Source organism: Thunnus thynnus, chromosome 8 (genome assembly GCF_963924715.1).
Source record: "Thunnus thynnus chromosome 8, fThuThy2.1, whole genome shotgun sequence".
Taxonomy (NCBI): domain Eukaryota; kingdom Metazoa; phylum Chordata; class Actinopteri; order Scombriformes; family Scombridae; genus Thunnus; species Thunnus thynnus.
The window spans coordinates 13,703,921-13,992,278 of NC_089524.1; the positions used below are offsets into that span (position 1 = coordinate 13,703,921).

The window sequence follows — 288,358 nt, forward strand, 5'->3', positions numbered from 1 at the left end:
ACTTATTTTGAATGTGTCTAAAACAACCAGTGTTGTAATAGGAACAAGCTATTCTTTATGTTCAAAACCAAAGCTTGATTTCAGTATAAATAACATCTTAATAAAGCAGGTAGAAGACGCCAAACTTTTGGCTGGAGTTTTCATAGAATATAATTTATAATGGGACAAACACATACAGAGAGTGGTAACTAAAATGGGAAATATTTTGTCTATTATTAAGTGAAAAAAATTAAGGTGTGAAATACCTGACACAACAAACTACCAAGCAAATAATTCAAGCTTTGGTTTTGTCTCACTTGGATTATTGCTCAACAGTTTGGTCCAATACTTCATTAGATAATATAAGAAAATTGTAATTGGTCCAGAATACAGCGGCACATGGAGCTGTTTCATGTGGGTTGTGAACAAATGTTACTAAAATGCATGGATGTCGCTCTTGGTTTGAAGTGAAAAATAGATTACTGCTTTCATTGATGGTTGTCATTAGGAATGTCATAACAACAAAGACAGGGTTTTTTTGTTTTGTTTTTACAAAAAACTATCATTTAGTACATATACACACAATTATTCAACAAAGAAAGCTGCTGGAGGTTGTTTTACTTTACTTGAATCCAAAACCACATCAGTTCAATGCACAGTAATATAAAGAGCAAAGCAAGAAGGGAATTCACTCCCAAATCATATTAAACCACAAAATAATATATATGTTTTTTTAAAAAGCACTAAAAGAGGAGAAGAAACTTTAGTGATTAATAAGTATTCTTTGGTGTGTAAGGGTTCCCTGGGCATTCTATGTTAAATGATGATATTTATCTGTTAGATCATGATAGATTCAGTCTGTGCCTGTCTATTATCTTTGTGTTCATTATATAAACTGTGTAAATTGTTTTTGTTTTATTCACAGTAGATGTGCATTATGATGTGTTATTGTGTGGTATTAGTGTATTGTGATGAGTAACGTAAATTATGTATTTTTGTATTGTCACCATGTAAACAAACAAACAAACATCAACGGGAGGAGACATCTATGAAGGAATGTCTGTAAAACTTCTCTAACCATCCCCAAAGGGTTAGGTGTCTCAGGATCTGCACTTCCTTTCTTTCCTTTGCCTACTACCTAAAGGGTCACACCTACCAGGTGACATGTTAAGGATCGGTGTCTGAACCAAGCAGTCAGAGGTTCCACAAGGTTGAGTCCTCGGCTTCATCCTCATGTCCCTCTACGGAGTGATCCTTGGGGCTGTTATACACTTCGATGGTTTCTTCTACCACTGCTATGCTGATGACACACAGCTATTGTGATTCGCATCACTGCTTGCCTATGTGCTTGGCAGGCATCTCGGACTAGAGTGAATATCAGGGCATCACCTTAAGCTCAAACTGCACAAGACTGAACTTGTGTTTCTTCAGCATAAAAGATGTGCTGAGACCTGTCCATCACCATTGACAATACTGTGGTTACACCAACTCGGACAGCAAGGTTTTCCATTCAGCCTCTCCATTTACTTACTTACTTCATTTACACCTCACATACCTCTCCTGGAACCTACTTCTTTTTCTCTGGGTTCATCTCAGGCTACTGTTTACAGCTCTAGCCCCCCCTATTGTCCTCCTCTGGCATCGACAGCTTCTTGTGCTCCTTGGCTCGGGCTCTGCTCTTGCCAGCAGCAGAGGCCAACCTGCTATCTTGACTGCACACAACATTTTAGAGAAATTCCAATCTGGTTTCCATCAGAAGCATTCCACTGACACAGCTCTTCTCAGAGTCTCCAATGACATAATGATGTCTTCTGATGTGGATGAATGCACTGTTTTCATGCTGCTGGATCTTAGCACAGCTTTTGTCTCCTTTATACCAGATGAGACTGATTAAACTATTATTAAACTATCTATTTTGCAGTTTTGTTCAACTGCAATAAAGGACAACTTTTTACAACTACACGCAGATAAGACTGGGGTCCTTATTGCTTCAGATAGCATAGCTTCCAAGGTTGCTCAGTGTATTGGGTCCCTTTCTACAGCTGTACAGTAATTTTAGAAATCTCTGTGTTATATTTGATAAGGCAATGCACTTCATCGCTAACCCAATCATGTTTCTCACACACACACACTCAGGTCTGCTGTATCATAACCTGAGCTAGAGATGATTATTCACGCTTCTATATCATCCCGGCTGGATTACTGTAATCCCCTTTTCACCTGCCTCAGCAAGTCGTCCCTGGACCGTCCACAAATGATCCGAAACGCTCCTGTAAGGCTGCTGACCAGGTCCAGCAGAACGGTTCACATCACACCCATCATCTTTACGTTGGTTTCCCATCAAGTTTAGGATTTATTTTAAGGTTCTTGTTTTCACATACAGATCCCTACATGGTCAGGCATCTGTGTGCATCTCTGACCTGCTCCATCCTTATATTACCAATAGGTCACTTAGATCTTCTGACCACGGCTTACTGGTTGTCCCTCGTGCTTGACTAAAAACAAAAGGTGATCGTGCTTTTGAAGTGGTGGCTCCTACACTGTGGAACGCTCTTCCAATAGACATGCGATCTGCAGTCTCTGTTGATGCCTTTAAAAACAGCTGGACATTTGTTCAAATTGGCCTTTGTCTCACCTCATACTGTCTAGTGTTTGAATTTTGTGTGTTTTTAAGTTATGTGGTTATGTTTTATTGTTTGTTTCTTTTTTGTATCTTATATAGTGCTATTTTTATGGGGGTTTTCTTAAACAATTTTACTCTTGTGAAGCACTTTGCGACCTGCTCTGTGAAAGGTGCTATATTAAATAAACTTTACTTATTTACTTACTTACTTACTTACTATAACCTGGTAGCCCTTGTAATAATCCAATGCCAGGTCAGTATCAATGCAGGAAATATTGTGCCCTTTATATAGAAAAGTGAACAACGGTGTGGAGATTCAGATGGTGGATGGTAGTGTGACACATTGACCTTTTGTGCAGAAGAATGGTGTTAACATCTCATCACAATTCTGCAATTAATGTTGCCTTTTTTAACTGTAACCATGGCCTTTCCCTAACCATAACATAGTGTTTTAGTTGACCAACCATACCAAGTTTATTTGGCATAACCCTAAGTCATTTTAAATACATTGGCATTTAATGTAATCCAGGGTTTTGCAGAATCGTCTGAAATCAACGTTCATTTCTGGTGAGAATTTATTCACTACATTGGCTCCTTGATGCATCTTACATCCAGTTCAAGATTGGTCCACAAGGCAGTGAAGGGACCTGTTCCATGCAACCTTAAAACCATAGTCAAACCCTACACTCTGGCATGGCAATTGCTTTCCTCTGCCTCTGGGCAATTGGCTGCCCTCGCAGTCCGAGGACGCATGTGGGTCAAGGTTCTGACCCATAATGGTGAAATGTAAGGACAGCAGACCACTGTTCATCTTTCTTCACAGGTTGAAAACCCTACTTGTCAATTTACACCCCAGCAGCCCATGCTAGCACTTTCTTATGTCTCTTTTCTTAAAAGGAGAAAACAATCTAAGCATTTGCACTGTAGCACTGAACACCTATTTAGTTGTTTAGGGAAGCTTTTCCTGTTTTTGATGACACATAGCTCTTAATCTCAGGCAGTTTGAATAGACTTACTTGAAGTAGTTTGGACAAGCATCTGCCAAATAAATGTAATGTGATCTAGAAAAAATGCTCTTGGGTTGTGGCCTCTTTATGGAGTTTAGTTTTGGAGGGCTTACTGAACAGAATGATAAATGAATATGAATATCCTTCAAAAAACTCTGGTGACCTTGTAATCATTTCTCAGTGATTTGTTTGGACGTTTTTCAGATGCTTTTAATGAAAATAAAGTAACCAATTAGATAAATCCAGTGTCATGCTGCTAATGTAACAATGTAACAATGATTCAACAATGCCAAATTTATGCACAACAACGTTTGTGGATATTGACCACTTCAGTGTGGTCACCGGTGGCGGTGCAACCACACATACCCAGAAAACTGATTTGTTGTACCACCACACAGACGATATTTTTGTATTATCATTAGTTATCAGTCAATTTTTATTTTATTTATTCAGCATTAAAAATGTTTCATGTTTCTTGTTACAGGTAAATTATTTTCTTTCTCTAGTTTTACATATTTCTCTTCTCCATATAAAGAGAGGTGTAATTTTAAAAAAAAGAGATACCACAGTGGCTTCTAACAACACTCTCTGATACAGAGACATTGGGAAATTATGTTGTTTGCACAGTCTGTTGCATGGGAAAAATATGAGCTAGGTGAATCATTAAATGGGTAGGACCTAGACAACCGAAATCAACAGCGAGGATGAGAAGTTTCAGAGTAAAATACGTTTGTTTTTTTGAATTACTGACAAGAGACAAAAAGAAATCTTTTTTAATGCATTTAAGTCCAGTTTTTAATTACTTTCTGGAAATAAATTTGATCATAAACCTATATATTGATATCAATATATTTACTATTGGAAAAAAAATCTGCCTACCAGCACCTCTAAAGCTCATAAATTAATTATATCTCATTTGTTTAATCCATCCAAAAAATAAGTGTAAAAAGACAAGTTGTGCTTTTAAGGGGCAAGGAACTTCTTGGGTTCTCTGCTTGTTGTCTGGCAACATCTCAGTGATGAAAGACTCTGTTTCAGTTTTAGTAGGCAGGTTTAACAAGCAAGATATAATGCATTAATTAGAGAGCTCTGGATGTGCTGGGCTAGCTTTTTCCCTTGCTTTCAGTCTTTATCCTAAGCTAACTGTCCTCTGGCTCCAGTCTTATATTTACAAATATGAGAACGGTATCAATCTTCCCATTTAACTTCCCATTTAAAGAAATTGAATAGGCATTTTGCCTAAAATGTCTAACTATTCCTTTTATTAATTATTTTAAAAGGGTATATTTATTGTCAGGCACTGTTTAACCCAATAAAGTTAAGCAAACAGACAAGCAGCAGCTCTAATGTACAGCTGAAATGTAGCATAAGATATAGCAGTACGGAGGTGTGTCTATTTAGAGTGTAGCAGGGTTACAGAAGGTCCAAGGTTCAAGGTATAAAATTATATGGACAGTGATGTCAGACTAGGTTTCACAGCATTTCACCAGCTAAATGTCTTAATTTGTTGTTGTTTTGTCTCAATTGTCTGAATGCACAGATGTTCATGACATATTTTAGATCTACAGTCAAATATCAAATTGAAACCACTTCTTATTCAAATTAAATCATAAACCCCCATGGCCAAATAATCCAAAAAAGATTAGCCTAGATGCCTTTTGATGGAGTGGCTGTGAATCTTAAGTCTCTTAAATTTTCTCATGGACATGCATGTCCTCATATAGGGAGTTGAAACAGTGAATCCGTCTAAATTAATTTATTTACTCCAAGAAAGTTGGTGGCCTATTGTACTGAATCTAGTAAATCTAATTGTAGCTTTGCTTGATTTGCTCTGTACACGTCTGTCTGGTGATGTGATCATTAATGGTAAATAAGGCAAATTCTGTTGATTTTCACAGTGATTTTTTTGTAACAGTTTACACGAGGATACATGGATATTTTAGATTTTTTATTTTCATCAGAATACACAGTATTCAGTTTATTTAACACTTCATTTACCTCACAGCAAACACTGCAAACACCACCCAACAAGCTATACAACATACTTCCCCTCTAGTTAGTGATAAACTTATAGGAGAGGCAGGAGACGATAGCAACGGCCACATTTTTTACAGTTAGCAGTAGGCATACACTTTGGCCGTGTTCATTTTTTTGAATTTCCATTAATCAACATGTTTCCTGGAAAATACTAGACTGGATTAATTTCTGATTAAAATTACCAGTGGATCCTTCAGATTACACTAGATCTCAGCATGAGGTTTGTACAACTTAATATTTTAAATTGTTTTTTTAAAAATGCTTAATATAAAAATCTATTCACAGCACAATAAAAATAAATAAAAGTTATAAACAAAATGTTAGTTTATTGCTGCTGATGAATAGAATGGAGTACGTGTAAGGTCAGATGTGTAATGGTTTTAAAGTTTCATAGTTTTTAGTTTAACAGTTATAAAAACTGTTAAACAAACTAAATAAATACAAATGAATAATGACAATGCATTTGCTTTCCTTTGTTTTCCTAGATTTTGATTAATCTTCAAGTAAAATACATAAAAAATACAATACTTACATAATACAGAAGTTATGATTAGTTATTGTTTTTTAGAATTTAGCACTTGATTCAGAGTTAATTGTTACAGATTATTTAAAAATAGTTAGTATTTAGATTCAGATCTGGGAACTCATTTGGTACTGATTCACTGAAGCCAGCAATCTGTTCTCAGGAAACTTATCAGTATCTATTCATTAACTGAGATTCATTCAGCCATTCAGTAACAGGCAAGACAAGTTTATAGTATTTATAGTATTATATAGTATATAGTATTGTCTAGCACAACAACAAGGCAATTCAAAGTGCTTAACATAAAAGGCATCAAGACTGAATATAAAAGCAACACAAGACAATATAAAAAGACTTTTAAATTTTAATTGAAAAGTATTGATTGGAAATAAAAAATAAGCTAAAATAGAGTAAGACAGATAAAACAGGAGAATAAAAGTTACAGTGCAGTGTAAGATATTAACCCTCAAATTTGAGAGTAACAGCAGACCTGCAGTTTTCTGGGAGTTTGTTCCAGATATGTGGAGCATAAAAACTGAAAGCTGCTTCTCCATGTTTAGTTTTGACTCTGGAAACAGAAAGCAGACCTGTCCCAGTCGACCCGAGAGGTCTGGATGGTTCATAACGTAGCAGCAGATCAGAGATGAATTTTGGCCTTAAACCATTCAGTGCTTTATAAACCAACTGCAGTAATGTAAAATCAATTCTTTGACAGACAGGAAGCCAGTGTAAAGATCTGAGAACTGGAGTAATATGCTCTACTTTCTTGGTCTTACTGAGGACTCAAGCAGCAGCGTTCTGAATCAGCTGCAGTACAGACCTGTAAAGACACTGTTACAGTACTTGAGACTACCAAAGATAAATGTATGGAGAAGTTTTTCCAAATCCTGCTGAGACATAAGTCCTGTAATTCTTGATATATTGTTAAGGTGATAGTAGGCTGACTTTGTAATTGTCTTAATGTGGCTGTTGAAATTCAGGTCTGAGTCAGTCCACCAAGATATCTGGCTTGGCTTGTAGTTTTTTTTTTTTGTAGTTTTTAATGTTTTGTAGTTTTTAACGTTACTGATTGAAGCTGACTTTTAATTGTTCTTCCTTGGCTCCAGAAACAATTACTTCAGTTCTATCTTTGTGTAATTGAAGAAATAAAATCAGTTAGTATCTGATTTGTTCCTCACTTGTTTCTTACTTAGAATTGTATTTACCTTGTTGTTAAATGTTACGTATATTCTAAAAGTAATTACCTTTATTGCTTAAATGTCTTCATTTACTCATTATTTTTCTGACTGAGACTTGTTGATATAAAAACTGTTTTTGTTTTGCATTGTCAAGGATGAGAAAGGACAAGACAAAAACTCTCCTGATGTTTGGAGCTCTCGGCCTGTTGGCTTTACATTTGTGGAAAAGTGTATTTACTCACCCTGCAACCAAACACTTGCAAGTATATGTGAGTGAGGATGCCAGTCAAAAGAAGCTAAGCACCAAAAACAACTCTTATGTGTCAAGGTGTCAACAAAATATGTCTGCTGTCAACATCTCAGGCTTCAGCTCTCTTCCTGGTAGTATAAAAGACTTTCTCTACTATCGTCACTGTCGCCATTTCCCCATGCTACTGGACATCCCTGACAAATGTGGAGGAGCTGATGAATCTGCAGAAGTCTTCCTCCTGCTGGTCATTAAAAGCTCCCCTGTGAACTACGAGCGCCGAGAGGTGCTGCGCAAAACCTGGGCTAAAGAGAGGTTACACAATGGTGTGTGGATCAGAAGGATCTTCATCTCAGGAACAATGGATACAGGTTTTGAGAAGGAGAGACTGAACACAATCCTTGAACTGGAGCAATGCGAGTACAATGACATCCTTCAATGGGACTTTGGTGACTCATTCTTCAACCTCACCTTGAAGCAGATTCTCTTCCTTGAATGGATGGAAAGAAACTGTCCAAATGCTCGCTTTCTGCTAAATGGTGATGATGACGTCTTTGCCAACACAGACAACATGGTTGAGTATCTCCAAAGCCTCAAGGACAATGATGGGAGCAAGCACCTTTTTACTGGCCATCTGATCCAGAATGTGGGTCCCATTAGGGATTTACAGAGCAAGTATTTTATCCCAGTTCAGGTGCAGGAGTCAGACTCATACCCCCCCTACTGTGGTGGTGGGGGCTTCCTCTTATCTGGCTACACAGCTTTGGTCATATACAAAATGTCTCACTCCATTACCATTCTTCCCATTGATGATGTTTACATGGGAATGTGTTTGGCTAAAGCAGGACTTCGTCCTGTTTCCCATGCGGGTGTGAAGACAGCAGGACTGCACATTCCCTCTAAGAAAATAGATCTGTATGACCCTTGCTATTATAAAGACCTTTTATTGATACACAGATTCTTACCAGCTAAGATATATTTTATGTGGCATAGAATATTTGACCCTAATCTGAAATGTAATATTAATTGATGCTGCTCAGTAAAATCGGGTTTAAAGTTTACTTGACTTAATTTTGATGACATGTTGCTTATTTGTGATCACAAAAGTCAGTAGATGTCATCCTCAGTCAGAATGTCTAATGTAATATCAGTCCATCTGATTTAAATATTACAGTGACATTTTCAGAGCCACTAGAGGCGCAAATAAAAAGATTGATAATCATCACATATGAACAACTTTACATTGTTATTTATAGGTTTTATGTGTACTTGTTCATTACTGATATTATTATCTTTCCTAACATTACTGAACTCACCTACACACCAACATTCATCTCTTAAAAACACCTAAGTCCAGTTGCCTTGGATTTAAATATTCTAGGTTTCACACTTATTTATAGAGCACTTTGTAAACTCCTTGTGATAATGCCAGTAAATATTTTTAAAAAAACCTGCTGCCACAAACATTGCTTTATTTCAAACATGATGTAAATGCAAATAAAAAAATACAAAAGCATATTCTGTATATTCTTCACTACAGCACAACACTACCACAGTAAAAATGCAGGATATGAAAATATATTTTTTCTTCAATACATTTTTAGTTTAAAAAAAACTTCAGGTTCTGTAATTTATTTTTACCCCTTTAGACACAGCTAGTCATACATTTAATCAAATTTATGCTTTGCAGTGCTGAGTGCAGTGTGTTTTGCATTTCTTAAGTTAACCAGTATTTTATTTGGTCTGGCTGGAGAGAGGAGTAATAGTTAAATATCCTAAACCTGCGGCTGATATGTTGCCCTAAACAATGTACCATATGTACAGTAGAAATGTTAGTCTTGAGCATTAATGCAGTTTTCCCACTTAGCCTGTATTATGAATATTCTTCTATATATGACTGTAAGAATACATGATGAAATGTACCACACTGAGATCTCAGACAGTTAGGAGCTTATCCTTGTTTAATATTACCTCCAGAGTGGGAAACTTTATGGTAGGATAAGGTTCAAAGGAAGTCTTAAAATGTGGTTCGGGAGAGTTCTTGCTTTTATTGCTCTATTGCTGTGAACGGTAAATGCAATAAATATTTAATATGTGCCACATATCCTAATGGGTTACACACGTACTCATAAAACTGGAGTTACATCCAGGTAACTTCTGTTTTTCATCTGCCTTTGGTATATTTTCCTGTCCTCTTTTATGGCCATCCAGGGCTAAAGAGTAGTGGGACTGGGAAAGGGGTTTACAGTGTGTTCATTGAGTAGCATATTATCAGTCAATAAGTCAGTGTGTGACTGCTAAGATATATTGTCTGTACCTGTGTAAACTGAATTTCCATTGTGATAGTGAATGAAATTGTATCATTTTACACTGTTCTTCTGAGGCATGAGTTCCACTGTGACATAACACAGGCTCTTTATCAGCCTTTAAGGTTCTCTCTCTCGTCTTGCATGATAGTTTCAATTTGGTCTCCCAGGGTGGGGAAACATGGCCGCTCCTCAAAGTTGTACGCCCAGCACTGCTTCATCAAACTGTACACCTGGTGTCCCAATGAGAAAAATATTGAGAGTTATTTTCATGGTAGAGATAGAGCACTACAGTGTTGTTATTTGTGTGGTACAGTATGACAACTGTAGTGAGCAGTTGAAGACTTGAAGGTCAAAATAAGATGTTAACAATTTTTATATAGCTGAGAAGACTGTCAGGCTATCTGCCTCTCTGATGTATTTTACACTTTGGGCAACCATTTGGCACCAAATTTGCCACATGAAAGCTAGTGTATTTCGATTACTGAACAATACAGAATGAACATACCTTGAGTGGGCAGTTTGGAGGCGAAGGCAACCTCCAGTTATTCTTTAGAATATTTGCCAGATGCATTGAAATGGATGGACCCTGCACATTGTGTCCAATCTCCTGCATGCATAGCTAAAATGGTGAAATAAATGAAACCACAATGGTACTGCAGTTCGATTAGAAGATAAAAAGTCTCTTTCACAATTCATAATAATAAAATAATGAAATATTGCCCATACATGTACTGTATGTATAGATAATAAACCATTACTCTTTTTGGGTTGATGTTCATATCGCAGTAGGAGAAGAGCTCGTGAAGAACGACTCCAAAACTCCAGACGTCTGATTTGTGGGAGAATCTGGACTCATTTATGGACTCTGGAGCGTACCTGCAAAAAATGAGCAGGGTAGCCATTAGACCTCCAGGACCTCACGTTCTGATCTTTACTTAAATAATGAGAACTTATGAGAGCAAAAATAAACAATAGTCTCCTCAATTTTTTGAGTTATGAGAAACAGCAGGCCTAATATAGCTTCTAAGTTTCAGTAACTTATTTTGCATGAAAGAGAAAAACATGGGCTTAGCTTACGCCACCATGTTCTAAAATATACTGACTTTAATGAGAATAAAATTCTGTATCAAAACATACAACATCACTGTACTTTCAGACTTACATTAACAACAACCAGAACACAGTGGATGCAGAAAGAACCATGACACAGAGTTAAAGCCCCGTTGGTGTAGGTTTTTGTTTTTTTTTTTCATTTGGGCAACTCCTAGTGGTACAATTAATATACAGTTGCTCCCTGAAAGTCAAAAGCCAGGGCTTCAGCCTGCTCTGAATGCTCCGTTTGCAAAGATAACGCTACTTCCTCATTTAACTGATGTCAGATTGTTTGTGCATGCCCACAAACGGCTGCCAGTTCTGTAGCCGTTGTTACTAAAATTGTTCCACGGGCTGTTTATGTTGTCCACCCACATATTTCAGATCAAATTTGTGCTCGGACATGTAAGGATGTATTTGAGAAGTTGATATTTTAAGTAGAAGGAGAAAAAGGAGTGAAATACGACTACGCTTGTTTGTTTACGAAGCTGCTGGAAGTCTGTTAAGGGGCAATTTGTGGAAGCTAACCAATCAGAACAGAGTGGGCTCATCGAGAGGGGGGCTTTAAAGAGACAGGAGCTAAAATGGCCTGTTTCAGACAGAGGCTGAACTGAGGGGCTGCATAAAGGGCCAGTATAAGATAAATAAGGAGTTTGAATTGTAAATCATGCAAAGGTATTCCAGCAGAGCCCCAGAATATGAATTTAGACCTGGAGATGTGCTTGATATGTCCCATTTAAAGGTGATTTGAATTTTCAAACATGAGGAGATCTACCAGAAGATTGGGCTCTCTCCAGGCTGTGTGACTCGGTAGTACTCCTTGTCAGAAGGAATAATCTTGGTCAGCCCAAAATCAGCAATTTTCACCAGTGATTCACTGGCCACAAGAATGTTTCTTGCTGCAAGGTCTCGATGCACATAACGTAGGGTCTGCAGGTAGGCCATCCCCTAGAAAAATTAAAAAACAGCAAAACCGAAGAAAAGAAAATAAGTCTCATCCCTTTATATTTAGCAGTACAAAGGATCTTTGATAGTATCTCAGATAAAAATTAAATTTATTTATGGAGCCACAAGGTAAGACATATAGGCTCATGAGCCTGCTGAACCTTGTACAAGCACATTATACAACAATAAATCACATGATGCTTTTTATAGCTTTACTTGTTTCAGCACTATGATTTTGTCCGATGAACTCCTTACTATTGGTTTGTTTATAATGTTAGTAAAGCAAGAGAGGTGGTTCTGCAGGTTTAATCCAAGAGTATCATGATTGTCACAGCAAATTTAGGTTCTGACGGGATTCCTCCCAAATACAAATATTCAGTCCTGCAGAATTATATTCCTGCAAAAATTCCTGTCACAATTTCTGCTGGACTTTTTTGAGGGACAAATGTGAATTTATTTCGGGAATGTTACAAAGCTACTTGTTGTTGGTTATCAATCTTAATCTCCAAAAGTGACAAGATTTTGTCATCCAATGATTAATTTACAGTACATTCAAACTTCATTTACTGTATCTGCTTATTACCTTACAGATCTGTGAAGCAAAAAGTAGCATGCGCCTGGTGTTGATGTGTCGGTTATTCTCCAAGTAGCCAATAAGGCTGCCATAGGGTAGGTACTCCATCACCAAACTCATACTGAGGCGACCTGTGAGCAGGCAAACAGTGTTGAAAGTCAATCCAAAACCCAGCAGACACTTCCTATCTTCTCTGATTCCTTAAGTCAGTCATAAATCACTGTCGATTAACATCTAAAATTCAAAATGTAAACCAGGATCATGCACTGGATACATATACTGTAAAGGTTGGACCGTGCCACATCAACACAAAAATCTAAAAAAAAATATCAAAAAGAAAACTGAGTTATGGGTTTTTTGGATTATGGAGTTATTTTACTGAAGTTACTTTGTGACATCATCTGCTGTGTTTGCAGAGAGTTTTTATTACCCATGCTGTAGCACACTCCTCTGTATTTGACAATGTAGTCACAGTGCAAAACACTGAGGGTGTTGACCTCCTTCTGGAAATCCTCCAGAGTCGACTGCTTATTAGGCTGCAATTTCTTCACAGCGACCAGCTCACCAGTGTTATCACCCAACGGGTCATAACGACAAAGTTCAACACTGCCAAAGTTTCCCTGGAAAAATGTTGATTCAGATAAAGTCATCCAGTTATCAGTCATACTCAAGAAAATCACACCCTGCCATATAACTGCAGAGAACACTGTAGAAAAAAATTAAGTCTGCATGCAAAGAGACATATCTTATTACAAACTATCACCACTAATCAAGTGTTGATTTCCTTTGACTACAAGGATGTGTGCCACTGCTACATTTTTTTGCATGTTTCAAATAGAAAATAAACACTAACTTTAATTGGCTGTAAATCCAATAATAATAATCAAGCACAATAAAAAGCTCATCCAATTTCCACAAAACCTAAGATGATGATTTTTAAAAGTGGACTGATTTGCACAAAGGTTGCTCTGCTATACTTCAGGCTTACTTTTCCCAGTGGGGAGATGTAACGTAGGTGTCTCTCCTCAAATAATGTCTGGTCGTGCTGAGCGGGGCTGAGGGCTCTCCACACTGGGCTCTGTGTGACAGGCTCAGTAGCGAGAATCACATAGTCTGCCATGAAACAAGAAATGTTTGATTGCAATAATGACTGGTTTGTTTGTGTAATTGAATATCTCGATTTACATTTACATGAAGCGTGTTATATTCACATTTACATTCAATTCAATTTTCAATTCAATTTTATTTATATAGCGCCAAATCACAACAAAAGTCATCTCAGGGCACTTTTCACATGGGGCAGGTCTAGACCATACTCTTTAATTTACAATAAGCTTATTATAGTTATATTTCAATCAGCTTTCTCAAATCCCAAACAGGTTCTGCAAAATCCTCTGTAGACCTATTTGCAGGTTGTAAATTTAAACACTATCTACTGCAGCTTTGACAGGGAGTAGTATCTCTTGTCTATATTTGTTTTATATTCTACGTTATATTCTAGACATGTTTTATTTTCAGCTGAATAGTAATACACATCATTACCTGAAGTGATCAGACTGTTGAGTTGACGGATAATACTTCGACAAGAAGGTCTGAAGGCTGCCTGGTAGTCCATACACTGACTGATCAGATCGGCTAGCTCTGTCCACTGGGAGGGAGGCAGCTGCTGGAAACTCTCATAAAACTGCTTCTTCTACAGAAAAACAGTATCACACCATTAACTGTACAAGAGCTTTATTCTATTTTAATAAAGCTTTATTTTATTTTCCTGTATTCATCTTTTATGTACTGTGTGGTTTTGATCCAGTTCACAGAAATCTCAGTTTCATTTTTGTTTTTTGTTAAGATTTTTTTAGTCATTGCTCGACTTGAAAAATGTGCCACTTAGTGAAGTGTGACCATGAAGGAGGGTCATTAGGAAGACATGCAGGCCAGGCTGAACTTAAGATGGTTTAGTCTCACTTAATCCAAAACTAATAGTGTTTTCAAAGAGCCCTCATTAACCTCATAAAGTTAAATATTTCTGAGTTTATCAGCAGGAAGTTACCCTCAAGCAGCTGATAAAGTGTTAAACTGATATAAGTTCATGTGGAGATTAGTTTCCACATTAGTGAAATAGAAGGTGTCACTTCTTTGAGATTTTGAAATGAGACAGACTTCATGAGCAGACATAAGAGATGTATCTTTGTGGATTATTGAACTGCAATCACATGTTCTATGGACTCTTCCGAACTTAGAGTCACTAGTTAGTTTGATATGAAAGTTATGTTACAATCTGTGCTGATGGATTTATGACAGACTGGCACCAAATATTTTTTCTGTGCGTCATGCCTTTTATGGCTTTATTTGATATTTGTGATTGTATTGTTATAATGTATTTGCTATGTCTCTCTTGAAAAAGTGCGATATATTAGCAGGTAGGTTTCCAGTCAAACATTGACAAACATGTGCTGTAAGGTACATTTAAATTGTGAGAAAAAGATGGTATACTTTTTTCTTCTGTCACCTCAGATGTTCTAAATGTGTGGGAGACTATTTTTTTCAGTGTGTATTTGGCTCCAACAAAGGTCTGTTTGCTCGAAAGCTTAGACAGTAAACTGGATGTTTGTGATTGAGATAAGAATGTGATTTTTTTTCCCCCATTAGTTTGATCCCATAAACACGTAACACCTTTAATACATTTAAACTATAGTAGAAAAGTTTAAGCATAAACATTAAGCGTTTTCTTGAATGTGCAGTATTTCAACATCTTGCTATCTGGCCAGATCAGCGTTCAGTTTGTTTGACTTATGAGGAAAAGAAGAGGGAGTACCTTGTCCAGGTCCCAGCCTCGCAGTGGAGCGTTCCCACCATTGAAGATTTCCCACACAGTGGCACCAAAGCTCCACTTATCAGACTCCAGGGTCAGGTTATCTGGAGCCTCGAGCACCTCAGGGGCCACCCAGGGAATTCTGTCCAGGATAACTAAGAGAGCACACACAGAAATCCACATACATGTATTAATAATTACACAAAATTACTGAATCTCACTGTATAAATGTGTTCTTATTTATGTTGTAAAGTCTGTAAATTATATACAGTATATATGGTTAACTAATACAGTAAATATTGTGAATTTATTTCACGACACTGTTCTTCTATTTGTTTCAATGTGGAACAATGTGGACATTTAAATGTGTCATACTGACTTTAGTTTGGAAACACATTTACCTCACCGGTCTATTTACTTTTACTAAGAGCATTACTAAATGGATCCACAGCTACACTACATCATCTATCACATATATATCTACTTTTTCCTCTCCTAACAGTCATATACAGTATATGTATTGTAAATGGACCTGTATGATGGTTTCAGACATGGTTACAGGGAGATTTGCTTTACCATCTTTGCCCAGCATTGCTACATTGATGCCTGGATCACTCAGCTTGATGAAAGGAGAGCTGCCCTGTGATAGGTCACCTTCTCTGGCCAGCAGCAGATTTTTGGTACAGATATTTCCATGAACGATGCCCTTTTCTTCCTGCAAGACAAGTTACATGTCAAGACATTTGATTAGTTATTTGACATTTAATTAATTGTACTGCTGCATTGGTCAACTTTGAAGTATTTTCTAACAAAGTAGGGCCCATGCTTTCATCCTTTGTGAAAGGATTACAGACTTTTTTTTTATTATCATGTACACATGCACATGAGACAGTAAATTTGCTAATTGAATAAAGTTTAACCAGGCAACCCTGCTCTATATTGTGTTTTTGTTGCATCAGCAGAGTTTATCTTACCAGAAAGTTGAGGGCAGACGCGAGCTGTTTGGCTACGTCAAGTTTCCAGCTCACCGACACAGATCTCCCTCTCTTCAAGTAAAGGTCGAGGGCCCCGTACTTGACAAACTCTTGCACCATTATGTCTGTAAGGCACAGCGAGATTTGTTTCTACAGCTGACTCCAAACATGAAGTCAGAAATGCTCACTCCACAGGAAAGGGACTGAGCTGAGGTCAAATGAGGTGAAGACGTGAGGAGAGTTATTTCGCTCAATATGAAGAGAATGATTTTAATGTCTCCATTCATTCCTTAGTACAATTTTTGGGTTTGCAGTTTACAGTTTGCAGATGTAAGGAATTTTACAGGAATATAGCACATGAATACAACTGCGCCAACTTTAACCAAATATAATCTGGTTTTAATCTTCTCTAAACAGCAAAACACTGCTCATATTCACCACAAATATTTATATTTACACAATTCATTCACAGCACATTGTCACATCTAGAAAGCATACAGCACATTAGCTTCATCAAGCTGATAAGCACACGATCAATCAGCAAAGTGTAGCAAATAAAGGGATAGTCAAGTAGAAACCTGCAGCTTGGTTTGAACTTACTTTTTGCTCCATAAACACTAACACCATAAACATGGAGGAGGTGTTTATGTGAAATCTGACTCATTAAGCTGGCAGCTTCAAAGAATGACTGAGAAATAGAAAAGACAAACACCATAAATGTTAAAATGAACATGTTAGATCTATGAGTAATTCGCAAAAATATTCATATTTTGATCTAAAGAAACCTACCTCCCAGCAGTTCTTGTGACCCACATCGAGCTCTTTCAGTAGAACTTCGGTTGTGTGTTTCTCCCCATCACGCGTGTCTGTTTTGTAGCCTTTGAAAATTCGAGTGAAGGATCCTTGTCCGAGGCTTTCATCCTTACAGAAAAAATACATACAAAAAATACATTTAAGTTTCCTCCAACATAAATAACAGCCTATATTGAAGTCTTCAAATCAGTTTGACTACATTTTAGTAGGATTACTAGCGGTAATAGTTGCTGTTTTTATAGTAGCCATACTAGTAACTATAGCTGTAGGATAAGGAGTAATAGTGGTAATTACATAAATGCAGTGGTGGTCGTGACTGGAAAAAGTAGTTAAAATAATATTCATAGCAATAATTGGAGGAAAAGTAGTTTTAGTGGTACTAGTCGTATCAGGACTACATACTCACCCATTTCAGGTCATCATATCTGATCATGTGGAACTGGATGTGACTGAATTTGTTCCTTTCAGGTGTTGGTGACCCTTGAGTTTCTACAGAGCTGCTGTTGCGTATGATGATGAGATTTGTAAGCTCTGCAGGAATACCAGAAAATATGTTTATTGTTAAACAATCTACACAGCTTGAAAATACACATACTGCATCTCTGTTCAAGCAAGAAATTCAGATGATGAGTTGATGCGTGATTTCATGGAGTGTCGACAGTGAGTGCATTCACATGTATCCAACTGTATCCTACGCTATTCACTTCAATATGTAGATTATACATGACCTGAATTAAAGATGCACAGACTGATCAGAAACCTGGATGAAGCGCTTATAAGCCAAGAGAGCATGGTATCAATAGTGAATATTGCAACAGTACCCTGATTTCTTTTGGAAAAACACAGCTAGCATATACTTGGGTTTCTCAAAACACAGATAAGGGCTTATCCAGATTGCTATAACCAGCTATTATGTACGTGCAAAAAAAACCCTGAATGGATACTCAAAAAACGATCTTATCTGCGATACTAGTGTGCATGTAAACATACTTTAATCTTTCTTAACATGGGCAGATTTGGATTTTGTGTTAGTTCTGTACATAAGACTTTGAATTACGTCACTCTGCTTGTTTAAATGCATGAAATACCCAACAGTGTGTGTTATTTTGTGATAATGGCTACAAAAGAGACGCAGTAATACAAGTATGTACACTACTGCATATAATACAGTATTGAACATCATCAGGGTTTGAAGACAGCTGACTTTTGTTTTGTACATGCATGAGAAGAAGAAATCATGGTGAAACAAACACCAACATCAATTAACAAAGTTACAGATTCACTACTATATATGTTTAGTAGTGTATATTCACTGATCTCATTATAGCCATGGACATGGAAAACTACCTTTGGGTCGGGGCGGACAGCAATGGGCCAACTTCACAGGTACTTCTGCCAGCAGCAGCTTGTTGTGTTGATAATAGCTGGTGAGCTCTGGCAAGCTGTTAAATGATTTCAGGACACCAGGAAGGCTGTAGTGCTCATTCTTAATAATGAGACAGTCTTTATAGTCAAGTCCGAGTGGAGTCTGTTGAAATATAAATTTTACATCAAATTTTCACAATACTGAATTAGTTGTTGTAACAACATTCTTGAGTAGACTTGAGAGAAAAGATTCCACACACTTAAACCTGGATAATGTTGTAGGTGCAAAACCATGAGCGAATGACTTTTGCACACACTTAAGTATACATATGCTTTCCTCACAAGACTGTTTTTTTTTTTTGGCTCCAACACCTCAACTTGTGGGTAAGGTGTTTTTTTTTTGTCAGGAAACAGTATTTATAAAAAACAAGTGCATCATCTGCATAAAGCTAAATTTACAGACAGAGGCCTGTAATTTACTCACTACACTTGTGGTTGTGCTTCTAATAACAAGTTCTTTAAATGCATAATAATATATATACATTGTATAGATAATATATAATTTAAGGGCATTCAGAATATCTTTTTCATCACCAGGTTGATGAAGTACATAAAGTGTACACAGGCACAGCTAGTAAATTGCTTTTTGGAGTAAAATCTCAAACAGGCTTCTTTGATGCCTGTCATGTGGCCTCAGTAGGAAGCTTTACCTGAACACAAACAGTGAGGAAGAAGTTGTCATAGATCTGGGGACTCTGCCGGAGAAGGAAGGTGCCACCTTTAAATCCCGACTTTTTCAGTTTGTTGATTGCAAACTCTGATCTGATCAAACAAGATATGAAAACAATATGTAAGACAGGTGCATGTAAATGGTGCTATTGGATTCAGTATTTATCAAAATGACTCACGTGATTGGGCCATGACAGTGGTATTTGATGCCCTCCAGAATACTTGGCGGGGCAATGTCTTGACAGAAGTAGTGGCTTGAGTCTGTGGTCAGTCTGAAGTAGCCATCAACAAGTGACACAAATGAAAATGCTTCTTTAAGACTCTGGAACTTGGCCTCCTGTGGTGCAAATCAAGGATACATAAATATGTTTGTTTCTTTTGCATTTATGTAATACAGTAAAGTCGCATTTCTTTACATGTTGTTAACAGAAGATACTGGTTGGGGACCATTACATGTAAAATATGTCCTTTACCAAGTATCTGTCATCTTTGCGAGTTATTGTCACCATCCTGCTGTCTTGGGAAACCTGTTCATGGCACCCCCTCATTATACTGATGTCAGTGATTTCTTGGAAATCACAGAAGGTATGCCACTCCTAAAAAAGAAGAATATTAACGGTATTTATAGAGGCTGATTAGTCAATAACATTCCCTAACTCAGGGGCAGCTACAGAGTAACACCACTCCTTATACAGTTACATTTTGCATACGGACACTGTGGAGGGCAAAAGTCCAGTCATCATAAATGCAAGACTTAGAATACTTTGAGATGAACTAATCACAACAAAAACATAGAACAAAATGATGCAATGCAGTTTACATGGAAAATCAACACAAAGAAACAAAACACAAGAAGTAAGATATCATATACTGTAGTATGACCTAGCAGACCTTCGTCATTAGTCAAGTTGAGACTACCAGGCCTTCAGTGATTGCAAGGAAACACCTCCAAGAAAACCTTATTTTGATGAAAATGGAGGAAACCTTGGGATGCCCAGTTTATAGAAGGTTTCCCCTGGATGGCTGAGATTGCGATGGGTGCCATGGAAAAATACATAATGGACAGTAATTTCAATTTAATGAGCTGCACAAAAGACAAAAAGAAGCATGGCCAGACAGATTTCGTTGAGCTGGAGCTAGAATACAGATCATCTGATAGAACAAGGGTAAAAAGATCTAACCACTTCTCAAGCTTAATTTGATCTTGTTCTTACCAGTGCACCATCAGGCTCACAACTTCCACTGATTTGAATTCCAGTTTCCCCAGTGACCCGCACAAGAGTGACAGATGACTTTGAATGGGAAGAAGAAGCTTTCACTTGGAAGGTTTCGCATCCCACAGAAGGTTCAATGACAGCCAGCTCGATCAGGTACTTGATTTTCAAGCTGCACTCATCCACCGAGCAGTTCCCAAGCTTCTTTAAAAAACACTTGAGGGTGTTTCGGATTCGATAACGATCCAGGCGGTTGCGTTTCTGGATCGCATGTCGATGTGACTTAGGAAGGCATGATTTGTAGCTGAAGAGAGAGAGTAAATGGTAAATGGACTGCACTTATATAGCGCCTTTCTAGCCTTCTGACGACTCAAAGCACTTTTACATTACAAGCCACATTCACCCATTCACACACACATTCATAAGCTGATGGCAGGGGCTGCCATATAAGGTGCCAACCTGCGCATGAGTAGGGACTAATCATTCACACACAAATGGCACAGCAATTGGGAGCAATTTGGGGTTAAGTATCTTGCCCAAGAACACTTTGACATGCAGACTGGAGGAGCTGGGAATCAATCAGCCGATCTTCCAATTAGTGGATGACCCGCTCTATCTCCTGAGCCACAGCCGCCCCTAAAGTATGCCCCAAGTTCTCAGTTGTTTAAACTTTTACTGGTGAGGTGTGGTTTGGAAAAATAGCTACTGTACACAGAAATGTTAAATATAGCATCTCAAATATTGAAATCATGTGTAGGTTTTCAGGCTCAGACACCTCACCCAAATTTACTTTGACAGGCAAAAATTAAACATTATCTAATGTAATTACCTGACACTCTTGCAGACCTCTCTTACACTCTGATGGCGCTCTTTAGCCATTCTCCACAAGTCCAGCACTGCAAGGCCAAGGCATTCCTCCTGGGTGCTCAAAGGTGGAGACACTCCTGCCTCACTTGCGATAAAGTCATTTCGCAACTATGTGCAAAAAGAAATCAGTCAGTCTTGAATAGTAGACAATGCATGCAACAGTTTCTGGCATTTTACTGTTTGACACTGTACCATATGCAAAACAAGTGACACATTGAAGCACCACATACATTTTAAGATATCGGGATTAGAACTGGAAAATAATGAGGATATTTACTGTAGAGGGTAAGAACATTAATGGTATGAATCAAGCTACGTTTACACTAAAGGAACTTCAGACCTCTTTTGTCTTTTTGCCCTTAAAGGGATTGTCCTTTGTGTTGTAAAGCAGTTCAGTAGATGTTTTGTACACCACACCAGTGTCTCAAATGTAAAGGACAGGTTCACAATTTTCTGTACTAAAACAATATTCGGGTGCCCAAATGAACACTGACATGTGGTTTTTTTGTTTGTTTTTGGGTTTTTTTGCTGTAATCTTTCCATCTGTTCATACTGGCCATTAGAAGAACCCTTCATAATGCATTTTCAATGTAAGTGATGGGGGACAAAATCCACTGCCTTCCCTCTGTAAAATGTATTTAACTGTATTTAAAAGTTCGTTTGAAGCTAATAAAAGGCGTCAGCTGTTCAAATTAGTCAGTTCAAGTCAATATTGTTCAAAGTTACTGTCTTTTTACTGCCAAATTCTCTCTTTTATTGCTATTCTTCCACTAACTCAGACAACTGAAACCTCATATTATCTTCAGATAAATCATTTTTTACAGACGGAGGACTGTGGATTTTGTTCCCTATCATTTACATTGAAAATGTATTATGAAGGGATCACTTAATGGCCAGTATGAATAGAAGGAAAGATTACAGCGAGCAAAACCTGTTTCAATGACTCATGAGCACCTTACTGTTGTTTTAAGATAGACATGGAAAATTATAAACCTATCCTTTAATGTGATAAAAATATATCAAACCACCCTGTGGATAAATGTAATTTTGTTGATGGATTGAATTTTAGATGTGTGTATATGGATGGCTCTGCTGGAAGTCAGAGATGTTACTTATGCCATACTTTGCCCAATATTTATTAGTTTAAGGCTATCAATCAACCAAAAAAAAGTTTGTCTGTTGTGTTAAATTAAAATGAAATAAACCCAAAAAAAAATATACCTCACTGAGTAAATAAATGACATGTTTTGAAATATTTCATGCTTTACCTGAGCAAAGAGATAATCAATGACACAGTAGTCAAGCACTGGACTGATTGTGTCTCTGGTCATACTGTAGCGATACGATGTTCTTGGTCCTTGTGCAAACCAGTTTCCAAAGAAAAACCTGCATACCAAAGAGAAATCCATCATTTATCATAGCATGGCATTATTACAAACCAGTAATACTACCTCTAAGTATATGGGAATTCACTTTTTGAAGCATATTGTGTGACTACCTCTGCACACTGATTTGAACATGATACTTTAGTAAGAAAATTCATATTTAAAGGTCTACAAAAATTCTCATAAATATCCTCCAGCTGTTGATAGCTGTTCTGAACTAAACTTGATGTTGTTGCAATATTGTAACTGCAAGTAGGAAATGCAATAAGTATTCAGTAGTGACTTAATGTACTGCATGTGCCATTGTTTTGTAAGACAACAGGAAGATTAATACACTCATTTATGTCTGTAATGAACAACATTTACTAAGTACATTCTACAAGAATCATAATGTCCTCTGTTATTAAATTCACTTTTTTAAAAAAAAAAATTCTAGCAATTATTCTTTCTAATAGGTCAAAATCAGAGTTACCTCTTCCAAAAAATATCGTGATAGTGTAAAGTAGGCTTGTTTCTGGAATAAATGAGTTAAAATTCTTCAATGATTTAATCACCTACCTGACTCTGAAGTGGACTTGTAAGTTTTCTTCTGTGTTGAACATGTGCGACGGAGGGTACCAAAATGAGAGATCCCCAGATGCCAAACCAAAAAGACTTTGGTACACAGGTAAGATTCCTGCAGAAAGAAATCACTAAAATCATCATAGCATGGCTGACCACGCACACTAACACCTAAAAAAAGAAAAAAAACCTTTCCTAGCAACTAGCCTTTGCACACTTATAAGAAAAAATTTAGAAACTTACAAGAGAAACGCTGAATATTTGAGTCTAAAACATATAACATGGTACAGTTTATTATGCACTCAGACTTTAGTATAAGCCATGAAAAGCCTTAGACCCTCACAGTGAGATCTTACCACATTTTTTGGCGGCTTGGATGCAGACATTTTCAGCAGAGACTTGGCCAGATGATATGTGTATCGTTATTGCATCCTTTGTGGCAGGGAAGAAGTAGAGGTGTACTTGTAAACTCTGACCAGCGCTAGAACTGGACCTCTGGCTGCCTCCCCGGTCTCTGATCATCAGAGGTGCTGACTCCTCCTCACTGAGATCCATGGATACTTCTGGGGATGAAATCAACAGACTCAACGGCTGTAACAGGAAACTGTAGGGTGACATGAGTTAAGTAGTTCAACATGTGAACAAAAGTAAATTAAGGTAATCATTTGCAATTGCTAAACATCCATGAACTCCATGAACCAAATATTTGGCAAGAGCTGTCAAAGTTGTATTCAAAACTCAACTTCTAGTGGTAATTTAATGGTTGTAAAGTTATGTCACTGGAAAAAATTGAAAGATCTACACATGTGAGATGTAATTGTTTCATTTTGTAGGCTATAGCTTATGAAGAGTTTTGATCTCCAACTTTATAAAACTCAGCTACTGGCTTCACACCGAGTGATTATGTTTTAAAAATATAGTTTGACATTTTGGGAAATATGCTAGTTCACTTTCTTGTTGAGTTAAATGAGAAAATTGGTATAACTGTAATGTCTGTGTAATAAACAAGTTGCATGTTTTTTTTTTTAAAGAAATTAAAATGTATAAATTATTTTTATTTCTTGGGTGTCGCAACTGCTGTGAGTTTGCCAGGCAACTAGCAGACACTCCAGGAGGTCGTCATTTTTAGTCATTTTTATATCCTGGTTTTGGTGTGCATTAAACAAATGAAGTATGACGTGTTAAAAGAGAGCATTAGAAGTGCTGGCAGGTGGATTTTTTTTTTAACTTTGGAGCTGTTTCCACCTATTTCCCAAGCTTACTGGCTGCAGCTTCCTAGTTGTTAACGGATCTAACTAATCAATCTTCTCATCAAACTTTTGGCAAGAAATCAAATAAGCCGTGGAAGGTTTGATGATACTGATGTGGTTTTTGTTGTACGCCTTGGTCACAGGCAACTCAGCTGCACTTACTGAGTTAAAGGGGACGTATCATGCACATTTTCAGGTCTATATTTATATTCTTGGGCTTTACTGAAATATCTTTGCATGATTTACAGTTCAAAAAAGCTCCTTATATATCTTATACTGTCTCTTTATGCAGCTCCTCAGTTAAGCCTCTGTCTGAAACAGGCGGTCTTAGCTCCTGTCTCTTTAAAGGCCCCCTCCCAATAAGCCCATTCTGTTCTGATTGGTTAGCTCCCAGAGGCTGCATCTTGGCAGACATCCAGTGGCTCGGGAGGCTACGTAAACAAACAATAGTTGTAGAATTTCACTTCTTTTTCTTGTTCTTTACTCGAAATGAAAACTTCTCAAATACATCTGCATGTGGTCAAGCCTGAATCCAATCCAAACTATGTGAGTGGACATGCAAACAACATATGGCGTACTAGCATGCCATATATTTGTGGGCATGCGCAAACAATCTGATGTCATCATGAAAAGGAAGCAGAGGTAAAACTGCAAACAAAGTGTTCAGAATCAAAAAAATCACAAAAATTGTATGCATATGCATGATAAGTCCCCTTTAAAGGATCAGTGTGTAGGATTTAGTGGCATCTAGCAATGAGGTTGCAGATTGCAACCAACTGAATACCCCTCCCCTTCCAAGAGTGTAGGAAAACCTACGGGGGCTGCAAAACTCTTGAAAAACGTGAAAGGCCCTCTCTAGAGCCAGTGTTTGGTTTGTCTGTTCTGGGCTACTGTAGAAACATGGTAGTGCAACATGGCGGGCTCCATGGAAGAGGACCCACTATTTTCAGGTGACTAGTGCGGTGCCCTGTTCGGAACAGGTACATTTCTCAATACCTAGAGAGCACAGTGCCCGTCCCCTAAACGCCTCTCACGCAGACTATTGGTAGATGCTGAAATTTACTGATGCTCCCTAAATGCCTCAAATGCCGACTATAGGTAGATGCTACAATTTACCGATGTTCCCTAAACGCCTCACAAGCAGGCTATCAGTAGACCCTATAATTTACCCATGTTCCCTAAACACCTCACATGCAGAATATCTGGAGACTATCCCATCCCTAATCCCATCTCTGACCACAGTGTGGGTTGCAATGGCAGAGTGGAGCTGTCTGTATTTCCCCTCATTGAATCTATGTGCAGAAGAAGAAGCAGAAGCAATGTTGTTTATGGGGTATTTTTTATATACTTCTTGAGAACCACTCATCCAAACAACCTCACACATTACCATTGCACTTCCTTGATTACCCAGCAATCCACCTACCAGGTATGACGTAAGTTGGATGAATGGTTCTCGAGATATGCGAAGGACAAACATACAGACAGACAGAGATTCCTTGCTTCACATAGAGAGATTAAACACTAATGAAAACATACTTATGAATATCAAATTTCATTTCTGCCAGTATTTCTGCCATTAGATCCCCCTAAATCTCACACACTGGTCCTTTAAGGGAAAGTGATTCAGATTCATGTTCCCTACCAAAACTTTATGATCAACCCTAGAAAATCCCATTTAGATGGCTGAAACTCACACTGTCACTGTTATACCTATAGTGTACCATATTAAAGTGTGGGTAGTTATCACATGTGAGGAGAACTTCCACCATGACTCTGAATGATGTTTTGAAATGTCAAATGTAGATTTGTGGGGATTCCCATTTTATCACATGAAACTGCTCACCATGTTCTGCTGTGGCTGAATTAAGAACACAGTACGTATGATACATGGTAATAATACATAATGTTGTTTCACATTTCCATAATAAGTTTTCAAATAGTTTACTTAGACAACAATATAGATCTAATTACTTTTACTGAAATCATTATTAACATAGACAAAATTGAAATAAGAATTATTTGTATAATCTGTTACAAGTCTTACAAGTCTTTATGAAATAGTTGATGAACACAATTTGAAAACATCAAGTCTTTGTCACAGCCACCAGCAGATGAACAGAAACTGAAACATAGTTATAAACACAGCTAAAACACAAAGCAGGCACTCCACAGCGTATTGTGGGCCTTGTCATTATAAAATGAAACTTTGACATTTCTTAACACTTAATATGTAAAAAAATAGCTCTATACTAGGGCTAAAAATCAATATAATGTGTTACCAAAAACATTGTTAAGCCGTTACCTTTACATTTGTACAGCAGAAGTCCTCATCTCGATTATTTGTTCTGGTAAACCGGGGCTTTTTTCTCAACTTCTGTCTTTACTCTGTGTATGTTGGCAGGAAGTGTTTGATAGGATTTCCTGTTTTAGACAAGCAAATGCGACACTATCAACAGTTCCTTTTCATCTCATGTCATCCCACGGACTGAATTGACTCAGTTACAAAGACATTGATGACTTGAATTTTCATTTTACAAAGTACTTAATTTTTCAGAAGAAGTAACTTCTAACTGTCAGGATATATATTGTGCTATACATATACACCTGTACCATAAGGGAAGTTATTAAATGAAGATGTTAATTACAAAACCTATTAAACAATGAACTTGAAATGTGACATAAAAGATGCTACACACCTGTTGACAAACTGCCACAGATTGTCTTATTCATTCCTTCAAACTGATATGAAGCTTGACTCTGCATGATTTTTGTAATTCCTGATCTCCTCGTTGGGTCAATATTTTCCCCTGACTCTGGTCTTTGACAGTCTGTCAAATACTAAAAAAACAGATTTCCATCAACTATTCTGATTTTCAGAGGTAGAATCTTAATATTTTTGTTAATTTAATTGATCCAAATCTTCCACTTGTGCACAAGAGAATTAAACTAGGTAAATTACCATGAAATTTCCTGAGCACATTTGTACTCCCTAGAGGATGAACCCTTTTCATGTTGGGTTCTGTGTTTTTCTCCGGTTCCACCCACAGGTCAAAATAATAAACATACACACAGATATTGTATTTCATGATGTAATTTGCAGATCACCTTAACATTTGCATGGCATGTTAATTCTCTGATGTGGATAAACCTTTACTTTAATGACCCCAAGACCTTCCACCCTGGGTAAAACCTTTTAATTTTATCTGCACTACTAGAAAGACGTCCAGTATTTTGTTTGTCCATTCAACACTCCAGGTTTCCCTCAGGTTTTGCATACTGGACCATGATTGGCTCCAAACTAGTTGTGTTGTCACAAATCATGCTCATAGGTACGCCTATGTATGTAGGGGGGGTGTTTAAAACAAAGTCTTTATTGGCTTCTAAATGGGGAACTGGGAGAAAGCCATGTATCCCAACCCTTTGTAAGAGGCAGAAGAAAAAACAAGTGAAAGTAGGAGAGGCAGAAGCTGTAAGATGAACTGAACACAGATGAGGCACAAATAGCACAAGCAACAAATGAATTTATTAATCACAATTAATCAGCTGCATGATCTAAATTGTGATACTACAAATCCATTTAAATAGTAATTCCTCAAAAAATCCTAGAGCTCAATCTCCCTAAAACCCCAGTCTTTGAATCATCAACAGTCAGTAAAACTGTCACCAGTGATGTAATGTTACATCAGTGGTAAGATAGTGTTTTTTATAATATGATCATCCGCATAAAAGAAAAATCTGAATGTGGTCATACATGGTTCATATTACATGGAAGTCTTATTCTAGTGAAAACAAATTAATTTCTGTGCAGAAATTGACTCATCTGACATTACAGGAAACGAGAACCAGCTGACAACTGTGGTTTCACTGTTCAGCAGTGAGGTTCTTATCAGTTTCCTGTTATAGCTGTAAGAAAACCACCTGCTCTAAACTGCATTTCAATGGTTGGATTTACATCTTCCTGTCATATTGATACTCTTTTCTCATCCATTTTGCACTACATTTTAGTTTTACTCTTTATTTCTTTTCTTAATTTTTCTTTGAAACTGCTCCTGATATTTTTGGTTAACATATTTAAGTGACTAGCTGCCCTTGTTTTTTTCACACTTCAAGAGAAGCAACTGCGGTTAGCTTGAATTCATTCTGGTTACAATAGATACAAAAAAAGAAAAAAAGAAAGAAATGTCTATGTGACCTACTCAGACCTTTTTGTAGAGTAAGACAAGCTCAGTATGATTCAAACTAGGGTGACCAGATGAGAATGGGTGAAATTCGGGACAGATGAGTGGGGGATGGGGCATGGCCACCAATACATTACATTCAGTGTTAATGAACAGTAAAACATGTGAAAGTCAGAACTCAACACTAAAATATATTGTTTTTGTTCATGAAGTCAATAGCAAAAAGAAACACAATGACTGTGCTGTTTGTAATAGTGTGTAAATCATTATCCATTATTTCATCAGGATTAGTTTAATTAACATCATAGCTAAAAAAAAAACTACAATAACCATAATTCATGTAGGCTATGGACATAAACATGCCCCACTTTGGGCAACACCAAAAGAACGCTCAATATTTAGTGTTTTATTAGGCTATAATTTATCAAAACTTGGATTTAGTCTAATTTTCGGGACAAACAGGACAGGATTGGGATAACTGCACGTAATTGTCTGGTCACCCTAATTCAAACAGTCATTGTTTAGCTAAAATTTGCAAATGACTCAGCTTCTGGCAGTTTTTTAGATCTTAGTTGATCATTTATTTACTACTAATTTGTATTGCCAAATACGTTCTATCAGACAACACAATGGCTGCTTGGATTATGTTCCATAATGATGTTTTTCACAGTGAGGGAAGTATAATGTTTATGGAGTATAAAGCGCAAATTTAGTAAAAAAAAAAAAACAATTATTAAATGTACCGATCACACAGGTATTAAAAAGAGGGGCAGGGGAATTATTCAGGGCCGAGGCTTACCAGTGCAGGGGAGGTAGGAGAGGTGTCCAGAAGAGAGTCACCCCGAATCACACTGGTGAAGGGTCAAACCCAGGGATGCTCAGTTAAACACAGCACACAGGAAAAAGGAGGAACCATCACCTACAGTCACCAACCCCACCACCATGGGCACTCAGCTCCTGAAAAATAAAAAGGGATACAAAATGCATAAAGTGCTCAACCAACAAACAAAACCAGAAAAAAAGAAGAGAATAAACTAACAAACAAAACTAAACTAAACTAACTAGAAAAAGATAAACAAGTAAACAAAATAAACTAGAAAAACAAGATTAATAATATGAAACCATTACATAAAGCATAAAGTTGGGACAAATGAATGAACCAAACTAAGCAAAACTGAGGATAAGCAAACAACAAAATAAACTATGAAAACAATATTAGTGATATGAAATCCTTATGTGAGTTATAAAGTGAAGCCAAATTAATGAACTAAACTAAGCAGAACTGAGAATAAGCAACCGATGACCACGAAAAAGAAAACCCCCTGCTCACTACGCACACACACACTCACACCCACACCATTAAAACGACTCAGCTAAAAAGAGCACTAGTCGCGGTACTGCCGGCCTTCAATGCAGCAGCAGCAGACCCGACCAAACAAATCGAAACAAAGACTATGATTATTAATGCTATTATAGGCAAAGCAGCAGCGTTCTTGCAGTGTGGGCAAGAATGGCCGCAGCAGCTCCCGGGTAGGCTGCTATGCGGCTGGCCAGGGCCCACAGTCCAATCAAGCAGCGTCTGTAAGTTCAGGAATAGAGAGAGAGAGTGTCTATGCAGTCTGTGCTGCTACTACACACTGCGACCGACAGCAGTCCAATGAAGGGATCACTTCTGAGGGAGGTGAGTCACCACAGAAGGATCCGCAGCAGTTGCGGAAGTCCGATGACGCGTTCAGCGTCAGGTGGGCGCCCAGAACACAACTACGTGCCTTTAAAGGGTAATAAAGACAATGATTGGCTCGAAATTGCAGAATAATCAAGAGGCTAGGAGACTACAGGCCTGCTCAAACCAGGAAGGAATACCTTTCCATTCTGCTACATTCAGGTTAGGGAAAGATTCCAGTTTCATTAGTTAATAAGGTTAACAAGTCATTGTTGACTTTTTTAATACTTTCATACTTTTTGTCCCACTGAAAATGTGTCACAATTGGATCCCAATGTAACTGACTGAATTCAAGCGACATTTATACTGAAAAAAAAAGCAGGGGAAGTCAAAAGTCAAGATTATCTTTAAATAAACACACATCATTTCACATCTCTGGAGCTGTTTATTTGTGGTGGGAACGTGATCTGACCTCAATCTGTTCTCCCATAACTGGGTTCCCTTCGCATACTGGGGTGCAGAAAAGGGAAATCAACAGTTTCCAGAAGCTACTAGCAATGAAGTGCATTGCCTTGTTTATATTTATGCAGACCAATGAGCGGAGTGAATATTCTCAACCGGCTTTTAGTGATGCATTTTGGTTCACTTGATTTTTTTTGGTGTAAAAACAAACCAAACCAAGGCGCAAACGCAAACTAATCATGAGTTTGAAATCAGGGAATATGACTGATTGAGAGGACGCAGCTATAACCTGTTTGGTTAAAAAGAACTGTGGTATGTTTGGTCAATTGAACTTTGATGCAGACTAACAACCGGACCAAGACCACCTGAAATGGTGGGTCTGCTTCCAGGCAGACTCTGGTGTGGTTTGTTTATAGTCTGAAGCGGTTGTTAGCGTGATGATTTGTGAATCTTAAAGTTGTGATTTCACGATTTCAACCATTAAATCCATCTGCAGATTGTGAACTGTTCAAGTTTTAACAGATAAACCCTCTTTATCCCCTTTTCTCCCAAATTATATAACAGACCTGTGTATAGCCTTAGATCCCATGACAGTACTCTTGTAGCTGTTTCATGGTCCATAAAGAAGGCCAAAGGTAAGATTTTACAGTCAAAGACTCTGAGCTTTGAATTGTTCTCCAGTGTTCAGAAACACAAACACACTCAGTTTAACCTCTTAAATCTCTTCTTTAAAACCACAGAGAGCAAGTCTTTCAAAGACAGTCTAAAGTCTGGTTTTTTTTTATTTAATTAGCCAACAAACTAAACAGCCTGAAAATTTATTGTATGATCTTTCAGCTTTAGTTCCAAATATACAGGCCTACTTTTATAAGCTTGTTTTATGGATTTCATTTTATTTCAGTTTTATGATTTACTTTGTTTGACATCTTACTACAACTGCTAACTTCATGTCATGATGGGTGTGGAAAGTGACACGGCAGTTTCTGAACTTGTTTCCAGCCGTTTCTCACTTTAACCTCTTCTTCTTCTCTCTGTCTGTTGTGTAACTCCTGATCCTGTTTGTCCCACAGATATTAAGTGGTGTTTTTTTCATATGTGTAACTGTTATCCCATCTCAACCACTGCTCTTTAAGTTTTAACCTCTAGAGTAGGCCAGATTTATTCCAATGATTTCATGTGTCCCTCATCTGGATTATATTTAGATATGATTTAACATTGATGCAGTTTTGGTAGCTGTGTAGAAATCTAATTACATTTTGGGTTGTGGGGAGTGGGGATTTGAAGGTAAGAGGGCATAGCGGAGCTTTCATTCTGCTACTACAGATGGAGACAATGATGGGAGAAGCATAACTATGACATATTGTATGTAACTTGTTGACACATTCATTTCCACTTGATCAGCTTAAGGCCCAAATGCATCTCAAATTACTTTTCACCTTGGAAAGTTGCTTCTGCATCCTGACACACTTGATTCTTTGCTTTTGTTTCATTCAGCAAAGTAAATAATACAGTTCCTTGTGTAACAGTGACTGAACAGACTGTTTAACAGTCTGGGAAATACAGTTATTTGCTTCCTTGCTGAGGGTTACACCTGGGACACACAGCATACCTCTACCTGAGCAGTGCATGCACAACGCTGAACTGCTGCAGCTCGCACGGGTTAAATGTCCACACAGACACATAGCAGCTGCGACACTGCTACTGCCAGCCCTATCTTTCTACACAGAGTTTGACTTTGATAATGGCCATCAATAATACAATGTTTTATATCATTTCATTATAAATTTCATTATAAAGTTAATTTATATTTAGTTTAGACGGAAAATGGTTGAGAAGCATGTGCTTAATTGTGATAAGTAAATAATATCTGAGGTGAAAGCGGCTCTCTTTCTGTCTGGTCTGGTTGGGAGACACAGGAGACAATTATATTAATTATTGCGCCAGTTAAACCCCCGCTATCACTGCTCCAAGTGAAGAAAACCCCCCCCAGACAACACCAAGTTCCACCAAACGAGCCAAACACACTCCAACAAACAAACCTCCAAACTAACTATCAGGAGGGAAACTGACAACAAATAAAGAAAATAACAACACCAAATCTCTATCTGGAAACAGGTAAAACAACAGGCAGGGGTCCCAGTTTGAACGAATATCACAGAAAGCGAGAAGGAGTCGAGAAAAGAAGCTCCGTGTGTCACCGACTCTCACTGCTGGAGTTCCCTGCCAGAGAGTCTCCCTGCCCCAACATGCAACATGCAGGCTGACCTGCAGTGGAGACACTGTATATTTTTTTCATGTCTGTGACATATTCTACAGATATGGACACTGAAACTATAGTGAAAGGTGTAATGTTATTGGTATTATTTAAATATGACTACACAGATCATTTTCACTGTCTATTTTTGCTTTGAACCACACATGTCACATGGAAAAAATAGGCGAGATGCCGAATCTCTAGATGATGTACCTCATGAGACATGTGGTTGCTCTAACCTGTTAACATGGACGCTGAAATGAAAAGCAAGAAGTTCCACAACACACACATGCTGCTCATGCAGGTAGTGTGTCCCAGTCTCATACCTGTCAGCACAGTATGAACTTACAGCCGTTTAGCTTAGCTTAGTATAAAGATGGGAAGCAGGGGGAATCAGCTAGATTGGTTCTGTCCAAATGTAAAATATTCTATGAACCCAGAAGCTAGAAAACATTTTTGACTCATGCACCAGGTGAATAGTTTTCAACCGAGTGATCGGGCTCCATCTTTGGATCCAGTATCCAGTTCCAATAATACATCCACTGGTAGGATCTTCTTCAGGACCTTCTTCCTGTGTTTATGTTTTTGCTCCAGCCCTGGACACATCTGACCAATGAGCGGAGTGAATGTTTTCACATGGCTTGCAGCGATGCATTTTGGTTCGCTTGGATTTTTCTCTGTGTGTAAAGAAACCAAACCAAGCACCAAGTTTACCAACTCATCCACTGATTCGGACCACAGCAAATGAACTATAGGTTTGTAACTGCTTTGTAAAGTGCAAAAGGCCACTTTAGTGTGTTTATTTTATTTTTCAAATTGTACAGTATGTGCATCAGTCTGCTGATGTATTGAATGTATTGATTCCTTAATACTGTCCAGAGTCATTTTAGGAGTGACTCAGATGTTTGATAAATGAGGACACAGATCTTTTTTTGAGAAAATGTAATAAATATTTTCGACATAAATAAAACTTGTGACCACTTAAAATGGGCAATGTCTCATTTGCGACCCCTCCTCACAGGTTATGGGCTGCTCAAAACATCAGTTGTGAGCAGTGCAACCAAAGAGTGTTTTTCCTTTGGAGGATTTATATTGACCTACAGAGGTGAGGATACAAAGGATTTTCCAAGAGAAAAAATCTGCAAAAAAAGATGTGTATATATTTTACATTTCCTGCCCATCTTATCTCTTATTATAATCATCTTGTGAACCCATAGATTTATCTTGGGACCCCTTGGGAGGCTCTGAACCCCACGTTATAAACCGCGAAAACTTTTTCTACTCTTTCACATCTTAAAGTGACTGACAAAATCCTAAAAAGAAAAAGGACTGAGTATGTTTTAGAACTTTAAGCACTGAGATGTTTGTACTACTTTTTTGAAGTATGACGACTTCAGACTCATATTCAAGTCTGACTTCTGAGTCATATCTTCTGGTAGTCGAACACGCAGACAGACACAAAGTAATCAGACACGTTATTTCTGAATAATTTATCGCCCCGATTTGCCTCTCTCTCTCTCTGTCTCTCTCTCTCTCTCTCTCTCTCTCTTCTCTTCTCTATCACTGTCTTTCATAAACACACACACAAAAGCAAGCATGTTATTATGAGGAGGGAAAAATACGTATCTGTCCAGCAGCTTCCTGCGCTCCTCAACATTCCTTTTGGTCACACACTGTATAAACCCCCGACTGCGCATCCTCCCTGAATCTCTCACTATAAACACCTGCGTCGCTTTAATAGGGGGGGAAACCTGTGAGGGAATTTGCACGGCGCACGCGTCTACGCCCGCTCTCGCGCATGTTATAGAAGGTGTATGGAGCCGCAGCAGCTGCTGAGGAGTATAACAGGGTGTCAGTTCATTCCCCCGTCACTGTGATTGGGAGCAACTGGAATGACTGGAGAACCAGTGGTGAGTCTTCGCATTTTTTATTCATCTTTCTGAAAATATATGCAGAGTTATTGACGGAAGCACTTGGCTAAAGTCCAGAGTTGACACTTTGTTAAACCACACAATAATGTTTTAACGGTCTTGCTTATTGTAAAAGCAATATATACATATTATCAATCCCTAAACCTAATGACCCAGTTAGTATGTAACACCTAAAACTCACTTTACTTAAGTGAATAATACTGTGGCATTAATTAAAACGTTTTTCAAACGATTTGCACTTGGAAAGATGTACTGAAGGTCCGACTTTTTTAAGTTTGTGGTGGGTTTTTTTTGTTTTGTTTTGTTTTTTTGTTTGTTTGTTTTGTTTTGTTTTGTTTTTTGCAATTAAAAGAAAAACAAAAGAAATCGCCAAAGGCAAGGCAATTTTATTTAGGCCTATATAGCACAATTCATACCCAAAAACTACCCAAAGTGTTTTACAGAGTACACAGGCAAAAGCACAAAAAACCAACTGATAAAAGCAAGAAGGCAAAACCTCATAGAATAAAAACAATAAAACAAACAAGCAAATAAATTTGATAATAATAATAAAAAAGTGCAAGTTGGTTTGTAATCAGTTGCATGTACTGTGTATAAAATTGTAGATCAGAACACATTAAATACAGAGCTTTACAAAATTTAATTAAAAGTGATGGCAAACATGTAGGTCTTTAGCCTGGATTTGAAAGCAGTCAGCACTGTCTCAAGTCCTAGCTCTTCTGGCAAATTGTTTCACAGTTGAGCAGCACAGAAGCCAAAGGCAGCTTCACCATATTTACTTTTGACTCTGGGAACAACCAGTAATCCAGAACCAGCCAACCTGAGAGGTCTGCAGGGTTCACACCGGGTCAGGAGATCTGATATGTATCTTGGACCTAAACCGTTCAGTGATTCATGGATAAGCAATAGTATTTTGAAGTTGATTCTCTGAGAAGCTGGTAGCCAATGTATTGATTTGAGAACTGGAGTTATATGCTGAGCCTTTCTGGTCCTTGTTACAGCTCTGGTAGCAGCATTCTGGATCAGCTGAATCTGTCTGATCGCTGTCTTAGACATAAGTAAGAGGCATCACACTGTACAAGTACTGTAAGTGGAGAAGTTCAAGAAAAAATACATATAGTCATAATTTACTCAATGATTTCCCATGAAACTGCTCTGATTCATATAATGTACCATACATTAGATGGGAAAAGTCCTTATTAAACATACTTTTTGTACTTTTGTACTTTTTTTGGCCCTAGCAGATAAATAGACATTAAGGTAAGGTTAGGACTAGATAACAAAAAAATTGTTTAGGGAAACATAATAGTTATTTTTCATGTTGGGGATAGACAAGCTAACAGAAACTATTGATTGTATTGTTTTATTTGATGTTAGGATAATTACCTGATGTTTGTGAAATATATCAGGTTTATTTTTTGGAAAAAATCTTTTATTTGTTTACTTCTTTTGTTGCATCTATCACACACTCATCAACAGGACATTTTGGGGTCTTTCTTACAAGCAGCTTTTCTGTGATAGAAAGTTAAAGATACCCTATAGAGTTTTTGACCATTAGTATCACTAATAAGCAATGTGTTTATGAGCAAGGCCACTTTTTGTATGTATGCACACAAGTACAGCTTTCCTTCCAACAGTTTTATGATATTCCACTGCAAAGGCAGAGAAGACACTATTGTTTAGAGCTGTAGTAAATATCCTACTGATACAGATATCCTGCAGGTATAACCTTGAATAGATTAGATAAGCTTGTGTATTGTGTCTCCACCAGTCATTGTGTGGTCACTAAATGAGACTGGCTTTCACTCTCACAGATCCACCAAACTACAAGACAGACAACATAACAGTGAAATAATGGAAGAACAGTCTACCAGTCAGCCATCCAGATCAGGCTTTGTCCTGGCTGACTACGCAGTCTTTGTTGTCATGCTGTTGGTGTCTATGGCCATCGGACTCTTTCAGGCCCTGAAGAAGAAGCCACAGGATGTCACTGCCGATGACTTCTTCACTGGTGGTCGGAGTATGCCGGCAGTGCCTGTTGGACTGTCGCTCTGTGCCAGTTTTATGTCAGCAGTCCAGGTTTTGGGGGTTCCTGCCGAGGCTTCCCGCTATGGCTATAAATTCCTCTACATGTGCCTTGGACAAAGCATCAACTCTCTGCTGACAGCTTACCTGTTCATGCCAGTTTTCTTTCAACTTGGCATCACCAGCACCAATCAGGTCGTAATGAGTTTTCATACCCAAGTACCATTATCATGAATTTAACAGAAATATAATGAAAACCATGTCTACTGGCCTGAACAAATATGACTGCAGATATTTCTAATGATCATGACTGAAATTATTCAATTTATCCAAATAGATACGATTCTCATGTAATTTTGAGTTGACAAAATAATGACTTTGTAATCATGACATTTTTGCTCCTGTCTAATTTGAGTGTGTGAAACCCTTTAAGATTGATATTATGATCACTGGCTACACAAATAACTTTGGCATAGACATGTCAAGATCTCAAAATAATATACAAACTGATCACAATACAAATCGTCATGAAGAAAACAATAATGTTGAGATCATGAAATAAATCAAGGTGAGCAACAGTAGACAGAACCACTGCAAAATAAACTCATGGAAACAAATCCCTGCGATGCTACTGAGTTATCAATTTATGGCTAATGTGTCAGCAAACAATTGCCTACTTACACATCCAGCAGACAGAGCAACATGATGCCAGCAGCCTATTGATGTTTCTACTCCAAGTCCAGTACTCACTTCCCTTTTGGCTCTGGTTGGGTCCACCAATTCCTGAGAAAAATATCATTGCCTTCATCTTGGTAGAGCTGCAGAGTTGGATGACAATTCCCAATGGGTTTGGCTCTATGAGTGACCATTTCACACTCTGTGTAAGAACAGGAAATATGGCTTAATGTAAGGTTAAAAAATAACATTTATTCATCCTTTCTGGATTCTGTAAAATGTTTTATTTGATTTGTATGTTCTGCAGCTGGGTAAGAAACTCTGAGGGCCCTATATTACGCCCAGCGCCAAGCATGACACAAGTGTCTTTGTTAGTTTAAGACCAACGCAGTTGTCATTTTCCCGTCCAGTGTTTCACTGTTATTTTAAGGGCGCATTATCAAGACAGTAATATGCAGCTACATAGGACACACTCTCACTCTAAATGCACTTGTGCCATGTGCTTCAGACCATGTGCTTTAGATCATTAAAATAGGGCCCTGAGTCTGAGACAACCAAAAAATCAGTGTTTGATTTGACTGAATGTTGTTGCTGTTTCTGTTTATTCACAGTTCTTTTTATGACTGATTTCACCAGGCTGCAAACCAAATTTCCCCTGGGGGACAGTAAAGATTAACTGAGGTTAGCAGTAGCAACAACATTGCCCAGAGGACCATTTTTTTGCATTGTTTAAAAATATGTATTCTTGAACAGTTATCAAAGGAACAGGAACATTTAATTGGTTTTTGCTGGTAGTGATTGTGCATTTTGGACAACACTATAAAAATCAGACCAGAATAATACAAGAGAAAAGGGTTTAAACAAAATAAACACCAAGGTATTAAAGGATAAAGCTGGCAATTTTCAATATATTTCATATTCAGTGTTGTGTGTGTATCCAAAGCCTGAGATATCTTATTCCTCTGTGCTGTAGACCTCTGTTGTTGTCCAACAACTATTAAATACATGTAAATGAGCCACACCATTGTACTGGGTGACATGTTCCTTCACTACAAAGATTATGGTCACATTTGTTTTGTTTGTTTTGAAATGGCTCCTAAAACTTATACCAGTTTTCAATCTCCGGAGAGTGGTTCTTTGTAAGGCAGACGGCACTACGCATGCATAGGAATGTGGTTCTGTTTACAAAGCTTCGCTAGCTTGATGTGCTACATATCACAACCTCTTGACTTTGTAGTACAAACCGAAAACTAAAAATAGGTCCCCAAAGTACAAAGTCAAGAGGTCAAGAGGCCTCTGCCTTGCATGGATCCACTCTCCAGAGACAGAAAAACGTGATCACTGTTATTAGTCTTTGGAGCCATTTCTAAAAAACTAACGTGACTGTAATCTTCGGGGTGAAGGAACATGTCGCCCAGTACAGCGGTGTGGCTCACTGATGTGTTCTTAGTAGGTTTTGGACAACAATGGAGGTCCACAGCACAGGAGAGTAAGATATATCAGGCTTTGGAAACAGACACAATACTTGTAATTAGATCGATTCATTGTTGGTTTGGTTCTCTCACATATTTGTTGACAATATGAAAAATATAGAACATTTCCAGCCATTTATTTTAGGCATTAAAATACCCACAGGGGCCGTAAGAGTTTCTAGCCAATCATAGTGTAGAAACAGGGCCAGGATTTCTCTGACAAAATGTTGAAATGCACCTGTGGGTCATCAAACATGGTGAATATAACAGGTGAGGAAGGATGAGTGATGTGTGCAGAGATACTCTGCTGTGTTATAACTCTAGCCGTCTGACTGTCACAGTATCTGAAGATGAGATTTGGCAGAGGAATGCAGCTGTTGGGGAGTGTCCAGTTTCTTGTGGCAACGGTAAAACAGACACAGACATTTTTGTGTTCTTTGAAGTCAAAGTTGTGTTTAGTGCTCTTATAGATAATGTCACATTTTCACAACTTTTCTTACACATATATTAGCTATAGTGAATTTAAATCCAGACAGAATGTTCTTTAAACATCACCTCTGAAATTACAAGAGTTGAACTTTTGTAACCTAGTCACTGTGTTTTTATGCGTGTTGGCTGATCTCCATGTGTTCCTTTCTCTCAGCTGCTTTACACAGGGATTGTCATCTATGCGCCAGCCTTGATCCTTAACCAAGGTGGGCGAGATTACTTGATGGCTCTCTGTATGTTTAGGTTCATTAGATGTTTTCATTCATTTGGCATTTTGGTTATAATTGTTTCTTTGATATTTGGTTCATCACTACAACCTAGCAGTCTGTGTCAATCAGAATTACCACAGATTAATAAGTACGTTGTAGCTTGTGATTGGCAGTAAACTTGAAAGGATGTGGCTGGTGATTTTCTATATTTCTCTTATTGTCATCTATATATCACAACCTCTTGACTTTGTGGTACAAGGTAAATTTGTCAACGAACTTTAGAACAAAGTCAAGAGGTTGTGATATGTAGTACAACAACCTAGCAAAGCACTGTAAACTGAACCACATTCCCGCACATGCTCAGTGGCGTTCTAAACAAACCAATGTGCCCATACTCTTTGTGGTGAAGGAACATGTCACCCAGTTCTCATTGACATGTTTTTTTTTAATATATAGCTTTTTGACAACAGCAGAAGTCAATGACACAGAGGAGTAAGATATATCAGGCTTTGGATAAACACACAGTACTTGTAAGCAGATCAGTTCATTGTTGGTTTAGCTCTGCACATGAGATGTGTTGACAATAAGAAAAATATAGAAAATCACCAGCCAAATTCTTTAAGGTATTGTATAACACAACAAATTTAGATTTCATTGTCATAAAAAAAGTCCTCAAGATTTGTATTATGTCAAACCTCATTTTGTGTTTTTCTTAACAATAGTCATTCAATTTATTTGCATTCTGTAATTGCTTCTCTCTTAAAATGCAATCTATAAATTGGTGGGCCTCATATTTAAGTTGGTAACAGTAACACCAAGCAGTCTACCAGAGAGCACTGACATGTTTATTATATTTAAACTGTAAAATGTCTCTGTAAGTACATATCTTGGTCACTATTCTTAAACAACCAAATTCAAGGGACCCTTATAAAAAATGAATATTGCCCAATGTATCAAAGAGTTTAAAAATACATATTTAAACTCTTAAATATTGATGTTGGCCTCAGATATCCAGTATCAGTCAAGTCATGCACACTATACAACTACATTTGTTTACAAAAGTGTTGTATACATAAAGTTTATTATTTTTATTGTACTGTATATTAGTATTTATTATTAGTGGCGTCCACCCTTCCTACAAAGTATTAATTTGGCATGCATTTGTTTTTTGTCTCCTAGAGTGCAGTAGGGATATAGAGAGTTTTTTTCTCCTGCATACTAGGGATTTACAGACAAGCGATGCATGCACCTACTGGATGTGATGCAAAAAAGCCCCTACATGAGTGCATTTCATGTAGTATGGATGACAATGTCATCTGTCTTCCCTTGTCTTCTTTATTAAAACATGGTTCAATGATGCATCAAGGATGCACCAGATGTTCTGAAGATGCTACTCAGCAAAATCCAAATTATTAAATTCTTTAACATATTTATTACTAATTATCCATCAAACCATACAAGATTTGCAGACTAGACTTCTATTAGCTTGCAGGTGTTACTTGATGTTCACACCTAATATTCCAGATGAGCTGCTTAGCAAAAAAAAACACACCAATGCAAAGTTTACTTTCACTTAACTTTGACTAGTTTATGAATTTTTGATAATAATGAAAATGTTTAAATAGCACTTTTTAAGAAACAGGACCCCTACTATAGTGCTATATACATTATGTGCAGGTGTTTCATGGTGTTTTTAATTTCAGCTACTGGACTCAATATGTGGGTGTCTCTGTTTTCTACTGGAATCATCTGCACCCTGTACACAACACTGGTAAAGACGTCTTTTTCCATCTCATCAAACCAGCATGCCTCAGGCAGGTGCTCATGAACACACAGGACTGGTGTCTGTCTAGATTTAGGTGTGTGTTCAGAATACATGCATTGGAGTCTGGCATTAGTCCCATTTCTTTTTTTACAATAAGATGGATATTTTGAAGTAGACACCTAGCCAATGGAAATGTATCTGTGTAGTTTTGTTTGGTGGTTGATGTTTGATCATCTCAGCTCTACCCAGCCTTCTTTCCCCTTGAACAATATGAATTTTGTTGCGGCCAAGATGTCCAAGAGCAGAAAACCTGAATCCAACCTTTAAAACATCCTCTCAGAAACCTAAACCTACAAACTTGTTTTACCTAAATCTGTGGTTTTGGGATTCTTTCCTAGAATTGTTTTGGATTAGCTTTCTTCTCCTAACCAGGGTCAGAGAGGTAACATTATAATACTTTCAACTACTCAGATTACATTTTTGTTTTCAATTTAATATATGAACATATTGAATATAAAATTAGAATGTTAATACTTTCATATTGTGCTAAAAAAAAAAAAAACATATGGGAACACATGCTGACAACAAACCAATGAACTTTTTACATTTATAAACTATAATAAAATGAAAATCTACCTAATATAGGGGAATATATGGGCAAATATCCCGAAGCATTCCTTTAATTACAGTAATTCAATGACATTACAAACATAACTCCAGGTGACCTGTACTGTGTTTATATTGGAAGAAACACTTTTCAGTTGGCATTCGTCTCCCTGGCCAAATGCACCAAATAAATAACACTCCAAAGAAAAAAAAAAAAGACAATATTGTGGTGTGTTTCCCTGACTGTCTGTCTGCCTTTCTCTTCCATCATCTGTCTGTAACAGGGTGGCATGAAAGCTGTGATCTGGACTGATGTGTTCCAGATCATTGTCATGCTGTTGGGCTTTGTGGCCATTTTCATCCAAGGCACAGTCCTGGTTGGTGGTCCTGCACTGGTACTGGAGATCGCCTACAATGGATCACGCATTAATTTTAACGAGTAAAAGCTTTTTTTCCCTTCATTTTAACACAGAAATCTCTGGATAAGAACACTAATTGTGCAAGTGCAGCCATATTATCACACCATACAATCTTATGACGGTACACAGAATTATCACGTACTTATGATGCTTTAGCATCAGGTTGATGCTATATAATGCTATCAATATGCTATCAATAACTATACTTCTACTCCTAGAATTGGTCTCCAAATTCTACATTTAAACTCCAGGTATCGAGACCATTGTAAAGAGCGGAGCGTCACTAATTTGTTCAATGATGTTCTTCAACAGTTTTGACGTGGACCCACGGCAACGCTATACCTTCTGGAGCCTGTCTGTCGGGGGTGCATTGGTTTGGTTGTCCATGTACGGTGTAAACCAAGCTCAAGTCCAGCGATACATCTCCTGCAGATCAGAGAGAGAGGCCCAGTGGTGAGTAAAGACCTGCTCACAGTATATAAAGTCCTGCCTTTTATCTACTGTTTCATGTGTTTAGAACAGACGACAATGAAAGAACAGAAGATACTGTTATTTATTTTATTTTACATTTGCATTAACATGAGATACAAGTTTATATACCAACAGAAAAACCAGAGCTCTGCTGAAATCAGCACGGGCCAGTGTTAGTTTCCTGTGGTTGTCTGGCAGGTTTACTCGCACCAGACAATAAATGCTAACACGAACACATCCATACGACACCAGTATTCACCAGTATTCCTCATAATAACAATAAGAGACACATTCTTCTCCTTGACACAGTGTTTGGATAGTAGGTGGAATATTTGAAGTCAATGCTATGGAACTTTGAAGGTATTTACACAGTTATCCAAATTATCAGCATGTTGTTTGTTTTAGGTTGATATTATCGTTTCATGTTTCCTGAAGGTGAGAAGACTTTCCAGGTTACTGCATGAGTAAACTGTCTGCTTTAGATTTGGAGGCATTTCAGACAGAGACATGCAATAGTTTTGTTCCTTGTTCCGCTTTTTAGGTGTTATGGGGGTATTTCAGGCAAGGATTATACTCAATAGACCTTGATATTCTTGCTCTGCAGTGACATTTGATACCTTCATTTCTTTACTGCCATTTTCATGAAGGTATTTCCCAGTAAGCATTTTTATGTACTGTAGACCTCTGAGGAAAGACATGGTTGGAGTAAATGTAAATATTTTGAAAGGGTTTAAGTCATCACTCCCTCCATTTTGACATTGTGGCCACTGAAAATCTCCCTGTTGAAGCTGAAAAGTTTCAGTCGTCAGTCAAGTTTTTAATTTACATTCAAGGAATTTAATTTCTCACAAATGACATTAAAAAGATGCATCAGCCTTTCACCAAATTGCCTGAAAAAGTTGTATTTTTACCATACCAGCTAACTAAATAAATACTGAAAAAGTTAGACGCATTATAAAGATGTTTGCTTTTGATTGCAGGGCACTGTTTGTGAACCAAGTCGGTTTATGCCTGATTGTGAGCAGTGCAGGAACCTGCGGCATCATCATGTTTGCTTATTACATCGACTGTGATCCACTGAAGTCTGGGAAAATTTCTGCCCCTGATCTGGTACCCGAGATCCGCATGATACTGTGTACTGGGAGTTTGAAAGCTGTTGCTATTACTGATATCATGTATTGACCCTAGAGATAAATTATGTTCTTACTAAACTTCACTCTGTCTTTAAATTTGACATTTTCATGCAAAAAGAATAAAAGTATTTCTCTCATAGGAGGCAAATTTAGTTTTTATCTCATGGTTTTTTCCACTTAGGCAAATTTGTGATTTGTGATATTGGGCTGTATAAATAAAGATTCCAAGAAAAACATCTACATCTTTGATATATGTGTATTTTTTTTGCTAAACACTTCATCCATCAATTTAAGTTATGATGTTGACTGGGCCACATAATGTAGAACTTTAGTACTAATGTTTATTTTAGCTGTTTACCATGCCGGTGCTTTGTCGCGTCTATGTCCAAACTACACTGATGAGTATTTTGGAGATTTAAACAGAATAAAAAGTCATATTTTATTGGTTGTTGACTCAAGAGAAACAATTAAACAAATTTCTTTTTCCAACCCTTTTCCCTCCTCTCCCGTCTGATGAAGTATATGCCGTACTTTGTGTTGGACATATTCAAACATCACCCTGGCTTTCCGGGTCTTTTCCTTGCTTGTGCGTACAGCGGGACTCTCAGGTATTTGAATCTTGGTTTATTTTCCCCATAACATTTCTTTGCCCATTAAAGCCACTGTTTGTTGGAATTTTCAAATTCAACACTTAGTGGCTCCAAAGGTAGTACCAAAAAAGATACTGTGACAAACAGCCATGCATGCTGCTGTCCTATTGGCTCATGGTGCATGATCTTGGTTAAATACAGCCACTAAAAATAATGTTCTTTTAACTTATACTTTTAGATTAAAGATTGTTTAAAAAGTCAAAGACACACATTTGAGCATTCTGCCTTTCTGAGTGGCTGTCCCAGTCACATAATAAATTCAAAAAATGAAAGAAAATATATTGTGTCACCACATGTCTCTCTCACAGCACGGCCTCCACAAGTATCAATGCCATGGCTGCAGTAACGATGGAGGATCTGCTGCGACCTCGTCTGCTCCACATGTCACAGAAGAAGCTGATCCTCATTTCCAAAGGACTGTGTAGGTTGATGCTCACTGAAACTATATATTTGAATAAAGTTTTACTCTTGTATGTATTTATAAAACCACTTTTGTTTGAAAACTACGAAGACAGGCTTACATTGCCACCAATGGTCACTTTTCCGGGTACAAATCATGTTTCATCATCATGTCATCACATGTTGCATATTTTTTGGATCCCAGTTAAATGCTCAAGCTAATATTTTATTGACTGCACAGCTCGTTATACAGTATTTTCTCTTTTTCTTCAAGCCTTCCTGTATGGAGTTGGTTGTATCACTGTGGCTGCTCTCTCCTCCTTCCTGGACTGGGGAGTTCTTCAGGTATAATATCTACATATTACCACACACATGTATGACATTTCATCTATCATGCAACCCCCAGGGCATTGTAAACATGCAGCATTACATAAACTTTAAAAGGAAAACAATATGCAGCCTCACAGCTGCAAAGTGGCTTATAAGTAGCTTTAAACAACTGTTTGTCAGTGATAAATTAGGCAAGCATACAAGCCATGTGTGAATACTATCTTTAGTGTTTTTACTTACAATTTATCTTTATGACTTATCAAAAACTGTACTAGTATGAATCAAAGGTATGTCAATATAATAGCAAATACCACCTCAGTTGTTCTTATAATGCCATTTTAAAAGAGTTTGCAGAGCCTGAAATAATGGAGGTTGAAATAGTAGCCACTTTGTCTAATCTTCTCGTCTCTGTGCTAGTGACCAGCGGTTCAGACTGAATTACAGTGTGAGATTTACTTTATAGTCTGTTTTAAATTCTTTTTGGTTGCTTTTCTTGGGTCTCCCTTGTCCTCTCTCCTCAGGGATCGTTCACAGTCATGGGCGTGGTCAGCGGTCCATTACTGGGTGTATTCATTTTGGGGATGTTTGTCCCAGCAACAAACAGGCTGGTGAGTTGCTTGATTTGTGCTGTGTTGTACATTTGAGGTAGTTTGCTGCTGCTCTCAAATTCTTAGACAAAGCCATTTGTCAGGGGAGCGGTCTGTTTGAACAAAAAGCAGGATTTCTAAAAGCTTTTAATTGAATTGCATGAAACTATGTGGAAAGTTAGGTTGTGTTTTTCTCAGACATAGCATCTCGCATGAAATATCACAAAAGGTTTTTTTTATAGGGATGTTGTTCTGGTTATTTATTTCTCATCTTTTACTAAAAATTAAATCAGACCCCTGCCAGGTCCACTGGTTATTATAGTTATGTAGGTATAATATGGTACCACCATTGATTACATCGCCCCTAGAAAAGTCATGAATGTTAGAAACAAAACTTGGACCCAAAAAATCAGGAAAACGCACCACTGAACAAAGGGCAAATGGAAGGAAGCTGAAGCAGATAAGTCTCTATGTTAGTCACGAAATCCTTTGTTGAATTTTTATTTACTGTTATTGTCGACTCCTGGTTCAATGTCTAAAATCATAAAAATCATTAACTTAACTCCTCCTTGAGACAACTTTCACAGCTGTTACTGTAAATGTTGAGAAAATCAGCAGGAAGGTCACACTAAATACACATGACCCCCCCACATATTTCATACCACTCCTTTAACCATCATCATATTTTTTGGGATATCTTTCCTCAACAGTCTGTATTATCAGCATCAAGACACATTTTATGACTTCCTTTCATTGACATTGTCAGGATTATGTTGGGTGTTGTTCTATGTTTTATAACATTAACATGATTATATCATAGATATTATCTTTATCCCATATTTTATCTTTATCCGTCTTTCAGGGGGCGTACTCAGGCATATTAGTGGGCTTCTGCGTCTCTCTGTGGCTGGCTGTTGGTTCGACTCTTTATCCGCCCAGCGAGAAGACCATGGGTATCCTGCCCAGCTACACAGGCAAGTGTGAACCCAGCAACATCACCCTGAACAGCAGCCTTGACCAGGAACAACACTCCATCTCCATCCTGCTTCACCCCAATAACCAAGGGTCAGTGAGCTTGCCTGTGCTGACACACAGCTGCCCTTTCTTTCTTCCAGGGATTTAACGCTGGTTTATGGAGGGAGATCAGTACCTATAATCATGATTTGTACTAAAATTAGTGGGAATAAAAATGGGAAAAGATTAATGAATTCCTCAATAAATCTGATTTAGTTTAACATGGTGTTGTGCAGTGGTGTGCGGAGGAGCGTGTAATTCAACCTAGTTTTTTGTAATTCCTGGATTAAGAATATTACAAGCTATAACTTGACAGACTGAATGTCAGATCTCCAAGATACCCAACTAAATAGATGTAAAAGCAAAGAAATCTAACCCCCCCCCCCCCCCAAAAAAAACCTAAAAACCTTTTAATTTACCTGATCTTTTCCAAAACCAGGGGCCTGCTTAACTTCTACTCTATGTCATACCTCTACTTTGGTGCCATGGCAACTAGTTCGGTCATCCTTGTTGGGCTGATAGTGAGCTATGCCACAGGTAAGAAGATAAAGAGACTAAAAACACACTAATCAGCTGACTCACAATGGCACATTGTTCAGGAATTTTGCTTAGATTTAAGTCAATGTTCTACACTGAATTGCCAGTTTTGAGATATTCTACAAAGCAATTAAATGCAATTCTGTGTAATAAATCTTCCCTGTGTGAAGCTTGTAATGTTTTGTTTTTGAGGATACTGCACCACAGAGGTTTGATTCATCTCTATTGTCATTTTGGAGTTAGTGGTGAATTGCATTACATGATACTGAAAGCTGAACAAATTCTGTCATTTCTCTCTACACACAGGACCAACAAAGAGGAATCATATTAAAGAGGGTTTGTTATGGTGGGACCTGAATAAAAAGCAAGTGGAGATTCCATCAGAGCGCAGAGTAAGTCACAAGCTCAGAAGAGTGTCAAATAATTAACCAACATATGTGATCTTACATACTTGTCCCTGCTGTTGTATTTATGGTGACACACTTAATTGATTTTGACATTGTAATTATCTGCTTATTACCTTGTGCTGGATGGCACACCTTATGAATAGAGTTCAAATTTCTCATTAAGTGTGCATGTTCTTGCCATAAATATTCCCCGGAGTCTTCCTGGTGCTCTCTCAGGTGGACTCAAGATTGGGTTTTGTCCCAAAATGTTATACATCCATTTCAAAAACTGTGCAAGAAAATGCCTCCTAACTAAGATCCTAACCCATGATGCAGTTCATCTTCATTTTTAATTGTTAATAGACCATTTTGGAGCACAACTGCTACATGCCTGCATGTATAAACATGAATGTGTTGTCTGTTTTTGTTCAAAGACTGGAACAGTGTCCAAGATGTTTCCCTGCCTTCTGCATAATGCGTGCAGGGATCGGCTGCAGCCCCCTATGAGCCTGAACAGGAATAACCGGGTAAATAAACTGAATGAATGAATAAATTATTATTACTTCCCTTACTTACTTACTTACTTACTCACTTACTTACTTATTTATTTACTTACTTACTTATACACTAATGCAATTCACAATTCCAAGTCAGAGATATTGGAGCCCTATTCTTGTAATCATCTCTTTGAGCTTGACATGTGCATTTTCTTCAGCTGGCAACTTATTTATGGCATGAATGTAATGTAATGTATCGTAGAAATGACGTGAATGCAGCATTGCATCTACAACAACATTAGAAGGCTTGTGCTGCTCAAACTGAACACTTACGCTGACGTTTACACACTGTATAGCATTGCAATCAAGTCTGTCTGTTAGCTCCATAGTGTAAAAGCTTCAATAGGAAAACATAAATTCAAGTACAGTCTATATCTGATACTATGAAATAAGGAATGTTTTGAATATTAATATCCAGGTTTTGAAATTAAATTCATATTCAGTTGTGAAAAGAGTGTTCAGTGTTCAGGGAGTTTTCACCTGAGTATTATGTTATGTTATGTTATGTTATGTTATGTTATGTTATGTTATGTTATGTTATGTTATGTTATGTTATGTTATGTTATGTTATGTTATGTTATGTTATGTGTGTGTCTGAGTACCTTGGTTCCTCATTTTCAGTTTGTTATTATTGTAAAATCAGAATTGTGGTCTGTTTTCAGGGAGACAAGGTGACAGATAAACCACAGCTCATGCCGTTGCGGGACCTGCACAAAGAGGAAGAAAATAACAAAGAAGAACTAACAAATGTTGGGAATATTAAATCTCCGCTCAAAGTGTAGATGTTGGACAATTAAGGGGCTTTTATTCCAAATAGTAGCAGTAATCATCAATGGTATTTATAGCTCTTTTGTCCCCTCTTCAATTCAACTCTTTATCCTCTTAGTTTTTGTTACTACACCTTTTGTCGGTTAAATCTGCCCCACATTTAGAGTTACATGTAGTTGAAACAAGACTGTTTACAAAACTCTACAAATGCCTTAAAATGTGATTGAATAATGAAGGTCTTTAATTTTGTGCCATGGAAGGTGTAGTACTCAAATACCTTCCTGTGCTATTTTATTTCCTTAAATGTTGAAAGGTTCTTTCATCAAGAAGTTCATTTTGGTATGTTCCACATCTGTAGTAATGCACACCAGTTCTTCAACTAGTGTTGATGGCGGCAGCTTAGGATGAACTGTCTCTTGTTTCCTTGTTCTCTACTCTGTGGGCATGTCTTTTTAATTCCTTTTGTTACTGAAATGAACCTAAAACTTCCTCTTAAAGGGACACTTTTTTTTAAAACTTTTTTTTGACATAAAGTTTTATGACTCTTGTAGAAATATTTGCTGGTATGACGCCTATCCATCTCCTCAACAGTATGGCTTGCCAGATTAATATGAACTGCAGAAAACATGGCAAAGCTATCAGAAGTATTTCACGCCACAATAGATCTTCCAACAAGATAACTAGCTCATCCAGTCCACCCACATAAGTAGAGACCTGTCACACAAACATAAGCAGCAGATAGCACCATTAATTAACTGTCAACAGTATAACCCAATGCAACATAAATGCAGAATTGAACGTGAATAAATGCCAGTACATCCTGGAGTGGATGGAGAGGAAGTAGCCCAAAAAGTATCTTCTGTTGTGGATGGTTTATTAATGGTGCTTTGTGGATAAAAATGCTACTGTTCATATTTGTCTTGCAAGCCACCAACTGACTCCAGTTTTAATAGAGGACTTGTAACATTAAAGTGAGACTAGGCTATATGTAACATTTCAAAGCACAAATAACCAAAGCATCGTCTTAAAAATGAAAAGTTGAGTTCATAAGCAATCAAATATCCTTGGTCAAATCAATACAGCCAGGAGTTTTGCTGCTACACCCTTACTTGGTAGGGGTCTGGTCTGTTACTTGATCTGGTGTGGCTAATAGATTTGGTAGCTAATGTTAGCTACTGACTTAATGACTCCTCTATACTGTTCACTACATTTGAACATGTATATTTATATTTGCCATTTGTTGCCACAGTTGCTGCTGTTCAGCAAAAGTTATATCACCTCGCTTAAAGTCCCCCTCCACTCTTGTTCCTTCAGTTGGATGTTTAAGCTTCACTGTGCAGAATAATGTATATGCAGAGTTTGACACTAAAAGGCTGCTCAAATTGTGGTCCAGTATTCATTGATTCTCGAATTTTAATGAGGGGGAAGGAGCAGATGTCATTTTAAGGATTTTAACGAGTTAATTGAACTTCTTTGTTGAGAAACCATATCAGACACAAATTATTATTCACAGTAGAGTCTTATATACAGTATATACATCTAAAAACATGTCTGGAGGGGAACTTTAAACTACTGTACACGCTTCAGTAATTGTTTTAGCAGTCTTCAACATGAAATACTGTATGAAAAACCTTCTATAAAGGTAACACACTTTACAACGCTTTCTGTATTTTTTAAGTAAGGTGTAAAGTACATGTTTAATGCACAACTTCTATGACAATAATAATTAAAATATATTCCACATTACAAGTTTTTCTGTGACTACATTCATGCTTAAAATCTACTGGAAGATGGCTGCTAATGTCAGTAATGTACTGAGCCATAAATCACTTCCTATGGGTGTGTCATGAAACTTAAGTGTCTGCCTCTTCAAAGACTTGTAGGGGCTTCAGGGAAGCTGTTTCAAGGTAGACAGCTCATCAGGATAACTGAAAAGTGTTAGGTCCATATCGTATCAGTAGGGGCGTTTCCAGTGCTGTGAATTTATAGTAGAGTCCGATTTCTGTTTCTGTGAAAAGTTGCAAATTGCAGCTTCAAGAGTTTGATAAGATCCAATAAATTATTTAAATATGAACTTCCTACACAAAGATGGGAATGTCAATATGGACATACATTTTATTTAAGTCTAAATTGGACTCTTAATTAACTATTTAAAAATACTTTAAGGATTGATTCTGGATAATTTACATTTCAGTGACTTTAATGTTTTTATGGTTCTGTAACACTTTGAATTTCTTTAACTTCTTTCATTGTTAAGCAGGTTATAGATTTTAATTATGGAATATTTTGCTAAATGATAAAACCAAAAATGCCACATAGACTAGGAATTATGTTGCAACCACAATGAACAGTAACTATAAGTCTTCTTATTAAATACTATGTATAGCATTTTTGTCTTCATATTTTATATTATCAATTAGTGTTTAATTTCCTCCTTCACTAAAATGTATTTCTTAATTGAAATGTTGTGCTTTATTTTTGGAAAAGGCATAAAATTGTATATGAGTAGTCCAGCAGTCATTATGATACAATCACTAGAATATCTCAATTAGAGCTGCAACAATTAGTTGATTAATTGATTAGTTGCCAACTGTTAAATTAATCAGCAATTATTTTGATAATTGATTAATTGTTTTGAGTCACTTTTTAAGGAGTCCGAATTCTCTTATTCCAAATGTGAATATTTTCTCGTTTCTTTAGTCCTTTATGATAGTAATCTGAATGTCTTTGGGTTATGGATTATTGTGGAGAAAACAAGACATTTGAGGACATCACATTGGGCTTTGGGAAACAGTGATCAACATTTTTCATTGTTTTGTAATCGATTAATCAAGAAAACAATCAACAGATTAATTGATAGTGAAAATAATAGTTAGTTTCAGCCCTAATTTCATTTGTTTTTTTGTCCCTCCTCTCAAATTCTGAGACATATATATCTTACACCAAAAAGTTGGTCACCTATATAGAGAGCATCACTGACTGAGAGATTGCCAGAGAGCTTCTGGTGATCTACATTGCAGTAATAGATCATTATGTATATCAACTATTATAAGTGATACTTCTCATTCTTATTTTTATCATTTATTTCATTTTTCTCAATTTATATTTCTATTAGAACTGCAACTGTTAGTCAATTAATTGATTAGTTGCCAACTAGTAAATTAACCACCTACCACTTTGACAATCAATTGATCATTTTGAGTAATTTTTTAAGAAAAAACAAGTAAAAATTCTCTTATTCCAGCTTCTCAAATGTGAATATTTTCTGGTTTGTTTAGTCATCTATGATAGTAAAGTGAAACTGGAGTAAACTGGAGAAGACATTTGAAGACATCATCAACAACTACATGATTAATTGAGAAAATAACCAACAGATTAATCGATAATGAAAATATTCGTTAGTTGCAGCCATAATTCCTACAAAACTGAAATGTGTGAAAGATGTATTTTATAATTTCCCACTATAACATTTTCATATTCCTTGTTTTATCCAAACAGCCACCAAAATATAGCATTTATAATAAAGAGCAGCATTAAAACATCAGTATAAAAGCTGAACACCACATTTTTGCTTGTTTGCTTGAAAAATAACTAAAACAATTAACTGATTACCAAAGTTGATTTATTTCCTGTCTAATCAATTAAGTAATCAATTAATTGTTTCACCCTTTCATCTATAATACAAGTATTCTGAATCAGGTTATGATGGTGTATGAGGATCTTTGTAAATAGTGACACCTGCTGAAGGTGCATACACATTGACTACCACACATCCATTATGGCTGCCAGACACATGCAACCAATAAGTACAAAAGCAGTTCGTATCTTATGATGTTTTTTAATTGTATGTCTTAATCTTTCACCCATTCTCACTATACAAAAGTAAGCACATCATTTCCAGACACTCCATCTTTCAGAACAAATTGGTAGGTCTAATTGCGAGTCTGTCTTTGACGTTGTGGGACTGTGCTTCCGTGCACATTGGTCCTCAATCCCTCCAACCACCTCCATGTTGCAGCAGCCGCTTTCCTCAGCCCGGTGATTCACCACTCATCTGCGGCCCTGTTTGAGTCCTCGTCGGCTACAGCACAGTCCAGGCGCTGAACACCGGGAAGCGCCAGGTCCCTTTCGTTTAGCTTCTCCAGAAACGAGGAGAGCAGTCGTTTGTTTAAATGGTCCGTCAGGGTCCTCTCCTCTTCGACCAGCTCCTTGGCGACATTTCTATCTGACTCCGCTTCCTCCGCCTCGGTGTCCGCGCTGAGAGGCGCAGGGGCCGACTGGTGGTTCAAGGACAAGCCGTTCAACTGCTCGCTCTCCCCGGACTGCTGCTCCGTCCAGCTCCCGGCGTCCGCCCCGGATTCCGTCTCCATCCGTGATATTAAAGTGGTCTGCAAGGCGGCATTTTCCAGCTCTTTCAGGCGTTTGCTGTGGAGGCCGCAGGCAGGAGGCTCATTTCCAGCCGGGTTGATGTTGTTATGAGGCGGCTCACCACTTTGCTCCATCATGCTCTGCGTCAGGAGTGCAGAGAAATAAAATACTGCTGTGGCGCAGACTGAGAGGTGTCGCCTCCCTGTGGCCGCCGAGAGTACTGCAACTGCGCCATTACAGAAACACTGTGGATCCTTTATTATGTTGTAATAATAATAACACAATAACACTTCCCATTCTCAAACTTGGTGGTGCCTCAGTTGAAGCACAAATTTTTGCACTTAATATGTCTTAAGCAACCTTTTTTCCTAAACGTAAACATATGAATATACATCATGCCGGGACAAAAACACACAACCTAAAAATTCTTTCATATAGAATATTTAGAAAAACTTTATGCATGGTCCAATTTAAACACAGATAGGCTCCATGCGAGTACACCTTTCAGAACTGCAAAGGAAAGCTGCATTTCTGAAAAGACATTTTTGTAATACTTAGTTAAACTGAGAAAATAAATGATAACAATGGTAATAATCAAAGTTGTTCACCTGCTTCAAACTGATATACATTCATAAATCCCAAACTTTCAACCATTTCTACAATTTTGAAAAAAAAACAACTACTTTCTTGTGTTTTATTGCTTTGGGAAGTTGCTTTAAGGGGGTACTTCAGCACTACACTTCTGTAGTTATAAGGTTATCAAACATAAGGTTATCAAAAGAGACAGATTAGGTCAAAAGTCAAAACTGATGCAACAGGAGAGAGGCTGAGAAACCTTAACCTTTAGTCTTTACTATAGATCATGCTGCCCAGTACATTTTCATATCTTTCAAACTCCAGACATCCTGTTTGTAACATGCTTTTGTATAATTTTGAGGTACCTGTACTTTACTTGAGTATTTCCATTTACTTTATACTCCCACTCCACCACATTTCAGAGGGAAATATCGTACTTTCTACTCCAGATGAAGATTTGACACAATGCATAATATAACAAGCAACACATTGTTAAAGATTAAACCACTGTGCTCCAACCTTTCAACCTTTCAACCATGACCTTGATGACTAACAATCTTCACAGACATGTTCAAATGATTCTATATTTCACCAAAAATCAAAGATTAGAGAAAAATTCCAAAAACTGAAGGTAAATTTGTGTATCAGAACTTTGTTTTTTCTTCTTTCCTTTCCCATTAATCATCTCACGACCCCTCAGATTTATCTGGTAGCCCAACCCCTAGGTTTGGAACCACTGGACTTAAGTGGCTACCTGTATATAAAGTAGTTCAAACTAGCTCCACCTCCAGCAGTTACAACAATAACATGCTGCGTACACACTGATGCTTCAGTTTTAATAATCTAATGATGTCATATATAATAATATATCAGTCAGAAAGATGAAATTAGGTCTTTTACTTTAAAGTCCCCCTCCACTCAAAAACATGTTTTGACATATACACAAAATTGAAGCTTTATTTGTGTGGGAAAACCATATCAGACACAAATTATTATTCAAAGTACAGTATATTGTATACATCTTAATAGCTGTCTAGAGGGGATCTCTTTAAGTGCATTATGCTGATAACACTTGTGTACTTTTACCCAAGTAAGATTTTTACTTGTAATGGAGTATTTTTAAATTGCTGTATTGGTATTTTTTACTTAAGTAAAGGATCTGAATAATTCTTCCACCACTGTTATTCTCTCAGACTTGTAAGTTTCTCCAAAACCAGAGGATATACAACTATTTGCACAGCCTCATTAGTACTCCTCATGACGAATAAACTGACCTTTACGTGTAAAATTGGTGGAGTGCCCCTTTAAACCTCACAGCAACTTCCAATACCCGCATTGGTATGTCTTTATTTACATACAAAGATGTACAACGGTCATACAAAAAACACTGCAAGCTTTGTACATGCCAGAGGAGTGAATTAAATCAATTTATTGGCATATTATTACACAAGTAAATGGCTAAACTTCTATTCTTTTGACTGCATTGAGCTTCCATAGAACAAGAATTGACCCTAGAGTTTTTCCCAACTGTCACTTGGCCAGCAACCCCTGTGTGGCTGCTAAACGCTCTTGAAGTAGATACAGAATTGCTGCAAATTAAGACAAGAAATAAAAATGCAGATTTGGTGAGTGAGTTCTATTGGCACACACACAAAATGGAAATATTTAAACACACTTCTGATTTATTAGCTACGTATACATTTGAGTTGTACACCATTTTTATGGCTCTAGAATGGATTGAACAATACAGACCAAACAAAGTCCTTGTTTACAGAGGTATCAGAGGAATAGTTATAGGTATAGGTATCAGAAATGAAAAAGTTGACAAACTAGCTAAACAAGCACTTAGGAAAGGAAACATCTGTATCAAACTATCCAAACCAGAGGGAAAGGGCAATGTATGGAGAGAAAAAAAATATCAACAGAGAATGGCAACAGCATTGGGATCAGGAGACAGGTGATAGACATTTGCATTCAATTCAATACAAGGCAGTGAGAGATACAGGGAAGGACATCCAATTGGTGTCTGTGAGCATTCTTAGGCACAAAAATTGCAGAACATGTCATTGCCAACTGCAGTAGATATACTTCAGGAAGCGAGGACATGATGGAGGAAATGCAAGGATTAGGGATGAGAGGAAGAGAATTAAAGAACATAGTGGAAGTACAAGTAAACAGGGCAGAGGATGCTTCATCAACTTCCTGCGGGAAACAGGACTGATGGAAAACGTTTAATAGTCGGGACACTGTAGGAGCTGACTGACTCCGGAAGATGGCGCTAATGCACCTACATGGATGCCAGGTGCCGTTAAACATCACCGAAGAAGAAGTTGAACGGGAGTTGGTTTCCATAGCGACCGTTTATGGTAGGTTGCGAACGGACAGCTATCTCGGCAGGTAACCGCTATCACTCCCCGTAAACACGAAATAAACAGAAAATGCTACGTTTGTTAACCAGATAGTTCGGAACGACAATCTTTTTACAGGTTGCGGAGCGTTTTTATCCTTAAACTGTTAACCATAGGCAGCTCTGAGCGTTAAGTTAGCTTTTTGTTAGCCTTCTCAAAGCTAGGCTATGTGTAATGCTATTTAAACTGGCGATACTGTAACGCACTTGTTTCTTTCTGGTCAAATATGCGATAATGTTATCCAGTTAACCCCACCATACGTCGATCTAGTTTTCACGAACTAACCGTCCAGAACTGATGATGAACCCCATTCCTGTTTTTACACCGTGATGATTGATAGACAGTGTTTGGCTGTTACACAACTTACTGTGATTTGCTTTATTTACTCGCACATTATTCTCAGTTGTTTCATATAATACATCTTGTACTTTTTGCTGGCAGGGGAGGAATCAGCGCTCAGTGCTCACTAGTCACAATGTCCTTCAGAGACTTACGAAGTAAGTGAATATCACCATTTTCTGTATTGAAGTAGCAGTTTTGTGTCTATACACATGCTGATTCTTGAAGTTACATGTCTTTTGGCAGATTTCACAGAAATGATGAGGGCTTTGGGCTATGTTCGCTTGATATCTATGGAGAACTTCAGAACACCAAACTTCACTCTCGTGGCAGAAATCCTCATATGGCTTGTAAAGAGGTATGCTGTTTTTACAAAGGCTGTAACTACCACCCATTGTCACTATCACTTTTATCAATTATTGATTTGACTAATGGCTGAATTTTTATGATCAGCAAATGTTTGGTATTTTTAGCTAATAACTATCCTAAACATTACACCAGCTGTCAAATTATAATCATTAGGTTTTATCACAGTATATTAACCAATTAATCAACTGTCTCAGCACTAGTTTTCTCCATGATAGTCAAAACTATCGATAGTTATAGAGGGCAAAATCTAAGGCTCCAGCATGTTTCAAGTATGTAGTGTAGATTAGTGCATTTCCAAAAGGAAAGGGGTGTTTTGATGAGTGATTGTTCAGAAAAATTCAAAAGTTTAGAAATTCAACCTTTTTTTGCATCATACATGATAATAAACTGAACATTTTGGATTTTGGACTGTTGATTGGACAAAGCATTCAAAGACATCACCTTGGGGTCCAATAAATAATAATAATAATAATAATGATGTTTCACTATTTTCTGACATTTTTTAGATAAAAGGATTAATCCATTAATTGAGAAAATAATCATCAGATTTGATTGGTTGGAATTTTTAAATCACCAACTGTTCCACCACGAACTAACCACTAGATGGTCTTTGTTTTTTATAAAGCACACCTTTTGCACACTTTTTTAGCATTACATTGCAATATGTTGAATTTCTCATCAAAGTGAAACAGTCATTTTTTTATTTGAGCTTGATAAATGTATTAATCTGGGGCGCAGCTCATAGCATGTCATCTACTTCTGTTCTTTGTTTTCTGCCTGGCTCCTTTATTAGATGGGATATCTGTGTTTTTACTTTGATTAGCCAAAAGTATGTATAAATATCAAATCTTTTTCTCCCTGTCCCTCTCTTTCTCCATTATAGATATGAACCTCAGATGGATATTCCCACTGATGTGGATACAGAGTCAGACAGAATATTCTTCATTAAGGCCGTGGCTCAGTTCATGGTGACATCTTGTCTTACGTTTATACAGAATGTATAGTTTATTTTCAGCTACTGGGGGCCTGCTGGTCATCAGTCTGTCTGTCATTGTCTCTCCTGGTTGCAGGCGACTAAAGCTCACATCAAAGTGAACACCAAGCGTCTCTACCAGGCTGATGGCTATGCAGTGAAAGAGATGCTAAAGATCACCTCAGTGTTATACAACGCTATGAAGACCAAGCAGATGGCCCTGGAGGACCGAGTCGAGGAGGACAACAACAAATTCAAGTTTGACCTCGGCTCACGGGTGAGATGGGATTTTTGTATTTTTATTGTATAGTGACAGTGGAGATGCAGACAAGAAATAAATTGGGACAGAGAGAGGGGTATGGCCTGCAAGAACGGTCACTAGCAAAGTCAGTGTAATACATCAGGTTTTTCACTATTAAGTTTCAAAGCTCTTATCAGATTTCTGATTTATATTCCCTTCCTGTTTCCTGTTCTCCTCATTTCTGAAAATGTATATTATATCAAATTTTAGGTGGAATAAGAAGCTCTTTTTTCTTTTGAGACAGCATTACAACAGTGCAGACATTTCTATCCTTACATATAATGTATGCATCTTTCATGTGGATGAAATCAAGAACTGTGTCAGAAGTGTGTGTGCGTGTTGCGAATTAAGTCTCACTCTGTCTTCACTTAAGATTTCAGATCTTAAAGTAGCTCGGCAGCTGGCATCTGAGGTCACGTCAAAAGGAGCATCTCTATATGATTTACTGGGAAAGGAGGTGGACCTAAGGGTGAGTAAACATCTGAGAAATAACACCACAAGTCAACACTAATGAAGTTATTCTCTAATCTGTATTTTCATACCTCTTTTCTCAAGACAAATTAGGGCATACAAGTAATGTTAGCAGTCAAGGAACTTTCTTTAGCTTTTCTGCCATAAGTGCCGGTGAGGCTGGTAGCAAAAGGTAGCTTTGCTTTTCTGCAGTGAACCATGATAACAGTAACAGCCGTACAATTATAATGCAATCTCTTTGAAGACATCAATGATAGTGGTGCAGGTGATGCAGGAGATTACTCTGCTGTCTTGTCGTCCATAGGAAATGAGAACTGCTGCCATTGCTAGACCTTTGGAAATCAATGAGACTGAAAAGGCCCTGAGAGCTGCCATCAAGGAGGTTTTGGTATGTCTTGAGATACATACTATAAATATAAAAATACTATAACAAGTTCCTTTCTATCCATGAAATGTCATTGACTCTGCCACCATGCCTTTGTGTACCTCATCAAGGAAAGTGTGGAGAAGACCAAGGACATGCTGAGTAACGTCGTTTCTGATGAGACCAGTCTGGATGCCAAGATAGAAAAGAAGAAGCAGGAATTGGAGAGGAATCGGAAGAGGCTCCAGACACTGCAGAGTGTGAGGTCAGTTTACAACCTTACAGGGAGAAGACAATGACATGAGGAAAAATTATTCCCATATGCCTCAGCAAAAAAAACAAAACAAAGCATAATAGGAGAGCTATACAGTGCGGTTTGAATTATACACATTCTTTGCCTGAAATTTTATCATTCAAGCAGAGAGATGGCTTATCTTTTAGCCATTTCAAAATGTTCTTTATTTGACTCACAGCAAGTCATTCGGTGCACACCATCTTGTTCCTCTCTCATTCTCTCAGGCCAGCATTCATGGATGAATATGAGAAGATTGAGGAAGATCTGCAGAAGCAATATGACACCTATGTGGAGAAGTTCAAGAACCTTTGCTTCCTGGAGTCTCAGCTGGAAGAATACCATAGACTGGAGCAAGAGAGGTTTGAGGTGGGTGAATATGATAAGTAGAATAGCAGATCTCTTTTTTTTAAATTACTTCCTATGGGACTGCATGTATATAACTAATATTGTTATTTACTTTTACTTACGCTTTTGTAGTTTCCACTCTACAAAGTCAATATATGGAAAGTAGCCAGTTTTGCTGTGAATGGAAGAATGGACTTCATTCACTATTCCTCGAGTATCACTTGCTGACCTACTGAGAGAAAAGTTTATCCTTCTCTCATGTTTGGAAGTTAACTAAACCATAGTTATACCACTACATTAACTTATCTTTTAAAAAACTAGAGCTGCACACGGTGGCATTATGACTGAAAGTACTTGGATTTTGCCTTTTAACAGATGTATGAAAGCACATGCAAGTGTATGCTTGTCTTCCCTGAATGGGCCTCTGCATGTTCTCTAAATGTGTCAGTCCTTTTGTTTCCACTGCAGGAGGCTGAAAACACTCTGAGGATGATGCAGCACAAACTGAGGGAAGAGGAGAGGGATCTGATGAGGAGTTCCTGTGAGACAACCCCTAACACTGAAAGCAAAGCAATAATCACATCATCTCAACCCTTTTTTATGGTTTAACATGTTGTAAAATATATTTGCTGCAGTGAAAGATGAGGACTCTGATATGGACGTTCCTGAGGACGAAGGTTCAGACAGTGACATGGAGGAGTGTCGGCCTTCTAAGCCACGGCCCACCCGAAATGGCATCATGGCAGGTACATGGACAACTGATTTATTAAGTCCTTCATGTTATGATCTATTATTAGTTACTTGAAAAGGGGTTCAGTTCATAGTTCATATAATTTTACACTTTCTATGGATGTAAATGGTTCCATATCTTCAGTCCATATGTTGGCAGTCAGTGAGAGATTGTCCCCAAGTGGCTTTTGTCACACAAATTTCTTCGCCTGTAGAAACAGATGGATGCTTTTCAAAATCATTGTTCTTGTGATGAAGCCTTCTTACTGTACACTGAACAAGTCTGGCCTGGCCGTAAAGTTTTCCCATCTTGGTTTTGACTTCAATAACATAATTAAAGCTGAAAGCTTGTGGTCAGAGTGTGGACAATAATATTAAATGATTATGTGAAGCTCTGTGGCCGGTCTTTGGCATGAGTCTTACACAGAACTTGTATATGGATTTAGTAATACATACGAGCCAAATCCCTGCCAATGAATATTTGAATAATGTCCAAACCAAATACAACAGAAATTTCACAGGAAAAGCTGCTGTGTTGAAACACAGTTTTGCTTGATACACAACATCAGATGAAGGTATTTCCCAACTGAAAAAAAGTTAATGTCAGGAGTAAAAAAAAGAATAAAAATACACATGCTAAATGCATAAAATAACAAAATAATAATATATCATCTAACTACTATATCTCCTTTTCCTTTGTTTCACCTCAGGAAGAGGAGCAAGATTCATCGGGAACATGCAGGGTGGTGACAGTGATGAGGTTAGTACTGTCATAGCAACATCAATAATGGACTCCTTCCTTTTTCTTCTTAAATTGAGCCAGATGTAGCAAGTTACTCCTGAGTGGTGCTCTCTGTGCCATCTCTCTACAGAATCTTCATGTGTAATTTTCAGCCATGTGTCCTGTGAACCATCTCTGATCAGTTTCTCACCCTTTTGGGTTTCCAACTTGTACACTCTTTTGTATCTTACTCGTCTCTTTCACTTACTTGTATTTTAAAAGCCCTCCTTAGATGTTTCCAGAAGGCCAGTTCCTCATGCCAAAAAACGACAGGAAGGACAGGTTTGTGCAGGACCAGGATCCACTGTAGTTCAATCCTTGTTCCTCTGTGTGTTAAAAGGAAAAATCCATCCTTACTCTCTTTGACACTGTAGGGTTTGTCCACACAGCCCGTAACGCCTGTGTCCACTTAAGTTAAATCGAGTTCACAGATCTCATGGTTGAACAGACCATCCCCACAGAGCTTGCAGATCAATTGTTTGTCATGTTTTCTATTTTTTTTGTAAGCTACGCTTTTATATCACAAAAATATGCAAACAACACACAAAGTAAATGGCATCATAGGATCACAGAAGCTCATAAACTGTACACACCTACCAGTTTCTTTTGTGTTGCAGAGAGTTAGTGAAAAAGCATCTTTTGCTGGAGTACAATCTATCTAAAACCTACTTTCATACTGTATTCAATGCATTCCGCCATCAGGAAGCTCCTCATCAGCACATAGATATACACATGTGGTCCCAATAGCTTAGTGACACATGTTGACATTAATTTTTGAAACCATTTACCCTCAACATGCCTTATCTTCTTGTTCTCCAGGTAATTATTTCAATACATTTCCCAGAATGTCTTTGTAGACTCCATATCAGGGACTGGGAACGTAATGCTTTCAATTAAAGGTGGGCTGATGGGTCAATGAATAGCTTTAGAGTGTGATCATTTAGTTGACGGTTATCTGTCATGACAGCAAGGCCCCTTTCTCAGAATGCAACTACTCTGGTGGCTGCTTGGCATTCTGCTCTACTTCTTTTCTTCTACTGTTTGCACATATTTCCCACAGTGTTGAAGGGTTTAGAAAGGATTTTTCCTTTAAATTAGGTACATGGTTTAAGTGGTCCCTGTAGTTGTGTGATTCCAGATGGATATGTTCTACTAGCTCAGGAATCCACTGTTAACTCTGGACTGGAGTCGACGAGGGGGTTCTGTGATTGAAGTTATCCTGATGAAGTGTTAAGCTGAAATGGAAATGTGTCTGTCGTTGCTGTAGCTCTTCACAGTGTGTTTAATTATTACCTAGAAAAGTACATTTTATGATTGATCGTTTGATGGGACTCTGAATCTAACTATGAGCTTTTTGTAATTGTTGTTATTATGTGTCCCCTGCTTGTCTGCTGTTTCAGACGGAAGACAGTGAGATTGATGTGGATGAAGATGATGATGATGAAGAAGATGAGGAAGGCGATGAGGAGGAGAGCAAGGATTTGGAGGACGACAGTCTGGAGGGCCCGGTGTCCAGGGGTACTCGCCCCACCAGGGGAGGCATTAGACCCCCTCTGCTGGAGGAGAGCGACAATGACTTCTGAATAAAGAACACACACACACTCAGTCGTGTGCGCTTCTCCAATCTAACTCAGATTAGACCATCTTAATCCTCATTACAAATATGTATTATATGTATTATAATATGTAACTATTACATCATGTTGTTATTGCAACACACAATATCAATATAGTCCTTATTTTTGAATATTTATGTAAAAATGTTTATTCTAATAAAATATTAAAAATGTATTGGCTCCTTTGTGTCCCTTGACTCAAGTATAACAGCAGCATAAAATTTGATTGCCGTGTCTATGAGTGGGATCCACCCAATTATACACCAGTATGAGTGAAAATGCCTTTTAAAGGAAATGACTCATTTAAAATTAAGAACAATAAGAAAAAGAAATGTGGCACATATTTAGCATGTGCAGTGTATTTGTTGCAGATTTGCAGAATAACTGAATTAAGTATGGGTTACAATTAGGGAGGTGAATTGTAAAAAGCTTACCATTGGCCTTAATAATTCCTAAATATGTTACATGCTCCTTGAAGTCTCCCTACATTAAAAAATGTGATTGGGTTATTATTACTTCAGTTGGACGTTTGAGCTTCAGTGTGCAGTGAGTTTGACACTTAATACGTTAATCTGCTGAAGGGGGAAAGTTTCTCTGTGCTTAGCGAAAATCTCAGTTTAAGATGTGTGTCCCCAAGCGTGATTAGGGGCATCACAACTAGTTTAGAAGCCAATCATGGACCAGTGTGCAATACACAGAATGGACTTTTTTAGTGAAGTAGGAGACATTTTGTGTCCGGCAAAATACTGACATATTCATATAATCTAGATGTTATTATGAGACTTTTCTTTTTTGTGGAAAATCCATACCAGAAACAATATTCAAAGAGTATTTTTATGTCTTAAAACATGTCTGGAGGGAATCTTTAAGAATATAAAACATTTATTGACATTTAGACTCAAATGTACCATCTTTACACCGAGTAGTAATTACTTAACGGCTGTAGTAGATTTGAGGGTACAGTATGTTCTTCTAAAATACAGACCAGAAGAACAGAGGTGCTGAAATAGTCGGACTTCATGAGCCATGCGACCATAATGAGACCTTACGTCATCAGAGCGCGCGCTGGTTTCAGAGAGGAGGTGTCAGATGCCTCTTCGAAACAACAGTAAATTGTCGTCTAGTTACGACCTGTTTTTCCTCTCATACTGGTATGAAACCGTGTTTATACTTGAACATTCGTCCGTTTTGGTTATTACTCTCTTAACTACGTGTCGGCGAAGTTAAAGAGAGCACGACCAGCTTGTTTATAAGAAGCTAGCCTTGTTTATGCGGAGCTAGCTGTAACGTCAGCTAACTAACGTTAGCCACACTGACGAGCAAAACTGCAGCCGTCTGTATAATTGTAGGGAAATAACTCTGAACGTACTTAAATTATTCTTCTCTTAGTAAACATGCCTGTTTTGTTCACCTGTGTTTGTTTACTAAGCCACAATTTCAATTGACGCTTAATTATATGTACAGTGTTTAACAAGATGCATTGGCTTGCGTCACTGTATTCACACATGTTAATGCTACGAAATTTTGGCTCTAAAAAATTAATAATTTAATTGATTTTTAGGCGTACAAAGGGTTGTTGTTAGTTATATATAAACAATACATGTTGTACACTATTTTCGTCTTTAATATACTCTCACAGGCCACTTCATTAGGTAAACCTGTGCAATCTAATGCAATCCAATACAACAGCTCTGCCATAAATTCTACATTTACAAAGTTTATACATTTTCAGCTTTTGTTGACGTTGTCAGAAAGATGATAATTCTACTTTATGCTTATCATTGAGGTCGTTATGGGTGGTGGTGGTGTACTGGTGTGCATTAATAATATTTTGTCCACTCCATTAACATACATTAGGGGGGTAAAATAATAGAAACATGTTGCAATATAATGCAGTCCAGTACCTAATGAAGTCACTGAACTGAGCAGAATGTTAAACGTAAACATGAACAAATATGGAGATGTCATCATTCTATCTAAAGTAATATTTAGGGTAAGACTAATAATAATAATCATACGGTTTTGACTCAGTCAAATCAAATGATATTCAAATGTGGTTTTATTAGTTTTAGCATCAGCTTTGACAAACTTCTTGTCAGCCTTTGTAATCTGATTGGTCTCTTGTCTGCACTGGTCTCTCTCTCAGCTGAGGAGCAGCTGCTGGGATGCCAAAGAAGTTCCAGGGCGAGAACTCCAAGGCGGCCACAGCCAGAGCACGCAAGGCTGAGGCCAAAGCAGTGGCAGACGCCCGCAGGAAGAAGGAGGAGGACGATGCTCTGTGGCAGGAAACTGACAAACATGTCCTCAAAAAAGAGCAGAGAAAGGTGAGCTCTCTCTCCAGTTTGGTGCCATCTTCAAGTCTATCTTAAAACAATATTCAGGTGCCCAAATGAACAATTATTTTTGGGGCTTTTTGCTGTAATCATTCCTCCTGTTCATACTGACCATTAGAAGATCCCTTCATAATGCACTTACGATGATGGGGCTAAAATCCACAGTCCTCCCTCTGTGCCAAAATATATTTAAAAGTTTATCTGATGCTAATATGAAGCTTTCAAATCAGTCAAATCAAGTAGATATATTTCAACATTACAGTCTTTCTTAGAAAGTTCCTCTTTTTGTTACTGTACTTCCACCGCAGTTCAACTTGGAAACAGAAAGAAGGAATTTGATGTTAAAATACTATAAATGTGGCAGATGTTCACTTGATATGACTAACTCAAACTGCCGAAGCCTCATATGAGCTTCAGATCAACTTTCAAATGCATCATTGCACAAAATGACTGTGTGGACATACTGTGGATTTTGTCCATCACTTACATTGAAAGCACATTTGAAGGTGATCTTTTAACAGCCAGGATGAACAGGAGGAATGATTACAGCGAGGAAAACCTCTTTCACCGTTCATATGGACACCTGACTGTTGTTTTAAGACAGACTTGGAAAATTTGTGAACCTACCCTTTAAGGTTCAAGAGTTTGCTGTTTTGATTATGTGTGTACAGACTATTTACTTATCTTAAATAACAAACAAGAAGATACTGACAGAAGTGTCACATTTGAGAAGGAAAAAAAAAAACAGGATTACAACACTCAGTATTCGACTTGAACAGGAACCCTGTCTGCCTCTTTTTTTGTCTCTCACACACATATCCACACATTTAAAGTTTAATAGATGGGATTCAGTTTTAATTAGCCCCAGCCAAACTTTGGGCCATTGTATTAGCAAGCAGTTACAGAACAGAATAGTAAAAAAGGAGCAAATGAGCTGTGCTGAATTTAATCTGTATTCACGCAATAACAAGATCAGAATGTTTGAAGTAAACTTAAATATAACTGTTTATATAGTGTGCAAAATAACACCTGTGTGAACTAGCTGTCATGGTCTTAGACATTGCCTGAGTTTGGGCTTGACCTAACTCCACATCTTATCAATTACATGCAGAAGTTTAATAACCACAGTGGGCAGTCTTATTGGGACTCAACAGGAGATTTGCTTAAGTATCTCTTTTTTTACCTTGTAGTATTAGGTACAGAATACTTGCACATGTTTTGTTGCATGATTTTTAGTCCTCAGTGATATCAGGTGAGAATCAGTGAAATTTGTTGAATAGTGAAGCGATTGTAGGCGTCATTATGCATGTAGTGGCCAAACTACTTTAACAACTACTCTTTTTTTTTAGGTACAAAAGATCTGCAAGTTTGATTAAACTATTTTCTGCTTTTGCAGGATGACAAGGAGAAGAGGAGGTTAGACCTTCTGGAGAGGAAAAAGGAAAACCAGCGACTTCTAGATGAGGAGAACGCCAGGCTGAAAGGCAAATCCCAGAAGGAGGCTCAATCAGGAGGAAAAGTTACTCGTGCCCAAATTGAGGAGACACTCCAGCAGGAGCAGCAGCAGCAGCAGCAGCAGCAGCAGCAGCAGCTCAAGCCGAAAGGTAAAGTGTGCTGGTTAAAATAAATATGAAACTGTTTTGTGGATCAAACTAGTAAATATCTTTTAACTATAATACCACCTTTGTCATGTTTGGAATTACACTATCTTCCCACAGAAAAGAGTCATCTGGATACTCCACTGGAAGAGAATGTGAACAGAATTATCCCTGAAGAAGGAACTGAGGAAGCCAGAACAATAGAAGATGCCATTGCTGTGCTCAGGTACCAATAGTTCATTGTGTGCGACATCTTGCCATCTATATATTTCTATGGCTCCATTTGTTTTTACATCTCAGAATAATGTATATCTCCACAGAAAAAAATGTCTTAAACTCGATGTCGCAGGCCTGTAAAACAGCAAAGATGACTTGTGAACGTTAACATTTCATTATTGCATATTCCATCTTCCTTTCTCCCAGCACGGGGCCTGAGGAACTGGATCGCCACCCGGAGCGGAGGATGAAAGCAGCGTTCGCTTCCTATGAGGAGGCCAACATGCCTCGCCTAAAAAAGGAGAACCCCAACATGAGATTGTCTCAGCTGAAGCAACAGCTGAAGAAGGAGTGGATGAAAGCACCAGAGAATCCCCTGAACCAACGCTTTGCCACCTTCAACTCAAAGTGACACTTTGAGTGCACTTCCCACCCATAACTCCATTTGAAAACTGTCTGCCTATACACATTGAAGACTTACATTGGAAAATTCAATTATTTCATCTAAAATTGAGTGTTGCTGATGAAAGCTTCACCACAGCTCGCACAGAAACAATATCTCGTGCCAGAGGACTCAGCTTCATTGTTCTATTCACTAGCAAGGAGAAAATCATTTTCCCCTATCAAGGTCACAACTGATCATCATGTCTGTGCACATGGCCTTTGATGAGGCATTTCAGCATCTAATAAATTTAATTACATCTTTTTTCTAGCACTTCTGGGGAGGTGGGAAACCAGATGTTTTGAGAGTAACTTATTAAAGTTCACCGCTCGATCATCAACATGTCTTGTCGCTTTTAAATGCAAAAGTGTTCTTCACTGTAGTTAAGAGAAACATAAAGTCACACGCTGAAAAAGTTTTGCCAACTGCTGCTGTTTACCTAAAATTCAAGGAGGTAGTTGACTCTAGTTTTGTATCCATAAATGCTCAAAAGCCACCAGCAAAATGATGGTCAATTTAAAATAGCTGTGGCTGGTAATGTGTTGTGCGAAAGTGTTTTTGGCAAGACTGACTAACCAGTGTCTTTGAAAGTTTCTTGGTTGTTTGCTTAAAGGGCAAAATACAGTGGCCTTGAGCATTAAAGCCACTGTCGCCAGTGGATGAAGAGTCCTGGCCTGTATGGACGGTTTGTTTTCTATCAAGACATCCTCACTGTGCTTTAGGCATAGAAAAACTATGTTTACTAGTTATAATGAACAGTTTCTCATATAATCAAAAGGATTACAGGAGGGCCAGTTAGGTACAGGGATATATTATTGTGTCTGTGAGCCGGACAACAAGGACCCACAATGCTCTGGAGTAGAGTCTGTTAAATGCAGAAAATGATAAGTGATTGCAATGTATGGAAGAAAAAGAACTAATTAATCTGCGTTTACAAGCTGACAGGTGCACTCAAATATTTAATTGGTACAGAAAAAATTTCAGCATGAAGCCACCAGGTTTACATAACAAACATCAGTCTGTAGAGTCTTTCCTACTTCAACGAAATGATCAGGATGTTTTTGTTCTTTTTTAAACAACCCAAGGCCTCACACAGTGACTGAATTTGGCCTCCCTTATCTTCACCAGACCCTGCAGCCTTTAGTCAGCTGACTTCAACGTCCTTTTCACAAATTTAGAGCGCTGGTGAAATGAAAGTACATGGTGACTTCTGAAAACAGAGCACTTTGGGTCTGAGCCTAACACTCAGATTGTGGGCTCATGCTGCAGTATATGAATGTTTTAGTCATTAATCTGTTTATAAAATAAGTTATAGTAAGTGCAGAAGTGGGTCATGGAGAAATATGGTCATTTAACATCTCAGTTGGAAGACAAACAACTTCAAGGACACCAATTGACAACATCAACTGAATCAACTTTTAGGGAAATGCTTTGTTCTTTGCATCCAAACATTTCCAGATTTTTTTTTTTATATATATATAGTTTTTGAAAACACAACCATGGCGGTAGTTGTTACTTCTCAGTGAGTTTGGTATCATTAATATGGCCAGCGACAGTTGTCCTGTGCTGCTGTTGTTCACAAAGGTTTTCTCCAGCGCAGCAACATTCATATAGTGAGCTGCTGAGGCAGCAGAGCTGCAGGCTTTGTAGGTTCGCCTGATGCCAGGTGGAGAGATGGCGAGCAAAGATAAAACTGAGCTAAAGCAGAATAAGTATAACATAGAGATAAAGTACTTAAAGGACTAAAATATAGTTTAGTTTATGTAGTTAGCTAATCAAAAGGTATTTGAGAAATACAATTTAGCCATGCAACATACCTGAAAATTCTAGCCAAGCAGAATTGGCCAGAATTTATAATAATAATCCATAAAAGCAATTCGGTTTCTGGAAATAGTTTGTATTCTTTAAATGATGTGTATGTATAAGTGCTGTACCTCACACTGAAAGAAATAAGTTCTGTTTCATGTTTTTGTTTTTTACAGCAACAAAACACTACATTGTAGAAGGTACTTAGTTGAGAAAAGGAAATGACTTCCACTGACTGATCTAGAGTTTGAACATCCAAAGTAATGAACTTCTCATTTTTCTTCGTGAACAGTTATATTTCTCAATATATCTCTTAATGCAACTATTGCAAAATTGCTCCTGCGGTCACATTTGTTAGATCTAGGACACATCACGACCTTGTTTACCCTGGTTGATGCATTCAGAACCAGATTTAAAAATGGACACCTTTGTCCAACCAGGCTCTTGTGGGGGAGCAGATAAGAGACTCTGCAAAGGCCTTTGAACCGTGGAGCTTCAATGACAAGTTCAACTGACCTATTATTTTCCACTTTGCATTGAAAGCGACCAGTTCCTTTTCTTTTCATAGCAACCAATCAGTCTACTCCCAATTTATAGGGACTTCTTTGAGCTTGTACGTGTGATGTTCCCCTTTACAGTCTGGTCTGATGTTACAGGGTTTTGTATCCTAACCTGTCGCTGTACCCTCCCACTCCCCGTCCATTTGCATGGCAACCCTTTAGCAGGCCAGCTGCTGCTGCCCTTTTCTTTCTTCGTTTTGAATTCTAATCATTACTTTCAAAGGATAGGGTCTCCAAAGCTCCTTTATCAAGTGTATGTACTGGGAGGAGGCAATCGGCTGTCCAGCACCCACTCACTCTGCTCTTCTTAACACTTCTGTTCTTCAAACCGAGAGCACTTCCTATTAGTCACCTGCTTCGTCACATTTGGAGAAAAATAACGTTTGGAAGAAGAAGGTAAGGATCACCTGCGGTAGTTGCTCAATTTGTTCATATTTTTTAAATTATTTATTAAAGCAAATATAATAATTGAGGTGTTAAATTGCAGTGGAGGGATTAATTCCAAAGTAGAACAACCACTTTTTGAGAGAGCTAGATACACACTCTTAAAAAATAATTACTGGCACCAATGGAAGATGGTTCCCAAGTTGTAAAGCACATTGAGATCAACTATTTAAGCTGCCATTCACTCGTCTGTTAATATTTACGTTAACTTTTATTTATGGTTGGCTTAAATTTATAATATGCAATATAGTAAGCAGTATCAGTCACATTTAAGGCTCTGCAGGATGATGTATGTTATTAAAATCAGCACTTTTCTGAAAGTTTTATGATTTGTTTCAGTGGTTAAGTGACGATCACTGATGATGTCGTTATTCCTTTTTGTCTCCAGGATCATGCAGTTATTATCTGGGGATATATACAATTGTGGAATATTTAATTTGATTAATTTAGTGAGTATATCAAAACATACAGGGTCAAATCTAAAACTATTATTTTACGAGTTAATTTGAACATCACTCAATACATTTTTAAAAGCTACCAGCCATCAGTGTAGGTTTTTTTTAAATGAGAAAGTGTTAGACTGGACAAAATTACATCCACTTTTTAAAATCTAGTAGATAGTAAAAACTTTAATTTTGGCTTATAAATATCTGCTCATGATTTTTTTTCCACCACTATAGTTTAATAATGAGTGAGACTGATCTGTATAGTTTTCTCAGCCTTTCTGATTTCCATGTCCGCTAGACAAATATGAGAGGGGGGGGGGTCACATCTGCTTTTGACAGAATGTTTCACATTCACAACCTGCTGAGCACACAACCTGGAATAAACAAATTATTGCTTTTATTTAAGTAATATTTTGCAGTGGATAAATACTCGTAGGCTCAGGACTGTGGATTATTAGACAATGTTAATGTTTACAGTTTAAGGCATAGTGTTTAATTAACCCATTTTTCACAACTTTTTACAATTAGCAAAGGACATAAATGCAAATTTTCTGTTGTGTTTTACATTTGTCTACTCTGCCAGAGTCATTTAGGGACCCCTCTATAGCACAGGCTTTGTACCACATGCTCATTTTTGATCTACGTTTGTGGCAAAGCATAGAAAAACAACATGAATTGATGGCTAATGTGTACACATTATTCAACCATGATATCTTGGATCCAAATATATTTCAGGACATTTGTTATATGTCATCATCCTCTTCTTTCTCATCTTTCCTCTTGCCTGCATGTTATCTTATTTCAGCTCTGCAGTGATGCCATGAGGTTGATTTTGGTTAAACCCACCAACGCAACACGACGTCTTGACTCAACAGGTGAAGTCTTCCGTGACGGGGACCATGAGCATTGCACCTCAGGAGGTCCATCACCCCCCACAAAAACCCCTGAGGGGATGTGCGATCGATACTCAGGGACCTCCTTGGAAGTGTCTTCGTCCCCACAGGAGACAAGTCTGTGCTGTCTTTCGTCTGCCCCCCATGAAAGATCCAATGGAATCAGTCCTCCCAGAGTTTCAGCCCAGATGTCACCTCTGAAAACTCGAAATTTAACCTTATCACAGCTGAGTGATCAGGACTGGCTGCTGCTTTGTGGCCAGGTTAGCAGGGTAGGGGATGATTCACTATCAGCAGAGAGACCAGGCACCAGTGTGGGACATCCAAACCACAGTGACAGATGTGGTTGTTCCTGTCCTGATGCACATTCAGAGGGTTCTAGTATTCAACCACAATCAAAACACAGTGCAGTCCAAGACGGCCTCTCCAGAGTTTCAAACAAGAGAGGCCTTTCATCTTCACCACACTCCAAGATTTTCTCTCAAAGCACCCACTTTTCGACCTCTTGCCAGGTTTTACCACACCAAACAAACCAAAGGGATCTTTTGAAACCTGCAACAAAACATCCACAGGATAATGTCATGCCTCACTGCAGTGACCAAGAAGGTCAAAAAGAGCAACAGCTTTGCAATCATTTTAAACTCAAAGACAGCAGCCAAGCAACCTGTCCAAATCTGTTCAATATTCCTCTGAACTCCATCGAGTGCGCTGAGACAAATCAGAAACTTCCCCAACAGCCACAGCTTGCTGCCAGCACAGACCACAACTGGAGAGAGCTTTTTGGTAAAGAACCAGTGTTAGTTCAGCAATGTCAAAAGCAAGACTCTCACTGCTCTGTAAGTGGTGATGAAACCCGGAAGTCATCTGGAGATCCCGCCATCATCCTAAAGTGCCGTCATCTCCCTTACAACCCTCTGACCAGTGCTCCACGGGTGAAGAGGTCATCTACACCAGCCAGCAACAAAAGCGTCCAGTCCTTCTCCGCCAGTCAGTACAGTTCACTTGACAACCAGGAGTTAGTGGAAGCGAGAGCAAGGCAGCGACAAAGTCAGGTACATGTTTTTTCTTTACATGCTGTAGCCTCTTGATCCCTTGTTGAGGTCATGTCTCAAAACTCCACGCAATTCGCTTTTATGGTTACTCAGGCAAATTTTGTCTGCATCATGAACTTTAGTATCCAGAAAAATCCCCATAGACATCTTACCTGTTTGAAAGACGGCCAAGGAGCAAGAAACCAGAAGATCTGAGACAGACAGAATGCTTTTCATTGAGAATTTTTGCATTGTTGTTAGGTTTTGAAAAGGATTTCCTACCAAAATCTCACATCAGAAGTTAATTTCAGCAACTAAGTTGAATACACTGCTTGAAAGTTTGGGTGCTCCTCTGTCTTACCTCATGCAAACTCATTACACATTATTTTATTATACTATATGTCACTTTCAAAAATTACGTCTAGTTCTTGATTGTAAAGGCAAAAGATATTTTCCTATTCTTTCAGCATGCAGCATGTTCTCTGATAAATTACCTTACTTTCATTTGCAGACAAACACTCAACACCTCAGCGGATCGAAACTCTCTCTCCCTAAACACCTTCCACCTTCCGACACCACACAAAGTGGTGACATAGTCAATGGAGATGTTGTGCGACCGCTGACCAGCCATGACACTGTGAGACCCAGTCTTGCAGATCTTCACTCAGGCCAGCAGCCCCTTCAGCTTCTTCACAGTGCCATCCTCGAGGATGCCTTCTCCAAAGTCATCAGAGAAGATTCCAGTAAGGCCAACAGTGAGAACCTGACCAGGGAGGAAGGTAGCGTACCACAGAAGAAGACCAAGGACATCAGCTACAGACTGGGTCAGCGAAGAGCTCTCTTTGGGAAGCGCAAACAGCTGAGCGACTATGCCTTGGTCTGCGGGATGTTTGGCATTATTGTCATGGTGATTGAGACAGAGCTGTCAAGGGGATTTTACAGCAAGGTAGTCCTCTTTAGACTTACTTTATTCATGAAATACACTTATACCCATAGTTTTCTGTATATGTTTTGATCACTCAATGTGTCCTTGCAACAAGCTGCACTCACCATATTCATGTTTTTGTCTCCATTTATTTACAGGACTCTATATATTCATATGTACTGAAAGGCCTGATAAGCCTTTCTACTGCTATTCTTCTTGGACTCATTGTGATGTACCATGCGAGGGAAATCCAGGTATGTGGATGAATTAACAGCACTCCATACCTATGGTCCTTTTTCCCTTAATGTTGTGCAAGGCAACTCAGTACCAGGTAAAAGTCACCAAATTTTCTAAAATATTGTTTCAAACATTTTACACTGGCAAGGACAACAATAAGCAGTCTGTTGGATCAGTTGGATAAGATTCATGAAATAAGAGGAAAAGCAAACATCTATGCTAAACTCATTTGACCAGTATTTGTTGAGTTAAAGACATTTTACTGCCATCCAAAAAATCTGAAACTTCCCCCAAACAAATACATTTAACATTCACATTCTTCTTTTTCTCTTCTCTTCTCCAGCTCTTCATGGTGGACAACGGAGCAGATGATTGGAGGATAGCCATGACCTTTGAGCGCATTCTCTTTGTTGTGTTTGAGCTCCTCGTCTGCGCCATCCATCCGATCCCAGGCCAGTATGTGTTCAGCTGGACTGCTCGATTAGCCTTCAGCTACACAGCGTCAGTAGCGGATGCTGATGTCGATATCATCCTCTCTGTGCCGATGTTCCTGCGCCTCTACCTGATTGGCCGGGTCATGCTTCTCCACAGCAAGCTCTTCACAGATGCGTCCTCCCGCAGCATTGGGGCGCTCAACAAGATCAACTTTGACACCCGCTTTGTCATGAAGACTCTGATGACCATCTGTCCTGGCACTGTCCTACTGGTCTTCAGCGTGTCCTGTTGGATCATCGCAGCGTGGACTGTGCGTGTATGTGAGAGGTATCAGCAAAAAACATCTGAACTTGTTACTCTTGCTTTTCTTTAGTAACCAAGTACTTGCATTTGTTCTGTGTCAGCAGTGGGTATGTGTAGTTTCCAGTTTAAATAGTTTTGAAATGATCAAAATAAATGAATCAAATCAGTGGTAGTTCACTTGTAAAACCTCCTCCTTGGTATGACTGAGCACACAGTTTCTCTCCAGATTTTGAAGTGCTCTTACAGCCAGGCGTCATGTCTCAACAGGTATTACGATGCCCAGGAGGTGACTAGTACCTTCCTTGGAGCAATGTGGCTGATCTCTATCACTTTCCTGTCCATCGGCTATGGCGACATGGTCCCTCACACCTACTGTGGAAAAGGAGTTTGCCTGTTAACTGGAATCATGGTGAGATTGGTACAGATACAGTAGAATCAGGCATCTAGTGGAAGGTAAACCCACTAGAAGCTAAGCAGCCTATACCAACCATTTATCTATCTAATTACCAAAACCTACAGTATAGCAACATTTTTGGTGCTTAAATTTATAGTATACCTTGGAATAATTTCATATTTGTAAATCTTAGTTCAATTAGTAACTTAAACAAACTAAGATTAAATTGAAAACTAATACAAACATAACACTTATGTGAAACTAATAATGTTCATGTTGTTAGTTTCATTTATATTGTGGTTGGTATATTTTTTACAGTTAGATGTGCTGATTCTGCATTCATGTAACCTAATTAACCAAAGAAAGCCTGCTTTAAGATTTCTGACCATATAGATGTGATGCTTTTTACCACAGTGTGCTATAGTCACATTAATCAGTGCTCTTCTCTTCAGGGAGCGGGCTGCACAGCCTTGGTGGTTGCTGTTGTTGCAAGGAAGTCAGAACTCACCAGAGCTGAGAAGCACGTCCATAACTTCATGATGGATACTCAGCTCTACAAAAAGGTCTCTTTATACTCCAACATGCACATTTATTTTTTTACCTTATTGTAAATTTAAGTTGGTTTGTCTCAGGACACAAACATTACTAGACTACTGATTCACATGAAACTCCTCAGATAAAAAACACAGCAGCCAATGTGTTGAGGGAGACGTGGCTTATCTACAAAAACACCAAGCTGGTCAAGAAGATTGATCATGCCAGAGTTCGCCACCATCAGCGTAAATTCCTGCAAGCCATCCACCAGTAGGTATAAATATGTCATCATCAAGGGGGGCAAGGTTAAGACCAACAGAAAAATTCACTCACCATCACAGTTTTAGTAACATATTGACACATTTTGCTGACACTGCAGGTCTTGCACTTTACTTCCTTTTGCTAAATGTTCAGTGTTGTTACAGTAAAATGTGTGACAGGGTGTTTATTTATGTGCTTGTACAAGTTATGACTTCAGCTGTTAAAAGGATAAGGGGCACTATAAATTTATACTACTTGGCATGAAAGTGACTCTGGTTCTGATTTTTGACTTTAGACTGCGAAGAGTCAAAATGGAGCAAAGGAAACTAACTGACCAGGCCAACACAGTTGCTGATCTTGCAAAGGTTTGTATATGCAGTGCCTTTCCAAGTTTAATAAAAATGTAAAGCTGCTCTACTTAATATTTAGATATAAACAACGGTTCAAATGACTACACAATGTGATGAATCCACAAAGAATAATCAGCAACTCTACTGGCTTTTGAACATAGTGAAGCATATAACAGCTAAAGAGCCAGATATTTCCATCAGGAGTTGGTTGAAACCAAATCACAGCTAAAGAGAAAGTGAATATTGCACTCAGATTTGTCAGGTTGGCAAAATTAAAGGTGCAGTGAGTAGAATTTAGTGGCACACACTTGGCAGAAATGGAATTGTGTTTCCATTAACTTATATCTACAAAGGGAACAGGTCCTCTGCCACGGAGCCCGCCATGTTTCTACAATAGCCCAGAACGGACAAACCAAACACTGGCTCTAGAGAGGGCCTTTCACATTTTTCACAAGTTTCGCTGACACCATAGGTTCTCCTACATGCTTAGAAGGGGAGGGTGAGGGGTATTCAGTTGGTTGCAATCTACAACCTCACCACTAGATGCCACTAAATCCTGCACACTGGTCCTTTAAATATCCAACTAAATTCTCATAGTGCTCCAATAAGCAACTGTTACCTAACCATCCATAATCACTTATTAATCTCTATTCAAATTAATGAAGGAAGAGTCTTTTTTTTGTATTTTTTAGATTAAATCCCCAATTTATCTTTACTTCCTGGAAAACAGTATATTTGTAGTTCATTAAACAAATCACTACCTCAGCTAACAAGCTCCTTGGAGGTCTATATAAGGTATCTATAGGCTGAAAAAAGGACCCAGTTTAGGCTGCCAAAACGAGACCCATATCCACTGTGAAATAGTGGACATGTGTAGCACAAGATGTTAATAAATCATTTAATTTCCCACACCTTTACTACAAGTCCAATAATAGCTAAGTTCAAATACACCAATTTACACCGCTCAAGTTTGTATGTTTTCTTTCTTTCTTTTTTGTACAAGTCTTTCCTTTGGTTTAGATTGTAAAAAGTGAATTATAAACCTTTTTTGCCTTGGATGAATTTTGTAATCTGTATCTCAAAATATGTAATAATATACAAGGAGAGGTTCCCCACGCCACTCAGTGTGACGTCTATTCAAACTGACCACAGGGTGGTATAAAGTCAGATGTGTGAACTGTGCTCCCTGTTGCTCTGCAGACTCAGAACATGATGTATGATCTGGTGTCGGAGCTGCAGCATCGAAGCGAGGAGCTGGACAGGAGGATCGTGGCTCTGGAGGAGAAACTGGACTCCATCCTCCTCAGTGTGCAGTCACTGCCCGTTGCGCTTTCTCAAGCAATAACAAAGCTACAAAAAGATTTCCTGGATGACTTAGCCTGTCGTGTCCACTTCCTGTCATCCTCCCTCAGCTCTGAGTGCTGTTCAGTCCCTGCAAGGCAGATCTGTCCAGGCTCCACCACATCAGAGACACCATACAGCTGAAAGGCCTCACTCAGGGCTTTCCGTCTTCCTCTGCAAGTTTTGTTCATGTTGGGAAAGACTTTCTCAACATGCACTCTTTTTTTGTAATGCTTAACTATACGTTCATACAGTTACACACAATCACCCCTGGGAGTTACAGCTACAGTCTCATAATGAGCAGCTCCAATGGAGGGGGAAGTGCCACGGTCAGGAGAGTGTAGAGGAAGGGGAGACCATTATTCCTTCATTTCCTCTTCTCAAAGTTTCCCAGTTAGTGCAGGAACCAGGTTTTTCACCTCTAAATAGATAAACATTAGTCAGTTGAGCCTCTATTCGTCTTGCCCCACAAAACTCCATGTGGGATGATGATTGTAAAGCTTTAGGTTCATATAAAATTTTAACTGTCAATTGTTAAAGTCATTCTTATACATTGTATCAAGTTCTTTCCTTCGCAGTTCAATAAATGATTATTATTATTCCACATTTTTCTTGGGACGCTCTGGTGCTCCCTCAGTGACCATCACATGTTTTGGCGTACCAATAAACTGTTTTGCAGTTTTCTTTTCTGAATATCTAGAGTTGCTGTGTTTTGAAATTATGGACAGAGGCTTTGATGGAAGTCTCAGGTTTAGAGAATTGGGCTTTGGGTTCATATGTTGAACTGGCTCCCAGGAGTGAATTTGTGAAACGGTAGATATGAAAAGCAGAACAGCATTATAAAGCAGCAAAACAGCTTTAAAAGGAAAAGTTGAAACAGCTGTAATTCACTTACATTTGTGAGACAAAATATCTGTGGTTTGTGAAAGATGCTGCAGAAAAAAGGATTCCTCTCATTTTCAGTCTTTACCAGTTTTCACCTAAAATAACCATTTTTTTTTAAAAAAAAGAGGGAGATCAGTTTAAATGTTTTTTTCTGTTCACATTCATCAGAGTTGTTTTTTCATGTTCCAATAGGACAATAAATTAGGTCCGCACTAACAGCTCAGAAAAGGCTTCCAATAGAGAACAGTGATAAGGCATAGAGAGGAGGTTTTCTAATGTTTATGATTGCTTTCAAAGCAGTAATGATCTGGTGAGCGCTAAGACTTAAGAACTGTTAATTGCTTGTGAGACTATAGTCTCAGATGGTATGACAAATCTGCAAATCTGAATTTGGCTTTAGGATTGGTCCAAATGTCAGATTAAAGCCCAGAGGGGGAGAAACATTGCAGTCAGGGCACCTAGACTTAGTAACAGTCTGAAGATATAACAATTAGTTAACACTGCAACTTGTTTTCTTGTTCATTTCTAACATCTTTTTTTGTTTGTATTCTGCCTATAAGAGATATGATTTCTGTATGGTGTTTTGTTGCTTCTTTTAACTTTTCCTGCATAGGCTTGTCTACATATGTACACAAATATTTTTAAAATTTTCCATAAGTTCAATAGAAATAAAGTTTACTTATAATTAATAACTTAGATGCAAGATTTATAGTTCTGAAACCTTTCTTTGTGTCTCACTGGCCTCAGCCTCCACAACATTAATATTTTAGTCGATGTGTATGAAGCAGTTGGGTTTTAGACATAGTGACATGTTTCCACAGGTGACATAAATATTGCAATATTTAAAAACTTAAGATTTTTGTAGCAGCGTCACAGCATTTTATTTTAGAATTATTTTGATACAGATAACAGCTTATTTATTACATGACTTGTAATAAATACTTTTTTCACTCAACAAAAAATACATGTACATCTCTGTCCTAGGTTTCTTCATGTTTCTTTTGCCTTTTGGAGTAAATTGATGCCATGCTCTTGGAAAATGGCATTATACAAAATTAAGGCAAATTGTATCACAGAGGTTTTAGGTTTTAGGAAAAATAATTATACATTTTTGTCGGGTAAAAAAAAGCTGTGACCACCAAGTGGTGGACAGCTGGACTTCTATAATCCATATGACTGCAAATTCATGTTTTTGACATATTATCGTTGTCATTCAATTGATAGTTGTCATTAGAGAATGACAGGAAACATTTGAAAACCAGACTTGACCTGGGGATACTGTGGTCACACGGATTAGTCAGTGGGCCACAAAGACACCCCAACCACAAGTTTAATATACTGTATAGTCATTGAACAAATGGAAGCTGATATGGCAGAAGCAGGTGACAGATGTAGTGTGTTGCACTGTGCGTATATCGCAGTTTTGCAGATAGATCATCCTCTTATTCTCCGTGCTCTAGTTTGATCATGGTTGGCCTCATTCCCCGTCAGCTCCCGCCACAGAGGGGGAAGTAATTGCACATCATTAATTAAACAGCATTACTGAGGAAATTCGGGGTGTTCACACCAAAGTTGAACATATATATATTATTTGAGGAGGGAAACGCGCTATGAAACGCAAATATCAAGGCCGTTAGACTTCAACCACGACAACCAGCACAACCCACCTCTCAGGGTTGTTTACCAGAACACCCATCTGTCTAGGTTAGCGGTTTAGGGTACCAAGTATTCTCGCGATAACTGCTGGGTAGCGAGCTGCACCCACGAGAATGTCGTTTCGCGCGCTGAGGCTAAGCTCCAGTCCCCCTAAAGATTGACAGCTCTGCTATCAAATGAGGTCGAAGTACTGAGAGGAAAGCAGCCAATAGTGAAGCAGAACTTTGAGAGCAGGCGGAATATCAAAGTCTTGAAGAATAACTCATTGATCAATATCCAACAAGGCATAGAGTTGGTCGTGCGAGCCCTGTGGAGAAGTTATTAGGGGAAAACGTGCGCGCTATTCTTTAAACGTCAATTTCTTGTTTTCACTCGGACGAATTAACAGGTAAAGCACTTTTTTCCTCACGTTCCTATAACTTTTAAACTTGTGCTCATTGATATTTATATGCATTAGCTAGCTTACTAAGGTTAGCTAACTTGACAAAGTCGTACCTCGTTTCTGATGGGCTCACTACACCGAGTTACCTAGCCAGCCAAACGTGAGATTCCTTAAAAAATGTCAGTCTCCTGGGCAGTATTCGTGCTATTGATGGGACTGTGATTCCTGGTTGCCAGTTGGAAGCTCTGTAACAATGAGTTGTAACACGATTTTGATGTTAAAGCGTTCAAATGTGTGGGTGATGAACTTGACTTGATACCTCGAGCTGTTGTCTTGTGTTGTTTATCTGTCGTGTTGCTACACAATTTCACAATACACGGTCACATTTAAACCAGCGTTGCCACTTCACCGCTTCTCATGAAGAAAAACAAACACGCTAACATGAACAGAATGCTTGTTTTCCTGCTTTTTTTCGTATTTGCTTGCAATAGCTGATGGTTTTGTCTACATTTCGAAAAAAATATGAATGAAGTCGGTGAAATAACGCATCGTAGGTGGAAGGAAGTAGTGCGTTTGTAATGTTATTACTTATATTTCGTTCATTGGTTTGATGTATTTCGATACAGCAGAGTGAACAAGACCTCAGCTGAGAGCGCAAAAGTAAAAGCAAAGCAGCCGCCGAAGGTCTCTGCTTTTTACTGCATATGAACAAAGCATCGTCTATATAGACCATGGAGCGCTTTAGTATCAAAATAATCAATTATAAACCGCATATAAGGTAGTATTTCGGTGTGTTTTATTGTCAAGAGAGCGATGGCACATTGTTTGCTAGCGCTCCCTCGCGTCCGGATGTGCCTGCTTTTAAAAGAACTGGGAGTGGCCTGCAGCTCAGTTTCCCGCACTGTATTTAAATCAGCTTGTTCCCTCCCTTTCTGATACTCTGTAGAAGTGACAGCACCACAATACACTGTCCAGGAGTGACAGGCATATTTCTGCTGCTCAGAAACCGTCAATTCATTCTTTTTAATAACGCCAATTTGCTTTTAACCAAAGGGGAAAAGGCATCAACTGTTAATAATGTATTTGGCAGGAACTTTTCATTTCGCCGTGTCCACGAAGCTCTTTCAAAAGCACTAATTCAGGGTGTTCAAATGCGGGCGCGATGTGGAAAATTGCATGTATAAGTGCACACCTATTAATACATGCAACTATCAGAGAAAATCAAAAGCTACATTTGGCTGCAGAACAAACTTTCAGCCAAGAAGAAATCTATACTACTGTACTGCTACTACTGGAAAGCACTGAAATGAAAAAAATGAAGGCTGACTACAGACCAAATTTTATTATGCAACACCAAAAAGGTGCACCCTACAATACTATTTCTCAGGCTGGATGGATATACTGTACTTATTTTATGTATGACACAAATGTTATTTTTCCAGTGGACGTGGATTCAAATACATACAAATGAATAGCAGGCGCATCTTGTTGATATTCAGGTTGTTGATATTGTAAATAAAACTATTTTGCATCTGATTTATTTTGGTTTTTAGACTATAGTCACTGAGTGTTACAGAAGCCATAATGGAGATGTGCATTTTAGCAGTCTAAGTTAATGTCAATCACTTTGACGTAAATATAGTTCCCTAGTAAACTAGGCTAAACCATTAGTCATATTTTTAGTTTTGCAGTCATAAAAGGAAAATGTTTATGGCCAAATGATCCATTAAACAAGATTAATTACCTTTTCATTTTCTTATCCAGTAAATCAGTTACATGATTATTGCAGCTGTAATGTTTGGACTGTTGACACAGGGCAGCTGCAATGTGGATTCAAGTGCGCACAATGGATGGGAAGGAAACCCACCGGGTGGATTCCCTGTCCAAACTTACCAAGGTGGATGAGCTACGTCTCAAAATTATGGCGATCTTCAACGTGGAGCCTGAGAGGCAGAGGCTGTTTTACCGTGGAAAGCAGGTGAGATGGCATAATACTTTTTTTTTGTCCTGAGACAAGTCTTTGATGCTCCTCACAGTGGAATCTTTGAGAAGCTTTCAGACTTAAACACAAAGAAATTGTATTTTAAAAAGGCAACCTTTTAACGTAGTTACTAAGGGCCATTTTGTTTTGTTCTGGAGTTGTGTTTTAATTGTTAGTAATTTCAGCCTCAGGTAATATTAAATCTTCAGAGTGGGAAGGAAATGGGTGATGGTTGTAGCTCATTCATGATTGCTGCTAACATTTACTCATAAACAAATCATAAAATGCATAAGATACAAAACATGAATGAAATTAAAAGCATGCACTGAACAGGAATTTAAACTTCTATTCTGAAAAAAAAAAAATCTATATGACTGAAGAGACAAAATATGAAAGTACTGCTTTACTCCTTTGTGACCATGTTATATATTTCTTTATTTTATATCAGATGGAGGACGGACATACCATATTCGACTATAACGTGGGCCTAAACGACATAGTGCAGCTGCTTGTTAGGCAGAAGTTGCCTGCTGGTGATGTTGCCAAAAGCAAGGACAAAGAAGCTGAACTCTCCGATTCTGATTCTGGCTGTGGCTCAACCCAGAGTGAGTCTGACAAGAGCTCAACTCATGGCGAGGTCGAGGGTCAGACTGCCGGCACCTCTGCCCAAATAAACACCCAAGAGCTCATTGACCCAGGGTTTGGATTTTTTAAGGTATGTTTTAAAGCTGGTAATTGGGATTTAATTATTTGTTTAGTGGTTACAGTTTGTTGGGAAGGAGGACATCAAACATTTCCGTTAGATGGGTGGTGGACAGTTGTAATGTACGATCTGTATCTAGAGTACTTTCTTTACTTTTCCTCATACACGCTACATGGTTCCTCATAATCCGATACTGTCAGCATTTTAAAACATTTCTTGTTCTCTTGGAAATGTTTTGATTCTCACACAGATATATTGTATACAAGTTAAAGTGCGTCTTTGGCCACGTATCTTTCCAAACGTGACCCGAACCCAAGCAATTGTTGTTACCATGGTTATAGCCTATGTTTTGTGTTTGTGCGTTGTCATGTAAATAAACAGGAAGTAGCCCGACACAGACAGTAGATCCATCCTTTTTATTTATTTTTACACTATATGTATACTAAGTCAAGTACACTAGCCCAGCTGACGTGACTGAACCCGAATATCATTTCTAAATTTTTGTCTGAATCCTGCCTGACCCGTCAGGTTCAAGTCAGGTGTCCACCGTCTAATAGAAGTTACGCATGCATACATTTCAGGTAAACCGTGCATGCAAGTTATATTTCTGTATGAGCACAATAATATTTGGGAGACAGAACTTGGAGTCTGGTAGCTAAGCTAGCAAGTAGTTGTGCAGACTTGGTCTCAAAGGATTTTATTGTCCACTTTCACTCCCTACCAACAGGTTTGCAATGGTGATTCATAAGATGTGAATGTATAAACATAGGCAGTGTGGATAAAGTAGGGGTGTAGTGGCTTGAAGCATTGTAGTGCTCAGTTTCTTTACCCACCTTTCAAAATGTGAAGATGTGCAATTTTATCCTGTGTATATAATGATGGATGCCTGACAAGACTTGAAGTATTTAGATCAGACATTTTGCAATAAGTGCAAATCCATTTTTGGAATATTAAATGAATATTTATGGAATTTTGGCTGTATATACGTAGGAGTAGTTGTGGTTTCTCACATCCAGTGACTAATTAGGCTGACAAAATGTCAAGGGTTTTTTTTTTTAATGTCTGACGATCTTGCTAATGTTTTCTCTTCTGTATGTATGAAGATCAATGAGTTGGTGGATGCAAGAGACTTGAACATGGGGGCGTGGTTTGAAGGCCAGATCGTGAATGTTACCAAGACGACAAAGACTCCTAAAGAGGAGGCAGCTGAGGCAGAACCAGCAGAGGAGGAGATACTGTACCACGTGAAATATGAAGAGTAAGACTCCTTTTTATTTATTTTTTTTGCTCAAACGGAGACTTTTAATATTCATCATTCAACATTATTTTTTATCATTAAACATCATTTAACATGAACACTGGGCTTCCATAGGAATGCTCATCCAACATTTTGCACATTTTACTAAATACTAAATACTGAATACTAAATACCAATCGATCGCCTGCAATTTAAGGCTTTGATTTGGTTGTTGGAAGTTGTGGAAACGAATTGGTTTAAACAGAGAAAAGGTTGAAGACTGGAAGCACACAACTGATAAAATTACTTGTACAAATCATATATGATTAATATGATACATTGTTAGGTTGAGAAAGGCTCCTGTTATCTTCACGCTCAAAGCTGCTGGAGCCTCTAGAAGTGCTGATGTAACAGTTTCCAGGAAGTAGACTTGTGTTTTTTAAAGTGAGGATATAAATGCCTGACTAACCTGCTCCGGAGGTTATTCCGGTTACGATGATGACTGAACAGTCGGGGTCAAGCCCAAAGATTGTTCTTGCATGGAAAGGTCAGGACATTGTAAAATGATTCAGTTTTCTCTCACACAAATATTATGTAAGACATGTCTGGAGAGGAGCATAGCAGATTAGTAGTCCTTGCACTAGTCTAGACCACAAGTCCCTATCACAGGTCAGGCAACTTAACTCGGAGCTGTTGTGAAGTAAGCTGCTGTTAACCTACAACTAATGCGAACCATCTCTTCCTGCAGCAGCTTCACATGAACGGCCTGATGGAAGGATCTTCATGGCATGGCACAATTAAAAAAAATTTAAGAGACTTGAACGGCTTTTAGAAAAAGAAACGAGGCATTGGCTTGTCTGTAAAATTTTCACCATGGGATGGTGAAAAGTGACATTCAACTAAACTTTGCATGGGTTTGTAGCGCTAACATCTGAAGTATTTCTGTGACATCTCTGGCTTTGCCCTCCCTGGAAGGCACTCTTGTATTAGTGAATCTGTTAGAGGAACATTAATCTGAGTGCTGGTGTTCAAACCTGTTGCACCAGCAGCTGGTCCTCAACATTCAAACATACTTGGCTTCACTCTCCTGGGCAGCATCGTTGGTGTGTGGATCGTCTCTGAACTGCATACTGATATGGTGTAACATTTACTATCACAGCTACCCAGAGAATGGAGTGATTCAGCTGCTGGTCAAGGATGTTCGTCCAAGGGCCCGTACTGTGTACCAGTGGCACCAGCTGGAGCCTGGTATGGTTGTCATGGTCAACTACAACCCAGATGACACCAAGGAGCGTGGCTACTGGTACGATGCTGAGATCCAGAGGAAAAGGGAGAGTCGCACCGCGCGTGAGATTTATGCCAAGATTATCCTTGGGTAAGGCGATTTGTTGTATGTAAAGTTTACATAACACTCACCCCAGTCAAATATCTGAGAAAATGTCTGCACAACCAGCTGTGGTGACATATAAGCTTCACCTTAAGGTCCTATTTTTATCTATATCTCAAAGTTTGTCGGGTTTTTGGATACCGCATTGACAGGTGGGGAAAAGTTAATTTCCTGTTGTGGTATCCAAGCACACGGCAGAATATGTACTGCACTGGTAACATTTTATGTGTGGGTTTGGATTTCATTTACACCTAGCGGAAAAAGGTACAACTATCTTTTTTTGATGATGGGAATAAAGCGTATATAGTCTTAATATTTCTGCATGTCATTTTGCAGTTTTCTATTATCTCTGCTAACATCATGTTTATTAATTATCAATTCATATCAGCGACTGTGCGATTATGTTGCTACTGTGCAGGACACTTTTCACAGTTTGTTTCTTTGTTTGTAGTGATGCTGGTGACTCTCTTAATGACTGCCGGATCATGTTCCTGACTGAAATCTACAAAATCGAGGAGCCTGGTTCTCTAAGTGACGCCCCAGCTGGAACTGAGAGTCCACTAAAAAGTAAGATTGTTAAGAAAAAATATATTTTTCATTAATGAAGTTGTTTTATTTGTCAAAAGATTCAGACCAAATGGTGGACAATCATCAAACTGCATTCTGGCGTGGCATGTATTTTAATTCTGAATCTTGTCGATTTGTATGCTTGATCTTAATCATTAAATCTGAAGCCTGATATACCCTACCCAGCTGAAAAATGCCGTATGGCGAAATTGAATATTTAACAGAATATAATGAAATGTCTGTATTCTCCAGGATCAAATGGACCTGAGTGCAAGCACTGCAAGGACAATCCCGATAAAAACTGTCGCTGGTGTAACTGCCACATCTGCGGCATCAAGCAGGATCCTGACAAACAGCTGCTGTGCGACGAATGTGACATGGCCTATCACACATACTGCCTGAACCCCCCACTCACCTCCATCCCTGAGGATGAAGACTGGTCAGTAAAATCAGATGCAGAATCCAGTCATTCACTGCATTCTGATGTCCTGGGATTCGTTAGAATATGAAGTTACTGAATTATTACCAGCTAAGTGTTAAATGATTAAAGAGTAATCTTGTGATGTTGTATTGTTCAGTTAGAGAGGTTGAAGCAGGTAATGTCAGAACTGTTTGGCTGAATAAAAACACTGAACATGACTTTTTAAATTCAGAAGTCAACACTCAACCACCCAAATTCACACTTTTTGTGACATGGGCTTACCTTTTTTGAAAGATCCTTGCCGTTCACTCTACATATCTTGCTGCTACAGGTATTGCCCAGGTTGCCGTAACGACGCCAGTGAGGTTGTGCTGGCTGGACAGAAGCTGAAAGACAGCAAGAAGAAAGCTAAGATGGCTTCTGCCAGCTCATCCAGCCAGAGGGACTGGGGCAAGGTGAGTGCTGACAGCGCTGCTAGACAGGAATCTTAAACAGGTGTGCAAAGGTTTTTTTTTTGTGGTATTTAAAATGCACAAATGGGACATTAAGCAGTATCATTATATATCACAATTTTGAAAATACTTCATTATATTTTTGCTTTTATATCATTAGTATTGTTGAAATCACCTATTCATATTTTGTACAGATCATTTTGTGCAAGATAATTACACTTTTTTTCACATTTACACTAGTTACGTCATATGCGATTTGAGGAGTAAACCTACAGCTTACATTTTCATTTGTTCTGTAGACTACTAGATACAATATTATACCTGGTGTTAACTCCACAAAAGTCTTCAGACACAATCAATTTGTGACTCCTACCTCTCCAGGGAATGGCCTGTGTTGGTCGAACCAAGCAGTGCACCATCGTCCCGTCCAACCACTACGGCCCCATCCCCGGCATCCCTGTTGGCTCCCTGTGGAAGTTCAGAGTGCAGGTCAGTCCATGTAACTGTATTTTATTTTTTTTATTTTTTTTAATGCACAATTTTGTAAATATTCAACAAAATTAGTTCAACTCTCCAAAGTTCTTGCCTTCAGTTTAAGGTTCACTTGGATCTTAGTGTTTTTAGAGTGCATTAAATCACTGGGTGACTGACAAACCGTAAAACATATGCAACTATGACTTTGGAAAGGCGCTTTTTATAGATTTCTGAGAAGTCTGACTTTGAGAGATTTTGTTACATCCCCAACAAAGTTGTTTTTTGTTCTTTTTTTTCCAGCGTCTTGCCAGAATGTTTCAATTCTTTGTGTTTTTTGTTTTTTTTTTTTTGTTTTTTTTTTAGGTCAGTGAGTCTGGCGTTCACAGGCCACATGTAGCTGGGATTCATGGCAGGAGCAATGATGGTGCATACTCTCTGGTCTTGGCAGGAGGCTATGAAGATGATGTGGTACTTTTTTTTTTTTTTTTCCTTTACAAAAGTAGTTCTATAAAAGCTGAAAAGGATCATTTTTAATGAGGTAAAAGTCACTGTTTACTTCCATTTTTCAGGGGAAACTGAACCTCTGAACCAGTAATGATGTAAACATTTTTCTAAGTAAAGGAGCTCAAAGTATTTTAGGTATCACATTTGTCAAAAGGTGGTGTTTTGGTTTGAAACCCAGTTGTTTCTGTTTGTGTAACCAAACCTTTGTAGTTTTAATGTGATACTCTTTGCGTGTTAATGCATTTTCCATTGTAGGATGATGGAAATGAGTTTACTTACACTGGCTCTGGAGGGCGAGATCTGTCTGGAAACAAGAGGACTGCTGAACAATCATGTGACCAGACACTTACCCACATGAACCGGTATGACACTTGGGGATTAAACCTATTATAACTGCCTTCAATCAACGTCATCTCTAGCAGTTTTTGTTTCATTTATTTTGCATATCTGAATAGTTTGCTCTGGTTCCTAACAGGGCGCTGGCTCTCAACTGCAATGTCCCTGTCAATGACAAAAATGGAGCAGAGTCCAAGAACTGGAAGGAAGGCAAACCAGTTAGGGTTGTGCGCAACTGTAAGGGTCGCAAGCACAGTAAATACTCCCCTGAAGAAGGAAACAGATATGATGGGATATATAAGGTAAGAGGGACATGTGGCAAGATTAATGATCTTTTAACTTGGAGCATAATTTTAGGACATTTTCAAACCATGTGGTATTTAGTCTGTTTGAATCCAGACTCTGGTTCGTTTCCCCCCTTGTTACGATTTGTTTGGGCAGATCTGAACACAGCAATTGTACTCTGGTCTGGACCAAAATAACTGAACAGTGATCCTTTGAGGTCGTGGTCTCAGTCCAGTAACAGATGAATTCAGTTGGTTTATGATCCGACCTCTATTTGATCCAACTATAAGATTTATTCTGCAATTTGAGCTAAACTGCTTCTGTAGCCAGAGGAGCTTTGCCTACTTGGACATGGATGAGAGAAATCAAGCGTTGCTAGCAACTAGCGAGAGAATAAATTGTCTGACTTGAACTAGTGCAATGAAGGATGTTGCATTCTTGAAATTTGGGTAGATAGGACCTTCTTCCTGTGTTTGTTTTCATCGCCGCTCCGGACACATCTGACCAATGAGAGGAGTGAGCGGTCTCACGTGGCTTTTAGTGATACATTTTGGTTTGCTTGAATTTATTTCTGTATAAAAAGAAACCAAACCAAGGGGAAAATAACAAGTTTACCAACTGATTCAGACCAGAGTCAATAAACGATAGGTTTGAAAACTTACTTTATGTATCCTTGACTTCCTTCCAGGTGGTGAAGTACTGGCCAGCCAAAGGTAAATCTGGCTTCTTGGTTTGGCGGTATCTGCTGAAGCGGGATGATGATGAGCCGGCACCATGGACCAGAGATGGCAAGGAACGCATCAAGAAGCTTGGTCTTGTTATGCAGGTAGAGACGACCATTCAGACTATATAAAGCACTTTATACCAAAAGGAGTGCAATATACCAGTACATTGGCCCTTAGGGTTGTTAGGATGTGATCAGCTCACAATTTGATGAGTTTCACAGTTGAATACTCACAATACTTGTGATATAATTTTGACTAAAAATGAGAACTCTCGCTCCTACTGCTGCTATATTTGGCAAAGCGAGACAGTGCGCGGGAGTTTTCACTTTGATTCAAGTTGTGCTTTCCTCTGACGCATATGTCACACATTCTGGTGTGCAGACTCTTTTTCCATTTGAACACAATTTTGACTATGAAAGAAAATAAACTGAGCATAGAATTCCCTTTTTATTCCGTAGCCAAAAATGTGCAAAAACAACTAGTTTTACCGTTTACTTATTCATAATTTCCTCTAGATTTTGGTGTAAAATGCAAAGACTGTCAATGAACAAAACTATGCCTTCTATAAGCAGATCTGGAACGTCACATATTACATTGAAGAATTAAAATACTTAGATAAGAATCATAACAAGAATTAAACAAATAACCAACAACTAACTTGGTTGGACCGACATTCTGAGATTGTTGGCATGCTCTGTCAAAATAACACCAAACTGTAATTAAATGGACTCAATCTTGTTGTTGTTGTTGTTGTTGTTGTAGTATCCTGCAGGCTATCAGAAAGAGAAAGAGAACAAAAATGAAGTGGAGGAGGAGGCAGCAACGCCCAGCAAAGCAAAGAGGAAGAGAAAATCTCAGGGCAGCGGTAAGTTCACTTTGTGTATGTGGGTGTGGTTTATTTTTGTTTTGTTTTGTTTTACATTTTCCTAGTATTTTGTATGGGTTGAAAGACTGCTGCAAATACATGTATTAGGCTTGTTGTGGGGACAGTATCACTGCTGCTATACAGAAAATGATATTATATGATACTGATGATGATTTCAGGGGGCAGATGACAGTCAGCGAGCAAATCTGCAGCAGTGGGTGTCAAGCCACTGATGTATTATTGTTGCTAAAAACAGCTGTATGGAAACGTCTTCCTGATCAACTGAAATAAGACAGTTTTTAGGAAGTGTTATGTATCAGGGAAAATCACGTAACATAGAGGTTGATCTACGGAACTGTTATGTTATTTCAAAATCATTAGTTGCTTTCAGCTGCTCAATACAGGAAGTGCACCTCCCATGTTTTCAGTACATCTGTGAGATTTGTAAGCAGGTGTAGTTGGGCTAACAGAAAGTTATGTTTTTGAGGACTCTCAGAAAGCCAGACCTCAAACTGTCTTCATGCAGCTGTGGTAACCTGCCTTCAAAACAGAATGTATGAAAAACAGAACACAATTGTGTGCCTAATTCAGATTCACCAAAAACTCACAATTGCAGAGATTATGTGAATCGTTGGACATAAAAACGGGGTCATAGTTTCAGAAACCCAGTTTTATAATATTAGAAATATCATAAACTAGGCTTAGGTGGTATCTTTTTTCTTTTTTCTTTTCATACTTCCTGATATTTCACAGGTGTAAACCTTATATGACAGTATTTGTGTGTTTTTAAAAGAAAAACGACAAAACAAATCGTAAAAGCTGAGCTGCTGGTGATAGAAGTCATTGTAGCATACATGACATTGTCTGGCCTACAATGCTGTGTGTCTGATATGCAATTAGCCTACTTAGACAAGTCTCGCTGGGTTTAAATATTTATGGCCCATAGAATAATGAATAGATAGGAAATAAGCATCTTTCTTCCGTTCATTCTTGCTGGAGGACCTGATGGCTCTTGTTGCCATGGCAGATAAGATACATCAGTGGGTTGAACAGAGATGATGTGCAGGTGGTGGTGGCAGACTGGCAGTTGAATAAAATGATGTGGCTAATAAACTGCTTTTGTAGTTGGAAGATGTCATCTTGAGATAAGGTTATGTGGTAATATTTTCACAATTCCATACCACTTGCGGTCGCCATCTTTGTCAGCTCAGCCGCCTGTTCCAAGAGTAGAGACTGACCTCTGGTGGCACGTGCTGTGCGCTACAATACATCAACTCAATACAGCATCTCTGTATCAGTTTAATAGAAAGAGGAGGATTTCCCGTAAAACCTTGATACCGCCCAAGCCTTTTGTAAACTTCTTGCGTGGTACCATCAGCAGCCAAAGAAAATCACAATGTAATGATGGCATGCCAATCTTGAAATGTTAAAAAAATCAAACGCTTGCTGGTTACAGCAAACAAAGAACTAACTGATCATCAGAATTAGGCCTGGGCAATAAAACGATAGCGATATGTGCCAGCAATAGACACTTGATCATCAATAGCAATAAGAAAATTGTTCAATAGTTTCACTTGTTTGCATTAAATGCAAACCACCATGAAAGCACATAACGAATATGCAAAGTTTGGTCACATGAACAAACCCCAAGCATGCTCCCTTTCTTGCTCATAGACAGCCTGTCATATTGATAATGGAGCGCTACGTGTGATATGCAAACAGCTAATCATTTAACAGTTGCACCATTGACATGTGACACATGTCAGAGAAACGGCGTGGAGTGAGAAAATGAGTGCGGACAATGAGAAAATTATTGATTTTTTTTTTTTTTTAAAGAAAAAAGAAAAGACAGTGGTTAAATTCAAAATAGTGGATAAATTCAACCTTTTTCTCCTGGCTTTTATTTAAAAATAGGTCATTAAATTATCAATAATTATCTGTTGTCTGAAATGAAGCATTTTATTGTAATACATTTTTCAGCTATATCAGCCAGCCCTAATCAGAATATCTAGTCAATACATTCTGTCAGTCAACCAATCAATGAATCAAGTCCTGTATCTTGTATCTTTTATCTTCAACAGTGCTGTAACTAATGATTCATTTTATTGCCAATTTTAATCTGCTGATTGTTTTCTTGATGACTCATTTGGGCTATAAAATGTCAGAAGATGGTGGAAAAATACCCTTCACAAGTGTATTAACAAGCCCAATGTCTCGTCATCAAATTGCTCTTTTTTTTTTTCCTGACAAACGTTCAGAAACCTAAAGACATTCAATTTCCAGTTTATAATATATAGTCCCAATTCATGTTGATGTGTCGTAGGCTTTTTGTGTGTGTGTAGACATCATAACAGAATCTGCTAAGCTTGTACGACATTAGTAGTGAATTTAAAACTTGTTTCCTTTCTGTCAGAATCCACCAAGACCTCACCAGCCAAGACTCCTAAGAAAGTCAAGGTAGAGGTGTACAAACTCACCCAGGAGCAGAAAGCACTCATCAAGGGTGATAAGCCAAACAAGAAGCTGTGGGACGAAGCCATGGAGTCACTGTCACTTGGACCGGTGAGAATGATTGTTTGATCAAGTCAGCAGTGTTTCCTTAAGCTTAGTCTTCTGTTTGAGGAAACTGTTGACATGTTTCTTGTATGCGGGTGGAAGCGATGAAGCTTGACATTTCTAATCCTTTTCAACACATCAAAAGACATCAAAATGCTCAAGTTGGAGGGTTTGAGGCAATAAGTTGTGAAGTAACTAAATTATCAATGGATTGGTATTCTGGGTTTTTTATTGAGGATTTACTAAAAGAAAATATGCATCAAATTGGTGTGATTTCAAATGAAAAAGCCAAATATGTCAAGCCCATTGTACCACGGAAATGAAGAAATAACACACATTGTCTGCATGGTATTGTCTAAGCAGTAACTTGAAACAAAACAATGTTCTACTGACAAGTCTGCTTAATGGATGTGTGAGTTTATTAAAGGTAATTAATATTATTGAAAGACTGAGCGTTGTCAGTGATGGATGTAGCTGCTATTTGAAGCGACAGTCTTAACCAGTTGTCTCCAGATTAAGTATTTTGAGGAATAACAGATGAGCTTGTAGGTGTACATTTTTGTAAACGCATCATAAATAAAGGGCTTATAAAAGTGTCTGTCAGTACAAAAACAAAACGGCCATGGAGCATTGCTTTTAAAGCTCTTGCTGACAATCAAGTGATAAAACATTGTACTGCCCTTTCACTCATTTCATGTTTTTTGTTTTTGCAGAAATTCTTGAACAAAGTTGAAGAAGTTTTCCTCTGCATTTGCTGCCAAGAAGTGGTCTTTCAGCCCATCACCACAGAGTGCCAACACAATGTCTGCAGGGTAAGAAACTATTACTCTAAATTTAGGACACTATGGAAAGTTGAGTGTGTACAAAAGGAAAGCGGTATGATAAAATGATAAATTCAATGCATACACTGCACTTAAACAGATGTGCTTTCAGTCTGTAAATACATTTATATCTTAAATGCAGAGAACTCAAAGCTGCTTTTCTATTTTTTTGATCCAGGAATGCCTTCAGCGATCCTTCAAAGCAGAGGTGTACTCCTGCCCGGCCTGCAGACACGACCTGGGCAAAAACTACTCCATGGCTGTCAACAAATCCCTGCAGGACATTCTAAATCAGTTTTTCCCAGGGTACAGCAATGGGCGATGATCATTGGTTCTGCCTACTCTGGAGGAAACATGATGTAAACTGTAAGGGGAATTTTCAATAGAGGCAATAAAGAATCAGTTTCTCTTAATATATTTTTTATGATTATAAAACTACAATTTTTGTGAACTTCAGTGCTACCATTTTTCACCTTGGATCTGCCATGATGTGTAGTTAATGATAAATTGAAAATTCCTTCCTAACTGCCTGTACCATTACTCCGTTAATACCTTCAAACGTGATTTTTACTCCCAGCGTTTCATTTTGTTCCATTAACTAATGCTAATATTATCCATGACATAAGATTTGTTGTTACCTAACTAAATCCCTCCATGTTAAAAGCTAGCACTCCTTAAGAGAACGTTCAGTCAAAAGTGGTTAAGCTGTTTGCCCAATTTGTTTGAAGTGGCAATTATACTGTACAAAACTATTAGAATCTGGATCTTATCTGGTCTACTGTTAGTTTGGCTGTGGTTGATCATCATCTTGGTGCAGTTTTTTTGAAATCTGATCATACAGTTAGGCTTTTAAATAAAGTTGGCATTCACAGCTGACCAAATATTCTCCGTTAGCATCTCCTGTAGCTGTTACCAGTCTATACTCAGTATTTTTTACTTACCTACATTTTTAATCTACCACTTGGTCTGTTTTGTTTAAAAACACAGTGCAGCTTGATTTGCTGTTCAGAAATCAATTGACAAACCAGACAAAAATAGACAAGCTATCAAGATATAAGGTGCCTTGTTTGACACTTTCTGTTTGTTTGTCCTGGTATGATCAGATGATTGAAATTGCACCAATGTGACAAAGTGAACAAAGCCCTTTTTTTTAAAGAAACGAGGCTTTGACTCTAAAGTTGCTCCGTAAAATGTAGATGTGACCAAACATACAAACACAACTGAACCAGTTCCATAAAGTTTTGTTTTTCTCCACTTTCGCTGTCTTGAGATGAAGTGTCTAGTCGGAGAACGGTGTCATCAAACTCGAGGTGGATTTTCTAACATATATTGGTTCTTAAGACTTTTTTTTTTTTTTTTTTTTTAATATTTGTGTATGACGTTTCATGAAAGTTTCAAAGGTCCCATGAATTTGATAGTCTTGAAAGCCAAACATACTAGATTTTTAAGACAATTTTATTCTGTGGCGTAAATTTGGATTTCCCCTGTTTTTGAAAACGTTAACTTCGATAGTCCAAAGAAACAAAAGTGCTTAACCAAGAGTGTAATGTAGAACTCCCCTCTATCTAGCTCTTTAGAAGATGTCCCTGACACGCAAACCTATTTGAGTCTAGAAACTTTATTTGTATTTTTTTTTTTTTTTTTTTTGCTAAAATTTAAAAATTGTACTTTTTCATCTTTTTATAATCTATTACTGCCATCTGGGGGGGTTGTCCAGTCAGATTTTTGTCTCATGTGGTCACCTGTAATACCTGACCTCATTTGAAAAACCAGCGTTTGCTTGCATTAAGGAAGTGTTGCAATGTTTAGGAAATATCACACACTGCTCTTGAAATTGGATATTGAATCAACTAAATTATCTGAATTTGTTAATTACTACTTTTGTTGTCGCCTTTTTGAAATTTTCTGTAGAATTTCAACAGCAGTGTGTGACAGTGTCCTTCACATGACAACACTTTGAATTTGATCAAGAGGCAAAGATTTGCATAGACTGGGAAATGTATATTTTCTGAAATTGTATAATTTTTAGTCCATTTTAGTTTTGATACGTAGTTTTAGAATTGCTTGCACATGTTTAGTGCAAAAATGTGTTAATACATTTTCAGTGTTATTCAATAAAAGAGTGAAAAATTGGTTTTCTGTTTTATTTGGTTTATTTTGTAACATTAACTGGCAGCGATGCATATTTATTTTACGCTGTCTTAACCACTAGTGTTGCATAGAAGAACTGATTGCTTTTAGTTCTGTCAAGAATATAGATGTCAATTTTAAAGGACAAGTTCACAGTTTTTCAAGTCCGTCTTAAAACAACGGTCAGGTGCCCCAATGAACACTGAAAGGTTTTTCTTGCTGTAATAAATTATTCTGTTTATACTGGCTATTAAAAGATCCCCTTCATATGAGCTTTCGATGTAATAGATGGGGGGCCACAGTGTGTTCTCACAGTCATTATGTGCAAACGTGCATTTAAAAGTTTATCTGAAGCTTTTATGATGCTTCCGCAATCTGAGTTAGTCACATCAAGTGGACATCTCCCACATTTACAGTCTTTTAGCATCAAATTCCCTCTTTGTGTTTCCTCGCTTCATATTAGCTCCAGATAAACTATTAAATACATTTTTGCACAGGAGGACTGTGGATTTTGGCCCCCTTCACTTACACTATAAATGCATTATGAAGGGATTTTGTAATGGCCACTGTGAACAGGAGGAATGATTATAGCAAGAAAAACGTGTCAGTGTTCATTTGGGCACCTGACTGTCTTTAGACGGACTTGAAAAATTCTGAACTCGTCCTTTAAGTAATCAACTGATTGCTTTTAGTTCTGTCTAAAATATAGATGTCAAGAGTGCAGAGCTGATTTCTTTCAAAGGCAGAAAGAGAAAGTGGATTAGGGGACTTTTAGTGCTGTAACATGTTGAGGCTTTTTATTAAATTCTTGAACTCGTGCGATGAAGATACAGTTATAAATATGTTTATTTGCACTGAGGGCAGTTTATTTTTCTCACGGTCAACAGAGCGCAACAGCCTTTAGCAAACCCAGCGGCGATATTTTTTTCCTAGGATGGCAAAGTCATGAACCGCCCTACTCTGCCTCTGATCTACCGTGATATTCTTACCCTAACCACTCTCACCTCTCATGCCTATACCTAACCAACCCAACCAACGAAGGCAACGACTACTAGCCAGTCAGAGGTAGAGTAGGTCATGACTTCGCCATCCTAGGAAAAATATTGGCAACCCGGCGATGTCTACGTGCGTGGCGTGCACATCTTTAAGTGGGAGTGTCAAAGACCTCTGTAGTAGTGAGCGTCTGTTTTTATTGGCTGAATTGTCTGTCAATAACCTACTAAACCAACGATGTCGTCGGCTTTGTGACAAGAGAATTTATCAATTACGTCATCAACCAATCTCTAAGCGTAGCTACACATGTGGGCGGGACCTTTAATAGCCTCAGCTAGCTAATGCTAGAAGAAAATCGATCCAGGGAATTTTTACAAAACGAAACCAGATCGATTGATTTAAACAGGGAGAGGACGATTAAACTGCTGCAGGAGGTAATATTTCCCAAACGGGATTCTCTTTTTATTCAATTGCAAAGACCGTATTCTCGTTTAATCGTGATGTGTGATGTCTGTCGTCGCGGTGTTTTGTTTTTTCTAAATGCAGATATGGAAGTAGCTAGCCAGAAGCTAGCCAGTATTAGCTCATAATACATTAACGCTAGGACACGGCGAAGTGTTGCTCGGTTTTAATAGAATAGTTGGTTTTGCATGTGTGGACAGTTACAGCTTATGTAGACTGCACGGAATGTGTTTGTTAATTCCACATTTGAATCATTTTGAAGCGCTTCAGCTACAGCTTCTTGCTCGCTGTCATCTTGGATTTAAAGCTAGCAGTTCATGTTAGTTGTGCAGAGGCATCGTCGCCTTTAGCAACAGCAGCCTGTAGAAACGGCTCCTTGTTTTGACTCTCACCAAGCCAGATATATGAATCAACTACCAGGAGGGACAAATGCAGTTAGTTAAAGAGTCTTAGCATCTTTACCACTTGCTACAGTATTGAAACTAGGCCCAGATGGAGTTAAAGGGTCGGTGTAGGCCCCTTTTTGTTGTGGTTAGACAGCTGGGGGTCATGTGGCCTTCTGTCTACTGGATAGGTCAGCCCCCGAACAGAGAGGGTCCCTGCTTATTAGTTATATGTTAAGATGAGAACCACCTTTGTCAAAAAAGTGACTATTGCAAAAAGTGAAAGTAAATTTTAAGTTGTTCTCATTCACTGACTAGGAAACAGCATTGGGTTTGAGATGAATGTTGTGCATGTATATTAAATTCATCAAAACTTTAATTCCTCTGTTTAAATTCATATGCATGAAACCTGGCTATGTAATTATACACTCAGGGCATGTTTCCTGCACTACAGGTTATTTGCACTTGATGCAAATAACTTGTTGGATTGGTACCTGCATTTACTTTGCCTTGAAGTAGGAGGAACCTTGAGTGCAAATAAGAAACCTCAATATCAACAGCTAGTTCTGTTTTTGATATGCATTGCAGATGTGTGAAGTTGTGCATAGAAAGCTGCATGCAGGGACATTTTGAGATGTGGTGATGTGTTTCTCTTTGATGTCTAATTCATTTTAATCTTAACTGTATTTAATTTGTCACAGTGAAAATGCAGATGGAAAATGGTTTCATCCTCTCTGTCATGTCCTAAAGTTGATATTTGTTTTAATCACTATTCATTATATCCATCTGTATGCTGCAGTGTGATAAAACAAAAGTGGCTTATTTATTGCAGTCAGGGACAATGTCCATACTCTGCCATTGAGACAATGTTGATTGACTATGTTTGGGTGTTTGACAGTGGCAGTATAATCTAAGTTCAAATTTTAAATAACTTCAAGCCACCTTTTTGTTTCAGGATGGGAAAAAAAAGAGAAAGTAATTCAGTTTTCAATGCACCATGATTTTCCCTTGAATGATTCAGCATCAACACTAGACCCCTACTGATACTGAATTTTTGGGGTCGATACTGATAATATCGAGTAAAAAAAAAAATCATATATGTGTGTGTGTGTATATGTATGTGTATATGTGTGTATATATATATATATATATATATATACACACATACACGAGTGTGTGTATAATTAAACTTAAATTAAGAAAAAGGATCAAACATACATAAAATGCTGCCTATATAACTTTAAAAATATCAGCGCATATCAGACAACATGTACACCAATAAGAATATGTATCGATATATCTGGAATAGGCCAATACCGGTCAATCGATATATTGTTGGGCTCTAATCAACATGCAAAACTCAATCCAAATCAGAAGACTGCCCAAGCAGTTGCTGCGCAGCGAAACAGCAGACTACTCACCTTTGTCTGGCCAGCTGCTTTAGACTGTTGTGAAGTTGTAATTTGTGGGAGCAGATTGAGGCAAGGCTAGAGGTAAAAAGCTTGACTTAATGTGATGAACATGACGTTAATCAGCGTGACCTGGTTTTAAATAACTAATCCTGCATGCTCTGCCCAAAATACACAAGTCAATTCTCCCTGCTGACAAAAAACTTTGCTCCTTGCACCTTGAAGAAAGTTAAAACTAAGTATATGCTCTGATTCTGCTAATCATATAAGGAGTTTGGATAGATTAAGGCATAATACATTATTTTATGTAGAGCCGGGTGATGTGTGTTGAAATCATTAACCAGATATTAATGAGGATACTTTCTTACATCGGTTTATATTACAATGTGAAACATTAATGCAAAAGCACACATAACATTATCTAATTGATGTTCAAATATACAAGAGCATACAACAAATTATACAAGATGTAATGTGTACAGCCGAGTGCAACGCTATTAATGCACTGCATTTCAAATCACATCAAACATTTCCACTCAGAATTGATTTTGAAGCCAAAGAGAGAATATTTGAGTTGAATATTGAGTTTTTTTCTGACAGATCCCTTATTTTTTCTTAGTATTTTAAAGTACAACTCTTAGCCTTTTTCATCTATAGTTACTTTTTCAAGAACATTTGAACTTTACTCAACTCAACCTGCATTCTGACTGGTCTAAATTCAGTTCCATATTTCTTTATCTACAAAAAGTCAGTGCTCTTGTGGTAGTGCTTGCTGGTTGCCTTGCAACTATCAAGTGGAGTATGCTGTACTTAGTGTCACGTATTGGTTAAACACCCAGGGCTGCTACAACTTGTGTACAGATTTCATACACACAGTAAGCCAAAACTGGTTGCCAGTAGTATCAATATTAGGACTAGGGGTGGAAAGGTCTCTTAAACAAAGGTAAGAAGTAGCATTCCTGACTAATCTAAAAAGAGTGAGATAAAAGAGAAAGAGTCGGTGAATAACTGAGAAAGTGGCAATTCTGGTGAGTGAGAGATACAAAAAGTAGTTCATTTTTCAAGTGTGGTAAAGTACTAATGCAAAAATAAATAACATAAAATAGTTGAAAAATTGTTGCTACTTTGTAGACATTTCAGTCCCCCTTTCTACCTCTGGGTATCTCCTTTGCAGCATCCATTCAAACAACACTACATACACACATGTTGTTGCATTGTGTGTTAAAATTGTGTTACAAACAATGTAATTTTTTAAGAAAAGTGGCTGATGGTATGCAACGGATCACAAAACTCATGGTTTGGATCGTATCATGGTTTTCAGTCACGGGGGAAAAAAACAAAAAACTTTTCTTTCCATTTATTCTGTAACACACTTAAAGCAAGGAACTTTTGCCCATGGTCTTAAATGAAAACATTCAAGGTGTCCAATTTTTAAATAAAATCTTAAAATATATAAAATATTCATTACTCAGTTGTTAAAGTGCAGTATGAAGCATGATACCTTCTTCCTTTAAACATGGTAGTGAATGAAACAACAGCCTATGTCCACATCATCAAAAGTTGATGATAACTTACAAACATGAACACACATCTTGTCCTGTAGCTTAGCTTTTTGAACAAGCCACTAAACAAACATTCACAGGGGAAAAGTGCACCGCTAACGTAAGTTAGCAGTAGCTAATTAGCTGCTCAACTGCAGCACATTAAATAGTGTATACCTGCAGATGTCACCTAGGACTCGTTAGATGCTGGTTTGGACGTTGCTCTTCAAAATCCCTGTTAGCGAAATGCTGTCTGTCCTTGACTTGTACTTTCAGCAGTTTGTTTACTTTGTCTCCAATAGACATTAAATTTTGCAGTTAATCCGCGGTTCACATGTGTGCTGAACCGTTGGGGTGCGATCTGTTCAGATCACAGATCAACTACATTCCATTACAACACTATATGCCACCCTTGTTCTAGCGGCCTATGCTGATTCTAAGTGGTATGTCAAACTCTGTTTTCAGCACCACTGTCCACAGGCAGGTACTGTGTAAAAATGGTAGCTAATGCCATGACATTATACAGGAAGATAACCACTGTCACTGAGGTGAGGAACACTATTTTCTGGTGGTTAAGCTAGCAGAGCTAACTTTATGGCTAGTGCAGGACTCCTGACCAACTCTTTTGACCAGCATTCCAGACTCGTCCTGAAATGAATGTAAACTGTCCCATAACCAAACCGACCCACCTCCAAATGGGTTGCAGTGATGTCTCACTGATCACGGAAAACGTGTGACAACCCCTCTTCTCCCACCTTCTCCCCCTCAAACAAGCGTGTGTTGCACAGCGAGACTCAACTCATGTCTGTGCTGGGGACCAAAGAGAAAGATGTTTTTAAAAGCCTCTGTGTGTTTAGCTCTCAGTACTTTTGTAGCTCCTAACTGAATCTCTGTGGTTTGAGGTTTAGTTTCTCTCCTGTTTTTCTGTTTGTACTTTTAGATATCTGCTTCATTTTACCGTTTCCTTATCGCGTTCATCCACATCTGAGTCGCATTAAGTTACTGCTGATGAAAACACATTTCCTGCTGATGCTGCTGCTTCATATCAAAAGCTATCCACTGACAATGTAACAGAAGGCTTTTATTGTGAAGAACTTTATAGGAAGTGAAATGTGGTTATCCACCGTTTTACAGCCACGACTTTGACCGCTAGTCACAGCCGTCATGTATACAGCCCGCTGCTTTTCGACTCAAGACAAGCATGTCATCAGTTAAAGACACAACTTCAAGCAGGTAGCCCTGTTGTAATGGAGATGCAAATCTCTGCCGTGCTGGGCCGACATGCCGAGTCAAACCGAGTCAAGCCAAGCCAGCACATGTGTATGGACAAGGCCTAATAGTCCTGTGCAGGAGGTCCATGAACAGAGATTTGCAGGAGGCAGTTTAGCATCTCGTTGGACAAGCAAGACCTCCAGTCTGACCTGATCCTCTTCATGCTGGAGAAGTCACGCTCACAGCAAGAGGAACTCATGGGGAGGATGAGGCTGATCTCTGCTACCACCTGCATGTGCTGGAGCTGGCCGTTGCTTTCAGTGGCACCCTGAATCAGTTGCTGCCACAGCACCTTGGAATTGAAGTTCCTGTAGTGATGGGCAACAAGTATTTTGAGGTCAAGCCACTCTTGCCTAGCTGCCTCCATGGATTCAAAGTCCTCACATAGAGACAAAAGAGATCCCCATCGCCTTGCTGATCTCCTGAAGCTCCCATGAGACCTTTGCAGAACAGGTGTAATGTTTGTGGATGGCACATAACGTTTGCTTGATGTCTTGCAGCTTAGGAACCTGTTTGACACAGCCTAGAGAAGCTAGCTCTAGACGATGAGTCACCAGATTGGGACGTGGGATTTCCACAAACGCTGGAGTCTAGCGGTCACTCCGTTGTTCACACCCAGCACAATGGGAGCGCCATCACACCCAGAGCCAACCACATGCTTTTTCAGGTCCTCCTCTCCCACCCCAACCTTCACCAGTTCAGCCAAAATGGCATCCAAAATGCCCTGGCTATTGGCGATTTGGGCAACAGTCTGGGTGAGCTGGTTCACTGGTTTGCCATACTAGAGTTAGGTACAGTAGATTAGCTCCTGGTCCTTCACTGATCGGTTGGCTGAAGAGTCAGACGCAATAGAAAGAACCTGGCTGATTGCAACTTTTCCTGAAGGTCCTCAATGAGGCACGAATCAATGGCTGTGATGAATTGAACATGCAACATGCCTGGTCATTGCTATATGTTGTGCCGAGGTCCAGGCTGTCTGTGTGATGGGAAGCCACCAGCTTGGGGAACGTGGTGAAGATGGCCACTTCTTTGTCAATGAAGTAGGCTAGCCATCACCATCCTTTCTTTTATTACCACATCCATTCTGTCAAACACTAACACTAGTGCTCCTCTTTCTGGGTGAGCCCTTGCTTGTAGGGCATCCTCAGCTAATTTGTGTGCAGTCGTGGCTGCATGCTCTTTGATGCTCCTCACTCTTACTTTCTCTCCAGTTACCCCGTGGAACAGGCTGTTCCCCATGGCCTGGACAGCTCTTGCATGTTCTGCAGTACGTTAGTTGTGCAGTTTGATCATATTCAATGAATGAATAGTGCTTTTCACATTCAGGAAGGAATTTTCTTCTGCTCTTTACTTCCTTGTTTCTGTAGAGAAGTATACAATAAATTGATTTGATTTGGTCAAAAGGCTCCCAGGTGGAAAGATTTTACAAGAATCATGACATATTATTATTGCTAATCCTATAAGGAAAAAGGTCACACTAAAAGCATTAAACACATAAAAAAAAGTAACTGGTTACATTGCAGATTCAGATTTTTCTCACAAAATATAACAAATAAAATATGATGCACTATTGTTCATTAAACTATCCAGCATTATACAGTGAGCAACCGTTTATATGGATCAAAAAGCTTGGGACAGAATCAAATGCTGTTTCAATAATTTGCTTATAGTAATGAGTAGTCCGCTTACAGTGTTCATTTTTTGGCCTTTTCATACATGAAAACATATGGAAAAAACATTTTAAACTACGGCAATTCTGTTTTCTTTTTACCTTACTCCCGAAATACACATATAATGTGTATTTAGCGGCTGCGGCCCCATGAACAGGCGTTGCAGCGCACCTCCGCAGGGTTGTGCAGAGGTGTGGGGTGTGGTTGTGGACATATTTATTTGTAACTGCTGTGAGACAATCAGAAAATAACGTTTTATTCCTCTCATTCACCGGCTTTCTCACTACCACTGCTCGCTCTCCTACACTTTCTAGCTCGCTCACCACTGCTTCTCTCTCCAGCTGCCAGCTGGTGACTTGAGGCTGGTGCTGTGTGCACGTTGAAATCATGATGGGGAAAAAGAAAAGGAAAAAGTAATTTTCTCTCAATCAAAAATGTAGCCTCCTTGAAACTTGTGACAAACTGCCAAAAACGAGCCAACGAGATGCAGCAGCGAAACATGCATTTGAAACAGCTGTTAAATAGAATTCAGTAAATAGCATACTGTATAAAATTATTAGAATTAAAAGCTCCACCTTGAACACAAGATTAGTAAATTTGTGTACACTGTGCTGATAATACCTCTCTTTCACTCTTTACTTTTTAGTAAAACTTTGAATGCAGGACTTTCACAGTATTTTTACTGTGTGATATTAATAGTTTTACTAAAGAAAAAAGATTTGAAACATTCCCAGTTTGAAAGGGTGAAAATAAAGCAAGACAGAGTTTGCCTGAGGCCCCCAAATCACAAAATTCACGCCTATTGATGTATGAGTGTTTTCTTTAAGGATTTACTTTAAATATTAGAGATGCTGCTTTCAGTAATTGTAAATGTTTCTATGGTGAATTGTGCCTTTGCGATATAGTTTTAGGTTTATGTACTATCTATGCTGCCTGCCGCGGCCCCGTTTCTGCTCCTGATAACCCATGTAGTGTGGAAAGATTGTAGCATGCGGAGTACACCAATTTCTCCAGCAATCTCTCTTTTATAGTTGTAAAAATAATTATTAGTGTGTCTGCTGCTGAGCAGCAGTGGGCTGCAGCTCTGCGCTAGTATGTTCACATTTTAGAGAATGTAATTAATATTTTCCTCATTAATGATGTATTATTTCACCACCCACGACCCATCCGCCATTAATCAGAATGTTATTTTTTATTACCTGACCCAACCGATCTGCAGATTAACCATGGTGCCTGCAGATATAACTGCAATCCATGCATTGCTATTGTCCACATACAAGCTATGTTTAAGTGTTTAAGGCTTAGATTACAACAAAAAAGACCACAGTAATATATTGAAATTGTCTAATTGTATGCTTTAGGTAATATACTAACATACTCAGATACATATATACTTATAAGCATGGGGCTTGACAAAGAAAGTGGTGGGGGGGGGGCAGTGAGAAATATAACTTTTCTTTCCATTTATTCTGTAAAACATTTCAGGCAAGGAACTTTTGCCCATGGTCGTAAATGAAAACAACATCCAGGTTGTCCAGTGTTTAAATAAAATCTTTAATTTAACAATTTAGTACTGAATATTTTTGGGCCACCAGGCCAACGAGAGGCACCACCGGGCCAAAAAAATATTTTCTTTCATGCCAAAAATAACGCCAAATATTAATTTGTTAGGAAAACAATAATCATTTGCGTTTGTATGCGGCACTGTTCTGAAACGTGAGTCAACCTCTGTGTCGTTGTCTGGGAAACTCTTGATGAGATGTGAGCGCCTTTAAACATGGTAGTGAATGAAAAAATAGCCTGAGGCCAGGGCATCAAGACTTGATGATAACTTACAAACATGAACACATGTCTTGTCCTGTAGCTTAGCTTGTTGAACGAGCCACCAAACAAACATTCACTGGGGAAAAGTGCACCGCTAACATCAGTTAGCAGCTAGATAGCTGATTAGCTGCTCATCTGCATGTGTCACTTTGGACTCGTTAGATGCTGGTTTGGTCATTGCTCTTCAAAATCCCCGTTAGTGATATGCTGTCTGTCCATGACTTGTACTTACAGCAGTTTTTTTACTGTCTTCAAAGAGACATTAAATTTTTCAATTAATCCACGGTTCACATGCACGTTGAACGGTGGCGATCTGTACGGATCAAAGATCAACTACGTTCCGTTACACCACTAATACAGATCCCTGCAAAAATCACACCATAATCATTTTAATGTTTTTTTAATGAAATTAAGAATAATGATGTAAAAATGATCATTCCCTCTAATATTGCAAATCTTATTGCAATTCCAATGTCAGTCAAAATAATAGCAATTAGATATTATTTCAAAATTGTTCAGCCCTAGCATAGACTTGGACAAAGTTTGACTATTACCTTAAGATATATGCTTGAGTTATTGGGAAGTTGTATTTAGCAAAGGAAAAGGAGTGACTTAGGCTGCATTCAGACTGACTTGAACGTTGTGTGAAAAAACACAGCCTGCCCATTCTTTTGAATGGGGGGGGGGGGGGGGTGTGTTGATGTGATTGTTGAAAATAATTACTGCTATGATGATTTTACAGAGAATCCTGACTCATAGTGTTAAAAATTGTTGGGCAGTATTTTGGCACCTGATAAGACATATTTCATGTCTCGCTGGTACTTGAAGCAACACGCTGCCACCCACAAAGCTCCCTGTGTTGTTTTAATGCTGTTTGGTTTGAATCTCCACTAACAACTACTAATGATTTTTCTGTACCAGTACTTAGTCTGTGTTAATTCAAGCTTGTTAGCTTGGTCAGCATTTAAAAAGCCACCTATGTTTTGTGGTCATGTTAGAAAAAAGTCGGATTATTTCATTTTAATAAAGCTCTCTGCTCTCAAAAACATTCTAGATGCGTCACCTTTTCTGAGCACATATGTTGTCTGCCCAGAAAATGGTAAAAAAAATTGTTGAATTGCCCTGAATGTCCATGTTCTCCCTTCCAGGTTTACCTGCAAACCTTAAAGACTCCCCAATGGCTACCGACATGCCCATGGACACGGTGCCGGCTCCTCACTCTGCCCCAGCCTCACCTCCAGACCCCACCCCAGCCTCGAATCCTGTTTTGAGCTCGAGTGCAGCCCAAGACCAGATTCCGACCCAGGAGCCAGCGATAGCTGAGACCCCTGACACAGCAGTGACCCTGGAGCAGGATGCCGTTCCAGATCTCACCCAGGCTCAGCCTACAGACCCAGATGTGTCACAAGGCCTTATTCCAGGTTCTGAGCTGCCCCCGGCCTCCCTGCTGCCTCCACTGCCGCCAGCCAGCGCTAAGAACCCCAGCTGCAAGATAATGACCTTCCGGCCCACCATGGAGGAGTTCAAAGACTTTGCCAAATATATTGTCTACATGGAAAGTCAAGGAGCTCACCGTGCTGGCCTGGCTAAGGTGAGGACAACACATACTATCACCTACTTGGTTCAGTCCTTTCCAGCTCCGTAAATGTAAGGTCTCATGGTTACATGTTCATTCCCATTAGCAGCTATGTCTATTCCTACCTAACCTTGCATAGCCAAGCCTCTCTAAAATGATTATTAATGTCTAAAACTATCACAAATATTGACATTTGCCTATTTTAAGTTTCTAAAGCACAAAGTGGGGTCTTAAAATTCCGTATTTGATTTCATTAACAGTCAGAAAACCCACAATATTATAAGTATTCTATTTATAATGATGATAATTAAAATCAAGATAATTCAGACATTTCAATTGATTGATTAATCAATAGTATCTGATTATCTGAGTGTCAAACTGCATATAGTTGAATTAAATAGAATTTGAATGTTCTGCCAGATTTGTACCAGTTGTATCAGCCCTAAATAAAATACAAGACTTGTATGAGCTTCTAATACTATATCCTTGCAGAGTGTAAAGTATTTAGTTGCATGTGGCTGCAGGTTATTGTAAAATTCTCATTTCTGCTTAATTGACGTAAATGCTAACAATTTGTCTCTTCACTAGGTGATTCCCCCAGAAGGCTGGAAACCCCGTAAGTCCTATGACACCATTGAGGACATGGTGATTCCAGCGCCCATCATGCAGGTGGTGACCGGTCAGTCGGGTCTGTTCACCCAGTACAACATCCAGAAGAAGTCCATGACTGTGAGCGAATACCGCAAGCTTGCCAACAGCAAAAAGTAAGTTTGTGTTCGTAGACATTGTCAGTCATGTGTTAACTCATTGTGAAATTGAAAATAATATAACTCTTTTTCCCTGCATAAATGTGATTTGCATTTTTATCATGTATCCACACACTTCAGAGAGTGGTTTAAGCCTACATCTATAACACTTTCATTTGTGTTTATGATTTGCATGAAACTCCTCCCACAAGAACAAAACAGGAATTGAAACAGAGTTATGTCTACATTTGGAAATCCTATTTTACACAACGGGAACTTATGTTGATATAAATAATTCTTCATTTGAAGATGATGAGATTCCTTCTGATTTATGTCAGTTACAATCACAATACGTGAACTTGTATTTTCATTCTTTTTTATTGATCAGTGTTAAGTCTTAATTTACTGATTTGAAGTTAGAAAACAATGAAACATGACAAAAGGGGGACCGAATACTTTCTGTAAGGACTATGTGTCTTTTCTGCTCTCTAGTGGTTAGAAAAGTGAAGTTCAATGAGGACAATGTTAAAACCATCTATATTTATTTTTACAGGATTTTGTTTAGGAATGGGCATGTAAAATACTACCAATAATAATAAAATAACTGCCTCCTTATTAAAAATTTCAAAGCTAGTTCTTTTAGTGTTAAAATGTTGGTATGAATAAGTTGTACTGTAGCACAACAGCATAGAGCACCTATTGTAAACATTTATTTATCTCTTATGCACATCTCATGGGTCCTGTTTTCTGTTTGTACACCTAGCTATCAAGCTACATGCTAATTGAAAACTAGACATGTAGTTGAATTGCTCATAAAGCTGGATGCTTGCCAACATAAAGGTTTGAATAAAGTCTTCTTGTTCCAGGGCTGTCTCCCTGCTCACTGCTTACAATATAACTGGTTCTGTTGTGTTTTTAGGTACTGCACACCCCGCCACAAAGACTTTGATGACCTAGAGAGGAAGTACTGGAAGAACCTGACATTTGTGTCACCCATTTATGGTGCTGATGTCAGTGGATCTATTTATGATGAGGTGAGGGGTTAACTGTACATTTCCAAGAAGTGTGTGTATTAGAGCTTAGTGGTTAAAGCTGAATTGCCTGTCCTGCTTATTTTGTCAGATATTTTTTTCTGGGTTATTAATCACAATGTTTACTCTGTAATTTCTGGACAGAAAAATGCATAGTATTTTGGCATTGTATTTCAGTATTTTCAATAACAACAGACATGTACATCCACTAAACTCATGGCTGGATAATTGTAAATTGTAACATTTTACAATAGGAGATTGTGCTCTTACTATAAAAAAGCTACTTTAAAGATTCTTATTGTGTTTTTTTTGTCTTAACGCTAGTATCAAAAATAGGTTTCTGCACCAATACATGTAATATCAATACCCTGATCATTGAATAAGGGATGATTGTGACTGGGTAAATTATCAGAGCGCTGTCAGATATATCTTTTTGACTCCAGCACCATCTGGTGGTGTAGAATTTTAAGACCACTTTGAAATATGCAGTTTCTATATTTAATAATCATAAAATTACATGTTATCCCTGATCAGGATATTCAAGAGTGGAACATTGGCCATCTCAACACGCTGCTGGATATGGTGGAGCAGGAGTGTGGCATCGTCATAGAAGGTGTCAACACTCCCTACCTGTACTTTGGCATGTGGAAGACCACATTTGCCTGGCACACTGAAGACATGGACCTCTACAGCATCAACTACCTGCACTTTGGACAGCCCAAATCTTGGTCAGTCACAGTTTTTATTTTTTTTATTTTTATTTGAACCCTTTAATTGGTTTTAAAACTTGTGCTTGGTGCACAGTTGAAGTGCGTAGCTGTTGTGTGTGTGTGTGTGTTAAGCATATGCTCCTAGTGAAATAACAAGGATGGAAGCTATAGGTGGCAGCAGTAGACTTCTTCTTTCAGATAATGCTGCACAAGTTTCATATATACAAAGCCACTTCTATGCTGTGCATTGTGTATGTGCTCTGATCAGGCTTGTTAGGACTGTTTCTGATCACTGATTGGATTGGATTACTGATTATGATTAACTGATATAATAATGATTAACAAGTGGTTCCTGTTTTTAAACCTTTTGACAGAAATCCCTTGTATAAGAGGCCCTTACCTTATATACAAGTGATAAAGTTAAGAAGATGAATTCCATCATACTACTAGTTAATCACTTCAAATGTGACTTCATGCCCCTTGTACCATTACAATCAGCAGCTGCATACTTCTTACTTTCTACATTTTTGATGGGTGATCCTCTACTGCATGCCTCTTTGAGTAATCACAAAGCCGTGTGAAAGAAACAGGAGACAAGATTGCAGTTGCCCTTGATGTTAATTCATATGTGTGTAAAGACAGTCCAACCAGTTTTGTGAGTTTTGCAATCAGACAACTGGATCAGGAGCTGTGTGGCAAGCCCGCCTGATTTCATCTGAAGTCCTACAGCGCTTAACAGCACCATCTGAAGTCCACATGGAGCTTGACAGGAACATAATCTGCCTGTATGGTGGAGATAGGGCAACCATGATGAGTCGGGCAAAGAAAACAGTTTGAGTAAGGGTTATTTATTTGAAATTTTACCAAAATGTAATTTAGAGAATCACAGGCAGGGTAATTTTATAACAAATACCAGCACATTTGTTACAGTGTTGGGCATGTTTTAAATGATCTTCCTTCATAAATGCTACCTCGGTTGGATGTTTTTGTAGAGATACATGTATGAAGAAACAGATATGCTGTTTCTCTCACTAAAACTTGCACACGGGGGACAGCGGCACTAGTCCAAGTGGAAACTTCTGTCCCTGTAGTGAATGTTCTTCCTGTGTCGTTTTTCCAGCTGTTTCACCTGCTCTGCAGCATACATCAGGGGTCTCTGTGAACTAGTACAGGACTCCAATGTACTCATCTCAGACCAGGGCTAGAGGGTATCCATCACAACCTAATGCCAACTATATCGTTCACGGTTCTTCAGTCCGTGTTAGGCCTGCTTTTGATTGACCTGTAGACTGTAACTCTGTTTATTTGTGTAGGCTACTTTGAGTGTAACTTGTTATGCTTGTAATACCGGGGCTTCTTGTTGTGTTTTGACCTTTATAGATATTAGGACTAACACTTCATGAATAATGCTAGAATTCAGTTTTGGTCATCTTCTCTTCTTCAACCATTTCCTGCTGTTTTGTTTTTGAGAATTGTTTGGAAATGTTTTCCTCTTTTGTTCTCTTCTCGAATCACTATAATTTGTCTGCAAATAACCCAAGACGTGCAATTTCTGCAGGATATTTCTGAAGAATGTTGAAAAGAAAAACAGTAGATCATGACCTGAATTTAACAGGTGTTGTGGAAAACACAGAAAGTTTGCTGAAACCATTTGTAGCAGATGTAATGTACAGTAAATATTGATAGTGATTTGAGTTATTTTGCCTGCTTGCTTTCTGTTCAGCGTGCATCATTGTTACACTTCCTTCTGTCTTTCTGCCTCTCGCCCCTATAGATACCTGGTACCTGAGGGGAAAAATACTTTTTACTTTTCTGCCCCTTGATTTTCTCTTGTTCGTGTGTGTGTGTGTGTGTGTGTGTGTGTGTGTTTTCCCTTTTTCCCTTGCACGTTGTTTTCCATCCGTGGCACTGCAGGTGGTGAGCAGAGCCAACCCAGCCATGAAGCACTCAGAAATACCGTATTACCTGTGTGTGTGTATGTGTGTGTGTGTGTCGAAATTTTTCTTCTCCATTTGCTCTCTCACCTGTTTTTCTTTTTGTCACAGTATGTTTCCCCTCCACCTTTCCCCTTCTCCTGTCTGCCTCCTGGAGTGGTGTACTGTGTGTGTGTGTGTATGTGTGTGTGTGTGTGTGTGTGTGTGTGTGTTACCAGTCCCCCCTCTCTGTGATGTGATCTCATTAAAATCAGCTATCTGTCTCGTTTCCACACCTCTCACTGAGAGCGGGTATGTATCATTACAACTCACTGTCAGTGTGTGTGTGTGTGTGTGTGTGTGTGTGTGTGTGTGTGTGGATGAAAATGACATTCATCAAGCTGTGATTTTCAGTCTGGCATTCAGTGGGCTGAGCCCAGTGTTTGCGGTGCCATGCTTATAAATCACAGTACAGGTTTATGCCTGCAGTATTGTTAGTGTGGATGCCCAAAGTCTGAATCAGACCCCAGTCCTGGCAAATGTTAAACTGATGCAGTTTTATAGAGGTTGGACATCAGTTTTGCCCAAGGACACTTAGACAGAACATAGTTTTTGCAACAGCAAGGCGCTGGAAGCAAGTGTTGAGAGTATAATTAAGAAAAATCAAGGATTCAAGATTCTTCACTCTTTGTCAGTTTATTTTTTAGAGGGTTTCTTGACAAAGAGCTGAGTAAATTAAATGTGAGAAATTGTACCTTTTGTCTTCTTAGCAGGACATCCTGTAGAGCGAATTTGATATCAATCTGCATCAGTTGTCACATGGAAAATGACATGCGATTGATATTTGATGTGAATTTGATAGGATTGAGCTTTGAGGCATGTTTATAGGAAATATGACTGGTAGTCCACAATGAGCAGCTTTTAAAAGATGCCTCCGTCTGTATGAGCGTACACAGAAAACAGTACTGTCAGCAGTTGATTTTTCTATATTCAGAAGTACATATTAGTTTTATTCTGTTATTAATTCTGTTATAAATTTACAGATGTGTACACTCCCTGTGTGGCTTATTAAAGATGATATCTGCCTATGCTGCATATGAAGTGTACCAATTTGTTTTCTTCCTTTTTTATACTTCCACTTGTTTTGACCTCACCATCATCCCTGTCATTTTGATAAGACTAATTTACTCCCATTCACTTCCTTTTTTCCATATGTGGTTTTTCCTCTCCTTTCCTCACTTTTTTCCTCATTGTCTCGCTTGTTTTTGTTCTGTCTGTCACACTCTCTCTCTTTCTCTCTTTATTGAAATTGAATCATTTTAACTTTTACACTTGTGTGTGTGATGGGGTAATTACAGGCTGTTAAAACACACACGTTCTCTTCTTCTCTCATAGTGCAGCCGTTTGTGAAATTAACTCGATTCCCCCTGCAACTCTGCTTCCATCAAAGTCGTACCCCGCTACGACCACCGCTACTGACACACATGCACACACACATACACACTGACTTACGTTCATTCCCCTGGAGACTTATCCCAATCCTTACCCTAACCTCAACATAACCCTGTACTTACCTTAACTTTAAACCGAGTCTTCACTCTAAAATTAATGGTTTACGTTAAGGGGACTTGCTTTTTGTCCCCATAAAGGAGGCGAGTCCCCACAACATGACTGTGTTGACAGATTTACGTCCCCACAACATAAGGAATACCTGGTATACACACACAAACACACACACACACACAGCGTTTGGCAGATGTGTAAAGGATCGCAGCTTAAGCAGTCTGTCACTTTCTCCCTGTCTTTATCACTCCATCATTCTCTTTCTCTTTATTTTCATTGCTGAAACCTTCTCAATCACCCCTCTGCCTCAGCACACACCAGCATATCTGCTGTCAGATGAAAGATTAGCCTCGGAGCTTGTGAGAGGAAGGTAGGGAAGGGCTGACGAAAGGGAATTGAAAGGGATATTTTGAAGTGCAGCCCGGCTGCAACTTCCCAGGAAGGGAGGAGTTTTTTATGAATCCATCAGTCCTCTTCCTCTGTAGTCCAATGGTTTTGAACCATCCTTGTTTGACAGTTTTTTTTTCCCCCCAGAGAACAGAAATGGAGAGCTCAAGATCTGCATATTGCGTTAGTGGGGTTGTAACTGCAGTTATAATGTTGGGTGGGGTGGTCTGAGCTTAAGCTTGGTGTTTGCAGTAACTGAAAGTGCCTTTACAGGTCTCATAGTTGTTTATAATAAGAACTTATACATTTAAAACTAGTGTGTGTATAATATATATTTATACACACTCATAATGTGTAGGCACACCTGCACAACATTCATAACAAATTGCACTTCAAGTATTTCTTGTGACCGCCTTGATTTGGGTGTAGCCATCCTAAGAGATCATGAAGTAAACAGGAGAGACTTGTCTTTGTCACAATAATTAGCCTCTCTCTGAGTAGACGTGGCCTTAAACTAGAGAACACAATATCAGAAGAATGCACATATGCGTAACGTGTCTGTAAAGGTGAAAAACACACTAATACACACTCACACACTAACTCTTGTCATGCTGTCACAACACCTGAATTCCACCTGCCAAGAACACTGTCCCGCTGTAAATAAAAAGATAAATATTCTTCCTTTAGAGAGGTGAAAAAGTTCAAGCCTTCATTTGCTACGTGTTGTTTTATTTGTGCGTTTCTCTCCCTCTGCTGCTGGAGGGATAGACGTGTTGCTGCCATGGCAACTGCGGCCTTAGTAGGGGAGGGAACGGGAGGGGACATGCTGATTGGCTGATTTGTTTAGTTTGATGGAGGGATCATGTGAGGGATATTCTCTGAAATAAGTGTACATTTACACAGAAAACTCAGCTATGTGATGCTCCTCAAGGAAAAAAAAAAGTCCAGCATTTTAGGAAATGTGCTTATTTGTCTGTCTTACGGAGAGTTACAGAAAAAGATCAATAACAATTTAATCTCTGTGCATTCAATAAAGAGGTAGATTAATGGTGTGTTTAACATAACTAAAGGCTGAGACTGTTACTATTTAAAAACACATTATAAAACACCCACATAGTGGCTGTGGGTTTTGGTTTAATTTGGTTAATTAATTTTCTTTTGTAGGACATAATTGTTCAGTAGAGCAATGATGTACTGATCTATCTACAACTCGACAAGCTCAATAAAATCAATAAACAGCTTTTTGAGATATTTTTAGCCAATGCAGAAGCAGAAAGCTTCTAAATAGTAGCTGACAGAAAACCAATGAGGCAGGAGAGCTGGCATAGTGTCGTTGCTGGTCTTTGATAGGATGCTAAGGTACAGGTAGTGTCAAAAAACGAATAAGGCACAGTGATGCATACGGAGGCGAAGCCAGAGTGCTATGTCATGCTGGTTGCATAATTGAAACACTGATAGTCAGAAGTTATTTCCTCCCTTGTTGTTTTTCTTATAACGTCTATAACTCTGATCTCATAACCAGGTTCATTACTATTGTGTTACTCGTCATTCTTTATCTTTAGGAGCAAAACATACAAATAAATTGTAGGTAACATGTTTGGAATGATTATAAAAAAAGGATCTTAAACTGCACAGATACAGAGGGAAGTTAACGGCATATTTAGTCACTAAAATAAGTCAGTTATAACTCTGAGATGATAACCTGAATTTCAGTGCATGAGTTCATTATTGAATGTCTCTTGTTTGCTCTGAAATGGCGTTGAGGACTTTGGTCAGGAGTCTTTGATGTTGGATCGTTGTGTAAATCCTGCCTAGAGTAACAGAACATTGAAAGATGCTGCACCTCTCTGAAGCTCTAAGCTTCCATCTACAGGTGGCAGTGTGGCACCGTGTCTTGACTGAAATTGACTTTGTCTTATACTTTTCTTTTTGTTTATTATTTTTTTTATCTCTCCCTCTCTCTCTCTGTATTATGTTCTCGCTCATTCATTTTCTGTCTCTCTGTAAGTATTGTTGCCTCTCACCATCTCTCCATACTTCTTTCTTATTTTCTTGCTATTCTTTCTTCTTCCAAACATCCATGTGGCTGTTTTAGGCTTGAGAAAGAAAGAACAAATGTAGGGTTTTTTTTTTACCTCTACCATAGTTCATTGCCTGAAGTCTCCGAAGGGTTAAGCAACCCACAGGAATGAATTGCTGTAATAAAGAGGGTTGTAATAACTTCACAAATGAACGGGTCAGATTTGAGCTCTGCTGGTTGCCTCCCACTCTGTTTTGTAAATAAACTCGCTTTTCTAAATGTAGCATCTGACATTTGGTGTGAATGTACATACCTCACAGTGCATGCCTCATGTATTAACAGTACAAAAATACTGTGGCGTCTTGGCAATGTCGGCACCTTGCTCCACCTGTAAGGCAACACAGAACCACAGGGCTGCTGTATTCACGCAGCAATAAAATTGAAGCAAAGCGGGAGGAGGAAAAACACTATAAAATATGATCAGACAATGCAGAGATACCTGAGCTTTAGAAAAACAAATCAGTAACAAAGACAAACTAGATCTAAACAATCTTAACAGACCAAAGCAACATGATGGCAAACGTGAAGCCTACATCCACCAGACACTGACAAGAATAGTGATCTGAATGCATCATGTGTGCCTGTGTAAGAGAGAAGAGGAGGCAGGGATGCTTAGGTGTATGTCATGGGTAATTTAATTTCTTAAACATGGAACACTGAGGGCTGTAAAATAACCCAGTGCTCCCTGTACAGTCATTTCTGCTGGTCCTGCCCTTCACCGGTCATTTCCATCACGCTCCCTGTTTCCCCTTCTTCTGCCCTTCAAATTACAACTTGTTTAAGGCTTTCTTAAGGTATGTTCAGACTGAACATGCAACAGTTTTTTTACCTCCTGGTATTAGCATGGATTTGACCACTAGAGGAATTTTTGTTGTCCATGTTTATTCACCCCAAACATGCTGAAATCCTACTATTAGTGCTAATATATAGTTAAATGACTTCACACCTTGAACCCCCTGGCTTCTGTTCATTGAACAGTGGTCTGTATGTTGCAGCTTTGTTGGGCAGTTGACTGGAAATCACTTTAAATGCAGCTCACTGTGTCTTAGATTCTACACACGCAATCATATTTTGGAAATTTATGATTTTTTTTCCTGATGAAATTGATCAACCGATTTCTGGATTGCAAGAACTTGTAATAAGTTAACAGTTAAATCCATTAAGTCAGGAAAAATGGAAATTTTGTCTTTGCATCGACTAATTATGCAATTGTGCTGCATTTGAAATTGGCTTTAAGTTCACTCTGAACACACCTTCATGGGAAGAGCAGAGTAAACATGGGAAGTGTTTCTTAGTGAGACATTAGAAAAAAAAAACTGGTTTGGTTTCATGATATTTTGAATGCCAAGAAGGCAGCCATGTCATGCCGCATTCTGATAGGCCTACAGCCTCCATTTTCACGTACTCTATTAGTGAAATCAATTAGATCAAAAGGGTAGATTTGACTGGATGAAACCTCCAGATTCCTGCTAGATTATCACCAATGAAAGACACTGAGATGAAATGTAAAAATCTGAGAGAATTTTGAGAGAATATCTTATACACATGTGAGAAGTTCTAAAGAAATAAGACCAAAAAATGGAGTTTGAGACAAAAATATTGGAGCAAGTGGGAAATACAGAAAATTGAACTGAATAGGTTAGAGGATAAGATGCAGTATACCTTGTAGTTGATGTTGCTGCAGATGACAGACTTTTGTCTTTCTGCTAATGAGGCAGACTGTCTTTAGAATAGACCAATCTAAATCACTAAACTGATCACATGTTTCTCCTTTATCTGCAGGTATGCGGTCCCACCTGAGCATGGCAAGAGACTTGAGAGGCTGGCGCAAGGTGAGACCCTCGTGATGCTGTCAAGTAACATCCATTTGTGTCTGTTAATTTTATTTTATGTCGGTAATGCAGATCAAGTGAAGGAGCAAGTGCTTCAGACTCTTCAACCCACACCATAAAATCATTCACATGTACAGAATAGAGACTAGCACATATCCAAAGCACACTTACTGCTCTCCTTTGCACAGGAGAATAGAAAGCAAAGTAGCACCTCTCAGCTACACCACAGCCTCATTCCTCTTAAGCACAGCATGCACAACACTGTTAAGAGGCCTTTCCCACTCACAGTAAACAACCTTGTATAGCAGACGCAGTGGTCCTCGCGGTAAACAATGTGGCGCACGCTGTGGGGCACACAGTGAAAAATCTTTCTCATGTATTTGTTGGGTGAGAAATTTTGAAATCCCACTTACACACCATGTACGAAAACATAGATTTCTTTGTCACCTGGCTGTGCTTAAATGGAGCTCGAGAAGGAAGAGCAGCTTGAAGCATTTAGTGTGTGCAGTCACTCGCACTTAAAAGATCAGGAGGGCTGTAGATGCTGAATTTGTAGGAGAAGCTGGAAGCCAGCAGAAGCAACTGTTCTGCGGAAAGAGTTGGAGGAAACCTACAGTACAAAGCCCACACAAACGAGTCCAATCACAGTAATGTTAAGTAGATACGTTCTCTTAACACATGCCACAAGACCATTGCAGATTTTGACAAAATAAAACACACTGGAACCAGTTTAAAGACTGGTTCAGACAACATCTCTCATATACTTGACTACACTTGAGCCATTCTGCCTTTAGTCATCTCTCCATTTTTTTTCCCCCTCACCACTCATGTCCTCTTCCTTCTCCAATCCCTGTTTTGATCAATGAGGATTACCTTGTGTATTGCATGTCGCTCAAAGTGATGTGGACGATGCGGGGATGATGAGAGAGTGTCGCCCAATCCAAACTGCATTATATAGACGTGCTGTTTGTCCTTGTCGTTGTGAAGAGCCGTACAACAAATCAATAATCTCCAGTGCACTTGCTGTCCTCCTTTCATACTGGAGTGGCTGGCATATGTAAGGCGCAATGTGACATGACACGCAGAGAAATGCAATACTGTTAAGCTTCTTGCATAGTTAATATTAACTATCTAGTTAACATCAGTGGCAAACTTCCAGCAGTGAGCACATGTAAACTTTTATAAGAAGATTCAGTCATTTCTAATTTACAGGGTGATTTATAATAACATGCTGTTGACACGCAGTTACTGTTCATGTTGTTAGTTACACCTACGTTCTAGATCTAAATCCCGATCATCAACGGCGAGAGAGGCCCATTTCTCTTCAACCTAGCCCTCTAATCAGCGGCTGATTTACACTTCAGTTGAAATCCTGTGGAAAACGCTACATATAAATAATCAGTATAAAAAGGAACCATTACCTTGAATAGAATAGACCATAATTTCACAGTGGATATTAATAACATTGATAATGGCTGCTTTCTACTCAGTAGCTTTAGTTCCACAGCCCTGGTGTTTTTCATGATGACTTACAGGCATACATCAATTGAATGGAGCCTTAATTAGCGTTATTACTTCCACCTGTGCTGATAATGACAACTCCACATGTCTGCTGTGAGAAACTGAAGTTACATTAAGTCTTTGCTGATAAAGAATCACTTTTGTCGTTAAAGGGACATAAATATCAAAGTGCTTCACACTGACTACGAGTAGATTTTTAACTTTGAGTGCCCTTTTTATCCTTTTTTGCATTGTTGCAATTAAACAAGTTAATGAGAGTGGTGAATCTTCCCCAGCTGATTGCCCAATTTCAGTAGTGAAATCTCCCAGTTACACTATTTAGGCATTTCATGTTATTATTTTAAGTTTATCAACCAATACTTCTGAATGTGGACCTCCAGTAATCAGATAATCAGATAAAGTCTGATTCATTAAGGCCGACATATTCTTCATGACACAGACTGCCGTTGCTGCTGTTTGTTGTTGCTAGTCATGTATTTATTGTCATTGTTGTTGCTGTTGTTATTCTGCCTCTCTGCGTCCACCCCCCGCCCCCCTCTCCTCAGCCCAACCGGTCAAAGCAGATGGCCGCCCACCTAGAGCCAGGTTCTGCTTGAGGTTTCTTCCCGTTAAAGGGGAGTTTCTCCTCACTGCTGTAGCCAAGTGCTTGCTCATGGGGTAATTGTTGGGTAGAGTATGGTCTAGACCTGCTCAATGTGAAAAGTGCCCTGAGATGACTTTTGTTATGATTTGGCGCTATATAAATAAAATTGAATTGAATTGAACCAAAGTAGCTTGAGCCAGTGAAGCTAACTTAAACTCAACAGCTGAGGTGCATTGCAGTAATAACAAAAAATGCATTGAAATTGATTTGAAGATTAAATTTGTTGGTTTGTGTAACATCCACTTTATTTGATGTTTTTCCTGAAAATGTTAGCTAAAAGGCTTAAGCTAAATAGATTTGATAAGGGATTCAAAAGGATTTGTATTTAAGGGGCAAATTCAATACTGGATTCAGATCAGATAAAATGCTGTTGAGCTTCAATCATTATGTACATACAGTAGACGTTTCTTATCACTTTTCATGCTGGCATTGAGCTTTCAGCCAGTCAGATTGCAGCCTTCCTCTCTCTTCTTATCTAAGCAGCTGGCAGTGGGAGGAAAGCAATGCCAACGTTATTTAACAAGCACCCACTGACCTATCAAAGCCATCGTCAGCACAGGCAGCTAACTGTTTATGAGGTCCTAAACAGACCGTTATGAGTATAGTAGGAATGCCTGATGGGGCTGAGACAACGGCCTTGTTACTTGAAAACTCCTCTCCAAACATTTGGCTCGACAGCAGCCGCCGCTCTTATCGCTCCTCATCTCCACATTATTTCCGTCATGGCTTCAGACTTTTTTCGGGTGGATGGGGCGGGATGGGAGGGTGTGTAGGGTTGGAGGCAGGAACTTAATTTTCAAACTCAAAAGGACAGAATGAAGCCTTCAAGTTAATATTACCCCGCGGAGAGCTCAGAGAGCCAGCTGCATTTTAATGGGGATTAATACCCAGGCTCTGTCGGCACATTATTCACCTTTATCAGCTCCAACAAGCAGGCAGGCGATGAGAGAATAGAGGCCCTCTCTCCCTCTCTTGCTTTGTAGGGTGGAACAGAGGCTGAAACAATGCAGTGAAAATGAAGGATGAAATGGGCGCCGATTATACTGTCAGTCACATTAAAGTTTAACTGGGTGGAGGCTTGGATGGACCCCCCTTTGAGGCACTGGCGGGTATAGACACTAAAGAGTTAGAGAGTGAGTGATGGAGGAGAAATTCTTGCTTTTGATTATGCAGAGGCCGTCTGAGTCTCTCTGGCACCAAGAGCAAAAGTGAACCTTTGTTTTAGAGAGAGAGAGAGAGAGAGAAAACCCCAAATGTCAGAGGGGTATATTATGATCTCAGAGCAGTCTGTGTTTTTAGGAAAGTGGGGTAATGCTGTAGTACAACAAAATGTAACATTGCCAAGTTTCAGCAGCTATGCAAGCGCGCTTTTGCTTATGAACATAGTAGCTTTGATCCCACGTTTGCACAATACACGACTCGAGTGGTTAAGTAAATGTGTTTATTGGTGACCTTAGGGACAAAGACAATTAAAGCACTTTTAATTTCAGACCTCCTTTTAATTGTGACACAGTAAATGAAAGAACACACAATTGTTTCCCCGCTGCAAAGCAGGTCTTCTTCAGGCAAAGGTTTTCTCTTCGCTCACGCTGAACGTGATAATGATTTTTTTTTGTGGAAGTGACAGTACCCGGCGCCGGTTTTTGTGCTGAAGTGTTTCTTTGTGCCATAACACGATCCAGCAGATTTCCCCTGAAATCTAACCGGGGGGCACACAATCAGTAAATTTACATGCTGTACGGAAATGTGATTATTCCACACTTTTAGGCAGTAATATCATTTATGTCGGTGTCAACAGAAAGCCTGGTTTCCTTTTCCAGGTTGTGGAATTAAGAATAATCTGGTAAACACAGCAACGTTTATGTTTGGGGAAACCTTTTTGTTGGCAATTCGTACCAATACTCAGCATCCTCTAAATACCTACCTGTCGACTGAGACTTTCCTCCAATAGTGTCAATAAAAGTATCTCAATGCATATCACTAAACAGGTTTATGATTTCTTACATATACACTGAAAATTATTCCAATACATGTTTCAAAATGAAGGTAGTGTGGACATGTTATTACTGATGATACTGAATGTGAATTGAGGTTTTAGAGTAACTAGACTGTTTACACAACATATGTATTGATTTCCTGTCATGAAGTGTTTGCTCACATTAATTTGGCTTTTTGTGGTTTATGCATTTTTAGTTTTGTTGATTTTTTTTACACAACTAATCTGTTTTCTTTGTGTTCATTTACATGTAAAAATGTATTGAATGTAACCTGTAGTATCGAGGCTGACGTGGTTTTTCTGGATGCAATTTCACAATATGACCCGTCATTGTGTTATTAATTTTGAATCAAGCTCAGTTTTTGATAAACAGTTTTATTACTGCATGTATGGCTGCCTGATGTTTTAATGTTAGTGTAGTTTTTCATGGTTTCATCAGATAATTTGAGTAGCTCTGGATTTTCAGTGAATCCCCCTAAACACCCTTTTCTCAACGTCTCTGCAGGCTTCTTCCCTGGCAGTTCTCAAGGCTGTGACGCCTTCCTTCGCCACAAGATGACGCTGATATCTCCATCCATCCTGAAGAAATATGGAATTCCCTTCGATAGGGTGAGGAGCAACTGACATTTTATCGATTCCCGTTGGAAAAAATTGGATACAAAATAGTGGAAATGCGATTAAAAGTGTTCATTCACTGCGTTCGTCATATTAATCGTGTTTTCAAGTCAAGTTTTCTATATTATTACTCCAGCCAGATGTCAATCATGATGCTTGCATTAACGTGGAGCCGCTTGCCTACTTTAAAATGGGTCGCTCGTCATCCAAAGTTCACTTAGCACTTAACACCTCTGTCGACTGCTAGCCTGAGTGCCATGCTCAACATCTCAAAGAAGAAAACACATTTTTTTCTCACCCTGGTCACATGACACTTGTGCAGTACTTACTATGTTTTTCAATTGACTAACATGACTAATAACACTAATTTTCATGTTATTCAGTATAACATCATTTACAGGACACAAGCCACGATCATTTTCATCACTTTAACAAGTACGGCATTAACGACCACCAAACAATACTGAAATGGAAAATAAAGAAGAAGATCAACATTATATTCAATGGTTGAGCTTGTTTATAGAATATATTCTTATGAAAAAAATGTCTTTGCATCATAAACCTATCATCTTTTTCATTTAAAGAATTGTAAATGTTCTCCACCTGATTCTGATACTCCCCACACATGCACCTATTAACTATTAACATTGACACACACACTTTTGGTCACATAGTAATAAAAAAATGATGATGAAGACATTACTAGCTGTAGTAATGATACTGTATGAGTAATGATTTTGTGTCGTGACTGTCATAGGTAATTAACTGCCATTTTTCACCTCTCGGGTTTTGTTCTATAAGTACTCAGGAGGCAATATAAATCCTCACAGGTTGAAGGAAAAGAAAGTTCTCCACTGTCAGCAGAGGGTTTCCCCTCTACCCCGTTTAACTCTTCACTCCCCCCCTCAGGACGTCATTATCACAGCGAACATGTTACTTGTTACACACCTACAGTACAGCTCTCGATTCATGTTTAAAAATAAAAACGTCTTCTTGCATTCCTGCAAGAGCAAAAAGGGCTGTTTGATATCTGAACCACTGCCTTTTAGTTGAGGAAGTTTATCTCCCGTTCTCAGCCTCTACTCCTGTTTCTTGCCTCATGCCTGTCACCTTGCCTGTCTTGATGTGTCTCTTGATTGCCTGGATCCAGGCTTCAGAGAAGTTGAGATCCACAGCCAGCCACAGATATACGGTTTAAGTTTTGGGGCAACACATGGGAACAAAAAAAAAAAAGAAAAAAGAATGTGCTTAACTTGTCCTCACATTTTAAAAAAAATCTCAGAGTAACACTGAGCTCATGGGAAGACAGTCAACATCGCTGGCAGCAGCAGTCATGAATTACTTTTGCTCATAAGTCAGAAAAGTTTGGAGAAAAGTTTAACTGTGGAGTTAATGTCCATGTTTATTCCTTTATATTAATTTCACTTGTACACTGTAAACTCATTAATAATAGTAGAAGAATTAGATGAGAACATTTATTTGTGTAAATGTGTACTGATACATTATTTGTACAAATGCACACATTAGGTTTTTTTTTACATTCTTAAATCAGGGAATCCTTTTTCTGTTTTTTCTCTTTCCTATAATCAGATAACTCAGAATGAAGGGGAGTTTATGATCACCTTTCCCTATGGCTACCACGCTGGCTTCAACCATGGCTTCAACTGCGCAGAATCCACAAACTTCGCCACCCTGCGCTGGGTGGACTATGGCAAAATGGCTACCCAGGTAAGACAGTACAGACGTCTGTCTGACTTACGAAGCGAACGCACACCTGCAGTCAAACCGAGTCTACTGCCAGAACTCCATGCATGCTGTGTGTGGATGCACTTCTGCCTCTATTATTTCAGACAGTGCAGTCTCAATTAACCTTCTCCTCAACCTCTCTAGCTGTGCATTAAGTTACAGCCATTTAATTTCCTTTTTTAGTAATTTGGAGGTTCAACATTAGTCACCAAATGTCATCCAGTGCATAGAAAAAACTCTGGTGAACAATTAAACTGGTAAATCAGAAAAATAACTAAACACATCAAGGATATACATAGATTTACATATTGTACGTGTACATTTTTTGGCACGTTTTTGTGGAAAATTGCAACACACTGATTTTATATTTAGTCCTGTAGCAATTAGATGAAGTAAATGTAATAGAGATAAACTTGTGACCACAGGGTTCAAATCTGTGCAGTAAAATCTGGACAGAAGCCTAAAAAATGTTCAATTTCTGGGTTGTAAATTCTTATGTAATGACCTGGAACAGAATGGAGATGCTGGAAGTCTTCACTAAGGATTAATAAATTCTTGGCTTTGTGCATCTAAATTGCATTACTAATTGTAATGTAGGCACACCTGAGGCAATGTGGGCTCGGTGCAGTTATGTAAATACCAGTTTAGACATGGTGTTTCAGGATGATTTTAGATTGGGGCATAAACTTGAACATTTAAATATTATGATTATTATTATAATATATTTAAATATATTTTATCTTTATAAAAATCTCTATTTAAAAATAATCGGTGTCCTTGAAGCAAGCTGTGAAAGAAAACATATGCAAACCTTCACTTAAAACTGCACCATCATCATCACCACACACACATTATCCTACTCTTTGGGGGCCATAGTAGACGCTCTCCACTTGAAGAGGTTTGATCCGACGTGTGATTCACCAGCAGTGAGGTAACTTCACAGCGTTCCTGCTGTGGCTGTTTGCTCCTGTGAAGGGATGAAGTAATAGATCATATCGAAATATAACAGCAGCGTCTGGTTCTCTGCTACACACCATCTGTTACCGACACTAACCATACCCTCGCATCCATCCATTGACGCAAACTGCCTCTTTGCCTGTGGGCTGTTGAGCATGAAATTGACAGGGCATGGGTTGGTTGTGGACGGGAGCCCAACTACAATGTCCTCTGGAAGAAACTCCCCCCTTGTCTCTTTTCTATACATTCCACTTAATTTTCCTGTTCAATTCTTCCTCCCTCTCCCTCTTTGTGTGTGTGTGTGTGTGTGTCCCTTTTCCGTTCTTTCTCTCTACTTGGCTGCCTGTCAGATTTATGAGGTGACAGTTTGCAGAAGTACGTCTCTCCCTCTCTCCCATTTTCAGCCTTCCCGCTTTACCCATGTGGCCACTCGTAATTTAAGAACCAGTAGCCCGGGCTCTAGCAGTCTTCCCTCCACCCAACCCAATGCTCAAGGGAGCGTCTCCACTACACTTGTCCCAGTCCGATAAAGAAGAGTGCTCCACTCTTCTAATTCGAGTTGACAAAATCGACAGTGCAGCACCACACACACAGAGAATCAGAGGAATGTGAAAGAGAACAGCTGGGCCAATGAGACGGGCACGCTCTCTCTTTCTCTCTCTTTCTGCCTGTCTTTATTTCCTCCTTCCTCTCTCTCTTTGTCTCTCGCACCAACATTTTCATTTCTTTTTGGGTGTTGGACGAGCATAGTGGCTACAGAGATCGTCTCATAACCGGTGCAGCATTGATTCAGTCACAACAGCAGTCATACTGATCCCATTCAGGCTCAGTCTGAGTAAGAAGGGAGGCTTAACACTCCTTCGATACATGTGGTTATCACAAATGGCACATGACTTGTGAGATTTTTTTTCCCTCCCTGACTTTATCTAAGTTTTCTCATCCACCCTAACGGTTCGGTAAATGGCTTGTTAATTTTTGGTAGTGACCAAAACTTTTTTTTTGGCTTGTTGTGGCCTTCCTGCAAGTGCCGGGTCAGCTTTATAGCTAGATTTAGTGGCTTCTTCTGGCTTTGGTGTTACATCTAAACAGTGACTACATAAAGATCTAGATAGTGTTTTCTTCCTATAAAAAAGTGTCATATGTTGTCTGGAATTAATTTACTGAGCAGATGTCTTTAGTAATCTCTTTAGTAGTGTGTACGACGGTTACTAGGAAACATCTGTAGCGCTGTCCAATAATAAGCAACCACCTACGTAACCAGGAAGTTATTGTAGCATCACAAGCTGTAAGATAACTCTGGAAAAACATCAGTGTTAGGTGCAAAAAGATAAGATAAACTTAACTACCAATTCTTTGTGAGTATTTACAGTTGACAGTGAGAGGGTAATAGCCCATTATGCTAAGCTAACTGTCGTTATTTGGTCATTTAGTTTAATATTAATGGCTTATAGCTTTGTAATTTGAGGTTTAGGGTGTTTTTTTTCTTTCTGTGAATGTGATGTGTAGTCTCAGGTCTGATATGTTGACTATTCCATTTACTCCTCAATCTAAATGGGTCGGATATGAAAAAGCTAAAGTTAGCTTTGTCAGTTGATTCATTCAGCTAGCTTACACAACACTTCCACCTGGCAGTTAGGTGTAAATATTAAGTCAAAACTAACCTTTACATAAAAACTAGTTTGTGTGGTGCAACTGGTTTTTAATTTAGTGATGCGTAAATCTCCATCTGGTTTAACACTCACGTTGCAACTAGGCTAAGTTTGAACAAACAGTTCAAGTCCTGAAAACATACATTGGATTACCTGTTTCCAAAACATGTGAAGTAAGAAAGTCAAAGTCAAGTTTTTAGATAAAATACAACTTTGAGTTCACTTAAGCCCTGAATTATTGAGCTCATATTTAAAGTGTTAACATTGCTGCACTGCATTTTCAGGTCGGTGATTTTATTTCCGCTCCACTCCAATTTCATTTGAGCAATTTGTGTCATATATATATATATATACAGCAGTTTTATATAGCTCGCCTACGCCAGCCACTTCCTTGGCAACAATGAAGTCTCTTTTTCTCTTGATCGATCTCTTAACTGCCTCCCTCTTTCTGTCTTTGGCTCAAGCAGTCATCTGTTAACTCGTTTGGCCGTCTCTCCTCCCTCTCCCGCCCTCCCTCTACCATTCTGTCAGCACCAAAACGGACAGTGAACGATGAGGCTCGGTATCAAATTTGTCACCGTTTGGGGGCTGCCAGCGCACGACAGAGAGAAGGGGAGAGCGAGCCTGGGCATGTCTCAGTCCTCTTAAATACAAGCTCCTCAATTGCTGACCCATCTGTCTGACTTGCTAAGTGAACACACACCTGCAGTCAAACCGAGCCTACTGCCAGCACTCCTGGCATTTTGTGCGCGGATGCACTTCTGCCTCTATTATTTCAAACATTGCAGTCTTAATTAACCTCAACCTTTCTAGCTCTGCATTAGGTTATGGCTATGTAATTTTCTCTTTTAGTCATTTGGAGGTTTGGTATCTCGCTCAAATAGATATGCATATTGATTCTAAGTGGCTGCAACAAGCATCGCTAATATATTCTTCTACATAACATCACATTCCCAATAGGTGTCAGGGACTTTAGCACATTGTTGATCTAAAACAAAACATAAAACCTAGACACTGATCCTGTATTGATCTAGTCACCAAGTGTCCTCTGGTGGTTATAAAAACACTGTGTTCAGAAGAAACAGGAAAATTCCTCAGTATAAAATAGGAGAAAGCTGTTGCTCTGGTAGTCACACTGAGGTACATACTTCACATGTACGTTTTCAGGCAAGTTTGGTGGAAAACAGCAAAGCACTGAGCCCACTGAAGCGCTGAAGATGGAAAAAAAAAATCCCTCTACATTATTTATGAAAATATTTATGTCTGTCGCACCTTCAAGTTGCTGAACGTTAACAGTTTCCTCTGTTCTGGGTCTGTAGTATTCTCAATGAAAGCCTCTCTCCGTTCGTTTGGTGCTCAGTCACACTTTGCGGCTGTTCCCCCAGGCTTCCAGGGTGATTTTTCTGTCTGGGAGAGGAGCAGAAATCATCCTTCGAGTTCCCAGACTAAATCACATCACTTTTTCATCTTGAAAGTGAATTACATATGACTCACTCTGTCTGTTTTTATGTTTGTTTGCAGACTTGTCTTGTTTTGGTGAGCCCAGACATGCTGTGATTGGACATACTGAATTCTTATTAGACTTGCAACCTACAGTGTGTCCATCATATAACAAACAATATAACATAAAGGGTATTCTTTCAGTTGTGTGGTGGGCTTACAGCGTTATTAAACAGATAAGAATATGATTGCTCTTCTTGCAGTTATCATATAAAAACTCAGGACAGAAAAAAAATTATGAATATTTAATATTTTACCTTTATTATTGACCAGACTGTTGGTTACTCGCTACACAAACCTATAACAGTGAAAAAAGCAGTACCCAGTATTTGTCCAGTGAGGCTGAAAGGACAGTTATTCACATTTGGAGCTGCCATCTTGAAGTTTCACAGTAAATAAGTCACACATGCAACAAAGACATTCATTTTTACATTTACAAAGACTTTCATTATTACATTAGAAACCTGTGATTTTTATCCTAATGCTGTCATTGTGGGAAAGATGAAATGTGTGATCATCAAAAGGAAACTGTTTAAGGGCTCATAAAACATGTATTAGGTAAAAGGCTTCCTGTGCCACATTGAACCCAAGTACATTACAGATCTAACTCTGAGCAATTTTAATTAACAATTTATAAATTAAAATTGTCACTGAGCATGCGGAGCACAGAGATTTTATTGCATCTTGATGTTGGTGAAAGATTAGGGAAACTCGGTACTATCCTGGACATATCACCGATGTCCAGTCATACAAAAAAATATCATGTTGTCATGAAATTTGCCTGTTAGCATTGTAATTTTGTAATTATACTTCCTGCAATAGCCCATTAAGGAAGTTGCAGCCATATTGTAGTCTTTGTTCAGGACGAGAGCAGACCGGAGCCTTCTGACCAAACAGTTAGTGGGTACTGTTTCCTCACAGTTGAAATATCGCTGACATTTACAAAAGAAACTTGGTGCAACATAAAAATAAACCAGACAGATGCAGCAAATACAAAACGCATTCCATTTCTTATTCAGCATATTAGACAGCTGTTGTTTATGGGAGGCCAAAGAAAAATGGTTAAAAAATGAGAGCAATTTAGTCGTTATTTAAACTTTGTCAGCAGTTTTCTACTGCGTGCATCTCAGCGAAAGAACTTTGTTAATCTTTATGGAACAGAAACACACAAGCAAATAAGGCTTCAGATAAGTTTTTTTATCTAACGTCACTGTAGGTTTCAGTGTTTCCTCTTGGATTTTTTCCAGCAACGGTGCTGTTGTGCGCACATACAGCCCACAACGCCAGGACCTGTATTTGCGCGCACTGGCAGTGGAATAACTTAAAACTAGCTTAGATCTTAGATCTGAGTCATGCGTGTGATAATTTACAGGAGCTTTTGACAGCACAAAGGGTCTGGAGGTCCAGATATGTGTCATTGTAATAAATAATAATCAAAAATGTAATGCCTCAATGCAGTTGAGGGGTTCTCTCCAAGAAACTTTGATGTTATTTGGCCAAAAACTATGCATTTTTACACAATTTTGGACCAAAAAAAACAACAACCACAAGTTGTAGTTTTTCACAGTACTGTCAGCGTGCTGTGGTTGTGTAAAATATACCAGCAGTGGATGGGAGACTGCGGGCAACACAGTTGAAAATATCGCTTTTCTAAACGTTAATGCTTGTTGAGCAGGTGGTTTAATGAATTACTCTTTTTGGCTTCTTACTGGCAAAGGTTTTATTGCACTTACAGTATTGAGTGTAGAAGTTGTCAGTTCTTTCACTTCACCTGCTTCCACCGTGGTCTCTCTGCTCTGTTGTCCACTGTGTGTGCGTGTGCGTGCGCGTGCGCGTGCGTGTGCGTGCGTGTGCTTGTGTGTGTGTGTGTGTGTGTGGAGGACAGAGAGGAGAGGCCATACATGACACCAGTTCCCATTCTCTCCCCACAAGCTCCATTTAGCTGCTTGAAGCAGAGAAAAGTGTGCATGGTTTGTGTTTGTCATGATTATTATGTACAATGTGAAATTTCAGCAGTGGCGTTCATCATTTAGCGGCGGCGCTGTGCTGTTGTGAAAGCATATAAAGGAAATACTGCAGAATTTAACAGCATGAGCAGCTGGATGATATACAATCCTGCTCTGCAGTATATTCTACATCTAATTGCCTCTCCAATCATTGCTCATTGTTTGGATCATCTTAGTGGTTATTTCTTCCATCATCAGCAACAGTGTGAGTAAGGCAATGTAAAGAATTTTGGATTGTTAAAAATGTTCCAGATGCTGTGAGTCAGGTCAGCCAGGTCACACTCAAACCTTGTTTGGTTATTAGTACTTGGCATCACCACTGAGTCCACTGATCCATAGTGTGTCCCCAGGCTCTAGGTTTTCATTGGCTCCAACAATTTAGCTTCATTAGGAGCCCAAGTATACTTCAGGGCTCATTGACTGCCTGCCTCAGGGTGAGCTTTTGTTTTCCCAGGTCTTATCCATCTCAAAGTGTGTTTCCCTAATAAAGCTTTTATGACAATAAAGTGTAACTCGCGCCGGCCCTTGAGGATGGGAGCAATCGCTATAACCTCTTAATGGTTTCATAAAAATCAAATGAGCTACTGTATCCTTTTTACAAATGAAAATAACAAATTTTGTCAGGTACAATAAACGTAAGAGCAATATTTATCTCATGTTTGTAGTTTCCCCCGGCATGTTGCTGTTTTTCTCTAAAGATTTCATGATGGTAACAATCAGCTGCACCCATGTTCACTTGCCCCCCTCTGCCCTCCCACTTCCCGCTCCAACGCCATCCGCCACACACCATATTTTAATGTTTCCGTCTGTCAAGTGGTGTCTAGATGAGATGTAGGCTGGATATTGTTTTTGCTGGTGAGGTCGAGCTGCTGTGTTTCCCATAATTGAACATAAGGCTCTCAGTACGGCTCAGGAAATAATAGGGCCAGAACGTAATACAGCAAGCCAGACACAAAAGAAAATATTTTCATCTCCCTCTTCTTCCCCTATCATCGTTTGTTTCATCTGCCTACTTTTTGTTTCCTTCATTTGCAACCTCCTTTCTGTGATGTGGTTCTTTCTGCTGTATCTGACATCACCTCTTCACTTATATACAGCTTTTGGGTTTCATTTAAGAACTCTATCATTTTACTGCTCCCCTCTCCTTTCAGCTGAATCATTAATGGACCTGTAATGCCGTTATGAAGGTTTGTGAAGTCATCTTGAAGTTTGAGTGTTTATAAGATTTGGCTGTCTACAAAGTACATTTACATAAGTCTAACTAACTAAAACTTTCAGAGAGTCTCGCTACGAAATTTGAGCGTACATTTGCTCAGTGCACAACCCCACAGAACTAACTGTTGGCCACTCTACTGTATACTCACAGCCTGTCTGGTGTGTGTGTGTGTGTGTGTGTGTGTGTGTGTGTATGTGTGTAATGGGTTTCCAGTTGGGTCTCAGAGATGGAGATTAGAGTGATGTAACATCCCAACATTTTCAGCCCAGTAGCTGTCTTTCTATTTGAGTCGTTCTTGTCAGCTTTGCGCTGTAGAAGTGACCTAAATGGTGAGCTGTTAACTAAGAGCTTCACTTAAAAGCAAAAAAAAAACTACAACAGTCGATACTTTTGGTGAGTATGACTTTATCTACTTGATTGTGTTTATCTGATCGTAAACACAGTGTTCTTTCTACTTGACTCTGTAGCAACATGTACAACATCAATCAAGACTCATTCTCATTAGTAAATATGGTTGTCAATCCAAAACACTGGTTGCGTGAATATAGCTGTAGTTAATGTTTCTCCCTCCATTGTGAGGATCTAAGTAGGGCAAAGTCAAGTCATGTCTGGCGTATCATAATTAATGCAATATAATAGACTTATGAAATGGTAGCACGTAATAGTAAGGGGAATAAAGACGTGTTCTTAATTATTATTCATTATATATTTATGATAAAACATTACAAACTTGACGTTGTATAAAAACATTACATTTTTGTTCAAGAATCATCTCTCTGTGAAGTGTGATTTCTGCTGTTTGCTACTCTCCCCCCACTGTTCTTTACTGTCCTCTTCCATGCTGTCTTCTGGCATTATTCATCAGTTTGCCACCGTTGTGGCAGAAAGAGGTGGATAAAAGAGGAATCAGTTGGTCGAGACACAGGTGTCGGATGGGGAATCTCTTTATTCACAGCGGCCCTACTAACAACGTAGTCAGAGATATCTTCCAACGTTACAGAACGTGACATGCCTTTTTATGCTGAAGGCAAGCTGTGTGTGTGTGCGTGTGTTGGGTGTATGGGTTTCATCCTGTTTACCAGACTCTTTGGCTATTCCAAATTCTAAAGAAGGGGAGGGGACATTTGTCAATTTCACTTATCTTGAACCTTGGCCAAATGTGATTTGGCGTCTCTGCACTACGTGTGTGTGTGTGTGTGTGTGTGTGTGTGTGTGTGTGTGTGTGGTGCACTTCGCCCCTTTCCCAACATTCCAGATGTTTCCTGTTTGTTTGGTGGGCTTACATGTTCGGCATCGGCACAGGTCATGGTGACCTGTCTCTCTTTCTCCTACGCCAAAGATTACCTCTTCTTTCCATCACTCACTGCAGAGTTTTCAGTCAAAAATCTGCAAAGTGGAACTAAAAATATCATCTATAACACCTGCTCCATTCATATGTGGGCTTACACCAGTATTCTACCACTGTGGCAGATTAAGTTCTGAAATACCCCGAATTTTTGTTAGTTTATTTACAGCGGACAATAGAGTTTGCTTCATGCTCTACCTGCAGTTATCCCTTACTCTGACACACAGTCCGCTTTTCTTTTCTGCTTGTTTTCATGCAGTGTACCTGCCGTAAGGACATGGTGAAGATCTCCATGGATGTGTTTGTGCGCTGCCTGCAACCGGATCGCTATGACTTGTGGAAGCAGGGCAAAGACACCACAGTGTTGGACCACCTTAAATCCACTGAGCTCAGCAGCCCTGAACTTGAGTCCTGGAGGCAGCATCGTGTCACCTTCCGAGCCAACCTCCTGCGGAGGTGAGACCACATTATTGTCTTTAATTCAGAGGTTTTTCATACACAGGATACACATGGTATACAGGTAGTAATAAACAAAAATATGTACATCAGTTATTTTAATTCATTTAAAATGTTTTTGTAAAGTAAATTTGTATATATTCACCATTTTGTATACAATAATTCTAAAATTGGCATCTATATGTGTGACATACTCAGCCAAAAGCATAAAATGTGTGTGTGTGTGTTATGGTGGAGGCTATCTTCCCTTGATCAAACAGATGTGCCAGTGAATGTGCAAAAACAGCATCATGTCAATAAGAGACAGTACCGAGGGAAGTTAATTAGAAGGCTAGTCAGTAATATAATATTTTGGTTCTCTGTGAGGTGATTCAAGGCTGCTAGGCCCGTTTTATCTCGAGAAATGTGGAAGATATTGATGACATCATTATCTCCAAGCTAAGTGCAACTGATACATTTTAGAGAAGTCTTGAGACACCATTGTTTCTAAAATGAATCATACTTGGATCATTACCAAAGCTTCAAGGTCACTAATGAACTCAGCAACAATGGCAGAATAGTTTTGAATATGGTTAAAAAAAAAAGCAAGGTGGAGTCTAGAAAATAAGCTCCACATTAGGAGGGGTTATGAGAGGTATATAATATGATGTTTTATGATTTTGCATTCGGTTTTTGATCCCAGGATGAAGGCTTCGGTTTGCTTTGTATTACTCTTTATGCACAGTAAACCTATTCACATTGAACTCTACCAGCTTCAAGTGTATTTTTTGAGTCTTTCTCTTATAAGTTTTGAGTTTGATGCTAAGCTGTGGGTGACCTGAAGATTTATTTGCCCGTCTGAAGATTTCCCACGACAGCATTCTCAAAGGGATATTACTGTATGTGAACTTTTTGCTCACCCATCTTTCTGCACTACCACAGGGCCATGCAGAAGATGAAGCAGGTCCGTCGTCTAAAGCTGGAAGAGGTGAAGGTGCTGGCAGAGGAGGGCATCCAGCTGGATGCTGCCGAGTACCAGCGTCAGGTTGAAGAGCGTGAGGCCCAGCGGAGGCAGGAGAGGGAGGAGCGTCTAGCCAAAGAGGCTATGATGACCCTGGAGGCCATGGAGCGTGAGGAGCAGGAGGCTGCCGAAGCTGCTGCTAAAGCGGCAGAGACTTCAACTGTGGAGGGTGAGGAGTTAAAAGCAGTAAGAGACAGCAGTCTGTTTAACAAGAGTGTAAGAGTTTTTTCCAAGCATAGGTCAAAGCATAGAGCACGGCACTAGATTAAAACGGACATGATCAAAACCCACACAGTCGCCTCCTTTTGAATTAGTACTTCTCCGGATTCATGGAATTTTTGCAGCCGTGACATGAAGTACGGATAAATCATTTTAATTTAAAATCATTTTAAGATGGAACCTTCCAAGTTCAAGCTCAGTCCACACCCAGTCTGTCACCTTTCACCCTCCTCGAGGTTTTTGATGAACCATCAAAACTCTTCTGAATTTTTTTCTTCTCTATTTCTCTTTGGCAGCAAAAGAATCCGAGACCAAACCACAGAACTTGACAGAGGATATTGAGAAAAAGAAGCAGAAAAAGCAGAAAAAGACGTCAAATATTCAGAACCCCGCCACCGGGTTTCAGGAAGCATTTGAGCAGTTTGCTACATCTGGCCCCAAGAATTCAAAGACCACCATGGCCAGCCATCCGGAGACGGGGAACCCTCTAACCCAAAGAGCGAGTGACATCTCAGCAGACAACAAGCTGGATGTGAGTACCACCCAAGAGTGATAATTTGTGACTGAACTGCCCAAAGTCCATTATATTTGTCCTTTGATTTGTGAGCGTGTCTAAACAGGTAGTAAACATTTGTTTTGCTGGTATTTTACTGCACAAGCTCCAAATTTAAATTTTTCTGTCACAGTTGGTGCTAAAAGTTTAATGCACAAATTGAAAGTGAAAACTTGAAGCTTTTTTAATGACTTCTTCCCCCATGTAAGTTTAATGAGATTTTATTTATTTACTTTTTATGATTGCAAGGTTAAAAACACGTAACATTTTTTGAAAAAGACAATGAAATAACAACCCTGTGTGTTGTCAGGCATGCTACTCCAAGATGAAGATGCCAACAGAGGTAAAAAAGAGCCGCCGTCACCCCCTCAGCAAGCCACCTACGCGTTCCCCTCTGTCCATCGTTAAGCAAGACCCAACAATTGACAAAGGTATGTGGCTTTGTGTCTATGACTGCAGATTTATTTAATCTCAAATATATGTCATTGTAATGATATCCCCAATTTAAACTCAGTATAGTTTTCCCACTGTCCCACTGTCACCTTTCTTTTAATCAGTTTCTAACCCACCTACAAAAATATGATAAAATGTCAGTTTAGAACTATAATGTCAGGTGATCATTCCTCCTTGACATGAATACAAATCAAGCGTAACAATTGCCATGAAAACAGTCGCATTTAAAGACATCAGCATCTTCATTACCAAAACATTATCTAACAGAAATCCCTATCAGTTGAACTATGGCCCTGACCATTACACATCCACACATCCATCCATCCATCACTTTTTCTTTTTCTCTGTCCCCCTCGTTATTCATCCTGCCCGTTGTCCTCTCCGTCATGGTACTTAAAATGAAGAAGACACCATTTTTGTTCTGATTATCGATCTGGAGATAGAAAAACAAACAGGACTAAAGCTCCCTGTGGGGATAATGAAATCAAGACTACGAGGGCTGTTTTCCCTCCCCTCCCTTCTGTCTTTTTCTTTTAATTTCCTGACTGACACTTATTGATCCAGGGATCATGACTTCCAATTACCTGCTTTCAAAGTCACTTCAAGTCGGCAGCAGGGGACCCGACTCAAGGCCTGTCCTTCAGAAGGGTGGATGGGGGGACAAGGAGAAAGAGAGGGGGCCAGTGTTGGGAGAGAAGGGAGAGTTAAATGGCAAGCTTGTGAAAAAGACCTTCCTGCCTTCTGTCCAGGTCTAACAAATGGTCTGGATCAGTAGCTTCAGGGGCTTCACTGCTAAATTGATTCTAGAGCCAGAACAGCAAGTTGTTGATGCCCTCTGCTATTTGTGTTTATCAGCCAATTATATCAGAAGTGTTGTTGTTATTGTCTGAAACAGAATGTTTTATTTGTTTTCTTGCTGTGGGCCTACTTATCAAAAAGATTCCTGCGCCTTTGCAAAATGCTTTATATGCATTTTGGAGAGAAATAAAATCATTACCAACAAGGAATCTTTCAGTATCTGTCACTTACTTCGGATGGTGAATGTCCTCTTCTGCAGCAGCGCCTCTGTAATATATTTTATTTTTTACCCACAGAGCTGTCCTCCTCCATGCCATTGGACAGTGACATGAAGAAACAGGAGCACCTGTGGCAAAATCGCTCACCCAACTTCTTGGCAGAGAAGGCCTTCAATGCTGCCGTAGCAGCGCTCCAACCACACTGTGCTATCTGTTCACTCTTCTGTCCGTACACAAAGGTACAGCCAGACACTGCAGGAGAAGCACATACTGTATGAAGTAGTAACGGTATTAGTTGTAGCAGCTCAGCAAAATCAGTGGTTAGTAGTATTAGTAATGTTGGTCACTGAGTATTCTGAGCAGCAGGAGTTCAGGTGTAACTAGTAATTGCAACTGCATAGCAAAAAAATAGTGTAGTTAATTTAAGGAACTTCAAACTCTGCAAAAAATGCAAAGAGAGGAAGGATTTTAAACCATTTCTCTATGTGACTGCCAATGACAAGAATTGTACCATAACAGTATTTGGCAGTTGAGCATGAAAGTCTTCTAGAAAGAGGAAACAGTATTTTGATGAAAATGTTTCATCTCAAGATCTACTAATTAGCTTTTACATAGCTCAGTTACTATTAAATGATGTACTTGTTATCACATGATTCCATACACTTCTTATATACAAATTCAAATTTACCAAGGGAATATTGTGAGATGCAACATCTGGAGTTTTCTTAAAGATTATACTAATTCTGAGTTACGGCTCAAATCATGGCATTATTTATTTATTTTAACTAGTCAGAAATCAACATAAATTTAATGCAATCTATCATCTTTTTTCCCCGGTGACCTTTTTCAGCCACACAAAGACGTCTTCATCACGAATGACACCCAGCGCGCCTCTCTTCCTCGTCATGGCAGTCTAACTCGTCCTCTGGTCCCAGAGATGTGCTTCAGCGTTGGGGCAGGAAATACTGAGCCTCCGCCCACCAACTGTCACATCGGAGAGGATGGAACCAGTCTTCTGCTACGCTGTTCCTCTTGCCACATGCAGGTTCATGCCAGTAAGTAAGGTCCATATTTACCTGGATATCTAAATATAAGATGTTCCACCTTTTTGTTTGTTTGTTTTTTTTTTAAGATGAGCAGTAAAAAAATAAATCCTGGTACAGCACATCACAGGGATAAAGTAGCAATGGCAGTTGTTGAGTAGCAGGTGTGCAAAGTGTTTGTATTCTGATAATGAAAAGTCAACACTCTGCAGCTGCAGGAAGCTTTCCAGCAAAGAGAATTAGATAACAGCTTTTACTGTAAAGCTGCCCCAGGAAGTGTGAGTGCAGCCACTGAGAGCAGCTTAGCTTAGATTACCTGTTGGTAGTTGGTTGTCATTTATTTATATATTTATGTTATTTATTTATATTTTTAAAGGACGGCTTCACCAATTTTCAAGTTGATTCCCATCTAGCTGCAAAAGTCTACCAGGTGACGGGAAAAGTGTCACCCGGCAGACTTTGTAGATCTGCCTTACACTAAAAACTACGTTTCCTCCTGCTCTGTGGTGATGCCTTCAAGGCACTGTGTTGTGCTAGCAGTAGGGAAAAGCAGACACGAAAATATCATACTACTAAATACTTAAAAATATCAATATATTTGGAAGAAAACTAGTTGTAGTAGAAAAGTAGGCCATATATCTTGCTGTGGAATCAGACACAACAGAGTGTGAAGGAGGAAGTGACCACCAGAGCGATGTTACAGCCACAGCCTAACACACAAACTTCACAGTGCTGTTTCTCCGTGATTCCACCGACAATGAACCAGAGAAAAGCTGAACCTAACACAAAAAACAACTAACTTTACAATATAATGTCAGAGCAGAGATACGGCGTTACTATTAAAACTTATGAGTCCGCTGTGGAATCAGACAAAACAGAGTATAGAAGAAAAAGTGACCACCGGAGTGATGGTACGGCTGACAGAGAGGCGCAGTAGCCGGAGTGGCTTAGCAGCATCGACTGGTGAGGATCATCAGAAAGAATGGAGACAGACTGAAAACTCAGTGCTTCAACAAACTTCACAGTGCTTAGGTCAACTTGACTTTGTTTCTCACAGAATATTATATCAGACTTTTAACCTGGTCCTGGTTCCTCATCATCCTAAACCATAAAGAAGAAACAGTGTTTAGTTGCAGTTTTTCACCCCTTCATCCACGATTATCTCCCAAACCAAGCTGAAATAGAAACTGCAAACACAGAGATTCTTTGACCGTCCACCAGCACCAGCAGCTCTGACAGCAACTCTGGTCTGGTGTGCAGCTCTCAGTAAGATTGCAATGATCCGCATAACAAACTCCAGCACGTCGTTTGTTTTATGATCCTTGCACACCAGTACAATATATCCAAACTGATGAGGAAAAATGTTTTTTAAATGAATATAAACCTCAGTAAAGAGATAAAACACTCAATAACTATGTCTCTAACTGGCCGCTCTGCTGGGAAACCCACCTGCCTTCCATAAACACACCATCAGTAGTGGATTGGACGGGATCGCACACAGTGCATTCTGGTTGTTGTAGGATTCCCCCCTTGAGAGCGAAAGGGGAATTTACAGTCTTTTTCTCAGTTTTCTCTACTCCAAGGGCACCAATTTCAAAGATAATTGCTCATTTCTACTACATAGGTGACCTAGGTTTAAGAAATAATCATATTTACAGCTTACAGCTTAATTCATTAGGCAGATCATTTTTACAAACATGGAAAAAATCTCCAGCAAACCTGCAATAAAATTAAAGATATTACAGTGTAGTTAACAGCAATCACACACAAAGACAGGCATCTTTATGTGATGTGAAATATTTGTATATCTGAGCAAAAAAGCTCAAACTTGTGTGGATTTCAAATAGTTTCTGTCATTGAGAACACACACACAGTAATGTGCAGACCAGTGTGAGCTTCAATGCACGTCCATTAACACTCTTAAGTACAACATGCTTTATTCACCCCGCCAATCATTTTTGGCTATCAGACACCACCCTGAAGGCAACATACTCAAAAACAATTGGTGAAGTGAAAGAAATATGTAATGCTGGTGGTTACTATTGAAATGGGTTATTTAAAAAAACAAACAAAACAGGAACATGTTTTTTTTTGCTTCCTGTTTAGTGTTGTAGAAAAGTTGTATTTGATTCTGTTCAGCAGTTGGAGACTAGTAGCTGTGGGCTTACTGCTGTTTGATTTATAACACCCAAAATCTTCCACTACTATTCTCTTTTCACAACTTTTTTTTTTAAACCCTGGACTCCTGAGACCACTGTTGGGAAAATAGGAAGCACAGAAGATGAGATTCCAATACAGCAGTGCAACAAACTGTCTGCTCAATTCCCCTGTTGCCTCACTCAGCGAGGCTTGCCAATTTAACTCTTCTTGACTCGGGTTAAACTAGCTGAGATGCTTCTCAAGAAACACACGGGCCTCTCTGAAGGCAGCACACCATACACTTCCCCAGCTCTTGTTTACCCTGCTTTCTGCACTTCAGTATTTTTCACAAAGAAAGTAGACTTTTAAGGGCATATGGCCTCTGTCAAAGCAAAGCATGAAAGGACAAGCAGCTTGTTAACATTGTGTGAGCGAGTTAGCTCTGGGGATCTCTATGTGCTTGGTTATACTTCTCATTGCCGAATGGTATGATAAGTTGTCTAGACTAAACCAAAAAGTGTGTGTGTGTATTTTAAAAAACATTTATTTATTAGCAAGGGAGTGTGTGTATTTCAAAAAAAGAGTAGCATGTGTAATAAATTGAGTCATTTTTATAATAAGAGTGGTGTTTGCTTTTTACAAGCGTCTGTATGTGTGGATGTTTTGTGTCAGGCATCACATATAGCCGGATAAATTACACACACACACACACACACGCAAACACACTAACCCTCCTGGGCTCTTATTATCCCTCAAGCTGGAGTACCTTCAAAAAGGCCAGTTCATTAGGCATCCAGGGATGAGCTGGGCTCAGCTGGGGAAGCAGCACTTCTATTGATAAGAGGTCATGAAGCAGAAACAACTCCTGTCAGAAACACCAGCTCTGCGCTCCATCCCTGTGATCCTCATTGTTTCGGAAGTGGACGTCCAACTAAAAATCATTCAGACCTGTCAAGGTGTTATGTAAACGCACAGGCCTTTCAGTTTAGAAGCTTAAATTGTCGACAATGAAGTGTGAAGAAACTGGTTAAAAAGCAGGTTTTGGTGTCAAGTGCTTTACAGAAGAAACCAAAAATGAGACAAAATCATAACCATTAGAAAAATGGGGAAAGTGTTTAGTAAATTGCCACAGAGGCTATCCTTACTGAATACCAGCATCCTCATCTGGAACTAGAAGTGTCCTGTAAAGGTGATATATATGGGACAAAGCTGTGAGGTCATTAAACTCTCCTCTCTTACAGGTTGTTATGGTGTAAAGCCAGACTCTGTCGGTGAGTCATGGACATGCTCCAGGTGTGCAGCAGGTGCCTGGACAGTGGTGAGTAGCAGCACTACTAAATGCTAAAAAAAAATGTTGTGGTGTGTGTGTGGATGGTGGGAATTTCCCCCCATCTGGTCTATATATCCCTGCCTTTACTGATTTATTTTATCCCCGGTGGGGACAAAAACTTATCCCCCTCATAGTGATTTATGCTGCCATATAATTTGGAGTACATATATACAGTCTCTTTTTTTTTTTTTTTTTTTTTAGATATTTTATATGTGCTGTAAAATCTGTAGATCATGTCCAGCAGCCATTACGATACCAAACCAACTTAATGTCTTGAAAAAAAAGACTGGATTAGCTCATGTATGGGAACTCAGAGGATCTGGGACATTGTGTTTTGCTTCTCACTGACTGCTTAAACTTCATTTTCATTTGCTTTTTGTCTTCCAGGAGTGTTGTCTCTGTAACTTGAGGGGTGGAGCCTTGAAAACTACCACAGATAACCGGTATGTGGCACATTCTTGGGTTTTGTCATGTATTTTTCGCTAACAATATCACAAATGCCAAAACCTGGGGAGTATTAAAATGTCCTGCCATAATAAAACAAAACAAAACAAACAACAACAGTATGTTTAAATTGACAACATTAAGCTATTTAAGCTTATAATCGCTTATGCAGGAATGGAAATAAACCACATTATAGGTTTCCTTTCAAAATATAAGTCACTGACACATTTTCTGCCAAGTACTGTCTAGTTTTGGAGACACTGTAGTCCTGTAAATATTGACTTATTTAGTTTCCATCGTGGATTAATGCAATTTTGAAAGGAAAACTTGGTTGACAATTATTGATTATAATAATAATAATAATAATTATTATTATTATTATTATCTATTAGTTCTACATTTGTTGATCTACAAAAGCTTAAAGATTTTGTGGTGTTGCTCTCTGTGACCAGGTGGGTCCATGTCATCTGTGCCATCGCTGTGGCTGAAGCTCGCTTTGTCAACGCCATCGAGAGGGAGCCGGTGGATGTCAGTGCTGTTCCAGAAACACGCAAGAATCTGGTAAGTTTAGGCACACACAGCAAGAAAAGCTTCATACATCACTTTCATGGTATAATGTGATGTCAAACAGGCAGATTAAAAAAAAAACACAAAAAAACTTAACTTACTTAATAATGGCTTTTCTCTTTGAAGAAAATTACCATCTTCTCTGTACTCATTGCTCACTGCAGTTGTTATGAATTTCACTCTTCATCCTTGATCTCCTTTTCTTACTCTACAGTCTTTTCCTACATTAAACCAAATTACTGTCTTTCTTGCTCACTGCGCCTGTATCCATCACTCTCTCCGTTACCCTCCCTCCTTCCCTGGTGGATGGATAGATCGTGTTTTTGCGAGCTGTGGAGGACATGGGGTAAAACAGATGTGCTGAGGGGGAATGGCTGAATAATCAGCTGTCATTTCTCACTGCGCCAAATGAACTGCATCGATCCCGTGGGCAGGAGGCAATTTCCCCATTGCTGCCGCGTCTTTGAACACAACTCCCTCCCTCCATTTTCTCTCTCCATCTCTCCTTCCCTAGATCTGCCCCCCCACCATTCACCCAATCCCACTTCAAGGCAGCAGCACTGCTTGCCGGCGCATTATCACAAATCTACAAATAATGTCACCTCTCTCCCTCCCCTTCTCTCTGAATAATCTATCAAAGACAAGCTGGGTGACATTTGCATCCGAGTGCTGTCAAAGCAGGTTTCCTCCATCTCTTCTTAAAAGGCCATGAGAAGAAGCTCTGTGGTCTAATGATTCGGATGACTGGGCTAATCAAATGTGAACATGCACCCTTGGAAACAGTTTATATTGCACTGTGTTCAGCAATCTGCGTTTCCCCCTCCATCTTTGAACATTTGGAGAGATTTCACAATAGCTGCTTTGTGCCTTTATGATTTCAGAATTTCTCAGGCACAGTTATGCTGTGCATTCCTTAAAAGATGTACCATTCCCGGAAGTAGTGTTGAATTTTGCGCTTAGGGTTACTCCGATTTCTGTTCTTGTTGGAAAACAGCCTCAAGCTAGGCAAGGCAAGCTGCTTTAGTAAATCATCATACAATCTGTAAAATCTGTTGTTTTCTACCTTCTATTGCAAGTCCATTCAATGTGCAGGGCCTGGTATTTGTATTTGTATCTGTATTTGTTGAGGCAGCAAAATTATTTGTATTTGTAATCGAGTAAAAATCCTGTTTTTGTTTTTGTTACACTTTTAATTTTAAGATATTTAAGTGTTAAGTGAGTCTCCCAGATCATAGATGACTGTGCTGACTACTTTTGTGCCACTGCATAGACAGACCTGGAGCTATTTATACACCCGTAACACAGAGACATCACAGCGTTTAAGGTGTAGGGAAGAACTTCGAAGGCGATTATTGCTTTGTATGTTTCATTTATTGCCTCTTTTTTACAACCTAACTTTAGGGAAAGGGGAAAAACAGGTTATGGAGAGTCCCTTGAGAGCACTTTGCACATGTCCGTAGCTCAGTTTTATCTATGGCAAACACTCATGTAGGAGGTTGATGCGACTCCCCTCGCTGAGAGCTGCTGACTGAAGTAACAGTGCAGCAGAGGAGAGAGACTGAGATGGTGATGTAACTGACCTGCATGCTGTTATTTGACATGCTTTTTTTTTTTCTTCCCGAAAACAAATAATTTTTAAAATAGTTGTTCGAAATAAATATTCAGAAAAACCCCCTATTTGTGTTTTTCCAAATACAGTATTCAGACTCGGTTCCACCCCTAGTCCATTCTGCTGTTAATGGAAACAAACCAAAACAATAATTTTATCAGTTTTGTTACTAGCTACTGTTCTATCTCAGGAGTAGTAGTTGTTGTCCAGATGACCAATAAATCTTCAGGTCACCCACAACTTTGCATTAAACTCAAAACTTATAAGAGAAAGACTCAAAAAATACACTTGAAGCTGGTAGAGTTCAATGTGAATAGGTTTACTGTGCATAAAGAGTAATACAAAGCAAACTGATGCCTTTATCCCAGGATAAAGAAAAACCTAATGTAAAATCATAAAACATCATATTATATACTTTTCACAACCCTTCCTACTGTGGAGTTTATTTTCTAGACTCCACCTCGTTTTTAACCATATTCAAAACTTTTCTCTCATTGTTGCTGAGTTCATTAGTGACCTTGACGCTTTGGTGATAATCCAAGTATGATTCATCTTAGAAACAATGGTGTCTCAGACTTCTCTAAAATGTATCAGTTGCACTTAGCTTGGAGATAATAATGTCATCAACATCTTCCACATTTCTCGAGATAAAAATGGGCGTAACAGCCTTGAATCATCGTACACAGAAAATCAAAATGTTAAATTACCAAGTAGCCTTCTAATTAACTTCCCTGGGAACTGTCTCTTATTGACATAAATGTTAAACATTGGTTTGATCATGGAAAGGCAGTTTCCACCACATAGTGTACTTTAGAGGTTAGTCTCCATCAGCGTGCATTGATGTCTGTCACAGTGGGGGCTTTTTCCAGTCCTACTGTTAGGCGGCACCAGAGTCAGAAATTTTTCAAATGTTGCACACAGTGGCTTCAATCAGGTTAAAGGATACGTTAAAACAATAGTGAGATGACCTTGTTGAACATTGAAACAGGTTTTGCTCGCTGTTATCATTCCTCCCGTTCATACTGACCGTTAGAATATCCCGTCAGCTGTTCAGCTACAGTTGAAGGATAGTAACTAAAAGAGTGAATTTGGCACTAAAAAGACAGTAACCTTGAAAGATACTGACTTGATTTGATTCATTTGGACCTTCATATTGGCTTCAAATAAACTTTTGAATACATTTTTGTGGATTTTGTCCTCCAGCAATTACATTGAAAGTGCATTATGAAAGGATATCTGAATGGCCAGTATGAAAAGGAGGAATGATTACAGCAAGAAAAACACGTCAATGTTCATAGGGGCACCTGACTATGGTGTTAGGACAGACTTGAAAATTGAACCTGTCCTTTTTAAAGGATAAAAGAAGTCAGGACTTGGGTGATTTCTGTGAAAATGTGACTGTTTTTGAAATACATGTAAAATGTAAATATAAGAAGAGCAAGGTGGAATGAGGTATAAACAAGAATACATGTAATGTTTCATCCCTGCTGCTCTGGTGTCACTGTGTGCCTGTGACTTGAGCAGAAATAGCAGCTGGTGAATTATCACACAGCAGAGCTTTGTTGAGAGCAGTTGTACATTTCTCTGCTCCAGTACAAAAATGAAGTATTGGCACTTTAATAAAGAATTTTTATTTCTTATTGATCGTCGATGCGCTGCGCTACAGCTGCACGCTGTGTGATTTGTCAAAACGAGGAGACACAGACAAGAGGGATGAACGAGGAAGGATGAGAATGAGAGAGAGAGAGAGAGAGAGGGATTGGAAAAACAGACTGTGTGGGATGATAATCACAATAAAAACATACAGAAAGATACTAGTCACATAACGCGAGGATAACGGGTTGAGTCTGTTTAAGCATGATGTCATGTGTAAAACACGTAGTTCTATTTGTCTCTAATCAAATGTATTACTTGGCAGGTGATTTTTCAAAAAAAAAAAAAAAAATTTCATCGGGATTTTGAAGTGAGATAATGTTTCTGAAACACGCCAGGGGCTGCCCCTGATGTCTTGAGAAGATAACTCAATATGACAGGCCAAATTCCCTTACATGCCATTATTCTCTTTCCTTATTGCATCTCGGCTTTTCATCTGTCTCTCTTTTGTTCTCTACCATTTTAACCCGAATCCATGGACAAATGAGGGCTCGGGTAGGCACGTGTGAAGACGAAGCGAGGGAGACATGAAGGGTTGAAGGATTTGAAGTGATTTGAAAAGATGAATGAAGGTTGTATGTGTGTGTGTGTGTGTGTGTGTGTGTGTGTGTGTGTGTGTGTGTAGGGTGGTACCTGGCAAAGTGGCTCAGCAGTGAGCAGACCAAAGATGTGGTTGAGTGGCGGTAATTTCACACTTAGGATGTGGGGATGGAATGAAGGGATTTGAAGGGGAAAGTGCTCCAAGGGGAGAATAGCCAATTCCTTGAAGGATTGTGCAAGAGTAGGGGATGAACAAGTGATGCAAGACGCCAAAAAGGATGCAACAGGAAAGAAAAAAAAGATGTCATAGCAGCGGTTCAGGCTGCTGTTATTAACAAATATGAAGTTGCTCTTTAAGAAAGCCTTGACATTTTCTGTGAGTCGGGGAAAAAGAGCTACCTTTGACTGCTGACACTGATGACTGCACAAGCGTGTTATGCGCAAAGCTGAAAACATCTATTCTATTTTTAATGAGTCGAAACCTGTTAGAGCGCCAAACAGAATCAAAGATCTGAGAGGAGAAAATGGTTACACTGCTGATTCCTCCACAGTCTCTTGTTTCTTGAGATGCCCTACAATTCCTGCAATGTGTCTATGTGCCAGACCAGAACAGTGAAATGAGTTTTGTGGATAACTTGTAGTCTGTGTTTCAACCTTCTTGGAGACACAGTTTTTCCACGATTGTGAAACAATGTGATGTTCATTCGGTTCAGACAACTATTAAGCGTCACCCCTTTTGGACACCGTTTTTCTAAGCTTCTTGTGATTCTTATAAAGATTATCAACATCAACAGCCTCAGTGGAAACTTTGACAGTGTTGGGACTTTTGCTACATGAATAAAATCCTGACTGGCAACAGCAAGTTCACTGAAACTGTAGCCTGAGATCTGTACTTTTGGAGGAGGATCTGTGATTGTGAAACAAGTGTTTGCACAGCTAAACTTTTAGGTTCACTAGCATTGAAAGAAACCAATTGTTACTTTACTTTGCAACAACCTGAACCACAGGACCATAACAACATTCTTGTGGTCCCTTAATGTCCATGAAAGAAAAATAAATTTGTCTCCAGTCTGAATTACCAACTAAAGTCTTTATTTTTTTGTCTTCATTGCAGAAGTGTGTGTTCTGCCACGGCAAGAACGCCAATCAGAACCGTGGCGCCTGCATCCAGTGCTCATACGAGAACTGCGCCACCTCTTTCCATGTCACCTGCGCCCAAATCGCTGGAGTCGTCATGACGCCAGCCGACTGGCCCTATGTGGTATCCGTCACCTGCCACAGGCATAAAAGGGTCACTCCAAAGGTAAGTGCAGATCAAAGTAAAGCTACTTACATATAATTGTTTTGAAAAGTCAAAATTGTCTCACTGTTTCTTTTTGTGATGTTAAAAAGTGACTCTTTAATCTGTTGGTGTTTTTGTGGGGGCAGCAGGAGCCTTGAACTTTGAGACATACATTATAAACTAGCAGAGTCGCTAGTTTCGCTTGACACATCTTGAACACTTTACTCCTACTTGAATCAGATTTAATAGTTTTTCAGCATCAGTTTGTAGAAACTCAGACGTTCCCTTCACAGAGAAGATGATTTTAATATATTTTCCAGCCCCTCCCTACATTAATAGCTATGTTTTATAATTGAATTCAAGCTTTAGCCCCTCTTTTTGTTTTGGTTTTAGGTATTTAGCTTTTGATTGTATCTTTCCTCTATTTTTCTCAAGAGACAGGACTCAGACTGGATGAACACACAAGCTGTAGCGAGGTTTGATCCTGTTTGAATCTATCTTAACCTCAAGCTCTCTGTCTGGGTTTTTTTCTCCCCTCAGCCTCGGACAGCACCCAAAGGCACTCAGGGTCCGAACCTGGGTCAGAGGGTGATTGGTCGCAACAGTGACGGCTGGTACTACCACTGCACCATCATTGGCATAGCAACGCAGACGTTCTACGAGGTCAACTTTGAAGACGGCTCATACTGTGACAATCTGCACCCAGAAAACATATTAGTGAGTGCTCCTAACAGGCTAGTTAGACTCCTGCCTTTGTGCAATTTACAGAGATAACTTCAACAGATGTTTTCTTTTTTTTAAAACCAGCGAGAAATATCCTAGCAACTGTTTTATGCTTTGTAGCTTGAGCATCTTGTTAAATGGAAAATATAATGACTGAATTTAAATTCAAATAACCTTTAATTAGTCATTGCCATAAGTTAGAAACAAACATAAGTTTAATAATATTAAATCCCCAAAGGATTAAATCCACTTCTGAGAGAGAGAGGTTGAATCAAACAAAAAAAAATTAAGAATTAAATCAACTCATATTGTAAAACAGCAAAACATTGAGGGAACTTGATATGAACCTTTTGCTGCCTATTAAAATACTTCAGTTTGAATTGCAGATAAGTGGAAAGTCTTACGTCCAACTGCATTTAATAATAGAGACATTATGGAAATCCTATAATTTCATAGCAGGGAAAAAACATCCTGTCTGTTAACTGCCTTGTGTCAGTTGCAAATATTCAGTAATGTATGCAAATCAGGTCCATTATAAAATAACACATGTAGACCTCTTAAATGTCATTTTTCTGACTTGTATTCTTGCCTCCTTCATCTCCTCCCCGTCTCCTCCTCCTCCTTCAGAGTCATGACTGCTTGCGGAGCGGCCCTCCTGAGGTGGGGGAGTTGATTGTGGTCAGCACACCCGAAGGTCAGATCCTGAACGCTTCCTTTGTCAAACAGCACACCCACAAGTTCTACCAGGTGAGAAAAACAAAAAAACAAAAACATAACATAACTGCTAGAAATTACCATCACAGTATTACTGCTCAACCTGCTCAGGTGTCTATAATCAAGACGTCCCCCAGTCAACATGTGGTTTAGATATCTGAATCTGGAACTGTCTGGATAAATCTCTGTTGAGTAAAATAATAGAAAACAATCCCATAGCAACTGCTATTAAAATGTTTATTTTAATATATGATGCATCGATCCACCTGTTTGGTATCTGCCCATATACTGACTTAATCAAGCTGATAGCTGAGAAGATTTCAGCGAAATGTGACTGATCTTTATTGAATACAGTTACTTCTTCAGTGTTGTTAAAAAAAAAGTGCTAGATTCTGCTGTTACATTATTCTCAAACTCAATTTTCCACGCAGTGAGGTAGCAAATTTTAAATTTAGGTGAGCAGTCATATCAGATTGGCATTCAGTATTGGCATTTACTCTGAGTCGGTATTAAGAGAGAGAAAAAGTTGTATTGTTGCATCAAGATAGCTTTTAGCAATGTTTCTAATTCCCAACTGTAATGTGTGTAACTATGAATCATTCCAAGCTGCATCAAACAGTAAAAAGCATGTTTTACTAAGGTGTGGTGCAGAAAACACTGTTGGGCCAGTGCTCTGTAAGAAACTATATCATTTAGATTTTATTCATTCCTCTGATGCTCCTCTAGAGAGAATTTATAGGACACTTTGTTTAATGGCTTTGCCACTTGCTGGTTTGGTTCTCCTGATCTGGTATTTATCAACATGGGAAAAGCTTGGCTGCCCTTGTAGATTATAGAGGAGCAGTTTGATACAGTGTGGCATTAAAACATGAAGTGGAAAGATTTAGCATCACTAGTGCATGCTGGGGAAAGTGCTTGCTAAGTGAAAAATGCAGAATTGAAGAAGATTCTGAAACTGGTGTCAGAGGAGGCCATCTTGAAAGTCACTTACACAGATATACACAAGTCTGCATTAGCAGACAAGGTTAAGTGAGGGTGTTCATCTTAGATAGTGACATAATGCTGATTTTGTGAGCAGATCTGTCTGGGTGTTCTTCCACATATGGCACAAACAGAGCAAGGATAGAGTTTAAGGACGCTGCAGGTCACATACAGTCTCTGTGTTAAAACATCAGATAAACGCCTGAAATATAATGTGTAAAATATTGAACCAGCTTTCCAGATTGTTACTGATGAGCTCTGAAAGACGTTCTCAAAGACAGTTAGTGTGTGTTTCCTCAGATGGCATATCTGTAAATGCACCACAATTCTATTTCTTGTGTCTGTATTCACAAGGAGTTTCTCAGTGTTACTCGTTGGCTGCATTACCGAGAGTCCTGTTAGAGGCCAAGAACACTGTTAAGATGATTTAAAAACAAGCCTCCAGCTGGTCGTTGTGTCAGGGAGCGACAACACTGACCTTGTCCCTTTTTTTCTCAAAATGATTTAAAATCTACATTTACATTTAAAACACTTAGCTGATGCTCTCATCCAGTCAGTAAGCAGCTTTGGGGTTCAGTGTCATGGTCAAGGACGTTTTGACAGGAGCACAAGGTTGTCATAGCTTCCTCTTTATATATTCTTTAGCAATTGTCATCGGATAGGTCCAATGTATTTGGATTTTATGTTTTCACCCTCCTCCATCCATGTGTGCCAAACTATGTTCTCTACTTACAGGAGATACAAACTACATTGTATACTTTATGTACATTTACCTTCAACCACTGTCTGCTTAATTAGAGTGTTGTAGATGTTGGGAGATTAATCCAAATTTGAATTATATCTGCTCAGGTTGAGTTTCAGGACCAGAGTCAGCTGATGCTAAAACACTCAGAGATCCATCAGCTGGACCAGGAACTGCCCAAGAGGGTCCGAGCCCGTCTCGTGAGTATTTTACTGAAATTCTGCTGACATGTATGCCAAAGTGCTTCAGACTGTTTGGTTTGGCAGATATTTGGCTTAATTGGTACAATAGATTGGATTGATAGCAGATGAAAGTAATATGAAGTGCAGCCTAACAATAACTTGTATTGTTAAATAAAAGGAGAAAAAGGAAGTTACAGAAAACGGAAATAAAACTATTTATTCAAGCAAGCAGCCAACACTTTGCAGCCCACAGAGGATGAACGCCTGTGTGTATGTGTGTGTGTGTGGGCGCCAAAACGTGGGTCGTTAATATGAATAGATATCTGTTTTATCTGCTAACAGTTTGTTGGTATTCTTCTGAAACTTACATCCAGCTTTGACATGCAAAAAGCTTTGACTCAGGGCCATGTCCAGTGAGGCTTTCCATGAATATTTCAGTCAGAAGAAGAACAGTGGGTAGACTTTTGATATCCCAATCAATTTCAAAGACACTTTGCATGCACAACAGTTTTCACAGACCATGTCCAAGTGGTAAATCTGCCCACGCTTGACGATTAAACAGGACAGATCACAAACTCCAATCTTGCAGGAACTCATGAAATCTGACATGAATGTGTAATATGCGCATTAATCAACCGAGCATCAATACATGCTGCAAAACAACTGAAAACAAAGACGGGGAAAATCTTTGTATGCAGAGATGCAGCAGGTGTTGGACTGAATATGCATTCTCCTTAAACTAACTCTTAATATTGCACTAATGCCTCACCTCACTGTTATCTGAGCTCTTGTTGGTGGTTGACAAGGAATGAATCTATAATCACACCTCCATCCAGCAGCTCTGTTGTAACACAGAACCATGTTTGATTTTTGGCAAGAGCTGACCGAATTAATATCTTACATTTTACATTAATATTTTAATAATACTTGACTGTTCAATGGGTTTCTGAAGGCATATTTGTTTTCAGAAAACAAGAATATTAACATTCTGTATTATCTTATTTTGCAAGATGGACTGAAACTAACAATTAGTTTCATTATTGATTTTTGTTTTGTTTTTATTACTAATCAAGCAATCATTTAGTCCATAAATGTCAGAAAATTGTAAAAAAAAAAAAAAAATCAAAATTGTGCAAGGTCTGTCTGACACAACATCCCCCAAAATATTTAATTTAGAATGATATAAAACACATAAGCACCAAATCCTACAACTTCTCAAACTGAGAAGCTGTTTTCAGAGTAGCTGGATATTTGACATTTTGTCTTATCAAAATTGTTGGCAATTAATTCTGTCATCAATTAATAGACACATCAGCACTACAAGATAATATTAAATATACCAATGTGACAAATATGTTTACCTCATAATACCAGATAATCTTTCTTGACAATTTGCCCTCATCAAAGCCGCCATAACAAACAAAATTATTGTACTATATGTGTTATAACTGATAATCCTCTCACACGTCCTCAGTTTAAGTGTGAACCTGTCTGTTTCCAGGCTATACCTGTTCCCCAGGAAGAGCTTTCCTCAGCGGATGAAGCCCAAGCAGCCAAACGCCGCCGCCTTCCCTCCGGCTCTACCCCGCCTGCTGATACCCCCATGGAGACGACAGACCAACCCGCCTGCCCCGTAACTACGCCCCCAGTAGCAGAACCAGCAGCAGAACCTCAAAGTATTAGTACACTGCCGACCTCACAACCTCTGTCCCAGCTCAGCGCTGCTCCCGCCCCAGCCAGCGGTGTTCAGATGGACGCTGAGACCCCAATGGACACGAGCGCCGCCCTCTCCGACACTCTAACGGAGTCAAACCTGGCCTCGGACCCCTCGCTGACTCTGCAGTCAACCCCTTTTCAGTCGACTTTGAACTCTGACCCCCTCCTGTCCGCCCCGTCTCCTCAGCCGCCTCCGCAGCACATGTCCGACAGCTACACGCCAAGCAGCGGCTACGTTTCCTACATGGAGACCCTCCTCCACTCACATTTCCCTCAGTACGACGGCCCCGGACACCTGTATTAAAAAATCAACTCCACTATGTTATTACTCTGCCAACGGAGGCTGAGCCAATAGGAAGTAAGCTAATGGAGGTGGATTCTACTGAGTGCTGTATTAATGGACAAAAACATTTCCCACACCGGCTCTGAGAGCTCAGGGCGGGAGCAGGAAAAGACACGGACACACACAGGCACTCTTTTAATGCATGTTACTTTTCTATTTTTGAGTTAATGTATTTGCAGTGGTGCTTTAGCCTGCTCTGAAGCAGCAGCTAAAGAGGACAAGGCTTTTTTATTTAATAATATTATTATTTGTGTTTTGTTTTTTTTTTTGTTTGTTTGTTTTTTGTTTTTGTTTTTTTTCTTTTTAGGTCTTTTGCTTTTACAGATTTTGATCAGCTGCTGTGCTTCTCTCCTCCATCTTGATATAAAACACGTCTCTGGGTGGTATCAACTCCATACCTCGTTGCATTAATTCTACAACAGCACACTCCCATTTTTTTGTACAGGAAGCTAATTACTAAGAAAGCCTCTCAGCAGTGAGGCCCTGGTGGACTTCACTACTACTTCTTTTTTTTTTTTTTTTTTTTTTTTTTTGGAATCAAATAACCAGCAACAAAATATCTATTTTTCAATCCAGCTTTGAAACTGTTTGGTGGAACTAAACTGGTCAATAGGAACATTTTCAACTTGGTGTTTTATTGTCGGATTGCAAGAGGAAAAAGGGGTAATGGGGTAAAAATAATGTATTGTAGGGGGGAACTCAGTATTTAAATGTCTTAGTCAGATATTGAAAGAATTAATTGTAATAGAAGAATCATATTGAATGCAAACATTAGTAGATTTGTCTGCAGGATGCATTGAATTTTTGTGAAGATGTGACACAGTAGTTAACAGATGAGACCTTTATGTATTGACGTCATTCAAATGGTCATTTGGCGGCTCCACTTTTCACTTTAAAACTGTCTCAGGGTTCCTACATCTGGAAAATAAATTTAGTTGTAACATGCCGGTCTTCGCACTGTTAAGGAAGTTTAAAACAGCCCTGAAAATTGTTTAAAAAAAAAAAAAAAAAAAAAATCACTCAGCCCTAATTGGCATGTGAATATCCGTTGCGTATATTGTCATATTTGCTCCCGTTAACAGTAATCTCCACAATTCTGTAGAGTGATATTTGAACACTGTCACAGTCTGCCTGTTAGCACATGAACTGGCCAGAACTATGAAATCAATTTAAAGAATGAAAATCTTGAATATGTCTCATATTTGGAAATGTAGGAACCCTTAAGTCTTGAAATATTTTGTACCATACTTGGTTAAAATAGTATGTATAAATCAATATTGTATATTATTAACGTTGTCCGTTTTTTTTCTATTAACGTACTTTCCTTCGGGATTAATAAAGTTCTTATCTTATCTTCTTATCTTTCTAGTTCATTTTCTGAATTGATTTCACAAACTTGGCCGATCTAAACTATTACTTTTATTTTTTTACAGATTTAAAACAGGAATATTACTCAGTTTGTACTGATAACTACATGTTTTGTTTTGTTTTTTCTGCATATGGCCATTTTGTGCTACAGTGGTGCTACAGAGACATTAAACTACTGATGGACTGAATTTCCTCAACACTGTCAACTTGTACATACCGCAGGCCTTGTGTATTGTGAATCAAACTTATAAATGTCTTTTCATTTCCCTTTCTCCCTCCCCTCCCCCCATGTCATCACAACTGATATGTTGGAACACTTCTATGTCCCTTTGTCCAAATGATATTCATCAAAAGAATCTTATTTCATAGGGATTAAAGTGGGTTGCTAGTCGCCAGCTCTTCTGTGTCCTGTGTGTTCAGTAACTTGAAAAGTTCTTCTGTGGTCATATCCCTGAAACATTAAGGGAAAAACATGAGAAACTACCAACACCATCTGCTGATTTATGACATGCCAGCATCTATGAGTAGGCAATACAGATACAAAATTTTATCACTAATTTTACTGCATATGTCAATATCGTACATTTTTAGGAAACAGTTGTTAAAACTGTCTACAGATAAAATAACCTAACTGTCTCTTTTTGCAGTAAACACCATACCTGACAATTTTTGCAACAATCCTGTAAACCTACTCACCTGCAATCTGCCTAACACAACCACTTGGCATAAATGGTGTGACTATCACCTCAGTATTTACATAATCACCAGAGCCTCTCAGTATCTCAGAAAACTTAAGGTCTTACTTTTAGTCCAATTTCTGTTCTCTCATTGGGTTACTACAACACATTCTGCTTTAAACATGTTGTCAGCATATGTGCATGAACAGAAGTAGGACCCTTATGAGGGGTAATAACCGTTCACCTTCCATGGGCATTAGGGAAAGAAGAGGAAGAGAGTAAATAATGCACTCCTTATATGGGGCCACTTGTTAACTTGTAGTGAGCAGGAGTTAAACATTCAACATGTTATACTTAAGAAATGTGTTTATTTTTTACACTTGGAGTCTGTAAAAATCTTCACATAATCTTGTAGTTTGAGCTAGTTGGCAATTGAAATCTGAACTGAGGTTACTAATCTGGAAAAAAAACCCCATCAGTTTTTCATTTGTAATGCTTTTTCAAATTAATCAGGATGTTAAATTTTCTGGTGTATCGCCAGACCTTTAAGATGCACCTAACCAATTACACAAGTGTCACATAAAGGCCAGTGTTTCCATATCTGCACATGGATGTTGTATCATGAAAAATAATAGATGCGTCATTTCAAGATTTAGCTTATTTTCATTTTCTTGTGTATTTGCATACACAAAAAACAGTTCCTCCCAGCCCAGCAGTGCAACAACAACAGAAAGGATAAAGATACATGGTATATCTAAAAATTTCCTTTAAAAAATGATAAAAACATATAAATCCCAAGAAAAAACAAAACAAATTAAAGCTGCAAGCAGTGATGGTCCAAGGTCTTGAGGCTATTCTGAGTAAATTTGAGATGGATCCAATCACCGTGCTACCCACAGGGCATCAAAGCGTAAAACATGTAACTTCCTGTTGCCAGTAGGTGGCACACTATGACTTAGATCCAATATTGACACATGGATGTGTTCAGGGCAGGAAATGGCAAAATCGGCATCAAAATCGCAACTTTGATCCAAAATTGCCAACTTCCTGTTGGACTTAGGGTATGTCTCCAAGAGACTTTTTGGTGCGTCTGGTCATGATACATATGCATACCGAATTTCGTTCTTCTATGACAATCTGTGCTGAGGGCAACTTTCTTAAGACCCATAAAATATTAAATTTTTCACCACTTCTGATGTATGTGCAAAGTTTAACAACTTTTCGTGCACGTTTAGCCCCTCAAAAATGTGTTTGTTTCTGAAGAATAATAATAATAGAGAAAAATAATTCCTTCAGATCCAATACGGCCTTCGCACTGTTCGGTGCTCGGGCCCTAAAAAGAACAAGCAGTAAGCAGTGCAGTGCATTACAGTGCATTTAGAGATAAAAGTATATGCCATGATGATGCAAATTTGTGGACACTAGTGTCTGTGTACTGTTTTATTAAATCCCACCTGAAATATTTAAATCCAGTTGACTTCATATTTGTGATTTGGACATAAAATATACCAGAACAGTTTTTAAATGACTCCAACCATCACTAATTCTAACTTAAACATAACCATTTTCAAAATTCTTTAACTTTAGCCAATCACAGCAACTGGTGGGATCCATCATTTTGCATGAAGAAAATATTGTCAGAAGTAGCATGACATTTACTTAACAAAGATGAAATGATTTCCCCCTTAAGGACACAGGGGAAATTTTGCTTTATTCAATTTAGTGGTGAATTTTAATTAAGGCCACCAGGGTTGCCACAGCTCTATGGCGTGTAATCGCATTTTCAAGACATGATCCTCCGCCTCCTCCTCAGACGAAGAGATGGTAAGTGTATTTGCAATAATTGGCAGTGCAAACACCAGCACTGCTGTTTATTCCTCACTGCAGTGCCTTGTTGGCAGGAATTCTGGCTTTGCACATTAAGCACACAGCAGGCAAGTATGTCTTTGTGCTTGCTTGCTGGGCTCGTCTCACAAGTTATTTTTAGATGTTATAATTAGCGGTAACCACCATCCAGACCAACTGAAACCCCCTCTAAATAGATTCTATAGTTTATATTTTTGCAAACTGAAGAAATTACTCTATGAGGAAAGTTTACTATTAATAGATCATTATTAGCATTAGATCAGGAGAGGATGTTGTGCTCTCTTGTATTTTTGGTGTGGGATTATGCATGTTATGCTTTTTTGCCACCAGAATTACTTGTGTGCATTAAAGCTATAATATAACTATTCCGCATTAAAATGTCTAAAAACATCTAGACCTATGTTATATATATATAACTTTTATGTCTTAGTTGTTTTTAACTATATCTTTTACCAGATGAAGGTTTTTAGTTATAATTTAAGTTATCAGAAAAACAAGCTGAGCAAATGTTAGCAGCAGCTCGGCTAGCAGCCCCTATCGGAGGTCCTGTGCCCGCCGAACAGCGTTAGAGAAACAGCTTTCTTCAGTGTTTTTACTAGTTTTCAATCATAAGGTCTGTTTGTTCTAGAGAGGAGGAGACCTCTGCGGATAATTTGGCTCGCAGTAAAAACATCCTGAACGATGAACACTGGAGTAATCCTAACCCGAAGAAGCTGGTTGTTTAACAATGAAGACAACAACTCCCATGATCCCATGCTACTTCACACCGTCATCACACTCTGTCTTTTGTTATTGTTTTGATTGAAAGACCCCTAGTGGCTGAAATTACATATTGTGCATTTAAGAGGGTGATTTTATGAACCAGTGTTTGATAGATTTTTTTCAGCTTAGTTTTGCACCAATACAACACATGAGAAAGTCGGAGGTAAGAGGATTTTTTAAATTACAAATCTTGAAAAATCATGGAAATGCTTAAAACATGGTGAAAAATTGACTCTCCGTGGACAGTTTAAAAAAAAAAAAAAAAGATAAAAATTGACGCAGCAAAACCAGAGATACATGGAGTCTTTTTTTTTTTTTTAATTTTTTTTTTACTGCTATGCATTCTTCTTTGCCAAAACCTGCCACCAAAATTACCCACAATGCAACTGGACTCCATTTACTCAACCTTACAGATACAGGTGTGTTAACTCCACACCCCCAGATTTTTACATCACTTCGGTTCCATCACTTGTTGATTGACTTGACTTGACTTTGTGCTAGGGATGGGCAATATGGACAGAATCAAATATCACAATATTTTTGATGAAATACCTCAATATCGTTATTGCAATAATATTGTAGGGACAACTATTTGTGCTTTAGCAAAATATTTACACAATGAGATTTCTGATAAATAATCATCAGTAATGTGGATATAATGACTAAGCAAGTAAAGGCAAATAATAGAATAGCTAGAACCATCAGGTAAGTTCAGAATATTACATCACTTTACTGTAATGCAGCCTTTAAAACCAGGAAAAGACAACACTTATGCCATATCACGATATTATGATATCGCAAATCTAAGATTATATCTAGTCTCATATCATGATATCGATATATTGCAGTTTTCCCCTATAATTATCCAGGCCTGGTGGGCTGCCAGGCCAACAAGAACCCCCACCAAATATTTTTTTCATTGCCAATAATATCGCCAAATATCCATTCATTCGGAAATCAATAGCGTTTGGGAGCCTCTGTGCAGCACTGTTCTGAAACACGAGTTAACCTCTGTGGTGTTGCCTAGGAAACTCCTGGTAGTGGCTTTTGCCCCCCGCCAGGCCAAAGCAGTCAACCTAAGGGAAACACTGTTTCGACATATTGCCAAGCCCTACCTCGTCCAGCTCCCTCTGGAGCCCCAAAAGGCTTTATACAACTTTTTTCACATATGCAATGGTACTCTCCAAGACCTGGAGATGCTGCATGCATCAGAGAGGCTGTCGGAGGCCTCCACAGTCCATTTAACCAGGAAACAATCCTGCTGCCCCGATGGCGAAAATCCACCCTCAAATATTCTAACAACACAATACAATGCACTTTTTTATGTACCTATTTTCTCTCCACATGCCCTCCACCTACTATGGGTTAATTAATGTCACAGAGGTAGACCTATCAGCAGTTACTTTGTAATTTGTTGTGTCCTTTTCCATTTCCCAATACAATGTTTGTAGAATCTAACCTCCATGACTTCTCTACAATGAGAAATCCATTAAAGAGGAGGTAGATTATCAAACATGGTGCAAAATGGTGACTCTAGAACAACACCTTTGCTCTTGGACTCTGAGAGACTGACTTACAGTTGAACCTTGTAGCTTTTTAAAAAGAACAAAAATTACATCACTGTCTTCATTTGCCAAAAGGATAAAAATACACCACAAACCAACGCAATGAGATCACCAAGAGCTGTTTTAACAGTATCAGTGTTTTCTTCCTTTATGTCCTGATACACTAACAGGATTCTCTTTGACTCCACGGTGTTAAGAGCTTTGGAAGAAGCCCAGTGAGGAGAGGATGTTGAGAGAGAGAAGGTCATTGAAAGAACAAGAAATCTGTGTCCTACGGACAAATCGTTAATGTGGACACACACGCACACGCACACTTTCACAACTAGCTCTGCATATGCCAGGCCTACATTGCCCTCGCTGGATTAGGTTGGCCATTAACATTCTGAAGTGCCCGCTGTGTCTTTGCAGAGGAACTGGGGATGTGCCAGCTTGGCCATTACTTTAACAACTCCAGACTTTGATTTCTTTATTCAGTTGAACCCGGCCAGGGGTAAAGCTAAGGAGAAACACGAGGAAGAGGACTCAGAAGGACAAAAGTTTATGCTCACCCCATTGTAGTTCAGTGTAAAAGAAACAGGAAACTTTCCGTATTTTACCAGACAAAATATTTGATCTTTTAACTGCCATGTTCTCGTCCACCAGTACAGGTGTCTAATTGCTGGTATTACTACCTCTGCCTTGGTAGGTTCATGTGCTTGTCATTCAACCAGCAACTCCTACTTGTTTTTCAGGCCACTTCGTGAAGGCAGTGGAGGATAGCATTAGCCTGCTGCGTGTTGCACCCTGAAGCTCATTGATTGCAGGTGATGAACACCGTCTGGTGAGACCATGTGTCTCAGAGGTAGCACATACTGTACTGTATCTGTTTACACTTTCCCAAAGCCAATGGTAGACTAGGCAGTGACAAAGAGTGTATAGGGAACTGAGATTTGTCAGAGAAAAGGAAAGAAGGAAAAGGTAGAGTCTCCTAATGTAACAGCAGACCGACAAAGCTTACCTGCAGTTTTATTATGTTAAATAATAGTCAAATGTTAGGTTAAACTGTTTCATTTGAACTGATGTGACTGGATGACCTAGTTCCTAACAATATAACCGAGTGTATTATTTGTCTCTTTGCAGCTGTAGAGACAATACACCTGTAAGTTCAAAGGTCATGACAGCCAGTGTGAGTTCGTCCCCATCAAATGTCCTTGAGGACGACACTAAAACCTCTAACGTGCTTGATGACTATCAGACTGCTGAATGGCTCACATGGAAATGGAAATCAGCGAATGCAGTGGGATCTAATTGCAGCTGGAAGTGGCAATTACGTTGACAATCTGGTTGATATGACAGGTTCCATTATAGCCTTAAGCTTTTATTACATTTCTGCAGAGTAAATCGCATCACTGAAGCAGTATTATCATAATGACTTAGCGGAGCTCAATCTGTCAACACTCCCTCGTTTGAATGGGAATGGACTGAGTAGTTGTTGGAGGTGCCTGATCTTTATGAACTCTTCTAGACAAAGAGGACTTTTAAGTGACGTAACTGTTGGATGCATTGTCTCTTTACCATCAATGGATGGCAGTGTAAAGCAGTTGAACAATCGACTGAATTCAAATGGTTAATTTCTCTTCTGTTTGTGTCCAGTGTCCATTTCCGCACTGTTGTTCACACCAGTGGTTTTCATGCTAGTATATTCATCGAGGTTGAGAAAGGCAAGGGCATATTCATTTCAGCTTCAAAAGTGCTCAAGCCACAACAGGTAAAGTGTTCACCAATAAAACCAGTGTGTTTGACACCCTAAACTGGATGTTTGAATGAGAAAGGGACATGTTACCTGTACATGTGATTTGTAAGTAATTTTCCACTGACAGTTTGAAGTCGGGTTTCTGACCACTTGGTGAATATAAGGCCAGTACTCATGCTCCTTTAGAGCCAGCACCTGGGGGAAAGGTTTATCTCTTTAGCTGCTAAATACTCCAATATGTTCTCCAGCTAGATGCCAATTTTTTGTTTTTGTTTGATGCTGGGCAAGTGGTGTAAGGTCGGTTTTTAGAGCTTTTTCACTGAACACTGACCAAAAGTAGTAACATTGTGGGCAGTGAAACCGAAACAATAAGCTGAAAGATGCTCAAATGCTTTGTAAAGTTTAGGGGAACTCTAGTCAAATGATACTTCTCTGTGAGTGTGTCACTATAAGCGACCCCTTTCTCATTGCATGTAGTCTTCTTACCACTGTAATACTATTAATACTGCTGTTAATATAAAAAATATTGATAAGAGCTGGTTTAAATATTACCTAACCTGCCTCTTAACAAGCTGAATTGAAGGGAGGTCTGAAATACACCTGGCTCTTGCAGTGAGAATCATCTGTGAGTTATTGTATGAAGTTCATATGAGGATGTCAGCTGGATCATAATGCTCATCAGAATGAAAACCAACAATTTACTCATTACATTATAGTTTTTACATCCTGCAACTTCTAACCTTTCTATTACCTTAAGGGTAAAAAAATTACCCTTTTATGACTTTAATGCAACATATCAACATGAAATTTGATTACTTTTCCTGAACTGATCTTGCCATTAGGAAAGGTGAAATTTTTTTTCAAAAGCTGTAACACCTTCAGGGTGCAAAGATTGTCTTCATAGTCTTTTTTTGACCATGCATTTATGAAAGAATTTATAGATAAAATGAAGTATTAAATCATCTAAGGAAGAGAAAATGTGTGTGCTTCTTGTGCATGGATAGCATCGCCCCAGTCCCACACCTCACGTAGTCTCAAACAGAATTTCAGACAAATAATTTCTCATAGGTGAGCATTGTTTCTCACAGGAAAGTCCATGACGGTCGACATAATGTTATAAAGGCGCTGCAGTCAGTACCCCAATTTCTCTCTCCTTTAAAAAAAGACTTTTTTTCTTTTGGCATTTTTGCCTTTGATAGTTGAAAGTGCAGAGAGAGACAAGAAGTTATTCCTCAACTTTTTGAGTGGAAGGTTAAGTTACAATTCCATTAAGAGGCTTCACTGGACAGGTGTGGCAAAGGTTGGTCATTTTTGACCCCAAGGATAAGGGGAGTGCAGATGTAAAAAGACTTCAAGAGGATTAGGTTTACTTTACTTTTTCATTTTGGCAGCATGGGCATGTCTCAGATTCAACAGTGTTAGTGTTTCTGTATAGAATCCAGTTTTGACTTTTTGGAAAGTTTTTTCTCTTAGGTTCATTTCAGGTTTGACATTTTGGGAAATACACTTATTCACTCTCTTGCCAAAAGTTAAATGAGGGCATATTTTCAAACCTGTATTTATTTCACTTTCTCTTTTGCAGGTACACTCTAACTACACTCACACAGTTACAAATATTCACACCTGGCATCTGCCCAGTATAACCACAGATCTGCTGACTACTGAGTAGCTCCATCGGAGTAGTTAGGGATAAGGGCCTTGCTCAAGGACACCCCAGTGGTGGTAATGAGGTAGGTGCTTTTTCACTTTCCAGATTTATCCCACTTCTCTAACCTTCTCTAACCATAACCACACACACATTGATACCACTCTTGTTTGTACACTAAATATGAAGCTAAAGCAGCAGCTGGTTAGCTTAGCTTGGTGCAAAGCTAAAAAAAAAGCCCTACATGAGATGAGATTTAGTACCTCTAAATCTCACCAATTAACATGTTATATCTTGTTTGTCTAAACCATACAAAAACAATTTAGTTTTACCACTTTAAGCTAGGCTAACAGTCTCCTGTAACCTGAAGAGGGCCACGATAAAGTTGTTCTTAAAACTACAAGTGTTGCTGGAGTTTTGACTTCTTGTAGCCTCATATTCACAGACAGACATGAGAGTGGTATTGATCGTCTCATCTAACTCTCAGCCAGAAAGTGATTAAGTGTTTAAATTATTCTTTTAAAAAAAGTACAGCTGTCTGATCAATTATCAGTCACTTTGTCACTGCCTTTGTCACTTTTCAAATGAGAAACTGTTTCTCTTGGGTGTCTGGATTTGGTGATGCATTTTTTTTGCTTTGCTGTTGTTTTTCTGTCTCACAAGTCTTCATTTGTTTTCTCTTGCTCCAGACACAATTAGCTGAAAAGGAGAGAGGCTTGTTGGAGAGCAAGAGGGAAAAAAAAACAATGTTAGTAAGTGCCGGGCCTTATTAATGAAGTGAATCTTCATCCAGTCACACACGACAAATAAATGGCCGCCCCCTTGAAGCTCTTAATCGGCCCATTAGTCTTTGAGCGACCGCAGCCTCTGTTTTTTTTTCTCTCTCTGGCTCATTCCCTTAAGACCAGACCAGATACATCCATCACCTTGTATCTGCATGCCGACCACACGGTCTGACAGAGCTGAGTGCACAGCTGGAGATGCTACATCATATTTACTCCTTTACTTGTGCAATAAACACTGTTCTCCACATCTCGAGCCGATCTCCTTTCTCTCTATTTCCATAATTTAAATAGTCACATTCTTTTCTCAAGTTGCATGAAAACTCATCTGTTCAAGAAGCTCTGTTACATATCCACTTGTACCTCCTCTGCTTGTACCATGCAAAAATACACTGGTGTTGTTTGTTGTAATATCTCTTTTTCTTGTGATTTATTTTTTTTTACCGTACATGATCATTTTAGGGAATATTTTGTTCCATGTATTGTCAGGCTGCAGTGACTTTTATTCGCTGATCTATGAATCCAATCTCACTCTGTGACTCACTGCAGAAGACTGTCTAAATGATTGAAATGAAAGATGAATGCGCTAAGTAATGACAGGGTTTCTCTTCTAAGTCAGCCTAATTAATCACCAGAAGGCATCCTGTGTGGTTTAAAGAGCTGCACAAACACACAGTCAGACTTTTGGAGAGCTGGCATGCTTATCTGTATGTGACCTGCATTTATTTTCCCTCCATTTTTAGCACCCTCTGCTAATTCAGCCGCTTAAAATCTCATTTCAGACACAATTAGCCTTTAGCCCATCCAAGTGCCGTCGCCTGTGGTGTTTTTTTCCTTTCATCCTTTGTGAACATTTTCTCTTTCACTCCTTGATAAAGATCATTATTGAGGTTACTGAAAAGCAGTTCTGATCATTTACAGGAGAAAACATATTAAAGGGCCTTTTAGCGGGCCCATTAGGAGCCTGTTAAAACCCTCGCTTGTTGCCACGCCAGGGTTATCAATGCAACTGGGAGCCTTTGATTCATTCCTTTGCCAGAAGTTTTTAAATTACATTTGAAGGGAGACCTTTAGGAAGAAAGCTTGCTATGCCAGAGCCTGGCCCTGCTGCTGTAATTTATTTATTTTGGGGAAACTCTTAACTGCAGAGCTTGCAAAATGAGGACGCTCATCATTTTTACTTTGCAGGCAAGTCACAACATCATTTTACTGTGTCTGCTCTGCAGCTGCTTCTAAATGGGTTTATTTTTCAACTGCACATTTGGGTAATTTTTGTTTGGCTAAGTGCACAAAGTGTGTGTGGTTTTTTTAAAGCCAGATTTGTCTGTGAAGTTTCTGAGAGGAAAGTCATTCAGCTACCTGATTATGTTTATTATCCACTTTTCTGGAAATCCTCAACAATGCAGGGTTTTGAAGTGGGGTTGACATTGTGGTCTGGTGATTACAGGTCCTCCTGAAATCAGAGATCACTATTCAAAAGAGGTACATTCCTCTGAGGCTTTTCAACTTTTGAATGACTAATAAACCTTTAGAACTTAAGGGTACATGTTTTTGTATTATAGCTTATTGTTTGCATTTTCAATGTGTCTCTGTGTATTTTATGTTTATTTATATAATGGTTTTATTATGCACTGTATTGAATGTTATCTTGTTCATCATGCTTTCACTAAGTTTTGATGTATGGCACTAAACTCAAATTCTCCGTGCAGCCAGTGCTGAAGGTTCCCTTAACAAGAATGGCCTGCTTTAGGGTTAGGGTTTGCCTGACAACAGGGGAAAAACAACTCTGTCCAGAAATTACGTTCATATACTACTAAATTGAAACAGCAAATACGTTTTGCTAGAAATGTAATTCTCTCAACACAATGAGAAAATGTTAACTTATTTCGCAATTTGCAAAAATGTCAACACTCTGGAGGCAGGGTTGGAAAAAACAAACAGCAAATATTTAACTACATCTGTAACTGAAGGCTTCCCAATTACTACACACTTTTTAAAAAATCCCTGAAATCCTAACATCCCTAAAGCAACAGTTTAATCCAAAAATGAAATGAAATGTTCTCACCAGATCCACTGAAACTCCCGTACTCAGGTTTGTACAGCTGTTAATAGAAGGTTTTTCACTCTGAATTCATTCTCGGCTATCTGTTTAACAACCGAGAAGAGCAGTTTAGGCATTAGTTGCTGTAGTGCATGTGGAACTCGTGTTCAGCTTCTCTGCTCTTGGCCTTTTTTCCATTTAAAAAAATCTGCTTTCAAGTCCTTTCAACCAATGCATAAATTCTGACCACAGAAGTCATTAAAAGCATCTTTTGTGTCAAATTAAACCTACAAAGTTAGTGTATGGTTGGAACATAGCTAGGATTTAGTTGAAGTCTCTTTAATTTAAAGGTTTAAAACATAACTCTTTAAAAATGAAGATGTCTCAACCTCAAAACCAGATCACCACCAAAATCCAATCAGTTAAGGCCTTCTATCCATGAATTTCCACTGAAATCTGATCTGAGGTTTGGAGATATATTGCTGTCAGACAGGCAAACTAAATGGCAGGTCTGTTGGGGGACTGAAGCAAAATCTTTGAGGAAGCAATGAAACTCACTCAACTAAAAAGGTAAAAGCCTCAGTTCATCATTCATGAGTGCTCAGGAGATTGAACTCTGCTGCGCAGTTGCCTCACCTCCACCTGCCTAATGACTGTCATTTCCTGTTGCGATTGGAAGTGTGTGGTGTTGAGCGACACAAGAGTATCTCGGTTCATGCAGGGAGGAGGCCGGGAGGCGCCTGATTGCAAAGCTGACGGTAATTAAGCACCGAGAGCTTGGCTGCCTGAAGGCATCAAGAAGCCACCACAGAAGAAGACGGAGAGAGGGGAGGAGAGTGTGGAGGAGAAGGTGGAGGGCTGTGAAAGAGAGAGGAGATAAAGAAAAAACTGAAGGAGAGATACAGTTCAGTTAGAGACAAAAGAGCCAGCAATAAAAATGACAACATTAAGATCAGGAAGTAAAAATCACTGTAATGGTGGCACTGTGTATTTCAGGCAGTATTGATGTGATGCACAAATGTTGCATCCAGAGCTGTACACATTTTCGAAGTCCGAAATGCCCCAGCATAACCACACACCCACAAAAGTTTTAGTAGCTACCAAATATTGAGAAAAGAAAGACTGCACACAAATATTTAAAAATAAAGCTTGTTTTAGGCTTTCTCGCAACTCACAATGTGTTTTGTATCCATTGCATACATACCCTGGAAAATCCTAGTTTGCCTAAAAATCAGTGATAAAGTTGCAAGATGTTTAGTTAAAAAATACCATACTCAGCCTGTAATTATAGCATGCAGGTTGTTAAAATCCCCATATTCCCAGAAACAAAACTGAGGACAGGATGGCGTTCTCAGTGGTAGCTGTAGCCCCGGTTGCTTTTCCTTCCTCTGAAATAGGTTTGAAGATGTGCTGTAATTGCTTTGGGTTAAATTTTTACTTTTCAGTTTTCTTCAAGTTTCACAGCTCAATCAACACCAACTCAGTCATGGTGGTGAAGCCAGATGTGACAGAGAAAACAGTATTTGTGTCCAGAAGAGATGCAATTTTGTATATGACTGTTTGCATGGAAATGTGCCCGTGTTTTGTGTATGTGTGTGTGCTTTTGCCCATGAGTGTGATTGTGCACGTCTCTCTTTTTGATGTGTTCAAATGTTCTTTGCATGTTGTTGTGTGTATACTGTAGTGTTACTGCATATTACATTTGTGTTGTGTATATGCCAACGTAATATTGATATTTATGTTTCTGTGTGTAGTTAGTACACTGTTAAAAAGCCAACTTATGAATTGTTATTCTAACCTGTTTTTTTTTTTAATTGCTGGGACAACAATTTGGGCAAGATGCTGAGCTGACACATACAGACACACAAAAACAAATTTACTCATTGTTTCTCAGGAACAGTACTGTCAATATAAGTAATTTTGTTGAAAAAACTCATTTGTGTGAGTTGTGTTCCTCAGTGGAACCCTTTGGTATAAATAAAGAACTAAATTTGCAATGCTTCTTCTAATTTGTCACACTTGAAAGATGTTACTACTTGCACTTGTTGTTCTTTTATTTTTGTAATTTTAAGAGAGGTTTGTGTTCCCTTTGGCATAAATGCAGAATTGGACTTGTCATGTTTCCTCTAATTTATCACATTTGACGGATGTTTGTACTTGTACTTTTATCTTTGTAACTGGCTTATGTTCTTCTGTTTCTGACATGGTGTTAGGGATGTGGCACTTGGACTATGGCAACTCCCACCCTTTGATTCATTATCCAATATATTTGAAACTCTGTTCAACCAATTATCCAATGACAATCGTACACCTGGTCTAGGTTGACTATATATGTTTGCCTCATGTGTTTGTCCACTTTGACTCTGATGAAGTTTGTCTGTTTTAAACGTTTGTCTGTTTTAAAGGCTGTGAATCAATCAGTGTGCTCCAGTCCCCTTTTTTCAGTCAACTGTAAGTAGACCTATCCATGGTAGAAGTGAAATTCAGAAGCCAGTTGAGAGGTCAGTGGTCCCTTGACACTTCAATACTAGGCGCCTCCAACGTGTCTGTAGAAGTGTCTGAAGATGTGAGTCAATAGGCGCACATCAAAAATCCCTCTCAGTACGTTTGGGGCTTTAATCAGTCAAATTGCCTGGTAAAGTCTTATGGCTTATCTGGTAGAGTGCATACTATGCACCAAGGCAGACCCTTGCCACAGCTGCCTGGGTTTGATTCTGGCCCGAGCCCTTTGCTACATGTCATCCCCTCTCTCTCTACTGTCTTTCTCTCCACATCAATATCTAATTAAAAAAGCAGACATGCCCAAGAAAATAACCTTAAAAAAAAGTCTTTGGTTGGAAGGAAAGCCTGCATACACTCGGCTCTCCATGGCACCAGTTTGATACCCCTGATCTAATGGTTAGAAACCATCAACTGAGCTGTGTGGTTCTTGGTACCGTGTGATGTAAGCACAGCTGTGTTTATGTGCTTACATCACATAGTACAAAGGTCAGCATGGCGCAATTGATGGTTTTTAACCTTTTTGTTGGCTGGGTTGCATCAATAATGAAGGAGAACATGTCACAGAAAAATGACAAAATTAATCAAAAATAGACAAATGCCACAAAAATCCACATAGATGCCTGTTTTTACTGTAGAATAGAGACCAGGAGGAAAAGTGTGCCAAAGGAGTCAAAACTGGAATAATAACAGTTACTGAAGATGACATTACCACTGTCCACTCAAACCCAACCACAGTCAGCATTACCCTGGCTGTCGAGGAACAGATCGTTCTGGATATTGCAGGTGACCTCCTCAATGTATTTGCTCTCCTCTTTGGCCTCATCTATGCTCTCAACCATTACTATCCTAAAGAATTGAAATACATGTTTGAGTGATTCCGAAGGTCTTCACATCAGCATCAAGTGTCTCAGCCGGGTTGCAGGGAAGAAGTGGACCTTGGACATTGGTTTAGTTTAGCTGGCTTTTCATTGGAAACCAAAATATATCAGACGTCAGTGGTACATTTGGATTCATAACTGATAATGATTTGGGACATCAACAATCAGATTATTGGCTGACTTATTCAATTAGTCATTACAACCTTGGCTGTTGTGCAAGTAATCCACATTCAGCAGGAATTTCAAAATTATCTTGGGAATTTCAAAATTGCTTTTTTCTGTATTGTATCCAAGGTGTTGAAAATTGTATAGAGAAAAACTTAAATGATTCACAGCCGTAGTCTAAAGTTTGAGGGCTTTGTTAAGTTTATTTCATGTTATTAAGTTACAAAGCTTCCTGGTAGTTTAAAGGGATAGTTCCAATTTTTTTGGAGTGGGGTTGTATGAGGTAGTTACCCATAGCGTATTACTGGGAATGTGGAAGCTCTACAGTTGAGAAAATGTAGGGCCAAAGGAAAAGGCTGTCTGACGGCAAGGTAAAGTGACAAAAATATTCTAAATATAGTGTACACTTAAACTGATATTGATTTCTCTAGGAGGGCCTTTTTTTAGGGGGCTAAAATAAGTTTTGCTGTTGGGCCCGTCCACAGCAGTACATTGCTTAGCTTCCATGCAAGTAACTCGGAGCGTGCCGACCCAAATCTATTGCAGGTAATACACTGACTATGGATAACAACCTCATACAACCCCACTTCAAAAAAAAAAAAAAATCCATACTATCACCTTAAGACATAGGGCAATTCTGAAGTTAGATGAAGTTCTGTAATTTCTTTTCTCACTTGATTGTGTCAAATATAGAAGCTTGGGCAACAGTCCGTGGTGATGGATGTTTGGAGCAAAGGGCAGACTTTTTCATCAGTGGTGCAATGCAAAAAAAAATTTTTACCATTGAATGTAATTGCATGGTAAGGTGCGATTAAGGTGGACGGAGGGTGTAAAAACCCAACTTTTATATGAGGGTCCAGTGTTGGAGTCCAGATAATGCAAGACTATCCTAGTTTTTTGGATTTCATTTATTTGGTTTCATTATTTTTATTTAAACTGCTGATATCTTAGCCAGATCTTAACTAAAAATCCATAGCCGTAACAATACGTTAGCGCCTTCAGAGTCTAGGCTGGTGACGGACTTGGCTTTTGCTGCCAGCAGTGCATTTGACAATTTGAGATGAGAACATGTTGCTTGTGGAGTTCATGGTGTCTGACTGAACATGTTAGTAAACCTCTGTGACTCAGTAATGTATAACCTTTGAAATAAAATTTGGATATCTGAATGTAGTTGTCGAAGACATTGGTAAATTCGGGTGCTGGTTTGTCGTCTTTACGTTTTGTTCCTCATGAGCAAGGATATTTAAAATCATATAGTGCAAGGAGAAAGAGGTACTTGAACAATGATTGATGAAGCTCTTTCTTTTAAACATTTATTTATTTATTTATTTATTTTTTGATGGAGTCAGTCACAGAAAATGTTTTCAGTGTTGTTAAAAAAGTTATGTTGGAAGATGATTGTTCTTGTCTCTGCTACTGAGAAGGGTCCAGCAACTGGAGCATGAGGGGGCGGACTGTGAGGTCATGAACATGAACTCTTGTTTATGTAGTTAAATTAATCAAACTTAAAAATCTAAGGCAACCAGCTGTAAAGTATCTTTGGGTTTACTCAACTTATGGGCATTGAAGTTGTACTAGCTATAAATCTTGAATTTAAATAAAGGTCAGCTCAACAACAAATATGCAGTTCAGTGAACCTGTAATTGTAATCTGACTGAACAAACAACTTTAGGTTGGCTAAACTAAAGAATTTAAGTAAAGTAAACTTAGTATGTTACTACATCACAATAGTAATGTTGAGTTTTTTTTTTCAAATTTACATAACAGTTTGAATAAAAAAGAAATGTAACAGTTAAAAATAAGTAGACACAACTAACAAGCCCTGAAGCTGAGTAAACTCAAAAAGGCTGTGCAGCTGGTTGCCTTATTTTCCAAATTTTCTCAGCTTCAGGTTTTTTACAGTGTACTATGTAGACCCTTATGTGTTCATGTATATATGTTAATGCCATTGTGTGCATGTGTTTGAGTTTGTGTGTACGTGCCTGCATGGTTGTGTGTCTCAGTGTGAATGTGAGAGAGAGAAAGAGATTTCTCTCCTTATAATTAAAAAAAATGACGATGGAGGAGGAAAGGGAACACTTTAATGCCGTTAATTATCCTCCTCTCCTCGCACGCTGCACCTGCTCCGCCATTGCAGATTTCATTTGAATAAAAGTGAATTAAATCAGCATCAGAGAAAATGGTGTGTGTGTGTGGTGTGTTGGAGCGGGTTGCTCCGAGGGTCAACATTAACAACTGGGGAATTAATACAAGAGAAGATATTTGTTCACGTCAACAGGAGATCGACAAGCATTCATTTGATTAATTGCCAACTGAGTCAGCAAGAGAGAAAAACCTCTCCTCCACGTCTTCACACGGAGGCTGCTGGCCAACAGAGGGTGCCAGAGCGCCAAGCATGCATCCTGGAAAAAAATACTTTGTTAAATCATTTTATCTGAATAAATAAATTAAGTTGGACAGCATGTAAAATGCATTAGCCATCAGAACATCTTTTAATTAGTGTTTCTGATCTGGTTAGTGTTAATTGCAGTCTCTCATTTTCTTTTAATCACTTTCTATCACTTGAATCACTCATTTGACTTTGAGGGCTTCAGTGTGACTGGTCACCGTCCAACAAGGAGATCTGAACCCTGGTTGAACATGAACCTCCCTTGCTCAAGGATGGCTGAGCTAAAAAAAAAAAAAAGAAAAGGAAAAGAAAAGAAAAAAGGGGACTTGCTACCAGCTGCCAACTTACAGCTGTGTCTGGCCTCCCTGTGGAGAGTGAACAAGGAAAAACAAAAAGACAGACAGCTTGCCTACAGGGTGTAGGTAACTTACAGTGAGTGAGTGAACAGGGTTTCAGTGCCCCCCTGAAATGGCTCTTAATCTGGTGATGACTCAGCAGCTCAAGGGAGCAGTTGGTTGTTTAAACTTTAAAGGATAAGGCAGGGGATTTTCTATATTTTTCTTACTGTCAACAAATCTCATGTGCAGAGCCAAACCAACAATAAATTCATCCTACCTTACAAGTATTGTGTGTGTATCCACAGCCTGATCTTTTTTATTCTTCTGTGCCATAGACCTCTGCTGTCTTAAAACAACAACAATTAAAAACTTGTAAATGAGCCACACCGTTGCACTGGGTGACATGTTCCTTCACAAAGATTATGGTCATATTAGTGTTTTTTTTTTTAGAAAAGAGTAATAACAGCGATCACATTTTCAGTCTCCAGAGAGTAGTTCTATGTACAGCAGACGCCACTGTGCATACGTGGGAATACGTTCTGTTTACAGAGCTTCACTAGCTTGTTGTGCTACATATCACAACCTCTTGACTTTGTTCTGAAGTCCTTTGAGAAATTTACAATGTAGTACATTATTTACAATATGATAAAAGCATGCTGACACCTGAACCACTCAAGACTCAAAACATCTCCCAGTGGCGCATACGGGGGAAGTTGAGAAAGGTACTTGACATCCTTAAGATAACCAGTCGTGCTAATTTTGATTTTATTCCCAGTACAATGATCAACTCAACTGAGCAAAAGTACTCTGATTCTCTGTACAATAAAGGGCTACTTGGACATGAATAAAAAAATTCATGCATAGAAACCCATCGCTCAGGAAATTAACTACTTCTTTGTGCACCAGTATTGTGGCAATGGGGGAAAATAACTTCCCAAACAACTTGCCTCTTTGAGTCCATATGTATGAGTTACTGTAACTTCACTACAATAACACCATACATTTATATGAAGATTGAAGTAATATGATTGTATTTGTAATTTCTAACGCAGAAACTATTAATTCAAAGACCCAAATTAAGTTTTTGTGCACATAAAAAAATCCTGTCGTGTTCCATACCTATCTGCCTTGTTTTATGTTAGTGTTAAATGTTTTAGAAAAACAGGTTTTGCATTAAATGGGAGTCATCTTATAATCAGAGTAAGCCAGTACAGGCCAATCTGTTGTTCATTTAATCCTCCCCCACAAGCACTTGAACAAGCAATGTGGATATATTTTTACTGTCCTGTCTTTCCCGCCAGCATACAAGTTATATCATAATGTACGTACTGCAGGAAAAGTTCCATTACAAAACTTAAATATATCCCATTGCAACCGCCTTTATTTGATTCATTATTAGCTCTGAAATATTGAAGATTTTATGTTTGAAAAGTTTAAACATACTACCAAAAAAAGGAAATTCCTATCTGTAAAAATGAACCATAATTTCTTAGTTTTGCTGTTCATCATGTAGTTAGTTAGAGCAGGTGTCTCATTTCAGAAAATAAATTACTCATCTTCTACACACACACACACACACACACACACACACACACACACACACACACACACACACACACCTATCAGGCTTACGCTATGTTTGATGTATTAACAGTGTAAAATGAAACCAAGTCTATCATGTTGAAAGTGCAATCTCATTCAAATGGCAGATCTCATTTTCCAAAACACAACATCCGATCCATGCACGAATCGATTTATGATTTGACTCCAGCTGTTATCAAAGCCGCTGTGAACATCAATCTGTGCAGAGTACTACATCTGCGGCGGTGATGCAACAGATGATGAGCCAGTGGCACGGAAGCTGAAAATGGAGACATCAACCTTCACCATATCTGAATGGCTCTCCTTAAACATCTGACAGAAGTGCACCCTGGGAAATTGCCACCCCTCGCTGCGTTCACACTTCCTCATCAGCCCTCCCTCCCTCTCTCATCCTGCGTCAACCCCGGGATCGTTATCACATCCTGACACCCCAACCTCCGCTAATTGAAAGTAACAAAACACTTACTCTTCTCTGTCTGCAAACTCACTTCACACTTTGAATGTGTGGGGATACTTGTGTGTTCTTCTAACACCCCAAACAAAACAATAAGCACTTTATTTTTTCCCTCAGAGGAAACCTAAACTTCCATCATGAAGAACATTTTAGGGGTTTATGTACAGTAAGCGAGACTGGACTTCATTACTCTTTTATAAGTGGGGGAACTTCAACTTCAAGGAACTCTGTGTTGTCATTTTTCAGTGGAAATGGAGGCCTGCCACACATCATCTTCACTTTTTGAGTTGGAGTCCTATTAGTTTTCAGATGACAGCCAGTTGTCCACCTTGGATTCACACTTTTAAAAGTAGACAGCCATTAGCCAACGCACACAACAGCAGCTCAAACAAGAACCCGAAGATAACACCAACACAAACAAAACTGAAACTTTAAGCAGAAAAATGTGAACAGCTACAATATCCGATCATACTGTATCTATTGTATCATGAGAACTTTTATGCAATATGAAGTCAACATAAAATCACCAATACAGTGCAATTACCCACACACCTCCAAGCCCACTTCCCAAAACAAAACAAAAAAGGGGGAGATCCAGCTCCTGCGCTTACAGAGTTCAGGTTATGGTGGATGACTGTTCGGGATGACAAGTAGTAGAGAGTGAAAATCCTAATAAGAGGAAAAAAAAGAATTCCTTTACACAATTTAATCATTAACAGTTACGGACAAAAGGGTAAGAATCAAAGTAGTGCAGATATACATGCACACAACCAAACACTGCATACATACTGTATACACACACACACACACACACACACACACACACACACACGCAATAAATACAATAAATAAATATGAGATTAAATATCCCCAGGATTAGATGTCCCCAGGATTATTAGAAGAGGGTCTATGTCAATATGTCTTTTAAACAATTTAGATAAAATATCGAAAACATTAGTACAATAACTACATAATTGACAAAACTACATGCAAGATCTGCCTGTTCTAATTTACACTTATCACAGCTGGGTGATGTATCAGGGAAATATTTTATGTAGTTTTGTTTTGGAATAATACAGTCAGTGTACACGTTTAAAATGAATCAGGTGATGTCTAGAGTTAATTTAATCTAAGTTAATCTTCTTGATACTTGATTGCCAGTTTTCAGCTGATATTTTGACTCCTGACTCTTTTTGCCATTTGTTTTTTTAATGCAGACATAGAAGGCGACACAAAACATTGTAAACATATATGGAATTGAATCAGTGTCTTGCTGCAGTTTGTATAAGGATTCAGACACCTTTCTAAAATAGTAGTTGAGGCTTTTTCAAAATTAGAATTGAAAGAGTGTTGAGTGTTTATAATTCCTGAACTGTAAGAATCTGAAAGTGACCATATGGAAGCCCGGATTTCTGTTGTAGCTGATCAAATGAAGCAAACATTCCATATAAATATATATCTCCAATTGTATATATTCCTGTGTTTTCCCATTGACAGAATGCTTTATCCATTTGAGATAGTAAAAAGGATGGATTTCTGTCACGTCTCAGAACCTCAGAACCCAAAAGCATGATACCAGAGACAGGAGCAGAGTCCAAAATACTTTAATAAGTCCAAAAAATACTTTAAGTCCAAAAAAAGGAGCAGTGTCACAAACCAGGCAGACTGGCAGATCGGGCAGACAACTCCAAGGGACTAAGGCAATACTCAAGACTGGGAAACAAGCACGATCTAAGGTAGCAGGCAAGCAAATAGGTAGGTATAGAAATGCTGGAAGGCTAGGTAAACACACTAGACAATCTGGCGAATATGGACCAATATGGATCCATGTGAATATGGACCAGTATATATAGGGAATGACTGATGAGCCAAATGGGATCCAGGTGAGGAGATGGGTGGGGAAACTCAGGTGAGGGGAATGAGATGATTGCAGGGCAGATGGGTGTGGCAGGATCTGCAATGACAGGAGAGTAAGAGATCAGGCAGGTGAACAACATGAATAGTCACTAAGATGGTGAACCCGTGACAGATTTCCATAATAGGAAGTAAGAGTGACAACGCTGGTAGAGAACGATATTTCTTAATGTCTCCAAATTCTGACAATGCTATGTATAATGACACTCTTACTATATATTGACTTATCTATTTGTATAGGAGAGAAAATAATGAAACAAAGTTTATAAGAGTGTAGACAGGGGGAGATGTTAGATTATTAAGCCACCATTTTATAATTTTCATATGACCAGCCCAATAATATGAGCAAAAATCCGGGAGGGCCAACCATCCTGTTTAGATTTGCAGAGGTGGGCTTTTTTAAAATTCTGTGGCCTTTATAGTTTCATAAAAAATGGAGGATGATAGAATTGAGATGATTGAAAAAAGATTTTGGCAAAAATATTGGTAGACTTTGGAAAAGATATAATAGTTGAGGGAAAAAAATCATTTTAATGGCGTTAATTGTACTGATTAGTGAGATGGGAGGAATTTTCCAGAATTTTAAATTTTTCTGCAATTTGGTAATCAATTCAGGAAAGTTAACTCTAATGAGAGTAAAGAATTTTATACTAAGATATGTAAATGACACATTATTTAGAACAGAACACTCTTTTAACCTAACAGGCATAAGTTTACTTTTGGACCAAAAGTATTAATCTTGTTAAGAATCAATAGGATACTGGTACTGGGTTTGGTAATGTATAACAATATGTCATCTACATATAATGATATTTTATTATGTGTTAGCTGTCATAAAACCATGGATAAGTGTGTCAGAACAAATTGATTCTGCAAGGGGTTCTATGGTTAAAGCAAATAAGAGTGGGGATAAACATCGTCCTTGTCTCGTGGCATCATCCAGATTGAATTGGGAGGAAAGTGTTTTATTTGTGATAATCTTGGCTACAGGTTATTGATGTAATAATTTTATCCATCTAGTGTAATTTTCTCAAAGATTAAATATCCCAATTCAATCTCTAATTCTGACCTTAAGTAACATCATCCCCAATCTGCTTCAAGAGGCACTTAATCAATAAATCATTACCATTTTAATTCAGAATATGGATTTCAATATTGATTTGAAAAATTATTTATTACAGTCTAAAATGTTTTACAACCAAATATACTGTTGTTCAGCACAGTTGTCACCTCAGAGGTCACATATAGATTTACATTTACATACAACATCTTTTTGTTGAAATGCCTCACCAAGGTTGTTCAACTAGACATCTATTGAAAGTGTTTTCTTCAATGCAGAAGGTCACAACATCACTCTAATTTGAAATTACAGTCTTTATTGCCCAATCACTAGAGAGAAAACCAAATATTTTGCAGGAAAAGTTACTTTGTTCCTGCTTAACAATGGAAATATTATTTTAAATAAATACAGCTTAATTTTACCACATCTGACCAATGCCAATACAACACTAGACTTTTAGTATTGATACATTGTTTGATAGATCAGCTTTACTTTGGGGAAATAGAAACATGTTTAATTGTCTGAAATGGCTATTTTAAAATAAAACAAAATAAGCCAAACATTTCACATGCACATCTTTAATTTAGTCTTAATACAGTCTAAATAAAATGCAATATAGAATTTGCCAAATTCTGATTTCAATAAAAGGACATACGTTAAATAATATCAAGTCAGATAACATATTGTGACACAAAACAGTTTTTAAACCTATATATTTTTTGGCAGATTTTGACCTTTCCATTATTTACTATAGCTGTACCTGCAATGGTTGGATCTGAGTGTCTGAGTCTAAACTTCATTTTACCATTTTCCCCTCAGCCTTTATTTGCAGTAGTTTTAATGTTTGAGAGCATGAACTACTCTAATTGAATGAAGCACTCTGTGTAAATAAAAAGGTTGAATGGATGAAAGATATTTGTCTGCCCTGTCAACCCAAAGTGCCAAAGTGAAACAGTTTATCCAAAGGTGCATTATGTGGGAGAGAAAGTTTAACAGGACGTCGAGTCTAAGGACTAAATCTTAACAAAGATGCAGCAGCCTCATTGGCTTCTCTATGAATAACGGCTCTTATCTTTGCCCCTCCAAACACATTGATGTGAAGAAGAAGAAAAAGAAGAAGACATCCTCTTTTCTTCAGTTTCACAGTTAATGCCAGTGAATTAAACTCTTGCCTATGGGATCTATATTTAGCTTTGGCCTTGTAAGATGGTGTTCGTCACATACTTTTCTCATACTTCAACTCTTTTTACTCTTTACAGTGTCTCAATGTTCATTTCTTCCAAAATAAGCCTCAGTTGCCTGAAAACTTTGCCCACCATTCCTTCATCATTAAAGCTAAATTCATTACTTCGGCAAAAAGGCCACAGCCTGTTTTCCCTCCCTGTCCTTCCTGCAGTGGCTGCTGCTCCTGCGTGTCACCACACAGTTACTTTACAAATGGAGCCGGGCATTCGCGTAATTAAAACCTAGATGCTAGGACATAATTCTTAATTAAGCACTAATGTGATAAAGTGTGATAGCAGGACAGAACTCTCCTTTAAGGGAAGGGAGGCCTTTGTAATGAGGTGATTAATGGACTTAAGAGGGGAAGAAGATGTAATTGGATGGTTGTCCCTCCCAGCTGTAGAACAGGACACTGGCAGTCGTCAAGTGATGCTGTCTGTCTGCAAGAATGGCTTCTTTGATCACAAATGCCACAAAATCTCAAATAAAGTTTTTCTTTTCTCGCTCTCTCCACACTGTCCTAGACATACATATTTAATGTTGGGAGAGATGACTAGACTGAAATGAATTCAGTCATTTTGTTGTCTGTTCAATCAGAGGAAACAATTTGCAACACAGCAGGGTCAAGACGGTCCCAAACAATAAAGCTTTAAAACTCAAACTTAAAGGTGCAGTGTATAGAATTTAGTGGCATCTAGCAGAGTGGACTTGGCAGAAATGGAATATAATATTCATAAGTATGTTTTAATTTGTTTATAATCACCTGAAATTAGGAATCGTTGTGTTTTCGCTTAGAATGAGCCTTTTCTATCTTCATAAGGAGCGGGTCCTCTTCCATGGAGGCTGCCGTGTTGCACTGCCATGTTTCTACAGTAGCCCAGAATGGACAAACCAAACACTGGTTGTCCTACACGTTTGGAAGGGGAAGGGGAGGGGTATTCAGTTGGTTGTAATGTGAAATCTCACCGCTAGATGCCACTAAATCCTACACACTGGTCCTTTAAAAAGTCAACTCATACATACAAAGAAATGCTCTGAAGAGAGTCTGCAAATTGTGAAAAGATTCTTTTTAAAGGGTAAGTTAACACTGGGTGTCTGATAGGTGTTCAGGGTGTGTGTTTTGTTGCACTTGTAACCACACCGAACGTCACAGACAGACTTTGGGATACTCCTCTACATCCCTGCAGCAAGGTGAGAACAATTAGAATTCAGGCAAGTTCATGTTGCCCATTTGTTTGTAATTTCTGAGACTGTCAAACTGACAGTCATGCCTGCTTTCTGCATCAGTTAGACAGGTGTGCTTTTTGGAAATGAGAGCTCTCTATATTCGTGTCAATACTTTTCTCATTGTTCCCACAGGTCACCATTATGCAGCCTGTGATTTGCAATGAGGGTTTCCTCTTACCTCAATTTTGACATGTTTCACAAGTCAAAACAGATGGTGTACTTGTCATGCATAAGCATGTGAGAGTCCTGAACAACAATCTGTTGGGAGACATGATCTGTGATTTGTGTGTAAGCAGTGCTTGCAAATTATTTAGTGAAACAGGACCCAGCCTCTCACCTCACCTTTGAAGATAGAAGCTCTGTGAAGTTGTACAAGTTTGCTTTTCAGATGCAGCGGGTGATTAATCTTCTGACCTTGTTCTTTTTGACTCTATTTTTATTCATTTCAAAGACTCAGTTTAATGAGTCTTGTCACCTGAGGCAGAAGTATATTAATACCCTTCCATCCAAGTTTTCACCACAGAACTTTCCACTCATTTTGTTCTATCTTGAGGCTGAGTGTCCTAACCAGTGTCCTGAAAGCCTCCGCAGGTGTTGAGGAGCAGATGGCAAAGACAGCTGATCTGCAATAAAATTACATTTTAACATTCAGAATAGAAAGTGAAGCTGTGAATTGTGATGGCAGACTGTAGCTTTAGATTTTTTCCTCAGAAGAATAAAGAAGTTTTATTGATTCATGAAGGGACCTTGGATATACAATCTTTATCACTCTTGTCATAAGGGTTGTAAATGATGTTGAGTTTGCAGTGCCTGAAACAAGATTTCTCTCTGTCTTTTTTAACTGCAGACAACAGCTGCTACTTTGTAAACTGAATATATTGCTTGTCAAGCTTGGTTAAAAAAATGTTGGAATTGTGTTGCTACATGTTAGGGTTAACCAAACCTATAATGCATGTATGAATACAAAACAACAAGACAAACAACAGAAAACTGCTGGTAATAAGTGGGAAGATTTGCACAGGACAAAGCGCAGTGATCACGAAACACAGACCCCTTTAAAACCTGTCTACAGCTTAACTCTATCAAGCAACTATCACACCTGGACCTAGAACTAGAACACAAAGATTGAACCATGGATCAGTGCCAAAATGCTTGATAAGTTAATTAATATAAAACAATTTTGATCATTTTAGCAAAAAAAAAAAAAAAGAAAAAAAAAAAGGTAACTTTCATTGGCTCCAGCCTCTCAAATGTGAGAAGTAGCTTTTTATATAACTGTGAATTGAGTATTGTTGAATTTTGGACCAATTTTACACTGTCCTCTGGCTTTACAAAATTGTGATGCAATATCCCAACACTTGATAGAAACAGGATGACTGAAAGGCCAACCTGTGAAAATTACACAAATGTGACTGATGGTGTTAAAATTTTTTGACTTGTGGACTTTTCATAACACTTCATGTAGTTTTTTCTGAAATTAGAAAAAACAAGTAAACTGCAGCTTTGTGAGATCTTCTAATGTCTTAATCTCATTCATCAATGCCTCAAATGAGGTTCAGGTGGTCAGGAAGTTTACTCCTACTTTGTCTTGCAAACCAGTGATGTTCAAAGATGTTTGTGTGGTTCAGTCACTGGATTTAATGTTGTCACTAGTAAGATGGTTTCACAGCTTCATGTTTTCCTACAGTGTAAAAACAACATAACCATTACAGCCACAGTAGCCCTGCTTACCGTTTGAAACAGTTTAAAAATGCTACTCTGTCTTCTTTCCCTCTCTGCTCTAATGAAAATGTTATTTAACATCCCGCTGGAATGGAATTTGCAGCTTTCATGGAAAAGCCACCCCCAAACCTTCCAAATCCTGCCTTATGAAAGAACAAAGCAGCTTAATGTTTCTATCGTTTCTCACTGAATATTTTGCTCCTTGTAACTAAGAGTAATGCTTAGAAACACTAGTGGTGATAAGCTGCAGGATTTGCTGAATTTTGCTCGCCACTGCATTTGCTTTGATAGTGTTGTATAGAGAAAAAAATCTTACCCTTATTGTCAACCAACAGAGGTGAATGTGAAGGAGAAAGTCAGTCTATCTGGCTGGCACCAAATATTTTGGTTTCCTCCAGCTTTTTATTTAGTTAGGATATAGTTAGTGTGAGTTCAATGAGGAATATAATTTTTTATAATTTTTATAATTTCTTTTCCCTGACCCCTCCATATGTATTTTCCAATGTCAAACACGGTCAGAACTTAAATCCTTTCATTCACATATTTCATACATATCTTATCACATTTCTCTGTGTTCAAGGAACAAGTCGTTTGGTGCTTAGAGACCTAGAGAGTAGAGATGTATTTTCTATCAAAGGAAGAGACTCAATGACAACTGTTCATGGTGAGGTCTGTGGATTATGAAGAGTAAGTGAGACAGGTTGCTGCTGAGTTATTCAAATGTCACTTTTTCAATTTTGATGCTTTAAGTAGCACAAAGTTACGGAGCCCCCCTGGTTAAATTGGTGGGAAAAATATTATTATACTAACTTGTGGCCACGTGTTAGTAATGCGTGGCCATGCGGCCACAAGATCAATAACTCGTGGCCATGAGTTAATAAGGCGTGTGAATGAGATAATTAAGTTGTGGCCACGAGTTAATAAGGCGTGGGAAAGAGATATTAAGTCATGGTTACAACTTTGATTGCATGGCCACGACTTTCAATATGAGATCAATCAGCATGAGGAAACTGTGAGGTGGCTGTCCATTTTGTTGTAGCAATGAATAAAGGTAATCATACTTTGATATATCTATAAACATACATTTCTGGGCTGTGATTATACTGTGAAATCTATGGTTGCAACACCTTAATGTGATTTTATAAGGAAATGCACCATTGTTCTTAAGTTTTAACCTACTCCTCCTCCACATCGATTTTCTTGTTGTTTTAGGCAAACCAAATCAACTCTATAATTTGTGTCCTGTGATTGAGTAGTGGGTTTTTAGAAGCAGCACAAAGGCAGGAAATGTAGACTTTTCTCTGCTAAATCTATCTGCATGATGTCTTCCTTCTTGTGCTAGTAGCCTAGGCTATGAGGTGCTTGAACTAGCTTGATAGCTACAGTTTTTATAATAACAGATCCTACAGTAACAGGGGCAATTGGAGTCAGTTGAAACTAACAGCCAACCAGCTAATTAGATTCCTCTTGGATTATTTAGTGATTCCTTCATGTTTGTGCAAAATGATTTTTCTAGTAAATTAACTGTTGAAATAAAAATTAACTTGAAAAAACAAACTGGGTATCTGTTAAATCTACTAACACTAGTTTCTGAAAACCTGCTAGCATCAAGCTGTTAAGTGTGAATTTTCAACTGTGGCTGTGAATAAATTCTAAACTGTATTACATTGTGCAGATCTACACCCTATAAGCTATGTGGACAACTATTTTTCTTGTATTTTGGTTTAATAACATTTATACTTTTACAGGTACTTAATATATAATGCAGTGACAGAAGGACCTTTGTTTTTCCTGCAAGACCGTGGAATAGAAGAAGAAATTTTAAACAAACTAAAAAATGACAAGGTATTCTTAAAAAATGAAGAATCGACTTCAGCATACACTCTGAAATAGTAAATTTTCATACCTTATGCCAAATCCTATACAATGGATATGATACAGTAGATTGCCTCATATTTAGACTCATCAACAACAACAACCCTCCCAAAATGGAGAGCTTACCTAATTAACACCTTTCATTATGTTACTTACGTGGTGTAAATAATTTCTGTTTGAGGATTTTATTGCACACATACACACATACACACATACACACACAACCCCACACACTCATACATACATATTTTCCTTCCTGAATAGAAAGCAGTGTTTGTTTCTCAATTAGGTAAAAATGTGTAAATTGGCAAAAATATTTCACTCAGTTTGTCACCTATAATAATTAACATATGATCCTTTTAACATGTTGTTACTTTTGTTTCTATTTTCCATTTTGATTTGTTGGTATATTACACTGATGTCTGAAGAAGATCTATCAAAGTACATCCCACAATACAGAGACAGACTGGCAGCTGTAGCCTTCTCCCACAACAGTCATTGTGGAGATTCAGTATCATCTAGACGAGGTCAACTACTAGAAAGAATAAGGGGAAAGTTCTGTACTGCAGATAGAGAGCAATTAAAAGACTGCAAACTGTGGATAAATTAAAAGGAAATAAAAATGCAAAGAAAAAGACAAGGAGATCGAGATTGGATGGATGAATTTCAGCAAAGAAGACAATAGTTTCAAATAGTGCGAACTGTAAAAGGGGATGGGACCCGGCATGTCTGTGTGAACAGGCAGACAAAACTCAGAGACATCCAAGAAATGGCTGAGTCCATTTTTTTCCCTCATGGTGTCTGCAAGTCTCTGAAACTGACAGACCATATTTGCAGGATCCGTGACCTTGCACAAAATGTGATTGACCCAGTTGAGTTTTACAGCCGAGGATCTGTATGAAAAAAACAAAGTAAAAATACTCAGATTGTACCTCTGCACCAAGAGTAATGTTCAAGACATGAACAGCTTTACTGGTACTCCTAAAGTGACAACCTCAGAGGTCATAGGAAACATTTCACAGGATGTCAAACAAGGTCAGGCATCAGAAACAGAAGTCATAATTGATGTATCAAGAACTATCAAATGTGTAGGTGGTAAGTGACAACAAAGATGAAGAAGGAAGAGGAATATATATGGGAGAAATAAAACAAGACCAAGGAACCCTAGAAATGACAACAGACATTATTAGGATTGAGCAACAAGAAGATCAAGGTACAGGTGTAACAGATGATTTGCCTGAAGTCCATGATGCAGAAATGCAGCGTAACACCTACAGCGATGGTGAAGTAACCTACCTACATGTCATTGAGTGATTTTGTTGAACTGGATGATACTTTGCCTTGGGAGGAATCAAAGCCAAAGGTCATTACTGTGGTGTGTAGGGGTAACTGCCTTGCTGACTTCATAGCAGCCTTAACTGACCCAGAATTCTGTAGCAAATGCACATTTGGGTACCAATGTAAAGACACCCTTCCTTAGGCATAAATACCAAGTTGAGGAATGGCAAGCAATAGGATCCTTGTGACAAGTTGGACAACTGTCAGGTATTTTCCACTGCTACTCCCACTTCAGTTCTTGGAAGAAACCCTGTATGGAACAAATTACAGCAGTGTGACAGAGAGCTTATTGCAGTATATGTCTCAAAAGAATAGAGGGAAATTCTTGAGCTTGCACTGAATTCATTTGAATCTGTTGAGAAAGATGACCTACTGGATGTGTTAGATGCACATGACTGCCACTGAAGACAACATTGCTGGACTAGTGTCACAGTTAGGCCACACACACCAATATTTGTCATTGAGTGCTAGAAGCTCATCTTGAAAACCTAGGCAGGTACTTTGTATCCATAGAAATTTGTTGAGATAATGGAAGAACGATCCCCAACTCCAAAGTGTGTTAAAGAACTTCTGCAATTCCCAGAAGAGATGACAGCCCCTCAAAACACTGTGGCAAGACAATTTATGGAGGTACATTGGTGAATCTGATGACACCATGTTGAAGGGTTTCCTCTGGTTCTGCACAAGGGCAGATATCCTGTTTGGACACCACTTCACAGTTCAGTTCATAGTGTCTTCCACATTCTAGTGTCAACCTCAGGCACATACATGTGGGTGGTATCTGATGTTACCTGTCAAATATCAAAACTTCCCAAGACCTTCGTACCTTCGGACCTTCTTATTCTAATAAGCTCAGTCTGAGTAATGGACATCATCTAAATCTTTCAAGCAACCTAAGGCAGACTCAAGAGCACATACACACGATTGCTATTTTTGTTGATGGTCAACCAGTATCAGAAATCTAAGGTTGAGTGAATTGTGATCTGCTAGTTTATGGGGACCCACACTACAGACCAATGCCTTATTCTTTCCAGTGTTCCGAATTTCCATTATTATGAGGGGCTACACAAACAGAAACAGAATTTTGGTCACATTTTTACATGCAGCCCAAATCCTAGCAAAAGAATTACTACATTTTATTGTGGGCTCATTCGATGCTTTACATCTGTGAAACCACTGACAATATATAGGGAATGCTGTGCCACTAAGGTGACATGTACCTAGATTTAACAGCAGTGTTATATGTTTATTAATGAGTTTTGATATACTAAAAATGGACATCAAGATATTGAATAAATACATAATGTTGTATAGAAATGATTCACCACAAGAGCATTTGAAAGTTATGAGAATATGAGAAACTGAGAGGTTACACAGTGAACAGCAAAAAGATAAATTGAGGCCTGATGCTCGTGTCTTTTCTGTGGAAAGAACCTTTACCTGTCATGAATTTAAATACTGTATTGACACTGTATGATTGATTAATGAGATGCACATTGCTTCAGTATGACAAAAATGCCAACAGTAAGCAAGCATTAGCACAACTAACTCAAGCACAATAAACTCAAGTGCAATAGGTTAAGTAGGCCTATTTGTGGAACAAGTTAAATGAACTTCAGTGACTCACACAACTGAACCAAGGTAATGAATTCAGTTGTCATGTATGCAGATTGCTCGGGCAAGTCAGTTAAAGATGAGGGAGGGAAGAGCCCCCTGAATCATCAAATAAAACTCTTGAGCTTGTGGTTTGTTTGTAAGGAAAGGCCTGACTCTAACATGATCATATTGCAGAAGTCAAATATGTCTTTGTCGCAAGGGATGGTTGAAAGGAACATGCCTGTTTGCAGGCACTGAGGTTGCTGTGTGGAATGACAAAGTCCCACAGCTGTGGCACATATCACGTCAGGGATGCCACTGGGCACACTGTAGTTCTTTGTGGGTGGTCCACACTGCCTTTATCTTATCCAGGTCTTCCTGAAAAAAGAAAGATTGAGAGACTAATCAAATAGATATTAATGAGTTTCAGTTTTAATGAGATTATGTTTTTATTGACTAGTGATTGCAAACGTTTCCACCACAATGTGGCCTTACTCAGTGCATACAATGTGTGTCAAACTAAAGCCCCTAATAGAGGCTACCATACCATGTGATATGGTGAAATGTTAGAATCGCCTGACAACAACCATGATGAATATTCTTCAAGAAGGTTGTTTGATTCAAAAATAATAACATGATAATGTAATAACATGACCAAGGCTGTCATTTCCCCCAACCCATTATTATCATTCGGCTATAATCAAATCATTCCAATCAAATACATATTCAGAGGCCTACATAATCTTCCTCACTCCAAAACTCAAGTCAGGACACAGGAAACGTGTCAGTTGTATTTCTTCATTCAGTTTTTTTTAAGGGTCTGTCTGTGCTTGGATAAGTGACTAGATTTTTTTAAATAGCAGTGACAGTACCTTCCCTCAAGATGAAGCTGCAAAGATAATTAAGACATGGAAATGCAGATGTTCAACTGATGTCATGAACATGTTTATTGGCCATAGGAGTTAATACCATGTTTTAAACACAGATGCAAACAAATTGATGGAAGATACTGCCATAACGCATTTTTAAAAAATGGTCACTTAAAAAAATCTTCCCAGAAGCTCTTTGTGAAAACCGCTATAGAGAGGGGATAGTGCACATACGATAGTAGCGGAGGGTTTCTTCAACCTCACCTGAATAATGCTCCAAAAACTCAGCTGCACCAGAGATTTGTCCAGATAGTCATCAACAAACAGTCCTTTGTCTTTCATTTCACTTAAGAATTGTATCCAGTACTCCATCCCTTCTTTGTGCAGGATTTGGTTCACTCTCACCACTCATTAGTGTTGTTTTCGGATGCAGCAGGCAGCTGTTTTCAGAGAAAAAGCTCTAAAAACCGACTGTAAACTACCTACTCAGTACCAACACAGTTAACGACTAGCTTGTGAACGTAGTGGAGTGTTTAGCAGCTAGAGCCAGATATTTCCCTCAAGAATTGAAAGAGATCAAAAAAAGACCTAAAGTAGAGTGAATATTGGACTTACATTCACCAGCTGGCCAGAAATATGACTCCAAATGAACGATAATGTTGCTCCATAACTACTGGATGTGTAAATAAGCAACTGTTTGCTAACAAGTTCAACATATCAACTTAAGAGGTGATAATATGTCAGTGTTGTGTTTACAACTTGTTTCCGCTGCCCCCAAGTGGCCAAAAAATGAATGAATGTTTAACTATGTGGTTGGCTGTATACTGCTGGGATTGAGTGAGGAAATATGTTTTGTAATTTTGGTCAACTGACATCACCTGGAGTCTAGACTCTTCTGTCATCCTCACTGGCCTGTATTCTATCAAGATGCTGTTACAATGTAGTCTAATGAGCAAAGCTTTCTCTGTACTTTACGTTCCCTCCTAGTATTGCCTCTTACCACAACTTGAACTCTTACTGAATTTAATTTGAAATCACCAATACATGTATTGGCATGTTTACTTTCCCAACGGCAAGCAATTTTGTAGATTTGTACATGGACTAAACCACTGACGAATTACACAGCTGCTTAATGTGATTGGAAGTCCTGAGGTAATATTTGCCCTTCACGAGCAGGACTGTAGATAAATACAGACATCTAGACCAATGTGTGAACAAATGGCCAGATATCCAGACCAGTCAGAAAACTTGGCTTCCTTGTCTTCCAAGCTTTAGCTGTGCCTTGGCCCAGTAAGCAGAGGTTGCCTGTTGACTTCACCCTCTGCTTGGTACTGCACGACTCAACCTGGCAACCTCAGCACCTAATCAGGCCGAGACGCTGCCAGTCTCTACCAGCTGTCTCAACTGGAGAGCAGTGACAAACAGCTTGACAAGGAGTGGTGGCAGGAAGCCCCAGTATACAGAGAGGCTGCTCCAAAACCAGACAGACACATTCGCCAATGCTGTATCTCAATCCTCGTCAAAGAGTACTTGAGCAGCTTTCCACGACCTTATTCAGAGTTTGACCTCTGAAACCTCTGGTAAAATGTTCATGTGAGTACTTGTCTAAGAGGAATGTTCAAAGAATCTATCTAAAAATATGTGGTAGGTGGTCATTTGGTGACAGCCTATAGCTGTTACAGAAAGATCATGAATCTTTACCAAAGTTAAACAATTTTATTTCATATAAATTAAGTTTTTTGTTCAGTATTACAATGTTGAGACCCAGCAGCGTTCACGCAGACTAAATAACATGTACCTGAACACACACCTCCTTCACAAAACAATTCTGCAGAGAGACACCTTCAAATTGGCTTATTTACGATTCAAAATAAATGATAGTTAAAGGTGAAATTCACTGGGGATTTTTGTATTTTTGTATTCAGAGAGCTTAGCTTTCCCCATCTAGTTTCTCTTTTTGTAAAAATGTCTTTGTGTTCATGTAGCAATGCATCATATCAGCTTAGACTGGTAAAGTTTTAACTTGTTGCTCTCAGGCAGAACATAATGTTCCATGACCTCACGTCAAACAAGTGGATACTTGCTACTGTATCTGTGTAATTGGTGGAGACACTCCAAATTTACATAAAGATGAGTTCTGCACCTCTTCTGGCTCCTCACCACTTGACTTTGAATTTTTCTTCATGTCCCCATAAACCTCTACAAAATGTCTGCACCTGCTCTCATTCAATTAACACCTGTAAATAGTGCTGCTGAATGGACTTCACACTACCATATAAACACAAATAATCAGAAAAAGGAATGGATGAGTCAATATGTGCTTGTGTGTGTGTGTGTGTGTGTTTGTGTGTGTGTGTGTGTGTGTGTGTGTGTGTGTGTGTGTGTGTGTGTGTGTGTGTGTGTTTGTGTGAGTGTGTATGCTGCAGCCTCTCAAAGTTAAAGGGTCATCAACACTACTGCATATAAATCCCTTAAATGGAAAGTCTAAATGCTATTATCCTCCATCTGCTCCTTCAGTCTCTGCCCTTCTCTTTACATATACAGTACACTGTAAATACTGGTTTGTTTGGAAAATGTTCCTCTTTCTGTTATTCTGCCCTTTTCTGTTTTTAGTTTTCTGTGTTTCTACGGCTTTTTTTCCCGTCCCTTCTGTGCTCGACCCCCCTCTGTCTCTCTTTTTTTTCCTAATGCGTTATGGACGGTAAAATGTAATCACATGCTGTGGCAAAAAGCAGGAAGGACAGGAACCTACATGTATGTGGACAGGGTTGTAAGCAAAAGCTACTGGAGCTACATGTTTTTAATCACACACTTTATTGCTTATCAGTATCTCTGCATCTCTCCTACTCTGCTGATTGTTTTCTTCCACAATCATTTACATAAACAACAATATAATCAATCAATACTTCTTGAACAACAGGTCAGCCTCTATCTTGCAAACAGCAAGGACTCACTATTTTTGCTACAGCAAAACAGGCATCTTGAATGTGACAGTCTCATGCACTCGAATGGAAGTGAATGAGAGTCGGAGTGACTGTTTCAGGTGTGGCTGCGCCTGTTCCATGTCAGCTTGCCTTTTTCTACCTCTCTTCAGTCCTTTTTTCTTGCTATGTTTGTCAAACACACCCCCTCTGTTTCTTACTGAATTTATCTCTCTCCGTCTCTTTTACAGAAATCCACACACTCACTGCTGCTCCTCATCTAACTGGTCAACTCCCTGTGCATGTGTTGACACTAGGGGGCAGTAAAACTCCACATGATTGCCTTAATGTGTCCACACCCTCTCTGTGAACAGCTTATTTCTACTTAGAAATTTTCAGTTTAGAACAAAACAACTGCATGTAATATTTTCCACGTTTCAATCTGTCACTGTTTCCATAAAAAGGTAAGTATGCGCTGCATGATTTTAGAGGGTTCACGACTAATTGTATTATAAATCACATAGCCGTAAGCTGTTTTCGTTGCAGACACCACACCATTCCTTATTTAAACAGAGCGTTGTCAGGTGAGTTTGCCTCAGTGTCACTGAGTCTGTGTGGGTGTTGTAAATGTAATGATTATTGATAGTGAAATTATGTTTAAAAACAATAATCTTAGTGAGTTCAATACACTTAGTGTTACAAACACTAGTTATCTGACCAGCAAGTTTTACTGGTTAGGTTTTCAGCAGCCAAAATAAATTAATATTTTAATTGAATAAGATGTTTCCTGGGTTGCAGACTATCAAATTTAAATGGTGATTTCAAATAATTATTAACATTCTGTTTAATTTTTTCAACCTTTTGACCAAGTGTTGAACTGTGAAATTCCAAATGTTGTAATATTTCATAGATATCTTTGCATCATGGTGCCTATATGCAGTAGTAATTTTTTTTTGTCTTTTATTCATTTTCTAATAGTCAGTTAGATTCAGGTTTGTTTAAAAAATAGCAAAAAGAATATGCGATTAGTTTCATGACAATATTACTTGCTCCAAAATATGTGCAAGACTCACTCCAAAAGCTAAGAAGAGATAATTTTAACATCAATCAAGTGAAATATGTTCAATTTAAATTCATTCATTCAAAGACAGTTCATTCAGTGAAAGACTTTAACTGAAATATTCAGATTAACAAAATATAAAGCAACATGTAAACCACAGGTTCTTGTTACCCTCCACACACACACACACACACACACACACACACACAAACACAGGTATAAATAGAGGACAGTTGGTTCTTGAATTTTGTGCTTGTGTGTGTGTGTGTGTGTGTGTGTGTGTGTGTGTGTGTGTGTGTGTGTGTGTGTGTGTGTGTGTGTGTGAGCAGCCTTCTCTTTGGCTACGGCATGGATCTCATTTCATGAGGCGGAATTAAAGCCGGCTGAGACCTAATCCAGGCGTAATACCCCCCCTCTACTCTCCGCCCCATTTTATGAAGCAGGGAAAGAGGGTGGAGGAGGGTGACAAATTAGAAAAGGAGGAGGTGATTTTAGGGGAAGAGAGGTGAGTAAAGACAAGGGGTGTGGAGGTGTTACATCTGGTTCATATAGTATGATCCTACTAGTCGTGGTTTTCCTTTGTACAAATAAGGACAATATACAGAGGAAGAAATGACCGAATGTCTTTATAATCTATTCAACAATAGTCATAAACACATAAACATACCTGTGCATACTTCTGCACTGATGTTTTTGTGGCAGCATTTGGGAGAGATTGGTCAGCTTACTTGTCCAGTGATGAGAATACAGAAAATGAAAGCATCCATGTTCCTCAAGATATGTTGAATATGTTGCTCCATGCAAACACGCTCAGCGCTCATGCTCAGTAATAGCACATGACTAACACTCTAAAAATTATGCTAATGTTCTAACATTAACATAATAACATACCCACAGTTGGCATGTCAATAATAATGGATTTTTAAAACGCTGGCATTTGGCATTTTAGTGTTTTAGCATGTTAGAATACATACTTTTAGCATGGTAAGCAGATAACAGATTACATGTTAGCAGGCTGCAGTTAGCATGTTAACATGCTGTGTTAGTATTAATCTTAAAATACAGCTGGCATTCGGTCACAGGTTAAAAGTAATGTAATAAACTGAACTGAATAGATGTACAAGAGAAACTGTGAACTGTTGGTGGTACATAAAAAGTCAGGGGATCAAAGTCAGTATAGGATTCTTTGTCTTTAGCCCCTAAATACAATAAAATAAAATAAAAAGTGACTGACTTATCTCTGGACCAAAGTATTGGACTAACACAGCATGGTTTAAAATGACAAAACAGTGCTTTTGAACTAGTAGTAGACTACTTTTTGATTGATGGGATTAAAGACTATTTATTCCTGAAAGAAGATTTCTATCTAGATGGTGGTACCCTGGTGGTCTACAGGGGTTGAGGGTCTGTCCATGAACTGGACCTTTTGTTTCACGTCATTCTCCATCTCTCTCTCTCTTTCTCTCCTCATTTTCTGTAATCTCTCTGCTGTCACCGATCTAATTAAAGCATAAAATCCCCCCAATAATAAAATAAATAATTCAAACAAACCTTGATAAAGCTGTCGAAACTGGATACGTGTATGCTGCTTCTTTCTGTCTGCCTGGTGGAGTGATGGAACAGATACGCTTCCATTTTAAACAATGCTGCTATAACATCACTTTAAATGCTCAGCTGTGATCCTCAGCATACTTTTAGGTGGTGCACAACAGCAAATGACACTTTAGAGTTTTGTTGTCTCATGTATTTGTGGCTGGTGAGTTGACCAACACATCGATTTCCCAAAAACTGAATGTATGTTCCTTTATGATATAAAGAGAAGACAGAGAGAGACCGTGTGTGTGTGCGGTCGTGGGGTTTAGACGGCAGGAAGGTGTTTTGTGAAGGTCACTGATGTTGTGGTCCTCTGTTATTTAGGCTTTCAGGGATGAGATCCAATCAGATTGTTCCAAAGCCGTTTTCCCCAAATCCTCATTGCATTATGTCGCAGCATAAGCCCTGTTGAATCAGCGACTATTGGACTAGCAGTAATCAGCTTAGCTTAGCCCCACTGTAAATATGCAAATAGTATTTGATGATTAATTGACCCCAGTTGGCAGTGCAGCCAAGCAGAGGGAGGAAAGGAGAGAGAGAGTATGTGGCAGAGAAAGAGACAGACAGTATAGAGGAAGCAGAATATGTGAGGTATGAAGAAGAGCATGTCAGAGAAAGTCATGAGAGTTAATTGGTTGAATGTATGTTTGTGTAATTTCTGTTTCTATTTCAGCAGTTTGTTAGTTTCTTTATTTTAAACCTTTAAAATGTCTGTATGGTTTTGTCATTGCCAATGCTTTTGTATTATTCATTTATTGCTTGTATACAGTTTGTCTCAAATTCCTCTACGCCTTAACTGTTTGTGGAAAAAATTGAAAAAACATACACGTATAACATATAATTTTGTCACCAAAGGCCTTCTGCTGGTTTCTGATCAACTGATCAGACTTAATTTAAAATGTTTACAGCAATTTCATTGACAAATGTTAATAAACCTTTACCCGTATCATAGAACGTTGATAACTAAAGGGGAATTTTTAGTTGTATGTTAAAGGACAAATTCACAATTTCTAATGTCTGTTTTAAAACAAGAGTCAGGCGCCCGTATGAAGAGGTTTTTGCTCACTCTAGTCGTTCCTTCTGCTAATACTGGCCAGTAAAAAATCCCTTTCAAATGTGCTTAAAATGTAAGCGATGGGGGCCCTTATTTTGTTCAGAATTGTACTTAAAAGTTTTTCAAATGGTAATTTTATACCTCAGCAGTCCGAGTTACTTAAATTAAGTGGATATCTTTCAAAGTTATTTTCTTTTTAGTATGCAATTCCCTCTTCGTTTTCCCCAGACAGTGTTTCCCTGTTGAGCTGCAGTGTAAGGATAATAACAAAAACTGGGAATTTGGCACTAAGAAGACTGTAACATTGAAAGATACCTTCTTGATTTGACTAATTTGGCTGACTGAAGCTTCATATTTGATTCAGATAAACTTTTAAATGCATCTTTGCACAGATGGAAGGCTGTGGATTTTGTCCTCCACTTACACTGAAAGTGCATTATGAAAGCCTCTCATAAGGGTCAGTATGAACAGGAGGAATTGTCACAGCAAGAAAAAACATGTTTCAATGTTCATTTGGGCACCTGACCGTTGTTTTAAGACAGACCTGAAAAATTGTGAACCTATCCTTTAAGGGGCTGCAATGTGGCCATAGTGACCTGTCCTAACCTGTGCTATAGGCTACACCAACTGATGTGTACCTACTCAAAAATGTAACTATGGCGGCGACAGAGATACCACATGGAGACCACATGAACTGTGATTGGAAAGCATGGGCTGCTTGTGTTTTTGAAGCAGTTTTTATTAGTTGAGATAGATGATAATAAACATTAAAGTTTTTGAAAGGCTCAATTATCTTCTCCTTTTTCATTAAACACATGTAACACAAAACCATGACGATTGCACAGCAGTAGTCTCCAATACAGTAATGAGACGAGGGTAACCTTCCCACTGTGACTCTATATTTAATGAGAGAATGCCAACACAGCAGAAGAATATAATTAAAGCACAATATGGCTTGATTATATACAATACATCCGCAGGGTGTTGTGGTGGTGCCATCAACGCTAAATGAATCAAATAAATCAAAACCTATACCCTACAGTGGGACTGTTTTGCATCAAGCATAAATCCAGCTGTTGTTCAGTGCTTTTTATCCCGTATTTAAAATGTTAAATGGTGGGACGATTCTTTACATTTATCATTTAAAATTGGATCATGGATTGGGATGAAGAGTGTCTTATGTTGGTCAGAGTTTGCGGTTGACCGTGCATGTTCAAGAGAACGGGTGGGGTAGAGGGTAAGTAAGTGAAAAAGATTTTTTTTTTAAAATGATGGAAATAGAAGGAGAGAGAGGATTTGAGGAAGGGAGGTCAAGTTCCCAATACCGCAACTATATGCACACATTCACACACAGTCACGCACACACAAACCAACAAACAGTGCCCCCACCCCTACGGCTCAAATGTCAACAAGGAAAATTGGAAATGAGTAATTCTTTCAGAGTGTGAAATAGATTGCTTCTCATATACGTACGTCCCTGAATATGACAAATTGATTCTCGGGGAGAGGCGAGCGGCAAATCCAACAGACAAATTTTTATTGTATATATATTTTTTTTGAATTATGATTATGATTATTTATTTATTTCGTTTTTTGCCAAACACGGCTCTCTATTGTAATTGAAGTCCCATTGCCCGCAGGGGGAGTGTTCCTTCTCCAACCCTCTAATTTGTTCTTTTAGCAGCCTTGATTTTCATTCCGTCAATAAATCAGAAAGTCGGAGAGAAAGAGAGGAAGAAAAAAGACTGTGTGTGTGTAAGAGAGAGTGTGAGAGAGTGTGTGCGAGTGAGGGAGAAAGATGAGGGAGTGATTATTCAATATTAACATGCGGGAGCCATCTAAGATGTTTCCTTCGATTACAGTATTCATAATGTACCCCGCTGTCATTCCCAGTATGTGAGTATGTGTGTGTGTGTGTGTGTGTGTGTGTGTGTGTAATGTGTATGTGTCTATATATGTGTCTGTATATGTGTGTGTGTGTGTGTGTGTGTGTGTGGAGGCTGCCTCAGCAGAGAATGAGGGAAAGCAAATCGATTAGACGTCTGTACAACCCTCTGAAATTGTCTGGTTTCTGTTTGTGTGTGCGTTTGATTGTCCAATTTTCCATCCTCTCATTTTCCATTGTGTTTCCATACATCCAATTCCCCCAGCTCCCCCCTGAACACATGATCAATTCTTTTCTGTTATTCCTCTGCTGCTGGCTTTCTTTCTCCTTCCTGTTTCTCACTGTCTGCCTACACCTCTCTCTGTGTCTCTGGAGGATCAGCGTTTTATGAAGTTGGAAGCTTGTTGCTCTGTGGATGGTTAAAATTGGTTGGCAAAAATAACTTCAAATTGTTGGTTCTCTGGCTTCTGCTATTACCTGCTCTACACACACACACGCACAAACACAGACACACAGCACTTACAAAGTGTTTCGACCAAAATTCCAACTGTATGGTCCTCTAATGCATAGAGTACTATACCTATATTTGTTACATCCCTGCTCTTTCAACCTTTAAGTACTTGTTACCACTGGTTATTTTTTCAGAGTTGTGATGAAAATGGCCATTGAGGCTTCAGAAAGCCAAATGCATGTGCTTCTGTTAGGGGCCAAACAACAAGGCTTAGCTTGGCTCTATTTGTTTCTGTCTCTTGCCCTCTTTTCTTTTCTTTTTTTTTTTCTGCAGTGGGAGCGTGGAGGTCCATCCCACACATACCAGTACACCATCTGGGGGCAATGCCACTAACAATCTCTGTAGCTCCACCATCTATTCTAAGATTTTCAGTGTTCATGTATGAATATAAAGGGAGCATATATTCATACAAGAGGGAGCATCAGCTTCAAAAAGGCAAGGTGGCTCCTATTGAAAGGAAATAACTTCTACATTTTTCTTCTCCCCAATTATACTGAGTAATTTAGTCTGATCCCATATTTAAGATTTCAAATGAATATGTGATTCAAACACATTACTAACAGCAATAAATAACAACTACAAACCTGTCTAAATCAGGATATTAAAAGAAAGGATATTAGGGGTGTGAAGAATTAAGTCATTAAGTGGAGTTCGATAAAGCCTTAACTGAGCTTTTGAGAGAGAACACTTCATAATCTAAAACAATTAAGAAGAGGAGAAAAAGAAAACATTAACACGGTAAATAAGATACAATGTAGAAACATGGAAGACAACATAATTTACATGGAATCACTGATCAAAATGACTGGATTCAGCCTGACAGTTAAAACATTTAGACTGGCTCTTTAAATTTAATTGGAGGACAAGTGTCTTGAGATCATTTTGTGAAAATTTGTGAATTGCAGAATGAATGTTGCTGTCGTGGGTTAGAGAAGAGAAATCCAACTCTTACATTAACAATCAATTTCCATCAATTTCAACTGTAGGTTCTTCAGACATAGAGACCGCTTCACCCAATGATGACAATATAGAGAAAAAACAAAATTATCTTTAGATACTGTATCAGTGGAAATCTCCTAAATGACATCCTGGTTAATTAAAGAAAATGAGAATAATAACTTGTAAAAATAAGACAAATCAAACATGGAGAAACATGTCAAATGCAAACAGATTTGGTCATTTAGAACTGACCAGGATACAGATTCATCTTAACATTATCAAATTTTTAATTAATTTATATTTAATATTGTAATAATGATTTCTTAATTAATGAGCTGACTTACCACACCACAGTGATTTGTCTAAGATATCTTTATTTGTCGATCCTGGCAGTTAATTCTCTGGTGCATCTGCATGATAAACCAGACATGCTTCAAAGCCTCCGTTTCTGACTGAACACAGTTAATGAAAGCTCAGGAGTGACAACACAATCAGCAGCATAAGACAAAGGACAACAACAGAGAAGAAGTTTAGGAACACACGGTCCAACTGTGTTTGCTACGGCAGGTGCAGTGAAGAGAAAATATGGGAGGCATGTTGTATTATTATTGGCATCTGGTAATCTGAAAGTGCAAAAACCAGTTGGTAGAATTTACTGTGGTTAACCAGAGCAGAAATCTAGTAAAACATAAGATAAAACTGACTGAGTGCTGGTTTCTCTCAGTCACATCTTCTGGTGAAACTACAAAATTCATGTCATTTACATAATTTAGTTTGCTTCGCTTTCCCAGGATCAGTGAAAATCTGTCAGCTTTGTCAAACTGTGTATTTACCTTTAATTTAAATGAAGCCTATACTGCATGAATATAAACTTGTACAACATTGTGTTGAAGATAATTTTGTTCCTTGTGTCAGAATATTGTATGTTTTTAGGTGATTTAAAGGACCAGTGTGTAATATGTAGGGGGATCTATTGGCAGAAATGGAATATAATATTTATAAGTATGTTTTCATTAGTGTATAATCAAAAACTAAGAATCGTGTTTTTATCACCTTAGAATGAGCCCTTTATATCTATATAGGGAGCGGGTCCTCTTCCATGGAACTCGCTATGCCGCACCGCCATGTTTCTACAATATCTTGACACCCTACTCCCTCTATAATCCTTCTTGCCAGGGTTCCAGATAGTGACAGGGTCGTATTTGGAGCTAAAACATTTTCTTTCTGCTCATTAACCTTCGACAGGGTTTCCATTCCGCCCGGCTGATTCTCTCTCCTCTGCCACCTCTGTCTTCACCTCCATCTCTTTCCCCTGTCGTTCCTCGCCTCCCTATTTGTCGAGGCACTCACCCGGATGAAACGGGGACCCTTTTAAAATGTCTGGTGATGCTTCACGGTACCTCTCCTCGGCATTTGGGATCGACTTATCTGGACAATTTGTCCCACAAGTTGCCAAGACACTAATGAGATCATTCACAGCAAAGTTTTGGGGGTTGAAGTTACAGCCAGAAAAAGGACTTCTAGCAATTATTTGGGCCCTAATCAATCTACTAGTGATTCCATCTGCCCAGAAACCAAGAACAACAGGTGACATTTACAATATACATTATTATTATTATTATTAACAATTCAATTAAAATAAACACAGGTGCAGATGGGTCATCAAACTAAAGTATCACATTTAGTATTTACTGTGTCTATTTTCTATACTTGGGAATTTTACGTTTTTATACTTAAATAACTTAATCAACACTGTTCTAATTTAAACTCAGCATCACATCATGGAGTAATGTTGTCTGCCACTGTTGAACTAGACTTAACCTTCGTGCTCAGCTGCTGTCTGCTGCTGTCATTCTCAAACTGAGTGTCACAGGTGTAGGGGAAAATCTACTCGTTGCCACAAATACAGACATTACCAACAACAGGAACAGCATTTTGTTCAAACCCCCCCACCCCACCCCCAGAAAAGATGGCCAGCAACACATCAGTGAGATTTCCACACTTCTAACTGACCAGGCCATCTAAATGACATCCTGCAAACAACCCTCATCTCCTGAATGGTCACTGAACCAGCAACTGACCCTGCCACCTTTTGATCCTTTCACACACTAGTGTGAGCTGATAGCACAACTTGGATAAACATCACCACCAACAACAAGGAGAACCAACATGTCATGCCCCAGTGACATACAGACACTCACCGATATGCACTCATCTCGAATGATGATGAGGCGGTGTATCTGGAGGAGGTGGCAGGCCTGTCACAGTGGTGCCAGGCCCGCCACCTCCCCCTGAACGTCAGTAAAATGAAAGAGCTGATTGTGGACTCTGCCAGGAAATGACAGAGGTCTTACACTGCAAAACAGCGGGACTCCAGTTGAGAGGGTGAGCAGCTTTAAGTACCTCGGTATGCATATTACCAAGGACTTAACATGGACTACACATATTGACACTTTGAGAGCAAAGGCAAGACAGCGCCTGTATCAACTCAGACAGCTGTGGAAATTCAAGGTCTTACAGAAAGTCCCGCTATCCTTCTACTCTGCTGCAGTGCAGAGCATCCTGACAGAGAGCCTAACTGCCTGGTGTGGGAACAGCTCCTCTCGGGACAGAATGGCCCTGCAGAGGATTGTGTGATCGGCTGAATACACTATGGGTACCGCGTTCCCCTCCCTGCAGAACCTATACAACGGGAGGTGTGTAAGCAGAGCTAAGGGGGATAGTAAAGGACCCCCACTACCCCAGCAATGGGCTGTTTGTGTGGCTGCGATGAGCCAAATGCCTGCGCAGCCACAAATCACACACTGAGAGACTGAGGAAGAGTTTCTTCCCACAGGCTATCAGAGCAGAGAACAATGAACAATGAACAATAAACTCTTGAAGGACAATATACCCAAAGACATTCACTTATGTATGTATATTATACTATACTTTGCACTATTGCCATTTAAATACTGTTGTTTCTTTATCAATAGTTAATTTAGTTTTAGTATTAAGTTTATATCGCTTAGTTTTAATTTTATTGTTGGCTTTCCCATTCATAGATATACTGTAGGTTCAGTATAGATTTTGATTTTGTGCTTAGCTTTTATCATTTCTTGTACTTGCATTGTGCACTGCCTGGGGGTTTAAAACAACAGCATTTCAGGATACGTACTCGTATGCATATATGACAAATAAAATCTCTTGAAAACCAGAACACCCACGCACACCCTCACAAATGGCATGGACCCCTGTAGTTTGCAGTCAGATCAAGGAGAACAAAGGACTTGAAAATGTAGATTTGTCAAAGGGCCATTAATATTGTATGTTAGTATGTGTGTGTATATATCACAATCTGTGTTGTTATGTGCTTTAATTATACTTTTATTCTACTGCCTTCAAGCCAGGAAATGTATCACTAACACAGTCCCATCATCTTTGATAACACTAAGGTAATGCTTAGTACCAATCCGCTTGTTTCACTCTAAAAACACTAAAGCTACTATCCAAAATGCAAAATTAGAAATTATGCAATTTTTTTTTATAAGACTAGCAATTTTGATTAAAAGAGTAACAACATGCAGAAGTGAACCTGCTTGTCTACAGACAGGAGGGGATTTACTCTGCCCCCCAGAAATCTAAAATCCCTGTGATTGGCCAGGATGCATCTTCTGGGAGGGCAGACCAAAACTTTAAAATAGTCTCTTATCTGAGAAACCATGCTTTTTGCCCCCTTCTTGCTTTTGTCTTTGTCTTCTTGCTTTTTGCCATGCTAGTGGAATGCTTGCTATTTGCAAGTCTGAAGATTATTATTTAATCTGCTGTTTATTTTCTGGATATATGAATTTGCCATTTTGTCTATTAAATGTAAGAAAACATTGAAAAATTCATTCACAGCTCCTCACAGCCAAGGTGACATCACACGACACCAACTAAATATTTTTAATTTACCGTGATATAAATCTGAGAAAAGCAGAAAATCCTCACAATTTTAAAACTTAAACAATTACTTAAATGATTAATTGATTATCAAAACAGTTAAAATACAGTAATTATAAATAAGTAGTAAGTATAGTAATTCATTTTCTGTCAATATGAGTTGATTGACAGAAAATTAATTGAATTAATTATTTCAGCTCTAGCCACATTTCACACATTTTTGACCATTTGAAAAGTTTAAAAAGGCCAGAGAGACTGTAGGATATTAGGAATTTTGGACAAGCGGACAAGTTTGTCTGAAATATAAATAATTTAATACTCACCACTTCAACATTAACGCATAGTGAATGGAGAAGAGAACGGTTGTACATTTTGTGATTAGTTTTCTTAAGAGCCATAGTTGCTATTATGGTTTTATTAAGTTATTAATTGTGGAATGCTAATGCTGTACTATGCTAAAATAATGCTTAAATGACATTTTAACCCATAAGAACCCATGGTGACTTAGGTGTTCTTTTTAAAAATTTGTACTTTGAATTGTGCAGATTGTGCAGTGATGTAAAACACAAGTGAAATTCAGGAAACAAGCTAAAACTACGATCATCCTTCGAAATGAACATTTTTCTTTTTGCAGTGTAGCAGAAATGAAAACGGATCAAATGTTCCTCGACTTGCGAGGATATTCTAGCAGGCAGACATTTGGATTTTATGAGTGAAACATAAGGGCACACACACTCACGCACATATTCAGAGGCAGTTGAGGACATTGACCCGCGGGAAGAGAAACACAGAGACACATAACAAGCAAACACCATTAATGGCTTTCCCCACTGCTGTGGCATGATGTCAGCATCATCCTCATTTTACCTGGTACTAAATGTGTCCATGTCACCACAGGTTTTCTCGTTTGCGCCTGCTCCGGGCGACAGCAGCAGAGAATGGCTTTTTTTACACTAAGAGCATAGTTTGTGCTCCACTGGTTTACAATAGGAGCTGAAGATAATCTGATAGAGGTGCCACACTGGGCCAAGTTCAGGCCAGGAACTACACTGTGAAAAAACTGTTTATATTCACGCAGAAGATTTAAGTAACTTGGGTCACTAAATCCCATGAAGGCGGGGTACAAGACTGAGAAACATTCCACTTTCTCCTATCAACCCCTGTCAGTCTCCAACAGCTCCAGTGAAACCTCTAAATGCTGGGACATGCTTCTCCATCTGCACATAACATGTCACGCACAGACGTTCTTCAGAGATGTTCATGATATGTGAACACATTTTGGGTATAATTCATCTTATGTATAGTCTCAACATTGTACATATTTTACTCATTCAAAATTTGTATGGGCTACTGTCTAATTTTTAAAGATATTATGTATTTTTTCATGTGCATAGTAGAATGTATTGGGATAATTGGTGTTTATTCCTTCATGTTTAGAAAGAGTGCAAAGTGTTGGAAAAGGGGAGCATATCGACAGCCTGCAAGATGTGGTATCGATGTGATCACTCTCACTTAGTGAGGGGAGCCGGTGAAGTGTGACTGTGAATAATCAGCCTCGGCACTACATCACCCACCACATTTTCCACCGGCAGGACATTTACACACCCTCTGGGATGATTGTAAGCAAAACAGGAAACTGTAATGTTTTATCTGCTGGCAACAGAGGCTGGTTGACTACACAGGTCAAGCTTAAAATCATGGCAGGGAAAATTGGAAAATAGGTTTGTATTTGGTTCGCTTGTGATCATAAAATATACTGTAGGTTTTGAATACAAAGGGAGGGGGAGCATGCATCCTTATAGGAATCAATATGCTTCACCCTAAGCTATGGCAAAGTCCCTGCATGCAATATTTTTACTATAAAAAATTGCAAACTTGATAAAAAGATATTAATAATTGGTTCATACTTAGGGAACTTTGAATTCTTCCTACACTCTTTTGGACATGAACTCCAAACTTTTTTTCTTGACGTTTCCACACTTCATGAAAAAGTATTTAACTAGTTTGAATTTGGACTCACTTAGTGCAACACATTGCCATAACCAACTGATAATTTGTTTTTTTCCTTGCTGTGTATGTGTGTCAGTATATGTGCTTTCTAAGCCAGGAGAGGTGGGTTGCTTTTGCCACATGAGTGTTTTCATGTGACGGCTGAATTTGTTATGTGTATTGTGGGAAGGATTCCACCTTTTTTTTCACTGCCTTGTTGAGTCACATTTCTTGGAAGTGCCCTGATTGATAGGTGCCAAGAAGCGTTGCTCATCTGCTCTCATCTATTTCACTCGCTCACGTACACAAATGCTGGCTTCTCCAGCAGATATACTCAGAGATCATCGGAGAAATGTTTGTTTCCTTATAGTGCATTTTTTATTTCCACCAGGAGCTTATTTGTTTTCCATGTTTCCTCATTGTTTCCTTTTATACAGGTTTGGGAAAATACATGTTTTCAAATTACATTTCTAACAACCTTCACTGAATAATATGATGTGACATTTTTGATATATTTGTCTCCTGTAGTTTGAAAAAACGCGATTTGGTATTCCATTTTGTGCTGTTGATAATGTGGAGTTGAGAAGCAATTCAAATTTGTGATATAAGCAGCATGGTGATGTAACTGTAAGCCTAAATAATCATGAAATAATAGATTCATGCCTATCATGTTGATTTTATTTATTATGTTTTATGTAATTCTGACTATTTTTAGTCTCTGTGGTTGGTGTGGAAACCGTTATACAACTCATCATTGATTTTTACCTTTACTTGTTAGTTTTCACATCACATTTAATGAGAAGATTGAAAGACTCAATAAACTGTTAAATCTTGTGTTAACTCAAACATTATTTCTGTTGGCTAAATAGAGGGAAAACTGCTGGAGTCAATTCATATTTCAAGTGTCTCTCCTGTTGTGAGGAGGGAGCTGTAATGCCGTGGAAAGAGAGAGCTCATCAGTTTGTACTTGTGATACTGAGTTGTAATTCTCTTCTCAGCGGGAATCCCTCGTTACTCTTTGGATAATTTTTTCCCTCATAAGTGTTTGCATTATTCTGATACCTGCTTTCACTGTACTCAGTTTCAAATATTAAGTCAGGTTTGCATGGCAATGGCAAACGCAAATGATTGTGAATGTTTTCATAAATATATGGTGGTGCATTGGTGAAGGACTTACATCCTTACGTTTAGGGTAGAATTACTATTTGTCTGTGTGTGTTAAGGATGCAGGAATGATTTTTTTATCTAATGCCTTGCTTCACATCTGCACAGTTCAACCCACAGTAAGTCCTTTGTTTAGAGTGTTAAGTGCTTTTTGAAAATTAATTGTCAAGCTGTTGTCAGTCCTCTGCCCAACTCAAATGTCAAATTAGACATACCTGTATGTCCTTTTTTGAAATGCTCGATACCCTTACTGGCGGTGGGAATGCTCCATCTACCCATTTGATTTTGATATTTTACATGACAGCATATGAGATCTGCACACTGTTAAAAAAACTCCAAGGAGGCAAGAAATTCTCTTCAAAACATTATTACAGCTCACCACATTGTGCAGAAAAATTGACAAAAGTACAGAAATACCTATTCACATTTTATTTTGATATTTTAGAAAACTGATTAAACAGGCTTGTGTCACCAATATATTGCAAGAGCACTGAAATAAGAGGCTACATTCATGCTAGTGGCTCTGTGAGGCTGTATAGGCACAGCAGTGCTTTGAGCTAAATGTCCACAATGACAATGCTAACATGCTGATGTTAGCAGGTATAATGTTGACCATGTTCACATTCTTAGTTTGGTGTGTTAGCATGCTAACATTTGGTAATTAGCACTCCACACATGGTGCAGCTGAAAATGGGAATGACATTAATTTTGCAGGAAGTAGTAAACATGATATGATAGCTCTAAATGAAAAGTCATCAAAGTTATTACAATTTATCCTGTGGAGAACATTAATAGCTGTACAAAATTTCATGGCAATCCATCTTATAGTTATTGAGATATTTCACTCAGAAATGTCAACCTCATAGTGGCACTAGGGGAAAAGTCAGGGGATCACTAAAGTCATTAGAATATGTTGTATGGTAACCATGAATGTCTGCACAAAACTACTGGTAGTACTAGATGAAGAGTGTGGATCACCAAAACCCACTGGGATTCATCATCTGACCACCATGAATGTCCGTACCAAATTTCTTGGCAATCTATCCAATAGTTGTTGGGCCTTACTACAAACCAGAAATGTCAACTGAATGGTGGCACTTGAGAAAAAGTCAGGGGAACACCAATCCTTTGTGGACCGTGAGCCATGAATGTCTCCACAAAATTTCATGGCAATTCATCCTGTAGTTGTTGATATATTTCAGTCTGGCCCAGAGTAGTTGACTGATCGTCAGACTGTCATTGCCATCCATAGAGCCAGATTACTCACATGGTTGAAACCATTTCATCAAAGTTTCCCTCTATGTGGCCTCAGTTTCTTGTTTAGGCATCAAATAACTTTCTGTACAGTAAGTAGGATAACACGCAGGATTCCTCTTGTGGTTTTAATCTTATATTCCCTGTATTACTGTCATCTCTCTACTATTTTTCTCCCTCAACTCAATTCCCCCTTTGACTGCTAAGCCTCAGTCACATTTCCACTGGGTATAATGGGATGGGATAATAGCAACATGCGTTTCCCCTAGTTTTGGATGAAATGGGGGAAACACTCCATAACGTTCCCCTGATGTTGTAGACATTATAATAAGTGCTACCTCATGTGATTCATTTGTCTGCTTAAAAGGCTATGGCTCTCTGGCAGACACAAATTATGCCAGCAATAAAGTTGTACTGCTCTGCATGTGGAAGGAAATGAAGGGCAGCAGTCTGGGAGTTAGGGGAGCAGAGGGAACACATAAACTTCTCAGAGGACTGATTTCTCCTTTTTTTCTCCTTTTCTCTATCCCCCACTGCTCAGAGAAGTAGCCTGTCAGCAGAAAGCAAGCCGGGGGATTGCTTTGTGGCAGTGCAAGGTGATGCGAATAAAAAGAGGGGGGCATCTTGTCAGAAATAGCTTCCTGCTCTTTCATTTTGGTGAAAGATAGCAGCTAGACGGGGAATGAATGGGAATTTTATCCTTAGACCACTGGATTGGTAGATATAGGCACATATACTTGTACTTAATATAGTAATACACATGTACTCACACGTGCGCCTGCCAGTATGCTTACACAAGTGTGAATACACACAGGCACATTGTAGACACAAACACACTTACACACTTACGCCTCACTGTAACTGGAAGATGATTGATTTTACCCCCCAGTCATTTCAAAAGGATTTCAGGAGTAGTTTTTTTGCAAACTCACTCACAGCCAAGCCAGAAGAAAACAGGCAAGAAACGTCATTAAAGCTGGTTTTGATGGAGGCCATGGCCTTTCATTATTCAGAGCTCAGCCGTTGGCCTGAAGAATGCTGTCCATGTCCGTCGACACGGTGCCATGTCCTATGCGATATTTCTATTAATATCTTTGCGATAATACAGCACAGAAATAAAGTTGAATTATTTCCAGAATATGTAGACTGTCCACTGTCAATCCATGCATCTCGCGAGATTGTATGTGACTCACAGCCAGAGATAATAGGCTGAGAAGACAGCTTGCCTGGATGTCACAGTACGTGATTCTTGGACTTGTGTGTCTGTCTTTTGAAACTAACCAATTGACACGGCTAGGTTGACACACACGTCACCGCCTCTCACCCTACATCCATGCCTCTCATCCATAGACTATGAAAGCTGTCACTGTGTTTCTCACCGATTTAGTGTGTTGTTTGTTTGCAAAGAGAAGATGGCAAAGCGGTGTACTGTTGAAGAAGCTCTTGGATCTGGGGTAGCAGGGAGCCAGAGGGATTTGATTCACACGATGAAGAGCAATGTGAAGATAAAAGAGATCCATTTGAAAATGCTTTTGGGTCAAATTATCTATTAACACAGTTCTCTAGGTCAAAATGATGCCTACAGAAAAGCTGAAATTGTTCTGAAAGTTTTGATATGAAACACTTGGGTATTATTTTATAGGCAAGTACCTTTAAAAGACAAATTTGAGAAGATATTTAAAAATCGAAACCCCAATTAGACGCCAGAGGGTTAACTGACAAGCTCCTCTTTAAAACTGTCCAGGGCATTAGTTGCCATCAAGGACTTTCTTGGACAATGTTCTATCCAAAGCTGACCAGTCAGTCCATCACAAACCATCACTGACCATCAAGCAAAATTTAACTTACATCATTTATTTTGAGCACTTACAAAGCCTGTGGAGGAACATGAATGTCACTGCACGTGATCTGACCTAACCATGGTTTATATTATTGAGAATGTGCATCTACCAGTGTTAAAGAATATTCTTAGTGTCTTTAGTTATTTTATAACTTGCATTGACATTTAAAAATGCATGGTTTTATAACAGGAAGCCAATCTCATGCCCCGGTATGTACAGAACATACTGTATTTCATTTATTTTCATTTATAGCAGCACATTGTCTGCATGACATGTAGCTGGATTCTCACAAATTATTAAATTGTTATTAATAAATATTAAATAGCAACATTAAAATGTGCTGAAAATGAAATGACAGAAAAATAAAAACAAATATGGTCTAATAAAAAAACACAACACAGACAAACACACACACTCACACACGCACACACACACGCACGCACGCACACACACACACACACACACACACACACACATCCAAAGTGCCTCCTCATAGCAGTTATGCTGAGCCAAATGTTTACGACCAACATTACCCCTCTCTTGTTTGCAAAATTTATAAAAGCTCACAATTTGCAGTGGTTGTAAAAGACCATTTTCTCCACTGATGAGGTTTTGTTTGTGAGCGTAGTCATTGAAATAGATTTCCACACTGTCTCTGTTTCGGTAGTTCAGTTTGTTGACTGTTCTGCCACCTCAGCAAGTGTTTGAAAACATTGTTTCAAAGTGGAAATGCACTACACAGAAATTATCAACAAATTATTTGTATTATGCTATAGAACTTGTAAGTAATGCATGTAATTGCCTTATTCTGCTTTATTTGCTTTATTGAGAGATAAGGCTTTTTAGAGTTTTTAGATTTTTTAGCTTTAAACTTGGGATGCACGATATTGGATTTTTTGCCGATAGCCGATATGCCTCGGTGCTCTGGTTGGATCCACATGGAGAGCCGGGGCTAATGTTAGCTGAGAGGCTAGCGGAAAGTTAGGCGCAGCATGACTGTAGGTAGGCACAGCCAGCTAGCCTCCAGCTAGCCTCCCAGCTAACGTTAGCCCCAGCTCTCCATTTAGATCCAACCGGAGCACCGAGCTCCAGTTTGTTATTCAGGTTAAAGTGGGAAGAAGCAGCTGGTCTGATGGGGAGCTGAGTGAAGTGGAGCCTGCTGAGGAAGCACCTGGACCGTCAGGGTGACACAGTCAGTCGAGGGAAGCACAGTCAGGTGATGTTGGAGAAGGCAACATATCGGCCTCTCATAATTGGCAGAATTCGCAGATGCCGATATTTCATTTTAGAGTGTTTATCGGCCGATACCGATGACGTGCCGTTAATATCGTGCATCCCTACTTTAAACTTTATGTTTTTATGAGAAAAGAAAGTTAGTGGTGGGTTGATGTAGTCTTGATGGAGGTGTTGTTCCTTTAAGAAGATAAGATCAACAGTAAAGTACATTCTGAAAGCCAGAGATCTCTATTGATGGATTTTTCCCTAAAATGTTCTCCCAACTTGAAACGGCCAGTACCACCTTCAGTCTGTTGCTGCTAACTTCACTGTAAACCTGGGGGAGGATGTAGACAGTTATATGGTTCCTCTGATATACATGTTACCAGTCAATTCTTGTAACCTGCCAGCCAGGAGCTTCACTGGGAAGGTTTAACATATGCAGAGGTTTATGTTATCTCACCAGACTCTATTGCCTCCATGCAGGTGATCCAACTAACCAGTAGGAGTCCCCAGCACAGCAACAAGTAAGTAAGAAAGTAAGTAAAGATAAACACAAGAATTGTGCAAAGAAGAACTCTCAAAGAGTTTGTGTTTGCACAACTTCCTGCAGCTCAATCCATACTTTAAAACTGTAGATAGTCAATTACAACTAACCAAATGTATAGTTGTAGTGTCCCTCCATTCAGCTAGTTCAGCTAGCCCACAGGAAACTGTTTTAAAGGGAACCTATTATGCTTTTCCTTATTTTCAGTCATATACAGTATATAACGTTACAGTGTCGAACACTCATATTAAACATAGTCAAAGTGTCGAATTATGAAGTAAATGTATGTAGAAGTAATCCCTGTGAGCAAAAAGCACTGGCTTTGGACTGCTCTGAACACTTGGTTTCCAATGTTTTTTTCTACTTTCAGCCCGAGCCAACATGACAAATTTCTTTATATGGACATCTGTTCCATACACAGTGCGCGAATTCACTGCTCTACTCTGCTAACATTATGGCATTTTTCCATTGTTTTGGGGGTAGACACGCCAAACCATGACTTAAGTCAAGCTAGCATGCTGTGAGTGTTTTTCTATTACACATCACCACAAAGTAAAATAAGTAGTTAACCTGTGGAGGTGTGCTGTTTGTCTGCAACTCTTCATCAAACATCTCACTGTATTCATTGTACTATTCCTCCCTGCATTATTTTTCTAACTGATCCACTGAACAAATAACTCCAAATATCGCCATTTGTTGTGGTGTCGCCTGGTTTTTAGCACTGCTAACAAAGCTCTGCTAATTCTGTGAGGAACATGTTTCATTTCCTGTAAATTCATCACAATAAAAATCTCCCATTATTTAGTTATTTAAAAGCTTTTAATATGAAGCAGTAAAGCAAGAAATGCTGGGTTTTCATCAGCAGTAACTTAACCAACTAAGACTGCCTGTTAAGAGACAGAGGCTGAACTGAGGGGCTGCATAAAGGGACATTATAAGATAAATAAGAAGCTTTCTGAACTGTGAATCGTGCAAAGCTACCCTAGTGGAGTCCCAGAATAAAAATATAGAGCTGGAAATTAGCATAATAGGTCCCCTTTAATGTGAAAGGCTGTTTTTCATGGCTGCCCTCAGTTTGTGTCAGCAATACTAAGCTCTGCCCATGGTTTTGCACCCAGGCTGTGATTGCAGAGTTGATTGTTTTTCATTTTAGCTTGGATGATGCATCTCCATCTCAAAAAAGCTCCCTTGCAACTCTTCATGAAAATGAATGATGGTGCTTTGCATTTAGTATTGGTGGGTCTATGCTGCTCAACACTGAAATGTAATACACCTCTTCAATTTGTTTTTGTGTTTTGATTTGCTTTTAATGTGGCATGGAATAAACAATTCAGTCAGTTAGTCCAGAAGCTAAATAATTATCCATTTAATTATGACGCAGAAAATACATACATACATACATATATATATATATATATATATATATACATATACATGATCCCTCACTGGCTTCCCACCCATAAACATTAAAGTGGCTGTAATCAATATTTTTATAGTAGCTTTGTATCAAATGACAATGTTTAAAGTGAGGTGTCCCTTGTAGAGATGAACCCAGAGAATTATCACCTGAATCCACACCTTCTCTTGAGCTGTATGGCGAGTTTCAGCACAATGTTTAGCTGTCTGGCCCATAACTTTACTGCTTTGGTTCACTCCCAGTACTCTCATAGTGCTGTTTTGGCTGCATCTAGCAGATTTCCAGTGAAAAGCCCTAAAAACCCATATAACTGACAATATGGACTGGCCCAGCAATCACCTGGAAGCACACATCCCAACTGTTCCTTTCGCATTTCATTTTTTATATTGTATTCACGGTTTTTGTTTCTTTAGGAGGTTAACAACAAAATCTCTTGTCCAATGTTATTTATCTTCTTGCTTTTTCTGTTATCAGTGTTCATGCTTTTTTACTCTGGAAACCACACGGTCACAACTCTGATAATTAGAGAGCTTCATAAATACATTTTTGTCAAAGCCTGAGTCAGACTAAATATCAGAATATATATGCAAGTGGTCAATTACACTTTCACGGGATATTCCCTTTTATCTTCTTAAGTCTTCATAAATAGTGGATACTGAGTTGCTTGACATACAGATCTGTTACATCACTCTGACATGCAGCCAAGGCCCTAGGAAACGTCTCAGAAATGCATTACACAATAAATTCCACGCAGTACATTGGAGGAAATATCCACCTGTACAAATAATTTAATCTTGTTTTGAATCATAACACAAAGTAGAAAAAGGTTTCCAGTGGGAGACGTTAGCTGGTTAGCTGTCTCCAGGCTAAAAACATTAGCTCGCCAAGCGGAGGGCTTGAGGGACTGAGTGGACAACAATGGAGTCTGCTGCTGAGATCTCCAGCATTAAGTCTGAACTTTCATCCTTTGAAAGCCTCATCAATTACCTTTTCCAGTGACAGACTAAGCTCCAAGAGTGGCTAGCTGCTTTGGAGCCACCCCGCCCAGTTTTGGCTCATGGGGATGCCTTGTCTTGGGCTTGAACAGTAAAAGGAAAGAGGAGGAGGGTTTCTCTCCCTCCCAAATAGGGATGAGGATGCTTTGCCACTCTCCAAATTTTTAAACTGCTAGCCGAATTCAAGGTCAAGAAATGCTCGGCTCAAAGTCCCAACTCTCCGACCTACTTGCTTATATCTCCGGAGGGCAAGAACCCATGATTTCAAGCCCCTGCCACCAAACCATCTGCCCACAATGGCCATGTCTTCGCTGCTGCCTCCGCTGCTCACCACATGAAACCTGTACTTGGTGTGGATGCGCCTGTGGTCAGCAACACGGATGGTGTCACTGTCAATACAGCCCCTGACTTAATCTCTGCAGTCTACAGTGATGGCTGTGTAAATGGAGAGCCTGAGGTCTTCATGGTTGGTGATTCCACAATTAGATTTGTTGAAGTCCTGAATAGAGTCAGCTACTGTCTATCTGGTGCGAAAATCTTGGACATCTTGGAAAATCTTGTCCCTGCTCTCATTGACCGCCACCTGACTGCCCTCACTATTATTGTGCACGTCGGCACGATGATACTAGGCTCAAACAGTCTGTTAAACTACAGCAGGATTTTGAGACACTGGCAGAAACGGTTTAGAGCATTGCAAAAGTATGCATTTTTTCTGGTCCCATTCCTACACTGAGGAAGTCTTGTGAGAATTTTAGCCACATTTTCAGCATTCATCATTGGCCCGTCAATTTCTGTGTTGCTACTGGTCTTGGTTTTATCAACCACTTTGACTGTTTCTGGACTAGGGAGGATCTTTAAGATTGTTAAACACAAACATCACTTACAGTTTGCAAGTATCCTGACCAGTAAGGAGGATAGGACACAATAGTTACACACACCCTCCTCCAGATATCAGATAATCAATCCCCACCATACTGGTTCTCACTAGTATGAGACCCTCTGTTCTGTTATCTCCAGCCAATTACAGCTGCTCCTCAACCTATGAGTCTCACCATGCCTGTTAATTTAGCCCTCATAAATGCAAGATATTTGGCATATAAGAACATTGTTTTAAATGACTTTTACAACCTATAATTTGGATTTTCTATTTTTAACAGAGACCTGGCTTAGATCTGGTGACATCTCTTCTTTTGCTGAGCTTTGTCCCCCCAATTATATGTTTTTTAATTCCCCCAGACTCACTAGTTGTGGAAGTGGCCTTGCTGTGGCTCTTAAAAAGCATTTGAGCTGTAGCCTCATCTCAGTGGAGAAACCTCCTAGCTTTAAAGTGCTAATGTTCTAAATCAATTGTGATAACCCTGTCTGCTGTATTGTTATCATCCCCCTAAACCCAATTGTAGTGTCTCATCTAATTTCTCTGATTGCATTTCCTCTGTTGTTCTTAGCTATGACAAAATCTTACTGGTTGGGGATTTTAATATTCATGTGGATGACCCCACTAATAGTTTTACTTGTGTGAATCTTTTAACCTAAAACAGCATGTATCACATCTCACACATGAACAAGGCCACACTCTTGATTTAGTTTTTACTGTGGCTTTATCTGGTAACTCCTTCACCTTGAAAGATTTCGTCTCTGATCACAAAACTGTCTTGTTCGATATTGCCCTTCAAATAGCTGCTCCTTCTCTGAAATGTACAGTTCACTCTCGCATCTCTAATGAGAGATCTGCTGATAATTTTTCCTCTGTTTTCTCTGCTCAGTGTAGCAGCTTAACTCAGTTTCATGATGTAAGTGACTTGGTTGATCAGTTTAATGTTTTATGTTCATCAGTTATGGATTACATTGCTCCTAGGGCAAGGTCAAGGCACCAGTCAAATCCATCACTTTGGGTAAGTGAGGATACTCAGCAACTAAAAAGAGATTTTAGAAGTGCAGAATGAAGGTGGAAGAAAATTAACCTCCTTCATATGAGAGAGTTCTTATAATTTATTATTCAAAAATGTATTATGTATTTCACAAACCTCACAGCTGCAAAAAAGTATAACTCTAGAATTCTGTTTAGCACCATTGATTGATTTGTAAACCCTGCTCCTTCAGCTGTTTCAGCCTCCTGAAGATTGTGATAAGTTCTTAGCTCATTTTGTTAAGAAGGTTAAGGGTATCAAAGCCTCTTTAACGCTCCCTACCTCATGTATAACTTCTCCAGTCACATCCCCCGCATTGTTGAGTGAATTTACCCCTATTTCCCTGAATAATCTGCTTGATATTGTGTCACAGATACACTTATCTTTCTGTGACCTTGACACTCTACCCCCAGATTGTTCAAAGAGGTATTAGAAGTCATTGTTCTCTCTATTGTAAATTAGTCTCTGTCCTCCGGTTTGTTCCCAGACTATTTCAAACAAGCCTGTATTTAGCCCCTTTTAAAGAAACCTGGCCTTGATCCAACACTCCCTCATAATTACAGACCAATCTCTAAATTACCCTTTGTCTCAAAAATCATTGAAAAGGCTGTTGCTAAACACCAACTGGAAATAGTGGAAGCTAATGACATTCTCAACCCATTTCAATTTGGCTTTTGCCAGCTGCATAGTACTGAAACTGCTCTGCTGAAAGTCACTAATGATATGCTGATGAATGCAGATTCTAGTCATCACTCCATTCTAGTATTGTTAGACTTGTCTGCTGCCTTTCACACTATTGATCATACCATCTTGCTGGATAGACTAACGCATTGAGTCTGCATAGATAGAATCTTTCAGTGTGGCTATTGATAATTTTGTCTCATCGCCGGCTAATATGTTGTGTAGTGTCCCACAAGGTTCAATCCTTGTGTTCAACCCTTGTATATGTTCCCCCTTGGTCATATTATTTGTCAGTTTAAGACTGTTGCCTACCACTGTTTGGCGGATGGCAACAAGCTTTATGTATCATTTAAATCTGATGAGCTTAAAAATCTGGATACTCTACATTTTTGCCTTACTGCTATCAAAGATTATATGTCACTGATTTTTTTTACAGAACAGCTGAATACCGATAAAACAGAAATCTTGTTCACTGGCCCAGTCCAAGTTTCAAAGAGTATTAGTCCATACCTCAGGCACTTAGCAGGTAATATAAAACCATTTGTAAGAAACTTGGTGTGTGTTTGATCAAAATCTCAGTTTTGACCATCACATTAGGAAATTGGTTCACTCTTGTTTTTTATATCTCAGAGATATTACCAAAATCAGTTCAGCACTGCCTAAGAACATCATACATGAAGTCATCCATGCTTTTTTTGGATGACTGTAACTCCATATTTCCTTATTCAGGCGAGTCTGCAATTGCTCAACTGGTTCAGTATGTGGCAGCCAGGCTTTTGACAAACACTAAATGAAGAGAACATTCTACCATCATTCTGGCCAACTTACACTGGCTTCATGTATGCTTCAGAATTCAGTTCAAGATCCACCTGATCCACCACATTCGAAGCCCTCCATGGCATCGCACCCTCTTAATAACCCAATACTCTGCACCAAGATTACTCAGATCTTCTGACCAATTGCTCTTAAGTGTCCCATGGTCCAGGTTCAAAACAAGGGGGGACTGTGCTTTTACTGTTTTAGCTCCAACACTATGGAATTGCCTCTCCCTCACTGTCAGGTCAGCTTTTAATCTTTGTATAAAAACCAATGTATAGGCTGATGTTTTTTTTTTTTTGTAGGTTTGTTGCCCTGCAATTCCTATTGGTTTTATTTGTCTTTTAATCTTGTTTTGTTTGTTATTTTGCTTTTAGTTTTGAGTGTCTGTTTCTGTTTTATAAATTGTAATTTTTACTTGCTGTTTTCACACTGTGTACTATTATGCATTTTAATTATCTTATTATCTTATTATTCACACTTTGTAACTGCTGTTTTGAAAAGCGCTAAGTAAATAAAGTTTACTCACTTACTTACGTATCACTGTTTAAGGATAAATTAATTCACCCATAGCAAGTTGTTCATAGAAATATTTATAATAATAAAGTAATAAATTACTTTATTATTAAGACTATGTCAATTCATTAGTATGAAGTAAAAGTATTAAAGTGTTGAAATATGAATCACATTCACATTCAGTTTGAAGATGAAAGAAAAAAAAGATTTAAGAGGCAATGTTTGATTAAATCACTAATGGCCAGAAAGATGTGTTTTAGTTGTTCTACTCACATGGGCCCCACTGAATTATAGTAATGTGATAGTTTAATGATCATTGTGGGGAAACTAATTTATACTCCCCATCCCCAATCCCCTTTCAGGGAGGTCAAAGGTTTGTGGGAGCTATAAACCTGCATTCATGATCTGGGTGGGATTAATTACATATTGTGATGTGTCTATTCATATCAGTCATTTGGAATTAAACTTTTCAGCAAATGCAGCTTCAGCAGTACCATGTAGCTTGCAGATGGAGGCAACAATTGTACATTATAATGCAAATAACAATATTAAGAGTGTATATTTTTAATTGATATGAGATGGTGTTAAATTAATTTCGTTGTCTCATCTACATAATTGAATTCAGAAGTAAAAACTTGCTGATGCTGTTGCATTGACATGATGGACAAAACCAGCCTCTTGTGTTATTGTGTTATCTTTCACTGGAAGAGCAGAATAAAATGTCAGTTCTACTATTTTCTACCTTCAACTTACAGTAGTAAACAATCTGATTTGAGCTCATGGAAGCCACTTACTTGCTGGTCTAAATACTTTTGGTCTATTGTCTTCTCCAAGAAAAATCCTCTGTTGCACATAAAGTGGTATATCTATGACGATTTTTGTGATTTTTCAAGGAAGAAGACAGGTCACAGTGACACCCACACTGACTGAAATATTATTCCTGGGCAGTGCAGTGCAGAAACACCAAAGCGATAATGTTAATAAAGATAAAGAATGTTATTCCTTTTGCAGATTTGGTCATAAACCAAAATATGGGACAAATTGAAATCGTGATAGGATTATGGTACTATATTAAAGTCAGGGGATCATCATCATCCTGTGGGAAACATGGATATCTATGCCAAATTCATAGCAATCTATCCATATAGTTGTCAGATATTTTACTTATATTACCAATAGTTTAAACCCGCTGGTGGCTCTAGATGAAAAGTCAAGGTGCCACTAAAGTCATTAGAATACATAATCAAGGAATCATGAATATTTGTCAAGATGTTTAACTCTGGAAGAAAGTAGTGGACCAACTGACCGACATTGCCATATGCTGCTAGTGTGGCTGAAAGAATTCTTATTCATCAAAGAAACTATTTATCTTCATAGCTTGCTGTTTTATCATATTTTCCTGTACAAATTGTAATTTACACTTTTAAATAGCTTTCAGTTACACAGATATTGATATTATGATCAAAACCTTCACATTTTAAACTAGGAAGTAGTGTTCAAAACTGGCATCACAGTATGCTTATAAGAACAAACAACAGAGGCTGCATCTAGTATTTTTCTACATATATTAGTGGCGTGGACCAGGATTGCCTATTCCTATTAGTTCCATTCATTACCCACTGGAGGGAGGCCTAATGTATCTTCTCCCCCGCTGCCGTCATAAGCCTCAGATTGGTTCTGGGTGGTTGGTGGACTGCAGCCTGCTGCAGAGCAAACATATTGAGCTTCTCTAAAACTTTACTTGGGGTCATTTCATCAAAGAAGGGGCCTCCTGATTAACTTTCTCTCAGCCTCATTGCTTTGAGTGCCCAACAGATAGTTTTCATGGCGGCTCTACTGTCCCCTGATTCTGTACATTAATATTACTCTGCTTGATGAGACGTTCAATGAAAAGTTCCAGTCGTAAACAGTCATCATGGATGACTTTTCTATTAGTGACTTAACCTAAAAGCATCACAAAATACAGAGAAAGTTTAAAAGTTGATACAGTTAGTATAACAAAAGTATGCAAAAGTGCAATATATATGTTTAGACTGATTTTACTGATGATCTAAACAGAGAGTTTAGATGGGACTAGGCTGAGTGTCTGGCCTGTTGGCTCTGTGTTTTTGTATTTAAAGCCAAAAGAAGAGGCTGTGGATGAACTTTGCCTCAGACCAAAACAGATTCTTCTTGATCTGGTGTTTGACAAAAAATAAGTTAAAGTAATGAATTTTCTAGAGGTCTGTATTGAAAACACAACTTCCAACACATTTGTGTACTTCCCTGTGAGTGAAGTGAAGCAGTGAAGCATTGGTCAGGTCAAGTGTTCATGACATTGACTTACTTCTTCTTTCTTATATACAGTACGAGTCAAAAGTTTGGACACACCTTTCAACCCATTCACCTGAATGAGAAAGTGTCCAAACTTTTGACTGGTACTGTACGTACAAGGAAAGATATATCACTTGCTTTTTATTGGATGAAAATAGCTGAAACTTAAACAGAGTTTCTTCTAAGTACCAATGCCTCCATTGTTACCTGATAGTCACCTATTGTTCTTAAATTATATCCTTGGTTTTGTGATGATTTTGTGACTGATGATTTCAGCTGTTTATATAACATTGTGCGTACTTTTGTTTTGAAGTTTCTGTGTGAGAGGTGTAGCATCCTTTAGAGACCGGTCATCTATGTCTCTTATTTGCATGGGAGAAGTGACAAATATTGAACGTTCTTTCACAGATATTTTATCCATGACCTGATCTCTCTTATTCTTGAAATGAAATGTGTAAGCTAAGATGAAATGTGGAGGAGCTTGTCTGATTAAATGATACATATTCAACAGTTACCAGAGTGTTTTTGTTTGTAGAATTTTCTTTTTTGTTATAAAATAAATGGAATATGTTTATTCTGACAATTTATTATTGGCTTCACTTTGGAAAACCTCCAGTGAATCTTGAGTTATACATTTACAGTTTATCAGTTCACTTGGACTGTTTTCCTTAATGTTGACATTCATATTGGGATGACATGCGTGTTATTTGTCATTTCTCTAACACTTGTCAATATTCTGGATGTGAATTACTCCCAATCTTTACAAAATGCCAATTCATTTTTCAATAAATAATTCAGCAACATTATATGGCTTTAAAATTCAGAATTTCTCATTTTGCTCCCAAAAACATAATTCATGCTCACAAATGGCAAACGCACAATTTCAGCCATCTGACAGTATAGATCTTCTTGTAACAACATAATATACATCCAGGAACACTTAAACCCCCTGGGCAGCGGGTGTAGCAGGGGTGAGTTACCTTTCTGCAGGGTATCACTATGCTCTTGACAGCAAATGGTGTCAGCTTTAATTGGAACAAGCACAAAGTAATGGAGCATGTCAGATGGCTTCCACTGTGCCTGAGAGGAGGTATGGCTTCTAGGTTTCTCCATGGTTGGAATGTCAGAGAGGGAGGTGGGGGTGCAAAAATACGATGCAGGCAGTCAGAAAAAAAAAAACAAACACAAGATTTTATTAAAAAATATTTCACTCTATAATTACAAATCAAAGATGATATGAAAAACATACATTCTTCTACAGATAAATGACAAATTCAACACCCGCAGCAGTGTCAGGCTTATATACTTTTTCTCCATGATTCAGCATATGGATAGGTAAAAATACATTTCACTTTTTCAAGCCATGGGACAACAGGTATCAGCATTTTAAGACATTCTGGTCATTTTACAATTTTGAAAGACCAGTCTGATCGATTTAAAGGCTGCCAGATACAGTAATGGAACTAAATCATTTGCAGAGGCATATTGTACTGTTGCACTTAGTGTTCTTGTTCTAGATAACAGTGCCTAAATACCTAAAAAAATGTATGAGCGTTACAAGATGCAATACCATACAGGAACTAGAAATACACACAGAGAAAAAGGACTAAAATAAGTTAAGCTTAAGGCGTTGAAAGTTGATATAAAAGGGAAAAAAGCTCAATGTTATTGATGCAAAAATCAATCTAGAAGGAAAAAGGAAAATTGGAAGGTACTGTAAAGTAAAAAAACACTGAGGTAACCTAATAAAGAGAGGAGGTATGTGAAGACAAATATTTATAATAAACCTTTCTTCAAACTGCAGTATCAAATTAATTTATTGAAATATTGACTGAAAAAAGATGTGAGAATAGTAAACAGTCTCAAGGTACAGGCACTGTGTCAACTCAAAACAGCTGCGCTCCAGGTGCCACTCTGGTGTAAATAAATGAATCCATGTACTTGTTTCTTTCTTTCTTCTTCTTCTTTTTTTTTTAACAATAACACTGAACTGGATTGTTTCCTTGTAATGGATTGATTATCAATAGACAGACAGGTTTAAGCAGGACAACCAAATAGTCAGAGTACATAATTGTCTCCCATTTGTTGAAACATTTAATGTCTTTATTGGCCCTCAGTAATGTCAGTGATATTGTTGGCTGGACCGGCCACGGACCAGCTAACCCAGAATATCTGTCACTGACTGACTGACTCACTGAGTGATGAAGTTACACCATTGGTCGGCTGGCCCAATGTTGGACTTTCCCCATTGGCCGTTGTTCTTTCAAAATGAACAGGCAGAAACAGTTTCAATTATGTGTAGGGCGTTTATGGTGGAGCTGGAGTGCAGCTCACTCTCAGCAGGACTGAGACTGTCTGACTGAAGGGCTCCAACACTTACAGGAGCACCAACCCACAGATACAAAGAGACATGACAGATCAATTTTACCAGCCTGCACAGTGGCTAGCATCTAGTTATCACGGCTAGCATTGTTAGCATAGCCGTGCTGTGCTGTGTGTAGCCCATAGGCTGTATAAAAATAAGGTGTAGCTGCAATGTTTCCGGTTTAACAGCACTGTGCTAGCCAGGTGACAGGTGTGTTTATGGTGTTTGTGCGCTCTGAAAGATGTCAAGGTGTGGATATAAAGTCATACAACTGACGGACTGTTAGCCTAGCATGCTAATCCTACATAAACAATATGGATGGCACCATATGTTTACAGACATCTGCAGATAGAAACAGATGAAAGATCAAGGGGAGTTAACAGATAATTAGTATAGTTATAATTAAAATTAAAATAAGTTCTCTTTCAAATCAAACATCCCAGGATATGAGTAGAAATTATTGTTCTTGCAACTGCATTTATACCCCTTTTTTTGACTCAAACGTTGCTAACTCATGTGATGTGCTACGTCAGTACACTTTAACAACAAATATTATTAGGATCACTACAAAATTTTTTTAGATGAACATTTGATAGCCAGGAATTCACATTATAGACACTAACACTGACTATCCACAAATTGGCCATAATTTCGCACATTGACCATACACGGTCCAGCTACCTATACAAAGTTTTGACCTAGTCTTATTTTTTATCTTGGTTCTGTCTGTTAGGGATGAAATCAAACAGTGTAAGGCTCAGGTACTAAGTTCACAATGTTCTCAACAAAATCTAGTGACTTCCAATGATTGGAAAACAAAAACAGCTGAAATTCTAAATATTCCTGGTACCAGATTTAAGGCACAAATGCAACGTGCAGTGAGTTGTTCACTCTGTCAACTCTCTCTTACTGTACATACCGTCTCCTTCTTCTCAGCTGTTATTCGTGTTGCTGGTTTCTTCCTTAATTGAAAAACCAAAATGCTACCACAAACAGAGACTGGAAACTCACAATGTCCTTGTTTTGTTATGAGTTCATCTGTCTTGATGGACAGAGCTGTGTTTGTCATCTGTTTGAATGGCTGTGTAACAATGTTATTCCAAGGTCATATACATTTGTGGATACAAAAAGTCTCAAGTCTCTTCATCTTATTCATACCACTATATCAAATACGTTAACATTCTCCTCACATGGAACATGCATAAATGATCTTAAGTAATGTGAGCTCAACTTAAGGTTAGAAATAATAGATCAAAGCAAGGAATTCAACTGCATTGATTTTGATTCATGTGCGACTTCTGATGGTAATAACTGATGAGATGGATGCTGTGCTGTTGCATCAGAGGGGTAGTGATGAAAATAGCTGGCAAACGGAGGAACGAGCAAAAAGGATTCCACTCGATGACTAAATCATGACACAGAGGACACAGACGGCTTGCAAGGGCTTGGGATCGGACTTTATAACTAATCTCTCTTATATGTTTATACATCTTTTAACAATCATTCTGGCTGGGCAGATGGGATTGTACACTGTGATTGGACCGTCAGGTACATAGAACCCTGTGAAGCTGTTTGAGCAGAGATTCACAGGTGGCCACTGGGTGTCGCTCTTCAGTCTTGGCTGTGACATTTACAGCACCAAGACCCCTCCAAAACACGCAGGGATTACACATTACTGTATATACAGCATCTTCATTATAGAGCTGTTACTTACAAGGACAACTTTGTGGCATTGTTGAAAGCAAACTAACAACTTGTACTGTTTGTGGTAAAGCACCAGCAGTCTGCACACAGCTATGACGTACAATTGAAATACTGTACTGCTACAATTCTACTTGAGAGGCTATTGTGGGAGTCCCAGTTATTTTTTACCAAGTTGAAATAAGACTGCAGTTTCGCTTAATCCAAGAAAAAAATGATGGGAATAATTTGTCTTTTCAGCTTCCTGAATTTACAGGGATGGTGGTGCACCAATACATCGACTGTAAGAGACAACACTTCTTACACTGTGCTAATTTTGCTCTATGATAACAACTGCTAAAGCATTAATGTAGGATTTTTAAAGATATATGCAATAAGGTGGAACTTTGCTAGAATTTTAGTGGAAGCAGTGATGTGCCACTTGCTCCGTTCCATCGTTTTTCTCTTCTGCTCCTTGTTCTCTTGGCAGGAACAGGCGTTTAGCCTCTGTGCCTCCTGTTTGCTGCTGAGCTAGTGGCAGCTCGCTCTGCAGCACTGCTGTGGGAATAACTCTGGTCCTGGGTGGACCCTAACACCCTGGAGACCTATGACTGCAGGGCACATGCAACCAGTTTAGATTGAGAGGGACAGGAGGATGCTGTATATACAGTAGATATACTGTATATTTTCTGTAGCTCCTACAGACAAATATTACAGACAGAACAATAAATGGAACTTTTCTGTTCTGCTAACAGCTCGTTGCTTGTAGAGGTGTGGATGTTTCGGAGGGGGAAGTGTGAGTTTGGGGTAAGAAAGGGGAGAGAAGGGAAAAAAAATAGAGGGAAGTGGGAGTTTTCTCTTGCATCATGCTGTGTTGTGTCGTGATGAGTGTCTCAGGCATGGTTTTCAGCTCAGATACAGGGTGATAACAGCAGAAGAGGAGGCTGTAAATCAAAAAGATCCTGATCATAAAGAACCTCTGCTGCTCACATTGTGATGTGAAGCATTTTAAGTCTACTGTGAGATTACTCTATAATGTTTGGCAGTGCAAGATGCTCCATTAAACATGCAAGCATTAAAAGAGACACTGACTTAAGGTTGAAGGTGTGTGGCCCAACTGGTACACAAAAGGAAACCACTTGAAATGTAATTTTCTTGTCAGGGAATTGGAGCAGAGTTACGTCCTGTCTTTTGAAAGTAGATGCATACGCATTCATTTAGGTTCATCAAGGTTGTCGGCTAACGGTGTTGATGACTTTAATGTGGGCACTTGAGGCGACACAGAAGTTTGCTTGGCTGCCTTGAAGCTCAGCCACAGACTGGCTTTTCTCTCTGTGTCTGAGTAGCTCTTTATGAGTAGGTGCTCAGATGAGTCAGTGTGTGTGTCCATGTTTTATCCCTTCCTTAACCAGGCAAGGCACAAGATGTAGTGATACAATAAGGAGGAAGGTCTCTCTATTTCTACACACAACGTGAAACTACAATATTGTGCATTGAACACATTTACCAATACCAACTTACCAATACATTTCAGCTGCACTCAGTCTGAGACTCAGACAGATCATTTGGTCAATGGCTCAATCATTTAAGATTTAATTGTGTTTTTTATTATCATGTCCAGATATGATTTTTTTTAAATTACTTTACTTAATCAATAGTCAGTTAACAGGCTTTTTGGCAGCTAGAGAGCTATGGAAACCCAAAGTGTTCAGTATTAGTTATGCTATTGACTATACTTTTCTTCAGACTTTAAGAAACAGTCAACCACATACTGTAATTTGCTCTGTGCTGTTTTCTTTGGACAAAGATGTTGTGATGTAAAGTGGCATTTTAAAAGAAAAAACAAATAAAATCTTATTGTAAAAAGAAGGAAGATGAAATAAGCTTTTATAATAGCAAACTTCAAAAATTATTCAAAAATGTGTTGGATTATTTCACAATTTTACAGTTATATATTGTTTGTATTTTCATATGCCTATTCAGTTCTGTTTTCTAGAATAGAGGCAGTGAACAGGCAGGGAGTACAGGGTACAGAAAGAACTGGCTTCACTGCAACATTACTTAAGCAACATTGACAATCTGATAAATGAGAGTGGGAAATGGGCTGGTACATACAGACAGGTGACAAATTAAAGAAAAAACTAACAGAAAGTGGTCTTAGTAAGGTGTTGGGCCACAACATGCTGCCAGAACAGCTTCAGTGCGCCTTGGCATTGACTCTACAAGTCTTTGAACTCTACTGGAGGGATGAATTCTTCCAAAAGATATTCACTCATTTGGTGTTTTGATGATGGTGGTGGAGAGCGCTGTCTAACGCATTGGTCCAAAACCCCCAACTCCCATAGGTGTTCAATTGGGTTGAGATCTGGTGACTACAAAGGCCATAGCATATGATTTGTATCATTTTCATACTTATCAAACAATTCAGTGACCCCTTGTGCCGTGTGAATTGGGCACTGTCATCCTGGAACAGACCACTCCCATCAGGATAGAAATGTTTCATCACAGATAAAGGTGATCACTCAGAACTACTTTGTAGTGCTTTGCAGTGACCCTTCCCTCTAAGGGGATAAGTGGACCCAAACCATGCCAGCAAAATACCCCCCACAGCATAACAGACCACCAAATCCCCTCACTGTAGGGGTTAAGCATTCAGGCCTGTACCGGTTTTTCTTTTGATTTGTCACCCATCTGTATATGCTGTATACTTTGATGAGACACAGGTGGCTTGATGAGGGAATAAGCAACAGGTGTACAGGGAGGTGCAGGGTCAGGTGACTGGCAAAGGGTGGGAAACTCTGAAGACATCTGGTGGACAGGTGGGGAATGAAAAGGTCTGGAAAGTTCCATGAAAAAGCAGGGGCAAGGGAAACAAAGAGGTTGTGAGGCAGATGTGCAAGAAAGAGAGACATGACAGATGTTACTGTGACAAGAGTTTGATGTACGAGGGAAATATAGCATACCGTGCTAGTGCTCCATTCATACATGGAAACATATAGGAATCTGCTATAGACACTTGCAACATTTGACTTTTACTGTAGGAGTAATGGTCTGAAATATGTAATCCCCTTATCCACAGAAATAAAAGAACCACACTACCAATCAACAAAATGGACCCAGAATTGCAAGTCTCCTGTAGTTGCGTGTCCAAATGTTTTAGGCTGCATTTTAATTCTAATTGTGTGGGTAGCACACATGTGCAGATACTTGAAGACACTGAGCAGCTTCCACTCAAGCTGTTGGAAATTAAGAGCCTTACAAAGGCACTGTGCTGCAGGTGGGCAAAGCACTTTCATCCCTGCAGGAAAGGCAAGGATTTGAACTGGAAACCCTCTGGTCACAAGTCTGTGGTCTCTATGGCTACCACAGTGCACACAAACAACACCACTAAATGTGTGTGCGTGTACCCGTGTATGTAGTACATGTGTTTGAACAGGCATGGACATGTCCTTCTGCTCGTGTGTCAGACTGGTGCTCATATCACCATGTGCTCTATGCGATTTAAGTGGGAGCTGTCAGGAGTGAGTGCGCACTGTACTGATGTTGCAAGATCCTTCTCTCTCTTTTCTTCCCGCTTCTTCTGGTTCCTTCTCCACTTTTCTTCTTCATTTCATCTGCTTGTTTGTGACGGTTTCCCTCTCTTCTTCCTCCTGTCTGCTCACTCCCCTATTAACTTATTTGTCTCTCCTAAGTATGCCATCTTCTCCAATCTCTCTCCAATCAGAGTTGGGCGAGTGACTTGAATAAAAATGAAAAATTATAAACACTCCCCATTTACTGTAACTCCTGGTAACATAACAAACAAGCTGTGTCAAAGTAATGTCAAAGTAACAGGGCATAAGTGGGATTAGTCACTGTAATTAAATATCTGATGGCCCCAGGGCCTCTGCCAGGACTTACGTGTGTTGTGTTTTTCAGTCTTGCTGGTTCCTGGTCGGTTGGAGTTGGAGGTCATAAAGGAATTGGAGGCAGCTGGCCTCTGTCTCAAGGTTGCATAAAACCCATCCCATTCTGGTAGTTTGGTGACACCCTTTTCCCCTGGCACCACGTTGTGTTATGTTGGAGTTCTTTTTATTTTTGTATAGTTTATTTGGCATTATCTTAGTTAACCTGGCAGCATGTTTTCCCTGCCAGTTTCATTTGCTAAATTAATCTTGGTTAAATAAAAGTCCTTTCTTTAAGTTAATCCCTCACGTATGCTTCCCTTATTTGCTATGGTCTCAGAGCCGGGCCATTAGAAATACACTTCTAATTACTGAAAAGAGGAATCATATCTTTGTAATATTCAGTAATGCTTTACTACCCAGTAAAGCATCACTGAATATTACAGTCACTGTGTTGCTTCTGTTTCTCTCCTTCTCCTCTCGCACTCTCTCTCTCTCTGTCTTCACTTCTCCTCCTCTCTCTACCTTCTTCTCACAGACAACACTCATTAGCAGCAGCCTCTTTCTTCTCCCTGTTTACAGCCAATGGGCCATTAGTCGGTTATGTGCAGGGCAATAAATTGCATCAGGCAGGAACCCAAATGCCCTGACTTCCTCTCCATGTCGGCCAATCAGGACAATTTGCTATGGTTTGTTGAGCAGTGTGGATTCAGAAACAGTAGACATAATGCTAAATCCCGTAAGGGTAAATGCAGTGGTACCATAGCCTCATGTATGCAGTATTGAAGGATTTGTTTTAGTAGTACATCTACTTTATCACCTCTGTGGTAAAACTAGTTCATTTTGTGTGCTAAATACAAATGTTTTATCAGTCTGAACCCCAAATATTGCAACAGAGAAAAGCATCTCGATTACCTGAGACGCCTTACAATCCATATTTCCAAAATGCAATTCACGCATTGACATTTCTCTGCCTGAAATGCAACATAGTACAAAATACAAATTGTCCTCTAAATAGCAGAGAGCAAGTGAAAGGTTAGATCTTTTCCCTAATGTCTGTGGTATCCTCCTGGCTAGTTGACTTTCCCAGCATATTCACTAAATACCATGCAAACTACACACTGCCAGTGATTGCAATAGAAGCAATAAAACCTTAGTTCAGGGTCACAAACTCATATTACACTCTCAGGGTTACTGTGACAAACTGTAACTTTTAGCGGTGTTGGTGGTGACGTGTTCTCCTCTTGGGTCTTACCATAGCGACAAAAACTCACTGCATTGTGCTGAAACCTTTCACCACTGCTCTCAAACCTGTATAGTGGACACTTTGTTCGACTTCCATGCTGGGTGATATAAAGATTATAACCTCCTGGCACTCGCTGGTTTCCATGAGCGTGCTGTGTGCAGCTTACTGACATCACCTTACAATATATTTTAGTACAGAAGTAAAAAACTTTTCAAAAATGTTTTCTTTTCACACTATTTGGGGCTGCCACTGTGAAGTTATACAGATTTAATGATCCCTGTGGGGAAACCGCTGTTGCAGGAGCAAGCAGTAACAAGAAAGAAGAAGAGTAAAGAAGAGTAGAGCATAAGATAAGAAAAAAGAAAACGGATGTTATGAACACAGCACTTTGACATTTCCAGCAGTCAGACATATTAAGTAGAAAATATGTAAATGAAATCTACAAAACTGGGTTAGAGTGTTCACATGAATGGCAAAACAGCAGCAGACAAGAAATTATTAAGACAAAGATTATAGGATTTTTTGCTGTATCAGAATGTGAATGATTATGAAACTTGAAAAAAAGTAGCAACAGTGTGCAATTTAAAATTGCGAGAGGAATACAAGAGCATGAAAAATGGCAATATGGGAAAGACTGTGGCATATGTGCAGAAACATGCATGCATTTACATTAGTATGTCACATGCAGAGAAACTAACCCTGTCATGTGATTAATTTACACTGTTTATGTTTAATTCCACATTTAAATAAAAAATTTAGATAGGTGTGGGAAATTAACTTTGGCTATATACACATGTGCAGTACATCGAACACAGCTTCTGCAATTGTCAATATTCTCTGTACTTGTCCCTTACAAATAAACAAACAAACAAAACAAACAAACAAACACTTTACATGCAGACATACTCAGTGCATCCTGGGGGAGATAATTAGGTGTCCTAAGCTACACAGTTGTAAAAATTCGGTGCTCACAATGCGTACAAAATATTAAAACATAACAGAGAGGATGAAGGAGTGATACACTGGTACATGTATTTACACATTAGATGGGTATAAAACATTTACTTTATCATTCTACTGTCTTCTGTGTTTCCTATGCCAACCATTTCCGATCCTATGTATTACTGCATTATCATAATGAATGATCTAGGGGAGTAACATCGTCTAGCAGCCACAGCAGTACATGTCTGGAATACAAGACAGTCTTTTTGCAGGATTAGGACAAACATACATGTATTTTGCTTCTCTAATCATATCCCTGCTAAGGACTGAGCTGACCTTTAAGGGCTGGGTAAGACAGTGATTTGAATGTTGCCAAGACACTGCTACAGTGTGGGCTTCATTTCCATTCAGACTCTGTTACTCTGCAATGCTGAATGATGGCATAATTATGACTGCAGTGGTACAGATTGTGGGTAGTGATTAATTAACGATGTGTGCACAATATGGGTATATAAATGTGTATAGAGTATATGCATATGCATGTGGGAGCAATCTGACATATAATGTGTATTGGTATGTGGGTAAATGAATATGAGAAGGTTTTTCGGGGGGGTTGGGTGCTGCATATTTTCACAAATGTCTGCTCTGTCTCCTCTGTGTTTTCATGCATGTGTGTATACATTATATACTGTCCAGTAGTTCTATATGTGTTTGAGCGATTAGCGGCTGTTTGTACATGTTCTTGAGTGCGTGTGAGTGCAAGAGAGGGAGATGTGAAGCAGCAGTCACGCATCTTCAGTCAAAGCTGAATCACCGAAAGCAACAATTACACGAACCACCCACTGCTGAGAAAAAAATAAAAATTAAAAGGATCCACCACATATTTGCAAGACTGATCTACAGTATTTGACATCTCACACATTTATCTGTTTTTCCATTGTAGATGAATGCAGTATCACCCTGCAGTATACTGTGCTGTTGTGTGATATTGTTTCCAACTAGCATCACATCAAAACTGAGATAATGAGAACTTGTAGCAGCTTGGAAACTAAGTTGAACCAGGATGTCAGAGACAAACCTAACCTTGGCAGTGTAAAGCAATAAAAAATGATTAGGGTGAGGAAGACAGTTGAGAAAGAAAGAGTTGTATTTGAAGGGCAGGGTCAAAGGAGGCGTTGTGGTTCAAAAATCAGTAGTTTTAATGTTGTCTCTGTTTTAAAGTGTTAAGTCTGGCAGTTTTGTTTATGAGATTGTGTTAGTCATGTAAAATTGACATGCAATATGCAAACATAATGTGCCGTTAGTCATTACAAGGGACTGGCTACAGCAGCTCTATAATGCGTACACATATCTTTTCTATTTCCTTCAACAAACACGTTCCGTTCCATGTAATATTTCAGTTTCACCAGAAGTGGGGGGGGGGAGCAGAGAGTGAGATGTAAAAGACGAGAGATTCTGAGGTCTTGCATTTTGCTCCCTGTGCCTTGTAAAAGGTTATGTGCTTCCCAGTCGCCCATTGTTAAAAAAAATCTAAGCTTTTGTGTAAAGCCATCATACTGTTTACAAGTAGGTGTATGTACAAAGAATGGAGAATGGAGAATGGAAATGTCAGAGAAATGTCAAATGCCTGCTGGCTCTGTCCGTTGTATTTCTCCAGCTGAAATGTTCTCTCCAGGGAAGAGGGTCCTGGGCAGGGCGACTGTGGTGGTCCGAGGTCATACTTGTTGGTGACTTTGAACAAGACCAGTACTAATGTGGAATGAATGGATTAAGTGAGAAATAAATGGATGGGTGAATGGATGGGTTAAGGGAGGAATTCATAAATTATTGATTGACAAATGTCACAGAGAAACATTTCTCAGAACTGTGCAGGGATTGATAGATGAATAGTCAGACTAATAGATGGATAAAGGAGTAGATAAAACAATGGATGATAAAGGGTGAAAGGATGGAATCACACCTGGCAACCTGGCACATCAATGGCTTAAAAGACTATGAATGGACTGATGGATGGATAGCTGCATACAAAGTAGAGGGATAGATAGGCTTGGTCAAAGGATGGATTGATGATGAATGATTTGTAGATGGATGGATGGATGAATGGCCAGATGGATAGATGGATGGATTAAGGGATAAATGGAAAACGTTGGATGAACAGAAGTGAAAGAATACATTTAAAGAAAAGCTCATGGGTTGGTGTATGGAAGATGGAGGGATGGATAAATGGATGAGTGGATGTGTAAAAAGGTGAATTCTTTAAAAGTGAATGGATAATGTAAGATAAAAAATAGAGAATGGATTGATAATGTGCATAGGAGTCGCTAATTGATGGATAGATGGCTTATTTTACAGATAGACGAATGGAAAAAAAGACTAAGGGGATAATTTAATAAATAGAATATTCGTGTTGAGGATGCAACCAAATAAATCAATTACTGGTTGATGTAAGGATGGACAAATAGCTGTACAGATGGAGATGGACAAATGAATACAGCTGTATACTAGACATTTGAAATTATTTTTACTATACACACACAACATCACAAATCGAGCATCTCTCCACACACCCCTCTCATTGCCTTCACTCCTTCCATTGGCGACATCCGGCACCAGTGAGAAATTGCCTGCCTTCACTCTTTTGATTTGCTTATTTGTGGGGTGCTAATTTATGGTTTAATCAATTATCCATTAAAGCCTCTTTCACATAAAGACTAGTGATGGTAGTTGCCAGCAATACTGTTGTGCTTAATATGCATTAATGTGCCTATCATCCCCCACTTCCCCCTTTATCGTTAATGGGCCAAGGCACTGTTCCAGCTTTTATTATGTGTCATGCATCTGTGGATTTTTCTCCCCCTCTTCTTGCTTAATAGCTTGACTGAAGCACAGTACTACACTTAATACGATGTATGAGATCTCCATTGTAAAGTGACATATCATTTATAGCTGTACTATCACAACCTTTTAAACTGCCAAGAACAACTTCAGTTGTTCTGTAACTGAGGATTGTCAGTTCTACAAATTACAGGATTGTTTTGCCTCATTGCTGGATGGCAGGTAAGCAAGTGTATTTTGATTTTACTCCCAAATAAGTAGGCTAAATATTTGTGCGGCGTATCAGTGACCTTCATAATACCTATCAGTCCATAACTATCAACCCTGACTCATCAGCAACGCTCAGTCAGAGTGATATACAGAGAGATCCCAGTAGTCATGCTCAAAGTCTGTAACTTGGCCCGTGTCCAATGGGCCCCAAGGGTATATCCACAGTCGGGCTAGGTTTGGGTCCAAAATATTACTATTACACCTAACTTATCTGGAGCAAAAGCACTTTCAGTAATTGTTACTGCAGGTATGTCATCATTTGAGGATTTAGCTGTTTGGCAAAGATTTGGATAAAGTTTAAAAATTTGCTTTTTGTCATGTGTGTGCCTATGAACAACCATCCTGAGACAAGGTGTCCTGATAAAGAAAAATAATAGACACAAAATACAAGTCCACTTTATGATTTTATCATTGACTGTAAAAAATATGGACATAGCCACCGTGATGTCATCCACTGGTTTCTGAAGAGTGGTTTTGAAGCTCAAAGTGGGCGGCTCGGGCCGTTGCCATCTTGGCAGCGTCTGACTCCGCCTAACTCCCAGCTAATCCAATATGGGCAAAAGAGGTGGAGCTGAGGTGGGCCAAATGAAGCCTGGTTGCTGAAACAAGCCTCCTAGTGTCTAGCGACCTGTCACTCAAAGCAGCCATGTCCTTAAATATGCATAACTTTACGGCTTAATAAAATTTAAAAGGGTGAGTTATAAAAAAATTCACCCCCCATAAAGTTGTCATGAATGGGGCTGTAAATATGTAAACATTTTTATTTCTGCTGTAAAGTTGGGCATTTTAACATGGGGGTCTATGGGGATTGACTCGCTTTTGGAGCCATTCTCAAGTGGCCATTCGAGGAACTGCAGTTTTTGGCACTTCTGCATTGGCTTCATTTTTTAGCCCTGGAGGTTGCCGCTTGGATTTTACAGAACAGAATAACAAGCTGGCTGACTAATGTTAAAGTTTGCTAAAATGAACAAGATAGCTAACAAGCAAACTATCAAGTTAGCTGACTCAATTAGTCAGCTTATTATCTTCTGGATAGAAAATCACAACCACTGCTGTATGACATGCTGTTTGAGTATATTTAAAAAAAAATGCTGAATGTGAAGATGTACTGATGTGCAATGTGTGTATTTTATGCTTTGCAGTGTCCCGTATGCCTTATTTTAAAATAATGTTTATGTTGATACATGTTTTACATTAAAATCACCCATAATAGACCAAGTCTTTTCCGATTATGGAATAACTCTGAAACACTAGCACAGTGGTCCCTTCCTACAAAAAAACATTTTAATGAGTAAGACAATTCAAAAGGATGTCCACACTCACAAATGCGAATTTATGCTTCTCTATGTGCACAGCAGTAGTGAACAACAGGCATATTTCAGCACTAAGCTGTCAGCGGTGTTTACATTCTTATGGGGATGGACTTAGCACTAAAATCTGCCCATTGTTGACTGCTTCTGTGCACATAAAGAAGCATTAAATCATGCTTTTGCAAGTGCAGACATCCTCAATAATATCCATGAGTCTGCACCTTTTTCATATTCATTAGGTTTAGAGTTGAGAGCGCCATTCCTTTGTGTAACATGTTAATGAGAAAATATTCCAATTCTGACTCACACCGTGGGGCTGTAGCTCTGTCAGTTAGCATTTGACTACCTTAGCTGAGGAGCTGTTGGGGTTCAGTTAAAAATGGGATTTTCTGTGGTAGAACACACAGTTGCATGATGAGTCCAGGCACAGGCTCACTACTGCAGCTAAGTGTTTTATAAAGTTATTTTACGGTAGGCATAACAAAGGGAGATACAAATGAACACCACTTGATGGTCTGTCAGTTTTCTCATGACCTCCAGCAAATGGTGAAATAGAAAATATATTTTTGATTGATTGTTATTGTTGGCTCGTCACATTTTACATAATCGACCATCACATGTAGGTATGAATTTACAAATTACTTCAGAATTACAAATGTTCCCTGAAATACTGATTTCTGCAATATTGCCTGTTTTTATTGGTGTACCCTCTTTCACACAGAATTTTTATTAATGGCAAAAGGTCAATAACCCTCTTTAACCCAGACCTCTCTGCCCTCATCCACTTGTCGCATTTGTCACAGAAGACCCGGTATTCACAGCATTAGCGCTCACCACTCAGGATATCTGACAGGCAGAGAAGGTGTAAGGACACTGGGCACACTGTGAGAAAGGCCTGGCAGGAAACAAAGCACACCAGACATGACATGACAACCTTTCCAAAACTCCAAAGCAGACAGTAATGTGAAGAGGCATTGTCGTGGCCATTGACTCAAACTCATTTCAAGCCTGTGCTGCAGTAGTTTTACTAGCTCATTAAATTATATACAGGAAAATAAAACAGTACAACATACTAACAATGCTACAATGTAAAACAGGGCCTGAAAGATCTGCAGTATTTAATTCAGAACATTAACACAGTGAGCGACATCCAGAAGAGTTAAGTATCTGCTGTTCCTAAGATACCAGTGCTGAGGAAGGAAATACACTGGTTAGGTACTGGAAAGTGTCCACACAATCTTTAACTGAACACACCATTACTAGCAGCACCCCTAAAACACACTCACACACATAAACGTCCTCCTATCAACGCGCCACACAATATGATATCCTTAGCATCTTCAATCTATCATCCGAGGTGAGGCAGAGAGGCTGCTGTCTCCTCCCTAGTGACAGCAGTGTCACCAGTTATTAAGATCCAATGGCAGGTTCAGGGAAAACAGGGGCAAGATAAGGTGAGAGGGTTTGAGAACGGGGGGAGTTGATGGATGGGTGGGTTGCTACTGTGGGGGGCCCCAGATCCCCACATTTTCAGCACTTTTCATGGATGATAAGGCTCAGGTGATAAATAAAAGAAGGGCTGGCCAGGCCTCTGCCTATTTAATATTGCTGATGTGGTGCTGGCTGATGGAGGTTGGGGAATGACCTGCGTAACCTTACATATCAGCAGGTGTGGGATGACGAGCTTGGAAACATAAACCGTTATTTATCCAGGTGCAGCAGGATGTCATGGTGCAGTGGGGCTCAGCCATGTGTCACTGAGGCCCAAAAGTCTGCAGGTTTTTACTCCTATTAAGGACTGCGATCAGGAGCACATAAGCAGTGAAATAGACTCTTGAAGTGTTGAATAATGACACATGGACCTATGGCACATGGATTGTGTCTGCTGCTGTTGTGAGAAATTAGATACCCTTAAATCCAAAGGCTCAGGTTCCTCCTCTGGAGTTGGTATAAACAAGACACAAAAAACACATTTATTTAATGGTGTCTTTTTTATGACAGGAGTTCTTCTAAATAGCATTAAAGGGGACATATGCTTTTTGTGATTTGTTTGTTATTTTAATACTGTTATAATGTTGGATGTTTACATTAAACATGGTCAAAGTTACAACAATTGAGGTGAGCTGATGTAAAAATGCTCCTTGCAAGTCAAAAGCCCAGGCTGCAACATGCTCTGAACGCTTTGTTTGCAATATTACCTCAACTTCCTCCTTGTGATGACATCAGATTGTTCGCACATGCCTACGAACAACCATCTGTTGTGGTTGTTCAATGGGTTGTTTTCGTTTTCCACTCATGTATTTTGGATTGGATTCGGGTTTGAACATGTATGGATATATTTGAGAAGTTGACATTTCGAATAAAGAATGAGAAAAAAGTAGAGAAATCCTACTACTACTGTTTGTTTATGTAGCCTAACTAGCTAACCAATCAGAACACAGTGAGCTCAGAGTGGGAGGATGGTCTTAAAGAAACAGGGGCCAAAATGGCCTGTTTCAGACAGAGGCTGAACTGAGGGGCTGCATAAAAGGCCAGTATAAGTTAATGAGGCGTTTTTAAACTGTAAAATGCGCAGAATATAAATACAGCCCTGGAAATGTGCATGATATGTTCCCTTTAGAATAACTGATGTGCAATCATAGCTGCTCTGGAAAAAGATGTCAGTACAAAATCCTAAATTGATAGAGAGTTATTAAAGGCTGTGCACCTGTGTAGAAGCAAGCTTTAATCATGTTTGAAGTCCAGAGACCATACAGTGGCTCATGTGTTGAATGAATTATTGTTATCCAGAGGCTGTGCGTCCTTGTATGTCTGCAAAGTGTGCCTGCAGCTTACGTGTGTGTTAAACAGTGGGGGAGGATGCTGCTGAGGCCTTCACACTTCACACAACAGGGCAAAATGGCTCCTATTATCCTCACTGTGACTGTCCACAAATGTGTGCATGTGTATCACTGCTGGATGCCACAAAATCCTTCTCATGTTGGAGACAAAAAGCCCCACCAAGCAACAGCGAGGTCCGATGATCACCTTGAATGATATAGGAACTTACCTGGCTCTTGTTTCAGAGGCAGGGACCAGAATAACACTGCTATTTCCTTCATTGGTTCATTTCTTGTGCCTTTAAAGGTAGAGTCAGTCATTCTGGAGAAAGCTTGTTGATATTTGAACTAAACACCCGAACAAATACACCCCTCCCCTCATGCTCCTTTAGAAGCTCCGCCCACCTAAATTAATGGACATGCATTGCGAGTCAATGGCCAAAAGAAAAATATGGCGGAATCCAGAGCGATCTCAGACATTATCACAAGCGAAAAAAAAATTGTCTCATGTGAGCACAACAGTCCATCCACACTCTCCGTCTCTCCTCGGCCTCCTCAATTCTCACTTGACCTGTGTTCAGCGTCTCTGTCCACCAAAGCAGCTGTCTGTCAGCTGCAGCTCCTGGTGAGCTGAGAGGACAGTAGCCAGTCAAACTGCCTTCACCAGACTGACTGACAGGCAGCAGAAATTTACTGAACCAAAATAGTTTGCATGTCAGATCCATGGGAAGAAATCATCAGTGTTTGTAGTGTAAGTTCAAAACACATATACAGCAGGATAATTATGTGATTTAGACAGCTACCTGCTCAGATTATGCTTCACTAAATGCGACAGAAATAGACCTGGAGTGTAAAAAACGCAGGGGGTCTCCGTGATTGTCTCAGATTCAGACTGTCTCGGATGCATTTAATAAAATGGAGTGAATATGTTCCGTGAGAAAACGCTTTCTATGTGAATTGGCCACGGCCTCTCTCCCCTAACATTCAACAGGTGCTGGAGATGGGAGACTGTCATGTCCTACAGACAACTCCTCTGATGACTTCCCACTGTTCTGTGCATGTGCATGAACGCCCCCTGTTGCTGATTGGCCAGAGTAGTGTTGTGTATGATCACAGGATTTTTTTTCAGCGCACACACCGAATAGACAGCTAGCAGACCGAGGGGAGATATTCGCTGAATTTGACAAAAAGTGTATTGGATTAGAATTGCTGACTCTACCTTTAACTCCCATAAGAAACAGCATAATTACAGACACACAGGAAATCCATTATGCCAAACAGCTAACTGTGCTTTGGCATTTTCTCCTGTAATTTCCCTTAATTTGTGCTGGGTTTCATCTCATTGTTGCTAATGATGATGTAAGGGGAAAACAAAGGAGCTGCAGGAAGTTAGCTGCTTGTGTAATTGCGTGTGTGTGTAGTCTCAAATATCCCTGTCTCAGCACCAGGCCACACACACTCCTATCAGTGGAGGGAAACAGGTTTGGTGTGTAGTAGATTACTGAAATACATAGTAAACATTCAAAATGTACATAGTAACAATTAAATAGGGATGAGTCACTTAATGTATGTATCAAGCATCCTCATAACCCTGAAAGTTAAGTTTCAAAAATTAAATTAAAATTGAACAATCTTTAATGAAGCCTTAAATTTAACAAATACTTTGATGTAAAAAGTAACGTATTTTGAAATGAACCTTAGACAAGCTGCAGCAGGCATGATTTTTTTCTTAAAAATTACTTCAAAGAAAGACTTCAAAAAATCCTCACAGTATAACTGCCAGACAACCTCAAAATACCCCTCACCAGATGAACTTAGGGAGCACTTTTCCTCCTGTTCAGTAATAAATGATCAGGTCCAGATGGCTATCCTGCAGAATTTTACAAACAAATTTCTTCTTTAGCTCAATTCAAAGAATGAAAGTTGATGTTACTACAAATTCTTCAAAATTGTAACCCCGCTGGCTTGCTAGTTAGATATGGGCAGGTGGTGCATTGAGAAACTTCCTTGCTATACCACCAGAAATACTCTTTTTAGAGCATTCCTACATGCTGATGATTGACATTGTACTATGGCACTTTTTTCCAGCGGTGGAATGGAATGTGGGTTTTGCTTGTACTTCATCAAATGTACTAAAATATTACACTCAGCAAACTCCCCAAATGCTCCTATAATGACCAACTGTCTCAATTCAAACCCAAGTGATCAACAACTGCTTTAGTTTGGAATCTTGTTTCCCCTAGGGACAACCAATCATGCCATTTTGTCATGTTAGATCAGTCAGTGCCAAATTTTGGTACCTTGAGATTCCTTATGAGCCTATCGTAAAGCTTAGATTTTCATCTTTTCAGCAGTCTTGCCATTTTACGATATGTGTTACAACATAACAAAAGGCATTTCCCGCATTCGGCTAGGCTAAAAACAAGGCTTACTTGGTCTGTTGCAGGCCACATTTTGACCTTTGTTGCGGCTCAAAAACTGACATCCACTGAAACTTTTGGTCTCATCTTGAACTGGAGCATCTGCTGATTAATTCCATACCCAATATGTTATGATCCACTAAAGTTAGGCACGATACAAGATGAGTAAATCCCTGTTTTGTTATCTTTGCCATCATCTTGACTGTACACACGTGGCAGAGATCTGCACTCTACTGAGTGCACTCTTCTAGTTTATATACCGTTATAATGTCAGATGTCTATGTTAAACATAATCAAAGTTCCAAAACTTGAGGTGAATGTATGAGGTAAAAATGAGGCCTTCAAGTCAAAAGCAGGGCCTTCAGCCTGCTCTGAACACTCTGTTTGCAATTTCACCTCTACTTCCCTATCGAACAGATGTCAGATCAGTAGCCTTTGTTGCTAAGGTTGTTCCACGGGCTGTTGGCATTGGCCACTCACATATTTTGGAGTTCATTTGGGCTCAAACACACACAGATATATTTGAGGAGTTTATATTCTGTGTCAACAAAAAGATGAAAAAGAAAGATGTGATCCAGCTCAAAGATGGAGAAGAAAGAGGAGCAAAACAAAGAAGCAGAAGGAAGAGGAGAGTGAGAGGGAATGAAAGAAAGACTGTCAGGCAAAGATAAAGGTAGTCCTCCTCCCTGATGCACAGTTGCGGCCACTGAGAAGTTATTACACAGTGGGGTCAGATGCAATCTTTTAATGCCTCCCCTTCCAGTGCTCCACAGGTGGACCACAACTACGCAAACACACATGCCCCCCCACGCACACATACACACAGAGAAGAAGGACAAGAAAGGTTACAGGTATATCCAACAATACTCAGTCTCTCAGGCCTCTGGTTGCTGACCCTGAAAACAACCACAGTGTAGGCAAACACAATGAACACACACTAGTAGCATCTGTCAATTATACCTACACACAAACACACACGCACACACACGCACCTGTCACTATAAACCTCAGTGTAAGGGAAGGTCAGTGAAATGAATTGAGAAATCATTCGTCTGTGATCAGATGCTCTTTCACAGTACAACAGCCCTTCATAGCTCATTTAAAAGTCCAGGTACACTGATAGCACACTGGATTGCTTTAAAAGTCGATGTTTGTGCTGTGCTTCTTTCTTTCCTCCCCTTCCTCTGTCTTGCCTCATGTCAGGCAACGCCACAGTCAAAGTGTGTTGCCATGGAAACAGTGTGGGCATCTCTATCAAACAAGATAACAGGAGCAAAAATAAGAATGTGAAAGAGAGAGGTGTGTGTGGTAGAGAAACAGGTGTGTGTTTGTGTGTGCATGTTTTTCAGTAAGAAAGTGTGTGTGTGAGGGGGAGTAAGCAAGAGTCAAGCAGCAGAAAGAAATCAACCTTCTGTGGTGGTTGTTCTGTAAGTGGAATGTATGTGCAAACGCTAAAACACATTTGACTCACTGGCTATACTGCCATCCGACTATCAAATGTGTGTTCTGCAAATCTTTCAAATGTTGCAAAAACTAAAATGCCGAATTAGGGTCTTTTCCATCTACTGAGCTGAAACGATTGGGTGCCTTAAAAATATCAAAACCAAAGAATTTCTAATAGTAATGTCCTTGGTCAGTAAATTTAATGCACAAATTATTTCCAAGAATAATGCCAGGCGCCTTTTACATGAAAAACCTTTCCTCAGATTTAGTCAAGGACATACAGTAACATTTTTTCCACAAAAATTGCAATGTCAATACTTATTTTACACATTTAAATCACTATTCATGCTTTGGTTATGCCTAGTAACCCTTATGAGCATTGGCAAAGCCCCCTAACCTCATCATCATGCTGCTTCTTGTATTGCTGACTTTGTCAACACTCAATTAGGAGAGACATTTATAAAGCTATTACTTGGAAAATTGCTAGAATCATTCTGGTAGGTTGCCAGACAACATGCAAGTTTCAGTGCACTGTTCTGCAGATGTGAGTGGGCAAAACAATACAGCCTGTTCAGGTTCTGTCCATGCTAACAGAACTATAACGTGTAACTTTCTGTATGATCTAGAAAGAAACTAAGAAACTGCTACTACTACATGATAAAATGGCATCAGTTTCACTTCAGTATCACTCCAAAAACATATGGACTTGGTTTTCAGAACTTTGCAAAGTTTCAAAACCAGGAAAATCAATTAAAAAAAGAGCACTAAAAGAGGGTAAAAAGAAAAGAATATATATATATATATATATATATATATATATATATATATATATACACACACATATTTATACCAAAATCAGGGCTTTCAGTTTCAGGACCTGGATTAGGCCTATGAGAATACTTGACAGAGTTAAATTAAATAAATTAATACGCACTCTTGATGGGCTTAAGGAGAAGCAGTAATATAAAAGTTTATAATGACAGTACTCTTGTGGTCTGTGTGTACAGGATGGCCTGAGGGAAAGCTATATTCTCAGCCTGAATGATTTCTCTAATGGAAACTCAGCTCCTAACTCAATGACAAAAGTCAATACATGGTAGGTGCCCTGCAATACCACTGCCTTTTAGTGACTATTGAATTGCAGAGGGATAAGTGCCTTGCTCATGTGCACCCTAACACTTTTGATGAGGTAGTCATTACTCTGTGAAAATTCTAACTTACAGCTCTGAACAGCAGCTTCTCATACCACAGGGCTGTAATCACTGTCCCTTTGAAATGTTTCATGGATTAGAAGTATCAACAAACTCATGCTCTGGGCCATCTTTGGTTCAGCTCACTCATTGCAAGCCATCCTTTAAGGTCAGGGGAGCCAAGGGTCAAAGTTCATTGACTGCTGCTGCAGACCATGGGCTTTGAAGTCCCATCAGACGTTAGTGAAAGAGTGAAGAAAAAGGTCACAGAATATGATTACAGCATGGAGTATAAGAGTGACACTGTCTACGGCTGCCTTGTGATGAACATCATCAAAGGCTGATCAACAAGTGAACAAGTTTTTGTGGTTATTAATTAGACATTTGATGCTGCTTCTGACTCCCACCTCCTGCGTATAAACACAGTGAAAATAGTACAGTTCTTAACATCAGACACAGAGGGGCTTGGGAACATACCACTGGTTTACAAGTAACTAAATGTGCCTCTTATGGTCTGAAAAATCTTGTTTTTACAGACTTCTAGTGCTTTAACTTCTCACCTTGCTGCAGTGATATGTAGGTGTTCTCCAGAAACCAGAGAGATCACTGTTGGTGTGGTCACAGAGCACACCTCTGACCACACCCATCAGTGATGCGGGACGTGTGGTCAGAGGTGAGGCTTTTTGACCTGTTGTACTCTTTACGTAAGAAAAAACACTTAAAGGGAAAATAAATATCCAGATCTTAGCCTATAGCAAATGAAAACAGACCATAAACCTTCACTTAAGTGTTATACAATATGGTGATGAAAAAACTCTTTCCATATGGTGAAGAATATAGGGTGACATTTTCTCCACTGACAACAATGGAAAGAAGTCCAGCACTTAATTATTCTATTCCTGACAAATTCTGATATGTTGTATTTTTAAGAATATTAGAATGTTAATAAACCAAACCAAATGCATTTTATTTTATTTATAGATGTATGCCTTGTGCCATGTATGAGCATGGAAAACCAGGGTTTAGTTTGAAGCTAAGAGTATTCATGAGTTGTTGTTGCAGTTGTCAGGTCTGCGTTCTTTCTTCATGCATTCCTTCTTGTGTTCCTTCTTGCCTATTTTCTTCTTAGGTTTTGGCTGAGATGCAATGTTATTTTTAGGGAAAAGTTAATCTGCCTTGTCGACAGGTAGAAAGTTCAGGCAACCTTCAACTTGGTTTCTGCTGGTTTACTGCATTATTATTATAACTTTAGCATGAGCAAGTATAACATTGGTATTAGCAACTTAGCCATTCTTGTTGCTATAAAACTGTTTCATATGACAGTAAGTGGTGTTGTGGCTTGAAAACATTTCATAAGGCATCATTATGAAGCTTGCTTGGGTTAAGAAACATACAGTAAGAATGTGACTGTTGCTGAATGGAATAAGATTTAATTAAAATGTGGAGCACAGTATGCACAGATATGTCAACACCAAAGAACAAAATTGTTCTCTCTTGTTTGCGAGACCCAGCTACTGTGGAGGAGCTATCTCTGCTTTACAGTAGCTATAAATAAACCAGCATACCATGCTAGTCCTGGAATGTCACACCACGAGTGCACAATATAGGATTTTTATCAACCAGGCAACAGAGAAGGTATTTGTTTAATCTCATCTGGATTTGAGGGCTTTGCAAAGATTCACATTTGTGCCTTTTTTTTACATTATCATTTGAGCTCCCCCTCTGTGATGTCAGTGCTCTGCAAAACATCATATTGCTTAGTGATGCATATTGTTATTTTAACACAAGCTAGAAAACCGTTTTACCAAATATGTTGGCAGCATCGTGAAAAGAGAGGGAATCATAGTTTGAAGGTCAGAGATGATATTCATTGGCCACAACACCACATTTAACTTATCAACAGGTATATGTATACCATTTTATACACATTTGGAGCACCTAATGAAATAGTTTATCAGGTAAATAATACAAACATGCTGTAAAACAACATTACCCACAATGACATGCAACCTGACATAGGAATTCAGTGTTTTAGTATCAGCACAGTTTGAATTATCATGGGACCATACCATTCCATAAATGCTTAAACTTTGAACATACTGCATATTAGAATATACACTGTGGTGAGTTCATTGTTGATATACAGTTGTGTAACTCAAACAATTGATTGAGTGATTGAGTGTCCTAAAGAAAGTTGACCTACAATGACTGTGCTGCTACTGCAGTTTCAATGATTCATTTAAGTTGAGAGCCTCTGGTTGGCTCATTAACCCTACAATCTAAAGTGTGCTTTCAGCTCAGGAGGCTGCACAGTAAACTGCCTGAAAACCTTTCAGTGGAATGATGTGATATTTACACTTCTGCCTCACGCCTGTAATGGATTTAATTTTGGACCTTTTATTTTTTAGCTCTATTTGGATTTTGTCAGATCATTTGTAAACAGAAAGACCTCTGATTTCTTTGACACGGGCACAATCATAATCAAAACTGGACACAGATAAAATCACATATGCGAACTTGGAGCACTCTTATATGTGTAAGTATGACCAAATAATTTTTGCAATTTTAGTTTATTTTTGCGAGGAATGAAGGATCAGCAGGTGAAGCTTAGACAATGGTCAATCACAAGAAGAGAGCCAAGAGGCTTCAATTCACCAAAAATAAGATGTCACCCCACATATAAACATACAGATGACGGACCTTTTTATGTTGAATTTACGTTTCAGGAGATTGCTTTGTAAAGGTTGTGTATAGTTATGTTTACATTTACATGCACACAATAATGCACACTATGAGAGTCGGTTGCTTGTAAGTGGCTGCAAACTCATCACTGCAATCCTTTTTACATGTCAGAATTTCTTTTTTGATTAATCAGAGGAAATAATATTTTGAATTTTGCTTAAAGATCTTCAATGGAGCCCAAGGCTTGTCCTTAAGAAACCCCTTATTCATCAAATGATTTCTTATGCATGGTATCATGAGTGAATGAATGTGATAAAACATACTGTAAATATTTTTATTTTAGCCCACCAGTTGAAGTGTGATCTTATGCAAATGCTTGAAATTTTAATTTTGGAGTTCATGTTTTTTAATCCCCACATGTACACACAGCATATGTTTGTCTTCTCATGTATACCCGCATAGTTGGGAAGGCAGAGACAGAAGTCCTGCCAACAGTTTTACCATAACTTTAGCCACTTAAAACCTCCACACCTTCACCCAACCTCAACGATCTCTGGTCCTTGCATAAACATTATGATTTCTGACATACCCAACTTGTCCATCTCAAGGCTTACATCCAAACACCTAAACCCAAGCATCTGGTTTGGTCCAATCATATCACTGGAGCACATATTTTTACATTATGTCTGTTTTTAGCACTTTAGCAAAGAGAGAAAGATACATTACACAGAGAGATTGAGTCCTGGCTGTCAGCAGGTGGAATAAGAGGGCTGAGTGAGAGAGAGGAGAGGAGAGGACAAAGAGACTGAGGAACAGGGATTGTTACAGTAAGGTGTGGTAACCACATAAAGTGTCCAGGAAACAGAACAATTTGTCCCAGATATGGAGGGAACAACACAGCTTTCCTCCAAATAAAAATTGTCACAAAACATCTTGATCATTTTTGTTATTGTACTTCATCTTTTCTTGATCAGTTTTGTATTTTGTTGTGTAGAGAGCTGCTTTAGAAACATGTTAAAGGTTTTATAATTATCAATTTAATTGTCATCTAGACATAAAAGGCTAAAATATATGATTAAACATTGCTCAACATTGCTCTCATTCTTTAAGACTGATTAATTGATTTCTTACTATATCCAAATGTACTTTTCAGAATGTGTCCACTGTTTGATTGGAAAATGTCTATAACCTTTAAGTTTTAATACATTTTTTGTGCTGTTTAAAACAATAAATTCAGGCTTTGGTGTCTCATCTAATCTTATCTAAAAGTCCTGAAAGATCTTTTTTTCACCTTAATGAAGTTCTCACAATTTCAAAATGTATAACTAATATTTCAGGGCACAGCATGTCTCCTTGATGCACAAAGGCTGGGATGTTACCTGTGAAACAATGGACCTTTTGGCTTTGATTAAATGAGTTCTCAAGACCATGAACTTTGGTTAATTGGTTATTTGATCTTTTTAAGTTTTTGAGTGAACTGGAAATTAACATCTTAAGCTCCAAGGGGAGCTCATTTTGCAGATTTGGATACACTGTCAGGTAAGGGAAAAAAATCAACACAGAATAGTTAAACTTTCAGATCAGATTTACACTCTCATCCAAGGTGATTGATGCTGATAAATACCCATGGTACAAGTTTAAATGTAGTTAGGGCTGAATCTGTGACTTACTAGTTATAGGGAGGTCTTACTAACCACCAAGCTACACTGCAACCCAAGGCTGTTTAATGTGGTGAGCCAGACAGCATTCATGCTGCATTAAAGGTTATTTTCTCCACACTGATATCAAAAAGAAAAATTCAAGAAAATATTCTCACAGGGGTGTCCTCAGTTAGCATTTCCTCTCAAAGAAGACAAACAACTGTCAGGACGATGACTGCTCCTTCTCCCACTCGCTCCTCTTTTCTCGCTAGTCTGTTTGAATATATATTCATGTTTTTGTTGTCTTTTTAGACCAATTTTATTCCATTTTATTCCATTTAAGCTCTTATTCTTATTATAAGTGGAACATTGACAAAACTAAGCTTCATTCTTTTGCCTGCCTGGTTAATGACAAGACATTTTCCTGACCTTTGGATAAAGAACCTTGTAACTACACCTAATCTGCCTGTTCATATATATTTTTTAAAAATTTTTCTCATCTCTTTGCACTGTTAATGTAAGAATACAGTAAGTATACAGTCAGAGAGTTCATCAAAGGAATTTTCTGTGAGCCTGTACTAGCTGATAATACACACCAACCAGAGGGATCCTTCACAATGCTGGAATCACTAATTGTTTTCAGTTAATAATATAAATACTTCATTAACCTTGTCTTTCCGTGTGGTTGAACACAGAACTGACACATTTACCCTGGATGGAGATGATTATAACAAAGGTTACAATATTGTGAGCTTAAGCACAGGTTCCACCCTCTACTGGACTCTATGAGTAATACTAAAGTAAAATTTGCATGTACGTAATCAGGATGCACCTACTGATTACATGTGTCTCACACATTATATAAAACAAAGTCTTGCTGCAGATTGGCCAGCTACGTACATGCAAATTTCAAAGGGTGATTGTGTGCGTGTGATTGGAGGAGAGTATTACCCATAGAGTCAAGTAGAGGGCAGAGCCTGTGTGGGATAGAACACACTCCTATTAAAAGATGTTAAAATGTTCCTCACAAGTACCACAAATATCTGGTTGACAGTGGTAACTGTTTCAAACAACCAGGGAAACTCTTCCTAATCAGTTTTACACCATGTCTGCATTTTAACATTCAAATTAACAGCGTGTGTGAGCTTATGACTTTGTCAGTGGGATTAGTTTTGCAATGGCTTTTTTAAATTAAAAGACTTCCACATACTTCCACAGACAGACCAAATATGATTTCACCTTCAGTCTTATTGGGACAACTGAACTAGTTCACTTTGTAAAATTGCACCAAAATTTTACTAATAATTCAGCTTGAAGTACAGAGTGCAAAAAAACCCTCCATAAATTTCAAGAAATTTTTGTCTGTAATTGTGTCCTAAAGATTATTACATTTTCTTACAAGTGAAAACAATCTGCCACTGCAATAAAAATACACCAGCTTGTTTCCAATAGAATTCAGGTTGTTTCATGAATTTTCTAGAAATTTGTTTCTGTATCTTAAAACTGGAAATAAAATGTCAGGTTGTTACCAAACGGCAACTACCACGGCTTGAGGCTGAATTCAGTGTGGAAGTACCTTAAAATGCAATGCCACTGACGGCCCCTAAATGCTGGCTCCAAAATATCCCAGCCTCCAACTGACAACAAGTCATTATGATCTCATTCGCTAACTTCAAGCCCTCCAATAAGTGTGCTGGTGGTCATTGTGGGAGTTATTGCTCCGTTAATAAGATCTAAAGACTTATAGTAGGCTCTGATTGATAGTTTGCTCACCTGATAATCTCCCCAGCACCAAGACCCTGAGTCGAATACCTATAGATACCTATCTTGTTAGTGCAATTTAGCTAAAGTAGCTAATGTTAGCCCAAGTGTGCACTGCTCGGTGTTCTCAGTAAGCTAGCATTCACTTCATCTCGAGGTATTGAGGCATGTTTCCAGAGGCAACACAATGCATGACTTATCTGCGCCGATCATAAGCCGAAACTTTGGGCTTCAAACCAGCTCCAATGCAAACCCATGGGTGATGTCACACCCCTCTATCTCCATTTTTATATACAGTCTATGGATGTTACACTAAATTAAAATACTTGGACTGGCAGTGGAAGCAAAAGTTCTTACTGAACTGGCAGATTTCACTTGTTTTATGAATTTAAGGCCTAATTACAGACAAAAATGTCTTGATTAGGAGACATTTGCATAAAAATATGGATTTAGTGTACACTATCACTTCTTGCGATGTTTGTAAAAAACTGATTATTAGTCATTTAATGGATTTTTTACTATTAAACTCAATCATGATGGGATGAATTATAAAATAAGGGGAGAAGACAATGTGTAGAGGAAATTTTAAACCTTGAAATAATGGAGACAATTTCAAAAATATGGAGCAACTCAGTTAACGATGAGAGAGGTGTTTTGTGTTCAACACTCGGTGTGTTTCTCATTGCAGGCTTGAGTGTTATATTTCACCAGCTTGCTCGTTGTCACATCTCTCACCTAGTCTTGAACTGATATCATGACTTCCTTTTAGTGGCTTGTGACACGTAATAAATTGAAGTGAAACATGTCATGTTGAAAGGCCTCCACCATGTCGGCCTAGTTTTGTTCTTTATCTCAACAGCAGACGGCGGGCTGGGAGCTGCTGTGTGGCTTCGCTGTGACAGGCAGCGGTGCCAATGAGCTAGTGCCATCTAGACTCATTATTCCCCCCTCAACCTACTTTGCCGCTTTGACAAATGTGTCTGTCTTGCGTCTTCCATTTCAGAGGGAGCCCTTGAATTGTCTTACTCATCAGACAATAAACACACAAGCTAGTTGTGAGGTGCTCTGTTTTAGATGGATTGTCACCGTATTGCTGATGAATTGGCAAATCCTCTCATTCTCGGGGGATTATTATGGGCCAAGTCAGAAGTTACTGAAGATACTGTAACAGTTGTGATGTTGTAGGTTATAAAAAATAAAAATAAAAACAGAACTAAACCAAGCAGATGATGAAAATGCCACATTCAGGTTCATTATTCAGCATGTCTTGCTGTTCTGATCAGCCAAGAATTTATAATATACACAACCATCCTTAAAAAAGTACATTTTCCCTTCTGTAAATGAATGTCTTATTTCAAATTGTAGACTTGATTGGTTCAACAAACCTCAACACATCTCAACAACCCCCCCCACCCGCCGTCAAGTATCCTGTTTCCATGGTAACAGTTTTAGCGACCCTAGAATTATTGTTCTTCATAAAGATAACTAAGAAGAACACATATTATATGAAACATCAGAGCCACCTTGCAAATAGGTAGAGGCTTTTGCAACTATGTTTTACTTTATGAACTTACTGTAAGTTACTGTAAGTTGCAGTGCAGGAAATGGATTTTACTGGTGCGACAATTCCACAGAGGGATCCACATACTGATGTGCATGTATCTTTTATATTTTTCATGTACAGGTGTAGTCTGACTGTATTTTCACATTGGGTAACACATTGGGTAACAAGGAATAAACATATAAGTTTCATTACAGATGCTATTTTTTCCTCACAGTCTATAGCCCCTTTCACACACGCACTGCAAGCCTGAAGTTATCGATATTACCTGGAGGAGCTGTATTGTAATCAGTTGGACTGGACACTAAACAGACTTTACCCTGCCAGCTCCCTAGTACAAAAGTCTGTGTAATGTCCGATTGAGCCCATGTGTGAATACAGCAGGTAATTTTCCGGAGAATTCACAGCAAGAATTCAGGAACTTCCGTTGATAAGGGGTGATGTTGAAATTGTCAGACAAATTCAAGGAACGGCAAGAGACTCAGTTGTTTATGACCAAATCATGAACCAGCTACGTGACATGTGCATACTTTTTGTGTCATGTCCTGCCTCCTGCACACTCTACCCAGTCACCATCCCTCGCCTAAACTAAACAGAGTATTTCCAGTAGATGAGAAGGTGTCTTACACGGAGAATCTCCTGTTGTGTGCTACATGTGTGAAAGGGTAACTCATATGAGAAAACGGCTTATGAGAGGAACATAGTCTGTTGCTAAGCGCAGCTGGAGAAGAGTGCCACCAGGTTGCTCTTTGGCCTGTTTCTTAACCGTATATCTATAGATTGATGAGTGGCATGATTATGTCTATCTGCCCAGCCTCAAATACAGTAAAAATACATGAAAAGTTGGATACAATAACAAAGCAGTAGTAGGTTGTGCTCAGGTGTCCATATGCACAGCAGTCCCCCAGTCATGTGAAATCTAGTTTTCATTATAGAGCGAGCAGCCTTTTTTTTTTTCTTGTAGTAAAAACCTCAAACAGCATCTGTATCCCGGTGGAAGAGCTCCACTCTTCACACAAAAACTTTGCCTCATTTCCTGCACACTCTCACTTTCACTGCTACTTTTACAAGTCCAATCCGATCGAATGAGTTCTTTCCTCCTTTTCACCTTCTCTCCTCTTTCCTTCTACTTTGAGGTGAGTGTTGGTAGTTACTGTCTATTTTTAGACTGAGCTGTATTGCCTTTTAGCTTTAGACTCACTCAGATGCATTTTTTTTTTGCTCATGCACAATGATCCTTTAGCTCTTTCTTGTTCGCTGGCATTCCTCAGGGGATGAAGCTACAGCAGTTGGAGGAGTTTGGAAAAAAAAAACTTTTCTTAACTACAACTAAGGCATGTGTTAGGAAAGTTGCAGCAAAGGAGAAGTCTGTGCTGGGATATCATCTCACGAGGGTGTCTGTCACGAATGCAAGGATTGGTGTTACATACTTGCTGAGTTGCTCAACGTGTCTGAGTGCCATGTGCTGTGTGTTATGCTTGAGAGGGTTTTGAGAACATGCCCAGCTGGTGCCGTCTTCCATTTCTTTCTGCAAGCAACTGGTGGCATAAGGATGGTTTCAAATGATCCAGTACTGACCACATGTGCTTTTAACATAAACCTGAGACAGTGAGCTGAGCGACCTTGAGGTCACATTAATGTCACTGCAGATAAGGGAAGATAACCCAAACAACCAAAACATAATGCATCACCTTCAATACTGTGTAGGTGGAAATGCATGCCAAGCAAACAGGATGTAGGAAATTCAGCTTTACTTTGGCAGCACAAATTGAAGCAAGTATGTGATCAAACCTCCATCTTGGGCAAGAAATGTGTCAAAGAAAAAGCCGGCTTCAAAGAGGACTCTATCCTTTCACCTAAAATTTTCTCTGCTCCAGTTTGGGTTGTGGTCTATGATACTGTATGTGCACAATAAATGATTCAGCAGTGTTCTCTCCAGAGAAGACATTGGTCAATACTGACTTCAAAGTGTAGAACAAATGCCGTCAAAATAGAATGAAAACATAATTCTAATTCTGAAGCATATTTTCAAGTAAACTAGACTGTAAGAAATCAGTAAGATATAATTTTTAATGGATGTATTAATGTATGTAATGTAGAATAACTATTGCAACATGTGGTGACCACTGACCATATTCAGTGTATCTTTCAACATGTTTATAATAGATTATAGATTATTCGATTTTCTCAAAAGGTGTTTGATGATCAGTATGCAAATTTTAATCCTGCCCTGTACAGTAAATATGCTGTAGTTAGTATGGTGAAAACAGCATTATATATTGTAACTGTTAAAATGGCTAACCACGTTTGAATACTACATGAACATTTGTTGCATGCCATCTACCTCCAGAATGATGATTTCCTGTCTTTCTCCCTTGTTAATTCCCTAGTACAGAGAAAAAAGACAAAAGTAAAAACAATTTTTATTATGTGGCTTTCAGAGCACACCAGCCTTGTCACCAACTAGTGGCCATTGTGGGACAGGATGGGAAGAAGACACTTAGGGATCCCTCCTTCCAGCAGGAACTTATTAATCACGCCCCCCAATCAATGGCTGTACAGGAAATAGGGGCTGCCCAGTGCTTTCCTCTGACAAACAACACAATAGATTTTTTCTTATTCCACCTCTCACTTGTTGTGTCTTTGACCCAGTTTGTCTCTAATGTGATTTTACTCTCTGCTGATTATCCAAGTGTGAAAGCTTCAATGCTTTAGAGGAGATACTGAAGAGAATAATCTACAGTGTCCATGAAACGCCATTAGCCCAAAGTGGACAATAGCCAGTGCTACGCAATATATTATACAGTAATATACAAGGGGGCTGCTCTTTCTTGATTTTTTGCCCCTGCCCATGTATGTGCCTGTACACACCACTGTCACTGTTAGTGTCCATGCTGAAGATGCTTAGTATGAGCATCAAGTAAATGCCAAAAATTTCGAAAAGCGTATTTCGTAAAGGAAGAGGATATCACAAACAGCACAACGCATGTACAAATTTACACTCATAAATACTGTGCCATTGTTTACAATTTCAGTTTCATACTTACAATGGTGCCATTGTACCATAACACTGATAATAATGCCTCTTTTCTGCTGATTATATCTTATTCTTTGTTGGTATTGTGGATTGTCTCACTTCCCTTCAACTCAGATAAATGTTATGGGTCCCAGAGCTGGCCAATGAGCCATGAAGCACGCCTGATTAATTGAAAAATCTAAAGAGATAAAGACCAGACTGCTGCTAAGGTGAGGACAAAAGGTAATGAAGAGATACAGGCATCAATGCAAAGCTAAGAGGTAAAAAACAGCAATAATATAACTGAGTTAGATGTTTGTGGAATATCTAGATGATTCTTTGTATCAACATACTGTGTGTTTCTAGGAAACACTTAATATACTCTATCACATGGAAAGAAAGAAATACATTGGCAAGAATTACCAATATTGATACAGTTCTAGATTGATACTTGCATTGGCACTGAATGTTGGCATTATACATAATAATATGCTATAGAATTGTTCAGTATGAATGTAATTCCAATAGAATGGGTTGTTATCTTCTGAAATTAATTCATAATGTACTCAAAAGGTTGTAAACAGTTGTTCAACTGTTTACTTAACACACTATAATCAAGACGAAGATTTATCTATTTGAGATTTTTAATACATATCTACAAAGAAAAAAAAGTTTTACACAACCTGATTAACAACATACTCAAACACTTCCTTCTAAAATAAGACCAAGGTACCTTCACTTCATTGGAGTTTGATCGGAAGCTCCACAAACCCCTGCAGATGTCCTAATGAACAAGTGGCATTGCTACTGCAGAGGTACTGAAACAATTCAAAGACATGCGGCAAAGGTTGATCAAAATCAAAAAGGGGCTGGAAACATGTTCAAAGTTACAACCTCCTGTTGAGACACCTGCACACTTTCAATGATCCACACTTGGCTATTGCCTGGAGAAATGGAGGATTTGATGAGCCTTCTGCCTCTCTTAGTTTAGATTTCTTCTAGTAGTAGGTACCCTGGGGTGTAGCAGTGTTTCTGACATGGATTTAAAGGCAGACAACATGTGGAAACCCTGGTGATTTTTTACTTGCCCTCACACCTACTCCCCTCCCAGCTTTTCCCTCTACTTTATCACCTCATTAGTGTGCATCCCTGGAGGATTCTTCAAGGTGTTGTAGGTGTAACACATCCAGATGCATGTTCTCAACACAGCCACTTTATTTGTTTCCTGCTGTTTACAGGCGATTCCAGCATCCTTCATGCACTGTTGTGGTACACCCGGAGCCACGGTCATGTGAAACACAGTATGAAGTACAGTATATTGCTACAGTACCCCTTGGAACATTTTAAACGCAGGTTGTGTGGGAGGAAAAGCCCAAAGGTTTCAAACAGAAACAGTCTCCCATGCCCCACTATGACTCTTTAATCCCCTCTCAGGAGAGTGTGCCCCTTCTACTTATATTCAAACACAACATAACACCAGGGGACCAGAGTTACGTAAGAAACTGTGTACAGAGCAGTGGTTTGACAGCAGGAACTGTCAGATGGCATCTTTATTATGTTTCATGAGAAGTCCTGTAGGACTGCACAAGCATCTGTTTCCTCTCTTTGCTGCCACCACACAATAGAAATGAACCAACTTCACCCATTTGACAGAAGAGGACATGATTTAGGGGAATAATGCAGCCCAGACAAATGTATTGGGAGGGAATGGAGGGAAGTGCATTGTAAGTGTGTTGTTGGAGTACTCTGATTCATGTATTTGGCTTTGCAGTCGTATCAAAAATCTCCAAGCAACCACAATTAAGTAAATTGATGAGCCCCCACCCTCCAACTCCATTCTTCTCAAAATGACTTTGTGGTGTGGTTACATACTGTAGGTTGTACCAGGGAATTATGCATGGAGAGGCTAAGATTACATAGAATTTCATAGAACAAAATAAGACTATGCTCCTTTCAATCTCTCACCTCCAGTTTCATGGTGGTGAACAGGTGGAAATGGCCTGATAAATCCATTGATGATGAGAGAGAAAAGTCAGTCAAGTTACTGATTAGTTAAAAATATTATAGTGACGTTACAAATTAAGATTGAAATGTTAAGCTCACTGAAATCCTTAAAGCCTACCAGATAAAGTATGTTCTACATGGTATAGGAATATTCTAAAAATATTGCACAGCACTTGAGATGATAAACTAAGAGAACTAGCACCCAGATTTATTTACTTTTAGCCTCTCCAAATGTCTTCATAGTGCCACCTATATGTAGGTATAAATTAAAAGTTTATTAATAGTTGATTGTTTTCTGAGTTTATGTTTCTGTTACATAGGAAACTTTTAGCCCTATTTCTCTACCACACAGCAATAGAATGCAGTTTAACAAGTGTAACCTTTAAAATATATATATATTTTTAGATTCGTCAGCTATAATTAATTATAGATCACATAGACCAGATAGTGGAATGGCTCTGCATATAAGCTTGAAGGAATTGTGTTTCTAAACTTTGAAAGTACTTTAAAGTTACCACGATATTGAACACAAACAGTACTGTACATAACCAGAAACAGGCTTTAGTTGGCTTTGTTTATGAGGGAAAATCAGAAGTAAAGCATTCCCACCTCAGATTTCATGCTATTTTACAAAAGTGTAAATGAAACAGTGAATCGACCCACTTTTAGAATAATTCCCTTTGGCTTAACATTTGCATTCAGATTTACCTTTCTGAAACATAACAGCTGGCTTCTCATTCACACTGATGAATTACATTTACATTTATTCATTTGGCAGATGCTTTGTTGACAAATGATTTACAATCCAGATTACTTTTTTTGAGAGAGAGAGAGAGAGAGAGATTAGGATTGAGGATTTAGAGTTAGAGAAACATAGAGAAAGACCGTATTAGCTGAGTACATACACTCTGCAGAGTTAGGTTTTCAAGTGATTTTTTGATGACAGAAAGGGATTCTGCTGACCAAATAGAGTTTAGCAACTCATTCCACCACAATGGGACCATACAGCAGAAGAGTTTAGATTGAGATTTGACAGTAGGACTAGTCATCGTTTATTTGCAGATAGCGTTCAGTCTCTGCGAGATTGGGTTGTAGGTGGTGTTCCATCATCCATTTAGAGATATCACTGAGGCAGGCTGAAATCCGTGCTGAGACTGTCAGTTCATCTGGTGGAAAGGATGAATAGAGCTGGGAATCATCAGTGTAACAGTGATTAAAATAAAAAAAAAAACAACAAAACGTGAGAGGATAATCGGACCAAGGTACTGAGAAAAGAAGGGGACTGAGTAAAGATCCTTGTGATACCCCAGTGGAAAGAAAATGATGCTTGACTTACCTTAACTAACCACAATTTTATCAGATTGTAAACTAAAATGAATAAATTGTTGAAAGGCATTCATTTTAAAAATAAATGCAATCTGGCTCTTGTTACTTTATTTTTCCCTAAATTGTTTGCAAAATGCGTTTGTTGAATTTAACTGGGGAATATTACTTATACTATATTTAGGTATACAGCCTTGAATTTAGCTTAAAAGTTTTAATCACAAATATAATTTATTCACCTCAAGTCCCTCAGAGGATTTTCAAAATGCAGGTTCACTATAGGAGGAGACCTGGGCTCTCAGTGTTTCAAATTGAACGAAATAATATCCATACATGTGACTCATAAAGGGCACCTGCTCTCGGGTTCCTGCTGGGAGTGTTTTCCCAGCAGTTGGTTGAAGATCAGGGCTGAAAACGGAGCAGCAGCCCAGTGGGGGTCCATATGTGGAGTTTGCGAACATAAAGGCCCAGAACTGCGGTTTCAGGGCCTAATTTAGCAACTACAGGGGGAGCAGAGAGTGTGGGCAACAAGACTGAAGTACCACCAACTGTGATTCACTCAGAAATGAAGAATTTCATTTCAAAACACCATATAATCATTAAATAATGGTCCGTACACCATACGCATTTTGTGGCACATCAGTTTATCAAACTATATACATTTACTTTTATATAATTGGCAATCACTGCCAACAATTGAATCATAGAAAAGATAATTAATAGCCTTGATTTCATGCCTGTGAAATGGCTACTATTTGTGACATGGTTTACCTTGGAAGTATCCATTAATTTACATACAGCAGAAACTGTTTTGAAAGAGTTGAATTTTAGTAGTTTAAGTAATTTAACTGTCTAACTTTTTGGATGAAATCTTGAAAAACATAATCTACAGTATGTTTTAGATGCAAACACACACACACACATGCACGCAAACACACGCACACACGCGTGCACACACACACACACACACACACACACACACACACACACACAGAGTCAAAGAGATTTCTAAGGCAACAGAGAAAGTGAACCTCCGCATCTACACTTTAGATTGCTACCTTTTGTACTTGAGGAAATTCCTTTTGTACTTTGGAAGAAATTGTCAAGGTTGCTGTCTGAAACTCTATTCTTTTATATTTTTTCTTAGTGTTGAGACTTGCCTACTCGGCAGGGGGATAAAAAAGTCAAAGATTTTTCTCATATCGTGTTTATGGACAAATAGCGACCACATCAAAACAAACAAATACAGCTTGGAGCCACTCAGACAAGTGCTTCAGAACTGATTTGATGTTGGTTCACTGTAGAAGACTCAGATGAACGATATGAATTCTAGTGTTTCTGTTTTATGAAGTTCAGCAAAAAGAAAATGCACTATAAGCCTTTCTGTTTTTGTTAGTTGAAGCCATACATTTGTTTGGGTTATATTTTAGACATATTTTTAAACTGATGTTTATATTCAGAACAACATAAAATAAGTGAGGGGTTTATAGGGGTTTGGTGGCTCATTCAAGGCCTCATATGGCCTCATTTTACAGCATGGAACCAACATTTTTGGCTATTGACATAAAAAATAATTGTGCAGTAATTCCGGTATTAATAGCATATTCAACTTAAAACATGAATCTTAATTTTAACTTATGGAATATAAAAAATATAACTTAATAAATGTAAACTCTATAGGTGAACTTTTGCCTTTGCTAAGACATTGATTTTATGTGTGTAATACAATGCTGATGATATAAGATGTACTTGCAATACTGTACAATGAGGTGTTAATTTCCCAACTGATGATAAAGTCCTATACCATGCTTCTCTGCATCTACAGTAGCTCATCAAAATGGAAATGACTGGTTGGATTTAAGCACAGTTGGCATACATTCATCTCCTGTGAATGTTTATAGCCAGCTGCCTGCAACTGTACTCTACAGAATTTCGTCTGAATTTTACACTTTTTACTGTTCTGCAGTCCAATCCTTTCCCCCTAAACTCATGGAGATATCACTAATACTCACCTTCTCCTTCCTTCCTTAATCTACTGCCACCATTACCCCATTTTCCCCAAATATTTTCTTACCTACTTCAAGAAGACGGTTGAAAATGTTCAAAATGTTTTGCTCCTGCTGCATTTACTCTTCCATGGCTCGTCAGTCCAATTATATCTTGGTTTAACCTCTTTGACTTCGCTCTCCCCTAATCGAGTCCTGAAACTTGTATCTTCTAGTAGAGGGACCACCTGGATTCTTAACCCAAACCCTGTTACTTTTCCAGGCCACTGCTGCTCACTGGCACCCTTTTCCTTGTATCCATCACCAGCTCCTCAGTTATTGTACACCTGGCTGTGTTCCAGCTGTCTTTGTGTAAGCAAGAGTTTCTTTATTCCTCAAGAAGCCGCCTATTGACACAGCTAATGTCTAGAACTTCAGACTACAGGCAAGTGATATTGCTTTAATACCTTTCCAAACACAGGCTGGAAATACACAACCTACTTGACCTGTTTGCCCAACCTGACCTCTCTCTTTTCTCACCTCATACTCGGGTCCTCCGGCGCTCAGTCCTTGGTCGCCCTCCTATTTCTGCTTGGCCATCTCATCCTGTCTCAGATTGTTCAGTACAAATTACTCTCAGTTGTTAATGTTCTTCCCCTCCCGTTGCCTACGGGTTTAAGAATTCATTGCTGCAAGCAGTAAAATATCTTGCGTGGATATTCTCCAATATCCAATTAAAACCAATGTACTGTGCTCACTGTATTGTAGAGGATCACAATAAGGTTTTTTAGTGTGATCCTCTACAAGTCTATAAGTCCCACAGTTGTGCCAATACTCCACCCTGTACAAAATCTGTTGGATCAGACTTTATGTTTATGTAGGACATGTGTCACTCCTAGTTCAAGTTCTTCTCATGGCCTCCCTGAATCCTTTTTTTCAACAATTCTCCTCCTACCCTCACTCCACTAGTTCCCAATTACTACATTGCAGCTTACACTTTGTTCCCAGCTACTTCTACTTTTGCCTTCCTTACTTTTATAAGACAACTAGTCTGGACTCATCAACCTTCTGGTAGTCTACTTTAGTGTAAAGATTAAAGATTGGTCGCAACTGCACAACCAAAAATCCATCTGATAAGACTCTATATCATGAGCTAACATCCAGCTCCACCTCCAATTAACCTTAAGCAACACACACTGTCTTGTTAGACTGACGTACATTTGATCTAGTGAAAAAGATATTCACAATTGTTTGAGTAAAGCAAGCTGTAAATACAACTATAACTCTTGAGGAACATAGCTGGCTCTTTAGCTTTGGCATTGGACAAGTAACGCACTGTGCGTTTGTTTGAGCATTTTTTAATCATAGATATTTACATATTCACTATTGCATTTACTGTGAACCACTTTACTGTGAACCACTTTATCAAGGATCTGATAAATACTGAAACTGTAAATTGTAACTGTTTTGCACTATAACTTGACTACTACTCGTACTACTACTACTGTTCAATGATGCCACTGTCTAGGCTTCATTATTAAGTCATGTTTACTGGGTCGTGTTTCTCATTATAAAATTAAAGTGGCCACCGCTGATTTGCAATGTTGTCTTGTGTATACTATTACTAATCCTAGTTAGATTCATCCCTCATGAGAGCAGCATCACTTACATTGATTATAAAGCCCTAGCAACTAAAAAGTTGCTTGGAGCGCCTGTTGCTAAGCTTCTCCTTCAAGCCATTATATTGCTTTCTCTATAAATAGGTTTATCTCTGCTGAGGTCAAACTGTTTGATTCAGCTTAGTGAATATAAAGCCAGAACCCCATTCGTCAGTCAAGCAGTACAATTAGAGCATTTACATTTACATTTTTGTGATTTAGCTGTCACTCTTATCCACAGCAACTTAGAATGAACGAGTGTGGACAGATTTCAGGCAGAACTAGTTTGTTAGTTTGTTAAGCTGTCAAGTAGTCACTTCATAAAAATCTGTCCTATTGTGCTGGGGAAATTTGACTACATTCAAGTTTTAAAGTCTACTGATCCTTATTTTACTCTGTACCCAAATTAATTTAGTCCAAACTAAATTCTAATTGTGGTTTTAACCCTGAAAACAAACCCAACCACACATTGAACTCAAGTCTTATACCAGATGTAATCCCCCAGCTAATATTAATCCTAAACCCACTTTATTAGATGCAGTTATATTATTACTCTGAAGGTCTAAAGCCGCAGAATCAACTTTTGGAGAAACGCAACCTGACTTTGCTGCAGCTGAAGACTGCAGTAGCCAATCACAGCCAGAGATCAGAACAATCAGAGCTGTAAAACCCTGCCATGAGGGAGTACAAAGACGTTACTAGGAGGAGGAGAGGACATTTCTCTTTGTTTGATAACGTTAAAAGTAAAGTTAGACTTTGCTGTCGGTTTCCCGACTCATTTTAAAAAGACAGGAGAAAGAGAGAGAGAGAGAGCGAGAGAGAGAACAGCGGTGGTCGAGCGAGCTAGAGAGTGAATGAAGAGAGGAAGCACTAGTAGTGAGAAAGCTGGTGAATCACATCAATAAAACGTTATTTTCTGATTGTTTCACAGTGGTTACGTTCTAGAACACAAACACGCCCATTCCCCCGCACACTTCTGCTCAACCCTGCGGCGGTGAGCTGCACCGCCTGATTTGGTCTAATACAACCTCTATTTACACCTCTCTGAATAAATTTATTTGCGGTTACCCTTTAATTTATTTTGAGGATAGTTTGAATTTTATTTCTTATCAGTGAGAAAATGCCAAGAGAAGTGCATTTTAGGTGACTCAGAAGAAGACTAAATTCACAAATCAATTGTTACCTTGCTTCTCCTTCACCTTGACTCATGAGTCCTTCATCTATAAATAGGCTTATCCCCACTGGGGTCAAGCTGCTACGTTTCCTTTTGGTTGTCCAAGCAGCAGTTTGTTTTATAATTGGATGTCTCTCCATTCTTTTTCCTTCTCACATGAAAGCTGCTTTATTTCATGCAGTGTGTACTTGCAGTATCGCACCAGTGGACCTAACAGCAGTTGTGATTGGCTCTTTCTTTAATCAAACAACCATCTGGAGGCTCGCTAATGGGCTTAATGATTATTGCCTTGCATTGCTTTCACATTTAATGAGTGCATGTATATGCAGGTGCACATATACACAGATACAAACATGTACATTATTTTTCTCCATAATAAAAATCCATGCATTTTGAATAAAATCATCTCTTAATTATAATTACTGTAACCTGTGATTTATTAAATATGGTTCAGTGCTAACCATGGTATCTTTTGATACATGTGCTGTAATAAGTGCTATGATAACTGGAGCTTCAGTTGCATCACTTTGTCATCTGCAAAGCTAGTATCACAACAATTGAACTGTGCTATTATTCACTCTAAATTACTTGATTAGGGTGTCATATGGCCTTTATAAAGGGCCTTGTCCTTCAGAGGCTGTAGTCACTAAAGAGGACATGGCTATCACACCATCCCAACTCCAAGGGTCTGAAGTGGAGCCCAGAAATAATCGTCTCAGTGGCCTTTTGTGCAATCAGCAAGGCAAGATGGGGAGTTCATTTGCCGTGAAAATTTATATCTCCCTTTTCCTTGGCTTGTGGTGTTCTCCCTTCCCCACCACACACATAGCAGTATGAGTATTCTTCTTTCTGTGGGCAGCAGCCGCCATCCCTGACACACCACGTGTTTTATTGCCCACTTAAGCATAATGCTCCACTCCTTTTTGATATTGAATTATTTATTTATTTTCCTGTGCTGCCTGTAAGCCCTTATGAACGACTGGGCGCCTTGGGCCTGCTGCGACATGATCTCGGGGGGTATTAAATATATTGCCGACATTTGTTTCCCACCTCTAAGTGGATCGGACGACACTACAGACAAATACTCATCCTCCAAAGTAGAAGAGCCTCGACAACAAAACAAGTATGTCCTCTGCTCCATAATCCTTATTGCATTCAGCTGTCTGGTGGGGGTAGAGTGGAGGAATAGAGGATTTTTATTATCAGACTGAGATTGTTTTGTGTTTGCCCAGTATGGATTTGCACATGAGACCTGTGACTTTGCACCACTATAGAGAATCTGCATCTAATACTATTTTTGATACTGCTTGTGTGTGTGTTTTAATTATTATTTCAAATTTTCCCATGACAACATAATATTCAGTCTTTCAATCAAGATTTGTTAATATTGTTTACTAACAAATCTAATTATTGGAATATTATTAAGAGATATTCAGACTGTTTCCTGCTTTCTTACAGTGCAGACACTTTGCTGTTTGCTCTCACCTCTGCTTGCATTCTTCTGCTGATATTCTTGGGGGTTTTTTTGCAAGAAATTATGAGCAGCAGCTCCTGGATACTTATAAATCACTGGGACTGTAATTTTTTGTAGATATAGTGGGCTATTGCCATATTTCAACATTTTTATGACCTCCTCAGTACTATATAAGCAAAGCCTACAAATAGCACAAGCTTGTACTGCAGTGACTGGAAATGTGGTACCTAGCTAAAGCTAATTAGCAGCAAGATCCCCCTCTTCCCCACAGACAACTTCCACAAACTCCTACAGAAGATTGCAGTGCTGGAAACCAAAATTCACCGGTCTATGTAGGATGCTTTACCATGGACTCAAAACAGTGGACAAGATCACACTAACACATCGCTAATTAGCACCAACAAGACTGCCAGTAAACAGGAGGGCTGTGTATTAGGTAATAAATAAGTGGTAGTCCTCCTTGGAATTCTCTAGGTGCAAAGCCTAAGAGTAAATTATTTCCCTGGTAAATGGGAGGACAAGTAACACGCAGAGCCCAGCGCCCTGAGATTTGTGATGCAACCGGCTGGCATGCATTATCATCCAGCCTCAAAAGAGAGAACTAACAACAAACCTCCCAAACCAAATGTGCAAATGGAGAACAGATTTGCCCCGCTGCTGTAGGAAACTGGATCTCCATCTGATGACCTGGATAACCTCTCATCTTCACACAGCAGGGTAAGGACTGAGGGTAACTCAGAAAGTAAAAGGCTACAGGGAAAACTGACGACTGGGCCTCAGACTCTGATTGTGGGTGACTATGCTGTAAAAGATGTAAGAAGCATGTGCAGTATGAGAACCAAAATACATACATATTGTGGCTGCACATCCAACTGCAAAAACCACCATAGAGCACATAGGGACCAATGATGTGAAACAACAGTCTGAAGTACTGTAACAAGACTTTATTGATCTGTTGAACACAGTCAGCTCTTTGAATGCTGAGGTGTTTATCAGTGGCCCTCTACCACCAGTCAGAAGAAGAGTCGAGAGATTCAGCAGATTGTTTCAACTGCATGTACCATCTATTCAGTGCACTTTATTTACAATTTAAACTTTTTCTGGGACCGCAGACATCTTTTTAAGGCAGATGGACTTTGCCTTAACAAGTCAAGAGTACTTTTTAAAAAAATCTCTAACCTATTTTATTTCCTGCGTCACACATCTGTTCCGTCTGCCAAGGACAAGAGACAAGAGGAATCAAAACAAGAAGACATAACACAATGTGGCATAAACCTTGAAAGAGAGCCACCTCAGCCCCCGCCTGAAGAGAGCTTTAAACATGAGTTATCAGAGCCAAGAAGAGGAGTCTCCACCCCACTGACCAACAACTACCAGTGAGGATTCACCTTCTTCACCCCCCCAAACCCCATCCAGGTCACCCTCCTCTCCAGTCACCCTTTCCCCCTTTTTCCGCCCCCTCCCTTACCCTACTCCCATTTTCTCTCCCCTGAACCACCCTTGGCATCCACCTCCACTATTGGCTTTAAGTCCTTGGCCAGTTTTGACACAATCATCACAGTTACGACACCCATCATCTCCCCACTCTCCACGATGGAATCAGCATCATCCTCTGCCTCCTCAGCCTGATAAAAACACAGCACATCCAATTATTTGTGTACAAAATACAGCGATCTCTAACTGACATCTGCTGTGTCCAGGTTGCAAGGCTAATGGCACTCTTGACTCGTCCCAGGACAAGCTTGGGCCCTGTGTGCTCTTAGCTTCCTCAATTCCTATCTTGATAGGTAATGGAAAATGAATATCAAATCTGCTAAGAAACAAGAAGCACCCAACCAATTCTGCAAATTTATCAAATTAAGCATCCATTCCTCGTCAGCCACTGTGGGAGGGAGGAAAGATTGAGCCTGGCTTCTCACCAATCAAATCACTGTTGTTATCATAGAAAAGGCCTGCACTGAGTCTCTAAACAGCTAGCCTTCTACATGTAGCACTGGTGGAAGCGGTTGACAAGTTAGCAGAATGGATGGAGATGGGGACCTCGAGTTTCTCTTAAAAATGACTTTGCTAAGCTTGCTTTTGAGTTGCATCTGAGGATCAAAAAGAACAGGAGGCCTACCCCAAAGCTGGACCTGACTCAAGGGAGAGCTAAGGGAAAAGCTAGCTCTGTTTGTGATGGGAACTACACTAAAATGGAATGGCTAAAGGGAAGCATGAAGATAAACCAGTTTTTCTGCTGGCATTGCCTCCTGTTTGACAGCTCAAACAGCTCCTTGAACAGCCCATGGAGCACAACAATGAAGGACAGGAGAATGTCCTTCTTCTACAAGTAGAGGTGAGTTAAAAAAAATATTTATTTCTTGACGCACACAGTGACACATAGGCTACTCTCTCTCTGCCATCACTGGCCTGTCATGGCCTTTGTTTTGATAATCTGTGTTGTTGTATTTAAAACCTTTTTTCTTGTTATATGATCCATCAAATGTTTTAGTCATTGTTATTTTGCAAAGGGTTATATAAATCGTTTTATATATATATATTCATGATCACTTAGTTGTTGTCTTGGTTACGTCACTTTGATACCGCACAGAAATGGCATTGACTCTTATCATACACAGTCTATAGACTGTGACCTAGTGCCAGCTACTGGGCTATTATATATTATTAGCAGTCTATACACGACAGCAACATATGGCAGTAGCGCTGTGTTAATATCCAATTAATTGTGATATTTATATGCCATTGGGTGTGTCTGAAAACCTTTATCTATGTGTTTATTCTTTAGATGATGAGAAGAAACTCAGAGGCAACGTCATGTTTAGCCTGTATAGCTCTAGTGAGTGATTGTGCGTGCATCTTTTAGAGTGAATGGCATTGTTGTTTCTTGCTGATTGCAGTTATATTGTCGGAGATGTCCTCTCATAGGAGTAACCACATAATTCCTCTGTTACTAATAACCAGTGCTTATGATTTTGTGAGAATTTTGCTATTGCTAAGTTTGTTATTGTACAATATTCGGAGAGAGAAAATAAATTGCACGTCGTGTTGTTATGTAGTCCACAAAAGCCTTGTAAATGCTATTGTTCCTGACGAATAGGCAATAAGTGTGAATGAGAAGCATTACCCCAGTAACCGCCCTTGTTCATTCTGGCTTGTGAAAGCACGTAACTATGATATCTCCATGTGATCATATGGAGATTTAATCTCCATATGGCAACAATCTCCATATGGCAACATGATCTTCATATCATGCTGACTGGTTTCTTTGGTAATATTTGCCACACACCGCCACTGCTACTCGAGCTATGTTCCTAAATATTACAGGCCTTAGAACATTTCTAAGGTTGTGGTGATTGATGTTGCTCTCTCTGATCATTCCTGTGTTTTCTTTGGGACTGCTATCTCCATGCACACAAATGTTAAAAGCAGAGGTAATCACAAAACGGTATATCACTCAAAACAACAGTGAAATATTTATCCAAGCTCTCTCTTCCATACCTGCCTTCTCTTGAGTCTCAGTCAATGAACTTGTAGATAATTTCAATTCTAAAATTACAAATGTTATTAATGCCATTGCACCCACTAAGGTGAAGGTATACTCTGGTAAGAAAAGATCTCCATGGAGAAATGCCACGCTGGTCAGAATAGAAAAAAGAGGGTCGAAAAGCTGGTGGCGTAGGTGGCGAAAAACAAATCTCCAGGTTCATTATGACATCTAAGAGAGACTTTGCATTAATAATTTGGAACTGAGAAATGCAAGGAGGTCCTTCTTCTCTGACATCATTGCCAAAAACAATAACACAGGTGCCTTGTTTGCTACTGTTGAGAGGCTAACAAAACCTCCTGTGTCAGTAGCCTCTGAACTTCTATCCACCAGGGCCTGTGTAATGGGTTGGAAATGCCACATGTTAAGTTTTTATGTAAACAGACACCCCCTAATTTTTTGTTAATTATTTGAGCTAATCTAACTCTGTTTATACAGTTTTGACATCAGGTCAATACTCAAAGATGTTAGTAGACAGCGCTCTAATGCCACTGTGGATACCTGAGGGAGATCATTCGTACCTGCTCTGCTCAGGCGCAGCTCAATATTAAATGAGCATCGGCTAAAGCAAGACGCTAACTTTGGCTCTCTCCCTTATTAATCCACAGACTATGTTTTTATTGGCTACACAGTGCACCCTTGCCTGTGTAACCTTTGCTGCCAGTACAGATATCCCCTAGGTCTGGCACCGGTAACACCTGCAATGAATTTGCCTCCTTCATCACTGACAAAATTCCGAAAATTAGACAGGCAGTCAGTGCCTCCATGTCAGGTACAGGGTATGTGTTATCCCTGTGTCCACTCAAAACCAATTGTAATACCATGACACAATTTTATCCAATCAACCATAAAAACCTAGAGGACATTATACAACATCTGAAATCCTCCTCCTGCTGCCTTGATATTCTGCCAACAGGCTTTTTCAAAAATGTTTCAAATTGCATGGCCTCAGATCTGCTACAAATTGTTAACACGTCTCTTCTCTCAGGTTTCTACCCACAGGCCTTGAAAACTGCCAATTGTTCTAAAAAAAAAGAACAATCCAGACACCTCACTAATTAAACAATTATAGGCCCATATCAAACCTCCTGTTTTTAAGTAAAATCACGGAAAAAGCTATTTTTCAACAGCTGAACAACTTCTTGGCACTAAACAACAGTTTTGATGTCTTCCAGTCAGGATTTTTATCACACCTCAGCACCGAGACTGCTCTTGTTAAAATCTTCAATGACATCCACTTAAACACAGACAGTGGCAGAATTTCAGTCTTAGTATTACTGGATCTCAGTGCTGCCTTCAACATAGTTGACCACTACATATTATTAGACTGAGTGGAAAACTGAGTGGAACTGTCTGGCACAGTACTAAGTCAGTTTGAATCCCACTTAAAGGACAGGGACCACTTTGTGTCTATAGGTAATTAAACATCTGAGTGGACATGTATGACGTGCAAAGTTCCCCAAGGCTCCATTCTGGGGCCTCTTCTGTTCAACATCTACATGCTTCCATTGGCTCAGATTATGGAAAACAACAAAATATGTTAACGTAATTATGAAGACAACACACACATTTACATAGCCATATCATCAGGGGACTATAATCCCATACAAGTTCCGAGTAAACACATTGAACAAATCAACAAGTGGTTTTGCCAGAATTTTCTTCAATTAAACAAAGACAAAACTGAAGTAATTGTTTTTGGAGCCAAGGAAGAATGATTAAAAGTCAGCACTCAGCTTCACCTGGTAATGTTAAAGACTACAAACCAAGCCAGAAATATTGTTGTCATGGACTCAGACCTGAATTTCAACAGCCACATTAGATAATTACAAAATCTGCTGACTATCACCTTAAGAATATATCAAGGATTAAATGACTTATGTCTCAGCAGGATTTGGAAAAACTTGTCCATGCATTTATCTTCAGGAGACCTGACTACTGTAATGGTGTCTTTACAGGTCTCCCTAAGAAATCGATCAGACAGCTGCAGTTGATTCAGAATGCTGCTGCTCGAGTCCTCACTAACACCAAGAAAGTAGAGCATATCACTCCAGTTTCTAGTTCTTTACACTGGCTTCCTGTCTGTGAAAGAATTGATTTTAAAATACTGCAGTTGGTTTATAAAGCACTGAATGGTTTAGGGCCAAAATATATTTCTGATCTTCTGCTACATTATGAACCTTTCAGACCTCTCAGGTTGTCTGGCACAGGTCTGCTTTCTGTCACCAAAGTGGAGAAGCAGTATTCAGTTTTTATACACCACATACCTGGAACAAACTCCTAGAAAACTGCAATCTGCTGCAGCTCTCAGTTCTTTTAAATAAAGGCTGAAGACTTTTCTTTTTGCTGCTGCCTTCTGTTAAATCAAATTTGAGGCTTTTGATTCATTTCTTGCACTGCACTGTAACTTTTAATTCTTGTATTTTATCTGTTGTATTCTATTCTAGCTTATTGTTATTTCCTATTCTCTTAACTCTTTAATAATTATTTTTAATTGTATTCAAATGTCCTATTATAATGTGTTTCTTTTGCACATTGTCATGCCTTTAATGCTTTATGTAAAGCATTTTGAATTGCCTTGTTGTTGAAATGTGCTGTACAAATAAACTTGCCTTGCCTTACCTTGCCTCAGACTGGCCTTGAATGACCATATTTCTGTGGATATTTGGTTGACACTGGCTACTTGTTAGCTTTTTTTGTAGCTGTTTTTTTATGGGGACAAGATTTGATTTTACCTAAACTGACTCACTTTTTGCCTTGGTAATAACTAATGGAGATCTAAATAAACAATCCCACTGGTTCGACATCATTTTCTGATGACACAGAGGGGATGTTAGCCGGTAGTTATCATAAGTACAGGTAGTCTACCAATAAGTCAACATTAAAACATATGCAAAGATCATGCAAAGCCATTTAGCTGGTTAAATGAGTGATAATGCAAAGTGAGGTATCTTAATATGAGAGAATACTGTAATAGACAAGGTAAAGTTAGAGATTTCCACAATGCAAAATAGAAACTTCCCTTTATAAAATTCATTCTTCATTAGATTTCCAGCATTAGATTAGACATTTTAGCTAATCTTTACAAACAGATATATGTATATGAATGCAGATAAATTGTTTAAAAAAGCTAATAAAAAGCTAAATCATTGTCATACAATAGCTGATGGGATCCGTGATTGCATTTCGGCCAGTGCGTTCTGCCTCTATGGTCTCCACACAGACTGTTTACCCGCATGCTACCAAAGCCCTCTCAAATGTGATTGGTCAATACTACTTGGATTAAAAATGGAAAACTGAAAGCTTCCGGTACCAAAATCTTGTCTTGTTGCCCATAGATTCTGCATTCATACGCAAATATCTGTTTATAGAGATTAGATCACCTCAGAAATATTTTTTTACTGTTATAACAGCTTCTCAGAAATACTGATAAATGAAACCATCTATGAAAAAATACATTGTCTGGATGAGGCTAGCGGAACAGTGGCTATAGCTTAAAAAGCTAGCAGGACTTTGACTCTCTGTAACACCAAAGTATTAACTGCTTGACAAAATTATTGGTTGATTCAGAGGACTGGAACCAAGGTAAGTAATTAATTTAATGCTTTATTAACAGAGTTCGGGCAGAGAGAGTAGCCTGGTGCGATAATATAATATATAATATAATATATAAATTGAAACTATAGTATGTAGCACAAGTGTGTTAAAAATAGTTCTCTTTGAATTTAAGGTTGATTTGAGAGCATGTATTGACCCTATAGGATGTTGAAGGTCCACACTAGTTGAAACCATCATTTCTTCCATGATTTAAGGCCAGAATGTTGGCAGTCATGTCTTAAGTCTTTGGTTGACAAAATTGGAAGACTAATGAAAACCATAAGTGACAAAATCCCGTACCCACTACTGATATGGAGCAGAAGTGCTGGACGACTACATTATCTCTCTTGCACTCACTTCATCTCCATATCTCTCACTTTCGTATTACTAACCCCCCCCTTCTGTCTCTTTCATTCACTCTTTGAAGCTGTAACAAAAGAGAAAAATTGAGAGAGTTATCACAATTTTTGCATAACCAGCCCATCAGTCTCGTACAAAATCATGTTTATTCATTTTGCCCTCAGGGGAGAAGGGGTAAAAGGGAGATGATTAAATTCTAATTTGACCTCTATCATAATTTAGCTGAGCCTATTATGATGTCAATCATTTGAACTCAATACTGCAGTGAGGAGAGAGTGACTGTACGGCAAAGGGAAAGGGGATTATAGACAGTTTGGGGACCACACAGTCACTGTATCAAATTGGTTTTATCCAACCACATGTAATTTTTTCCCCGGAGAGAACAGAGCTTGTTCAAATGTTCAATGTGTGAAGTGAACATGGGGCATCAAAGGAGTGATGGACTTGACTACAGCTAGCAAAGGTTGCTTTTCAGTGTGTAAAATTGTCCTATATCTGGGGAAATGATTTGCTTATTACAAGGGTGAGTCACAGATGTGATGCGCTCCATATGATGGTAGTCTTAGGAAAGAAATAAGTACTTGGTGTTTTCTAGCTGTCTGTGTAATATACTGTGTTATTTATATGTGTTCTGTGCACCCATTTGTTGAGATGTATATAAGCTGGAAATTTATGGATAAGACCCTGAAATCCATTCGGCAATTTTTTTTGTAATAAGTATCATCATATTAATCTCTAATACAAAGATGTTCATATATACTGAGTCTCCTAAGTGCTTTATGGTAGGTAAGGTGAGAATAGTAGCATGTGAAATTGGGTAGAAAATACATAACTGTACCAAGGTGGCTGACAATGCAGGCCTCTGTCCTTCTCTGTTCATTAGGATACAGAATGAAACCCAAATAAGAAAATAAGTCAAAAAACAAGAAACTGCACTGGACTGGATTCATTTTCATCTTAAAAGACCAATTAGGCAATTTAATATTGTGCTTTCATTAAATTGGGGGACTCACAAGAGACAGATTACAAAACAATGATCACAGCTGATATAACAGAGGTTGAGATGTTTACTTTTATACATAATCTTGCTCCAGAAACATTGGACACTACAATCTCTAAATGCCACTTGATATTCACTGGACTGTTAAGGCTTGGCAAATGCTCACTCCCCCTGACAAATAAAGTATCTTAATTAATAAAATTGATGGAGTTTCCACTTGAAGTGAACAACAAAATTGCAACAAAAAAATTGCAGCAAAATGGGTCCATCATACTGAACTAAAGTTACATTATCACCGCTGATGGCTGAGGATGACAGGTCAACAAAATTAGAAAATAAATTGAGTAACTCTGAGTTTGTTCACATATTCTAGACAGCTTATACTGTATTAGGCAGAACCCAAATAAACTTATGACACTAATTAAATTCATGTAACTAATGTTTGGACTAATGATAGAAAGTTATGCTCAAAATCAATTGAAACATCAAATGTTTTTGATACTGCACAGTTGTCACTGTAGATCCTTTGTGGGCATTGATTTATACTCTTTACACATTGATAATCACTGTCCAATATTTTCCAAATAAAGAAATCTAAATAGGTATATTTTTTTCTGTATTTTTCTTAGCTAGGCAACTGGTGGGTCTTTATGTTGTTCGTCTAACATGAGCAGTATTGATCCCATTTAGTCTCTGTCTATTGCACCTCAGCTTGTCTGTGCAGAACAGCAGGTCTCCTTGGTTATTGATGGCTGAGGATCTTCAGTGCTGTTAACACAGTTATGCCTCGCTGCTTGGGTAATCTCTCTCTGTGTTTCAAGACTGGCTATTGCTGGTTTGTGTGTGGCAGGAGATATAAAGTTAATGATGTTGTCTGTTTGATCCTTCAGATGATTCTGATAAGTGTGTTTCAATCAAGTCAGTGTATGAGTGCTGGTGCGCATGTCTGACTGTACAGAACTTCTACATACTATGTGTGTTTATGTAACTTCATCTGTCAAATTTATAGACATATACTGTATATATATAATTTTCTCATCGGAGGCTCAAAGGCTAGCAGAACACAGGGAGTGGTGGAGAGGGAGGGGGGGTGGTTTCGTGGGCTTGGGTTCTGAGGGGGCCATACCATCTGTTGCAGGACCCGTTATTCTGCTTGTCAATAAAAATAGTTCTTTATGACTCTGGCTGTATGTTTGGGGTCACTGTCATGCTGCAGAATAAGACTGAGTCAGATCAGATGTCTGATGGTATAGCATTATGGATAAGAAGGAGGTCATATAATCTACCATTATGTATATATGTATATATATATAGACTAATTGTTTCAGACACACTCTGCAGCTACATGAATGTTCTTTATCACATACACATGATCCTCGAATCGCTGTTGGCCTGTCTCGTTACACAACTGTCTGGAATTCTTTTTTTGTTATATTATTTTGTTATTAGTTCATCCATTGACATCTTCTGCAACCTTCTTTTATATCATGTGTATAGTAGTTGAATTACCTATATATATATATATATATATATATATATATATGACTTTCCTCCTTTCAAAAACGCAGACTGGACTGCAACAAATATTTCTAGATTGCTTTGTTTGCCTCTGCACAACTCTTTATCACTGGCTTGACAGCACAACGAGGGAAGAGACATAATCACATTTACCAAGGTACACCAGGCCTCCTTGCTTGTGGGATTCCACAATGATGATTTTAGCAAAATGAAATTTAACAGCTGAACTCATTTGTTTTTGCCAATTCATGTTGCACAATCATGTTAGAGTAATAAATTACCCTCCCTTGTAACAAGAGGGTAAGAGGTTAAAAAGTTTATTTGCTCTGAGCTTCAATATTATCGGTTGAATAATCATAGAACATTGTTATTTCTAAATGTTGTGCAGGAAGTTTTCAAATACCATATCATTTTGCAACACTTGTTTCAGAATACAGAATTTTGAAGATGAGAAACAGTGAATAAATCTTGGTGAACAGATATAACATTTAACATTGTTGAAATGTATAGTGAAATGCAAAAATACATCAAATCAATCAAAATTAAATCATCAACAAACATCTGTTCTTTTAAACCCAGTAATTTACCGGCATTTTCTAATCCTGTCCTTATTATAAATATTTACTCACATGCTCTCCTGCAAACCCTTTGGTAGTGACTTGTTTTTTGGCTTGTCATCTTCTAACATGACATTCTGTGACATCTTGTTTCTTGGCCACTTGACAGATGACTCTGTACAGACCATTTCTGCTATACATATATCTAGAGACACCTTCCACTTTTTAGGAATGTATTTCCTCTGTGGAAACACATAACACAAACCAGCAGTAAACCCCTGGTTAACAGTAGGGTAAGCTGGGCTCGCTAATGGGTGACTAAAGGCGTTTTCAAACCTGTGTTGTTTAGTCCGGTTTAATCAGACTTAAGTTTGTTTTCCCTCTTGATACGATTCGTTTGGGCGGACCTGAACACAGCAATTATACTTCGGTGTGGACCAAAACAATCAAACCTTTATCTTTATTGGACTGTTAGTGGCGAAAAGGCCGACAGGAAACAAGGGGAGAGAGAGATGGGTATGACATGCAACAAAGGTCCCTTGCCAGACTGGAATCAGGTATGTTGCGGATATGTAGCCTGCACAGTAACCATTCAGCTACCAGGGCGCTCCAGAGTGGTTTGGTTTTGGTGGGAATGTGATCCGAACTTGATCTGACCAAACTACAAAGCATATTTAGCAAGTCTATGTGCAAATTAGGAAGTTGCTAGCGGCTAGCTGGAGAATGAATCAAAGTCTGATCTGGACTAGCAATGAAGTATGTTGGTATTAATTGGTATTTTCAGGACCCTTTTCCCTGTTTATGTTCTTTTTCCCTGTTTATGTTCTTGCTCCCACCCCAGAAACCTCTGACCAATGAGCAGAATGAACATTCTCACTTTTAGTTATGCACTTTCATTCACTTGAATTTGTGTGAAAAGAAACTGAACAAAAGGGTATTACAACAAGTTTACCAACTTATCTACTGATTTGGACCAGTGCAAACAAACTATAAGTTCGAAAACGCCTTTAATTGTAGATGTGATGTAGACAGGTAGAAACTAACTAGCCTAGCTACATTTTGGCTACAAACAACCCATAATACAGCACTGTTTTAAAGTTGCTGGCTAAATCAGTAGCACAAGAGATTCATGTAAATGGGTTGTCCTTGCATATAATATAACACACCACTGAAATTCAAACAACCAAACAGCAAAACAAACAGACTTGTATTTGGGCCAATATGGTAACTTCAAATAATGACATCAACTCTCTTGCTGAAACAAAATCATTGTACTAAACTCATAATGAAAGACAACTAAATTGATCTTGAAGGAATAAGCTGAAAGCAGCAGTAACAGAATAGTTAAGTAGATCTGTGTGAACACTATCAAAAATGTAGGTGCATGAAATTATACTATGCAAGGTATTTTGTTTTTGTTGCATTTTGCTTTTTGCTGTGATGTTTGTGCAACACAACCCAGTGCAGGATCAGTCTGGAGCTGCACTGTATCTAGTAGAGATTGAGTGTCCTGCTTGAGTACTCATAGGTTAGGCTGTTTACCTGTGTTTTTCCAGTTAAAGAATTTTTTCTAACCATTCACACCACCTTACCTGTCGACCAGTGAGGCATCCAACTATAACATAAGCATCCCATTAAATTATACCAGATTTCCTAATTTTCTGTGGAGTCCATTGGCCCAGGGGACAAAATAACATGGACGTGAGACACTAGGCTATAGGATGAGCAAGTGGCTCGCATAAGGTCATATAACCTATGCAGTGTCGACATGTTTTTTCTATGATTAATGCAAAAAAATAAATATGAATAATGCATGAGAAAATTTAAATGATAACATTCAAATATAAGTATTAATAAGCTCCTGCCAGCAGGTGAATGCACAAAACATCTCATTTGAATTTAACATGACAACATTTTAATACAGACATTTGCATTTACATTTATTGACCTATAAGATAGGATGTGCGGAAGACTTGGAGCACTGTTAAGTTTCTGGTGTCTTAAACACAAGAAATTGGCAGGCTGAGCTCCGACACCAGTGAATGAGAGAGTAGTAGCAGCAGCAACAAACTTGTGATGTAGCTTAAGTGACATTTGCACATATGTTCACATGCTGTTTAATGTGCTGCAGCTGAGGAGCTAATTAAGTATCTAGCCTGCTAACTGATGTTAGGTGGTGAATGTTTGTTTGATGGCCTGTTTAACAAGTTAAGGTGAAAAACAAGATGTGTGTTCATGTTTGTATGTTAGATAAGAAGGAGTCTTTAGAAGAAAAGCTAATGTGGGTTGTTGTTCAGAGTCTGTAGCTCTTGTGTTGTGTACTATGGCTGTTTGTCAGTTTGATCATCTGTCTATATGAAGAAGGAAACAAGTTAAATTGGCTGTACGGAGAACACAAGACGTGATATACACTGAGCTGGTGTGTATGCTTTAGCAGGCACATAAAAATATAATTGAATGTAAGTTGGACTTTAACACAGTGTTTTCAAAACAAGTAAAAATATAGCTGATCATCATCATGGACTTGTTACCAGTGTGAACTCATCATTACCACAAAACAACAGGTGCTTTTCAAAGCAAGATAACAGAAAATAGGGACAATTCAAAAAATAAGTACAATAATTTAACTAATAATTTCATGAATGTCAAGAACATTTGAGGTAGGTATCCTCTGGTAGCAGAAAAAAATATTTTTCTTGAACAAACAAGATTTGTGGGCACACATCCACCTAGAGAAACTCAACTTCAACACCGAAGAGGTGAAAAGACAAATAACTGCTCACACTGTTTGATTGATTGTTGATCTCTGGGAAATGCAGTGCAGAAACAACAAAACAATGAACACTTGCAACAGAGATGGAAAAGCAATAAAAAAACAAGAGTCTCTAGGACTCTGACTTTAAGAGAAACATGATTTTACACACTCAGTGCAGAATTAGCATGGTGAGAGGGATGGTGTTTGTGAAGTTGTCATTTGGAGAACCTAATGGCTGATGATCACTCATTGATCCCTCAGCTCTCCTGCAGGCACATCCCTTAGGCTCATTTCTTGCCTCCCCCTCTTTCTTTTCCTCCCACCCCCCTCTCTCCACAGCACCTCCCAATATCCCGCAAGGTCTCATTGATCGTCGTCCTTCAAGGGCACAGTGGTCGTGGGGTTGGAGGCACCCTGGGATATGGACTCTTAGATAGTCGAACAAGTTAAAATGAGTGCTATGGACCACTTACTGTAGAGAGTCAGCAGGGACGATGATCAGGGGACCGCAGCATATAACAGCTCAAAGATTGAGGGCTTACCCATATCTCCACCTCATTACCCTGTTATTCCAATTTGTAGATACATTCCTCAGCACAGCATCACCCTGAATCATAAGCGGACTTCTCTGCCTATAATCTGGAAGAAGGGAGGGAAAAAAAATAGAGAGAGTGAAAATATGGCTTGAAAAAGCAATTTCCACACATACGGTGTTAGCCATCCGTCTGCCATGAGATGATTTTAATAAAATCCAATGTATTTGTACCGGATATGAATACCGGCATCCTCCACCTGTGTAATTAATTATAATCCTGTGCTGTAAATCATGCCTGGTGGTTGTATGTGATGGAGAAGACAATCAGAAGCATTTGTTTGAAGAGCTATTAGAGAAAAAAAAACAATACTGTAACATTCCACGTAACTAATTTTTTTTCTATTGTTTTTGAGTATGGCATTAGCCACACTGAGTGATACATAGGAACAGAGCCCCTTGCTCAAGCACATGAATGATTCTGGTTGCGTCATGGTCCTTCTCACCACTGGGCTATTTATGAATTGTATATAATGAGTGGTATTAGTCTCTGAGGCCTCACAAGGGATGTTTTTTTTATTCAAGCTGCATATGTGTGCTTTAAATTTAACACTTTTCTTGACAAAAAAATGCCCCAACATGACGGTAAAAGCGTCCAGTTAAAATGTCCCAACGTGACACTAAAATATCCAGTTAGTGGTCTTGAACAGTGCTCTTCTGCTGCTTTTGCACATTTTTGCCAACCAGTTATCTAGCCATTCACCCTACCTGCCTCCTGCGAAATCACCTTTTAACGTCGCCATCTGTTGACGTCATCTGAAATGTGTCATTTCACCTGTCACTCAAACGTAACTATAGGTCAGTTTTGGCGACTGAATTTACGACCTAAATGGCGACACACGAAAAGCAAAAAAATGCGTAGTCATAACACATGACTTAAGAAATTGGCGTGTTATTCATACGCCATTTGGTGATACCAGGCTGTCCTGGCATGTAATTATCCCTGGCAGATCTCTCCTGTTTATAAATGACATGCATGCAGACTGTCATTCTGTCACCAGTCTGTCACATATGAATGTGTATGCCTCTGTCTTCATCTTGTGTTGTTTTTTAAAGAAGAACAGTAGCATGGAATCAATAATGTACTCTGCTGATAGTAATCAGCAGGTGAATTACTCAGAGAAGCCAGTGATGTGGGTTGCAGATGCGCCTTCTCTCCTCACCATCATGTTCACTCCCTCACTCCTGCTTTGCATATTACTTTACATGTCATTGTTACTTTCTCTCCCCCGTCTCATCCATCTTCTCTTATATATCTCCTTTGATTGAAATCACGTATTGCTGAAGCAACCATCAGGGATGCTGGTATGTAAGTCTCTGATTAGATTACATTCTTGTCCTTTAAGGGGAGGGAGATTTATGCCTTTTCATTATTAAGGAGAAAGCATTTAATCAATAATTGTTGGGAGGGAGAATTTATGGCAGGCACAGTCGGTTAAAAATCTTCGGGGCCAATGTTATTAACTGTGACAAGGCCTGTGGCTGCTGAGGGCTTGGATAAGGGCCCGCCATGTGAAGACAGGCGGTGGCGAAGCAATCACTCTGTCTGCCTGGGTGGATGGAGGCCTGTAATCTCTGCCAGATGCTGACAAGAAAGACACAAGACTCTCGTGCCACCTCAAATCTCAGACAAGATTCGAGCACAAGGAAAAGCCTGTGTGTTTTATGAAAAGGAAGACAAACAAATGCAGATATGCACGCACACACACACACACACACACACACACACACACACACACACACACACACACCCTCTTACATATCTGACTGCTTGTTTCTTCACTCAACAGCAGAAAGCTGTGATACTGCCAAGTATGAGCTGTGTACTTGTCCCTGAAATGATCACAGGCAACAACGAAAAACTCCCTGAAGAAACAACTTGGTAAAATTCAAGGCCAAATTCAAGTTCACTCATCACTGCAACTTGCCTATCCTCTACCTTGTGTGTATTTGTGTGAGTAGCCCAGCTTGCTTGTTTAGTGTTTATTTTTTATTTCTCACATACAATTATGTTCGGGCACACCTAAGGGCTTCCCTTACTTCTCCTGTTCTACCTCCGTAAAGTTTTTGATTGATTTTTGGCAATTTCATCGTGTAAATCCACTATCTCTATCATGCTTGGCTTACTGTGTTGATGTCCACCCTTGCTGTCGACACAGTTTCAGCTAAGAGATGGATGAATAAAGGAGCAGTTGAAGGGAAAGGGAAAAAAAAAAAAAAACTCGAATAGGAAAGGGAGGGAAGCCAGTCCTGTAAGAGGCTTAAGAGCCTCCTGGAAGCTGTCGTTTGGCTTGGGACCGAGTGCTGTCGTGGAATTGAGTTGCTCCTTTATCTGCTTTGGGCTTTGTGATTCCAGGCAAAAGTCTGACCACCACTGCTCTGCTTGGTTGGCTGTGGCACAGACACACAAGTACGCACTTGCACACAACCACAGGCTTAAGACACTCTCACACACGACTGACTCCATCTTTAATTTCTCAGTTTGAACTTTTTAGTTGCTGTTTGGAGGCAACAACAACAACAAGGAGCATCAAACAGACTGAATTTGTTCACTTCTTTGAGTTGAGGATGATATTTGTACATCACAGACCTGTTTTCTGCAAGTTTCTCCAACCAGTGTCCATCCTTGTGACTTAGAGAAGTGTTGTGTTCACTGATGTGGTAGGTCCAATATATAAACACCTTCCTGCACTACAGCAGCAAGGACACAGGTTTGATTTGTACGGCAGGTGTTGTATGTTAGGTGTTACTAGCCACAGATAAAAACTCTTGTTTTTCCTTTTTAATGCTAATAAGCTTTTGTCAGAGAGTAAGTTTTCTACATGATTAGTTGTACAATTGCAAAATTATTCATAGAAATGTGATGCTAGATTGTAAATAACAGGTTTGTTCCCGGGGGGAATAACATATGTAATATGTTGTAGGTGCAAGCAAGTTTCCCAGTTCACAAATAGTGATAGACAGCTAAAACTAAAATGTTTTTAATTGAATCAATACATAATGACTTTCAATGTTTTTGAAAGGATAAGACTGGAATTACTTTATTTCATCATGTGAAAGTGCAGTTATTTTTTTGCCATATTACTGGCACAGCTCTATAGGGTTTGTCAGTTGATCAGATCACTGCTTGGTCCAGCCTGAAATACTTCAACAACTAAAGGGATTGCCAGGAAATTTTGTAGACAGACATTCATGCTTCCCAGAGGATGAATTCTACTGACTCAGTTAAAATAATAAAGTAATAAAATGGAAACTTGTTTCTTAGAATATTACCGATTTTTAACTTAAGGGGCAAGTAACCATAGGATACTGAAAAATAAAATAGTAGAATAGTGTATTGTACTGTCAGAGCGTACAATAGTGAGGATTTCTGTCACAACACCAAAATAATACTTGTGGTATCATGGACATGCGCAGGCACGCCCACATGCATGCACACACACACACACAGTTGTGTTTCCATCACTACAAAAGACATTGACTTACATTAAGACTTACCCTAACCTTAATCATAACCACTACTTGCCTGACCCTAACCCTTACCGAAACCTTAACATAACCCTTAACTTATGTTAACTTTAAACCAAGTCTTCACCATAAAATTAATAACTTAAGGGGACTTGCTTTTTGTCCCCATAAGGGAGGCTAATCCCTCCAACTGACCATCTAAACAGATTTATGTCCCCACAATATGAGGAATACCTAGTATGCACACACACACTACAGTTAACAGTTGAGATACAAAATACTGAAGTACCTGAATCTATAACTGAGTATTAAAACAACATTTTTCCTAACACACATGAATAAATCATCTTTGGAATGAGATCATTTCACTTTACAATGCAAATAAAATAGTTTCAATATATGAATCTTGACACGGATGGAGTAATCTGCCTTATACATGGGAGCAGGCCATGGATGTATTATAAGAGCTGGGTACTGGACTAAAAATAGCATGCATTCAGTCCTATAGGAATTGTTCGGCTGGTGTATATGCCAAAAAGAGTTTCTAGCTTTCGGGTTTGCTTGCATGTTGTGCGGCCCACGGAATATGCGCAGTAGTGCTTCCCCCGCTGGCCCCGCCCGCGAGTTCCCGCTTGGCCCATAGACTTTACATTGTGATGATGCCACAAATTTTTTAATCGCTTTTCTCGGCTCAAGGAAAGTTTTATAAATATAAAACCTTTATGAATCAAAAAATCATAAAAGAAAGAGTCATAATCTATGTTGTTTGCAGTTCAAGGTGTCCTGTCAGCAGTTTTACAAGACGTCTCTTTTACAATGGTGGTCTATGGGGAAAATACTTTTTGGGCCGCAGGGGGATTTTTTGCTGCAATACTGCAAGTGACCACTGGTAAAAATTGGCTGCAAGGCTCGTCAACCTCTTTCTTTAATTTTTAATTAATTAATTTAATTTATTTTTTATATAATGACGCTGATGGTCGATTGGCATCAACATAACATAATTGTTTGCCTGACTGGACGTAGGATTTGGGCTCCTAATAGCTAAAAAAACAATAGGCTACAGTTTTCTTATTTTATGCCATTAAATTGGCAAAGAACTCAGAATTTGCATTTACCGCCAGTCAAATTAGGGGGATATGCTGCCCATATGTGCTGCTCTCATTTATCCTACCTTGTGTTAAGATTTTAACTTCATTTTGTAAATAGATTCCTGAAACAGGTGAACATGCATTTGAAATTAGATGAATTATACATTTGTTTTAATGAAAAACACAATATTGAGAAGCAACAGATGACTGATAAATACAGATGGACAGTTTTTGCATTGCAGGAATGGTACGAAACAAGTTTAACAGATAGAAAATCTTGAGATAGAAGAAACTGTTAAATTATGATATTTAATGTTTTATGAATAAAACAGATGAATAGTTTTGTATCCGATCAGTGCAGACCCAGTTTGAATGAACACAGGTACCTAAAGATATGTGCCAGTGCTTTCAGAGTCAGAATCCAAGGTCAAATAGTTTTTTTTTCCAGTCACGCATCCTCAAATGAGACTAAAATGCTAATTTTACCCAAACGGGCAAAAATACTAAATGATATAAGGCCAAATTCTTCACTGAACACTCTTATCTTGTCAGTTTGAAGGCTCTGCCCAGTGTCTGACTTTGAATGACAACTCTTAAATGACTTCCATCATTTTGTCAAAATCATGAGTTACAGACCAGTTGCCAATGTGCCTGTGTTTCCTCAGGACAAAATTACAGCACACACACACACACACACACACACACACACACACACACACACACACACACACACACACACACACACACGCACAAATATCACTTTTGGGGACATTACATAGACCTACATTAATTTCCTGGAGATTTACCATAACCCTAACCATAACCACTACTTGCCTAACCCTAACCCTTACCCTAACCTTAATCTAACCCTAACCTTAACCACTGACCCAAAGCTTTTGTCCCCAATTGGACAAGCTGTCCCCAATTAACTGGTCCTAAGTCTGAAATTTGTCCCCAAAAGTAGCCTATGACAGACCAGTGAGCTGGCCCATCAGGTACAAAGATACCTAAATATTTTCTCTTGCAAGTGCTGTGAACATTTGTGTTTAATCAAGCAGCAACAGAACACAGAAACCCAAGCTTAAGTTCAATGCTGTGCTCCTTCTTCAGATCCTCACTGATAAACCCAGGTCCAGTTTTCCTGATGTCAGGCTCTGTTTATATAGTTTTTCTGGATAAATGTCAACCCATGACCTTTTTTGAAGTAATTTACTCTCTACAGAAGGCCGAAGCAGTGTCTGCCTTTGTGTAGCTGTGTTCACTGGTGAGGTGGTCTTTTACTGCTATAATCCTTTTACATTTCCCACTTCAGCAGAACATGCATGGATGCATGTAACCACTCACACTCACACACAATTCCTTGTGTTGCCAAAATATCTTGCAAAAATGTTCAGGAAGTAAAAAAAGTATAATCAAATTCTGACATTCTAATCAGATGAACAGTACTTCAATGCAAGAAACACTTTTTGTGACATGATAATAATGATTGGAAATCAGTACAATTTGAAATAATTGTCTTTCCTGTTTGTTTGTCCCCTATGATTTCCATTTCCAGCACTAGTTTTGTGTTTCTCTCAATCTGCCAGGGCAGAGCTATTTTCAAAATGAACAAGCAGATGTTTGTGTTTGCAATTATCTAACAAGTGTGAAAAGACATTCACTCTACCTTCCCTCACTGTCCATTTTTTCTTGTTGCTCTGCACAGTGACTTAAAAAGACAAGTTAAATAAGCATCAATTCTATCATCAACATTACAAATAAACACACGTACAGTGTGCTCACTCAGAGTGAAGGGGCTAGTGTCAAGCTTTGGATGTGCAGCAGTTGTCCAGACACACTACCAACAGCCAGCTTGGTTTGGTTTTGCATAATTCCCCTCATTAGTTTTTAGTCAGGAAGATGGACTACTCTAGTTTAGATGTAATGGCTGCACTGCGCTGTGTGCTCTGTAATGATAATATATATTAGCACCACAAAAATACTTTTAAAAACAGAATAATTACAACAATCTATATTAATGTATCCATGTAAAGCTAAAAAAAAAACCTTTTTCAAAAAACTCTACTCATTCTGTTACTACACACTTTCTCATCTGAAAGTTACCCAGTGCTGTACATCCACAGTCATGCACTGCTGGTCTTTGACAGCTTGGGTTTGAAAGCTTTGCTCAGCAGCACTATATTGGCTGATGTAATCCTTCCTCTAAAAGGTACAAATCTTTAGTTACTGGCTGCTTTCCTCAACTTTAATCTAGTTTTAATAAAACAAACAAATAAGCAATTTTATGACATTGTCTCAAAGATAGCTGAACAGATTTAACAAACTAGGCTCAGCCAAAGTTTCTGGCTCAAAAAGAGTTTAAAAATCAGGAGCCAAAAGATGGTTTGCTTGAAAAATGATCAGACAACATGCACAGCGAGGGAACATTTGGGTAATGCAGGCACCAGAAAGCATGCAACATTCTGGATAATCTGTAGACAAAAGAGAGCCATTTGAATGAGGTGTGAGTAAAGGGAACTGCAGTAGTCTGATCCTGGGAACACACTCAAACACACTTTTAAAATCCTGTCTAATTTGGTGATAAACCTGCTTCTCTAATGTCTAGGATACTACGTGGCATTGTAGTACAGCATATCCTCTATGTGCTCCTGTAGAAGCATGGTGGGAGGCTCAGTGGAGGGTTACATGGTTGGTTTGGCTCTTGATGTTGCCACCTGTTCAGGCAGCCAAGTGTTCAGTCAAATGAGGCTGAGTGAGCTGAGCGTTGGGAATGAGCAGCATTTGACTGAAGCACCCTTCACGCTAAAATCACATCACAGGTGAGAGGTACTCAGACACATACTCACTTGTGTACACTTCTGGACGAATGTGCTTATACAGTAAAGCTTGATTGCCTCTTCACCAGTGGACACATGGTTCTCTTCTAATTGATGGGAAGAAGCCCTTTGGGTTTATTAATACGTTTTTTTTTTGTTTTTTTTTTAATTTGTTGCTGTTAGCCAGAGCAGCAAAGGTGGGGGTTGGTGTTTTGCTTGAAACAATCCTATCAGAAACATAGGTCACAAACTTGTCACTCATTTTAAATCAGGCTGCTTTCTAACCACTATCTGGGCTAGATTCACACTACAGGTCTTCATGCTCCATGGACATGATAGTGCACACAAAGCTTACACAGGCTGTGTTCAATCAACCAATCATTCATTTAGCTTATCTCAGTCAGCTGTGGTTTTTACTTGTGAATTTCATGCCCACTTACAACATCATGCTGTGTTCATGTCATATCATGAGTTATCATATCTACACATTTCTGACTTGTAAGTACCATTCAGGTCAACAGTTACAACAACAAGTTGTACTTCTGACTGGGAAACTCATATTTTTCTGAAAGCTCTCATAAATATTTGACTTGGCAGTTAAGTGCCAGATAACCAAGCTAACATGGACACCTCACATCAGTCAAAGTCTGCCATTCAATGTAGTTAAGCCCAAATTTACTGAATATAATGTAATTTTGCCAATGCACAGTATTTTAAACACTCACATGACCAACTCTATAACCATACAATCTTACAAATAGCCTTTTTTTCACAGAATATCTGCAAGAACGGTCTCTGGAACAGATTGTTCATGTCTTACCCTCTCCTTGCACCCCCATCGCCTAAACATTGTGTTTATATACTACTAACTTTTTGCCAGTTACATTTTGAGGGAAATGCAATCGCTACCAGCATTTTGTTCAGGGTGAATGTTTTTCTCCAAGGAGCAAAGTACTATGTTCTTGTATGCCTTAACATAAGCATAAAAAGCTGAATCATGCCTTAGTAGCTTCAAGCAGATATCGTATTGCAAGAGCAGAGGGTAACAGGGTATGTTCGATTTTTTTCTTTTAGTTCATGTGAGGGTTTCCAGTGCTTTTACAGCAATGACAGGCGATTATAGTGAAGCTATGGAGGATCTTCGCGCATGCTTGGACTGTACTGACAGGAATGTTTTCAGGACTGCTACAACAGTCTGGATGAGTACCCGCAGGCTGTGGTGATGTTATACATCAGCTTCTGTGAGGACAGCTGTGGACCATCATGCACCAGTGTTAGTTACAACAATGACAAATCCTAGTTTTCAGCTAAACTCAGACAGCCAAGGTTGGAAAAGGAGGAAGAGCTTAGGAGTAGGGACAAGGTCTGGTTTAAAGAGTCTAAATACAGGTTTAGCAAGACGATGAGAGATGCTAAAGGACTGTAGCCTACTCAAACTTCAACAGCAGTTCTCAGAAAACATCTTGCCTCTATCTGGAAGGGCCTCAGACAAAACCCCTGCAAAACAGTGTGCATTGTGCTGACCAATTGTCTCTGGTGTTCACAGACATCACTGGAGACATGCTTCATGCCAGCCTGCTTCGAATCCTCCATCATCATCAGGACTTAAAGACTATAGGCCTGTCGTCTTGAACTCTGTGGTCATGAAGTCCTTTGAGCGCCTTGTGCTGTCCCACTGACCCTCTGCAGTGCACCTGCAGAGCCAACAGGTCTGTGGACGATGCAGAAGACATAGCCCTCCACTTCATCCTCCAGCACCTGGACTCTGCAGGAACTTATGCCAGGATCCTATTTGTGGATTTCAGCTCTGCCTTTAACACAATCATCACAGCTGTGCTGCAGGACAAGCTATTCCAGCTGCACATGCCTGACTCCACCTGCAGGTGGATCACAGACTTTCTGTTTGACAGGAGAGAGACTGACCACCTGGTGTCCTGGTGCAGCCAAAACAACTTGGAGCTCAACACTCTAAAGACAGTGGAGATGGTTGTGGGCTTCAGAAAGAACCCAGCCCCACCCTCCCCAATCACCCTGTGTGACTCTCCAGTCGACACTGTGGAATCCCTCTGCTTCCTGGGAACCATCATCACCCAGGATCTCAAGTGGGGGCAGAATTTCAGCAGCCTCACCAAGAAGGCTGAGCAAGGCATATACTTCCTGCGGCAGTTCAAAAAGTTCAACCTGCCAAAGGCAATGATGGTGCACTTCTGCACGGCCGTCATTGAGTCCATCTTCACCTCCTCCATCTCCATATAGTACAATGTTGCCACTGCCAAGGACAAGGGCAGACTGCAGTGTATCATTCATTCTGCTGAGAGAGTTACTGGCTGCAACCAGCCATCCCTCCAGGACCTGCATGCCTCCAGGACACTGAGGCGAGCAGGAAAGATCATGGCCAATTCCTCCCACCCCAGTCATAAACTTTTTAGAACACTCCCCTTTGACAAGAGGCTGAGGTCTATCTTGACCAAAACGTCATGCCACAAGAACAGTTTCTTCCCAAGTGCAGCTGGCTTCATCACCCCACTGACATGGCCTCTGTCCAACTCATAGTCACTACATGTCATATAAATGTGAAATTTATAATTTTATATTATATATTATCTGTGAACTCATCACATCTAACACGGCACTTTACATGAACACAATTATTTATATTATATGTATTATTACACTTGCATATTACACATACTGTTTATACTGTGAACATTTGCACATTCCCAGTCAATATCTTTTTTAAACTCTACAGCTCTCTTCACATAAAACATATATTTTTACTTATTGTTTATTATAAACTTTTATTTATACATTTATACCACCCATTTTGTGGTAGTTGTATTCTTCTCACTCTGTATAGATACTTGTTTTTTCTCTTACCTTCTATTTTTGATTGGTATGCACCACTACACTAAGACAAATTCCTTGTATGTGAAAACGTGGCAAAAAATCTGATTCTGATTCTATCTGATCATACATCTTTTTGTGGAACATGAGATCCCATAATACATTGTACAAGACCTTTTCAAACATTACATATTCCATTGCTTCCTTTATTGTTTAGTTTCAAGTAATTGTATTTTAAATCAGTTTTTTATTCTGTAGCTGATACTGTAACTCCCCACCCTCCCCACCCCCCTCTTATTAGGTTTCTAGGAGTTTCTAAGGTTGCTGCTTATGTACAAGGTAAATGATTGAATGACTCTGACATTGAAATATGCCGTATATGTCCTTTTCTCAACCGGCACCTTCATGACCTAGTCGTCGACTGCGGCTGATCTCCACACCTTGCCTATAGACGGCAATCAGAGTCACAATTTATGGCCACTTGGCTCCACCTCTGCCTATGAGTGACCCGACCCCATTAAATCCAGAAGGTCAAGGGTCAAGAGGTCATCACATGTCCTGCTAGGGCATGCTGACATCAATGGGGAGGCACTCACTAAACACCTATATTCCCTTTAGCTGATTAAATATGACACCATTCTTTTTCATCATGTGCAGCCCTTCTAGGAGTACGGTTTGATTACAAGGTGTTGGGTTGTTAAATATTGTTCATTTAATATAATTTGAAGGGGAAAGAGGAAGATAAATGAAGAGCCTTCAATCTCAAATGAGTTAAATACCATTTGAAAAATGCAGCATCTGCTCTAAAAATGATTGCTGGAATGAAAGCAAAACTCCAGTCAAGCTGTTGTTGTCTCGAGGCCTCTTTTCCTAAAACTATGCAGTATGTATGGTGAGAAGATTTAGCAGTGAACACAATGAAGAAATGTTTTATTCAACATGGATTCAAAGTACCATGATGAAATGAGATAATCTCTTATTGCTGTTGTAATAAACTGTGGGCTAATGCTAAAGCTATAGGAAGGAAATACTCATGCTTAGAAAATATAAATATAAACATATAAATATAAAATAAGCCCAATAACATAATAGTCATTTAATCTCAAACATCTAAATTTGCTGCTCTTAAAACACATGGTAGCTCTTTCTTTGGAGGAATAGTGCAGCAGATTAAAAGTGATACATTTCCCACTTGTGTTTGTAATGAAGAGACTGATTAATGAGCACGAGCAACAGTATCTTCCATGGCTGAACAAAGAAAAGAGCTTGCAAACAGAAACTCAGACTTAATCATCAAGAAAAAGAAAAATGACATCACATTTCTACCTCCACACTGGTGATTTACAGATGTTTGCTTGAATGCATACTGCAAATCACCACAGCAATGAGCAACGAAGATGCAAAAAAGAAAAGAGAAACTTTAGGATTACCATTTTACATTTTTAACCTTATGTTTTTGAATATTGAGAGATCGATACATTCAGTCAGCCTTTTATACTTCAAAGGTATTGCATATGTTTTAATAATTTTGTGTCTTTCAACTTGCAATGGGAAAAAACAAATTTAAAAAGGGTAAGAAAAGGAGAAGTATGTGCAGACAATTTGACATGAATTTACTGTCAGTCATCAGTAGAGGGCACTGTGAGCTTTTTGGTCAATTTGCCCCCCCACCCTCCCGCCCCTCCAATACAATCCGGCAAGTGGACCAGCCCACTGCTTGGCTGTCTGTTGGTGTAGAAGATTTAAACAAAGAGGGTTAATATCAATCAGTGTGTGTGTAAACACACTCATAACTCACTTGAGTAATGAAGCAGCAGTGAGTCAGCCTTTTTCCTGTATGGGTATAATGGTGTGTGTGTGTGCCAATGAGTGTGTATGTGTAGGGGGAAGAATGTGAGATGTGAGAGACGAGGGTAAGCCTACGCCTATGATAAGAGTGTAGGCATGCTGTGTGTTGTACAAAGAAAGAAAGAGCAGACTGGCAAATGGCCTTACACAGATTTGTAAGCAGAGAGTTGCTGGGATTGAATTGTACTGAAGTATATACACAATCCCTCTATACACTGTAATATACAGGGTGTGAGGTCTCAATAGAAACCAGTGCTATTCTGCTTCATTAATAGTTAAACTCTCTGTCTCATTTTTTGGACCTTGAATAAAAACATACTTGCATTATAAATCGGTGTAGAGCTCAAATGTTTGTTTCTACAAATTCATTTTCCGAATTGGAATTAGGAAAACACACATTTAATAATGTTGACATAGTTAATATTTTACATGATAATAAATAAAAGCAAAATAAATGTAATACATAAAATACAGTACAAAAGTTACATAAAATAGAGAATGTTTTTAATAGCTTGTTTCAGGTTAACCCTTCCTCTGAGGTCTGCCTCATATTAATTAGAAAAGCTGATGAGGTCAGCCAATCAGCATTGGGCATTGTGATTTTCATGGGCAACATCAAGGACTGTCACACAGCAAGAATAGTTCATTGCCATGGTGATAATCAGCACTTTGTAACCCTGTTCAAACAAGCAACAACCATGGAAGGTGAAGAGGAGAGACGTGTAAAAAAAAAAGGGAGAGAAAATATCATCATCATTTATATGACTCACTAATGAGTGAGACTACAGCAACCTAGCCAGAACTGGCAGGATGGGAGAGAGTGAGTGATCACTGCACTTAATCATTTCTCTGTCTCTCTACTTACTGTCACTTAGGTATAAATGTGGAACAAATTATCTGTTTTCTTTAGAGACAACTGTCAAGAGTATTGGGTGACAAAGAATATGTAAATTTTGCTTTACTTTTTAAAATATTTCCTTAAATACCCTTTCAACTAAACCATCTGCTTTGGCAAAACATTTTGAAGACCATTTCCATTGCCCTGAGCTGTTCGATACATGAAAATAAAACCATTAAAACTTAATGATACAGGACCATTAGCAACAGCAGACTCGAGCTATCAGCTTGTGAAACAAATACACACTGTATGGTCCTGTAGAAGCCATTAGTCAATCTGATTCCAATTTGTTGTGTTTTATTTATGAGTTTGCTTGTGAAACACTACACTACCCACTAGCTTTAGTGAGTTCTCACCAATTGGAAATACTGTTGTTGCCATAGAAACGTTCATGTTGGCAGCCAGGCCATGATGAAGTAACATTAGCGAGCTAGCAACATCACTAGCTGGCATCACTCCACCATGGTTTTACTGTCAGACATGATGCCTTTTTATAGAAGAAAGTGGAGAAGTGGATCATTAAAAATCAATGATTAATGTATGTAATGACTAGTTTATCCTGCCCTATATATATAATTTAACTCTAGAACCAGGGATTAAGAAGGTGGGCATGTTTCAGCTCTATTCACGGGAGAATCATAGGAGTTTGAATTCATCTCCTTAAAGACACGATCCTCCGGGGGAGTAGATTTTCCAGTGGAACAGAATACCTACAGTATAGCCTATATACTGTACATCTGTAATCCACCATCCAACCCGACACCAGCAAGAACATCCCACTGAACATTAGTCTCACCTTATTACATTAGGTAAATGGCATAAACATATTAGTCTATAAAGCGTACCATATCATAAAAGGATCTCAAGCAGTATGAAGCAAATATTACCAGCACTAAGACCGCATTTTAAGTGGAAAAACAATCCAAAAATGGGTGAAAGGAAGAGACGGATATCAGATTTATACACAAAGACAGAGCTGTATTTCATAATTTACTGTGTAATCACACAACTGATTAAGAAAATGCACATTAGACACACGCATCCCAGTACACACGCCACAATCATATCTGACTCCTGGCTCGTGTGGGCAGGTGGATCTGCTGGGCATCCTGTTCATCTCACTGTACATTCAATTACAGTCGCCCACAAATTACTTCAAGAATACGAGCCAGCATGAGCCGCCTGCCGCCTCCACATGCGAACACACTCCTCCTCCTCCTCATGCCCCCATCTCGCTTTCATTCCCTTCCTCTTCTCTGTCTCTTCTTTGGCGTTTCCGCAGTCAAATGCTGGACTGTTAGTTGTCTGAGAGCAACTTGCTTTCGGTTGCCACGCCGATACTTTTTGATCTTTCAAGCAGAGATGAGGTGGAAAATACATAAGCGGAGAAAACACCCTCAATCAAGCAACCTTGTGTCTTTAAACACCCACTGCTGACACGTGCTGATAAATCCTGTTCTTTTCTACGCTGTGCCATACACACTCACACGCAGGAGCTCACATGCACGATGCACACACATTTCCCACAAGAGTGTACATAAGCACATTCACACAGATAAGCACATATGCACACGTATACATTCAAGCAGATGGATGTACACACACAAAAATTACACACACCCACACTGCTCATGCATACTGTAAGTGTGCTTATCAAACATGCACAAATACACACATGCACACACACACACACATGCACACACACAGATCCTCTCCCGATGCACAACGAGGTTGTTCTCAGCGTGTGTTCTCTCCATCTTTCTTGCTCCTTCTTTCTCTCTCCGGGGTACGCATGATAGCGACTGATGTAGCCAGCAATTTATACCGCTGAAGGAGGCGTATGAAAAATACAGATGATATCCCACAAAGGGGGTTTCAAGAGTGGAGGAATGGTGGTTGTTGTGTGAAGGGGATGAGGAAGAGTGGGGTAGGGGGTCCTGATAGCTTGATGTAAGGCTATAGTGTCATTCAACTGTTGACTCAAGACATTTTTAGTCCTCTTGAGAGTGCTTTAATGTAAGCTGTTTTCTTTCTGCGTTTTCTAACCTGTTGGTGCAA

The 288,358-nt window shown here is 38.8% G+C and overlaps 8 protein-coding genes across 14 annotated transcripts; 7 read left to right on the plus strand and 1 right to left on the minus strand.

Moving 5' to 3' along the window:
• The first annotated feature begins 5,714 nt into the window (after window positions 1-5,714).
• Window positions 5,715-8,909, plus strand: LOC137187635 (N-acetyllactosaminide beta-1,3-N-acetylglucosaminyltransferase 3-like). Its single transcript, XM_067596675.1, has 2 exons — window positions 5,715-5,866; window positions 7,502-8,909. Exons 1-2 carry the CDS (start codon window positions 5,862-5,864, stop codon window positions 8,622-8,624), a joined length of 1,128 nt encoding a protein of 375 aa, XP_067452776.1. The 5' UTR covers window positions 5,715-5,861; the 3' UTR covers window positions 8,625-8,909.
• A 140-nt stretch (window positions 8,910-9,049) lies between these two features.
• Window positions 9,050-29,698, minus strand: jak3 (Janus kinase 3 (a protein tyrosine kinase, leukocyte)). 3 transcript variants are annotated; one of them, XM_067596673.1, is made up of 26 exons: window positions 29,459-29,698; window positions 27,178-27,319; window positions 26,784-26,902; window positions 23,588-23,835; window positions 23,229-23,346; window positions 22,554-22,671; window positions 21,248-21,393; window positions 20,419-20,722; window positions 19,678-19,800; window positions 19,384-19,541; window positions 19,186-19,297; window positions 18,458-18,638; window positions 17,517-17,641; window positions 17,087-17,218; window positions 16,898-16,985; window positions 16,298-16,422; window positions 15,900-16,038; window positions 15,327-15,478; window positions 14,057-14,207; window positions 13,503-13,627; window positions 12,945-13,134; window positions 12,524-12,645; window positions 11,771-11,943; window positions 10,662-10,779; window positions 10,409-10,522; window positions 9,050-10,133 (listed from the first exon to the last, which is right to left on the minus strand). In XM_067596673.1, the coding sequence occupies exons 4-26, from the start codon at window positions 23,784-23,786 to the stop codon at window positions 10,014-10,016; spliced, it is 3,333 nt and encodes a 1,110-aa protein (XP_067452774.1). In that variant the 5' UTR covers window positions 23,787-23,835; window positions 26,784-26,902; window positions 27,178-27,319; window positions 29,459-29,698; the 3' UTR covers window positions 9,050-10,013. The 3 variants fall into 3 exon arrangements, with proteins under 3 accessions (XP_067452774.1, XP_067452772.1, XP_067452773.1); XM_067596671.1 differs by having other exon boundaries at window positions 23,588-23,794; window positions 29,459-29,697; XM_067596672.1 differs by lacking the exon at window positions 29,459-29,698 and adding an exon at window positions 27,441-27,513 and having other exon boundaries at window positions 23,588-23,794.
• A 3,002-nt stretch (window positions 29,699-32,700) lies between these two features.
• slc5a5 (solute carrier family 5 member 5) lies at window positions 32,701-51,162 on the plus strand. 2 transcript variants are annotated; one of them, XM_067596676.1, is made up of 17 exons: window positions 32,701-34,948; window positions 36,784-37,189; window positions 39,483-39,548; window positions 39,785-39,836; window positions 41,543-41,610; window positions 42,495-42,649; window positions 42,942-43,082; window positions 44,081-44,210; window positions 44,753-44,841; window positions 45,192-45,304; window positions 45,557-45,627; window positions 46,134-46,220; window positions 47,062-47,264; window positions 47,653-47,750; window positions 48,057-48,142; window positions 48,571-48,663; window positions 49,356-51,162. In XM_067596676.1, the coding sequence occupies exons 2-17, from the start codon at window positions 36,824-36,826 to the stop codon at window positions 49,473-49,475; spliced, it is 1,938 nt and encodes a 645-aa protein (XP_067452777.1). In that variant the 5' UTR covers window positions 32,701-34,948; window positions 36,784-36,823; the 3' UTR covers window positions 49,476-51,162. The 2 variants fall into 2 exon arrangements, with proteins under 2 accessions (XP_067452777.1, XP_067452778.1); XM_067596677.1 differs by lacking the exons at window positions 39,483-39,548; window positions 39,785-39,836; window positions 41,543-41,610.
• Window positions 51,163-56,732: 5,570 nt separating this feature from the next.
• Window positions 56,733-63,571, plus strand: cluap1 (clusterin associated protein 1). 2 transcript variants are annotated; one of them, XM_067596679.1, is made up of 14 exons: window positions 56,733-56,802; window positions 57,255-57,310; window positions 57,399-57,510; window positions 58,405-58,489; window positions 58,592-58,771; window positions 59,169-59,264; window positions 59,571-59,654; window positions 59,762-59,895; window positions 60,150-60,291; window positions 60,739-60,811; window positions 60,906-61,016; window positions 61,710-61,759; window positions 62,003-62,062; window positions 63,181-63,571. In XM_067596679.1, the coding sequence occupies exons 2-14, from the start codon at window positions 57,289-57,291 to the stop codon at window positions 63,361-63,363; spliced, it is 1,332 nt and encodes a 443-aa protein (XP_067452780.1). In that variant the 5' UTR covers window positions 56,733-56,802; window positions 57,255-57,288; the 3' UTR covers window positions 63,364-63,571. The 2 variants fall into 2 exon arrangements, with proteins under 2 accessions (XP_067452780.1, XP_067452779.1); XM_067596678.1 differs by lacking the exon at window positions 62,003-62,062.
• Window positions 63,572-64,426: 855 nt separating this feature from the next.
• Window positions 64,427-68,325, plus strand: ccdc124 (coiled-coil domain containing 124). Its single transcript, XM_067596684.1, has 5 exons — window positions 64,427-64,547; window positions 65,543-65,720; window positions 67,126-67,333; window positions 67,448-67,553; window positions 67,751-68,325. Exons 2-5 carry the CDS (start codon window positions 65,562-65,564, stop codon window positions 67,953-67,955), a joined length of 678 nt encoding a protein of 225 aa, XP_067452785.1. The 5' UTR covers window positions 64,427-64,547; window positions 65,543-65,561; the 3' UTR covers window positions 67,956-68,325.
• A 146-nt stretch (window positions 68,326-68,471) lies between these two features.
• Window positions 68,472-80,644, plus strand: kcnn1b (potassium intermediate/small conductance calcium-activated channel, subfamily N, member 1b). 2 transcript variants are annotated; one of them, XM_067596681.1, is made up of 10 exons: window positions 68,472-70,747; window positions 72,047-73,186; window positions 73,677-74,111; window positions 74,249-74,344; window positions 74,671-75,089; window positions 75,333-75,474; window positions 75,912-76,022; window positions 76,136-76,263; window positions 76,550-76,619; window positions 77,805-80,644. In XM_067596681.1, the coding sequence occupies exons 2-10, from the start codon at window positions 72,062-72,064 to the stop codon at window positions 78,087-78,089; spliced, it is 2,811 nt and encodes a 936-aa protein (XP_067452782.1). In that variant the 5' UTR covers window positions 68,472-70,747; window positions 72,047-72,061; the 3' UTR covers window positions 78,090-80,644. The 2 variants fall into 2 exon arrangements, with proteins under 2 accessions (XP_067452782.1, XP_067452781.1); XM_067596680.1 differs by lacking the exon at window positions 68,472-70,747 and having other exon boundaries at window positions 70,755-73,186.
• Window positions 80,645-80,745: 101 nt separating this feature from the next.
• uhrf1 (ubiquitin-like with PHD and ring finger domains 1) lies at window positions 80,746-96,315 on the plus strand. Its single transcript, XM_067596683.1, has 17 exons — window positions 80,746-80,874; window positions 82,684-82,846; window positions 83,298-83,564; window positions 84,656-84,810; window positions 85,949-86,164; window positions 86,628-86,743; window positions 86,996-87,182; window positions 87,496-87,619; window positions 87,998-88,105; window positions 88,454-88,558; window positions 88,850-88,956; window positions 89,070-89,232; window positions 89,904-90,041; window positions 90,703-90,805; window positions 93,219-93,367; window positions 94,075-94,173; window positions 94,361-96,315. Exons 2-17 carry the CDS (start codon window positions 82,694-82,696, stop codon window positions 94,505-94,507), a joined length of 2,337 nt encoding a protein of 778 aa, XP_067452784.1. The 5' UTR covers window positions 80,746-80,874; window positions 82,684-82,693; the 3' UTR covers window positions 94,508-96,315.
• A 1,283-nt stretch (window positions 96,316-97,598) lies between these two features.
• kdm4b (lysine (K)-specific demethylase 4B) lies at window positions 97,599-154,366 on the plus strand. 2 transcript variants are annotated; one of them, XM_067596685.1, is made up of 22 exons: window positions 97,599-97,739; window positions 107,015-107,457; window positions 108,031-108,206; window positions 109,108-109,222; window positions 109,754-109,947; window positions 117,655-117,704; window positions 122,370-122,473; window positions 124,070-124,207; window positions 133,158-133,354; window positions 134,276-134,523; window positions 134,870-135,105; window positions 135,437-135,557; window positions 136,674-136,834; window positions 137,446-137,650; window positions 141,019-141,095; window positions 141,495-141,550; window positions 142,004-142,112; window positions 147,035-147,223; window positions 147,743-147,919; window positions 148,553-148,672; window positions 150,470-150,562; window positions 152,046-154,366. In XM_067596685.1, the coding sequence occupies exons 2-22, from the start codon at window positions 107,044-107,046 to the stop codon at window positions 152,562-152,564; spliced, it is 3,699 nt and encodes a 1,232-aa protein (XP_067452786.1). In that variant the 5' UTR covers window positions 97,599-97,739; window positions 107,015-107,043; the 3' UTR covers window positions 152,565-154,366. The 2 variants fall into 2 exon arrangements, with proteins under 2 accessions (XP_067452786.1, XP_067452787.1); XM_067596686.1 differs by lacking the exons at window positions 117,655-117,704; window positions 122,370-122,473; window positions 124,070-124,207; ... (12 more) ...; window positions 150,470-150,562; window positions 152,046-154,366 and adding an exon at window positions 111,704-112,938.
• Window positions 154,367-288,358: the final 133,992 nt, after the last annotated feature.

Bases quoted from the DNA above. Each gene is read 5' to 3' on its own strand.
- jak3 (XM_067596673.1), bottom strand. From the start codon at position 23,786: ATGGATCTCAGTGAGGAGGAGTCAGCACCTCTGATGATCAGAGACCGG. The intron at 17,219-17,516 runs GTGAGTATGTAG...TTTTTCTGTAAG, and splicing joins GATATGATGACCTGAAATGG to GATGAAAGCCTCGGACAAGG. The intron at 16,986-17,086 runs GTAGGTTTCTTT...TCTATTTCTCAG, and splicing joins GTCACAAGAACTGCTGGGAG to TCATTCTTTGAAGCTGCCAG.
- kcnn1b (XM_067596680.1), top strand. From the start codon at position 71,927: ATGTGTACACATTATTCAACCATGATATCTTGGATCCAAATATATTTC. The intron at 73,187-73,676 runs GTACATGTTTTT...TTTCATTTGCAG, and splicing joins CAAGGCAGCGACAAAGTCAG to ACAAACACTCAACACCTCAG. The intron at 76,264-76,549 runs GTAGGTATAAAT...TTTTGACTTTAG, and splicing joins TTCCTGCAAGCCATCCACCA to ACTGCGAAGAGTCAAAATGG.
- uhrf1 (XM_067596683.1), top strand. From the start codon at position 82,694: ATGTGGATTCAAGTGCGCACAATGGATGGGAAGGAAACCCACCGGGTG. The intron at 84,811-85,948 runs GTAAGACTCCTT...TTACTATCACAG, and splicing joins TACCACGTGAAATATGAAGA to CTACCCAGAGAATGGAGTGA. The intron at 88,559-88,849 runs GTACTTTTTTTT...TTTCCATTGTAG, and splicing joins GAGGCTATGAAGATGATGTG to GATGATGGAAATGAGTTTAC.
- cluap1 (XM_067596679.1), top strand. From the start codon at position 57,289: ATGTCCTTCAGAGACTTACGAA. The intron at 58,772-59,168 runs GTGAGATGGGAT...TCTTCACTTAAG, and splicing joins AGTTTGACCTCGGCTCACGG to ATTTCAGATCTTAAAGTAGC. The intron at 59,655-59,761 runs GTATGTCTTGAG...TACCTCATCAAG, and splicing joins CTGCCATCAAGGAGGTTTTG to GAAAGTGTGGAGAAGACCAA.
- ccdc124 (XM_067596684.1), top strand. From the start codon at position 65,562: ATGCCAAAGAAGTTCCAGGGCGAGAACTCCAAGGCGGCCACAGCCAGA. The intron at 65,721-67,125 runs GTGAGCTCTCTC...CTGCTTTTGCAG, and splicing joins TCAAAAAAGAGCAGAGAAAG to GATGACAAGGAGAAGAGGAG. The intron at 67,554-67,750 runs GTACCAATAGTT...CCTTTCTCCCAG, and splicing joins GATGCCATTGCTGTGCTCAG to CACGGGGCCTGAGGAACTGG.
- kdm4b (XM_067596685.1), top strand. From the start codon at position 107,044: ATGGCTACCGACATGCCCATGGACACGGTGCCGGCTCCTCACTCTGCC. The intron at 109,223-109,753 runs GTGAGGGGTTAA...ATCCCTGATCAG, and splicing joins GTGGATCTATTTATGATGAG to GATATTCAAGAGTGGAACAT. The intron at 117,705-122,369 runs GTGAGACCCTCG...ACGTCTCTGCAG, and splicing joins ACTTGAGAGGCTGGCGCAAG to GCTTCTTCCCTGGCAGTTCT.
- slc5a5 (XM_067596676.1), top strand. From the start codon at position 36,824: ATGGAAGAACAGTCTACCAGTCAGCCATCCAGATCAGGCTTTGTCCTG. The intron at 39,549-39,784 runs GTAAAACAGACA...CCTTTCTCTCAG, and splicing joins TCCAGTTTCTTGTGGCAACG to CTGCTTTACACAGGGATTGT. The intron at 42,650-42,941 runs GTAAAAGCTTTT...GTTCTTCAACAG, and splicing joins TCACGCATTAATTTTAACGA to TTTTGACGTGGACCCACGGC.